This window comes from Calonectris borealis, chromosome 3, assembly GCF_964195595.1.
Source record: "Calonectris borealis chromosome 3, bCalBor7.hap1.2, whole genome shotgun sequence".
NCBI classification, from domain to species: Eukaryota; Metazoa; Chordata; class Aves; order Procellariiformes; family Procellariidae; genus Calonectris; species Calonectris borealis.
In genome coordinates, this window is record NC_134314.1 from 2,163,547 (window position 1) to 2,397,872 (window position 234,326).

The following is a 234,326-nucleotide window of genomic DNA, read 5'->3' on the forward strand; positions in this document are numbered from 1 at the left end:
CACCCCATGCCTGCGTGACCCAGGCAGCAGCTTTGATCCCTCCTGCAGCTACCAACCACCGGGCTGATGCCGCACTCCTCCGGAAAGCGGGAGGTAACAGCTCCCCAGGGTCCAAGAAGCAGCAGATTGCAGCAGTCCCACATCCTCAGCAGGGTTCTTCTGCCAGCAGCTCTCCTGGGCAAAGACGGGCTTCTTCCCAGGGCCGTGGGGAAGCAAAAACCTGCCCTGCAGCCCTTGTGCTTGCAGCGAGAGCAGGCACTTTACCAATCGCTCCAGCGCTACCAAGGCAGGGGCAGAAGATAATTTTAAATCAATGAGGAAAAGGCATATAAATAGAAGCAAGAGAAATATTGAAGCTGGCAGAGCTTCTTTTCACGTCAGAAAGCGCAAGACTACAGCAATGAAATCGCGGCGCGAGCCCTGGTGCTCCTGCCCCGAGGAGGTTATTACTGCTCGAGCTGCACCTGAGCTCCCCGCCACCTGGCACCCTTGTCCGATTGTAGGCAGGCAGAGAGCATTAGCGTCCCGAAAAGTTAGAGCAGGAGAAACGCAACAGGCTAAAATTAATGCAGAAATGAGCATGACTCACCTTATTCTTCTTCTTCTGGTCACCAGAAGCTGGTCACCACTGCCCATGAAAGGAGAGAGCAGCTTCCATTAATGACTTGCTTTCTTCGTGCCTTCTTGCTTTTTTTTTTTTTTTTAGCTCATCGGCTGCAAAGACGCTGGGCACAGGCGGGGGAGCACAACCCTCGCTGGTGCTCCCTCGCTTGAAAGCATCAGCCTCAAAACCCCTTTGCCTGACCGAGGCTGCGATGGGTTACTGAGCGGGGAGGACGCAGCGGTGCCCCGAATCCTCCCTTGGCACCATTTCAACCTGGAACACGGGAATTTGGGGCCTTCCCAGCCCCAGGCTTCATTTCCACAGCCATGGGATCGGCCACAGCCCTCGGTCTGTTGGGTTTTACAGGCAAATTTTCTTGACTTTGTTCATCTTTTGGACAGTTGCATAAGCCCTTGTCTGCTTAATCGACCTCGTTCCCATCATGAAGGGAGAAGGAGGAGCTGCAGCTCATCAATACAAATCACCTTGGGGTGAGGGGTTTTGGGTGGGGTTTTTGTGGGTTTTTTTTGGGTTTTTTTTGTTTGGTTTCCATCCAGGAGGCTTCACTACACTCTTCCACTGACTCCTGTGTAAAAGATGCCGGGCTCGCCCACTGAAGGCAACACTGTCTGCATTTAGCCGACCTCAAACGGCAGGACGATTCGCGGCTGCACAAGACAGACACATTTCATGGGCTGCAGCGAAGCGCAACTGCTCCTGGATTTCAAAGCCGCTCTCCCTTTCGCAATTAATTGCGGGATGCTATTAGCCGATTTCCTACACGACAGCTCTGTAAGAATGATGTACCTGTATGGACATGGATGCTGTTCTCATGGAGAGGAAAAAAAACAAAAACCCAAACCCTAACATAATAACCCAAACTTTCAGAGTATGGCAAAAAACAGGTCATAGCCAACTGGAAAAATTCCTTGGCGTGGCTGAGTGGCTACCAGGACCCTGCGAATGAGCAGCCCGGCCAGGAAAAAGCCAACACACCTCAGCCAAACCAAACCGCGGCTGACAATTTGTTTTATAATAAAGTTTTTAGTGCCCACCAGTGCTTCCTCCTCCCCGCACGCCCAGGGCAAGGCCCTCTGCTCATCTTCAGCCAGAAGTGTGAACTTCTACGTGGGGGAGGGAGCCCCCTCTGGGCTCCCCAATTTGTTATTTGGATACCTGGTCCCACGCTGTCACCCCGTATTAATGAAGTCTAGCTCAAGAGTGGCCACAGAGCTTCAAGCATCGCCATGGGAAGGATCTGCACAGCCCCTTTTCTCCCAGGAGGGTCTCACGTTCCGTTTGTTCCCTTTTTTGCAGCTAAAGCTGTCTGAAATCTTACCAGACTTCATGGCTTTGTTACTGCCCAGTGGACTTCAAACACAAGAAAGCCCGAAACCCTTCGGAACCACCTTAGAGAGAAGCGCGGTTTTGCTTTTCCCTCCCGGCAGCCACGCCGCAGGCAGCAGAGCGCACCGCAGGAAACGATCTTGCCCGAACTTATGTCTGGGCAACCGCAGACCCCCACGAGCCACACTAAAACCCACGGAAAATTCACACGCACCTGCTAACACGTCCCTTCCCCAGCTCTCTGTAGGTGGCCGACACATACCAATGTATTTTTAAACTCGGGCAGATACACAAAGGGTGAGAAGCCGCAGCTCGGGCTGCCATCCTGGGACCTTTCCTCATCCCGGGCTGCCCCAGCGAGGCTCGCTCGTGCCCTGGCAGGGGACCCGGCTGCAGAGTCACCGCCCGAGACCCCCCCTCCCCATCCCAAACCCCAGCGGTGCAGCAGACAGGACACAGGCCGGCAAAACGCGTTGGAGGAACTCCCTGTCCCCGGCGGAAGCAACGGCTCGGAGAGGAGTACAAACCGGCTATTCATTTGGCTGCATTTATATCCAACGGACAAATCAATACATCACACTTCAAAACAAACCCCAGCCTGTGCAGACAAGCCCGGAGAGTTTCGCAGACGCTGAGCCAGTGCAGCATGAAATCACCCCAGAAAGAACGCACAACTGGGAAGCTAAAAATAAGACCCCCCCCAAAAAATTGCTTTCTTTCTTGATAAAGCTGCCAGTAAACTCAAAATGCATTGGCCTTAAAAAAAAAAAAAACAAAACCAAAACGTATCTGGTATTTCCTAGATTTGCCGGAGGGCCATGCTTTCAGACGCACGGAAGTGGTGAGCTTTTCTGGCCAGTACCTGAAAAAAACCTGGGCTGTCAGAGCTGAAAGCGTCAGAGTGATTCACAATTATGTCAGTTGTACCAGAACAACAAATTTTTGCGGAAAATTTTAAGGATTCTGCACAGAAATTGCATCCCCTTTCAATGCATCCCTTTCCATCTCCTCTGCTTTTACGGTGTCAGAAGCTTAAACATGCCCCATTTACCAGTGTCTTGGAGGATGGAAAAAAACACAAAACAGTTCGACAAATCAAGAAGCAACAGCCTCCATCCTCCGTCTTTAAATCAAACCCTCCGTACAGGGCAGGAGGCTCAAACACGCTCAGGATTTAGGCACCAACAAGCTGGTCCGTGGTTTTTCACTCCCCAGCCCTTAAAACACAGGACACCAGCGTTTACCTTCAATAATAAAAACTTTATTGCCAGGTATTTCGGTTCTCTCCAGCAAGGACGCGCCTTTTGCGGGCAGCCGCTGCCTTTGCCGCTCCTGCGTCAGCAGACGTCAGCGCGGTTCTGGCCGCTGACCCCGCCAGTCGCCGTTCGGGAGCAGCAATAGATCACGGTGGCAGGATCACATTTACTGCGCGGCGCGGCACCGCCGCCGCGGGAGATTTCCTCCCGGAGCCGCTTCTCCTCCGAGTTAATCACACGTGTCCGAACACTCGTTATTGGCGAAGTTTCCAGAAGGTTCCTGACAGAGTCATTTATTAGAGTAACACCCGAAATGTCAACTCCTCTACAAGCCGCTACTCTGGCTTTCAACCCTATTTTTGATTGAAATACTATAAAAAAGAAGCAGAGGAGGTCAGCGCTCTGGCCGCTCCCTTCTGGTTTTGTTCAGCCACGCGGGCAGCACCAGGCACGCTGCTTTGGAAAACCCTGAATCGCTGACGTCAAAGGACACCCACCTGCCCCGCGTCGTGCCCACCACAGGGCTGGGGAGAGGTGAGGAAGGTGCTGAGCTCTTCACCCAGGGTCCTAGCTCACTCTCGCATCCCATCTCCCTCCGTTTGCAAAAAGAAGCTTTAATTCTATCATTCCTGATAGAATTCTCGATGCCTGAAAAGGCAACCATCACACCCATCTCCAAGGAGGAGCAGGAGGAGGATCTGAGGAATCGTAGAATCATTAAGGTTGGAAAAGACCTCTAAGATCATCGTGTCCAACCGTCAACCCAACACCCCCATGCCCTCTACACCATGTCCCTAAGGGCCTCATCTACACCTCTTTTAAATACCTCCAGGGATGGTGACTCCACCACTTCCCTGGGCAGCCTGTTCCAAGGCCTGACCACTCTTTCAGAAAAGAAATTTCTCCTGATGTCCAATCTAAACCTCCCTTGGCGCAACTTGAGGCCATTTCCTCTCGTCCTAGGTGGGGCAGTCAGCCCCACCTCCATGCTGGGAGAGATGGGGACCAAACCCTCCCCAAAGCCCTTTCCAGCCGTGGGAGGAGAGGGGAAGAGGGAGTCGGGAACAGCCGGGAGGGATCCCCCGTGGGCAGATCGTGCCTGAGCAACCCGGCTGCCTGCTGTGACAAGATGACGGCGGTGCGGATAAGGGAGGGAGTGGATGTTGTATACCGTGACCGAGGCCTCCGACACTGCTGCCGCACGCCACCCTCATGCCCAAATGAATGGGTTATGGGCTGGAGAAGTGGCAGATCTGGTGCTGGAAATACAGACTAACGAGCCGGAGCAGAGGCCATGAGGACGGTTACGGCACTGGAGTATGTGATGTGCAAGGAGAAGCTTGGAGAGCAGAAGCAGACTTTTCCCAGAGGTGCACAGCGACAGGCCCAGAGGCAACGGGCACAAGCTGAAACACTGTAAACTCCAATCAGAGATTAGGAAAAACTTTTTCAACGTATGGGTGATCAAATATTGGAACAGGGACCTAGATGCTGTGGACTCTCCATCCACATCATAGAATCATTAAGGTTGGAAAAGACCTCTAAGATCATCAAGTCCAACCGTCAACTCAACACCACCGTGCCACTACACCATGTCCCTAAGCGCCTCATCTACACGGCTTTTAAATACCTTCAGAGATGGTGACTCCACCACTTCCCTGGGCAGCCTGTTCCAAGGCTTGACAACCCTTTCGGTGAAGAAATTTCTCCTAATGTCCAATCTAAACCTCCCTTGGCGCAACTTGAGGCCATTTCCTCTCGTCCTATCGCTGTTACTTGGCAGAAGAGACCAACCCCCACCTCGCTACAACCTCCTTTCAGGTAGTTGTAGAGCGCAATGAGGTCTCCCCTCAGCCTCCTCTTCTCCAGACTAAACACCCCCAGTTCCCTCAGCCGCTCCCCATCAGACTTGTGCTCCAGGCCCTTCACCAGCTTCGTTGCCCTCCTCTGGACACGCTCCAGCACCTCCATGTCCTTCTTGTCGTGAGGGGCCCAAAACTGAACACAGGATTCGAGGTGGGGCCTCACCAGTGCCCAGTACAGGGGCACGATCACCTCCCTGCTCCTGCTGGCCACACCAGTTCTGATACAGGCCAGGATGCCGTTGGCCTTCTTGGCCACCTGGGCACACTGCCGGCTCATGTTCAGGTTCATCCATTGAATATCTCCACCCTTGGAGATATTAAAGCATCACCACCCTGATCTAATTCGACCTGCTTTGAGTGGGGTTGGACTAGAGACCTCAGAGGTCCTTTCTAACCCAGTTACTCCATGGTTGGGTGTCCCTGTAGAGATTCAGTTGAAGTTTAATCTCAATTCCTACCGCTAGCAAGGTAAGGGCTTCCAATCCTCATGGCCTCCTACTGTAAAAGGATCAGTTGGCATCACCTGGGGTGGACAGAAGGCAGCGGAGGCCAGCATAGATAAATGCGCACAGAGAAGGAATTCATTCATGTTGCAGAACAACCCGCACAATTTCAATGCTGAAACATTAAAAGCCCGCTGACAGCATCACAGAAACAATGGATGTTTTCAGTTCACCTACGCTTCAGTCCTCTATTGCAAAGCATCAGAGCTGGCCCCGGAGATCTGGCAGGCTTACGCAGGTAACGAGACACGTGAAACGTCCCCAACCTCTCCTGGGACCATGGGCAGACCTCAGGACTCCCCAGAGGAGATGCCCCGTTTGCTGCCGTGGGCTCTGGCATCAGCAAGTCCTTCGCAGTTGGCAGGCTTTGGTTTTTAGCTTACGTCTGTCACCTTGAGCTTTCTTTCCAGTCTTGTCTCCTCTCCTCCCGGCAGCTGGTCGGGGTGAGGATCTCCTGGGGCATCAGTCCAGCCTTTTCACCATGTAAGGCCCTTCCAGCTCGTAGCCGATCTTCCTGTAGTAGTTCCTCGTGCCAACACCTGCAAAAAGAACGACAGAAAGGTTTAATTCAGTGCGACAACAAACCAGTCGGAGAAGCCAGGGCCGGGCAGGAAAGTCACTTCCAGGAGGGAAGGTGACAAAAAGAGCTCAGCCTCTCCGAACAGTCGGCGCTGGGCCTCCCCGGCTGCCGTGCTGGAGCGGGGGCGTTTACTCGTTAGCATCTGGACTGATTACGGTGTTTTTAAGAGGGGAAAGGCAGGAACATAGCTGTTCTATCTGCCCTGAATCATGCACCCGGTCCTTTGTCCTGAGAAAGGCTGTGAGCTGCGAGGGAGAGAGGAAGCGACAAGGGAACAACGGTGAAACGTGAGTCAAGAGTTCAGAGTACCCCAGGTATAACAAAACCCAAAGACAGGCTCTTGAGAGGAGGCGGCCCAGCTGCAGGCATCGTTACCAGGAACTGAAGGGCTCTAAACCCCGACAAACTCTGTCCAACGGCTCCTAGAAATGAGCTCAGCTCCACTTCAGAGAGACAAGTGGCCTCCGCAGCCGCAATCCAATTTCCTCATTGAAAAGGACGGCTCCGAACGCCTCGGTTCTCAAACAGCCTCTTCCCTCTCCTTCCTCTCTTAATGAGACCCCGCAGCGTCCGTGCCCAGGGCGAGCCCAGCCCCGCCGACCGAGGCTGCCGTTCGCGCAGCATCCTGCGGCAGGACAGGTCCTTCCCCCTCACCTTATCTAATTACTCACAGATGCAGACATTAGTCATCAGGGGAGGGAGGAGGAATTCAGCATCATGGCATCATTGTCAGCGCAGCTGGTGGGTAGGGACAGAAGGACAGATAGGACGCGGCTCTCCATCAAGAAAAGCAGCCCCTCTTTCCTCTAATCTCATCCCTCCAGCCAGTTCCTGGAAACTGCGGTGCTTGCAAATGGCTCTCCAGGAATCGGCTGCATCTCCCTTGCAGGGAGTGACCCGGAGCAGCTGGTAACCCCTTCCTGCCCACACATCGCTGCAGCGATTTTACCCATTGCTGCTTTGACAGATTTGTTTAAAATAGCGGTAATGTATTTCCTGAATGCACATTACGATAGTTACCGAACCAGCACCACAGCTCCCGACAAACCCCCAGCCAACACCCTAGAGAAGCATTATATTAATTTAAGGTATGGAAAAGACACCTGAAACCCAGACCTGAGCTGTCCTCGTGCCCCTCATTCCAGCTGAAGCTGGGAAGAGCTTGAAAGACCACAAAGAACCCCGAATTGGGGAACATCTGAGCAAATCTGCTTCTAAGCAGTGGCAAAGCCCCTGTGACATCGCAGCAGAGCACCATCCTCAACTAAAAACATCCTGAAGGGACCCAAATTCACTCATCTTCAGCGTGAACCCAAAGCCACGGAAAAACCCAAGTCCGCTGCACACACGTCCACTCCCCTCTTCCCGATCCCTGCCCGGGAGGGTCGGGATTTCTGACCTGGAGTAAATTATCACCTTTATCAGTATCTTGCCTAAAAAACGTCCTCTGGGTTCATTAGCAGAGATGCTGGGGTATGACATACAGGTTTTGGCAGTAAAACAGCAGAGCCACCCCACCCGTGGCCCAAAACAACTCGGTTAAAAGGATTAACGAAATGGAAAGCTGAAGAACAACCCTCTTGAAGCTAAAGGACAACTGAGTAATTCAGCAGATGGTTTTAAAAACACCTTGATCAGAGTTATTTAACACTTCCTCTTTTTTTTTCTAAAGCCCTTGGGAAATGTGTGGATTTTAAAGAAGGCAGCTGAGGTTGCGTCGGAGCATCGTGTGCTGCCTCCATTAATCTCAGAGCTATTAAGTGGCGCTAGTTAAGCGCCGACAATTCCTCGTTTGAGGGCGATGGGTTCAAGCCATTAACAAGAATGATGATGCAGTTGGCTGGCCCTGTGCCCCAGGGGTCCCACGCTGTGCCGCTTCGCGAAGCATCTCAGTCGTCATCTCAGCCCTGCTCGTAGCAGTAACTTCTTGCACAAAATTACTGTTTTTCAACAGGAAAGTCTCCTGTGAAGAAGAGGCAGGAGATGCCTCAAGCTGAGGGCTGCACGTGAAGATGCAGCCTGGTTTCCCTGCTGCCCAGCTCTAACTTGGGATGTCTCGCTAGCTCCAGCGCTGCAGGAATGTTTTCAAGGCAAGAGGCTTTTGAGGGGAAAAGCTCTCACCAAGACACCTGTATTGGGTTTGCGTGGCAAGGTTTTGGCTACAGGGGTGGCTTCTGTGAGAAGCTGCTAGAAGCTTCCCCCATGTCTGACAGAGCCAATGCCAGCCGGCTCCAAGATGGACCCGCTGCTGGCCAAGGCCGAGCCCAACAGCAATGGTGGTAGCACCTCTGGGATAACATATTTAAGGGGAAAAACTGGGCAATTGCAGCCAGAGAGAGGAGTGAGAACATGTGAGAGGAACAGCCCTGCAGACACCAAGGTCAGTGAAGAAGGAGGGCAGGAGGTGCTCCAGGCGCTGGAGCAGAGATTCTTCTGCAGCCCCTGGGGAAGACCATGGTGAGGCAGGCTGTGCCCCTGCAGCCCATGGAGGTCCACAGTGGAGCAGATATCCCCCTGCAGCCCATGGAGGTCCACAGTGGAGCAGATATCCCCCTGCAGCCCATGGAGGTCCACGGTGGAGCAGATATCCCCCTGCAGCCCATGGAGGTCCACGGTGGAGCAGATATCCCCCTGCAGCCCATGGAGGTCCACGGTGGAGCAGATATCCCCCTGCAGCCCATGGAGGTCCACGGTGGAGCAGATATCCCCCTGCAGCCCATGGAGGTCCACGGTGGAGCAGATATCCCCCTGCAGCCCATGGAGGTCCACGGTGGAGCAGATATCCCCCTGCAGCCCATGGAGGTCCACGGTGGAGCAGATATCCCCCTGCAGCCCATGGAGGTCCACGGTGGAGCAGATATCCCCCTGCAGCCCATGGAGGTCCACGGTGGAGCAGATATCCCCCTGCAGCCCATGGAGGTCCACGGTGGAGCAGATATCCCCCTGCAGCCCATGGAGGTCCACGGTGGAGCAGATATCCCCCTGCAGCCCATGGAGGTCCACGGTGGAGCAGATATCCCCCTGCAGCCCATGGAGGTCCACGGTGGAGCAGATATCCCCCTGCAGCCCATGGAGGTCCACGGTGGAGCAGATATCCCCCTGCAGCCTGTGGAGGACCCCACGCTGGAGCAGGGGGTGCCCGAAGGAGGCTGTGACCCCGTGGGAAGCCCACGCTGGAGCAGGCTCCTGGCAGGACCTGTGACCCGTGGGGGACCCACGCTGGAGCAGTCTGCTCCTGAAGCACTTGGTGCTCAAGCCCCCACCTCTACGCTCTATGTGACTGGAGGGAGTGACTTCAGACTGATTTTCGGTATCCTGGACTGCATGTCCCCACCACACATCTGGTTTGAAGTTGGCCAAAAAGCCGTTCATTCAGACCCCTCTGCCCCCTTTCAGAGGGTGGACTGCATTTGATCTGCCCCTGGAGCAAGGCTTGTGGTTTAGATTCCTCTGACATGAACTGTGCTGAAATGCACGAAAATCTCCCCGTGAGCCAAACGGGTGCACAGCAAGAGAGGACGAGGATGGGATTCACTTCGGCCGCTCTGAACCCAAAGGCTAACAAACCCAGCCTACAATATGCACTAGGAGGCCATTAATACAAAAGCATTTCCTTGCAGTCAAAGTATATCAAGGCAATCACAACCGGCACGGAGGACGGGTGTTTTGAGATCAGCATGGCACAACTGGAAGAGAAACGGGGTGTTGAAGCATGGAATTAAAAGCAGGCTGACAGCCAGAAACCATCCACAGCCTTCCTCATCCATGAGAGAAGGGCAACACAGTAGGCACTGCTGAATGGAATAAAAGATCTGTGGGACACTAATAACTGCCTGTAAGTCATGCAGAAGGAATCCATCTTCACAGACCTCTCCATTGTCAAATGATCACAACTTTGTATGAATGCAAAGCGCAAAAAAACAGAGTTGCAGGATTATGCTGCTGGCTTCTGATCACAAGGAGAGTATCAACATGCAGTCCTAAGAAAATCAGAGCTATAGCTATTAAAACAACATGCCATTTCGTCTGCTCACAAGTCATTCTAGGGGCAAGTGCCGGAGAAGCAACTCATAATGCACTCAATACTTGTCCATCAAGCATATCTGAAAGGAAGGTCTTGATGGCACAAGTTCTCTTCCCAAATCTTTGCTGCTCAAATTTACAGCAAACATACCAGAGAGCTGGTGGACTTGTTCAGACAGCACTCTTCCCACTGCTCCAAGTCTCACCCGTGCTTTCCAGTGAAAAGAAACATCATCCAAGAAATATCACAAAAGAAATATCACGCCGGAATGGAACAGTCAGGCCAAAAGCTGGCCCAAGAAGCTTTTTGATTTTCCAAGCCAGAATTGGCTGCATTTCTCATTCTGGATCTTTAAAACAGGGTTTTAAATTTTAAATATTCTGTATCAAACTGTGCAGGAGAGCTCAGTTTGAACTCAGCAGAGCAAATTTCAACCAACTACTTCCAGATTCACTGCCAGTGATTTGGTTGAAGGGCAGGGACTCCAATCACGCCTGCCTGGACAGAAACCCGTGGCCATGGGCCAGCTGAGGCTTTTTGGAAGCGTCCCCAATCGCAATCTTCAAATGACACATCCTCTGGCAATGGCTGCTGGTTAATTTAATCGCCTTTTGTTCTCTTCTTTTGGAAGCATCTGAATAACGGTGAAGCCTACTGATAAAACCCCAAACCTGGCTTTTCACCGTAACATTTAAACCTCAAAATTAATTAAATAAATTTTAAAAGTCTGCCTGTAGCAGAGGACAGAGAGAAAAGCGACCACAGCGTCAGGGTTAAACACTCTCCTGGCCCAGAAGGACAGGCAATCGGCACGGGACTGCTACCCAGAGGACGGCAGAAATCAGATTTCGTTGCCCATGTGCAGCAACCCCTGCCCATGACCTTTTCTTGCAGAGCCCATAAATACACCCTTCTGACTCAGCCCTGCCACACAGAAATATTGCGACGCAGCATCCGAGCTTCGAGGCTCATCCTCAAAGATTCCTTCACCACGGCTCACTAGTCACAGAACTAAGTGAAAATGAGATTGTTTTCAGGATCATTAGAGAGCTACTAATAGTTCATAAAATTTCCATAGCAGAGACTTACTGAGGCACACGAGAGACTTCTCTCTGCACAGGCCTCCGCATCTTTTGGCAACGACTAAAACCTTTTCCGAAGATGCACAGTCAAGGCGTATCGTGTCTCGCAGCTTCCTTCCCCCTCAAAATATTTCTTAGAAGCAGTTAGCGGGGCCCTGTGTGCAAGGCAGCGACCCTGAGTCAGCTGAACTTTCCGAATTGCCTCAATCCATTAACGTGCCCGCTGCAATTCTGGCGATAGCGAAACCTCTTCCAGGTTTTTTTGGGAGTAACTACCTGGCTCGGCGCTTTGCCTGAGGAAGGGAGAGCCCCAGGCTCACTGCGCGGACACCCGGATCGTCTGTAGGATCTCTGGCAAGTAGGATTGTCCTCCAAGGGTGCTGAGAAAAGGATTTGTGGTTAGTGCAGGCAACAGGACGGGAAAGGGAGATGCTACATTCGCCAAAGCGCTATGAATTTCACCCAGAATCAGCAGTGAGTCTTAAGCCAGCTGCAGGGACTCAGGATGGCTGAGGCTTCTTCTCTTGGTATCAGAAAGGACGTTCCCCCCGCGACCGCCAGTGTTGCTGCTGGCACAGCGATGCTCTACAAGGGGAACGTCTGCCACGGTTGGAACATAACTTCTGTGGTTTTGAAAAGGCATAGGGAAGGCAGCAACAAATGCTTCTGCAGGCACCGACAGCACTTCCACGGACATTGGTAAAACACAGCGACGGCACAGAGCCGGGCAGGAGGCTGGAACAGACCATAAACATCTGCCTTTTCAACACAGCTAGAAAAGCGAAGAAAGAAAACAAGAGCTCTGAGAGAATCTCCTTGGCCTCCGAGCGTGTCTCCCATGATCAGTCCGAGGCTGCCAAAGCACCAGGAGGATTCAAAGGCCGTCGTTCAGAGATCACAAAGCTCCCATTTCAGAGTCTCCCAAGACTGGGGTCGGTGATTAGGAGCCTGACGTCAGCGGTGAGCCAGCAAACACAACCCTCTCTTTACCATGGGTCTCGGTGGAGACTCAGGCTACTGAAAGAGAAGTTTTAGGTTTTTCTTTATACTCCTTGCTTTGACCTCCAAGTCCAAGCAGACACTTTGCTAGCTGTCAAACAAATGCTTGCTGTGAATCCACTGCTACCCAAAACGTACACCCGCGTAGGACTTGAAAGCGAAGCTGACACTTACTGGCACTTGGCAGCCACTCGGGCAAGCGTCCACAGCTTGCTTCGGAGCGAGCCCTTGCTCTTCGTGTTGGCAGGACCTGTTTCTATGAGGAAGGGTCAAAACTCGGGTTTCAAATACATAAGAGTGGTAGGAAAATAAGATGAGAGAATGTTCTCTTGCCTATTGTATAGCGGATGCTGACCGAAAAACCACACACCACATTTCTGAACTGACGCACGAGTTAAGAATGCACAGCAGACCCATCCACGACCTCCGATTAGTTTGCTTTGGCATTTATGCTTTTCACAGTGCTGGATTTTATCTTCAGGGAAAACACGAGGCTGTTTCATGTGAATCACTACCAACCAACCGCAGAGAACTGTAACAATGGGGAAAAGGCAAAGGATCTGAGATAACCAAAACGCCTTATCAGCACTGAGGAAAGAGAAAAAACCAACATTCTTAATACCGACCAGAAAACCTGGGCACGTCAGAGCAATCAGAAAAAAGTTATTAATTTAAGAAACCAAGGAACAATCCTTACATCAATCCCTGCAGCAAAGATTTTTTTTTTTTTTTTTTTTTTTTAAGATTAGATAATTGGCAACTCATTTCCCAAAAGTTCCTAAAGATACTGTGAGATAAAAATCCTATGAAAATTAGAAATAGGGGCTTTTGGAACTGTTACCCAGTATCTTGCAAATACAAGACTTCTCAAGTTCCAAGTTAGCATAGAGAGCAAACGCAAACATGCTAACTTTTCTTTTAAAACAACAGATTCTGTCGAGAATTACTGAGAACTACTAATACTTTGGCAGTCACCAGAAAACATAATCCAGGCAATGCAAATGGGAAGTAGGAATACAAATTTTTTTTTTTAAAAACATAATTGAAAATATTTTTATTTCAATAAATCTGCTTTAAAAACGGAGCACTGGAAACGCTTTTTGATATTTTTTGCACCCATAAGCACATTGCAGCACTGGGGTCTGAAGCATTCTCCCCGCAGAGCGACTCTCCCCATGTGTTTCAACAGTCGCTGGAGGGACTAAATCCAGGGATGGGAGAGTTCAGTATTTCATGGCCTCCTCCTGCTGCAGCAACCACAAAGAGCTAATTAGCATCGCAGTTAGAGTTGTGATTTAGATGTATCTTTATGTACTTACATGACTGTTAATAACACTGCGTGTGAAGCATTTCATAATCCTTTCTCTAGTAAGGGCTAAATGATTAGCAGAATCAAACCCGCTGTGCCTAACCTGTATTTAGTCTGTGTGTTGCTGTTTGTTGGACCTGGAAGAGAACTCCGCACCTGAAAGCCTCTGGTTTTTGCTGTCAAATGCAAGTTGTGCTTCCTTCCCGCCCGGATCGCTTCCCAGAAACTTTAAATTACTATTTTCACAACACCTCTGCCTAGCAGGGAGGTACTCTCATCACCACGTCCCCGAAGAAGAGCCAAGATCCCAGGCAGCTGGGTAATTTGTCTGAAATCACAAAGCAAGCCTGCGATAAAAAAGAGTTTTGAAGCCTGGGTCTCCCTTCATCAGCTCAACAACTCACTTCACTACTGCAAAACACTGATGGCCTTTCAGATATAAGATTGGATTATTTTTGAAGCCATGACCCACAAGCAGAAAGTCCTGAATGTCCTCAGCATCCCCTCCCAGCCTCACATGCAAATCCAATCCCTGCTCCATTTAAATCCACTCTGGATTTGATGCAAACGCAAAGAGATGAAGTCCCTTTCTGATAGGGCTGATCCTTCCTCCAACTCGTGGTCAGCTCTTGGGCTTGATAAATAAAAATGAAGGAAGAAACCACACTGCGTAACCAGCACAGGAGACCTTGACTCTCCCCTTTGCAACTTACTCTTTGTACACTACAGATTCAATTTAATTTGACCCAATTTAAATCCAGAATGGCTTGGCATGGTCTAGGACCTGGCCAATCTGAAAAACTTTTCTTTGTCTCTTGCATCTCCCCCATGAAAGGCAGCATCCCCTCATTCACCTTCCCTCCTTTCAAATGGAGATCTCTAATCGAGCAAACCAGGTCCCCCACGCAGTGCAGGTTCAGCCTGTCCTTCCTCTGTCCCCGGCCGCAGAGGAAGCCTCAGCAATTACTTTAGAGGAACCACCTCAACTTTAAAGGTTACCACAAGCTGCGACGAATCCTTCTGCAACAGAGCAGCGACACTGACTCACCAGCAATTTCAAGGTGAAAGAGGGATGTCTGGGGACACCAGCTTCGGAGGCCGGTTCTCCTCATTTGCCGGGGTAGGTTTGCCAAACACCAAAGCGCCAAATGCAATTTAACGGGGCAAGTTTCTGGAGTGACGCTACAGGGTGGGAGCCAGGCGTGCCCGGGTGCTTTGCAGGGTAGAGAGGCACCAGCCCCGCTCTGGAAGGGTACTTTGGCTGGAAGGATTATAGTACCTTGATAGAATAATTTAGCGAACTGCTTATGAAGTTCTACTGAAACAAAGCAGATATTTCCTCCTACCCTGCCACATTGCAGAATTTGAGTGTTGGTGAAGGTGCAGAGCTAACAAGGAAAACCAGAGCAAAAGCTTTATCATATTAACAAATGGATCGCTCGGGGATTTTCTGATTTGTTCTTAAGGCCAAGACTCAAAACCAAGACTGTCACCAATAACTTTTTTTTTTTTTTTAAATAGAAACAGTTAAATGAATGGTAGAATTAAAGAACTGATTTTACAGCATTCAACTTTTGGGGTGCCTCTTTGCACATGGGAGATGCCCTGGCTAGAACTGATTTTTGAATGGCAAGTCTGCAGCTAAGGCCCATCCTAGAGCTTCCAGATGGTAAAATTACATCTCATTGATCTCTTTATTATAGAAGCAATATTTCATTAACGACTACACAGCCCAAACCCAGCTGCACTGAAAGCATCCACTGTCAGGAGAGAGAAAGCCACCACCGCCTTTAACTGCGACAGATGAAGCCAGAGATGACAGATCTTCTGACTCTAAACCAAGCAAAATTAAATATTTAAGAGCTAATATCGTAACTTCTCCTATATTTTAACAAAGTGCTGCCACCGGGCATTGAGAGAGACAGGGACAGTGAAATATGTCTGCTACTCAACTCCAAATTTGTCAAGTTAAATGTTTGTGAGATTTTAGATCTACAGGCTACGTAATGTCTTCAGGCTTCTTCCAGAGATGGTTGCTGAAATATCCAACCCAGCTAGTAAGGTATTGCTGAGAGATTGGGGATTTAGGATGACTCACCAAGCATGTGAGGCATTCACGATCGATTTTCTTTCCTATGGGCTATGGGGTTTTAAAAACCAATGAAGAAACACTCAGCAATCTTGAGAGTGAGCCTACCAGTCATTAAATCAGCAGCATCCCCATGCATCTAATTCATCAGAGAACCATAGAATCACAGAACCGTTTGGGTTGGAAGGGACCTTTAAAGGCCATCTAGTCCAACCCCCCTGCCATGGGCAGGGACATCTGCAACCAGACCAGGTTGCTCAGAGCCCCTTCCAACCTGACCTTGAATGTTTCCACGAATGGGGCATCTACCACCTCTCCGGGCAACCTGCGCCAGGGTTTCACAGCATAAAAACACAGCACACGGCTTCAGGAATTTGTTTCAGTAGCTGTCCAGTGCAGGAAGGTCGGGGTCAGAAACCAGCCTTTTCTTCTGAACTTCCCCTCTCACTCATCAGAACAAGAAAGAGATCGTTAGTGTTATAAATATGATGCCTCTGTACTGAAGAACAACTTAAAAGGTTCCTGTAGATCTACAGTTTAATAGTGCAGATTGCTACATCAGATGTTAATGACTTCTGGTGAGTAAAAGTAGCGTGAGAAAAGAGCAGAAAGACCCCAAACGCCTAGCAGGAATCCCTGCGATGTGTTCCTGTAAGCAACAGGCACATCAGCAGTTTAGGTGGCTCCACCTGAAGGTTATTACCACATGTATTTTTAATAAAAAGCATCAAAACACTCACAAAAATAATGCTACTGATTAAAAAGAAGTGAGAACGACCAGGCAGGGAAAAATCCTTTACGATGTCTTCTTGGTTTTGCATGTGTTTGCTTTATTGTCCCTCTTGCAAGTTGCTGCTAGGGCTCCTACGAGTTCGTGTGTTCGTCTGGACCCAGCAGCAATGCAAGGGGTGAGGGTCACTCGAACATCAATTACGTTTGCATCTCTGCAGTGCAAGGAGGCCCTGAAAAGGCTCTGGTGTGGCAAACAATGAATCAATACAGTTAATATAAGTTAATACTAGCTAGACTCTCGCTTCCAAATTTTGCAGACAGCACCCCTTACCTGCTCTGCAGAAATACTGTTCAGCTTAGTTCTGAACAAAGCACGCCGAGATGGGCGGTTAATGAGGACTGTGCATGCTACGGGCGATTTTTCTCCAGTTCTTCCCCAGCTACTCGACTCCTCTGATGATCCGGCTAATGAAGCGGGCTGGTGACGCTTGACATCACCTGATCCTCCACGCCTACCATTCAGAAATCCATCCTGCCTTCCGATCGCCACCTTCAGCCTCGGCGCACTCAGGCGTGAAACATCCCTGGCCTGTGTCCATGTTAATTTTCTACTTGACAGAACACAAATAGAAACCTGGTCTGGGGGAAAAACTGATCATCATGCCGCATAGTAATTAGCTTATAGCAGGGACCGGCAGCGGTGCCAGACCTCCACACCGCCGTGATAAGGCTGCTACGTCACCGGGATGGAGCGAGGCTACAGTGAAATCTCGCTGCAGGGAGACATTAAACTACCGCTTCAGAAGATGAAGCGTTGCTGGTGCGGATTTGGCTGCGGTTCCAGACACCTCTCCAGTCTCAGGAGTAAATTACCAATGAGGCTCGTTTAAAGGCTACTGGAGACGGCGTAGGCACAGGTGACAGAATGCCTGCACTTTAAAGGAGAAAGGAAAGGGTGCTTATTAATGGAGCTCGGCGCATTTGGTTTGAACAGGGCAAGCACCTACGATAGGGGAATTCAATCTCATCCCCCGCACCCCTCCCGAACAAGCGTCTTCTGTACAGAGATAAGGAGACAATCCTGTTGGTACAAGCCAAGCTAGTCTGCTTTTCTGATGCCAGCATAAACAGATAACGCTGACAGACGTCACAGCAGATACTGCAGCCGAAAAAGCTCTTCCGTGCAAGAGCAGTGTATTTATAGAGCTAGCTTCTAGTGTTTGAAAAGTAATTTGCAGTCTCACAGCGCATAAATATTTGGTCTGTGCATTCCTGGTCCTTGCCCTCGGAGTAGCCAGCAGCCTCACCCACAGCAGCTCAGCGTTCAGATTCACTGAACCAAGGAGGCAGCTCGCCTGCTGCAACCAGCACGCTCCTCAAGGACAATCAGTAAGACGCCAACCCTGGGTGGACAACGCGGCAGTACGACAGTGCTGTCCCCCTCCTTTTGGCAGCAGATTCAGGCTAGGCAGACAGGGATAGAGAGCTATTCAATAGCTGGATACCTTCAATTCCTCTGCTGTGAATAAAGGGGAGCCTCATCTTAACTTCATACAAGAAGCTCGGGTTATGGAGGTAAAATAAGCAAGCCATGTCCTGTCACTGTTAAATGCCACTGGTACTGAAACCACCAACCTCTGCTGTGTCCATAGGAAGTGAAGCTGGAGGCAGCTACCCGGGCTCTGCACGTGTCAGCGGCGTAAAGTTTACAGGAAAGTGGCTTTCACACACTGAAGACGTGCGAAGGGCACAGAGAGGCAGTGGTGGACAGTAAAGCTAGGGTTTGGAGATGGTAACATTGAAAATCCACGTGCAAAGCCAGCGGCTATCCCTGAGACAGGAGGAGACATATCCTTTTAAAAAAAAAAAACCCCAACAAGAAGAGCAATGTTACACGCGGAGTCAAAGCAAGACATTTTGGTGCCAGGACAGGATGTCAGTTTGGCACAACCCCAACACTTCTCACAAAGAGGAGCAGGAGATTAAGGACTTGGCAAGGAGCTAGCAAAGCGTAACAGCCCAGAGCGTACCGGGAGCCAGGAGGAGCGCAGTGTAAAGCCAGGCTGCCCGGGCGCAGGCAAGCTCTGACGCACGGGTGTCTCGCACTCGCTTATTGCAAAGCCGTGTGTCAGCACGGGCTGGTCGGAGCTGCGCTGGCATCAGCCAGTTCTGCTCCGAGTCTTCAAGGTAGAGGCATGGAGGCCACGAAGCCCGGCCAGAATGACAGCAGCACGGAGTAGATCCCTTCGCTGGCTCAGCTCTGGGCTGTGTCGCTTTCTCCCTCCTTGGAGGAGCACCCGGGATTTGGCCGGTGGTGCGGGGCACTTCCAGGGGCAGTAAGTCCTCCTGAGCGACCTTGAACGTGTGCGTGCTGCTACGTTCACTCACTCGCACCCTTCTGCCTCTGCTGATTACAGCCTCTCTCCAGATTTCCTAGATTGCTATAATTGATGACGCACGCATTAAAAGAACAGAAATATTTGGGATGGGAACTTTCTCAAAACAGCACCTGCATACCCATTCTTAAAGTTCACAAAGATTATTTTTAAAGGAGGTAGGGAAGCATTTCTGCCACATGTTTTTCAGTATCATGTGTAACTATTGTACTTTAAAAGAGAAAGGTATCGGTCTTGTAATTTTATTGCTCAGGTGCTTCAAGTAATTGTAAAGCACTGGCTCGAATCTCTCCGGTCACCATTATTGCCAAAGGTAACCACCAAAACCAGAGGATGACATCAGAACAATTAAGTTGCTGCTCAGAGCAAACACAAAGGACCCACAACGTATGAATTTGTTTAAGAACGTCCAGTCAGGAGCTTTATGCTTCTGTCATTTCGGAGGGGGAGGACACAGGACTTCTAATATTTCAGAATTTGTTGTATGTCACATTTCACATACTCATCACTGGTGCTGTTTAAAGAAACAGTTTGAAGTACTCGCTACAGGATTAGGGTCAGAAGGGGCTAATTATGGGATGTCAAGCAGCGAAGTCAAAACAATGGCAATAGGAAGCCTCAAGGAGACAACAGGAAAGCTTTTAACAGAGGACTGTCCTTTATCCACCTTCACCTAGATGAACGATTCCTCTCCCAAGCGCGAGGTACAACTGCGAGGCAGTGCAACCGACCCGAAAAAGCTCATGGAAAGGGCTGGGGAGAGGAGTTTATCAGTTGTTGCAGGCAGACAGGCTGGCAAGGCAGAATAATCCCTCGAGGGCTATCAGATACAAAGGCACTCCCTCTGACTCTAGAAGTCCTTGGGCAACAAATGGCTGGAGGCCGAGAAGATGTTTGCATGCTTACTCGATATTTACTCCCTTCCCCAGACACCCAGCATCGGCAGCGTCAGAAATGACACAGTGATCCGACCCGCTCCAGCCTACTCCTATTCTTCGGGCAGAGGCAGAGTCTGAAGCAAATAAGCTGCAAGTTGGACTAAGAGACAACAGGTACGAGGGCTGCGTTGTACTTATGTCACGGGAGGAACGCGGGGAACGAGCATGTGTTTGTCCTAAATCATCCTCTGGATGCTATGTGGTTTCTGACAAAAAACCTGTAGTGCTTGAGTCACTGCATGCGACTGCTCGCCACTGACTCCCAAAGGGGACCCTGGCAAGTGCTGACACCTACGGACGGCAAAACGGGAGATACAGCCCCAAAATAGAGCTCAGAAAAATCCCACCCCAACCAGAAACAGATACAGGTCCGTCAATTGAATGGTAAAAGAGGACAGGAAGGGAAAGCTTCGTCAAGGATTAGCAGTAGCATCATCATACCAAAAGGAGAGAAAACCCCGAATACAGAATTCGAGCATCAGCTATTGCCAAAAAAGAAGAAGCGATTATAAAGTCAGCAAGCTTACGAGCCCATCCACTAGCCTCAAACACCAAGGTTTTTTTACATTTTCAGTGCCTAAGGACTTGTGGACATCAGAGGAGTAACATGTTTAAAATTGTTTTACTGTAATTTAGGTTTGGGGGGGCTTTTTTTAAAGGGAAAAAAGATGCAAATTCAAAGCAGGTACAACTAAAAGCAAAAAAAACAACCCAAAACCCACCACAAAACCAACAAAAGGCAAAGAAAACACACATGCAATTATAAATGCTGGAAAATGGAAAAACAGACATTTCAGATCAGACCTCCCCAGAGCTCTGAATAATGGAGTGATGCCTCCAGGGTCTACCATTCAGCTACCCAAGCCTGCATACTAATATACTACTCACATCAGAAGAGTAGAAAGGCACCACTCATGCAGAAAATTACCTTAAATGAGCAACGACTTCATGATAAACAAGCCACTCGCTTTTTTACTTTGCTCTTTGATTTAGGTGGTGGGGGGCACCTCCTCCCTACTGCTAAGGAGCAGACACAGCACGCTTCTGGCTCTGTACAGAAACCTCGGAAGCAGGCCACAAAACCACCTCGTTATTGTGAATATTTAATTCTGGTTGGTTTGGTCAAACATCAAGATATGAGATTGCACCTTTGGGGGGAAGGACGTACCTTGCAATCACTAACATCCAGGGTCCAAAGCATCCAGGATCACTAGCACCCAAGCTTTAAATAGAGCAGAGAATCCACACAGTGGCAATATCAGAGGTATAACTACAGCGTCACGCACAGTATGAAACCAGAGTATCTATGGCTGATACCGTTTCCCAACCCATCGGTACCCTAATTTCCCCATGTGCTGCCAGAACCAAAATGCCCTTCCTAACCTGGCTTGCAAATGCTCATCCTCCCTTACAAACGCACTCCTCGTGCATTTCTCATTGACTCCATAGTCGATTAAATGCAGTTCTCCCACCGGTCCTCTTCAAATGAAGTGATATTTAACCAGACACACGACGAGGCAGCTGCTGTACAGCCTAGCTTGCTTTGTGCATCATTCCCCGGTTCATTGCCTGCGATGACTCCTGGGTCCCTGATGCAGGGGACCTCAGATTTTCCTTTGTTGGAAAGTAACCTTGCATGGTTTTAGGTACTGTCGTTATAAGCAACGGCAATCCTGTTAAATCCTGCCGTATCTTTTTCTTTTTCTGTCCGTAAATTGAACATCCCTAAGAGCTAAAAGACTTACGATGAGAAGACAGGTTCAGCTGAACCTGTTTACTCCAAGAACAGCAGGGAGAACAAAATGCTTTGGAAAGAGTCTGCTGGGAAACTCTGAATTATTTTTTTTTCCTAGGAGTGCAAACTAATGTGCTCTGAAGAACCGCAAAAACTGATGGCATTCATTTGTGCGGTCCTGGTTTGAATGTGCTTTTAAAGGCAAATCTGCTCATTGTCTCATGAATACCTCCACTCGTGATGTCGGGAGAGGTCCTCACCCTGCTCTGGGTAGGGCGATGGCAGCTGATGAGGTGCAGAATGCTACCCAGATCGCAGGGTGAGACTGGTAAACCAGGGAGGAGGGTTAGTCTTTCTGTAACAGCCTGTAGAGACGAACAAAGCACTCCGGAGATAAGCCTGCCTTAAGACAGAAGTAATTCCTGGCTAAAGCAGCAGTTAAAAAGCTGGACTGCAAGCGTGCGTCGAATTTGGGTTATAAACACGACAGAGATGAAATCCACAACTCAACAAACTCTATACGCCAAGCTTTGACTAAGAACAAGCTTTAAGCCCTTAACCCCTGGTGCAGCCTTTAAAAGGAGGATTACCACTTGTGGGCAGCGTAAGAACAGTGCCAGTTAGAGAGATTCCCGTGAAAGAAAATGATATTTATTTTTAAACCACTGAAAACTGCTATTGCTCACAGTTCTGATTCAATGCTGTTTATACTGCTGTGTATTACAAGTCACTAGGATGGAAATCATCTTCATTTCGTCATTAATCTGATTTCTAAATACTTCCTACCCAATCTAAATTTCAGAATTTGTGGGTTTTTTAGTTGTTTGGGTTTTATAAACTTGGGGATAGTTTGGGTTGAGCTTGGGGAAAGGGTTGTTGAAAAAGGAAGAAGCACAAAGCAGTTATCCCCATACATTCAGCTCCTGCTCACTAGATTTTGCGTAGGGTTTGTCTTACCGGTCCTTCCTCTGCCCACTCTAAGGAAAGCTCCTGCAGATGGAGACCACACAAAAGCCTTAACAAATCAAGATAGGTTCCCATTTTCCAAAATGTGCTCAGCTGGGACAGATGCAAGATAGGTGGAAGTCTCTGGTCTGTATTATGCAGACATTAGGCAACATTATAAATCTTTGTAAGACATATTATGGTATATATATAAAAAAGCTTCTTACCAGAACACCCGTGCAGAATGCTGGCTTTTGAAGTGTCCTTGCTTAAGGACAGCAATATTCCTATTCATGCCAGCACCGAAATCCCAGTTAATACAGTATCAAGCCTGTTTTCAAAGCTGTTACATTATCAAACCATCGAAATTTAAGTTCATTAAGAACTGGAGGACTGTACACAGTAGCTATTCCACAGCACCAATCCCCTAGTATGGGTTTATCCTTGGCTTCTTCCAAATCCCCCTAATTAATTTTTTTTCAAAGGCCATCAGTCTGAAGCAGACAAACATCAGAGAGTCAATTCATTAACATTCCCATATTTCCACTTATCTTGGGCCACTTCTTCTCTTATTAATAGCTAGTAAGATCAGCATTTCTAAAAATAACCAACCAGCGCTGGAAGTAAAACTCCAGGGAGCCCTCCCAAACCCCATCAATCCTCCCAGCAATACTTCGGAGTCTCGTCCTGCGGTCTCCCGAGTACACCCTGGCAGTTGGCAATCTCCGAGGCTGCCCATGAATCAACATCCAATATGAACTACGAGACGCTGATTACTCAAGTAATTTATTACTTGTAGGGTGACCAAAAGGCTGTTTACACAAGGAAATTAGGATAGAGTACCGTCAAATGTGCCCTGAAAGTTTACCTCTGATTTATACGCCAGCTCAGTTTCTCTCCCCTTAATGTTCTTCATCGCAGGTGAATTTAATGCTGCTATGATGCATCGATTTACTTTTAGAAAGTTCTGCACCTCCGTTCTCTCCCTAACTGCAAAAGGCGAAGGCAAGAGTAGCAGAGTTTCCTTGAACACACGAGACAACGTGCTCAAGCAGCACCGACAGACTGGCAGATGAGTCACCGACTAGGACGAACGATTTTATCTCTCGTGGAGACTACAGAAAACAGGTGGTACGAGTTTAATTTCTATTCACAGCCTTGCGAGTGTGGATTCCTGGCTGCTGCAGGATGCTTAGGAGAAAGACGTTGGGATCAGTCACCCCAAACTCATTATTATGGTCCTACTGATCTTAATCAGGAGGCAATCATGAATTACTCACTTGTTTCCCATTTACATGTTTGTATCAAGTGATTTTACAGTGCTGCCTGATAGAGAATATAAAAACGCGAACACTTCACACTGAAATATGCCACTGACTCACCGCTGAGGGGGAAGGAGTTTTAGCCCTCCTTGAAGCAAGAAACGGGCATGTACAAGACACAACACCTGACCTAACGAAGGGGACATCTGCATTTGCAAGGCAGTGACACAACGTTTAATTACAAGTATTGACTAGGTTATACGTGGGAAGGAAGCAAGCAGAGGCAGAGGGGAGAAGATTATGCCTGAAGAGCTCCAGGGAGTCTGGACAAAAGGAAGATTGGCTCTGGCAGCTAACATGCTCTGCCATGGAGGAAAGAGGTTTCTAATGAGTGAGGCTCTAATGGACACAGCCTGAGATGTCAGGAAATGTTGAATACTACCTTGATCATGATGGGCAGCAAATCAGCTGGACAGGAGAGAGGAGTTTCTAATGCAACTTCACTAAAAGCAGATTAGTCAGACAGTGGGTTTTTTTTTTTCTTTCTTTTCTGTTTTTCCTAACAACTTGTAACTGTATTGCCTGGTTTGGATGTTGTACATACACACTTCCATCTGAATTTACCTTAATCTGCCTTGAGTTAAATGCATTTCCAAATCAACTTCAAGCCACGCTTCAATCCAAGGCTGGGGTAAATAATCAGCCAGAGACGCCAGGACCGCTCCAGACTTACCTAGCTCCCCAAACTCATTCCCTAAAGGGTGAGCGGCCCCCCACCAGCTGCATAAGCTAGAGATGGCTGGCTGGCCTCGTATCTGGAGAGACAGAAATGTCTTCAAGTAACCAACAGTGCAAAGCAAGGCTCTGGCATACAGCAGGATACCAGGGGGCACCCAGTCGTTTGGGGACCCAGGAAATGGGCTATTTCAATCAGTACGAGATGCCCCTACCCAAAAGGGTAGGGACCAGTCACAGATGATCATGGAATCATTGAATGGTTTGGGTTGGAAGAGACCTTTAAAGATCATCTAGTCCAACCCCGCTGCCACGATGACTGCTGCTAATTTCTAACCAGAGCCGCTAATTTCTAACCAGAGCTGAACTTGAACTGATCTTAAAGATAAGTCCTAACCTTTAGCCAATAATGAAAACCCTTCATGCTGTCCTATCTTAAAAATACATGTATTTCTTTTTGAAGAAATCAAAGGGAGAGTTTGCTACTTTGACATAACTTTCCTAAAAATTGTTAGAGTACAGAAATTCAACCACCCACTCCGTTACTTTGCCAGCAGGAGCCCTGAGAAGGTCTCAGTCCTGATGGACTAGCACTGCCCCACGCAGTTCTCCGGCAGAGTGCATGCATCAACATGGACCAGGGACCATTCCCTGAAGAGGCACTTTGCATGTTCCGGCACTATTGACTAGTACTGATGTAGCCATTAAGTGCAAGACTGGAAAATACTGTTGAAGAAAGGACACTGTTAAACAAAACACTGCAACAAAGCATTAATAAAAACATGCAGTACTAATGAGATAGAGTCCTGTGAGAGGCATCTTCAAAGCAGATCTCCTTTACACGCTTCTCTCTAGAAAGTAGTCAACATTTTGCAATATGTTGGAGATGTAACCTTGCAATGGGTTCCCAAATGAAAAATCTATTTTGAAACCAAAATTAGCAAAACCAAGTTCATCCTCCAATGGAGAAAGAACTGCTGGCTGCATTTTTATTTCAGATAAAACCAACAGGAGAACTGAAATTCAAGTGGTAACATCTCCAAGGAAACAGCTGGAAAACTTGTGGACTTTGCAGATGCTGTAGTATTCTGTATTCAGAGACAAATTGTAATATATTGTACTTTGCACTCTGGGGGAAAAGAAAAAATAAAAATCGCAGACAAGGTCTTAGTAGGATGCCACAAACTGTGCATGCAGCAAAACAGACTTCTTGCACTGGATCTCAATGCAAAGAACATATTCTTCACATCAATTTGCTAAAATACAGCTAAAATTAGCAACATGAATGCTTTCACAAACCATTTTTTAGTAATTGCTGTATGTTTTCTGTTCCTGTCAAAAGAAGCGTTCTTTAGCACAAAGGAATTGCGATTTCCTCTCTCCACGCATCCAAGCCAAAATGCTACTAGCAAAACCAAAAGGAATCATTTTCACTTTCACCTCTCTTCTTACTGAGGAGTGACATGGTATGGACATTTCTTAGCCGTATGAAATTCCCAGTTCAAATTGACACCCACACAGCAGCAATAGGGAAACAGGACTGGCATACGTCTTAAGCGAACAAGAAATAGGGAATCCAGAGAATATAGAATTATCTTTAAGCATCTGGCTACTGCCTGCACGCTGTCCTCACTCACGCTCTGGCCCTCGTCACAAGTACTTGTCGAGACAGCGCACTTTGGCTTTTCAACATCCAGGGACGTTACACAGCTGGAAACACACAGAGAGGCCCTTCACTTCAGCACTCCGCAGCTTGGATTGAAGTTGTGGTTTCCTGCTTTTTGGGGTTTTTTGGTGGGGTGGCAGAAGATTATTATTTTTTTTAAAAGGTCTATATTATAGCTATTCTGTTTAAGTCCCCCAGCATACATGAATCTTATGCCAACATGAGTTTCTCTTCCCATACAATTCACCAGCTTCCCCAGTTATACAACCTATATGCCTGTAAAAGCTTTCTATAGCTACCATAACTGCTAATATAAGATAAATTAAGACACAAAGGTAGTCCCGACCTTGACTTCACACACATGCAATGAACCGATGCCACTCTTCTTAGTCACAATGCCTTGAAAATGAAATAGGAGAAAGGGCTGCAGCTCTTTCTTATATAGCTCCCTTCTTCATGATAATGCTTAATGTATCCTAAAAGCACATCTGTCCACCCTAATGACGGTACTTGCAGAAAGACTCTAAAACGGAGGCTGGCAATTTTCTATCCTCATAAGCTCTGGAAAGCAGCCCTTGACAATAACAACCTGTGACGGGACCAAATCAGCGAGGTCGGAAATAGCAGTGTTTGGAGGAGGAAGACACCCATGGTCACGCAGCCTGTCTCCTTGGGCACTAAGAGCACGACGGTTCCCCGCAGCGTGTCCTCTGGTATGCTGCTTACAATGATAGTATTGTCTGGACAAAGCTACGAAGGAATTTGACTCCGTGATGAACAAGCATCTGCCGATGCTCATTTTCTACCTAACACAATGAATGTTCACAGCAGTGGCGCTGGCTGCAGTGGGTTTATTTTCAGATTAAGAGAGAGAGAGAGAGAGATAAAAGAAAGGGATAAAGCAAAGGTACCTGAAATTACAGCAATTTTCCATGACCCATGCTCCTCCTTGGCTATTCTTTCTGCCTCCTCCATTAGTAACATACCAAATCCCTATAATGGGAGAAATAACAGGAAGAAAAGATAAGTTCTGTAAAAATAGAAAGCATAAACAAGGTCAGAATGTAAGCATTAGTACAGTTCCAAAAGACTCGTATCTTTGGCACAGGAACGATCAAAACCTTACTGCAGGAGAGGGCTTGAGAAGAGTACCGCAGGAGAGGTGTACCAACACTAAGCTTTACAGTGGAGCTTTCTCAGGGTTTTTTCCTGACCGTGAAATTATTCGTAGGCACTTCTAGTGTCTGACTGCTTCTCAATGGCAGGGACAGAACGAAGTTAAATCCACTGATGGTAAGTCAACTTGGTACGCATCCTGTAATTCCTGGCGCTGAACAAGTCTATCCCGCTGAGATAACCAATCCTGAACAACAATCACCCATCTTAACGTCTACCTTACTAGACCTGGGTTTGTGCTAGTGAATTAAACAAAGCCAGAGCACAAACGCCAGATGCAATTGCCTACGCTGTTGAATTGCAGAAGGATCCCAGTGCCATTCTGACGGGGGACATCAGTCGAAACAGATGTGGCCAGACACTACAGATCCAGAGACCCCTGCTGCTGTTCACTTTTTTGATATATATCTTGCCTTAGCCCCTCGCAATCTTTATTTCCACAACCCCTCCAGGAGTCGGGAGCCGTTACCGTGCTCGTTTCAGGATGAAGAATTGAGGCACGCAGCGGCCACAGGGCTTGTTGGGGCTACCCACAAAGGCTGCATCAAACCGCTGCGTGAGCCTTGCAGACCTAGGCTAGGCTCAAGCTCTGTACCGCTCTCCTAGGCTCAGCTCGTGACACAGGAGACGCCAAATCAAAAAGAATTGCAGAAGAACATGTTAATATTCTGGACCAGATCCTTGCCTCTATTTACGTTTGGAAATCTTGCACAGCAGGAGTGCTACTGGAATCACAATAATGCTTCAAAATAAGGGAATAGCCTTTCCACTCTATTTAATAACTTTGTTGTCCTATATATCTGGGAATAATTGATTGGATTAATTCACTCCTAACATTAGGATGCAGGAATTATACTCGGCTCTTTGTTCATCCGTTTTCCTGACAAGACGTACAGAATTGGGCTGTGGTGACACTGAAGCAGATGTGATTTAATTCTAAAAAGCATTTTACACTTATGGGCATTTTTAAATAACACACAGAAATCTCCATTCTAAAATGTCCTTCTCATCAGAAATTGCCCCCGCAACTGTGAAGAACACTTTCTGATTAACCTCTTGAACACTGACTATTCCGAACGAACATGAGTGCGTCATATGCCATGAAATTTCAATTTGCAGCCTGTTTTAATGTTTGTAGCTGGCTACTTTCAATTGATTTTCTCTCTCTCTTTTTTGGTTGGGTGTTTTTTTTCTCCCCCTCCCCCAAAATACTTAGGATGACCACCTTTTCCTTTCTAAATTTTTAAGCGTTAACTATTTTATAGTGGAAACATCCACTTCTCTTCCCTCCCCCACCCGCCCCAGCCACTGCCTAATGGTCACACATCATCAGCATCTAGCAAAACTGCATCTTAATGCATATACTCAGGGAAAGATTAATAAATACAAGGAAGTTAATTTAAAACATCAGCCCTGAGCACTTCTGGCAAAGAGGACAAACTGATTGCTTTTTTAAAAGCTCAGTCTAAAGGTTCAAAACCTACCGGGCAAAAATTTAATTCACATTTTTGCTCATCGCAAGCCACAGCATGTTACATGCAGCAGAAGGATAATGTGCCATTTTCATACGAGTCACTGCAAGGAATTACAAACACAGCTTTCCACTCCATTCTTCACATGTTTTAAGATACGTCTGAAATGGCCTCACAAGTGTGTCTGAAGCAAAAACCTGTCACACCCAACTAAGAGACTTCGCTCGGGAGTCCCACCAAATCACTTAAACTGATACACATCTCAGAACCAAAGTTGGATTGCTTGTTTTGGTAGGAAAAATGTATTCAATAAATGTTCCTTTGAAAGAAAACTGGGTAGTACCAAATAAAATCTCACCTTCCCATATGTAGTTATTTCATATTTCAGAAGTGAAATCAATCTATCAAACAAGATCAATTTTAGAAGGAAATAAAAAGACACAATGGAGGTATCATCTCCTTTGTTTTCGTTTTTAGTCAGTTTGCAGTGAAGTCTGATGTACCATACAGGATATCAAAGGAAAGATGCTTCGGAACCAAAGATGCTTAGTACTCAAAAGCCGAATTAGCACCAGCATACATGAGCTCGTATTGTACGGGCATGAAGCAACGCTGATAGCATTCAGGCATGCTTTTGTTGTCTCGGAGCAGTTGCAATTGCCTCAACATGACCACACTAGCAGAAGCTCAGAAGCAGCATGATTTCAGTGGGTGAAATCCAAGGTGGGGCTCAAATACAATTCTGTTTCTATTGCAGCGGACTATAATTCAAAGCAACTGAATGAATCTCAGATATTAAATAAAATTCTTCTCCAATTCTACTGGGGAGAGGGGAGGAGGGTGCAAGAAAGAGGCACAGATAAAAAATAAAGATGGCTTGGAGTACCTGGTGCTGAAATTTTGAAGGATCCCGACTGCTCACGGGGACCACGCTCCCATACACGTGCAGTTCCCGGACGATGGAAACGCCTCCTTTCAGCTCAGGTCTGAATGACTCCTCTGAGCACTTCCGCAGTCGTAGAAGACCAACGAGAATATCCTGCTCTGGATCTTCATAGGACAGGAAGGTCTCCCAGCCACCATTAGCCACATAATCTCTTCTAACTAATTCAATCTGGTCAAAGAGAAGAAGTGATGACGAATACAAAGAGGAAAAGAAAAAAGGAAAACTACTTTAAAAATATTTAAGCAACACGTTGAACAGACCAAAACCAATTTCAGGGATCCATAAACTATTATGATTCAGAGAAAACATGAAGTGATTTCTTAAAGGCCAATTTAATTCTAGATGGATTTTAGCAGTACTGGGTAAGAACTGCTGTTACTGCAGTCACATTAAAGATAAAACATGCGATTACTTTAATAGAAATGTGTTTGCCAATGGGACAGAACTAGTCTTCTATCCCTATTTGCAAGCTTTCAAGAAGGGCTGGTAACCCACATGGTTACCTGTTCGCAAGTCAGAAACCTAAACCTATGTTTCTTGAGTTACTCAAGTTTCATAATCACTGCAAAATCAATGGGGACAGCAACTCTTGCCACTAACCAAGGGACTTGCTCTAACTGAAATTCAGCTCCAGTTACAAACTTGCTAACGTAGAATGAGTAGTTTTGCATCTGCCTTCACTAAACCTGCATTCAGGTCCATGTCTCTACTCCTCTGCAAAAGAAATGGCTTGAGATGTCTACAGAACACGGGTCTTCTAAGCAGCAGTCAACTTCTTTACTAATTACCAATTAGTTCTTTCCAGCACCACACAGGATCCACCTACATGAGCAAACTGTGCAGTGCAACAGGAGTGAATCCGAAAGAGTTTGTGTTGAGTGATGATCGCATTACATGTGCTTTACAGAATCAGCAGGAAGTGTTTTCTTACTCATTCAGATAGTACTGAAGACACCAAAACCATCCAGACAAGTAGCCTGAGAACTGACCAGTAACAACATATTAATTGCTTCAAATCCAATTTTCAATACCAATCCAGACAAAGGCAGCTCTGAAGATCACAAGAAGCAGAAGGGAAAAGTGAAGCAAGAGTTGGCTGACTGTGGAGAATACAATAAAGACCATGCTTGGGTAGAAGAAATTACTTCTGCAGAGCACCTAGAAGCTATAAAGAGTAATGGGTGGATAAGAGAGCAGTAAGAAGAAAGATCATCTTTTTCAGACAGTCCTGACCTACCATCATCAAGGAGCAGCCCCAAGACCCAAGGTGAGACTCCCTTATGGCAACGTGAGACCTGATCAAATCTCACATAACGGTAGCTGTGTTCATGTACCAGAGTTAGCACTGAGTTAATTTGATGTAACCTGTAGCTGATGATGATAATGTCACACCTTTGGTGACATAGCAAAGGACTTCAGTATTTTTTCTGCAAATCCTCTAATACCCAGAAATCCATGAATTAAAGATTTGTTTACGGAAAAGCCATAAGGGATTCTGTCGCTTGCCTGCTCTACTCCCTGACGAAGCCTGGGTGAACACAGCTCACAATTAAATCCCTTACTGACTGCAGAAGCAAGGCTCATTTCAACGTTGATGTACAGCTCACGGGTTAAGCGCCCAAGCAGATGTCTGCCGATGTGCCAAGTTCTCCAAGAGCACAACTCCGCTCCAGCTTGTGAGTCAGGACGGCTGACACACACCGATCCAGATCTACCGTTAGGTACGTAACACCACTAGTAAAACGGAAATGTACAGGAAAACGAAAGAGCATGAGATTTTTAAAATACCCAGATTCTGCAATTAGTTTCATATGTGGAAAAGCAGCTAGGTTAAAGCTTACTGCTAATTTATAAAAAAAAGCAGAAAATATAATTAAACACCGCCATACTAAGAGTTCAAAATGGCAAGATTGGAGAACTCCTGGTTTCTCCCGAGGACAAAACGAAAGTAGAAAACATGGCTCCATTCCTTGTCCTCCAGCAGGGACTAGGTGGAATCATAGATGCCCTGTTATGCCCACATCCAGTCTGAAAGCCACCTGTAGACAGAAACGAAGTAAGACTACAGGAACCTTCACCAGGAGGCTTTATATTGTGTGCATTTTATAGCTTCACAAATATGTACCAGATAAGCTGATCTGCTCAGAAAAGTCCCTACTGGATGGAGTCTTTTGTTCTCCCCACTTCCCTGGGCACAGAGGGTCCTAGGATCTATAAATCCCCTCAAAGGGTTTTCAGGGACTCCTGAGACGTACAAAGCCTTTTCCTTCTGGGACACTGGCACAAACGTGGCCAAAGCCAGCCTGCATCACCTCCCGGTGGGTCGGTGCAGAGCGATGTGTGGCAGCGTGCTGCAGTTCTCAGTGTCGGTCCCTCGTCCGTAAACCACCCTGCGTGCTGGGTAAGGATAACCCTCGTCAGGGTGGATCACCATTTCAGTATGCAATCCTATTAAATGTCTGGCACAGTCTGTTTTAAACTTATTTCGACAAACAAAGGGAAAACCCAGTTGCAGATTACATTCTTGACCTAAAGCAGCTACTCCCAGCTTAAAAATCTGCCTTATTCCTACTAAGGCGCTATATTGAGATCATTATCTTGACACAAACCCCCCCGGCTTTGCAGGAACAGCAGCTTCTACGTCTTACACTTTCTGCTTTAACACTAATGTAGGTTCATATCTGTAATAGAGCTGTCATTGCCCCTCCCCTGTCAAAAACTGTCAATCCAACGTCTCTTTACAGCAACAATTCACTAGAGCATTTTTAAGGCTATTACGTAGCCTTAACCATTCTGAGAGCAAGCAAATACCTTCTGCTGCTATGGAGAAACGCCCCTAATTGAAAAGGCAGTTTAGAGACAGCTCTGTAAATAACCAGCTACGGGCAAGTAATCTACTTCAAATTGATTTTGTAAAAGAATACTTTTAAAAGCAGACACACCATCACCATTATAAAAATACATACAGCCTACTGATCCTTAACAGAAAGAAGTTGCATAAAGTATAATTAATTACAGCAAGCGATTAATTTATTTTAGATCTGACATGATAGCCTCTCTTATCAAGAGGATGTGTTGTTTACTTATGAAGCCAAGAAAAACATCATACCTTGTCATTAGTCTAAAATGCATGAAAAATTATGCCATCTTCAGAATATTCCTCTTGCTTGCTGTCATGATAAATTTTGCGAAGACTACATAATGACATCCTCCTGCCGCTCAGACAGATGAGTTTAACAAAAGGAATTTTCAACATAACGTTGCTTTGAAAACCCTGTGATAAGCTATTTGCTAACTACTCAAATTTACAATTTAAATTAGATTAGCTGTTGACAACAGACGTCTTTGGAAGATATTTCATGAAATGACCACAGATTAGATAATGGGAGCAGAGCACAAGGGCTGCATGGCCTATGTACAAATGAGTCCGTACAGCCTCAGTTCTTGCAGAAATCTGGTAAGAACAAGATAATTTATTTGGGATCGTTATACATTTCCATACTGGATTTCTGTTATGCAAGATGGGAAGTATTGCACTCCATCTGAATTCACATAACGGCAGGAGAAAAACAGAATATGGCTCCCAGTAATCTCTGATTTGTAAAGTGACAACATCTTTCAGATGCTAAACTCGAAGAATATTCATGCTACTTAACTTCTGGCACCAAACTCCGAGCCTCTTTGAAGCCTAAATAATCAGTGCAGCTTCCAAAGTACAATGGAGAGGACCTCCTTCTGTGCAGACACAGAGAAAGCCTAACCCCAGTTTAGTGGCTCACACGTAGAAAGTGGGTACGTGCCCATTGCACAGAAGAGGAGAGAGGTGTAAGTGGCATTCTGATTCAGCTGGGGGTGGCAGTATCTTCTGCCTGGCACAAAGCATTCTTGTTTGAAAGTAAAGGAGATATATGATGGACAAACTCTACAATCATTTCAAGTCCTTCCTTAATGTCCACAAAGGTAGAGGAAGAGAACGCTTCCAGGCTATGATTTACTAGCCACAGCATACACGTCTACTCAGACGGATCCGACCCTGCGTGATCTTGGAAAGCTCATCTCCTTGGGTGCCACATACGGACCTCCTGACAACCTTCTGGAAGGACTGATCCCTCCTTGGAACTACAGTGAACTGCAGGATTAGTGTCCTAAGGCGGATGCTTGAAGTTCAGCAGTGAACATTTTCCTTGCTATAAAATAAGCATAGCAACCTTTTTGAGGACTATTTTAGGAAGGTAAAAACCAACATATGTGTCATATGCTGACTAGATCTACTCAAATATAAATATATACATACATGTGCAGAACTGTATTTATACATACACTGTTTGCCTATATAAACATGCACATTCACAAAAAAGGCTGTAAATTCATCTTGCTAAACATTCATTCCTGTTCACCATGCACACAATGTGTTTCTGGTATTTTCTAAATCCAAATTCGTAATGAGGAGGGAGAAAAGGGAAGGCTGAGAAGCAGTAAGAAAGAGCTGCTTATTTTGTTATAACGGCGCAAGTACCAAAATAACTGCTGGCTGTAGTCAGTTTATTGAACACGGTGGTCCATACATTTCAACATGTGACTGTGCTCAAACAAGAGACGTCCAAAGCTGCTGTGAAAATAAATGGAAAATTGGATCCAGCTACAAAGGCAAACCGCAGGATTGGACATGCAACAAATGGGTCTCAACGCCTCCACACCAAACACATATAACAAATTGTGTCTGAAACAAGCTCCTAGAAAAAAGACAAATTTTACCTGATATGGTCTAACTTTATGGTGAATTTCTTGAATTCCAACCTCTCTTGTCCTTACATCACGACACTAGGAAAAGAAAGGAAGGAAAAAAAAAATTACATGGGAGAAAAACATTAAGCTCTGAAACATACAGATATCCAGCCACCTACTGGGTTCAAAACTAAGCTGAAATAGCATGGAGTTGCAAGGATGAATTTCAAATGGGTAGACTTCAAAATAAAAATGCTCACCGATCCATCCCTAATATACCTTGGAAAAAGGTCTTAGTGCTAAATGGAAAGACATGCTGGCAAAAATCAATTCACTAAGCAACCATTATGGCTCATGAGGAAACGTACCCTTTGATTCACAAACAGCAGGGTCTGGAGGCAAAGTCAACATACATGAAAGGATAACAGAGAAAAAAAGACTTTGGGATAATCCATTTTTACCCTACACTGGGAAGGTCTAACATTGGCAAAATCTATGCTAAGGCACCAGAGAGTCCTGAAATAGCCAGTTTTTGAATCTCCGCAACCTTGTTCTTGCTTTTAAATGATCACATGAAAACTGTTGCAAAAGTCCTATCAGAAAGTAACGCTGGTCTGGCACCCACAGAGCATCACTGCGGCTTGGGACCAAGGATGGAGAAAACTTAAAGACAGCCAAAGAAATCTTCCCTCCCTTAGAAGTCAGACAGAGGAGGAGACGAGGCTCCAAGCTCAGTGCTTGAGAGATGGGTTATAGCTTGCATCAACCTTTGTGCTTCTCAGCAAAGCCAATGAAAGTTGAGTAATTTGGCACCCATCCACGTAAGCAAACAGTTGTGATAGTACAAGCACTCCTACTGCGGGAGACTATGTGCATTCACTCTTAGCGGGTTTATTGGAAAGTCCAATGCTAAGCTTAACCCAACTTTTGTCAGCAAAGTGCAGCCACGATACTTTTACCCACAGCAGCTGAGCTGCAAATGCTCGTTTCATTCCACTAGTGCTGCTGTACTTGGAGGGAAGGAAGATAACCTCCACCAATGGGCTAAAATTGCTCTAGCAGCAACAACACCTACCTGCCCGTGTATTTCCAAAAACCAGACTTTTAGACAGGGAAAGAACGTGTGAAAATCCAATTCACACAGAAACTCAGAGTACCCAGAACAAGCCCAGCTCTATCTCATGCCCTGTTCTCCTCTGAATGTTTTTAAATTCCATTACCAATATAAAGCAACAATCTCCCAAATAGCAGAAAAAAGTGGGGTTTTGTGTTTGTTTTTTAAGAGTGGGCTATGGTAAAACCGGGATTCACTGTCGTACCAGGATTCTAGAGTAGACAAACTCTTCTCTGCTTTACAATTTCCCAGCTACTCAAACAGCACAGTAAAAAGGCAGAGGAATACCCACTCTTCATTAAGAACCCCAGAACTGAGGAAGGACAATGTATTCTGGGATGCCGCTTTAAAATTCTGTGTCCCAACTGCGTATCTCCACTTGCACTCGGTGGCTGGCAATCACGAAGGCCAGCATCTGGTCCCTCCAACAAGGCTCCTCAAGAATAATTTCTTTCCAACACCCACAGGCGCAAGTTGCAGTGTTGGCACGACTGATCCCCATCCCTCAAACGCTCTCCTCACCACGCCATTCCCCAAAGACAGATGTCGGAACTGCCAGAGCTGCTGAGCTGGCTGATCTTTACTATTGAACCTGCAAATATATAAGATTCCTACGAGTGCCTTCCTTGCCTTGGCCTTTTCCTCTCCTTTTCCAAGCTAAGAGACAAGAGGACAAAAGCATATTTATAGTTTTCTCCTATGACACAACAGTACCTTACATTACCTTATATTGTTCCACCAGCTGCAGTGTTTCTGCCTCAGTAAATTAAAATCTATAATAATCTGCACAGCAGAGATATTTACAGATTTGGTTCTTCTAAAAGCAATGACTGCCAGCCTGACAAGCCCTTTAATGGTTCAGCTCAGCCCTGGATCAGCTATCCCTGCTTCTCCAGCTGGTCTTGATCAGGTTCAGATCAAATGATATGATTTTAGTATCAAACCCAGAGAAGAGTTCACTAGTAGCCCTAAAGAGCTCAACTGAAAAGGCTTAGCTGCACCATGGAGGATGTCTCCCCTGCCTGGTTTTGAAGTGGAAAGTCAGCAGGAGGGATGGAAGCTTCTGTGGCTGGCAAAGCTGTCTGCCAAATCCTGGCTTGCTACTGGAGAGAGACCGGGAGGAATGACTTGGGGAGAAAGTCCAGGGCAACAGCTTAGGAGAGATTAAGTGGTATGGAAAGCCCAGCTGGAAGGAAGACAGTCTGGAGTTTATTTTCTGTTCTTTTGCACTGCAACCGCAAGATCCAAGCGAGATGGCAAAGGCAGTAAGGAGCTAGATGTAGCCTAGAGAAGCACCCGTGTTAAATACCAACAATATAAGTCAGCAGCACAAGCTGATGTGGGCCTACAGGCACACACGCAGTAGCTGAAGAATCTACTATTGCTGGATGCAGTAACGCCTTAAAACCTCTTTAAGAAGAGGTGAGCTAGAAAGGGGGAGCACTAAATCACAATACAGAGGCATGGAACAGTTGTGGTGAGGATCTGCCCCTGCCTGAACACCAGGACACCAAAGCAATGAAAGCCCTTTGGAATAGTCTCAAGGAGCACGAGGTTTGCGTGATGTTTCGCCTAGGAAGTTGGACATCCCAAGAAAGGCAGAACTCGGGCATAACTTTCCCGGAGGATCTGCAAATGGCTGATAGCCGGGTTTCAGGGGGAGGCTCAAACAGTGTCAGAGCAGACCATGAGGGGCACTGTGAACGCCGACTGCCACAGCAACCTTCCGAGAAAAATCAAGACTGGGTACACTTACCTCCTCCTGACTTCAAATATAAACGCAATTCTTCCCCCCACTCCTCCTTCTCTCCACCCCTGCTCATATTTTTATTTGACCTTAGAAATATCAAGAATATCAAAACTCATTTGTTTGTGCTGAAATCTCTCTTGCAAGATTTCTCTGGCCTCAGAGTAAGAGCTTTTCTTCCAATTGTTCAGTCAAGTAAGTGCATGCGTGGGAAAAAGAAAGGAAGGAGAATTTCTAATAGTGTAAATTAAAAAGAAACCTTCCTGCCTTCTCTCTGATTTAAGGGTTTCATTCTGTTAAAAAATGGAATATCACAAACTAGTTACCAAGTACCTTCAGGAAGGAGGTGAAAGTGCTAAACTAAAAATCAACCAAACAAAACCAGCTTTTCAGAAGTATCATCCAGGTGCTTTTTAGTCACTGAAAGTTTTTTAAAGACCTTTGCAGATCGTCTTAGTTCAGCAGCAAACCTGGCTCCTGTCATGTCTTCTGGTCATTACTCTCCTCTCTGCTACTTTGTGTAAAGTCATCAAGCAGCTCTCCCTCAATACCAATGGACAAATATTTTACCTGTGTCCCAAGATCTTTCATCCTCGCCAAGGCAAGCTCTCTCAGGTTCCCGTGCTCCACTCCAGAGCTGACCAGTGGCATTGGGATATCTCTGCATGTAAGAGGAAAAACAAAAACCTCAAACAACTGCATTAGCAGACAATACACCATAAAGCACCATTACGGTCACCTAAGCCAAGATCCCAAATAGCAGACCACAGAACTATCTGAATTACCTTTGTTTCAAGTCTTTGGTTGAAGAAGAAATAACACAGGCAAAACACAACTAAAAGCAGGAGAGAAATGAAGGGAAAAAGCTACAGGTTTTATTTTAGTAAAAAGACTGAAGACAAAAGTAGGCTTTTACAATCCTGAGAAATAGGCTATAATTTTGCTCTTAGTTCTTCACTTGCAAGTCTGGAAAAAAAAGGATCATCCAGCTGAGCCTGTGCCTTGCCTAGGACTCCAGGTAGATGTTCCTCATGGTATCTGTTGCTGGAGACCAGCAACTGGGAACCAGACAACGTCTTTCTGCAGTCTCCGAGTTGAATGCCCATCAGGGAAAATTCATCAGAATTACAACATTTTTATATTGGGACGCTAGCTGCCTAAAAGTGAAAAAGTTCTGTTTAGCAAATGATTTGCAGCAAAGCCCAGCCAGAAAGTCTAGGGCCTTCCTACGGGAATGTAAATCATGAGTCTGCAAATGGCAGAACTCCTTCCTTCAGTTCTCCAAGGGAGGTACTAAAATGAAATTTGAAAGCAAGACCAGGTTTGGCCTCTCCACTGCCTTCCAGGGCAGTTTGTCCCTCTAGAGAGTAGGAAAGCAGGATACCATGCTTTTCCAAATGCTTTTCCCTCCCCCTGCACCCTGGCACCCCTGATAACACACCACCCAAGTGCACCACTGTGTAATCCAAACCCCCTCAGATCTTCTACAGGGAAATAAGGACGATACAGACATGAAAGATACTCAGTACATTGTACAACAGGTTGGTCTCAAAAGGGGGCTCAAACATTCCTTGGTGAGTACTCCTCCTTTCTCTTTATCTGTGCAAGCATTCAACAGAGTAAAGAAGAGAGTATCACAAAAAACATACAGAGAATGGGCTGGTTCAGGGAATTGGTAATGTAATTAGCTTAATCCATCTTGGTTCAGTAGTGACTGAAAGTCATCACCATCCAGCGGCTGTCTGATGACCTCTGTAAAATGTATTAATTGATCTATTCAGTTCCTTAAGGACCTTCATTCACATCATGGCCCCCATTAACAATTACTATTTTTGGCAGTAGCTGTATAAAAGATAAAGGTCTTCAGGGGTCCTAAAGACCTGATCCTTGTGCTGCTTCAGCCGTGTAGAAGTCCGAGACACTGAAAAGGGGGGCAAGAAAAGGAGTTTTCCTTTACTGTTAAGAATGAAAACAGGGGCCTTCAGACTCCAGGATTCTCCTCCCATTTCAGCATCGCACTCCAATTTCAGTACAACTTTCTCCAGCATAATGGGGGCCCTGTGTTTTACTTTCCTCCCCTGTTTTCCCTGCTCTTTTTTCTATAAAGCCAAAGGGTCTATGAAAAATTCCTCGCCTCTTACACTCGCATGCCAAGAAGTTGAGGCAAAATACAATTAGCTAACCAGTTCATTTATTCAGTGGATTTCTTTGAGTAAATAAGACGCTGCAGAGCCAACACAACATACTTCAAAGAGCTTCAATTAGAGGAAATGAGCACTTCATATTGTGACTAAAGGACATACTAGAGGAGAACGGCATTTTCATCAGGGTATGTTAGATATACAGTGATAATCTAACTAAACGCCTTTCTTCTAATTATGGAACAACTCCAAGAAGTCAGGCTGTATGTATCTTCCCTACAGGGACACAGATAAAACATCTTCCAGGTCTTTAGCTAAATCCAGAGTCAGCTATGAAATAGTAAATAAACTACTGCAAATAAAAGATAGATTACTAACTTGAGCCTCTCTCATCTGCCTACTAGGGAGCAAACTAAATTAAAATATGAATGTGAAAAATAAGCTTTTTAAGAAAAAGAAAGCAAGAAATAGGTTTTCCATCCCGACTTCAGATTAGGGCAGAATACTTAAATAAGTACCCTGCATGCATCACGAGTGTACACACTAACTGCCTATTTTGAATAGCCACAAGACAGCATTGTACCAGTGATTTTAGGACTATGTTAAAATGCTCAACACATTCAGGGATACGGGGGGGATTAAATCCTGACCTTATTAAAGTTAATGTGCAATTTGCCAGAAGCTTCAACAAGGCCTATTTAATCTTCTATTTTTCAAACATTTTGATTACTTAGGACAGTTGTGAAGCAGCTGATGGAAGCACACAGTGAAAGTCTAAAGACCTTGAGCCTGCTCTCAGCTCTGACTTATTATATGATCTCGGTTGAGTAAGGCATTTTATTTCTTCATACCTACATCTCCCCATCAGTACAGTGAAAATAACAATCATATAAAACACCGAGATCCACGAAAGGAAAAGTCTCAAGGTGTGTGGCACTACTCCTGTCATTTCACACCTTCTCACACACCAAAGCACTTCGGTGATAATGAGGTTCCCAAACATTCAGGATAAATACAGTATTAAGCATCTCTGACAGTTACAAAACACCCTGGAAGATATATTCTCCTTCAACCAGCCATTAGCAACTGCATTCACTTCTTTTTTTTTTTTTTTTTTTAAACATATTTATCCTGGTTTCCTGAAGCAGAAAGACTTCCACAGTGTTTTGTCAGTGACACCTCTCCTATACTCACCCGACTCCTTAAACTGATTATTTTGAGCGTGTGAGGGACTACAAAAACATTGAGTCCCTTATGTTTCCTCAAAACCTGGTACTAACAGAGGTCCCAAATAGTGGTCCTAATAAGGAAGGGCATAGACAGCTCAGTCTTTTTCTGGTGGTGTTTGCTAGAAAACCTGAATGCACATACCAAACGGCCAGCCAGTATGCAGAGAGCTGAATCTGAAAGGATTGCGGAAATAGAGCCTGAAATGCAAAACGCGAAGGATGGAGGACTTGCGGCAGCAGGCTGGAGGGAGATGGAAAGGGCCTGGGGCAGCAATGGAGAACGGGGAAATAGGTGCTGACCTCAGTGAAGCAGCGTTGGGAACAGGCCACAAATGTTTTTAGAAATCTGGCTTTGTTCATTATTCTGTTACAGAGCGACACAATGGCCCTGAAAGCAATTTAGACCAAAGTAATAGCTTTGGGACTTTGCACTGGAGGTGTAAAAATCTGTAATCACCACAAACAAGTTTCAGATAACATGAGCCAGTCAGTAAGAGAACAGCTATTCCACTGGAAGATAATAACTGACAACCGGATGACAGCTGGATGGAGGCTGCTGCCGTTGACAGAAGAAATCATAGTCAAGCTCAGGCAAATCAGCACACCAAGCAAAGACTCTTCCAGGCCTGTCTTCCTTAGGGAAGACCTGCTAGGCTGCAAGCTCATGTCATCCTCTAAGAATAAACCCATTTTAGATACGATGCTATGGTGATAGCTCATGAACAAACGGGCGATTGCGTCGATACGAGTGGAATCGATGAGGAAGAAGGAGATGCGCAGTGAGAAAAGATAGGATTTTTGCCTTTAATGCTCCTACCAGTGACATGAAAAGCCTGGGGCAATATCAAGTAGATATTTCCTGTAAGCCATGTTTTGCCTTCTTCATCAGTATCACATCCTTCTTCTCAGAGTTCAGCTACAGCTGAACAAAGTAACGAAGATCTGAAGAAAGGATCTCCAGGTGCCTGAAACTGTGTCTCAGTTACTACAGACTGCCGGATCACGATCGCATTCATAACCATATTCATGTTTAGCTTCTCTTCTTTGGTAACTTTGGAAAGCTACTCCAAAATCTCAGCCCTCACCAAAAATTCCCAGCTTCCTGCCTCATTTTATGCAAGGCTACTTCTTATTTTCTTGTTCTCTGCCCAAATCAGTGTTCCTATTTCCTAAAAGATTATTTTCCTTCTCTCATAGATTTGCAGAGGTCATTTATGTCCACATCTATCCTTCAGTCAAAAGACTGATGCTCCTCTCCACATATTTCCACAGTTTATTTTCTCGAAGATGGGGGTTATTCCAGACAAGGTCTTACCAAAGCCCTGTCTGGCTGCTGCATTAATACTTCCATCTCTAAGAAAAGTTACCCTGAAAAAAAATGCTTTTCATGGCGGCATTCACCAGTGGCTTATTCATATTACAGACCAAGACATTAAAAACTTTTCCTCCTCTGCTATTTTCACATGGTGATCTCATGGTTTGCAGCAAAACCCCCTCCAAGTTTGACCTCAAACTTCCCTGAATTGCATCTCATCCCACCTCTATCACTCCAGCTTCACCACCACCAGACCCTGCTTGTGCATCCTCCTCTTTCAATGATGCGTCCCAGCCCTGCAAGGTTTCCTCAATGCCCTATTAGTTTTTGTGTCATTGTAAATAAATACAATTTTGAGCAAGATTAGTTTTTAAATGGATGTTTGAGAAACTCCACTAATAACCCTGAGTCCATATTTTCTTTGCGAAAGCTACCCAGCATTTCTTGCCTTCAGCCACTTTCTTCTCTACCATGTTTCGCTGCTTATCCCTGTTCCATCATATTTCTGATGGGGCACAAAATCAAATGCCTTAGAGAAGTCCAGGCGGGTGAGGTCTAATGCCCAAGGCTTTCTTATTCTGCATGCTCTTGGAGAGCCAGGCATTGGCACTGTTTCCAGCTCATGTAGCTGGAAGCCAACTGAGTATTGCCTGCACATGCAATAATAGGCAAGTATGCTATAGCCTCCCTTCCTAATATCAGACAGATGTAGGAGATAACAGAAGAAAAATAATCTGAGGAAGACCCCACACTGAAAATACAGTGCTAAATGGAAGTATTATCTATCGTCCTGGGAGGTGAGTGCGGAAATAATGGCACTACCATAGTACATTTATGAAAATCCTGCAGCACCTACGGGGAAAGAAAGGAAGTCTCTATAGCCAAAAAAAATGACACACCTCGCAGCTCCTGCAATAAATATAGGAAACTTCACCCACAGTCAAGAGGCAATTATCCATCAATATCATTAAAGTACTATGTGTGCCACATGCTATGCTCTTGTCTGACTGCAACGAAAGCAGGGCCTCCAGAAATCTTGAAGTTTCTGGGTGCATTAGAGAGGCAGTTCAATTTAAATAGTTTCTCATTCTACTTGGCCTTTCCCATTCTGAATAGATAGGAAGCAGTTTTAAAAATCTTTAGTGCATTACTGATTAAGGCTGAAAAATAATAAAAGGCCAAGTCCAATCTTGCTGTAATTAAAGTAAGAATCCCTCCAAGTGCAATAAATCAAGATTCAAGGTCCTCCAGAGAAAATTACCTCTGAACACGGTACACACGTGTCCACGGTGGGACAAGGGCCAGGATTCTGGCCACCAGATCCACAAGAGTGCTGGGGGGATAGCTCTTGTATCTTCCAGTCTTCCAGAGCTCGTACAGACCAGTGCCACGGATCACTAGTGTTGGATAGAGCTTCATGCCGTCTGGGCGAAAAGCAGGATTCTCAAAAAACTCCTGCAAAAGTGGAACAAAAAATGCAAGTCAAGGCAAAACAAACTACATTTCCTGGGGCTTTAGCACCCCAACAAAACTAATTTCAAGACAGATTTTGTAAAAGACAATTGTAAGTACGGTTTAAGAATTACTGGCTTACATTGAGTTCCCAGTATTTATCAGTTTACGACATTTTTAGAAATAAAAGAGCATGTTCTAGATTTAAAGAGAAGGCCACTAAAGAAAAAAAATCCACATGACAATGCTACGAGTCAAATCTGTACATTACTTCTACCTTTCAGCACGAATTCAATAGATATTGCACCATTTATTCTAACAGACTCTGCTCAGAATTAGAACAATAGGAATGAGTGTACTTATCTTCAATCTCAGCAGACCACATTTAGAGATTAATCAATGTGTCTGGGACACATCATTTGAATAGCAATGAAGAAAAACAGATTTATTCTACAATGATGTTTTGAACAATCCGGGAGAACAGGAGGACAAACTGTATCTCCTGCTAACTTCTATGACTAAATCCCAGTATAGAACTGCAAATTGAACAGCGCTAGCTCGCACTACCCAACAACCACATTGTTTTTTTGCAGATTAAATTTCAGTAATGACAATTAAAATAAAATCACTTACAAAAAAATCAAAAACCAGGCAAGGCACCCTGAACCAAGCAACCACTAAATTGACTTAAGCGATGCCATGGCCCTCATTATAATAGCATCTATAGGCCAGATATAATACTGGATTAGACTGTTGCACACTTGAAATCCAGCGCTTGGTCCCTCTCCAGCATGGTATTCTCATAGTAACAAAAAAAATACAAGTTTGTTAAGCTGAGTTAATGGCAGGCTATTGTGGTCCCACCAGTTCCTGCGCTAGCTTTGGTGGTCCCACCAGTTCCTGCGCTAGCACTTCGCTGAAGTGCTTCAACACATTCATGTGGCCCAAACCCACTCAGACGTTTTGCTACGTTTCCTACGGCTGCTGGGTGTTAAACCAGCTCCTGGAGTGCTCCGGCAAGCCCCGACGTTGGAATAAAGTGCCATTAGCAGCCTGCTGGGAGCAGGACCTCCCCACCCGGGCAGCACTAAGCGGCTCTGTTGGCTCCCTGTGCTTCACAAAACCATACTTCAACACAATAAAAAGCAGCAAATGGTTTGCTGCTAGCTTAAGCACACCAAAATGGATCCGCGCAGACTTGAATGCATGCTAGATCCAGCACAAGGACGGGAGGAGGCGAGCAAGGTCAGAGGAACGGCAGGACCACGTCAGCCCAGGCCGCTTCTGGCAGGCTCCCTGCCTAAGCCCGGGGCCAGCTCCAGCAGCCTCTGTCCTGCACGCCCGTGCCACCCTGCCTGCTGTGCAGCCACAGAGAAAAACCAGACCAGAGAGCTAATCCAGCTGAAAAAAGAAACCGGTTAAAAAAAAAAATCTTTTCCAGGCAGACCAGCCTCCTGAGCCATTTATACACATCCTCACAAACAGAGAGGCAGGGACAACTGAGTCAGTTTAAGAGACAAAACAAGATCTGGACCATGGATAAAGTCCACGCTGCTGCTGCAAAATTAACTGTCAAATCCTGCATTCATGCTCTGATGAAGCTTCAGCCATCATCATCCCAGCAGCACTGCTGGCTTAAGGAGCAGTAAGTCCCAGATGGCCCCATAAAGAAAAAAAAAAAAAAAAAACCAACACAAGGGGGAGGTACTGGTTTTAAATTTTGTAGGGTTGTTTTAACTCAGATCAACTCACTGACCTGAGTTACCTGCAGCTTTGCAAAACGGTTGTGCCAAAAGCTGCTGCTGCTGCGAGAACCCCATCCCGGCACAGCCTCGTTGTGCTCCCCTCGTTACAGAATTGCTAAACAATTTGGTTCATGCAGAAAGCGAGACCCACGTTCTCCACCCTCAGCCTCCAGGAGGGATATCTAACTCATTTCTCCCCAAAGAGTATCCGAGACACAAGACCAACCATCCCAGACAGGTAACACACCTTGTACCCCATTAAGCTGCGCTATCTGTAAAGTAAATGGTTTACAGAGAGGTTGGCCAAAGGCAGATAAAGAGAGATGACTCTGAACCCCGGTGTCAAGGTGCTCACACCGGAGTGTGTGTAGATAGAAGGTTGGTCTCCTCCTTTCCTCAGGTCTGTTTATGCACTCTACAAACACTCCTGTTTGTCACAAATCTCACACCGCCACCGCGAGATGAAAAAACATACTTATCTAGCCAGCTCTGTGAAATAATAAAATCATCATCACCAGCTCTGAGGATAGGACGTGACTGGTTTGTGCTGCAGCTCCGCAGGCAGCAGATGTGATGGCTCCCTGCCCTGCCCACGCTTACAGCCACGCCATCCTGCACCCAAGCTCGTGCCAGCTCCGATTCCTGACGGACCCTTGACCAGGATGACACACCTCACTGATGCAGGAGAACCCAACAGCCATTTTGAGGAGAGCGCTTTTCTTTTGTTTCGGTGTTGGGCTGGGTTACGGAGCGGTCTATTGAGCACCACTGATGAACGGCAGAATATCCCAAGTTGGAAGGGACCCATAAGGATCACCGAGTCCAACTCCCAGTAAGGTCAGAAACAGGATCTGCCCCCATGTGACAGCAGGGAACCATTATGTCTGCTTAATGCATCTCCTGGAAACGTGTGTCCTCCCCTCTGCCCCAAGGGTTCAGCTTGACTTTACAGGTCAATACTGTTGCTGGCGGCTGTCAGAGAAGGCAGACATGCTCTGCCCTTGGCTGACCACTCTTACCACTTCTTCTGTGCTGGCCCTAGTGTGCATCTGATGCTCTACATGCAAAGAGGGGGAAAAAAAATAAATCACTGGACTCATTTTCATAGCAGCCAGCTGAAGCAGGTGTGTAATGCAAAGTCATATAGCATACGAGGTTGTGTAGGGTCAGAAAAATAATTCAGTATCCTGTTGTCCTGGAACAACCCAGAAGTACAGACTTCCATCTTTTGTGGGTGGTTAGAGGTGCTCTAACGTAAAACAAAGCAACTGTGAAAGAAGGAATAAGAAAATCCAGTAAGAGGTGACTGTTCTAACGAGGGGAGCTCGATGGCCAAGCGGCACTGAAGAAAAAGAAGACATTAAGGTAAGAAAGCAATGATGCTTCCACAATGAGATATAGGAAGGTAAATAAACCCCTCCAGCAAGGAAAAAAGGCTTCAAGTAAGGTTATGTATTAATATTTGCAATGATACTGAACTGAAAAAGCAAAAGCATTCAGGATGATTCACCAGTCAGACTATTTAAACATTCACTGATTTACATTGCAGATTAAAGGCAAAGGCATCAACACAGCACTAAGGTTAAAGCCATCCAGCAGTCAAAGGCAAGGTCAAAAGTTAAGGTGTCTAATCACATCGTGAATTTTGCTATTTCATACATACTGCATATTTTACGTCAATATATTAAGCTAGCTGATAATGCTACTTTGCATTTCAGTAATGCTGACATAAAAAAGGCAACAGATTTTCCTATTTATTTCTTAACATATTTCTCAAAATATTCCTCAAGTTTAATTATTTAAAAAGTAATTAATTTCAATCAGTACAACAAAGCAGTGTCTCCTTTTTTTCCTGAACCCCTTTTTCCAGCAGTAAACTTTAAATAGTTTCTGTAAATCCCAATATTTAGAGGCTTAACCTTTTCCCATTTACAAACAGTTTTGATTAAGTCTCTCATGAAACAAAAGAACTATAAAATGCCAACACATGGCAAGCTTTAGTAGGAATTGTAGCCTTTTCTTTTTTTAATTAGACACCTTAAAAGGTGTCTTCAACTGATAAAAACGTTCAGAACAGTTTACTGCCAAAACAAATTCAATCCCTAAAACAACATTTGTTCCAGAGACCACCATCCATAGCATCACTGGAATCAACAGGAGGCTTTCCATCAGCTCTAGCAAGCACTCAATCGGGGCTTAAATCCACGTCTGCTAATGTACTGTGAAGTTAGAGATTAAAGACGACCTAGAGAGAAAGGATCCTTACGTATTTTCCAGACTTTTTGAATCACTTGAGGATGCGGTGTGGTGCTTTCGCATGCATGAGTATTCCCAATGGAAGCACATCCAACTTCAAAGCTACTAAACCAATTTTCTTTGAACTTGAAGTTTTCTCCCCCCTAGCTAATGACCATAAGCCAACTAGCATTTAACACGTCTCGTATAATAAAGATGGATGCTAGAGTAAAATTTAAAATTTCTGTGTGTGGAGGGTGGACAGGACATGAGAAGTTATTATAGTGGTTTAATTGTAGTTAAAAAAAAAGGTCAATTCAGATTAGGTGAAACTTAAATGACCTGGAGGTTCATAATCGTGGACCTTTTCATACCCTAAAATAACGTTTCTCATAACCTTGCCCAATTTATGTGGTATTAGAGAAAAGTTAAGTACTTTTCTCTATTGACACTGAGGTGCTGGAGCGTGTCCAAAGAGCAACGAAGCTGGTGAAGGGCCTGGAGCACAAGTCTGATGGGGAGCGGCTGAGGGAGCTGGGGGTGTTTAGTCTGGAGAAGAGGAGGCTGAGGGGAGACCTCATCGCGCTCTACAACTACCTGAAAGGAGGTTGTAGCAAGGTGGGGGTTGGTCTCTTCTCCCAAGTAACAAGTGATAGGACAAGTTGTGCCAGCGGAGGTTTAGCTTGGATATTAGGAGAAATTTCTTCACCGAAAGGGTTGTCAAGCCTTGGAACAGGCTGCCCAGGGAAGTGGTGGAGTCACCATCCCTGGAGGTATTTAAAAGACGTGTAGATGAGGCGCTTAGGGACATGGTTTAGTGGTGGACTTGGCAGTGCTGGGTTAACGGTTGGACTTGATGATCTTAAGGGTCTTTTTTCCACCCTAAATGATTCTATGACTCTACTTTTTCACAGCAAATATAATGAGTAACCAGAGAACTCTGGAATTCACAATTTTTTTTGCTTCACCTGAGCTCCATTAAACATACTTTACTTGTAGGAACAGCTGCTCTGTGAATTACAAACAATGAATCTTAATAAGATCCCATCAACACACATTCAGTCTACAAGGTTATACAAGTTAGCCGCTAACATGTTTTATGAGAACAGTAATTGATTTTACTAGCATATGCCTTTGTTGTAGAAGTTCTCTGTTATTAAAGCTAATGGCATCTATAGGATCCATTCATCCACCACCTCATAAACTCACTGCCACTATGAATAATCAGGGTCCTATGGGTGTAAAATCAGTCATTTAGATGCCAAGAAGCCAATGATTTTTCCATCAAGGCAGACGTACAAAAGTGCATGATGGAATCCTTTTGTCCAATTCCCATCAATTGCTTTGAGTCTTAAAAATTGCATGACATTGTAATTACTGTCCAAGAGAACAGACATCAGCTGAAACCCAAAAGTCACCATAACACTATAGGAATCAAAAAAAGATCAGAATATAAGAGGAGATGGAATCAGGAGATGAAGTCCTGAACTCAAACATTTCACTTTCATGTGCGCTTGCAATAACCTTTTTAAACAGAAAACCCGTTAGTCACCTATGTATCTGTTCAGAGTTGGAACAGAAAGGTCAAATGATTTGGGATCACACTGAGACCACACAGCGGTTTGGTCTCATTGCTTCCGTAACAGCACAACTCAGCCAATATTAAAAGATTATACCTTGCAGTTTTAATCTGATTTTACTGACCACTTTAAGTACAGAACAAATTAGAAACGTGTTTTGAAGACACCCAAAAGTTGCAGTTCTCCCCCTCACTCCAAAAAGAAAAAAATATATTTTATGTGATTCCACTTCATCTTTTTACAAACCAAAGATTCAGCTGCCATCTTTAACCTTCTTGCTCTCAAGATGTTCAACTATTTGAGGAGATATCAGTTATAGGATAAGTGCAGCAGCAATTTTTTAAAGCTATTTACTAAAATGTCAGGATTTGTTAAAAATAAAGTTCACCAAAATCTACTTTTTAATGACTGTCCACTAGCAATCAGGTGCCACCCAACCTGATTCTTGAATTCGTTCCTTTACTGTAGTCCGTGCATTAAACAGATGATTAAATTAATGTCCGACTACATTAAGATGAACATTATCTTAACTCTCCATATTACAGCATTCCTTATCTCCATCAGCTGTATTATTTATAACTACGAATACCGGTAGCACTTCAAAGCTACTGCTTTGAATGACACTTCCAACTCTGCAGGGAACAAACAATCACTTAGTAGTTTAATTATATGCATTAATAGAAGCTTGTGGCTCCAAAATGTGGCTCCGTTTTAACTCAAAATTTACATTTCTCCCTCCTTCTTGTAAATGCTAGTCTAATTAAAATGTAACAATGGGATCTGCATTCATTAATACTGTCAATGGCCTACTGACCGAGAAGTATAGACTAAATTGTGCCTTTTTACTTGCCTTTTGGAGCAGCCTGGGAACACGCACATCGTCAAGCACCAGTTGTCACCTGGGAAGCAGGGAAACACGGTGCCAACAGCAAGCTGAGAGGTGGTCATTTCAAAGTCACTTAACATCAATATCTTTCAACTATGTGACCTTAGACTTCCTATTAAGTTACCAGAACATAGTAAGATATTATTCGTTAGCTGCTCTGAATACCATCTGTTTGCAGACTCTGACTCGTGATAAATGAGATGGTTTTAGATCAGGTTTACCACTCAGTGAGAGAATGGTGAAAAATAATACTTACTGTGATGTATGTTATGAGTGCATATATGTTACATAGTGCGATCATATATACACTGTGTGCCAAACCAGCAGAGCACATGTGAACACGAATGCAATGCAGACCATTCAGTGATGACAAGGCAGACCAGCCCTCTACGAAAGGGAAGCAAACTCTCCAGCATTTCACCTGCGGCAAGCTGGAGCTTGTTGTTCTGCTGACTGCGTGCGCATCCACTCTTCAAGGTATTTTTACCTGACGCTTATTTTAAATACACAGAATTAAAACACAATTGAAACATTTTTCTAATATAACCTGGGGAATTCCCAAAGTTGCCTTGGGTTTATATAAAGATGGTATGTTGATATTACTTGTGCCAAATATAAAACTGTTTCTGAGGTCCGTCAGGTGTCACCTATCCTCAAAGAGCAACACTTTCTGTCCATTCAAATATTCTTTGGAGGAGGGACTTTACAGTGCAATTAGTAAATCCTGTTGCTGAATCAGTGATGTCTGATGCAAACACAGTACAACATTTTTAATTAGGCTCTTCTGAAATGCATATGTTACTTTATATATGGTGTCATGAATCATGAAATTGATTGAAAGGTGAATATAAACAGAGATAAATCGAGTCACTTCTGCTTAATGTCTGCACTCATGACAAAATCTCCTATAGATGTGACCACAGGGCAAAAAGTTTCTAAAGCAGATGATCCAAATTTCCAGCTCTCCTGAGAGCACCTGTAAAGCATTCTGCAATCAAGGGAGGAAAGACCATTTTCCAGTTCATTGTTATAACTCTCCTGACTATTGACAGCTACGTAATAAAATCCTTTCAGTTCCTGAAAGAAACTGAAATTTCACCACATAAATATGATTATAGAAACTACTAAGCCAAGAAAACAGTGCCATAAACCCCAACATTTCTGCCATAAGAGGGTCAGTTCTGTGACAATGACCAGCATCTATTTTTAGCCCACCTGTCTGCAAATTTCTTCAACGCTAGCATATATTAGTGTATAGAAAAACAGCACATCAGAGACTATATAGCATGGTAATGCACGGTAGGTGAAACAGAAAAGTTTGTTTCATACTAATTTTGCATATTCATTTTGCTAGTCTTTAAATTCCTAAAGGAAGAGGCTCAAAATACTGAAGAAGTTTATCAGTAGCACATCACTGAAGATCTTAATATGTCTTACTGAACTATCACAATAGTGCACATTAACAAAAACATATGGTTTTGGTTGTTACTTAAAAGAATAATCTATATGCTTACTTTAGGATGTTCTATAATGCCTCATATGTAGACTTTGCATGTTAAATAAGAAAAGTGGACCTGCCTGCTAACGTCCAGAGTGAAGAATGTAAAGGACCTTGTAATTCACCCTTCAAGGTGCAGGAGGTGCCTCCTCCCTTCCCCGACAGCCTCAAAAACCCCAAATCCACATGCCAAAGGGGACTTTTCCAGAAGCGTCTAACACAATTGAGTCCTCACAATCTTCAGCTTCAGTAAGAACACATTACCACATTAAACCCAGGAACAAACTCCTCTTGGGGTGCAAAGCAACCGTTACAGGTAGAGACAAACTGACAGGAGCATTTTGTCCACAGATGTGAGTTATTTACCAAGACTATGCACCTCAGCGTCATAAATACCCTAATTCTCTACGTGGTATAGGAAGGTGCTGCTGCCAGACGAGGAGGGAACATGCCTGCCTCCCATCCCTCCCACGGTCTCTTCTTACCTCTGGACTGTCAGGATCGACAGGTTGCCTCCTGTCTAACGCTCTCGCCAAGTTTGCACAGAACTTACCGCAAGGAGATCCTAGTCTGCGACAGTCCCCGGCACCGCTATAATACAACTCAATAATAAGAAGAGACATTTAACATTTGGAAGAGGCCTTGGGCATCAGCAGCATGACCTTGGAGCATGGTTTTGACTCCTGATCACAGTATCTATCCAAACACCAAGACAAATCTCTCCAGATTGTGCTCACTGCACCGAGCAGCCCCATCTGCTTAGTCTTGCAGGTGCTCCAAGTGAGTCTCCATTTATTACGCAGTTTTGGAGAAACCCATGAGAATACCTCCATCAATTTGCTGTGAAGTTTCACCTTCACTTTTACCAAGCACAGAACTCTGGTCTTCATGTTTCTGGAAGGGTCAGCTTTCCCCTAGGGCTAAGTACAGGAAAGATAGCATTTTTCATTGTCTTAAGTACACAAGTTTTCCAACATAGATCCCTGTAAAGCATGTCTTCTACCCTAAAAAACATTGAGACTAGCAACTCTGTAACGTTTTTGATAATCTAATCCTCCTTCATCAGACCTCTCCTTTCCGTAAGGAGCATCAATACAACCATGTGCTCTCTGCCGCCACACTCAGCCCTGCAAAAGCTTCTCTCATTTATGTTCACAGCAAAACCATTATGCTTTTCCAGTAAGCTTTTTTTTATTAAAACAAAACAAAACAAAAACCCCACACAAAACCAATAACTAAGTCCTCAAAAATTTAATTTGGACATCATGGTTTATCCACTCTGATGACAAGCATTCAGTTGCTGATGATGATTTACACTAAAATTCATATTTTACTGAATGATGCTCTGTTTGCCTGGCAAATTTGCACTCTCTATCCAAGACACATCCCTTTATTCCTGCGCTCCTTTCCATTCGGCTGTGCGTTCCCAGCCATATGCTCATTATTGACTTCAGCAGCAAGGGGCCTTAGTGAAAGAGCCCCAGAAAACAACTTCTGAATGCTGGCTTGAAAAACCACCTCTTGAACAGACAGAGCGATTGTATGAGCCTATGCAACCCACAGTCGTCTGGGGACTGTTAAGTGCAGAAATGATCTTTTAGTTCAGGTAGAAAAAGGGTCTCAGCTGTACCTTTATATTTAGCAGAAACTCTTTCTGAATGGGAGGTTATTTTAAAGGTAGTGTTAGTTATTATCATAACTTCTACGGCTGGCATGCCGGAGGAAAATGTGCGTGTGGGCAAAATACTAATTCAGAAAGACAAAGGAAGCAATCCAAGACCCATAATAAATGCAGTTTTTCCACACAGCCTTGCAATTTATCATGTCCATACCAATGGTATAGCAATATGTACTGTTTCTATGCAGTACAATGCAACGTAGCAAAGATCATGCTGCTACTGAAATCCCCATCCTTTGGATTTTCTGGTTTAAATTTTGACACCCTATCCACATTACGCATGGATCCCCAAATGATGCAGAAGATAAGAGACCAGTTTTACCTGTACTATTCAATTGATTCAGCTATTCTGTTTCTGCGCATTTCACACCGAGGGCTGCTTTAACTTCTACTTCTTTCCTATGTTGCACATATGCAGAGAGAAGTCTGACCTGCTTTATAGGAAACATACCCACAGCCGCAGCAAACACACCCAGCCAGCAAATAAAAGTTATTTCCACGCGGACGCTGGAGAGAGAGAAAAGCTTTGTGCACACAATTCGACCATCTGCAGAAGTGGGCACACACTGGGGCTTTATCTAGATATTTTATCCACAGAGATATGAGCGCAATTATCTGTGAAAATAGTTTCTAAAAATAGCCTGTTCCTTACTACCATGATTCTCATTAACATAAAAATTACCACAGCTTTGGCCAGAGTTCATGAAACTATAATTGTTTCCCAAGTGAAGAGCTTTTTAGCTCTAACATCTACTAAGACTCCAAGAGAAGCTCCAGTAACTGAAGGACTGATCATTAAATACTGCCTAATCTGTTTCTGTAAATGTGCCCATGAAAAAAAAAGACAAATTTTCAGAGGTAATGCTGGCTACCTGCCAATAATAGTGTTTCAATGAGATGTTTAGTAGGAATTGAAAGGAAAATCATTTACCCCACTAAACATTTCAGAGCTACATTTAAAAACACAGATAATTGTCTTCCCAAAAGAGTAAAAATCAATGTAGATCAGCAGTTTAACTGTCTTTTATTACAGTTATTAAAAGCTCCTGATAGAGATGCAATATATTAGTTTCATTATGAATTTAATCTCCTTGATAAAAATGAGAGCCCTCAGGAAAACTATCTCCTTATTTACAGCTAAAGGTGATACAATAGTATTTAAAGTTTTACAACAACATCAAATACATAGCAAAGAGAAAGGACACTCACACAACCCACTGCATTACTTGGCCATTATTTTTCTCTCTTGTGTTCAACAAGCCCAAGGAGACCGTGGCCCTCTGCATAACTTACACTTGGATCATAGATGCATCAGGCATTTCACTACAATTTGTCTATTTCTGGGAAATGCTTATTTTGCAATTCCTTCAGAAAAAAAACAGCCTGACACATGACTGTAAGAAAAGGAATTTTCACCAGACTAACATCATTCAATGATTGCATTTTATTTAAAGAAGACAAGAATGGCTCTGCTGAATTGAATCAAAAGTCTCTTGTCGTGATACTCGTCTCCAGCACTGACCAGTAAATGATCCTGCCTATGCTCTTATCCTCATCATTTTATTTATACGAGACTTTAGATGGACAGAGTGAAGCCACAGGACCTCCTCATGGATCTCCTCAAGGAAAAAGAGCTTCTCAGCAACTGAAGGCCTATCTGATGTTTCTGGGCAGCATCCACCAGCTCCCACGTGCCTTCAGAGCTGGAGGGTTCTGCCAGCAACTTGCTATGACACTTCCCCTGACACTTCCCACACTTGAAAATTCTAATCTTCTGGCTCTCCTCCCTGTTTCCTTTCCTTTTTTCTGCTCCCCAGATTTATTTCATCTCTGAAGGGTCTTTAAAGTTGTTTGAGATGGGCTTACAGCCATCCCTCCCGGAGGACCAAGAGGAACAGCAGCAGTAAATCACGCTTAGGCAAAGACCATAAAAACAAAACAAAATAAAGGCAAACATAGCAATACCTTCTCCATTAATAAATGTTACTAGCTTTGTAATATTTATACTAGAGCAGATACAGTTTGTTGATTATACTATTGCCACTCAGTGGTTCTGCAGAAACAGAATGAGGAATTAGTAACAGCATCCTGGGAATTCTTTAGCCTCCTAAAGTTTTTGCTTAAATCCTAAGTTCTGCTTGGTAGCCCTGTTGGCAAGTGTGATTCATGAATCCTCCCAACCATTTACCCCTAGAGTCACCTCATCTCTCTCGTGCTACAACAGCAAAGCTGAGTGTTTATCACGTTCCACAGAATGAGGTGTCTGCTCTGGTAACAATTCCATTATTCCCGCTGAGTCCTTGATTTATTCTAGCTATTATTCTAATTATTTTCTCCGACCACCTGCTACGTGCGGCACTGCGAATCAGTCTTAACTGTTACGCTTGCATTTGCCAACAATAAGTAGCAGTGTGTGTGTCCGTATACGTACACTACCCGACCCTCCTGGCACAGCGACATGGGTGGTGGGAGGAAGCAGAGCATAGTCCCTCCCTGCAGCGTTTTCCCATATGTGGAATGGGGTGAAAAGACCTGAAGTTGAAAGGAAATCCTCTGAGGCTATAAAAAGAATCAACGGTAAGGGAAGAAGAGACGCATGACGAGGAAAGGAGTGGAGAAGCACAACATAACTGCGACACAGGACTAGTACATCCACTCTGTTTAAAAAAAGTAACTGTAATAATCTTCATGATGAAGGCAAAAAGCCAGTCACCTGACACTTACTGTAAAAAAGAATATATACATATAATGAAAGATCTACCTAATATACTCACTCCTATCAATAAATTAAGGTTTTGAATAATTACTAATAAACTCTCCAGGAAAACAGTTGCTATACACACACACAACTCTGAAAACCCAGATACGCTTGCAAAAGAGTAACTGATGGGCATCCTAGCTGCTGGCTGGAAGTAGCAGGAAACACTTCAAAATCAATAGGTCATAAGGGACAGAAGCAATGTTACTCTTGAAACCATAATTACCTGTTCAATTTGAAGAAGCACCCAGTATTTTTAGTACGCAGTCAGCACAATCAGCAAGTTATTATCTTCCCAGGAGAAGCCCCTGTATTTAATATATCAACTGGTAACGACGGCAAGGTGCTTAGACCTCCTTCTAAAGTCATTTTGGTTCCTTTTTGTCCTACCTTTCCCTGGTCTGAAAAGCACATGGCTAAAGAGGAGGTTAGTATCACAACAAATAAAGTTATTTTCTCCAGGCTTATTTAGAACTACCACAAACGCAAAAATCTGTAAGGATCCTTGATAAGGCGTAGGTGTCTTTGTCCCAAAAAGTCAGAGGTATCTTCCTATAGGAAGATTATATGTTTTTGTGAACTAGGAGAATATTGCATAAAAGAGCACTATTGCTGCTCATGAACGGCTTAGTACTGTTGCAAGGACACAACAGATGCTTTTCACTTGGTTCCTCTCTTCACTCTCACATTATTTTTATGTAGTAGAAGTGTCTCAATATTTACCAGCATGGACTAACATTTATACAGCACAACATATAAGGAAGTTGTTTTAATAACTCCAACCCATGATATAAAATTTTAAGGTAGGAAATAGAGAATGTACTATCTAGCTGAATCCCCGGGAAAGACAGAATTTCTGTCTGCTGAATACTTCTATTATGTTCACCAGTACAGGACTGTGGAAAAAAAGAAAAAACGGGGTTGTTTTTACCCTCTATTCTCTCCTATTTAAGACAAAGGATCTTTTAAAAATAAATCATAAAGCATTTAAGATAGGATGAGAAAGGCAGAGGAGAAGGTAAAAGGAAGAGTATAGCTGTCTCTTGTTTACCGTTCCATCTTGAAACATGTCACAGTGATCCACAGCCTCTCCACTCTCATTCCCTGCAGCTCCGTTTTCTGAAACGCACCGTGATCACTTACCCGGGCATCAACTCTGCAGCTGCCTCTTTCGCACAGGTCTTTTTTCATGCGCTATCTGATCGCGGGGGGGACCCTGCGCACCTCTCTAACACGGGCATTTTTGATTCCTTCTTCTCTCCTTTCCCATACTTCCTTCTCTTTAAAACAACACAGGTATAATTCTTCTCCGTGTTGATGTGATCTATCACCTCTTCCCCACCACCCGCCTCTCCAACTCCCATTTCTCTTCCTCACTCTGCGGCATTCACATTACTTCTGAGGGCTTCATCCTCCACACTGATTACTCATCCTCCAGCTCCTCATCTGTATGCTCACTGGCATCAAATCTTAATTTGATCTGTGAGTCCCGCTTCACATTTCTGAACTCATTAACAGGGCTGTCACTTGAGCTGGTCTTCACCCCATCACCCTCTCTGTCCTCTTGAATTCCCCCTCTTAAACTATTACCTGGTTTTCTTTCTCCCTTGCTTATCATTTCTCTTTCCTGGCCCTTCATCCAGCCTTTTTGCCAATTCCAGCCCTTCAGCAAAAAGTTCTGATCTTATCTTAACCCTTCCTTTTCTAAATTGAAAAATTTCTTAATTCTCTCTGGGCCTCGTTCTCATCTACTCTCACTTTTCTCATCCTTCCCCATCACAATGTGCAAATTCTTTCCTGCCGTGTCCCAGAGCTGGCCCACCATCAACATTGGTTTTCCCAGCTCCTAAAGCCAAGAGACTTCTCTGGCAGACGTAGTCTAACAAGTTGACCTTCTCTGCTCTCTTTTCTCCTTCTCTTGCTTTTCTATGCTCAACTATTTTCCCAGCTTTCTTTTAACCTCCCCCTCTCACAATTCCAGCCTTTTCGTCATGTTCTTGTCTCCTCTTTCTGAAAACTTTGACTTCTGCCTCTTCTATTTCTGCAAAAATTGTCATTAATAAATGGACAAAATACAGCATGGCATTACCCTTCCCCGAACAAGCAAGGGAGCCTGCTGGCCTGCAGAAACGGGAGGCAGTTCAGCATCACTTGAAGTCATACCTTCTAAACAGACTCCCTAAATCTCCTGCAATGAGACAGGAGCAGCTTCAGATCTGACAGTGGAAAAGCCTTAGCCATTTATCATGAATAAGCACCAGAGAATAATAATCACTAAATACTTTCTATGGAAGCTTGTAATTCTGCCTTAAATAATTCCTCCCTCTTCAGTTTTACATCTTGCAAATACCTTAGATTACTGTCTCCTCTTCGCTGGGTCTTACCCAAGGTTAGGTCTTTAAATCTTTTAGTCAGTATTGCTATTCTTCCACTACAAATTCTCTCCAGCCTAATATTACTTCAGTAATGACAGGCCCATAAAGAACCCAGAACTACAGCTGCAACTTCATGAGATACTGAGGGAAGGGACTCAGGTTCTGCCATACCCTGCACCACAAGTAATTCTATGAAAACACAGCTAATGTGATGTCCACCCGCTATCTCCTTCAGCGTTATAAGAAGATAATCCAGGAGCAACAGTCTGGGGCAGGAATTTTGAGTTAACCTTCAGCTCTGTCACTGACTTCACCTCTAGTTTTGTGCACATCACTTTGTCCCAGCCTCTCACTTTGTCACACGAACATAGTATTTGCTGTGTACTATGACATTATGTTTATGAAGAGCTCAAGGAATTCAGCACAAAACCCCTTGCAAAAAGTACCTACCACAGTTTTCAGAATTTCCTTCATCTACTGGACAGCTGTGGTTTTGATTGCTTCTTTCTAGACGTGCCTGTTTGCAGCGTACCAAGATAAACCACTGCTTTCTGCCTGTACTTCTAAACAATATATTCCCTCGCATTGATAGCTTTTTAGTGCCAGAAAGCACCTAGTCTGACCTTGCACAGAAATATACCTGGGATTCCTGTATCATGGCTGCAATTTCTGCACTCTTTTAAAAAGACGACCAATTTTGACTTAAGAAAAAATTAAATAATGACAAAAAATCTACCACGCTACCAGATAAAGTGGTTAATTCCCGACACTGTTTACCATTTGCTCTTTTTCTCATTTCAATTTCTCTAGAAATAATTTTATATTTTCTTCCACATCATTGATGAAGATATTGAATAGCACTGAGCCAAGAACAGAGATGCTATATAATACACCTATACATTGCAATTAATTACCTTCAAGATAGTATGCTTTTAACTTTGAATCATGCACTATTCTAAATCCAAGGAAAGAAAACCACCTTGGAAAAAAGTAAGAGCCCTAGTTAATATTGGAAGAGCTATATTCCACAGAGACCCGAGTGACTCAGTCTTTCATGAGGCAAGGATATAATTTTCTGGATGAAGTAGTTCAACAAATCTTTCTCACCCTCCACCTTCAAAAATGAATTTTAAATTATTTGTCCTTAAGAAACAATTCTGGTCTGGATCGTAACCAATAGCTGAGCTAAGAAAGAGAAGCAGCATTAGATGACAAAGCTGGAACACACTAGAAACTCCTGGTTATTTTAAGCTATACTCACAACAAACTGGTCCATGTCCCTTTCAAGCCCCATGTTTGGTAGATCAGGCATCATGTGCGCCACCACTTTAAACCCGGCATCCTTGGCTAAGTGAAAGGACTCGCACACAGCCTTCACGGTGTGACCTCTGGGAGGAGAGAAAAGGCATTCAGGATTACACAGCAAAAGACATATTTTGATATGTTTAATTGAGATTATTCTCTAGGAATCGAGAAGAGTTGAGTTTTATTATCAGTTTATCACACTCAAGTCTTGGAACACGGCTGCTAATAAAGTAAACTACCCTAGGGGCTAAAAGTAGTCCAGTTTGCTACCTTTATAGCAGGTGAACCCTACCAAGGCTACAGCCATTCAAATCACAGCCTGAGAAACTTTCGAAAGCTGCTGAAATTCAATTTGTAAAGCAATGACACAAGTTGATGCCACAGCACAAGCTAGGACACACTGCACTTAAGACGGTCTATGATCAAAATGAAGCATAACCAGAAACAAAAGTAACAGAAGATGAAAAGGAGAAGAAGGATGGGGGCTACATAAAACCAGCTAGCTAGAAAATCATCCTGCAACATGCTTGCCGAGCTCTCAAGTACTCCCTTGAGAGAAACACAAACTCTTCTCAACTTCTGAGAGGTGCCAAACGCCCCAAACATTGGCTGGATTGGGACTTTTGAAGGATTTCATGTTCTTCTCCACCAACATCAAACCAAACTAACTCAGGCTTGCTCTGCAGGAGCTCGGAGAGAGTGGGAGCACAAATGACTGCAGGAACAAAGGTTGAATCTCGCATAACTCATTAGCTTCAAGCAAACTCCTCTCTCCTTCCATCTCCATGGCTCGGGAGCTGCCTTCTGCCTCCACAACAGCAATCCCTATCACCACAAACAGCTACTAGGAGGTCCCCATCACGTGTGAACAGTCTTCCCACAAAGCCCTTGCTTCTGCTCTTCTCCATCTGGGAGGGCTCTTCCACTACTGGCTGACATTTCTACCCTCTCAGCATCTGCTACCTTCTTCCCTCTCCAATCCCCGTTTTCTTCCCGTCACACTTCCACACCAGTTCACCCTGTCTTTTGGAATTCCTTGCCAACAGATTAGCTCAGCAGGTGACTCTTCTTCTCCTCGACGGTCCTTTGAATGAAAAATTAACACCAGCTGGGCATCTCTACAAATGCATGCCTTCTGCCGAAACCTAACGTAACCAAACCAAACAGCTACTTCCATTGTTTTAAGGACCTCTTCTTTCCTCTCTACTGGAAGATTCTGCCTCTGTTAAACCCCTACATATAGTTTTATGACTATAGTTTTATTTATGTTTTTCTTCAGAAGTATTACGGTGTTTTTCTGAGACTGTTCAAGGACAGTATTACTCAAGTCCTTGAGTAGCCTGAGGGGAGTAAATGGAGACTTGCTTCATAAATAAAAATTATTTTCTTATTAGAAGTGGAATTTGAGCTGCATCAATAACTTGATTATTTGATGCCTAGATCTGTTCTTGAATATTTTTCTGCCTCACAGCCACCAAAAGCACTCAAAAACCTCACTAATGACTTATGGAACATAATAGAAAGTAATTTCCAAACAGTTAGCCTAATTGGTTGTAATCTGACATTTTGCTACAAGCAAAATATTAAAAGTTTAAAGCCAAAACACATCGCCCACAGAGTAGCAGAAGAACAGAAGCAAAATGAGGTCATTTCAAAAGAAAAAGAAACTTGAATCACCCTTCTCTCAAAGTATATTCCAATTCATTGTTCTAAGAAGTCGGGGGGAGATATTTGAGTGAACAGCCTGCATCCTCCCTGCTCTGAGACAGCCTGCAGCAAAGCCTTTTAGGAATTCTGCAAGCATTTGGCACTTTGAAAAGTGCCAAAACCCTTTAAAAATATAATTCTATACAGGATTACTTCTGAGTGAAATCAAGTCAATGATATACTACTTCATTCTTCTTCTGATTCATCAGCGGGAAAGCAAGGGTTCATTAGCAAACGTACCAGTCAAAAGTGACACACGGCTTTGAATGATTTATGGTACCAGTTCTGATGTGACAGACAAAACTGGAGGAAAAAGCCAAGTGGGGTTTTACAGTTCCACCTCAGGATGGGACACCTTTAAAAGATTTGAGGTGAAAAAAAGATTTTAAAAGCTGAAGAGAAATTAATTGTTAAATTTACAATCTGTGTCAGAATTACCCGTTAATGAATACATCTAGTCTAAGAGTGAGATTTAGCTACATTCCTTAGTATGGACCTTTTCCTTTGGAAAGCTCTGACATCTAGAGGAGGAAAGTATCACCTATAAATATTAGCTCTTAACTCTTGGATTACTCAGTAAATGGCTTTTGCTGTCTACTGAGACCTGAAGCCTGACCATTTCATAGCAGTGACAGCCTGCACTTCCATGCACCAGCAATACTACAGCTAAACCTGCAGGAGGAAACTCATTTTGGATTCTTTAAGCCTCTAAAAGAAAATGTCCAACATTTTCAGTTTTGCACTACTGCCTTTAAGGTAGATATTAGCAAAAATGTGCTTTGCTTATTGAACCATAATCTCTGTCATTACGTATGATTATGGTTATTAAACATCTTTGGTAGGTGACTGGCATATGCAATAAGAACGAAGGCAAGTTGTACGAGTGTTAGAAGTGAAAAAAACAAGAAAAAAAATCACTTCTTTCAAAATCTGAACAGAATTCTGAGACTTGCAATAAAAAAAAGAGATTGGCTTACTTGTCTGTAAGGGACGCGATGAACAACGTGTTGCGCACTCTCCTACGTAGGACAACTGTTCTTTTAGCCATAAGTCCAGTATGACAAGGAATAAATCACAGGGCTCCTGCGAATATATTTTGCAATCCCTAGAGATACTGTATGCCTAGAATGACTGTGGTTAATCTTTCAACAGGTGTTGTTTCTGCTATGCCTCACCCTCTGTACTTGCCAATGTCATCTCTCCTCTCCAATACTCAGCAGAAAAAGGTATCTGGTGTAGAGAACGTGCTGTTTGCTGGTGAAGTACCTCCAAGAGATTATACTGCATTGTATCTGCTCAAGCCTATAGATTGTGAATTATGTAGGACAAGAACTATGAGCTCTCTCTGGGCACACGTTCTACTTCACAAAACTGCATTTATTTATGAAGCAATAAAAGAGAGATGTACAGTACAGGAAAAGAATATGATTTTAAAATAAAACATCACAAATTACTCCATTTTCTCAAGCCATGGTCTACACAATATCACAAAGAAATCCATGAAGCCACTGCAGTTTATTAGCTTTTCTTAACAGACATATGGCCACACAAACAAGGAAATGCACTAAATGTTTCAACATTCAATCTTAAACGGGTGTTCAAGCAAACGGGTCAAGTCACGCTACTCAAAAGTATTCCAGAAAGCATACAGCGAGCAGCCACGCTCAGCTTTGCATTGAAGCTTTCTTCTCACCTGTTGGTGTCCCTGGCCACGTCCTCGTACACGCTCTGCACTCCGATCTCCAGCCTCGTACAGCCGTAGGATAACATGTCACTTAAATGCCGCTTCAGGCAGTAATCTGGTCTGGTCTCTATCGTTATCCCAATGCATTTTGTCAGGCTTCGTTCTGAATACCTGCAAAAAACCCCATCCTCTATTAAAATTGTGATGTTGTCGCAAGTGACTTCAGAAGAGTTTCCAACATCTTCCAGCTGAGAGTTTCTACGTCGCTATCAGGATTAAAATCCAGGTTAAAACCCTCAAATATCCCAGCAGAAATGGAACCCTCAACCATGCAATGCATGGATGAAACGACACACAAATATGCACACTAATACAAGTCTGGGGTTTGCTTTGTATAAAAGAGCACTGGACTGCGGCAGCCTTGCAGGGCTTTTTTAAACAGTACTTCTTAGGAAGATGCTCCCAGACCAGACCGAGCCTTCAACACTCATCATCTGGAAACTAAGCCTGGGCAAAAGGGAAAGTCAGAGTAGGCACTGAGAACCGCGTTCAGCTTTGGGGACAAACCAAAGGCAGCCTGAGCACTCGCTCCCGCTCAGACACTGACCATAATACAGGACCTCACGTGAGGGAGAGTTTGGTACAGTCGGTACATTTTCATTTGATTCCCATGGTGTACAGGGAAATGGCAGGGAATGGGACAAGATTCAGCTGCGTTCTCACAAGAAAACGTACAAGACTCTCTACGAAAAATTCCACAGATCACCTCACTTTGTGAGCACGCTCTCAACTTCATTGAAGTCTAATACTGAAACAAAATTAATTGTTAACCTTTTTCCCCCTCCTCTCCCATTTATCACTGGATGTCTAACAGAGACTAATTATTCCAGCTAGTAGAAAAATCCTCTACTGATGACAAATGGTAAGTTACTGACCTACGAGAGAGTAAAACAAAAGAAAAAAGGAATACAAAGCAGTCTTGAACGAAAGTTCACAAAAAGAAACCATCAATCAACATAATCTCCAACACCACCAGCAAGGATTATATTCCTTTCCATGTAGGAATCATTTCACGTGACCATCTTTCCTGCAGAATATGGTGGTTGTATAAGAGAGGACTGCAGCACAGGAGAAAACATTTACAGCAGGAAGGAGGAAACAACTTCTTTAGAAACCATTTGAAACTGCCGAGAATCTGGATAATTCCCAAACCAGGATGTGGGCAGGATTAACAACCACTGTTTGAGAGGAATATCGGTCTCTTTAATGGTCCCAAATGATGAAGATCTCAGTATTAATATTAAATGTTGCTGAAAAGAGGACACCTTGAGTAAGAGAGAGATGTTATGCTGGTACCTGAAAGAATACTGCACACCAAAATGACAAGGATGACTAACTTCACCTCTTTATTAGGTGTTCTATAAAGATTCATCATCCGATTTCCAGCTCCGGATAGCTGGAAACTTCTGAATCAAAATAAAGCTCCAGAGCCTACCTTAGAGCATGATGGAGGTCCAATTTGACAAAAAAAAAAAACAACACTCCAAAAACCAAAAACCCAACACCACCACCACCCCCCCCCAAAAAAAAACCACACAGCAAAAAACCCAAATGGGCTCAGACTCACAAAAAAATATTGTCTCCCTTCAAACTGTTCAAGCCTAAGATATATAAAGACCAAGATATTTGCGGGATAGACTGTAATGGCTGTCAAAATAAGCATCTTAAAAAAAAAAAAAACCCCCACATAAAACATTTCAGAGTTTGTGGCTCACTAATCTGACAGACTAACAGAACAATTGTTTATCACATCAGGGAAAACATTGCCAAAGTGTGATTCATTAACATCAGACTGAAAAACACTCACTTTTAAAGACGTGATTTGCACGAATTAAAGAAATTTTTGCTGAGGGGGAAAAAAAAAAAATATCACCAGATAACTCGCCCATCACGCCAGAGAGTACGTGCTCACATTAAGCACCTGCAATCATGGCTGGAAATACTGAGGGGAGAAAAAAAAAATTATATCCGCCTCCCAAGCAAATTTATGGCCAAGATTTAAAATGCTGAATATAACAAACACCATCAGACCCTGAACTATAACATCTACTAGGGCACCAATGGCATTTCAGGATGGTGTAACGGCTGGTAAAATTGCCTAGCCCAGCTCTACCCTGAAAAGAAAAGCATGTCTTAATGATAACCAGAAAAGCAAAACAAAGATGAACCCAAACCAGATAAAGTAACAAAGATGGCATTTCCAAGAAAAGCCACAAGCCTCATCAAATCGCCACCTTCTGTAAGACACAGACATTTTCAACCCGAGCCACAAGTCCCCCAGCTCCCCGCAGCAGTCCCGAGGACTTGCAGTGAGTAAACAGAGCGCAGTCTCATACTCTATTTTATTAACATAAAATAAAAGCTTCAATCGCGTGGCCCACATTTAATAAAGACTACAGATTCCTTTCAACTAATTGAAAAAAATGAGAAAGAAGTGCGTGACAGCCAACCTTCCACGGAAGGTGATTCTGGCAACACATCTCCATCATTTCCTGAGTAAAGAAAGAGAAATTTGACTTTTCTTCTGTCTTTTCTCAACTTTCAAACTTTAAACACTCATTTGGATATTCAACATTTTTCCTATTTGCAAAATGAGCGACTCTATTTCATTTGAAACCTAAGGACATACTAAAACTAAGGACAGGCACAAATTGTAAGATTGTAAGTTAAGAAGCCAAACACAGAGTATCAAAAGTGGACATGATTTAAAAGCTTTACTAGATTTACATAACCTGTCATTTTATGGAAGGAGTTATCAAATAGTACCCATAAAAGCTGTACCGATCATCATTATGCAGCACAAAGCTGCATTATACAAGTTAAATTTTTAATTTTTTAAAAATAAACCCGTCAGTGTTTAACATTTAGTTTCATCATTTCCATATGCACGATCAGCACCTCCTTCGCTGACCGAGTCAATGGTGAGCTATAAGAGAGAGCTCGGAGACCTGAAAAGGACAGAAAATACTATATAAAAGGTTATCTACTAAATACTGGATTTACATCAAGACAGACACTGATCATTTTTTTTTAATCTAATTGGCAAGATCTCTTATTTTAAAGCACAGTCAGGATCCAAGACAGATACTTACCAGCCAACAGAGAAAAAGAAAAGAGAAACTGATGTATGCTTAAGGGTAACACTTTTTTTTAGTGGCAAAAGGTTTTGGATTTTTTTTTTTGTTTTTATTTTTTGAGAAGTGTATCTTTGAAATCTGATCCTGATTTGCAGGTCTCAAGTCAGATTTTTTATTATTAATCAGTGATTTATGTAACAATTTATAGTACATTGGCTATTTCAAGACTGACTTTGCTCATCTCCTACTTTCAGTGCCCAGGTTTCATCGTAACTGCCCACTGGAAACATGGTGGTTTCCCACATTTCTAGCAGGTTGGGGAGGCACATTTTTACCCTGGCAAATCCGTGCTGAATCCTCTCGGCCACCTTCCCGACCGTGGAAGCAGCTTCCACAAAGACATGCTCCATAATGTTCTTGGGGACCCAGGCGAGGCTTACCAGCCTGTAGTTCTGCTTCTCACCCTCTTGAAGATGGAGCTGCCTCACCCACCCCCTTCCACAGACTTGCATGTGTCCAATTTGCCGGCGGTGTCCATGCCATCCTCTACCATGGGCACTACCTCTCATCCCAAAATGCCACCTAGCAAGAGCAGATCTTCCAAGTAAAGACAGAGGCAAAGAAACACTGCATACCTCAGCCTTTTCCTGTGTCTCTCATCACAGAGTTGCCTGCCTCATCCAGCAGCAGATCCACGTTTTCTTTTGCCTTCATTTGCTGACAAACATACCTATGGAAGTCCTTCTTGTTGCCCTTGGAGTTTCAACTCCAGCTAAACTTTCCTAATGTGCCCTCTGCCTGCCTGTACCCTCCTGGGTATCCCATACCTCCTTTTGCCTTCTGCACACAGTCCTTTTTACATGTTTGAGCTCCATCAGGACTTCCCCATTAAGCAGTTAAGCAAAGCTGGTGACCTGTCGTGCCTGCTTGGTTTCCTGCACATCAGGATGCACTGTCTTTGCAATTTGAGGAGGTTGTCCTGGAAGATCAGCTAAGCTCACCTGGGCTTATTCACCCTTCAGGGCTTCCTCCCATGGGATCCTGCCTTTCGGTTCCCTGGAAATGTTCAAGTCTGTTGTCCTGAATTCTGATGTCTTTATTCTGCTACTCGCATCCCTCAGGATCTTAAGCTCTAACATCTCAGAGTCATTGCAGCCAAGACCACATCCCTCCCTCAACCAGCTCTTTGCGAGTAGCAGATGCAGGAAAGCACCTCTCCTAGGCACTGGATGAGCCAACTATTTCAAAATATCATCATAATGCACTCCAGAAGTCTCGTAAATCAGTTGTGTTCCATCATGTTGCCATTCTAGCAGGTATCAGGGTGTCAGACTACATTCAAGGAGTTTTGCATATTGTTCATTAAGTGCATATATTCTAATACTTACATCATTTTCATAACTTTTCTTAGCACTATCTCCACTTTTTAAGCATTCTTCTTGTTGCCTTTGATACCAAAAACAGCCACAGAACTTTGCAGACACACCGGTACTATATCCAGATGGAATATGATTTGCCTATTCCTATCCAATTTTCCACTATTTATATAGTCAAGGGTAATTTGGCTGCTGAATCATACAGAAAGCTCATGATAATGCAACTTAACTCCTAAATATTTTCTAGATATTTCACTGCTTCTCAGAATAGAATCCTGTACCATTCCTAGAAAAACAGCTTTACATTTTCCCATAATGAAGTACACAGCTTGCTCATATACAGTTTACTATGGAATACAGATTTATCCCTTATTTGCCCATCTCCAATATTGATAGCTGCTGCCAACCCCTAGAAATTACTATTTTAGCACAAGTATTAAACACAAGGCCCAAAGGCAAAACCACAGAATCCTATTAGAAACCATTCAGGTCAATGACAATAATTTTCTGCTATGCCTGTTCTGAAAATCAATGTAATGGGTGACATGTTGTTCTAGTCTCTTTTTTAATGTCAAAATATCTCACTGTACCAAGTCAATTCTCTTGCAGAAGTTTATGCATATTACACTTCATTTCTCCAAAAACCCCTGCAAGCTCACTGACAGGATACAGCGACTTATCCTGATAATGAACATGATGAATTTGCCTCCACTTAATCTTTAAAAACAACAGACATCTAGCCACATATCCTGCAGGAATGGCGTGCCAGCCAAGGCAGATATGAAGAGGGAACAGACTCTATCCAACTAGGCAGACAGCCTGAAAAGCAGATATCTAGAGCTCTGAAGAGAGAGACTTCAGGATACTCAGACACAAGAGGTTAAGATGACCTCGATGACGACCAAGACAAGCAAAACTATTACTAAATGAAGACCAAGAGAAGCAAAATAGAGAAAGCCCTGAGAAATTAGATGAACCCAAGTTGGAAACTCCACCCATGATGGTCTCGTATATACAAGTTCACCTGATTGCCAGGTTCATTCTGGCATTAATATTCATGATGTGCATTTCTTCTGGAACCCGAGAGTGGAGATGGATTTTATCTTCTCAAGCAGCAACAAACATCTTACAGTCTCTCTCCTCCTTCCCTGGAATAGTCTTATTTGTTATTTGTAATACAGCAGGGCTGAGGAACCCCACATAATCAAAAGAATAATCACAAATCAAGACAAGCATATAGCACAAGATGACAGTGGGGCAATTTTAATAACGGACTGACCACAGAGGTGAATTATGCAAATAAAATAGATGCTAAGCCATACAAATGAAGGAAATGAGATACAAAGAAACCTTAAGATTTGCACAGACATAGCTATTGTAAAGTCAGTTTTTTTTGGTGTGATTACAGAACTGTCTGAAATAGGAAGAAGTACAGGAAAGATTATTAATTTTTATCGTTAGAGAATATTTGACTGAATTTGCAGAGAAAACTGGTACCTTAAGCAGACCTTCAAATCAGAATCTGCCTCTAAAATAAGTTTGTTTTTTTCAGATCAAAAAGGCACCCAGCTCTCCACCAGACACAGCAGTTTGACAAAGGGTCTCAGGTACCTTCTCACTTAGAGAAAAAACATACAGCACAGTTCTGGCATAAAACAACTCATTTAACAAAGCCTCTACTCGCTCTCAATTAAACTTTGGTCTACAGACAAAAGTCTCACCAGTTAAGAGACCTGAACATCAAAGACTCGATTATTTACAATCCATACTACAGCAGCTTCCAAACTCCCTGGCTGGGATCAGTGGCAGGATGCCAGACAACCCGCCTCATCCCAACAAGCTCAGAAAAGATAAACTACAAGAATAAAGCAGGTGGGTTAACACAGTGCGTATACAGCACGTTAATCACATGCCTTTAAACCATTTATCTGTTTTAGACATTTCAGAGTAGAAGAGTACATAAAGAGGAGGCAAACGGAGAGGCAAAAGAGCAGAAAAAGGCACAAGAAGTAGCAGAAACAGTTCAAAGGCAGCATCAAGAGAACCAATCACCAAGAGCAAGAAGTGTTTAGGTGTACCCATCTATATGGAAAGAAGGGAAGGATCTAGAACAGCTCATCCAGCCCAATAGTCCCCAAAAACTTGCCTGCAGGACATACCAGCATTACTTCAAAAGCCAAAGAAAACCTTCTTGAAGGTGAAGATGGAATAAATTATGAAGATGCTCGTATTACTTGATCACCATTGTTGCTAATGGATTATCCAACAGCAGCAATTTCTGCAAAACGTGGTGCTCCATACTCACACACATCGCAATGAGTGCTCACAGCTTAGCTGGGAAGGGGAAGGCACGGCTGCTCATCTACCCTGAGCCTATCCCCAAGGAAAAAAACCCAACAGTTGCAAACCTGCCTTAGAAGAGGTGCTTAGAGTCTTGTGGAAAGAGGGAAGTGTTGGAGGGCTGGGTGGGAAGATCAGGAATTTTAATCAGCGACCAAAGGAGTCCTCAGCAGAAAGTTCCTGGCCTTAACTTTGTGAACAAGAAAGATTGTGAACATCCAGCATCTCAAACAAATTTAACATCTTGGAAGAAAAACTTCTTGTGCCCTTGACTACATGGAGCATGGTCCTAGGAGTAACACAATTACAGGTGTTCAAGACAGACAACGATGTCTATACGGGTGGAATTAAGACAAAAAGTGACACCATGGGTTTCTGAAGGGGAAACTGCTGATATAATATACAAGTATCTTATGTACCACATCCTCGCCTATTACTTAAATGACCTTCCCTTTCTTGATCTCTAATAGCTCTGCTTTATCACAATGCCAATCTCTGAAACACAGCTAGCAATAATTAATTCAATATCTACAATTTCCTGCTAGTAAACAAAACAGGTGGCATCTTACTCATCTTTTGATATGTTTCAAAAATTGTATGTTTGATGATTGCCCAGAGCAGATATTTGTGAAAGCTCAAATGCCAGTTATTTGGCTTCATACTGCTCCCTTTTTATTACAACATTTCAGTGTTTTCTTTATCACCACTACCAGGAGTACGGCAGGCTGCTTTGGTTTCTTAGCAGCACCAGTTTCCCAAAGTTCAGTTTTCAAATACTGAAAAACCTACAGTTACTTAAAATACAGTCATTTATTGACTAAAATATAATTTTCCAATTTTGATAAAGTAACAGTATTTATACCTGCTAAAAGATAAGTGAGAACAAATCCTTTTTTTTCGTGAAATGCCACTAGCAGATAAGTCATACGTAATTATGCTCCCTCCTGCTGTGTCACTTGGTGTTAGAAATCCAGGATAGGATCTGTGTTCAAAATAGTATCTATCCTAAAGCAAAAAACCTAGAACTTACCAGTTTTCTCTCTTTCTTAATTTGTTTACCAAGTTGTAACCACAATGAATAGATCCGACATCCGAAAATCCTCCAAAGAAAAGGCACAGCGTGAGCAGAAGCAGCGCAGTTACGTTAACACACTTCAGGCCTAATCAAAGTAGGGCTATTTGCATGGACTAATTAAACGCCTGGCTGTAACGACAAGGAGGTAATGATGTTGGCTATAGAGGGAAGAGGGTGGGGGTTGTTTGGTTTATTTTTATATCGTTCACAGCTTTCATAGAGCAACGTCATGTAGAGGACCTCTGGGCACAGAGGCTGGAGCTTTGCTGGAGAGACCCTGCCGTTCACAACAGCCAGGACAGAGGCGTGCACGAGAGCTGCTCTGCTCTTACCGTGCTGGGCTAATAAATGAACAATTCTTTCGAAAGCCGTGATCACTGCCTATTCTCGGAGGACATCTGAGCAGGCCCCGAAAGGTTTGTCTTAGCTCAGGAGGCACAAAAAGGACACTGAACAGAAAACCCCGACAGGACCTTCTGATACTGCAGGCTTATTTTCTAAGCTCCCATCCATCAAGTTCAAGGCAAGAGCGATATAGATAATGTTTTTTTCTGCAACAAATTATTAGCAAGCCGTAACTGAAAACACCAGGATGAATAACCATATGCTGGAGTGAAATATTTCGAAAAAGAAAAATCGCATACGTGTGGGTCTAACAGGAGCCGAGTTGCAACCTCTTTTTTTACCTATGTCTGTCAAAATTAAGGGTTTAAAGGAAAAAAGCTGAAACAAGGCTAATATGGGCAAGAGTGTGTTTATCTCCTTCTCCCTTATGCTAGCTCAAACCTGTCCCAGTGAGCAGAGCCAAAATACATCCTTGGAGACCTAAATCTTCACATTTCTCCCAGAACAGAAGCAGCGACACAAGCTACCGGCTTCCTCGCACCCAGGCTTAGGGAGACCCGAGACTCCGAACCACCTTCAGACAGCAACTGGGGTGCACTGACAAACTGACCTGGTCTGGAGGTGGAAGAAGGGACCTGCACGCTCCAGAAACACATGAACAGTGCCTGGGGCAAGTCCAAAGGTCCATTTAGCCCAATATCCCATCCACTCAGGGCTGTTGCAGATGCTTAGACTAGAGCAGTAGAAGCAGGGCAAGCTGCAGCGGTACTTTCCTTGAACGCTCTCACAGTTGCAAATTATTTCCTCTTCTGGTACTCCCTGATCCAGAGGTGATGTCTTTAGTAGTAGCAGGTATCTTCAGGACTTAGCAGCTCTCAATGGATATTATTCCCGTGAATGTGTTTGGTCGCTCCTCAGCCTAAATATGTACTGCACAAAGAAGTGCCTCCTTTGTATTTAATTCCCATTTCATCTGATAGCCCTAGTTCTTGTGCTGTAGGAGATAATCAACGTTTACCCTTTTTTTGTCTTCTCCATGCCGCTCAGGATTTCATAAATCTCTATTATATCACTCTCAAATATTTTTCCCCAGTTCCACAGTATTATTTTCCTTCTCCCCTCCTATATTTTTAAAAAGAAGAACGAAACATAGGCTCAAGCTGTGAAGGCACTGCTGAATTACGTGATAGCATAACAATATTTCCCAGTTTGCTCTCTATTCCCTTTGTTATAATTCCTCACACTGAGTTGGTCTTTTAACTAATACCAAGCATCAAGCCTGTGTTTCTCATGGTTATCTACTATAACTTTAAAATTTTGTTCCTGAGTGGCATTAGCCAACTTGGAGCTCACTGTTCTGTAGTAAAATAAGGAAAAATCTTTCTCATACACATTGCTCTATACCTACACTAATTTTCACCTGCCCCTTCACCACCCACCCAGAATGGTCAAGACCACCTATTCCAGCACAGATTCCTCTGGGACACCACTAATAATCTTCCTCTGTTGTGTAAATAGATCATTTATTCCCTTTCCCAATATCTTTCAGTTATTTATGCATGTGAGGCCTTCACTCTTATTCCCACAATCTTTAAATAGGTTTTGGTGAGGGACCTCATTTTTGGAAATCCAAGTAAAGTTACACTTATTTGTCAAACGCTTCAAAGACAACAACTACAACCCAGAAGTTTCATTGAAATGTTAGCCCATTTCAAGTATTCAGAGGAAAAGAGTTCATCTGCCATAACATGAAAACGTGTACTATGGAAACAAGAACCTCTCTATACTCATTCTACATAAAGAGGGAGGCGGTTTGGTTTTTAGCAGCTAAAGAAAACAAAAACTGTTATCCTAATAAGGACAATTGAGGTCCAACACATCAGCAAAACACAACTTTTTCCAAGATGTCTGAAAGAAGAAAATACATAAAAGTGCTTGTAAAACGTCCACTTCCTAAGCCCATGCTCAATCTATTACATGAGCCGTGTACACACTTTCCTTCACCACGAGCCAGACATTTTAAATTTCAGACTGGTATATGAATGCCAGTAAAAAAACCAACCATCCATCTCATATGTGGAAGATGCAGCTAGTCCAACACACCGTGCTGATCATTCCAGCTTGGGTTTTCAGCAGCCGTGACAAGCAGATCAATGAGCCACATGTGGATGAAATGATAGGTGGTTGCCTGTGCGCTCAACCAGCCGTTCTAAAACTCCCGTCCTTGCTCCCAGGACGCTTGTACAGACTTTTCATCTCCTTTGATTACCACTAATGGCATTTGAAAATGACAGCTAAAGAAAAGAAGCCATGAATGTCAATCTGAAAGTCTTGATAAAACTGCAAAAAGGAAGGGGTTCAGATGACCAGAAGCTTGAAGGCGCTACGAAGCTCTGGGCTCGCTACAAAAGCAGGCAAGATTTCCAGTGCCCAACAGCAGCTCCTCTCCTATTTAAGAAAACAGTTGACAAGTAATTACATGCCCTCCCAGGCTACCAAAAGCACCAAAATCATGTCTGAAGTGGGGAAAAAAGCCCATGCATGAGGGTTATCAACCCCAAACAGTATTATTTTCAAAACCATTTGTCAGTTTACAATGCAGAAGAAAAGCTTGGGAAAAAATATGCTCAGCACAATGAGAGAAAATTGGAGGCACTTTAAGCTATGAAGTTTTAGAAAGAATCAAATGCATTTCTCAGTAACAATTTGGGAATTTCTGTCCAGTAATCCAGGATAAACACTAAATACAGAGTCCCACCCTTTGCTTCAAGCATCAGCTTTGTGCAGTGTGGTGGCCTTAACCCACACAGTATTTCAAGGGCAGAAAAGCAGAAGGCTGTAGGCTGCGTTTGGTTAATATTTCATTTTGGTCAATTTTACCTTCCTGGTATCTTTTCACCAAGCAATATAAAATCTAAAAATAAGTAGCTCTTAGTCCCATTTCAGCTGTCCCTTATGTGGATTCCAGTACAATTTTATTTGACCTTTAGTTAAATTCCACCTTTACCAGGCAATTGATATCAGCTATTCCCACAGGACAGGTTTTACTCTACGTCCCTTTCTCTTTTTATCCAAGTGTACAGAAGCAGATAACACATCCCATGAACAACAAACCATGTCACCACAGTGACACCGAAGTGCAAGCAGCTCATCAGCCTGCTACAGACAGTGAAACAAAAACTGCTATAAAACTTGCACGAGGCGATGCCCAACAGTTGCCCTTGATTTCTCACTTCTTTGCTGTGCAATTTAGTTCAGGGAAACTTGAGAGAGCAAAAATTTAAATGTCTGTTGCCAAATCAATATGATCAATGATTAGGTCATAATTATATAGACAGTTTACCATGGAATAGTCAATATATAGTTATAGACCCAGGTTAAAAAGGGATTTGGGAGAAAAAAATCCTCATATCTAAAATTATGAAAGAAATGACACGACAGTCTCTTTTATTAAATCTAAACTGAAGTTCAAGGTTTTCGTGCTACAGCTGATGAGAGAGACAGCACTAGGTGAGATTTATATGTATTAAAAAAAAAAACTAATTCCAATTTCAGTTCTGATATTGACTCACTGTGACCTAAGGAAAGTTGCATATTCTTAGTAACAACCACTTCCTAGCTGTTATTGAGGAAAATAACCACTTCTGTCGCTGCGGTGCTGCTTATAGTTCCAACAACTAAATGCCCGAAAAGCTATTGTTGCATAAAGACAGTGTCCAGTAAAGACCTTGCTTCGTAGTTTCTGCATCTACCTATTAAGCAGAATTCATCTCACCTCCATCTGACACTCCGATATAAACATTTAGCTTGAGGAAGGAAAACAGCTTGATTGCTGCTTTGAGGAAACGAAGAAATTGTATCAATAAAATTATAAACAGAGCCAATAAAAAGCAGTCATCAGCCAAAACTGCCAGTGAAAAGCTACAGTTTAGCTAATCTTGTTCTCTTGCCAAAGCAACTGCCTCACCTATAAAGCTGCAATATGATCTCTCTCAAAAAAAGTGCTACAAAAACATACATGCGCTTGTTTTCTCCCTGCTTGTAAAACCAGACGTTCAGGAAGAGGCTTGCTGCAGTAGACTACGAGAACTGACCGTGCCATCTCCCCGGCTCCATTTACCGTCCATCGTAGCTCCAACCAAGGTGCCAACAGCTACCCAAATTTAATGGTGATTGAGCTCATTGCTTTGGAAAAGTATCTCAGCTTTTAGCTGCTACAGTAGCTTAAAACTGCATCCTCTCTAGGCACAGACATCCCCCGCCACTCCAGGGAAGATGTGTTGGTCCCAAAAAGCAAGTTCCTGCTCAGGAGTGAAGTCAAACATTTCCTATCATGGCTACAACCTCCTGTGAATGGGACAACCTGGCTTACGACGAGACAAATACGCCAGAGAGGAGACAGAACAGAAAAAGAGAGTACAACCAAAGGTGAGTGACCTCTTGTGTCTTCCTAGGAGGTGGGGAAAAGCAAAGACCTGGAAAGGAGAATGAGACCAAGAACCAACGCTGGAAGAAATAGGAGTATCTTGCAAAAAGCAATGCTGCATCAAAAACCAGCACAGCTCAAGGAGTTAGAAGTCAGAGATGAAGAAGAAAACACCTCCTGCCCGAGCCTGCAACGAAGCCAAGACTGGTGGTGCGGGATCCAGCTCATGGATGCAAACACCTACACTGAGCTGGGGCTCTCATCTCCCAGAGCCCAGAGAGCGACGCAGACCCATCTCCGCTGACTACGTCTCCTCCGGCTGAAAGGGGAGATCAGGCACCCGGTTCACAGGGGAACACCTGAACTGAGCTGTCCTAACCCACAAGCCGAACCCACATCTCACCTCAGAGCTGTCAGAGAAAAGGTGAATCTTACTTATATTGAAGGAACACAGGCCCTTCCCACTCATTTTTGAATTTTTAGAGCAGCACACAATCGATCTCTGGAGGCAAACCAGACAAAGGTCTTGCAGAAAGAGAAAAAAGTAGGTAATCGTATAATCCAAGGCCCAGACAGGGGGTGACCAAATTAAGGCTGCACAAACACCCCCAGCTTTGCCAGTTCCCAGCTTTGGAGTACTTGACTTCGCAAACTGATGGGCCATGAGGAGGCACGGGGTCCCAGAGCGCATTAGCTGCAATGCATTGCAGAAAGACGTATTTCAAAAGCAAGCAACCTCTGCTCTGCCTAGTACAGCGTTGGCAAAACAGTCACAGGAAAACCACTTCTTGACATCCTTCCATAAAAATATGAAAATGAAACCTGCCTTTTTTTTTGCATGCCTATTGCACCCACCATGTTACTAGAAAATGACTTTTCTTTCAAATTAATTTAGCACTGTTGAAAGGCAGTGGATCTCAGTTTACAATATCAATGAGGCAAGCACAGCACAGCTGAGGGAACCATAAACTGCATCTCACTATTTCACCAGCCCATTTTAATTTGGGTTGGAAAGCAATCTGTGCTGAAAGAAGGAAAAAAGGTAGCGCGGGTCCCATGTTAGCTCTCCAGGGCGTGGGAGCATCAGTCTAGGATCACTTGCATCCTTACGGAGCTCAAAGCAATCGCTAATGTTTGATCTTCTGCACACTTGGAAAACCAGAATGCAACAGCACCAAGGCAATACTTCTGTAATACACAGGATGGTGTAATACTTTCTGTGTCAGGTTGGAAATTAACCCAGAAAGCTTATTTAGTACGTGCCACACCGTCTCTTCTTGACATTATCTTTGGATCACCAGCACCAATTGAACTAGAACCAAATAATTATCAGGCCAGGTTCATATTCATACAGGTGACCAAGCCACGAATAAAACTCCATCTCCAGTTACCAATCCCAGCTGACCACTCAGACCCCATCCTAGTGTTAACATTTTAGTGCGGGTCACCGGAGAACTTGTTATGCTTGCCAAATTACACACGCACAGCAGTGAAGCAGCAAAAATGAGAAAAGTATTCCCTTTGGCAGGTGTTCAGCAGTAATTTGCTGAAATTGTACAAAAAAGGCACTGAAATTCATTATTTAGCTTTGACAATGTCATGACCGCTAGGGCCATCACCCCTTCCACCAGCGTAGGATAAAATACGGATCAACAGCATTTACAAATACTGCTAAATTTGGTGTAGCTCAAATTTCTGTTGTGAATAAACACTACCACCTCATAAACCTTTGACGAAGATATATTTGGTTCCAGCATCCACCTTAGAAAACCTAAAGTCACATAATACCAGATGTGCTGTTGCACATGCACAGAAATATGTGGGTATGGCTTCCTCATATCTACCTTCCCTAGTTGTCTACGTTCAGTCACAAACCTGAATATTTTACATGCAGGAGAAAATGCTGCGGAAGTACTGAACAGGACAGATAACCGGATAAGCAATCACTTTCCATAGCTGCAGGAAGGAAAAAGATGAACAGCTACCTGTAACAAGATTAGGATCTGATGAAATGACTTTCACTTATATATCTTCCAAATAACACACACTTCAGCAGCTAAAAGTTGGGTCTTGCAGTTGAAAATAAGCAACACAAAAGTAACAGGATACCAAAGGCCAGCCACCTTTGGGGTAAATTTCCTCAAATTCTGCAAGCTGGAAAGACATTATCGGTACTGAAGGCATTTAGGGGTAAACACTCAGCAACAAACAAGTTTTAATGGCAAACATGGCTCCTGCACCATGGAAGAGTCGCATCCAAAGCTGGAAAACGAAGAAAATCTACCTGCTTCTCCAAAACATTAGGAACTAGTCTCCAAGTCTCTGGGAATAAAAGGAAATTTAGGCAGAATCTCTGCTGTAAAGGATCTGGCATTAAAACAATAGCCAGTTATCTCCCGCCTGGCACAGAAAAACCACTGCCCAGTCAGATGTCCCGAGGGATTTGACAGACAAGCTCTGACGGATACAGCCACAGCAATTTGCAATGTTGCTGCCTCCTGCTATTCACTTCCTTCTCTGCCAGAAACTGCTGCCTGCACGGGAGGGGATGCAGAACCCACACACCTCGGCTGCCCAAATTACTGCTAGAATAGGAGCTTAAGCCAACAATTACAGCGGTTTGGGCTGGAGCTGCTAGAGCTGCAAGAGCCTACCTGTCACAGTACCTACTCGTTACGGCGAGTCAAGAGGTGAGATCTGACTATCAAATTCTGGCAATTTGTAGCGGGGCAATTTAACAGGCTGGGCTCCCCGCAGCCAAAGAAGTAGCGTATCTTTTTAAATCGCTATCCGGTCCAGATTACATTAATTTGCCACAGGGTGAACTCTGGCAACTGAAGGGTGGATGACTATGTTTAGCTGCCAGTTTTGGAAGCGGTAACCTCAAGCAGAGGGTCAAGGTAGATAAAAGGAGAACAGTAACCTCTTAAATCACCCCAGCATGAATCACTGGAGCTAGTGAGTCAAAGCCCTCGGTTATTTTTGCTAGAGTCACAATTAGTACTCAGAAAGCACAATTAAGATACATTAGTGTAACAAGCAACCATATGTCAATTGAGCCATCTGAATTGTAGGAGAGCATCTTCTTTGCCTATACTGACTGCAAGGTAAAGCATTGTATTGGGTTTGCGTGGCAAGGTTTTGGTCGTGGGGGGGGCTACAGGGGTGGCTTTTGTGAGAAGCTGCTAGAAGCTTCCCCCATGTCTGACAGAGCCAATGCCAGCCGGCTCCAAGACGGACCTGCCGCTGGCCAAGGCCAAGCCCAACAGCAACGGTGGTAGCACCTCTGGGATAACATATTTGAGAAGGGGTTAAAAAAAAAACTGGGCAATTGCAGCCAGAGAGAGGAGTGAGAACATGTGAGAGGAACAGCCCTGCAGACACCAAGGTCAGTGAAGAAGGAGGGCAGGAGGTGCTCCAGGCGCTGGAGCAGAGATTCTTCTGCAGCCCCTGGGGAAGACCATGGTGAGGCAGACTGTGCCCCTGCAGCCCATGGAGGTCCACAGTGGAGCAGATATCCCCCTGCAGCCCATGGAGGTCCACAGTGGAGCAGATATCCACCTGCAGCCCATGGAGGTCCACGGTGGAGCAGATATCCACCTGCAGCCCATGGAGGTCCACGGTGGAGCAGATATCCCCCTGCAGCCCATGGAGGTCCACGGTGGAGCAGATATCCCCCTGCAGCCCATGGAGGTCCACGGTGGAGCAGATATCCCCCTGCAGCCTGTGGAGGACCCCACACTGGAGCAGGTGGATGTCCGAAGGAGGCTGTGACCCTGTGGGAAGCCCACGCTGGAGCAGGCTCCTGGCAGGACCTGTGGCCCTGTGGAGAGAGCAGCCCACGCTGGAGCAGGTTTGCTGGCAGGACTTGTGACCCGTGGGGGACCCACGCTGGAGCAGTCTGCTCCTGAAGGACTGCACCCCGTGGAAGGGACCCACGTTAGAGAAGCTCGTGGAGGACTGTCTCCTGTGGGAGGGACCCCACGCTGGAGCAGGGGAGGAGTGTGAGGAGTCCTCCCCCTGAGGAGGAAGGAGCGGCAGAGACAACGTGTGATGAACTGACCACAACCCCCATTCCCCGTCCCCCTGCGCTGCTGGGGGGGAAGAAGGGAGGGGTGGGGGGAAGGTGCTTTAAGATTTCGTTTTTATTTCTCATTACCCTACTCTGATTTGACTGCTAATAAATTAAACTAATTTCCCCAAGTCGAGTCTGTTTTGCCTGTGACGGTACTTGCTGAGTGATCTCCCTGTCCTTACCTCGACCCACGAGCCTTTCGTTATATTCTCTCCCCCCTGTCCCGCTGAGGAGGGCAGCGATAGAGCGGCTTTGGTGGGCACGCGGCGTCCAGCCAGGGTCAACCCACCGCGAGCACGTTTGCTTAAATCTCTTCCCTTGAGATTCACAGTACACTAGAATTTCTCACAAGTGGGGCCAGCGAAATATGTACACAAAGCCAGCTGCAACAGCACAGGCATAAAATATGCCCACTTGTTACCCCAAGTAACTTCATTGCGTGTCTGTGCCCTAAAAGTCAAGCAGCGGGGCTAAATCTTGGTAAAATTACAGCAGCGGCAGCAGCAAGACTAGTCTTACCAGCAGAAACCTTCGCCTCCTAACAAAACTCCTAATGTCTTATTTGGGAAATTTAAAACAGACTTAGTTCGAAAATAAAGAGCGACCTGAAAGTAGGTTTATTGAAAAGCAAAATTAGGAGTTGCTTAGCTGTCAACCTTCACAATTACTGCATTCCTTGTGGAGAAACTGCAGCTTCTGTTAGAAGAATTACTATACATGAGACCTAATGCGGGTATTTGAGAAAAGAATATTACGATCTTTCCAGAAAACACATCATCTGATAACCACACAAAACACATTTTTCATGGGTTGCTCTGATCTGGCACGTTCAAGAAGAGTGATTTCCAGCTGGGTTTTAAAATGCGTCAGGAGCTCCACATATCAGACCAACTGCTGCTAAAACTGCCAGTGCTCGGGGTTTTTTCCTTCCTCGGACAGGCTAAGAGGTCTTAAACTGGACACACAATAATCCAGCCCTAAGCAGTGGTTATTTAAAACCCGTGTCTTCTCTTTCAGCAAAGGCTCTAAAGTAGCTGGATCTATCTGCTTACCGCTTGCCAAAAGATCAATATGGCTTTTGGGATACCTAAAGGAAATTTCCTCTTGCATAATGAAGACATTTGTGGCAGCAGGAAGCGTTGCTGCCTGCTCACCAGCTCAGCAGAAGACACAGCTAATGGTGGAAATACAAAAGGACACTTGGCAAAAGCAATTGATGACAAGCCTAAGAAAAAGGCAGTCTCACGGTGTCGTCTGGTATTAGGAGCTGCAATTTCTCCACGAGGAAACACAGCCAACAGTACTCACTTCTGCAAGTTCTGGGCTTCAACGCATGATGCAAGTGGAAAATGAGCCTTTTAAGAGACTACTGACAGATGAGGGGACGTAAAGCCGAGCAGTCTTGGATTATGGACCTATTATGGAAATAGTTATTATGTCTGCTGTGCATGTGGATATTGTCACATAAATATCAGGTGCACAAGATACTTGAATTGCAGAACATGAGGTTCCAGCAATTTTATCCCCTTCTTACTTTGCCATTATCAACGTGATTTACGACCAGATTGAACATCAGACAACGCACGATATTGTTAAAGTAAAATTTAAAAAATAATTTCTCTGCATTTTTAAATACACTAAGAGAAGCCAGGCTTGATGTTGCAGTCCAAGGAGCTGCACGGGCGCATAGCCTAGGGGGACCTTTCCGACATCTGCCTTTCTCAACACAGGCAAGTTCTCCTTTGGCCTCATTCACTAATTAAAATTCAGATCCTGGCTCAGAGAAGAGGTGCTCAGCCCTTGGAGCTAAGTGGTGAGTCATGGTGGCAGTTAAATATGCCCAGCACCTCTAATGACTCATGGGTCAGGTGAGAGGAGTAAAATGATGGGGAGCAGCAATTCTCATTTGCATGTGTATTTTACACCTTCTTGGTTCACTGTCCTCACAAAAGAGCAAAGGCAGCTGCAATCAGTGATCAAGTCAACGCTTTGGCTTCTCATCCCAGAGAAAGATGTATTTCTCTAGTGCACAAAAAGAAAAATCTATCTTATAGTGATTCGTTAGCAGTAATTACAAATCTCCTCCTAAAGAAGGGAAGCTTATTACCAAGTCCACAACCTTGCTTGATAGGCATACAGAAGTGCATTGAACTCTCCTAAGTGGTGTTCTCAGCAGATAAAAATTAAAACTTCTCAGTCTCGTTACACACTCCGTGCAAAACAAAGATCCCCTCTGGCTCTGCAATTCTTTACTCATTCCTTGGCCAACTTATTTCTCAAGCATACCGAAGCACCTCAAGCAAAGACTTCTGTCTGAATAGTCTAGCAAGTGTTTATTACCTCAATAGGGAGGTCCTACAGAAATACTACACACCAGCAACACTTTCTCAGGGAAGTAATTTCCTTCCTCCACTGGAAACAGTCACTATAAATGCCTAGCAGTTTATCTTTTTAAAAATCACGCTTTTGGTTGGCGAGTTCATGTATGTAAATATGGTCACTTCCACACTCATGTTCCGTTCATGCATCCATAAAAACCTGTGCAAAAATCTTACCTCACTCCAGGTCCACTCATGCAAAAAGGATCTCCTACTGCTTTATAAATACACGTATAAAGGGAGATGTATTTATAAATCCCAAGTGAGATGCCCAGTTTACCTGGATACAATTTAAAGCAGCAATCTAGCTTAGATGCTCTGAGCCGTCCCATGAAGATCCTGCTCTCTCCACCGACTATAAAGCCACAGTTTCAGACTTATTTATTTGGCAGCAGCTGGCTAGAGCAGTGCCCTACTTCCCCGAGACAGGTCACTCCCAGTCCCACATCATTTCTCTCATATGGGTTTGCAGTTGTGTGATTTACGTGGGGATAGGTTCACTACAAGACTCTCAATCCACAAGAAAGCCAGAAGCCAACTCAGAACATCAGCCGGAGTCCAAGGGCCAACACAGTCTGAGGACTTACTTCTTTAGTCCGACTCGAATGCCGGTTCCTGGTGAGGAACACTATGTAGCTCCATGGCAGGCTACGGTTGTACTGTACTGGTTGAAACTGCACAGAGTCACATCCTTTTTATCAGATTAACTGGGACCAGAAGCTGCAGTGAACTGATCAAGACAAAGTATTACATGAAGAAAATTCAAAATTACGTCAAGAGGAGGATGCCAGATTGATGAGCCCTTCAGTGCCGCACAATTCAGACCGTATAGGTTAGCATATCACTATCACTGGAAAGACAGCATTGGACATAGAAGCAGAGCTCAAGTTTAGGACAAAGTAAAGAAATGACTGGACTAAATGGGGAAAAAATGTGTTCGCAGTCAGGTGGACTGAAGCCTATACAGATAGATGCTGCACTGGTTTAATCAAAGGTCATGCTCAGAAAGACTTTTTAAGAAGTATTCTGGCTAAAGGTCTTTTTTCCCCATTAGGGAATCACTGTACAAAATCTAAAATTAACTAATGATTTGGGCAAGGAGGAAAAATTTCAAGGGTACCATAACTGCATTCAAAGTAAGGGGTGAGAGAGACCAGATCTCAGGTTACCGCCTAACGCATTGCCCACAATATAAACCAAGTAAAATATTGTCAGTATTCCCCATGTAGCATGGTCTCTGTTGATAGAAGTAGCGAGGGAGAAGGGCTGAATCCTCATGTACAAAGAGAAATAAATTCAACCTTGACCGTTTCTTCCAAGCGTCATTGACCATCTCAAAACAGTACTGCAGTGACACAGTACAACAACTGAATGCAAGAAGCTCAAAAAGTAAAAGGTCTGATTCATCTTGAACCCAATTTTCTCGCCTCTAGAATATTTAGGAAGTGCAACTTGAATAACTCCCACATACCTCCATTTACTAAGCATTTAACATGAATTTTATGTTAAAAATATAAACCTTTATTTATCTGCTGGGAAAAAACCACAAATTGTTAGTGCAGGTTTTCTCACATTGCCCAATCTGCGTGCTTGCAAGGCAGTACGCTGACTTCAGAGTCACTTCATTTTTGCATGCACTTAAAATTACTCGGTCACACGGTCTGTGTCGTAAATAGTTTCCTCAATAATCTGCAGAGCAAAGGACAGGCTACTCCAAAAGCAATTTGGGGTCCAGTAAAATTAGCTAGACACCTGCAGCAGAAAAAAATACGGAATAACCACATCCTGAACGACCTGACGTACGTATAAGCACAGCACTGATTTGAATAGACAACCTGCAAACTCCACCCTTCTTCCATAATGAGCTGTGTCCTTCTGTGCTCGTGACCAGGGCACTAGAGCAAAAGAAAAGCGATTCTTTTCCCAACTTGTTTGTGCTTTTATCTTGATAAAATCCACTTGGAAAGAGCAGCGTAGCACTTTTTGTCTGGTCTTTGAATGAAAAGAAAAAAAAACCCCAAAGAAAACCAGCAGAAGTGTTTGCTGCCCTCCAGAGGAAAACCAAATGAAATTACAGCTTTAAAATACGAAGACAGACATGAAGCTAAATGAGGGCTAGTCCTACTCAGTTTTAAAACCACTTTCTTTAGTAGATGATAGTGGTGTCAAGGAAAATCCACTGCACTGAACGACAACAAGGTAGCAAACTAAAACTGTCATTAGGGATGCTGACCTACTTTTAACAGCTCCAAAACATCAAATCTTTCTCATTTTTCTTCTCAGTTTTATATTGCAAAATGCACCGGAAAGTTATGTATTTAATACAAATACAAAGCATACGCAAATAAATCAGCCTCTGATTTTCAGTTCATCAACTGTAAAAGGAGAAGAGGAGCACCTCCCTGTCACGCCAAAATACTGCAAGGGTAACTGCGTTTGAGACTGTGAGGGGCTCGGAGCTCCTGAGCACTGACGCTCTCGGGGGTGAGTCATCCCTTACAGGAGCTGACATCTGGCCTCCCTCCAAGCCAGGATCAGGCCCCCTTCCCAGCTAAAGGAAATAAATCCCACGGCAATATGATTCGTCACCAACTCCAAATCAAGGTGATGAGGCATAAAAGGTAGAAGTCCAGATGGAATGCCAAGAAATTAGAAGCAGCTTAGCATTTCCTACATGAGAAAATAGATAAACCACGGCCCTATCTTCTGCTGGTGCTATGCAGCACACAGAGCAATGCTGCAAGTTGAGCTATAAATATTCTGTGCCTAAACACGTATTTGGATAAACACTGCCTTTCAAAGAAAAATGAAGCCTGAAGTTTTGTCTTCAGTCTTTTCTGTTCTTACATCAGCTAAAGAACACTTTCAAATAATTACATTAAAGAGAACCAAGATGCTTACCTGACGGCCTCTGCTACATTATTGGAAGTGTGACCCGATAAGGCATCATGAAGGTTTCTGATGAAGTAATCTCTGTACTCTTCAGGCAGGGCCATGAACGTTCCACCCATCACAATGAACTCTACTTTATCCACACTGTGGCCCAACTGCTTCAGCTGTAAAATTAAAAGTACCAGGGAAAAGTTACCAATCAGAGACTTATCTAAAAGACTTCTCTGAAAACCCTGACATTCCTACACTGCATTTCCTTCTTTAGTTGTTGTATCTTTCATGAATGACAAACCATTAATACTTTAGTACAGATTTCTTATAATTCCACCCCCAAAAAAACCTCAAAAATTATTTTTCTACTGCAAGAACACAGTACAGCTATATTGAGCCCAGCATAACAGGTTTTCTTGACAAAGCAGAATTATTTGAGCCAACCATCTTGCTAATGGGAGTTACACTGGTTTCAGTCTGAAGCTGCCTTATGTACAGCCAGTAGGAAAAGCTTCCTCGCATCTGCTTCGTCCCTTTTAACTTTCCTTAAAAACTTGTGGGAGAAAACGACTACACTGAATCCATGGAGAATTTTCCAATGGATTCGGAAATAAACAGGAAACCAGTCAAAGCAGAACAGGATTGAGAAACTCATCAGATCTTCTAATTCTCCAGCGGAGATACAAAAAAAATCATTTTGGTAGGAAAGCCACTACTTCAGTACTAAATCCTCCATGTAAGTAATTACCAAGAACCAGCAACTGCCACAAAATTTCAGTACAATTTTGTTGTAATAGGATCTCCTATCAGTAATCAGGTATTGTTCAGAACAGATGACATCTTATAAGCGGTTCAAGACTTGTCATTTATCTAATGGAAATGACTGTTAGACAATTAAAAGGTCTAAAAGTCATTCTTCTATGGGGATCAAGTCAGGCTAACATAGAGTTATAGAATCATGAAATGTTGAGGCTGGAAGGGAGCTCTGGAGATCACCCAGTCCAATCTCTCTTCCCAAAGCAGCATCAGCTGCAGCAGTTTGTTCAGCACTGTGTCCAGACAGGCTTTGAGTATCTCACAGCATGGAGACTGCACAACCTCTCTGGGCAATCTGGTCCACTGCTTGGTCACCTTCACAATTAAAAACTGTTTCCTGATGTTCGTATGGAATTTCTCATGTTTCAATTTGTGCCCGTTGTGCCCTGTCCTGTTCTGTCACTGGGCACCACTGAGAAGAGCCTGGTTCCATCTTCTTAGTGTCTCCCACCAGGTATTTATACACATTGGTAAGATTCCCCCAAGCCTCCTCTTCCCCAGCATAAACAGTCTTGGCTCTCTCAGCATCTTCTCAGGTGCTCCAGTCCCTTCATCATCTCAGTGGCCCTTTGCTAGGCTTGCTCCAGTATGTTCATGTCTGTCTTCTTCTGGGGAGCACAGAACTGGACACAGCTCTCCAGATGGGGCCTCACCACTGCTCAGGCCAGAAGGATCCCCTCCCTTGACCTGCTGGCTACACTCATCCTAATGCAGCCAAGGAGGCTGCTGGCCTTCTTTGCCTCAATTCCACAATGCTGCTCATGGTCAACCTGGTGTCCACCAGGACCCCCAGGTCTTTTTTCTGTAAAGCTGCTTTCCAGCTGGTCAACCCCCAGCATGTACTGGTGTCTTGGGTTGTTCCTCCCCAGAGGCAGGGCTTGGCATTTCCCTTTGTTGAACTTCAAAAGGTTCCTGCCAGCCCATTTCTCCAGCCTTGTCCAGGTCTCCCTGAATGGCAGCACAATCCTCTGGTCTATCATCCACTCCTCCCAATTCTGTATCATCTACAAACTTGCTGACAGTGTGCTCTGTCCCAACATCCAGGTCACTAACAGAGAGGTTAAACGCTACTGGCCCCCAGTATTGGCAACTGGGTTCTATCACTAGAGACTGGCCTCCAGCTGGACTTAGTGCTGCTGATCACAACCCTTTCAGCCCACCAGGCAATTAAAAGCATTATCATTATTTTCATCACAATCACAATGCATTCCCCTTTCACTGTAAAAATTTACCTGTTCCACTCTGTGTCTTGTCTGGAGATAGGGGTCATATCTAGCCCGAATGGCCCTCATGGATGTTGGCTAAAAAACACAAGGAGATCCACTTCGTAAACTTTTTTTTTTTTAAAAAAAACCACACACAGTGAAAAAGAACAAAAGACAACTTTTAGCACTGAAATGCTAAAGTTTTCAAATCCTAATGGACCCTATCGTCTTCAAACTCACAACCAGAGAATCTATCCAATTGTAAATTTGAATTTGGCTCCTTAACACATTTTTTATCCTTACATGGTAATATGACATAAAGAGAATGACACAATTTTTCAATTTTTTAGTGCATTACGGCAGGATAGATAAAGAATGCCTGTAGTGAGTCTCAAAATATATTGTAGAAAAATCACAAACAAAATGTTTTTCAAAATACAAGTTTTTCTGTCCTGTTCACTTCAGTTTTTCTTCACGACTTGCACAACAGTTTATCCAAGGAGTGTCCTCTAGGACTCAGTCTAAACTTCAAATATTCTTTCATTTAAACATATTCTTTCAATCGAAATCCCCAATAACTTACTTTTTATATTACTAACTGATGTAAGCCTATTAATAATACTCTAAGATAAGGTTTTCAAATATCTTGTGTATCCTGGATTTGTTTGGTATTTCATAACTCTTTATTAAAAGCTCTAAAGAATGAGGACTCTTTAAATCATGCATACCTCCCACATGCTGTTAGTATTAAACAAATGAACGTAACATATCCAGAACAACATGAATTATAAAGTAATATAAATATACACGGGATTTTTCTACTTAGCACTAATGGGACAAGTTTCAAGCCACTGAAAAACAGGTAACAGACAAAATCCATACTAAACGGATGCTGCTTCACTGTTTACCAAATGAATCCAGTTTGTATTTTACCTCATTTTACTGCTTTATATTGTAAAATAGCTATGAGTTGTTTTGTTAAAACCAGTCACAATAATTTAGTCACAAAAAGATCTTTTGCTATTAAACTTTCGGCATACAACAGAGGAGTGCTATTCTGCTTATATATATTTAGCGAGATACCACTGCAAATACAGACATATAAGGGCACAGATGTAATTTCAGAGGCACTAACAGCTAAATTATGGGCTTTTTTCCAGAGCTTGACCTTTGTTAATCCACAGGGTCCTGTAGGTTGGACAGGACTGAAAGCAGGTCCAGTTAGGGCAGGATGCTCAGGGCTGTGCCCAGTCAGTGTTTGACTATCTTTAAGAATAGAGTTCCCAAAACCTCTCTAGATTCCTACTCAAGCGTGTGACAACTGTCATGTTAAAACATTCTTTTCTTATATTAAGGCACAATTTTCCACATTCCAACTCATGTTTGTTGCTTCTCATCCTTCCACTGGGCAGCTCTGAGGAGTCTGGCTCTGCCTTCTCTGTATCCTTCCCTTAAACCCATATTGAGCCTCAAGTGAAACTGTCTGTTTCTGCCGGACTGTTGAGTTAGGAAAATTTTGATTGATAACTGCCGTAGGAATCACAGCTAGCATTCATTTCAACAAACTGCATGCAGCAGTGTCCCATGGGAGACAGCAATGTCACCTTCAACTGCTCTTACTCACTCATCGCTTTCCACAGCTGGAGATGCAGATTAACAGCAATTCCCACACCAGCAAGTCATGGGGTACAGCCACGATGCTGCACTCGCCCTGCTCAGAGTCACAGGCTGCTCGCTCCTGCTGCTCTACAGCGTATTACACGTGTAACAGTATAAACAGCAGCAAGGTGAGGAGAAAGAAACAACTGCTACAATAATTGAGAAGAATTTCCAGTCTTGTAGTTGAGCTGCTCTAGATCTTGAAGTTTATGAATTCTGCTTGTGGTTTTTATACTCGTAACGTGGGTGAATTTGTAGAAATAAAGAGCAGCCTAACCCAAGTTTATAAAGAGTGTAGGCAATGCATTATGGCAGACCGAAGTAATACCTCATATCCAGTGTAAGACTGTGTTGAATATTCAAAATCAGAATCAGGTCCACCTGGGCAGTATCTGCAAATATTAAAAGACAGAAAACAGGCATCAAAACTCATACACTGCAACGACTTAATCTGTCCGAGGTATGGGTACACAGAGGGTGCAGGCTGCGCAGACACTGCTCTAACTACCCCATCTCTCATCAGAAACGCAGGGGGACACAAATTCAGGACAGCCTGAGCACAGCAACATGCCAACCGCTCTCCTGGCATTCGGGAGCTCTCATATAGGGAAAACCAAATCCACAAAAGGAAGGTGTTATTAGCTCAAGCACTACGGTACCTTAATGCTGCAATACGGCTTCTAGACTAAAGCCGGCTCACGACTGCTTAGCTGAGAGCTGGATGAATGAATGAACTCCTGTGTTTCTGCATCACCTGATGTAAATATAGGTACAGACCCAAGCGCACACGCTGACGACAGCAGTTCTGTGATATCCAGTAATACTGAGAGGAACTGAGCCTATGTATGTTTACAAATGCTACGTATACAGTGCGAAACAGTTGTTTCATTTGATTTTAATGAGAACGGGATGTCAAAAAACAGTTCAGACCTGTCAAATGACTACATCCGCATAAAACAACTTGGTAAAATTTACTAGAAGCAAAATGTACTGTGAACACATTTCTGGAACATGGCATTATTTTAGGGAGCTGCCATACAGTTTTGGAGTAATAGTTACACATTGATTATCAGATTTGAAAAAGTCATTTTACAATCATAAACAATTTAAATATTTTCCACCATTCTATAAGGGAGGTTTAGATTGAACATTAGGAAAAATTTCTTTACTGAAAGAGTGGTCAGGCCTTGGAACAGGCTGCCCAGGGAAGTGGTGGAGTCACCATCCCTGGGGGTATTTAAAAGACATGTAGATGAGGCCCTTAGGGACATGGTGTAGTGGGCATGGTGTGTTGGGTTGACGGTTGGACACGATGATCTTAGAGGTCTTTTCCAACCTGTATGATTCTATGATTCTATAAAAAACATTGTCTCATTTGATGTAAAATATTTTTGTTTCGGAAAGATGTAAAATAGAAACATCATCCTGTTACACAACCTGCATTTCTCTTGAGAAATTTATAGAATTTAAGTATCTTGATGGTGAGAAATCTCATTTACATTTGTTTTCTGAGCTTAGGGGCATGCTATTTAATGAATAAAGCATTCTAAGACTACTTCAAAAGAATACAGTCCATCTACTCCAGATAACTGTATGGCAGTTTGGTATTAAACTACAGTTTCTGCATCTAGAGGCTTGTTTGAAACTCTTATTCTGTGACACAGCAAGACAGACTTGCAGCTATCACAGCATGACTGCTAGCCAGGAGAGGAACAGTACATGGCAGAGAGTAATTAAAAGGAACATAAAGTTATTCTGAAGGGTCCTTAGCTTTCTTTTGAGGGCTGTGGGATTAATGACCAATCTACAGTCATTCTGTGCTCAAAGACGACCTGAGACAGGAGGGTTTGCACGCCTTCAACGTCAGCTGCAGGCGCTGAGCACCTCCAACAGACAAGGTAATAGAGCAGTCAGCGTACCGTTACTTACGGTGAGCAGATCTCAAATGCACAGACTAAGATAATGCCATCTCCATCAAACCAGACACATTTGGTTCACAGTATAACTGATTAGTTTCCTCACCACCTGCCCTGAAAATTCAACCCTAGTTATCTGTCACCATTATAAAATTAATTACCAAATTAATTTGCTGGCAAAAGTTGTGCAATCCAGTTGAAGACATTTCACATATGTAACTACCTGGAACAGCTCAAACAGAATAGCTGCTCATGCAAAACCAAGAATGGAGCCAGCTCACTCTGTGTTAGGCTGCTGGTAGTGAAATACACTGATGTTTTGGGAGTGACAAGGTGGAAAAGAGAAGCAATGTTTTGAAATAGATTAACTGATAGGGCTAGAAAAAAAACAGACGAGATTTCAGGTGCACAGACTCTTAAAGCAAACAGAGGTAACATACTTCAAGGTAAACCCAGCTTGGGTTTCTCAATTCAAATAAAACTCAGAAGCTATTCCCTTAACGCCACAAGCTCTCGGCAGGTGGAGGCCTTCCCCTCCATCTGTGCTCTCGTTTCATTCCAGAGCCAGGCAGAGCCAGACTGTCACACCGAGCAAGTCTTTGCAGACAACACCTGCACCTCCTCAGGAGGGTCTCAGTTCAGCAGTTTTCAAACTTTTCAGCTGAGCCTCGTTTCTTTTCTGTAATAGTCTTCTCCAATCTGCTTACGTACCCAGCCATATGCATAACACACTTGCGCACCCTGCCACAGTAATACAACTTACATTTGATCATTAATATCTTCCCCTGGTTACTATATTCACCGAAGTATATATCTGCTAAGGTAAGTGGGGTTTGGCCCATGAAAGAAAAAGGTTTCCTCTTTGAAGAAAAACTGAAAAGAAATGGACTTTTTAGAGTAACGTGCAGGTATCAGCAATCTGCAACTTTGCACTTGTGCGGAAAGGAAGCCTGTCCCCAATACAATGCTACTGCAGTACTAGATTTATACAGAAATACTGGAAAACAGTCCTCTTAGGTCATCTAAGCTGCCATACTTACACACATATGTTGCCTGTAAAGTTAATGTGTGGACACCTGTGTGGTTTACACATCACAGCCACGACAGCAATCTGTAAGAAGCAGAGTTACAGAGGAGAGAAATTATAGTAATTGCTTCTGAAGTTACTAAAATAAAGTGCATCTGCAAGAGACTATTTAAAGATGTTTTCTGCTTAGTCTGCCACCTAGAATATCTGTGTGTTAACTCTTGAAGGAAGAGGTAACACTGGATAAACAGATAAGGAGATAAACCCTGGCAGAGGTTGCCCAGAGAGGTGGTGGATGCCCCATCCCTGGGAACATTCAAGGTCAGGTTGGACCGGGCTCTGAGCAACCTGATCTGGTTGCAGATGTCCCTGCTCATGGCAGGGGGGTTGGACTAGATGGCCTTTAAAGGTCCTTTCCAACCCAAACTATTCTGTGATTCTATGATAACAAATATATGAAGAAATAGGAATCCTATTATCTAATATTTTGACAATTTAGAATAAACTGGCAGTATATTATAAACAACCAGGTGTCTGATACCAAATCTGATTAACCACCTTGCTGAAAAGATGCAGACTGACACGCAGGTATTCACTAGGACCATCTATCATGCATCTAAAACAGTGCAAGGGTGGGAGTGTGCCACCAAACATATCAAACACCACCTGGAGGATGAAAACGCGGGAGAGACGAAGAGAAACAAAAAGATACAAACCAAAGATAATAAAAATAGCTTCCTCCTTCCACCTAACTGAGCGAAGCCTTTTTTTCCCAGGCTGATCTCAGACAGCTTTTCACACACTAAATGCAAGCATAATGTAAGATGCTATCTTCTTTTTTTAAAAAGGACCAGAGGGAAGAAGAAACAGACACACTAAGATTTTCTAGTGTCCACTAATTTGGGGCACCCAACTTGGAATATCTCATTTCCAGTTTTCAGAAATCCTGGTTGGAGCAAGAGTTTAATGAAATATTCTACAGCCAGAAAGAAGAAATTAAAGAAATTAAGGGGTTTTTGGGGGGTGGGGTGTTATTTGTGGTTTTGTTTGGGTTTTTTGTAAGTTATAAAAATTGACCACTTCCTGGGATTTTGGCTTCTGGTTTGGTTGGGTTTTTTTTGTTAACTTGAGTTAACTTTTTTTGTTAACTTAGGCACGCTGTACATACGGTACAGAAGCTTAAAAACACACAGCTGAATGTTAGCTGTACCTCTATTCCTGCTTTCAGCCTGAACTATCTTTCAAAGAAACAGGTTAAATACTAACATTTTACCTTTGTTCACTGAGAGGGCCTGCAGATTAAGCTGCATGTTTCTACAGCAACTAAAAAGCAAGACATGCTGCTTTGAAACAAAATCTCCCAACCTCCTCTTTCATATCTCCAAAATGCTTTGAAAGCAATAGCCCTGCGGGCACATCACAGAAAAGGCAGCCTGGAAGCTGGCAATGCAGCCAGCGCGTCTTCATTAAAGCTTCTGGACATTCAATATCCTGGTCTTTGAAAACAATTAAATACAATTTATTGATGAGAGCCGGGGAGGATGGTGGTGGATGGAGAGAATGATGTACGTGCTTACCCCGCTAGCAGTTCTTATAGGCTTGGCCTTCAGCTTTGGTACCAGCACCTTGCGGTACTGTGGTGGAACAGCAGCGATGATGTCAACCAAACGCGGCTGCGCTGAAAGTCCATACTTTGCTGACGTCTTGGTTTTCAGCCTGAAGGCAGAAATACCTCAAATTAACAACTCCATTCTGGCTTGCACACCCATATTCCACGGCAGTGCTATTGTGTTACTGTTCAGTTACATGGAGATCTAGGTACGTTCTCCCAATTTGCCTTTCCAGGTAACTTGTTTAAAAAGCATACAGTAATTCCTTGCAACAGCTGCACTGTGTATTAAGATACCAAAAATAAACTCCAAATAAAGTTGATATGCAACAATTGCCAATGTTTTGAGTTTCTGTGTATTCTACTTCTAAGTACGATTTTATCAAAACATTGTGAAAGCTGCCCACAGACTCTGGCTTACTTGCTTTAACTCTTTTCAAAAAACTTCCATCTGATTAACCCCTACATACGCAGACTCTAGCTGAGCTAACTTCTAAGACATTCACGTCAATTATTTCCAGCATCAGCAAAAAGTCGGCAATTATACGATGTAAATGAAATAGAAGCAGTGGGAGAAATTCAGGTTTTATTGTTCCACATAGGTAAAGAAGGAAGAACTTTCTATAAACAACGTCATTTATAACACATTGCTAAGAAAATCTAATTTAAACTTGACCCCAAAATTAATCTCTCCTTTCCCTGATGGAGCTGACTTTGGGACTACTGAAGGATGAACACAGGTGGAAACACAAAAAGGCAATGACAAGTTTCTTAGAGTTTTTCACCAATACAACCCATTTTGTTCTCTGAGCATTGCCAATGAAGTAGCAAGGCACGATTTCAAATGACCACAGAATTTACAAATCTTGGTGGTATTTTTTAATCAGGTAACAGTAAGAGAAATGACGGTAGCCTGCGAAAATAAAACATTTTAAAATAAAGCCTGAACGTAACAGACCGTACAGGACACGTTCACCACTGGTGGATCAGCTCTTCAGTGTCATCCCAGAATGACTTACTTGTTCAGATTCACATCTTTTCCCTGCTCGTGAGCCTCAATTAATTGCTTTATGATGTCAGCTATTGTCATCATCATCAGCTCTGCATGGCTGAGGTCTCCTGAAACGAGAACAAAACAACAAACCACGCGTATAGCCAGTGCTTTCTAACTGCTTGTGACAACCAAGGCGCATTCTGTAGTTCATTTTTAATATTTCCTACAATTGTTGCCTACAGAGGGAATTTGCCACTGCATATCACTCTTGATTTGCAGCATTCCTCCAACAAATGACAGTCACCACCTCATATCACTGATTTTCTTTTACTTCTAGGACAAACTCCACCTTCTTATGTCAGAGCAATCTGCACAACAGCTAGAAATAAAGAGTCATTGGAAGTTAAAGACAATTAGTAGACCACTCTGATGCTACCAATACACGCGGCAAGGGACAGAACGTGTTCATGAGAAGGACGGTGGGGCAGCGGCCAGCTCTGTGAACCCCCCTCCATCACAGCGAGGGTACGCTGCATCAGGCAGTGCTATCAGTGCCTCAGAGCTTCCCCACTGCGCCTCACAGACCCATCCCGTGCTGCAACGAGGGTTTGCACTGTATAGACTGTGCACATTGCTTACATTTCTTCCACACCAGCTTTGGGAGAAGAGGGGCATTGCTATAAGAGATCCATCCACGTTTCCTAACAACAACATGCATTTATTTCACCTTGTACAGCTCTATCTACACCAGCAAGTGTTGGGACAGTAAAATATACACACCAAACTTGTCAGAAAAACCACTAGCAGGGACACAGCTGGGCGCACAACTGCTCCAACAAGTTTTTGTTCGTGCCAGCTGTTCTGAAATCCAGCAGGATTTACACCCACCCGGGAGAAGCACCACAGCAATGCTCCCATATGGTCTCTCTCTGCAGGTAGTTTTGTGGGACAGACCTGCTAGTCCCGTGCTGCCCTGCATCATCTTTGCTGCCCCATATCCTTTCCCCTGGTTTTTTTTCCCCTTTGCCACGAAGGAAAAGCCCAGCAACACCCAGACTGCCCTGCCCCCAGCACCCCACTCTGTGTCTGACAGTCAGGGCACCCGTCGGGAGCAAGGCAAACTCCTGAGCACCCACATGGATGTAAAGGACTCTGCCTCCCAGTGACAGCACCCAACTCAACAGCGGGGAGAGAAAACGGGTGGCTCACAGAGGGGTGCCAAATCCCTCCAACCCTCACGGAAGGCCCTTCACCCACCCCCAAAAGAACATGGAGGGGGAAGAGCAAGGTCTTGCCTCGTTTTCCCACTCCACACACACGCACAGCGTTAGAGGAGGTCGTAAAGCCCTGCCACCCCACAGCTCCCAGCCCCACAGGGCCGGGGGAAGCATGAGGAGCCCCATCCCACAGACCCCCGCCACGCCCAAACAGAGGGTAAAGCGTTGCTCCTCAGTCCCCCCCTTACACACACACACAAGGCCGGGGAAGGCGGCAAAGGCCTGCCCCAGTGCCCCCTACACAGGGCCGGGGGAGGAGGGCATAGCCCTGCCCCACAGGCCCTCCTCCTCCTCCCCCCTCATTCCCAGGGCCGGGAGAGGCAGCAAAGCCCTGCCCCACTGCCCTCAGCTCCTGGTAGAGGGGCAGGAGCCACCCTGCCGCCAGCCCCCGGGCACCGCGATCCCCCCACACCCCAGTACCTTTCCTCTTCTGCTTCATGCTGCCGGCACCGCCTCAGCCTCTCCCCTCACGGGCCAGGCCAGCGCCTCCTGCCGTGAAGCGACACCGCCCTTCCACACGCGCCGTCGTGAAAACGTCGCGCCTCCAGCCGCGCTGCCGGAAAGCGACAGGAGGAGGGCGCGGGGAGGGGGCATGCGCACAGAGCGGCGGGGGGGGAGGAGCGTTACCTCAGGGGCGGCCTGTCCCGCGGGGACCCCCACGCGTGTGTGCTGGGGTCCCTCCTTATCGTGTCTGGCCTTAAGTGTCCCTCGGTGAAATGCCCAGCGTTTACCGATATTTATCGGTATTGCGGCGCCGCCAGCGGGGAGGCCCGAGCTCCAACACCCCCCCCGCCGGCCCTCGGGCCCTGCGCCCCTTCGGCGCTAGATGGTAGCAAAGTATCGACGTGAGGAGGGGAAAACGAGCTGGGTTTTTCCTGACAAAAGGCTAAAAGTCCTTCCCCGAGAGGTGCCTGGAGAGCTGCGGGCTCCCGGGGAGCACAAGGCGGGGAGCTGGGGGCCGGGGGTGGTGGAAGGGAGCAGGGGAGGGGAGCAGGGGTGTTTGAGGGGCTCCCCGTGGGGAGAGGCTGAGGGAAAGGGCTTTGGGGGGCCCTGACAGCAGCCCCCTGTACCTCCAAGGAGGTGATTGTCTTCACAGTGGTGTGTGGTGGGAGGTAGCAGGTGTAAGTTTCAAGGAGAGAGGTTCAAACTGGGTGCAAGGAGAAACTTTTTCATCACCACGCCAGCCAGGTGTGGGAGTGGGTTGCCCATAGCGGTTGTGTCATCTCCTTCTTTGGAGGATTTGAAGATCCAAGTGGGGTAAAGCCCTCAGCAATCTGGGCTGATCCCAGAGCTGACCCTGCTTAGAGCAGGAATCATAGAATCATAGAATCATACAGGTTGGAAAAGACCTCTAAGATCATCGAGTCCAACCGTCAACCCAACACACCATGCCCACTACACCATGTTCCTAAGGGCCTCATCTACACGTCTTTTAAATACCTCCAGGGATGGTGACTCCACCACTTCCCTGGGCAGCCTGTTCCAAGGCCTGACCACTCTTTCAGTAAAGAAATTTTTCCTAATGTTCAATCTAAACCTCCCTTGGCGCAACTTGAGGCCATTTCCTCTTGTCCTATCGCTTGTCACTTGGGAGAAGAGACCAACACCCACCTCGCTACAACCTCCTTTCAGGTAGTTGTAGGGCGCGATGAGGTCTCCCCTCAGCCTCCTCTTCTCCAGGCTAAACAACCAGGAGGTTGGACCAGAGACCTCCTGGGGTCCCTTACAGCCCAAATTCTCCTACGGTCCTATGACATGAGCTCGAGATCCTTCCATGAATCTCCAAAAACTTCTAGAGCCCACATGAGCTTCAACATCTACAGCTTCTCCAGGCAGGGAGTTCCACGACTGAATTACATCTCGCGTGGGCAGCTACCTGCTTTTGTCTGTTTGTTGCTGTTAGCCAGAGCCTCGCTGGTGCCGCCAGCTCCTGCTTCTTCTTGCTGGTGGCATCCTGGTCAAGCGCTGGATTCTGGTGGATCTCTTTGTGAGTAACGTGAACTGAGCAGAGGGGAGAGGATGAGAAAACAGGACTGCAGAGGTGGAGAGAACAGGCAGCAAGGAAAAAGAGGCCACCAAAAAGGAAAAAAAAACACCAAATGACAGAAAAAAATGAAGGGAGATGCTGACAATGGCCAAGTGATATGCTCTTGTGATTTGTGGGCTGGTAAAAACTTTTCTTTGAAAACCTCCTGATCTGGGGGCGGGCCTGAAGATTTTTGGCATCACGCCAACGACCGGTGTGCGCCTGGGGACTGAAGGGTCAGCGGGGTTTGCAGGGAAGGAAGAAGGCACGTGGAAGGAGCCGCAGGTCGGCTGTTCCCACTGCACGGGTTGATGTATAAAGCAACCGGAGCCTGCTCTGGTGTCCAAGGTCAGCAGGGGCAGCCTGGCAGGCAGCTTGTATTAGGGTGTATGTGTGTGGGCACGTGTTGTGGGACCATCCTGCCCCCCCACCTTGCTGGGTGGATTTGGCAGCATCTTGTCTACACAAAGCAAGATCCCAGGATGGAACAGGTTGAAAATACGGTTTAGACCATCTGCTCCCTTTGCTACCTCTCTCCTGCCTCCAGGGCTTTTTGGAGAGCTGAATTCAGTTTCCTTCCTACAGGATGTGCTGGGAGTGCCGTGCAGTGTCTGGACCTGTCTATACCCGTGATTTTACCTCCCTGGGGGTCTCCCAAGCATCCTCTGCCAACCAGCAATTTATCTGTGGTTTGGAGAGTGGTTGTGCGCAGGATACGGGCTGTGCAAACAGCTACAGAGCATCCATCCAGACACGCATCTCCTGCCGTCACCATTCTCAAACCTACTGCGGCAGCTGTTGTGCAGCAAGGGACATTTCAGATGTGACCACGCAGTCGGGGGTTGTCTGTGTGTCTAGCCGTGTCCTGCTTTGGGCTGGCTGGCGTATAAAAGCAATTCCTTCCCCTGAATTACTTGGTGGTGCACCCTCTACGCAGCATCCATCTGGAGGATGTCTTTGTATGTTGTTGGGGTTGGCACAGAGCACAGGACAGGCAGGATGCCCGTGCTAGACGCACAGTAAGGCGCTCAGTCTAAGAGCATGCCGGAGGGACAAGGCGACTGATTTCAAACCAATTCCCATACCCCCCTCCCTCCCCTTAATCCATGCCCCCCAAACACAACCCTACACACCGTGCCACTGCCTCCTCATCTCCTCATCCCTTCGTTACGTGAGCTGAGCTGTGTTCTCCATTCGTTATCAGCTTCATCCACCTATTACAACAACTTTTTATCTTGCGCTTAGCTACTACCATTGGCTGCTTTCCCTTTCCCGCAAGGTCTCCACGCTCTTCAGTAACCATCCTTTAACCTATTATAACCCTAACGCCGCTGCTGAGACTTCGCTCTCTGAATGCTCTTACTTCCCTGGCAACAGCCCACGTTCACTCATCTTCCATCTCGCCACACAAGTTGGACGTTTCCAAAAATCCTCAGTTTTAATCCAACTGTGCTCCCACCTGCAGCTCCCATCAACTTCAGTTGCACATATTTCTTTTTTCCAAGTTTTTGTTTCTTTTGCTCAGAAGAGCAATAATGAGGAAAACTTCATTTCGGCTACAAAGCCAAACTACAGTACCAAACTCTGCCATTGCTCCCGGCAAGGAACACCGGGGAAATGCAGGTGGAGTTTTGGGCAGAAATGGATGGTAAAGCTTGGGTAAGAGGGCGGCTGGCATGTTTGGGTTTGTTCCCCACATCTGAGCAGGGCTGTAGCCTAGGGCTCACATTCTGATCTTGCTTGTACTGGTGGAATTCAGATGCAGCAATGCTGATTCATTGGCCTCTGGGGTTTAAAAGGTACTTTCAGTTCTTTAATCAAAGGCTGTGGCTAACGAGAGTTGTGCAGGATCTGGAAATGCCAAGCAGTGCAGGGAAATGCGCATCTACAAGGAAGGGCGAAGGCATAACAGCCTTCCTCTGTACTCGTTTAGCAATTTCTTATCAGCAAATCTGGAAGCACGCTATAAAGGTGGGTAAATAACCATCTGCCTCTGCAGATCAGCAGCCCGGGGCTCGGGCGGTGATGCAGCTTGCCTGAGGCCAGCCAGCAGCGCAGTGGCAGAGGCAGGTGACGGAGACTCTGTCTCTCTGTGTCTTTTCTCTCCATTTCAGATTCTGACCCATTTTGCGACCTCAGGAATGATTGTGAAGTATGTTGTAAGTATATACATTTTTATTCTAATAACATAATCGGTAGGAGTTACATCAAGGCGATATGTAGGTCTGCTGTTACTTCAAGGATAGACTACTTGGCTTGGTACATTCCTGGACATTACTGTTAGTTATTTTACAGCATCATAAATACAAAAGCTTTATAAACCAGAGAAGGCCTAAGTCTTAAAATGTATAGTGAGCACTTAAGATGCATGATCTGCTGCAGCGAAGGCACAGTGTCTGCAGTAATGCCCGAGCACTCAGCTCCAAGACCGGTCAGACCCTGGGAACTTTACGTTTCCAGCGAGTATGCTCATTGCTGAGAAAAGAAGAACCGTTGCTGCAGAGTTACATCACTTCCTTGCGTAGCCATTTGCCGTTTGTAACGCGGACCTAGCACTGAACCGCTGCCACAGGAAGCTACACACTGCCTAACGGAGACAAAAAAAAAGCTGGAACAACAGTTTGGACTTAAGAAGCCAAGGAAACACCCAGGAAGCAATCAGTTTCCTGGGGGAAAAGGCTGTGAGGAGAGATTTGCAATACCAGGGAATGATGGCGATTAATGTTTTGGATGGGATTTACCCCACCTCACTTTAAATGCTCAAAAGTTAGCTTTCTTAATCAAAATCAGTTAGTCTGGTCTCTTGCATGATCAACAGATCCTAAGATATATGAGATAATTGCCATCTGCAAGTTCCTATTTCGGCTGATTGCTTGAGAGGTGACCAGCTTGGACTCAGCTAGCTCTTAGGCCATCGTGTTGGTTGAGATGAACTCCCCCTTCCCCCTTAAGCATCCAGGGCAACTAGAAAAATGAAAGAAGGAGGTCTGGGAGAGGGAGATGCTCTGAGTTACCTATTCATTGATTTGGAGCTGGAACTCACATAGCACTCCACCAAGGACCCCAACGGGCAGAGTCTCCTGCTGGATGCTCTCCCTTCAGGTAAGATCCGTGGTGCGTCGTGCCTGGGCTTGACAATGGCCAACGTCTCTCGTGCCAAAACACTTGAAACCCTCAAGTGACACAGTGCAGAATAATCTGCTGACAGAACAGAAGTCTTCTCCTAATCCTCGTCGATCAGTAGTTGGCATTTTCTCTGAGACACGATTTCTAGTCTATAAATGTTGAGAATTCATGGGTGTACCGTGACTCTTCCTAACATGTGGAAAAGTTCAGTTTTATCCCAGCTCTCTCGCTCTGGGATATGATATGGCAATGAGTTACAGCTGCTGTGCATTCAGTCCCCTTACCCTTAAAAATTGCTATTTGTTACATTTACTGGATATTTCCTTAATTGTGGAAAAGACAAATAAGAGCACATGATTTACATTCTCTTAAATAATTAGACTAGTGCCAGCTCCCCACACAGAGCCATGGGCAATGCTGTAATCCAGAGAGTGGAATTTCCTTCTCACTAACACGATTGAAAAGATGGAGTTGCTTTGTTTAACATGAGAAAGGAATTCTGTCTTCAGTACAGCCCTAACTAGGTTTTTCTTGAAGCGTTTTCCCTGAGCCTCCTTTCTCCCACATATTAAAGGCTTTTCCCTTGAACGCTGTGGTGCTTTCTTCACAGTCTAGCTGATTTGGCAGGGGCTGTAGGTTACAGCTGAGGGATCACATTAACATTGGTGGTAAACCACTCTGTAGGGAGGGTACAGGGTCCATCACTCGGGTGGCTGGTAGTCCTCCCTTCCACAAACCCCTCAGTGCCCACAGAGACAGACAACTTCGGTAATTCACTGGCAAAGCACCACAGAGCAGCTCAGGCCATGGGATATGCCCCAAGATGTCCAAATGACACACAAGCAAGCTCACATGAGGTCTAGCAGCTCTAGCAAGGATCTGCGCAAGTGTCTCCCTGGTCAAAAGCCGAGGTGAACTCTGCAGAGACAACATACCCAGAAGAAAAAAAGAATATAGCACCAGCTTGAGAGCAGCAGCGACAGGAAACCAGGCTGAGAAGCACAACAGGAAAACAAAATTAGACTGTACTCCAGTTTGGAAATGGGAGTTCCCACCTGGAGATCCCAAAGGCTGGCAGGAGTCATTGCACCAAGCACGGTACTTCCCAAAAAAAGTATAAAGCCATTACCCCAACACCTTTCTACCTAAACTGGCTGCAAGGCAGTTAAGATTTCTTTTGGACAGCCTGAGAACAGACGCAGGACCTCCATGCCCATTTCTTTGCATTGTGTGGTGAGGTCAATGAAGAAAGTCATTTCTAGCAACAGTTGAAAAAAAATTAAGCTGGGTCCTTATGAAGGACTCAAAAGCAGCCGTTCTTCACCAAGCGCAGCCTGTGACTCAGGTAACATTGATGCTGTTTCCCCAGTGCCAGGCAGGTAATTTTCTGTTCTGCTGGGATGAAAGATACTCTGGATCCTCCCTTACTCTGTGTCAGATCCTTGGTTAGATGGAGGAATGTGCCAGGGCTGAGCCTCAAACAGTGGAGATGCTAGATGAAAGAGAAATAATGTAAGAATCAGACAGATTAATTTAGTCAGAGAATTCAGATTCTAAACATATTTAGGTACTCAGCAAATCCTCGGGATTTTGGTGGCATTTAATACCTCAAATACCTTTACAAATCTGGATTGAATGGAAAGACAGTTTCCATCTCATTATAGAGAGAATAATCATCAATCAAAACATCTTTACTTTTCCTGCCCACCTTTCTGACAATCTGCAAACATGCCCTAGTAAAGCCCAGCTGGAGCACTATCTGAAGTTGGCAAGTTTACCTTGGGAAAAGCCTGGCAGAGATCACAAAGGTCCAGGAGAGGTCACTGAAGGAATTAAGATAGGATTTGTCTCTCCCTGATACAAAAAAAATCCAGTTCTGCCTTGCAAATTGCCCCTAATCCAAATGCAATCCCTCAGGGATAATCTACCTTGGTAGTTTTTATACTACGGTAATGGTGTTTGTAGCTTGCTTCCCCCCTCTCCCTAGCACTTTCCTCATGCACAGTTTTAAAATTTCTTATCATGTAGAAGACAGTGACTGCAGCAGAGCTCAGACAGGACGCTGCACGTCCCTGCATGCGCCATTATCTTCCACCCATATGGGTTCATTAATAATCACTGGGTGGCCACTTCCCTGCAGGAGCTCCCCTTACTCCATCCCCCACATCCTCTTTGACAACACTAAACCACACTTCACAGCAGTTGCAGATTGGTTCACAGAAGTTAAGAGACTTAAGAAACACCTTCTTCCCATTCCCAGTGCCTCCGGGACGGCAGCAGTCGGAGCTGAGTGCCGCATTCCTGGGAGGCCACAACACTGCTGCCAGACCAGCGGAATTCCCTTGATTGACTGGAACAACCAATAACTCAGCCAAGGCCCAGAGCCTACGCTTAACTCTTTGCTTTGACTTGGCCCCAGCCCAGTGTACAACCTTCCTAAGGCTCTGCCCAGGCAATGTGACTTCGGGATGAGGGTCCTATTTTATAGAAACCTTGTATTGCTTTAGAAATATGCGGTGCTGTAACCCTCTAGCCTAATCTTGATGCTTTCCTCTCTTGGCTTTTATGGCTGGGATGCATTTATATACGGCTTCCTACATGAAGCAGTCTTCATGTGTTTTCCTTGGGCCTCATCTTACTCATTGCAGTGCTTACCCCTATGTATCATCCTTCATCTGTGTTTGGATTCTTTCTTTCATCTCCCACAGAAGGATTTGTGATTACTCATTCGCACTGTGGGTCCTCCTCATGGGGGTTAGCCTACGTGCCTGCTAAAAACGCTAGATGCTAGGGAGATCCAAAGGGATGCTGGAGGTCTCCACGTGCTCCATTATCTCCCTTCTAGATGGGATCATCAATAATTACTGGATAGTCGCTGCTCTGTAGGGGCTTCTCTCACTCTACCCCTGTGTTCTCTTTGAAAATCCTACCACAGAAGCCTCTTCTCCTTTGTTCATTCCAGGTTCTTTATCCACTACCCTCCTTATGCTATTAAAATCATCAGGGGCTGCAAATTGCAATCCTTACGTGGACAGCCCTCTTGTGAACTAATAGGACTTTCACCAAGGTCTGCGCAAACGTTGTGTGCTTCTGAAAGATATGCAGTAATTTCCCAGACTCAGAGGACCTTCAGGAGGTGCTGGATATATCAAGAGGTGAGGTCTTCGTGAATAGCTGCCCAAGCCAACCCTAGACTGAAACGGCATAAAATTGTTTTTGATCGTGTCAGTCTGCCTCCTTATTTTTGGAAGGCATTCACGGATCAGCTGCTTTCTCAGCTGTTGTCTCCCTGGAGTTGATTGCTTTCTCCTGTAATTTGCTGAATGCTCTGATTCCAACCCAACCATACCAGCTCCCCCTGGCATCTATCCAGGACCTGGCAGAATCCATGGACTTCAGGCTGAGCCCACTGTCACTTCTGATCTAAGATCTCTTGCTCTGTCATCAAGTATTAGTGAGTTAAACCCATGTGAAGCCCATGCCAGTGTTCGATACCGAGATGACAGTTGTGACAGACAGGTGGATCTAGCAAGTGCTAGATGTGACGTCTTTGGCCATATGTTCTCTTTTGATGCAGCAAATCACTGTCATCTGGATTCCCACCATCCAGAATGACTGCCTTCTCCTTCGCCTACAGAAATATACTGCCAGCACCATCTCCTTCCCTCTGCGCACTAAATTTGGATATTGGCAATCTCTACAATAGCCTCCACGTGGGACAGGGCAGCATACTAACATGGAGATCTGGTGTTCGTCCTTGTGAAGTCTTTCTTTCTTCTTTCATGTGGCTTTGGTGCTGAAGCTCGAACAGGTGCCGGTCTTATCCCGGCATTCCACTGGGAGCTCTGGGCTAGGGTCTTTGCTGCTGCTTTGGAGGGCAGGTTCCCAGTTGACTGGTGAGTGGCCCAGATGGGACGCACTGGTGTTTTTGGAACAGACTCAAGATCTGCAGAAAGTGATAGCTAGGAAGAGAAGGCAGTAAGTATCGTATCATCCCAACAGCTTCAGAGGGACTGGAAACATTGGAGTCCATTGAGAACTTCTATAAATTCTATACATTCTATACACATTCTATGAATTATATTCCTAAATGATATCCCTAAATGATACAAGCATAATCTGCATTACTTGCAGTGACCTGTGCTCTGATATAAGTTTACCTTAAGGACAAAAGGACCCAATTAGAAATTGATACTAGTAAAGCCAAACCCACGTTAATTGATTCTCCACATCAATTCATATGTTAATGCACAAATTCTCCCCTGTCCATATGGCTGCGACTGATCCCAGTCTTGCTTGCTGTTTGAGGTCTCGCAGTGTAAAGGGTGAAGTTTATTTTAACATACTGTTCAATGAGCATTCTACTAAACAGGATAAAAACTAAGAAAAAATAATCTTAGCAACACAGTGATTGTTTATTCCTTGAGAAAGATCTCAAATATTCAAAACGCACAGGTTCTGCAGACCAACAACTTTGGCTTTTTTTGACTGATACAAATTATTTGGTAAGAATAGTGAACAAACATTAATAAAACCAAACATTTACATAGCAACTCTTTAACAAGCAATGTGGGCAGATAGTCTTATGTGAAACTAGTGTCCATAGTAAAATGGTTGTGCAGAAAAGTCAATGCTGTTCTGTAATTCCTGCCCGCCTGTTTCCCCTTTCCATTATTTGAATTGGCAGCACTGGCAGATATATGGTGCTTCATGCCTAATAGTCTAGTTATAAATAAGCAATCCAACAACTGCTGAATATCAACCTAAAGAAAGGCCAGGGATTGTACAACTGCTGAACGTGGTCCAGGTTCTTAGCAGTACTTGACATGTGACAGAGATGGTGTGATAAAAGCAGCTGCAGGTTTTTTGTCCTAGCGAGAAAAGCGCAATACCGTAGAAGCAGTAGTAGTTGCAGCACAGATCTGACTATTCCTTGCTTTTCATCTCCTGTGGTGTTGGTGGTTCAATTTTAGAGCTCATAGGCATAGACTATTAAAGCCCGGCTATACTTTTAAAATTAGGGTGACATATATAAGCTGAGTTTGAATATGCAAACATTATAGTGAGTTATTTTCACTCTTAGGAATAGTCCCATGAAGTTCAACAGGGTTTCTTGCATGAATAAATAAAATTCAAAATAAGGTTCGCAGAATATAAATATACACTGGACCGGACCGTGTCTCAGTGCTGAGAGCCCTGGACCTTCATGTGGGCTCTACCCACACAGTACATAAATGCAATTCATACTCAAAACATCAATTCCCTGTCAATATGTCATAGGAAAATTTATTCCTGACTTCAAATGCTGCAATCTTATTACCTTAGGATATAGGCAGTGAGGCAAGAATGACGGATCCTGTCAAAAAGATGTTATTTAGTAAGTACTAAAAATAAGTCAGTAATTCAGGAACAGCTGTGAGGGTGGAGCAGTCTCTCAAACAGAAACAAGCAGACAGCCTGAAAGGCAAAACCAGCCCCTAATTGCTGACATTGCAGTCATTTGCAAAGCTGTCAAAAGCATCAATCAAATTTTACCTTCCTAATAAAGTATCTGGGAATTTTGACATTTGGGCATGAGGCTGCCTATTTTGCTGAGAAGCTGCGGAAGACTGCTTGCTGGAAGTCATCAAGGACTTGTGTAAAGGACACTGATGTGGCAGCAGTGACGCCTGCGAAGGGAACCCGTAGGGCCAGAGCTCAGAAATCGCAGCAGGGCAACACAGCTCCATGTCAGAGTGAACAGGAGGGATGACACAGTGGCCCAAAACAGAGATCTGGTTTCCACGCCCAGCCTGGTAAAAGCTTGGAGAAGTCATCGAACCCGTTGCATTCTTTACTTTTCTTTATATAACACTGGGACAGTAGCTGCTGAAGGCAATGTAAGCATGAAGGTGGTATAGACAAGCCATAAAGCCTTGACCCAGCAAAGTGCTTAAAGAGGTGGTTAACCCTGAACCTATACATACCCTTAAAGTAAGGCATTTCCCCGGATAAAGATAGAGCAGGTATTGCCTCCCCACTGTTGAGACATGGGGGTTGCATGTGCATTCATATGAAAGAATGTGGCCTTCATTCAGAGATGTAATTAACTTAATTTATTGTAATTTACTACTTATTGTAATTTAGCTAGTTTACTTTAATTTATTCTAAATTAAGTGTGAGCCTGGTCACATTTTATACTACTGTTTCCATGATTACTAATAAACTCCAAAACCTCGCAAGTTTACTAAGAGGAGAACTGATTCACCACATGCAAACATGGAGCCAGTGGATGTAATTCCAGGACTCAGGTCATCACCTTAATTATGTGTTTATTCTATTTTGGTGTGCTGTTGTTCAGCCTCCTGAGCTTGGAGCTCCATATAATAGCCCTTTTCACATCTTCATTGTTGGCTGTAATATACTTTATTCTCACCTACTTTCTGCTCTTGGATCATTGATCTATTTAAGAGCTTCATTTTAATTTGACTTGATGTTTGCTTGGGGCACTTATTCTTTCATCATAGTCTATTCTTCTTCTAAGGATTTACTAAAGATTTGAGCATTAAGCCTCTTTATTTGGACTTGATTAAATAAGACTCTTTTCACAGGTCTTCATTTCAAAAAGGTTTCCCAATGCTACCTTAATAATAAATGGAAATTAATTTTGGATTATTCCTAGTGAGTTATATATATATTCTTTTTCTACACATCAACCTACCGTAACGGTAGGCTGATAGTGGTGTAGTCATTAATGGCCAGCGTAACAGCAGGCTTATACATCAGAGAATAAGGAACACAGCTCTTTTACAGAAATTTGGACAACTCTCAACTCAAGAGAAATACAAGCCTGTTTTCAACATAAAGGTCTAGGAAAGAGTGACACAGCAACACAGGCTACCCCAGATTTTTAACACAAATAGAATCCAGTGCTACCGAGATTGCATAGCACAAAGGCATGGAGCTCTGTTCTGGGCTGATGTCACCAAGGCGTAACCCCATGGGTTTCAGGACACTTACCCCTGGGTTAGGCTGTCCTAACTGCCTAGGAGGGACCAAGGGAGGATGGTGGACCTGTCAGGCCTTGGCAGCAGGCAGTGGCTTTAAGACTTGTTTTAGTGGGTGAGAGTTCAGTACCACTAACTCTGTGTGCTCCCCCAGACATCTGTTTATGAGCATTTTGTGTCTGGTGCTTTCTGGTGGCAATTTGCTACAGGAATAATACAGTATGGATATTTGCTATTTGCTACAGGAATAATAACGTCCCTTGTAAACTGTGAGCAGCCAACAGAAGGTGACACATATGTACACACTGTTCAACCCTGTACTGCTGCAGTTTATAGCAAAAACTCCCCCTGATGTTGTGCAGGAGGGTTTGGACTTCATGGTGGGAGTCAGACTAGGTGCTTGTGCCTTCCTGATTGTGGGTTGCAGGTTAAGTAACTTCGAAGAACACATTATTTTCCTAAAATCTGGGGAAAGAAAATCAAATTCACCTCTTTTTACCCTGAACTAAGATTCTTTCACTTCTAGACTGACAATAAAACAACTTTAAATTTGAAACGGGAAGCGATGGTGGAATGAAACCGTGTAAGGGTGCTCTGATCTAAGGGCTACAGAGGAAGCCATTGGAGAATGGAAATTGTAAAACACAGGCTGAATAACTTTAATTATATTTTTTGTTCTTTAACACTGACTGAATCTATTTCCTTGCAAACAGGCTGTATTTGGGTCAGGAGAATGCCTCCCAATCTCGGGACACAATGCCTCTCTTTTATGTAAACCTTCTTTAGCTCAACTCACATGCATTCCCTGGCTTTCATCGCTTAGGAAACACGCTTGCAGGTCTGCAAAAACCCCCGATACGCTTGTGAGCACGTCCTTCTTCTGGCAGCTATTTGTTGCCATATCTGCAAAAGCTTAGAGCCATGATGCTTTCTGGAAGCCTGACTTCCCTAGGCTCCTTTCATGTGAGGATGCCCTATTTTACCAGCGATGAGCACAATGAATCCTCAGTATTAAGACCTTGGGGCTGATTGCTCAGGCTCAGTGCAATGAACAGAGAATAAACTAACACCAAACTGCAATGATTAAAAGTTGCGAGCGCAGAAGAGAAGCTTTGGGAAGAGATGCAAGTGTCACAAGAAAAGTGCTTTGTAAAGCATGGAAAAGGACTGTCGGGATACTGTGCAGTAAGCAACGTGAGGGAGGAGCAGATAACAAGGTCACTGCCTACATACAGACAGTTTTTGTCCTTTTCCCACCGAAGGGAGATGGACTATGTCTAGGCTGCAATGAGAGATTGCCCCCGGAGCAGCCAGACACGGTGTGCTTTGTGTCCTCCTTCTGCCCAGGTATCTCCCTCAGGGATAGGCAGCAAACGTGCCTGGCAGCCTACTTAGAGCGGGAGCAAAGCTTCAGTTACCTGAGCTAAGCAAAAGCTCCGAGCTAAAAGGTTCCTGGGTGTACCTGACACTGGGCCCCAGCTGATATAATTACAAGCCGGTGATACTTGCCAGTGATTTTGCCCTCTGGAGCTTATTAGATCCACGACCCGCTCTCTTTTTTTTCTCAGCTGCCTGCCGGCTAAGGTCTGGGGTCTCCCCTCCTCCTTTCTTTCTCCTGCAGAGTAGAAGAGAATAGTATTAGCAAGTGGTATGGAGTTGGTTCCCTGGGGTTGAGAAAAAGAAAATCCCTTATGATATGCCACCCGAAAAGACATGGTTTAAGACAATACATTTTATCTTGCACCTGGGGCAGACCAAGAGCGCACAATCAGATACCATGGCTCAGAGGAGGGTGGTAACTTGCTATTTTTTAAGTTATGATAACTTTATAGCACTCAAACACGTACCTTTAGCTCGAGACTTACTGATTTAAGCTAAACCCACATAACATGTTACATCAGCTTAGGGGAATTCACAGAACGGCAAGTTTAGCTAAATCAGTTTGAGAGTTTTCAGTGAAGTCCATGTAACTTGTAACATAAATAAGGCTAGAGGACTGCCCCTCCAAGAAGTTATTTATTCATTGTTTTTATAGCCAAATTCTTCTTCATGTATATGTATATGTATATGTATATGTATATGTATATGTATATGTATATAAATTTATAAATTTCTATGCAGCTATTATTAAAGTCAATACAGTTAACTGACAGAACAGGAATATTCCAGAGTGTGAAAATAAAGTGAAGTACACTGGAATATGGCCAGTTGTCACATTTTTCCAATATCAGGAGTAAAATCCATACTATGAGGAAGATTTTGTAAGAACTCAGGCAGGTTCATAAACATTTGCTCTGAAGGTGTTCATTCCCCTTCAACATTCAAATTCTGCAATACAGAATTAGTGAATTTAAAGCAGCAACTTTGTGTGCTCTCTGAGTACATCTCCCAGCTCCATCACCTCCTGGAAGGCATGCTAAAAAGCACGGTATGAATACAAAATCGTGAATATAACGGGTGGAAACAGACTCTAAAAGCAACATTTATCCTATAAAGAAACAGAGCCACGCCACATAACACACACATCCTCAAAAGCAGCCAACACCAGCACGTATCTGCTACTCACTTGTCCCAGACCAGCTGCAGATCAAGAACCATGAAGACAGATCAGACATTATTTCATTGAGGAAATTGAGGAAAATGGCAATCTGTTTATAAACACTTCACTAACAGTCAAGAGAGAAAATTCAATCCAAAGTATTATTATGGGGAATGAACTGGTCATCTTGGTGGACTTGGCAGTGTTAGGTTTATGGTTGGACTCGATGATCTTAGAGGTCTTTTCCAACCTAAATGGTTCTATGATTCCATGATCTTCAGACAGAATGCAGATCTGGCCTTGCGGTCATAAATTAAGATATTAACCTCTACTGCTGTATTCTAGTGTCCATGCTCATGGTGTCAGAGCATCCCCCTGCAGCGGGTCACCACCACGATCTCACTTCAAGGTTAGGAAAATGTAAGCGGTGAGGATGAGTTTCTCAAGGCTGCAAAGGAAAAGGGCATCAGAGCCGAGATGAGGACGGCAAGTATCTCACTCCCAGTGCTGAACTAGGTGTTTCTCACCCCACTTTCCTCTCTTAAGGAATGTTTTTAATTTCCACAGGCCTAACAGGCAGAGAGTACTGGGCTGGCTATTCAGAAACATGAAAAGCAAGAGACAAGCGTTAGGATTCGGAAGGACAGCGAAACACCATGCCCTTCTCACGCAAGCGAGCCCCTTTTTTGTCAGAAACTGGGCCCAGGCTGCTGACAGAACAATTACTGAAAGTAATTATTTTCTCATTGGGTAAACACTCCAGTACAATATGCAACTGTTTTTAGAGCCGGCCTATGTCCATAAATTATCTAACTGAATTAGAGCTGGCTTCCAGAAGCCCGAGCTGGTTGCGGGGGGGGGGGAAGGAGCTTGCATTTTGGCTGAGCTGTTGTCATGAGAAGTAGCAGGGCTCTTTCTTGAGGCACAAGGACACAATCTTGGCGGGGGTCCAGTGCTAGGCTAGAATCAGAATTCATTATTCATGATAAAGTGGGAGGCAAATCTTTTGATTTATTGGCAGCAAGCAGCACAAACACCAGATGCCTTCCAGCAGAACTGTACATGCATGGACTGAAAGAAACGCCCCTCTTGGTCCGTTTTAGGCAGATCAGAGTCCCAGAGAAAATTTGCTAACTTGGTTCCACACTTTAAATAAAAATGTTTCACTTCACCTTTGCAATATGGCTTTGTGCCCAAAGAGACAAATCCATCCTTGCTGGTCTCTGTTTTGTTTGTATATAAACAAAAAGCTACCTGGACCATTCAGGCAGAAAACAAACCAGACCTACCAGAAATCATCCTTATGATAAATTGCACACATACATGCAGCAACACCAAAAGTCACAGCTATAATTCCACCGAGGGATTTTGATAACCCCTTCCAGGCAATTTGTAATTCAACCCCTGTCTGTATCTCTTCTCTTCTATATTGCCTCACCACTCCCTCGACTATGCATCTGATCATTGCTATTCTTAATTTCACTGCTCAGTGACTATGAGGCTTTTCCCATGCCATCCCATCTAAACCAAACAACCTCTCAGTGAACACACTCAGGGATCTCTGTCCCATCTCCTTCGTGCTGCAGAGATGTTTGTCACTGAGGCTCTTGGGTGCCGTTCAGTTTTTAGAGTACAAGCTCATGCCTTTCTGAGCAAGCAGCAAAAAAAATCCATCAGAAAAAAGCCCAGTCAAGTCTCAATTATCATCCAGATTGCAAATTAACACCATTCTGCCATTTTTTGGGCACTACCCAGCTGTGGCACAGTGTTACGGTTCTTCTCCCCAGTGACATGAAGCACCAGCACTGTCCAGGCCAAACCCTCACCCAATTGCTCTATAGAAATCTATTTATTTGTTTTTCAAAGGTAAATACCCAGTTATGGTCTTATAGCCCAAAGTATATGTTTTGTGTTACCTCTTTTAAGGCTCCCTTCGTCTCTGCTCCCCTGCATAATTGAGAATTGACTGTAGCTTGTTACACTTCCCATGTTTCACTTTTTTTGGCTAAGCAAGGATAAGTTCTCTGCTATGAATTCACAGCAGTGTAGTTTTGGTACTGCTGTGGAAGTGAGCGTGTAGCTAATGACTCCTTTCAAAAGGCCAACAAAGAAACAGATGACAACTCTGCCATTTAAATGACAATATTTCAGCTGCAGCTGGACACCCTGTTACGATGAACAGGAGAGTTCTCACCTCTCTTTGGACCAGAAAGCATGTGTAGAGTGAGGTCCAGCTCAAGAGGAGATTTTAACCAGGTCCAAAAGCTAGGAAAAACTTTCTTTTTTTGTTACCTCTTAAATTCTGCAAAATTTAACCTGACATTAGGCAGATTAGCTTTGATTCAAAGAAGTAGCCAGTGACTAGTCTCACACATTGCTTTGATGATGGCGTCAGGTATTCCTTTGATGTAATCTTGTTTATTCACAAAGAATTTTCTACAGGTCCAGTTTTCCTCAGCACAGCAGAACTCAAATGGAAAAAATGGTTTGTGGGCTCACAGCTTTCCAGACAACCTGCTGGCCTACAAGTGCCCTCTCTAGTCCTCTCTCAGCCATCGCTTTGGCTTCCTGCTGCTTTTCTGCTGGTTCTGCCGCATCTTTTCACACATGCTCATGACCTCAAGAAAATACTCGTTCCCCTCTATATGCATTCAGACTGCAGCAAAACTCATTTCTTCTCCCAGACTACCTTTGCAAAACCCTGTATTTTGGGAAATCACTCCTATTGTTTTAGGAATCTCATTTTACATAGATTTCATTACTTGTGACATTCATTTTACAGGAAGAGTGGTTGTTATGCCCTTGAGCTCCAAGAATTCATATAATCTGAAGAATAACTATACCTAACACAGCCTGGGGGGTCAGAGATTTTTATCTTGGTTCTCTGTTCTACTTTACAACCCTTTACACTGGTCAGGCAGGGTCTGCCTGAGCCTGTAGGCTGCAGTGAGGTAGATCATCTTGCATAGCATTCACATGAGACTCCCTACCTCAACCGACTAGACATTCACTCACAGTTGGCTGAGCATGGCCTTCATCAGTCATCCAAAACAAAGCTTGGCATCACAGAGGGGCACTCTGACCACTTTGCCTTTGTGCTACCTGATAGGCACCTGCCCAAGCCACCCATTAGCTGCCACTGCCACCTCCACCGAAAGCCTACACTTGAGGAACACTCAAGCATGAAAGGTGGTCCTACTGTTCCTACTGCAGACAGGGAGCCAGGTGAGGTGCTGAAGACCCAGTCCCCAGGGAGCTGCCCAGAAGCAAAGGCTGGAGGACGCAATATTTAGACGGGACATTAGGAAGCATTTCTTTACCGAGAGGGTGGTCAAACACTGGAACAGGCTTCATAGAGAGGTGGTTGATGCCCCAAGCCTGTCAGTGTTTAAGAAGCATTCGGACAATGCCCTTAATAACGTGCTTTGACTTGGTCAGCCCTGAACTGGTCAGGCAGTTGGACTAGATGATTGTCGTAGGTCCCTTCCAGCTGAAATATTCTATTCTATTCTATTCTAGACCCTTAGCAGGAGGACTTCTGGGAAGGGGCTGCAGAGGGGACTCTCAGCAATACATCCACAGAAAAGAAGCACCAGAATATCAGTTTGTGAGTGGGAAGCTGGTCAGCACCTGAAATGGGACACCTGGGTTGCTGAATAATCATTACAGACGAGAGTACACACTAGCAATTCCTTTCAGCTTAAGTGATATTCAAGAGACATCCTTGATAAACAAGCAAATCTCATATAATTCATTCCTCTCCTTGCAATAATCCTCTATAATTACGGATAAATGCCAGATTTGCGAGAACACTAGGCATTAAAATATTCTCCATTGCACAAATGGATAGAGGCTCAAATCTCACTTAGGAGAAGAAAACAGTCAGTGTGCTTACTGTATCGTTAGCAACTCAATCATTTGCATCTGGTTGTCAGCTGCATCTACAGCTCAGTGCTGGAACAAGCGACTTTTAAACTCTTCAAACAAGGCTTGTCCCTCTTTTGACACTGGGTCACGGCCAGCACAAGGGAACCCTAAATCTCACAGAAACCTTTGGGAGCCGCTACATAGAAATATTTAGCACAGCTGAAAAATAATACAACTGAAACATAACACAGCTGAAAAATTTGCAACAAGAGGCATTTTGTCAAAATATTTAGCTAAAAGCCTCAAAGAGGTGCTACCCAAAATGGTGCTAGAGTTTGGAAACATCCCACAGAAAGAGGGTGAGGTGGAAACTGGAAAGCTCTTTGAAGTACTGCAGTATCCTAGGACTAGGGGACGCGGATTAAAAAATGATTCATAAAAGGCTCAGACACTGGGAACTTTGTGGAACACCCCGAAGGAGTGGTGGGTCCGGCAAAGTTAATCACATTAAGAAAGAGCCTACGCGAGTGCACGACTGCTTAGCCAAATAATCATTAGGTTGGGGTAATTCTTGGGTTGATTGTTCCTGTGCACAGGGCTAATCTCAGCTCTATCAGTTATTTACTTAAAGTACAATCTGGATACTTTCATTGTGGCTCAATTCCCAATGTTTTTGTTGGCACAGCGAAGAGGAATCTTCTCCTCTCTGCACATTCGGTTGGGTGAGAGTCTGTGCAGTCCTTTTCACAGGGACTCGCACAGGAACTAGGCAACGGTCAAGCTAATCCATTACCTGTTCACCAGGCTCAGATTAATGATGGTATTACCAGTTTCACCAGTTACTGCACATCAGCTGATCTGAGGTAACTGCTGTGAGCCCATGAAAAATTAGAGGTGATATTAAGAGAGACTTAAACGAGGAATGGGCCAAACACTGCACACAGGTGACTACCGCAGTGTCCTTGCTATTGCTCCTATGGATGCTTGTTAATGCACGGAAATTTGACCACAGATCTAAGATTCTGAAAATATCTGATGCCAGATGTGTCAAAGGAAAACATGGAGCAGTCCTAACACAAGTCGATGTGCAAAAACTGTACTTTGGGGTGGAAATGCCTTTCTTTTGCCAGTTGCTGACCAGATAATCCTGGGAGCCCGAGAACTGATGGATCTAGGCAGTCTATCCCAGGCAGTGTAGATACAAATACCATTCATTACTTAAATGTTCTATAGTACACACATACTCTTACACCTGCACCCCTATTCAATCATCTAAATCTCTTCTCAGCCAGAAGAGCCTTGAAGTGATAGAATTATATTTCATCACAATTAATTCATTCTTTCTCTTCTGTGCAAAAACCGCAGAGTCCCTCTCAACCTCGCAGCTTTATTTAAAAACTCTTAAACAAATTCTTGTCCTGATTCTTCCCATTAGAGCTGTGTAACGTCCCCAGGAGTTACAGCCTATTTTATAGGCCGTCACTAACAAGCTGTGCCCATGCTCTGCACTGAAAGGGCACAAAGTAGTGCAGCTGCAACTACAACAGGACCAAGATCAGTCCAAGAAAAGCCAAAAGAGCAGCAAAGTGGGTTTGCAACCAGGTTGCTGAACCATAAGGCTTCCAGGCAGCTTGGAGCACAGGCAGAGTGAGCTTGCAAAGGACACAGACATACAAAAACAGCAGAAGGGAAGAGATCAAGCTCTTACGCCTGCCTAGCCTGCTCGATGGGATCGTAGTTGTCGAGGTAGTTGAATCGGATGGTGTCTGTAGGATGCCTGTCTGATGAACGCCACGGTGGGAGTTCTTTTTTCTCCTTGTTTGTCCTCCTTCCTAGCACAGGAAGTTTTTCTTCTGGGACGTTGCTTCTTACCGGTTGCACATCAATAACTACAAACTCATCCTTTGAAGGAGTCTGATAAGAGAGAAGAAAAGAAGAAAATAAATTTTAGCCTATAATGAAAGTGAGATTTATTTTGCCTAACTTTAGACTTCTAAGAATTGGGTATTAACTCAAAATCAGTCTCTCCATTATGGTCAGTGGACAGAAATAGGCACCCTGACAGTGCGTGTCATCACCCATGTCCCAGAATCTGTATTAAGTTGAGCTGTGCTTTTGAGATACTTTGCCTTCTCTCCATTGACTACAGAGAAAGCCTATGGGGGAGTTTGGTTAAAATTAGAGGGCTGAGTTTTGAATTCAGGGCAGAAGAATCCCACCCTCACAGCCCCGCAAACCAGGCATGGCATCTATGAATCTCAGGAGAAAGCAATGGCTACTGAGTAATGCTCCACCTCCCCAGAATGGCCTCGCCACCTTTGAAGAAGAGAGAAAGAGACAATACCAAGGGCTATAACAGGCATAATGGGTGCTTTTTTCCTTTCCACCAGGTAAACTGCCTCTGAAATGTCAGCAGGGGTGATGCTGGGTACCCCACCTCTGCTTATCAGATTGAGGTAAGCTATCATATGCTCTATAAACTGGGGAAAAAAAAAGGGGAACAGGCTTGAGTGCTGGAGAGGGAAATTTAGAGGATTACTCCAGAACACCCTGAAAGGATAGCAGAGTGATTGCTCTAGTGACCTTGGTGATTGCTTCTCCTAACCAGTGAGATTTTCACTTCCCCCCTACCAGGGATGGATGATGGGAAGGTAGAGCGTACAGCAACACACGAGTTTAGATTCTAATTTAAAATGACGTATCTTCCATTTTACAAGTGGAAGATTACAGAAAGATAAGAGGCAAAGGGGTTAGGCACCCGACCAGCCCAGTTGTCCCACTGGCCCCGAACATCTCTAGAGGTTGTAGGAATGTACCTTTGGTCTCAATACATGCAGCTCTTTCACCATCTCAATGTAATGTTTCTTCCAGATTCCTTGCTCAAAGGGGGTGGGAAAGAAGTTGATGTACCAGCCAAAACGTAGGCATTTCAGCATCCAGAGCTGATCCAGTTCAGACAGATACTTCCAGTACCAGCTCACCTGTGAATGCCCAGTAAGTTGAAAACCTTGGGGTTTCAAGCATCCATTTCTAGCATGCAGCTAGAGACTTCTGTGCTGTGGATGTAATTTCCCTATGTCCTTAAACTAGTAAAATTCTTCAGAACTGTTTATGCTCCATTTAAACCTGTCATTAAACCATTTAAACCATTAAAGGTCTTCATGGCATGCTCAGTGTCTAAGTGTTAGCTGATCTCCAGCACGTGGTGAAATACTCCAAAAATCTCGGGCCAAGATAAAATATTTCAGCTTGTTTGGGGCAACTTCCTGCACTTCTACTCAATAAGCATACAGTAGTTATTACTTTCCACTGAGAAAAACAGCATCAATAAACTCCCCAAGTCTGATAGACCCATTCTGAACATTTTCTTCCTACTCATGTTCTGCTGTTATGCTCCATCACACAGTCACCTTGCGTGCAATGCTTCTTCCAGCTTAAGGACAAACATCATCTATTGGCACCGCCATGCTTATAATAGCAGCTATCCATGATATGACACAAGTAGCACTGTAAAGACCTTTCTTTCTAAGCAAGTAATTTCCTAACCTGTCTTCTCCCTGCCTGTGAATGAATAGTGTGAGTTGCATCCACATAAAACATGAAATGCTGGAGAAAGATACTAGAGCAAGCTTTAAACAAGCTGAGATTTTGATATATTCGTAGTATTACATGTAGCACTGTTAGTCCAGTAATAATGTCACCAATATCTCAACTTACTCATTCAGAGCTACTTTGGGCATCACCTCACAGCACTTTATCTCATGCAAACGTAGTTTTGGAGTCTTAGCCACTGTGCTCAAAAGACTGAAGCCCTAGCCATTGTGCTCAAAAGCACATCTGTAACTTCTCTGCTTCTCCACATCCAACACTTTGCCCTCAAGCATTTTAAAGGATCTGGTTTTCTTAAAGCACCATGTGCAGTTCTTTGCAACTAGCACAAGCCAATAGTTTTCAAAGCAATTAATGATTCTGCACACAGTGCACGGTACTTTAAAAGAACATGATTTTCAGAAAGTACCAGGCCTCCTCCTTGGGAAGAATCAGTCTTGTTAAGTGCCACATTTTAAATGCCTTAGAGCTGAGCTGATCTAAAATCACTCTTCACTTTTGTAAATCTTGGCCAATCTGGCTTAATTTAGTATCTGTGGAAGCATTGCATTCGGTCTCATACAAGCGTCACTAAGCGTTTGGCACCAAGCTGCCAAGTCAGAAGACATCCTTGCATTATGAAGAACAGCACTGGTATGAAACAGCTTTTGCTGAAAAATAATGCTGTTACCTTTTTTTTAACTAGCTTGACCTGACTTTCTGAACCTTAGGTACCTTAGGCTTTTTTACCTGTGCACATCGACAGAGGCTCCGTGGGTCCAGGAAGGAAAAGATGTATAAGGACAGGACTCTAGGAAGCCTTGTGGTAAAATCTAGAGCCTCGGTGGGGACTCGATCCTGTAGCTGCTTGGCACAGAATTTCTGCTGTGACAGGGAGCAGCGTTCCAACAGGTCCACCAGGATCCTCCGCCTTTGACCATCTGTCCACTTGTCAAACTGAAAAAAGGAGTTTCAGGTTCTGAGAAACCGGAGATTCAGCTTCTTAAAATAAAGCACACATTTAAGGCAAGGAAAAGTGCATAAGCAGCAGCTTCTGGTGACTCATTCAAGAATGAAGCACGTAGGAACTGGGAACAAATGGAGAGGCTACATTAAAAGAAACTCTGAAGCCACGTAACATATGATTTATAATCCTCAAAGGATCCAGGATGGCCTAGTCTAGGACACACTCATGCTCACAAGACTCTTTGCTCCTGGGACCAGCTCCGAGAGTTGGCTTCACTCTCGGAAAGGAGGAGACTCAGATGTGTGTTTAGAGGATCAGGTCCCAAATTGTTGGGAGTTGACTGCTGATTCCTCGTCTATCCTGACACTTCTATGGCCCCCACTACTGCAATATTTGAGTGCCTCGCAATTTGTATTTATTCTCACTGCATAGGACAGAAATCCCCACTAGAGAGAAGTGGAGAAACGAGAAACTAAATCAGCTGCCCATGTCTCCCAAGGAAAATCTGCGGCACAGATCCGGCAGCACAGTAACAAAGATTTTTCACAGCATTTCTATGCTTATGACAGGTATCTAAAGAGGAGGATTAAAAGGGCTGCGGGAAGAAATGAGGACTTAGGTAACCACACAAGCATGTATCGCTTTGCTACGATGGCAACAACAACGCTGCATTGAGCGGAGTGGGGCAGAGCTGTGTAAACAGGGTGGGAGCAATGGTGGCGGTAGCCGGTGTTGATAGCAGAGGATGGAAAGGGCCCCGTCAGCAGGAATCTCCTGGGAGGAGACTGACCTCATCGCCACAATCTGTGCAATCTGTCTCAAAACCTGCAAGAGCAGTCCTGGCTGCGAGGGCAGCGCAGAGTGCCAGGAGGGAGGAAATGTCAGAGGACCACGGCGGCTGCAGGCAGGATCAGCAGGAATCCCCGGTGGGAACTGCGGGCAGCAGGACGGCACAGGTAAAGATGGCTTTCCGGAGGTGAAATATGGATTTCGGAGAAGTCCCGCTTCATCCTTTTTCCTAGCACAGCAAGAGCAGCCTCGACCCAAACTCACCTGCTTTTCAAAGGGAAAACTGAACTGTTTGGGGAATTCCCCTCTTTGGGGAATGCTGCTTTTCCCTGTTTGTTTCTTTCTCACGCGTTGGCCATCCCCAAAACACGCACCCTGCTTTCACAGGACTGTTTCCTGAAGCCAGCTTTCCACAGCTGACAACTTGCTCTCCACAGGTCAAATCACAGCACATTCATTTTTGCATTTAACTCAGGGGTGTTTGAAGTCCTTATTTAAATGTGACCTCCAAAAATTAAAAATAATAAGAATTTCTCCCCATATTTTTTTTTATTATTGTGGGTAAATGGTTTAATGTCCAATGTCCCTTCCTTTCCCTTTCAGAACAAAACAGACTAGAAATCCAGATTTTTTTTTTCTCTGCTTCTCCCCCCCAAATCTATGGTCAAGTGGAGGACTGGCAGAATAATAGTTTAAAATATACTGTGCAGATGAAAGGTAATTGGCAAGCAATTTCCTTCCAGATAATTTTGAAGAACTCTTTGTTTCTTTCTTTATTTTTACTAGGCTGTATTTAATTCCTGTACTGGAGAATGAACTCTAAGCAGTAAATAGCTCTTCTCCTTCTTGCAAACACCTCTGCAAGACCTTCAAGAAGGTCAGCAAGAAGAGAGGGTGGAATTGGCATTCCTGAGGTCCCAGAGACAAAAAGCCAAATAGAAAGCTCCCAAATGTCCATGCCTTTTCAGACACAGTGAATTAAGGAATACACCCTTTCCCATCCCTGTTTTGCATATAACTTTCACCTCTAATGACGTTTAGCAGAGTACTAAGGAAAAACTGAAGCAGGACCTTTGGATTTGGAGCTTAGAAACAAGAATAAAATCAGACAACGGTGTACCAGAGGGGGACAGAGGACGTTCTGCCTGTCCCCTTCTCACCCTCAGCTCGATATGAAAGGCTTTCTCTGTCACATGGTGAAGGGGGAAAGCTTCTGCTGCACAGACTCCCCATTCGTGATCACAGCTACATCCTCTTCTCATTAAAACAATCCACAATCACCCATTTGCAAAGATAAATTTCTCCCGTATAAGTTCCAGAGACAAGGGGGTAACTGGCTTACTCTCTTCTACACCATGAGATTAAGTGAACTAATCAAAGCAAATCTAACTTCTCTTCAGAGGAGACAGAATATTTGCTCCTGTTTAACTCTTCCCATTCTGCCACGGATTTTGCAATAAAGCAATTCCTTCCAGCATCCTCAGCCTGTGCTTACTCTGCAAGGGAAACTCCATTTAAATCAGCGCCACACAGTCAAGAGCATGGGAACACACAGCCTCTTCTCCACTGCATTCAGCAGCAGCCAAGTAGCTAAGTAGGCATAATTTGTCTCTTTTCCAGTATTAACAAGCATGTCCCCATCCTACATTTGGCTGCCTTTCTCCACAGTTCCTCCCCTTGCATCTGATTACAGCAACCCAACCAGTTGGACTGGATTCCCCTTTTCAAGGTGCTGCACCTTCTCTATCCGCAGCTAGGAACGTTTTTTCCCTTTTCTGTGCCTTTCCCAGAGCCCTGGCAAACAATGTCTCCCCAGGGACTGTATGACATAAGGCTGCACTAGCAATGCAGAGTGCTCAGTCCCTGCTTCTGCGATCAGTTTACAATTAATCCATGAGTGCACACACACAAATAACGCAGCCTGACACCAAGGGGAGAGCCCAGGACCTCAGTGCCAAAGCACAGAGGCTCTGCCGCTTAACCTAAAGAGGCCCCTCTCTGCTGTAAGAGACAGGTTGTTTTACTGACTTGAACTAGCCACCGAAATGGGACATAATCCTCATCTCCAAACCAGGGTATCGACATGAGTTCACAGGGTTACAATCACACACAGGCATCCCTGTGCTCTGCAAACGTAGGACCGAATTCGCTAGTCAACGAGGCTCTTTTGCAGAATGGCTTGCAAGGAGATGGAGATGATTCATCTAGGGAGAAGCAATTTTCCCCTCCCTCCCCAGCCATCTTCTCCTGGTCCTGATGAAGGGATTTGTTGGAGACCCAGGACCTGGGTGAGAAGAGAAGGGATGAAGCAGACAGGCACCTGGTATCCATAAGATATACTAGCCCACCCCACAAAATTCCTAAACATCTCTGCTGCCAAGCTGCTCCTTGTCAGCAATTAGCAACTAGCCCCTAGGATCTGTTCCTTTTTGCTTTCACCACTGTAGTTAAACAATTAAACTTGAAATAAGAGGAAGACTGCTGAGGAAGGCAAGCTGGCAGCCTGGTGACAAGAAGCACCCCTGAGCAGGAGCCATTGCTCCTGCACCTTGGCACCTAGCATGGGGTCAGTTCCTGGGTAAAGACGTGTCTATAGGTGGAGGTCTGCGGTGAGTTGGGATGGGGTTCAGCTGCCCAAACACCAGTGTCCTGTGTTGTAGGGTATCCCGCAAAGCCTAGAGCTGCCACTCCAAGGGTGACAGTTATCTGCGAGCCCTGCATCATATCTGCCGTGATATGAGAGGTAGATAAAGAGACCAAGAGGTAGATATGTCCACACTATCATCCTCTTACCCTTCAAAACAAGGTGGCTGGATCCAAACCATGTATTTGGCATGGTTCCTGGCCCAGGCTAACGTCCAAATTGTGTCTGAACAATGTCTAGAAGAGTGCTACCGGCCCAGGCCAAAATCATGCCAGGGAGCGTGCTGACAATTTCATAGTGTGGATGAGCAAGTCCCAGTACCTGGGAACACTCAGATGTGCTGTATAAACTACTAGCAGAAGATGTAGCCCACAGGGCGAGCTGAATCACTGTCTGGGCTCCCCTGACTTGTCTACATCTCATTTGGCTATAGCGGAAGCTGAGACACTTGGATCACCTGGAGACACTGAAGCTTAGGTGTCTTAATCTACAAGTTCAAGCCCAGCTTCATTGTCAACTTATTAACCTGGGTGTCAGCATGATAGCACTGAGCATTAAGGTAGAGCAAAATGCTTTTATGTTTTTTAAATTAATGGGAGGAATTTTTGGCTTGCAGAACACAGTAGAAAGAGAGGCCGAGAGGCAGCACATCAAGGCATCTGCCCTGGGTGCAATACAGAATAAAAGTAACTAGAATAAAACAGAAAAATTAACTGAGAGATGTTAACCCTTTCACAGTTTAACCATCAAAAAGGTTTCAGCTGAAAGACAGCAGCACAATTCCTCTTTTATATGTATCTGGATAGTATTTGGGTAAAGGAGTTGGTGAAGGAAATTCATTGCAAATGCCTCCAGCAGGCTCAAAGCCTGCAAATACTCATGCATGGGAACAGCCACGTAAGACAAGCAGTCTGCTGCCACTACACACCACCACTGCTTCCACTCTGTGCAGCAATACTACTTGTGGAGCTGAGCGCAATCTGAGACAGCCAAAAAATTTTAGAGGGTCCCATTGCGCGTCTTGGATGCTGCAGGTGACAGCACAGCCACTCCCATGCCCTTTGGGGCTGCCCAGCAGCGCAGAAACAGAGAAATGAAATCCCTTCAGGACAGCTAGTTCATTGTTTCTCAACCTGTGTTTTATGGACCACAACAGCCTGGGAGACATCAAAGATGGAAACAAATAACTAAATGAAAATGCACATACATAGTCCCTGAATGCATGTGAATAAAATCAGGAAGAATAAAATAAACAATGAGCATCCAAAGTTTAATCTAATCTTTATTTGGCTGTAAAGGAAAACCACTGTGGCAATGCCACAGGAGGCAACCTGTTCTGCTTTCCCAGAAGGTTGGATGGTCCTTCAGTGTAAAAAGGTTCAGAAACACTGAGCTAGTTCATCTCCTGCCGCAAGGCTGGATCCACTCTACCTAAACCATTCCTGAAAAGTGTTTGTATAACCTGTTCTCAAAAGACTCCAGCGGTGGAGATTCCACCCCTAAACCCCAGGCAAGCTATTCCTGCGGTGAATTATCTGTAGTATTGGATTTTACTGCTGTCTAAATTGTGCCTCCATCATTGCAATTCAAGCCCATGTTTTCTTGTCCTATCCAATGTGAACACAGAGATCAGATCATTCCCTTCCTCTTTTAAGACATCTTTTGTGACATTGGAAGGATGTTATTATGTCTTTTCTCCATCTTCCCTACTTCCTGTAGGGATTGTTTTCATGTTTCTGGACCTGAGACTGTTCTCACAAGTCAGTGTTCTCAGAAGGATCTCCAGTTGGTCCTCAGCTTTCTCAAAATGCAGGGACCAGAACTGGGGATGGCACTGCCTTTCAGATCACCCTTTGGGATATTCCCCTTTATTACAATTATAAGACACTGTCAGCTTATATTCAGTTTGTGATCCACCATAATTCCCAGCAATTTTTTATGCGAACTGCTGCATACTTGGGTTTTCTCAGATCTGCAGTTTTTGTAAATGTCATTCCTACATGCAGCACTTCTCACTTGTCCTTATCAAACTGCAGATCATTTCATTCTGATTTCTAATCTCCAAAGTTCATGAAATCTCTCCAAGCCTGGTATCATCTGCAGATTATGTATTTTCCATTCCATCATCCAGATATTGCTGAAAACGCTTAACAGTTCTGGACTTAGGACAGACTTCAGCCTTCCAGTTTCATAATAAAGCATTTACAACTACACTGAATACGGGTTCCCAGCCATACAAACCCACCCTTCGGCAGTTTCATCTAGTCCATACTTCCTGAGAGTACTTTGAGAAGGTCATGTGAATCAATGTAAAAACTCCTGCCCAGAGCACTGTGATTTCTTGTTTCTCTCAAACTCAGAGTGCTCTAGGCTTTGCATACCAGATATTATAATGCCACAGGCTTTGAAGGGAGTTAAGAGCAGCTTTTGTGCTTTCTGCACCCTTTTCATTGGTATGATGGATGACAAGTGCAAGGAAAATTAGCTCTGAAGGAGCGTGATGAGAGCTATTGATCTAGTGTCATATGAAGGGTCAGAAATTTAACCTTTCAGGAGATGATTCAGCACTCCTATGTGTGTTTGGAGGAAGGTTGTTGCCAGATTCGGGCTCTTTTAGTGGGGGTTCTAATGAAAACATTTTTGCCCTTTTGCTGGTATATTCCATGGGCATTTTAAAACATCCAACAATTTTCAAGAGACAGGTTTTAGGTCTGTCAGTTACTGACTATCATGCTAAAAAGTGGTTTTTGAACAATAATCATTCAATTATTTTGTTTTCTTGGTGTCCCTGAAATTCCTTATTATCAAAATGCGTGTGTGTCAACAAGTTATGGAAAGCATATTTCCTATAAAGATTAATAATCCTTATGAGTTTAAAATCAGAATACTTGTAAAGACCAGTTCATATGCAAAAAATATCCATGAGTGGCCTATTAGGCATACAGAATAAGCATCATAGTTCAAATAAAGTTACTGTGCAAATACTCTTTATCACAAAGTGCTGATAAGGAGCATCATTTCTATATTTCTGTTTAGCTTGTGTATTATACGTGACCACATAACTGGTTCTGTGGTTCCATTTATAAAGATGTGCACAGGGCTCGACCATACAGTTACTACCGAGCCATATTAATACATTCAGCTGAATTCACTCATTTATTGCAATAAAGTCCCTGAGTCTGTATTCCTGTTTGCATAGGAGACTGAGTAGATTACGGCTGCTTTCTCATAATAGATTTTGCTGTATAAAAGAGAAAGCACAATGCAATATTTAAGGGGCGAGCTTAGGACTAGGGCAAATCTTGTGCCATTGCATGCTCTGGGTAGGTCAATTAGGGTTGTATTCCTTTCAAGCAGCCAGCTATGACTCCCTTCATAGGCTATGGAAAGAAATAGGCATCTCTAGAGGGCTGATCTTTCATCCTACATTAAATGAGATGAAATACCCTCTGGAAGTACCGCTTTCTCTCTGTTGACTCTACAAGGAGCCTGTGATGACCAGACCAGCCAGGCTTAAATATTATGTTTCAGACATACACACCCAGCCAGAGAAACCGCACCCCGAATGCCTAACTTGCAGTCATTTGTGGTTGGGGCAGACAAATCCTATCTCATGTCTTTCTGTGCCTCATTTTTTTCATCTGCAAAACAGAGTGACAGCAGTTTCCTGTCTCACGTTGGAGCTGTGAAGGTAATGACAGTAAGAAATTGTGAGGTGCTCAATGATTACTGTATTAGGAGCCATATGTGTGCATTTGGGAGATAACATGTCATTTATTAGAGGTTTCAAAGACCTGCTAGCGGGCAATGGCAAATCTAAACATTCAGTATCTTCTTTGAAGACTTCACAGATGGAATATGATTTTCCAAGTTCAGAACTTACAGAATGTGGGCACTGAGGGAATTTACACCTTTACCTTCCTCAAAGGTAGAGCAGTTACAGCTCACTTTCACATCCGGAAAATGAACCCCTTTTTCAAAATAGGATAGGTTTTACATTCTCATTATAGTAATCTCTTGATCAGTTCAGAAATCTAGCTGTATTTAAATATATATTTAAAGAGAAAAGTTTACCCATTTTCCAAGCAAGGCTCTTCTTTCTTCAAATACCTATAAAACATACACACACAAATAAAATTTTATATTTAAAGGGGATTCAATATGTCCTAAGAAAAATACAGATTGAAAAACAATCTACAAAATACAAACAGAATCACTGAATGGAAGAGCTTGGAAGAAACCTGTGGAGATCCTTTAGTCCAAACTCCCTGCTAGGGTCAACTAAAGCAGGTTGCTCAGGGCCATGTTCATGGGTTTTGAATATCTTCTTGGACGGAGACTCCACAACCTCTGTGGCAACTTGTTAACAATGTGTGACCACCCTCACAGTAAGAACATTTTTTCTTATGTTTAAATGGAATTTCCTGTATTTCAATTTGTGGCTATCACCTCTTGTCTTTTCACTGGATGCCACCAAGAACAGTCTGGCTCTGTCTTCTTTATGTCCTTCCATCAGATATCTATACACATTGATAAGGTCCTCCATGAGCGTCTCTTCTCTAAGCTGAACAACCTCAGATCTCTCAACTCTTCCCTATACATCAGATTCTCCAATTCCTTAATCATTTTTGTGGCCCTAAACTGGCTTTGTTCCAGTAAGTCCATGTCTGTCTTGTACTGGGGAGCCCAGAAACGGACACACCATTCCACATCTGTCCTCACCAGTGCTGAGTAGAGGGGAAGGATCACCTCCCTTGACCTGCCACCTATACTCTTCCTAATGTAGCCCAGGATGATGGTGGCCTTCTTTCCTGGCTCGTTGTCAACTTGGAATTCACCAGGACCCCCAGGTCATTCTCTCCCAAGCTGCTTTCCAGACAGTCAGTCCACTTCTCTAGCTTGTCAAGGTGCCTCTTAATCACTGGAACAACCTGCTCAGGGATATGGTAGATTCCCCATCGCTGGAGGTTTTCAAGGCACAACTGGACAGGTGGCTAGATAATCTCATCCAGGCTCCCTTTCCCACGAAAGGTTGGACCAGATGATCTTTTCAGGTCCCTTCCAACCTGGGCTGTTCTATGATTCTATGATTTATGAGAGCACAAACATATGGTCTATCAACTACTCCTCCCAATTCTGTATTGTCTGCAAACTGATGGTGCACTCTGCCCCATCATCCAAGTTGTTAACGAAGATTTTAAATGATCCTGGCCCCAGTCAACCCCTGGCGTACTCCACTAGTGACTGGCCTCCAGCTGAACTTCGTGCTGCTGATCACAGCCCTCTGAGGCCAGTAAGTCAGTCAGTTTTCAATCCACCTCACTCTCCATTTGTACTTCATCAGCTTGTCTATGAGGATGTTATGGTAGACAATATTGAAAGCCTTACTAAAGTCTGAAAATCAATCAGTTTTCTTGGACCACTCCTCTCCAGGACCACATCCCATGTGATTCTTTCACATAAGTCCCTTAAGAGGTCAAAGTCTGCTCTCCTGATGTCCGGGGTTGTGATCCTGCTATTTGTCTTGTTCTTTCCTCTCAGTACCCTGAACTCCATCATTTCCTGGTCACTGCCACCAACATTGTCCCTGACCTTCACATTCCCAACCAGTCCTTTCTTTGTAAGTATGAGGTCCAGCAGAGCATCTTCCCTTGTTGGTTCCTTGATGACCTGTGTCAGGAAGTTATCATCAATGCACTCCTGAAACCTCCTGGATTGCACGTGCCCTGCTGTGTTGCCCTTCCAGCAGATATCAAGGCAGTTACAGTTCCCCATGAGCACCAAGGCCTGTGAACGTGAGGCTTGTTCCAGTTGTCTAAGGAAGGCCTCATCTACTTCTTCTTCATCTTCTTCAACTCTACAGGCTGGTTGCTGTGGAAGGTTCCTCTCACTGAAGAAGACTCCCTAAAGTTCAAGGGCTATGTGTGCACGACTGTGAAGGACAGCTCTGCAGACTGGCTGCAATGTGCTACCTCTCATCTCCAGCTCCCTTCTTTGCAGCTGCTGCACACACGATGTGCCAACATAGTGCTCTGCTCTCTTGGGCGTATAGCGATGCGTCGTGTCTCATGTGCTTTGGTGAGACCAGAAGCTGGGCTTCCCACCTCTTTACTTTAGAAATTCCAGATCTCCTGAGTTGGAGACGTTGGGTGCCTGAAATCTCCTAGAATGGATACAACATGGGTAGCTATCACATAGCCCTGGTGATGGCTTCAATCTTAACGCAGCAAGACCGTTAGGAGTAAGATAGTAAGACCAGTCTTTGTTCCCTGGCCACTTTACAGTGACAACTAACAAGAAGGATGATCAGTATCAAAATACAGCGGAGGATTTATGATGTTGACCTTTATCCATAGGGAGCTAGACCTGAAAGCACTAGCACGTGGCTTCCCACTACCACAAAAACTGCCTTCTGTACTCAGGATTGTGACCTGGGAAGTGAGGAAATGCTGTAGATTATTTTTCCAGAAGACAGATCAAAGTGGAAAAAGCCCAGCTTATAACTGCACATAAAAACAGCTATTAACCACAACTAGGAAAACATGCTTGATCATTATAAACTCCAAACATGTTATTGCTATGACAGCCTGCAAAGAAGGTTCCTGCAGAGAAAGACATTATCAGTGCTGATGTCTGGTACAGCAGCTGACAGCATTAGCTCTGTCTCTCACAGCAGGAGTGTCTCTTGCGAGGGGTGGAAAATGACATTTCTTTTATTGGTATGTTGACAGTTATTATTTGCTTTATTTGCATGTGGGACACTTGGCAAAGTGAAAAAAAAAAACCTAACAAGGTGAACTTGGAAAAGGATTTGCTACAAGCAAGTGATGAATAGTCAAAGATCTAAGTTTTGGGTTGGATAATTCAAGTGAAGCAGGGAGCTATTTATATAACTGAAAGCAATGTTAATGGTCTTTGATCAAAGAAAGACACATACTTGCTTTCAGCATTCTTGGAGATACATCTGAGCCAACTCTGTCAGAAAGTTCTGCCTACTCCAGGCACTTGGAAGCATTAATTAGCAACAGAATGGCCCAAAATTGGTATAATCATCCACTGCCTTAATCAAGCCCATGTTTACTGTCCTCTCCTCCAAGGCCTTGGAGTTATACCTATAGTGTGCCTAAGCTGGCTGGCTTTGGACGCAGCCTGAGGCCTAGGTTGCTCCTGAGATCTGCCATCTCACAACCATGTCTTCAGGTGATTTTAAATAAGGTCAAGTTCAAGGCTGTCTGGCAAATCCCTCCACCTTTTGCTGCAAATGCCACTGGGGGCTCTTCTACCCCACACCTGAATTACTGCCCAGAAGAAGGCAAATCATCTCCCGACTTCCAGTCCTTCCTTAAAGGCAGCACAGCCCTGGACTCAGCAGGACTGACGCTGAAGTCTGTCCGGTTCTGCTGCGGGCGAGCAGGCTGCCCCGTCTCCTACCTTTACTTCATCCTTAACTGTAGTACAACCTTGGCATATCTAAGACTCCACCTCTGGTTTTCTGACCATGAATGCTGCATAATTCGAGGTTTCCTAATCCTGGCTTCTTGACTTTGATCTCTCCCTGATGGTGATCCTGGCTTTAAAACAATCAATCATGACTGCCCATGTCCCAGTAGTAATGCCCTGGATAGTCTTTTCTGTTCTAAGAGCTGCTGTAAGGGCAGAAAACCATAGATGGAGGCAGCAGGACTTGGGATGTACAACAGACAGGAGAGAGCTGGGTCCTACCAACAATGCAGACAAGTGTACTCTTGAGCATGTTTGAAAATCCAGGGAGATCTACAGGAACTACTAATGGAGTACCCCCAGGATTACCCAAAATTAGACAGGACGCAAATTTATGCTACTAACTGTTCTTGGGTCTGCTCCTAACAATGGTTTAGATGGAGCTTAAATGCTACTGCCTTGGATCAGCTCTGAATTCCCACCACTCCTGCCCCTCATTGCCTATTCTACTAACAAGTACGTTTCTTACGCATCTCTTCTCTCTACGCCTTCATCTTCTCACTGTTTTCACGTACCTTCCATCTATAAATTCTTTTCTGTCTTCATGCTTTCTCGTAACTCAAGAGTGCAGAAATGAACAGAGATATGATTGTATGAAAATGGCGCCTTCTCACTCACTCGCTGCCTATATATCAATTGGATTATCTCCTGATTTCAGTTGTCAGCAATATTTTTGTTGCAACTATTTTTTTTTCTGCTAACACTGCAGAGCAGTATAGTGATATACAAAAAGGAGTTCCAGGCAGGTCAACGCTTTAAAACCTGCATCAGAAACAAGCAAACACTTTTTATCATGAACTTCATCACTGAGCCCAGGTCTGGGAGATTACGGTAGGTTCTTTCTTACCTGGAACATCATTAAGCGTTGGAGTACACAAGAATCCAATATGAGCTCCTAGAAGTTTTGCTGCAGCCCAATGCAACATCAGACTGCCTAAGGAGCAGAGGAGTAAGAAGGTAGGAAAGGGTGGTTTTACCCGCATACTTATTTCTAGTTAGATCATACTTTATTGCACAGTGACGTGCATCTGTAAAAATATATTTTAAAGAGTGTAGGAAACAGACATTAAAATGATTCAAAGGCTGGAGAATATGCCAGATTGAAAGGACTTCAAAGAGCTCAATCTGTTTAGTTTATCAAAAAAAGTTCAAGTGTTGGCTTGAAGCAGGGTAAAAGTCCTTCCACAAGGGAAAAACAATGGTTACAGAAAAGTTTAATAAGCTAGCAGGGGAAGATTTAAATGATGGAAGCTAATGCTAGAGGTATTCAGACAGGAGACAAGGTTTCATCTTTTCATGGTATAGGGGATTAATCATGAGAAAATTATTAGGGAATTGATGAAATTTTCATTTCTTGATAACCCCAAAGGAAGTCTGGATACCTTCGTGGAAGATATATTTCAGCCAAATTCTAGTTACTGAAATCAAGACTGGGAGAACCGTGCAAAACAAGAGGGCCCAAGAAACCCAGGAAGCCAGACTACATAATGTAATGACCCACTCTGGATTAAATTCTATGCATCATCAACAGAAATTTAAACTGAATTCTGAGGGAGGAATATGCTCCTGGTGATACATGAGTCAAAAACCCCTCGGTTATGTTAGCAGATCCCAGATATAGTATACAGAGTGGGAGGTTAGGAAATGCATCTTGTTATTTATAAATTGAGTGCATCACTTCAGTTTCCAAAATATCAAGCTAGCCTCATCACTGCCAGATTTAGCAGAGAAGCAGAGCATGGGTACTAAGGTCTCTCCTATGAGCTGAGATGGAGCACATCAGCCACTCGGAAACCTACACTGACACTCAGTTTGCTCTGGAGTTAAACTAAAGTCTTCTGGAGCAGAAAAAAGAATAATTTGGCAACTTTCACTAACAATTGAATACACTTTTTTTTTTGTTTAAAAACAACTGATTTGGTAAGATAAAAATACTCGAACTAAATAGTTCTATGCTTTAAACAATGTACATTGGAACTTTCAGTTTTTACATAACGTATTAGTTTTTATATATATGGATACATAATAAAGACTGTATGCATGTTTGATATATACATACTTCTAATAGTAAACAAAATCTTTAAGTTCTTATTCCATTACTCATGACCTACACAGGCAAAAACATAAGTTAAATTTCTCTAGGTCTTGAGAATTTGTGAAGTGAACCTGAGAATTTGTCTTGGGATTTGAGAATATTCAAAACCTGACTGGACAAGATCCTGAGCAAATGCTCTAGTGGACTTTGCCTTGAGGGGTTGGACTAGATGTTGTCCAGAAGTCCCTTCCAACCTCAACAATTCTGTGATTCTATGAATTTGACCCATTTGCACAGAACTTGCCTTGTCATTCATGAGTTGATGGTTCAGTGGAGTCCATGTGCTCATCTTGGTCTGTAGCTTGGGGCCATCTACGTTTCTAGGAGGTGCAAATGCCATAGATACAGGATATGGTGGGTCCTCTCACGTCTTGTCGGCACCAATGGCTACAACAATTGAACAGAACAAAGACCAACATTCTCTCTGTGCTACTCCATTACAGTACATTAGTGAAAAGCAAATAATTTTAAGAAGGAATCCAATGATTTCATAGCATAGCAATGATACAAGTAAAATTATCTGAAAGTCAGTTAGAGTAAGGCCTTTTATTTTATGTACCCACAGTAACTGTGACAGTAAAGGCCAGATTTCCTCATGGAACCTCTGTGCACAAATGTCATATAAATAATTAATAATTAAGCAGATCCTTCCCATCACAAATGTTATTGAATATGCCTTTGATTTTTGCTGCATGAATGATCACAACAGGGTATTTGCAGTGAGCTAGAAAGTACACAACATTTCTCTTTCCAGTTGTTGGCACTCAAAATTGGACATAACTTGTGCATCTACTCAAGTGACACTAGCTAGGTTTTTACTAATTTTGAGGGGCATATAATGCCAAGTCTCAAAGGGCCAATTTGTTTCTGTAACACTTAGCTGAAAGAATGAAATCCAGAATGGTTCAGAATTAACTGAAATCTCTCAGGGTCCTGTGTTCAGGCAGATTGGTTTTGACGGTTTGGGCTGACTGTGCTGCTCTTCTAAGTAAAAATTTCTATGTGAAGTAAATTGGACATTTAACAAAATTTTGCCTTCCCTTTTGTGACACCACGTAACTCGACTTTGTTCAGACAAAGTCATTTCTTCATAAATTCTTGCCCAAACTTAGGAAAAGCTTTTTTCCTTCATCTTCTATCCTGCAGCTGGATTCAGCAGGATAATGTCATTGCTCACCTCAGGCATTCAATTTCCAGACTGGAAGCCTAAGTTGCAGCAGCCTGAAAACCAAGTAATTTCTTTACCACATTAAAAAAAATCTCAGTTCCCTGCATATAGTTATTAGGCAATTTTTCTGTAAACACTTCACATCGTTTTAAAGCTTCATGGTGGCAAGATGAATAATAGGACTTTTGGAACAAAAGAAAAGCCAAATTCACTAAGTAACTGCAATATTGTGTTGCCAGCCTACCCTGAACCCAAGCACCTCAAAACCCACCCAGCAAAAGGACCTTTCTAGCTAATACAGCTCTGAGGCTCGCAAGACACATCTTCGTGAAAGCCCAGTCCCCCATTCCTTACCCAGACAAAATTCCTGTCTATATCAATGGAAGATTAATCTTCAAAACCCACTGCAGGATCTGTCTGGGCATATCACCTTTTTGATTAGTTTTTCCTCCCTTTCTTTTCTAAGTTACTAGGAATCAAAGAAATAGAAAGAAAAAAATGAAAAATCTGTTATATCTTTCTCTCTGCATCTAGTGATGTAATATGGTTCGTGGTTAGGAAATGAGTTCATTACAAGAGTCTGAGCTCTCTCTCTCTTTTTTTTTGCTAGAGATCCTTAAATAACTTATTGTCTGCACACTGCAATTTTAACTTCCCACAGAGAAGCCACTGAGAGCTGAAAGACTTACTAAGGTTTCAAAGCCCCACATTCTGTAGCTGGCCAATGTTAGAGGCTTCTTGTGCAACTGAGTAGGTGCATTTGGGATACGCATTATGATGGGATCACTTACTGGGTGGTTTTTGTTTTGTTTTGTTTTGTTTTGTTTTTCTGCAAGGCCCCTGCCCTTTTCCATGCACAGAAATACAACATTACAAGCTAGAGAAATAGCTCCACTGCCAAAAAAACAGGTTCAGGCAACCATGTCCTGTTTTTCAGGGACAACCTTCTACATTAGTCACAAAAACATCAGTTGTCACTGCAGCACACTCCCAACCCTGGATTCATGTTCCAGTTTCCCTACGCAGACATGCTTTCTTGGTGCTGGAGCAGCTGGGTTCACAAAGCACCTATGCGAACTGGCGCGTTAGCAGCTCGCAGCCCAAAGAGACAGTTGTGCCTCTGGACCCACTTGTGCGCCTTCTGTGCCAAAAATGTCACTCAGAACACACCTGGCAGAAGTCACATTCCCAGCTGCCCATGCCATAAAACTGCCTGAATTGTACTTGATGTTCAAGTACGATGTGTAAACAGGGCTGCAAAGGCAGGTACCATCAGGCAAAAAGGTGAGCGTAGCCAAACATTTTAATTTTGTACACGATGTCCGGGACTGCCATCCCTCCCTTGCTACCCCTTTCCTAGCACAGCCACACAACCACCATCCGCTCTGCTCCTCATCTCCCCAGCTGCACTCAAAATCACGATGAGGGAGGGAGGCAAGCCCAAGTTTAACCTCAGCGGCATGCTTTACAGCATGAATTCTTTGGTGAAGTCAGGACTGTGCAGTGTCACTTTAGAGCATGTGTTTTACAGGGGTTCCTCAAAGGCACACTGTACATGCTTGGACTCAGTGCCCTTACTTATTAGGTGGCCTTGAATTTCATGGGACGCATCAGAGGAGCCAGCAGCGTTAGAAAATCTAGAAGCACCTTACCTGTAACATGAAGCGAGCCTAAAAATTGGACTGCAAATTCTTTATAGGCCTTCTAAGAAGAGACTTGGTTTACCAACTACAGTTTAGCTACCTGTTCCCCAAAGGAAAACCTGCGCTTCTTGTCTTCACCCTGAACTCCCTATCCCTGGCAGGATTAACAGCTAATCTGGCTTCTTCAAGAGCCTAGAGTAACTCTGATCAGAGTTAATCTATGACATGATACTGAGGTGGCCTGCAGCAGCTTGCTCAGTACGCATTAAAAAGCAGCTGGTGTACTGTGCAGACCAGCGATTGTCAAGCTGTTTAGCCAGGGCCCCACTTTTCTTCTGCAATAGTCGTTATCTTTGGACTGGCTGCCCAAAATAACATTCCAGAGATTGCTCCAGCTTGTTCTTCATGTATCCTGGGATGAAATTCATCAAGCTCAGCTGATCTGAAAACATTCAACCAGCAAGAGACATGAGATGAGGTCAACAAGGAATCAAGCTTTAAATATATATAAGGAAAATGTTGGTTCACTACCCAAAAAGGAAAAGCTATCGGCACATGATACTAAAAAAATTATCTATTATCCTTCTTCTAGGAAAAATAAAAAGGCAATGTGGGAGCAGGTGGCAGGCATAGTAAATACCAGTGTAAAAGAGATTTGGGGGAAAAGACTGGGGAAAGACCAAGTTTTATGAGTATATATAGTGTTTTCAAGCTGGTTGTGTTTGATTAACTTCACACCAAGTTGCTCAGAGATCTCCAGCTGTTTCAAAGCAGTTATCTTACAGTTTGCAGAGAGCAGGTGAGCCTGGCAGAGCTCAAATGTTAAAAAAAAGCAAAACTGCCTGGGTTACTACAGCCAGAGAGTACCTAGGAATGGTTCACAGTTCGAATGAAAGGATATATTGAGTGGGGATCCAAGAGATTTGTGCTTTTTGAGATGTATGAAGAAGACATACATTCATTTCACAGGGCAGGAAAGATGAATGGCGTTGTCTAACAGCGAGACAATTTCAAGACTGATCAAAATCCTGCTGAAGCCAACAGAAAAACTTTCACTGATTCCAGTACAAGTTGGGTCAAGCCCTTGGTTTAAAAAAATGTGATTGCGTTTAAGAAAGATTAACAATACATAATGATCATATCATACTAACTAAGGGCATTGGAATAATTTCCTTTAGCTGGGTTAATCTCTCCTTAACCCTCTGGAATGGCATTCCAGAGGTTTGTGCAAACCATACTCAAAACAAGTCCTTCAGAAGCAGACCCGCTTTATTAATGTTTTTGACCACATCTCTATAGCAGTAAGCCTTTGTGGTTCAACAGAGCCTGGTACACTCAGAGGTTTAAGGATGCGTTTTGCAGAGAAAGAGACTCATCGTGTTAATCCACGTGATGACAATAGCACGGTCGAGGAGTTCAGTTGCGAATAAACAGAATTTAACTGAATCAATCTCAAGCTCAGACAGGAAAGTAATTTTTATTGTAAATTATTATATCGACAATAAACAGTGTGATGATTGATGCTATGAATGTCTCAAGTTGTGCCAAGGGAGGTTTAGATTGGACATTAGGAGAAATTTCTTTTCTGAAAGAGTGGTCAGGCCTTGGAACAGGCTGCCCAGGGAAGTGGTAGAGTCACCATCCCTGGAGGTATTTAAAAGCCGTGTAGATGAGGCGCTTAGGGACATGGTGTAGTGGCATGGTGGTGTTGGGTTGACGGTTGGACACGATGATCTTAGAGGTCTTTTCCAACCTTAATGATTCTATGATTCTATGATTCTATGCTTTAAACAGCAGTAACAGAAAAACAATCTAGAATGTAGGACAAACTATAGGGCATTCAAAATGGAAAAATTCAAGAGGATAGCTCTGGGTGGAAAAGATAATGTGAAGCAGATCCTCATATGTACGGGGACACCTAGAAAAATGGCAAAAGGAGAAGGGCAGGCGGCTAAGTGCACAATTGCAATGATTTACAACAAGGAGGCCAATACTACGCTCCTCCTTTCCCTCTAGCTAGCCCCTAATCCACAAACTGCAAAGCACTGATATCATCCAGCCTTCCACATTTGTCACCTGCACTTTGCATAGTGACGCCCTGTCCTCAGTTAACACCTCCACTCCGACTGCATGATATTGCCAGTGTTCCCCACTACCGCATCAGTCTTCTCACGGTTGTCCCCAGTCCCGTGGAAGGCTCTATGACCCTGACACAGATGTTTGCCCAGCTGGCTTTGAGGATCTCTGTGGTACCAATGCTACAGCATCAATAAACCCCAGAGCATGGCATCGCCACGGTACTGATAAACGCAAACACCTGCAGCACCTCGTGCCACTGATATTTCTGCCTCTCCCCAGCACCATCACCTCCGTGCACCCTGCCGTGCATGAGACCAACACCCTTATCCCTGCCAGGGTGTGCCAGAAATATCCCTGTGCACCCAAGGTTTGAGTACCCCTTACGATCCCCCTCACCCCAGGCAGCTAATAACTAACTCTGCATTCCTCCCTGCTCCATGATGCCCACCAAGGCATCAGTACCTCCACATACCATCCCAGAGGTGATACTCTCCAATGACCAATGGACCCAAAATCCCTCGTGCTCCTCCATACCATTGCCCCCTACCAATGCCCTTGCTATGCTGCTTTAACTTCCATACCATTCTCTTCATAACCATGCCTCAAAGCTGCGTCAGAGGAGGTTCAGACTAGATATTAGGAAACATTTCTTGAAGGGTGGGCAAACATTGAAACAGGCTTCCTAGAGAGGTGGTTGATGGCCCAAGCCTGTCAGTGTTTAAGAGGCATTTGGACAAATCTCTTAATAATATGCCTTGACTTTTGGTCAGCCCAGAAGTGGTCAGGCAGTTGGACTTAGATGATCGTTGTAAGTCCCTTCCAACTGGAACTATCCTATCCTACCCTACCCTACCCTACCCTAAACCTATCCTATCCTATCCTATTCCCTTTACGCCACAGTGTCACTCAGCTCCAAAGGACCGGTACCCTCTTTGGTCTCCAATAAACCCAGCAATCTCTCCTCCCTGGTGGTGTCACTACCTGACTGCTCTCCCCTGTGTCCCTGTTACAGATGTTCTCCAGGATCTGCTCTGAGCCCAGAAGCACTGATTCCCACTCGTGCTCCACATCAGTCTCCTTGTGTCCTGCAGGGCCCACATCCTCCCCGGAGCTGTCACAGCACTGCTGTGTCCAATGACATTACATAGTCCAATGACATTACACCCAGGGGAACGGATCAGTATTGATCCCTAATACCTATTCTCTCCTAAATAAGACAACAGCAAGGTCCCTTTTATCCCTGGAGAACAAAGCATTTCCCTTTCTACCCCAAACCTTACTGGATTTATATTCTGTTATGCAGTTGGATGATCCACGATGTTCTTACCTCAAAGTCCACCAGAACTTTCCCAGTCCTGCAGCACACAGTGTTACACTGCCCAGTGTCCCCATGTCCTGTGATGCCCCAATAGCTTCCCCCATCCCACTTTAAAAGGCAGTAGCAAACCCCAGCTCCTCAGTACTTGTGTCCATAAATACCAGTGCTTTTTCCACCCATTTACCAAGTTTATACTGTTTGCATGGTGTCTTTATGCACTGTACCTTTGAGCGTTAATATTTCTAAGCACTCCTTCCATTCACACACTGAAATCTCTCCTGGGACCCAAAGGCAACAATCTCCTTGGGCCCCAGGCCTGACAGTGCTGACAGATGGGCAGTCCCCAGGCGCTTTGTGCCTCAGTGTCCCTCACTGTAGCGTTTATAACTTCTCCACTGGGTGCATCGGAGACCCCCTTCCTCACAGCATGGGCCATGCTTGGTGCACACTGGGGTCCTCCATCTTCCCGTCAGACTCCCTCCCTGCATCCTATTGAATCTGTACCCCCTCCACATACCCTACAGAGTTTGTGCTCTCTCTTTCCGCTGTCCCTCTGTGTCCCACTGCATTTGTATCCCCCTCCCCATGCCACACTGCGTTTGTCCCCACAATGTCCCACAGCATTTGTCGCCTCGTGCCCCACTGCAGTTCTACCCCCTCCCCACGCACCCCCTGCCCACCCCCCTGTGCCCCACGCTCTCCCAGAGGATCCGCCCACCCCGTGTCCCCTCAGACCTCGGTCACTCCCGAGCTCGGGGCCCCCGCGGCCCCCAGCGCCGGGCCGGGCCGCCCCTCACCTGCCTCCTCCCCGCCCGCGGGCGGCGCGGCCTACTCCTCCCGCAAGGCCGCTTCCCGTCGCTATGGCAACCGCTTCCCGCGCCCGCCCCGGGAGGGCGTCAGCCAATCAGATCCTACCAGCGGGGGGCGGGAAGGCAGAACGGCCGGAGGTTCCGATCTACCTAGCAACCTGTCCGGCCCCTTCTGATTGGCTCGTTCGCTTCGGCAGGGAGAGGGGCGGGGCGCGGTAGGGCGTGACGGCGCGAGGGGGCGGGGCGGAGGCGCGGGGCGGGGTGAGCGCTGCGGCGGGGTCGGGCGCGAGGAGGCGCGGCCGCTGCCTCCGCCGCCGCCGCCGCCGCCGCCACCTGAGGGAAGAAGCGGGGCCGCAGCGGCGGGACCCCGCGCTGAGGTAACGGCGGGGACATGGGCCCCGGGCGGCGCGAAGCGGGGCGGGATGTAAAGATGGCAGGGGTTTTCCCTCAGGGATGTCGTTCTTTCACCCCTAGAGCGGCCGCCTCGCTCGCCAGGGGCAGAGACACCCGCTCCCGGAGACGGCGCTGTGGGGGGCGGCCATGAAGCGTCCTCTGGGCGGGGGAGTGAGCGGAGCGGAGGGTTAAGTCCCCCAGTCCGATGCGGTGGGCGCCCAAAGGGCAGGGGATGCTAGTCCTGTCCTCCGCTGAACAGCATGGAGGTGCTGGATCCACCCCCTCTCCCTCAGCAGCGCCTCGGGACTGGGAGATGCTGGTCCCGTGCATTCCCCTGTCCCTACCAGTGCGCTGGGGAGCCAGCAGAAGGGGATGCTCGTCCCATGCATTTCCCCTCCTTTTCCCGTAGCAGCTCATCGGGGACCCAAGGGGAGGGGGGTGCGAGTCCCAGGTATTCTCCCACCCTTCTCCTCGCAGTGCCCTGGGAGCCCGGGGGAGAGGGGTGTTAGTCCCATGTGCACCCTCCCCCTTTTTCCCCTTGCTGTGTGGATCCAAAAGGAAAGGGGACACGCTGGCCCTCTTTCTCCTAGGAGTGCACTGGGGACCCGAGGAGGAGGGGATGCCATTCCCCCCTCCACATACACACACCTTTTCTTCTGCAGTGCGTTGGGGACCCAAGAGGTTGCTAGTCCCACACTTCCCTCCTTTCTCTTCGCAGTGCGGTAGCAGTGACCCAGGAGGAAAGGGATGCTAGTCCCATGCACACCTCCCTCGCCCTTTTCCCTTTGCAGTGCAGGAGGGACCCAAGGGGATGCTAGCTCTATCCACGCACTCTCCTTTTCCTTTTGCAGTGCAGTGGGGACCCAGGGGGAAGGGGTGCTAGCCTTACGTACATATGTATCCTTCCTTTGCCTTTGCAATGCAGCAGGAATCCAGAGGATGCTAGTCCCGTGTGTGCACTTGTTCCTTTTGCCTTCATAACAACACAGTGAGGTTTCAAGGGAAAAGGGGAAGCTAGGTCAGTCTGCACCCTACCTCCTCTTTCAATCTAAGGCATGATAGCTAGCTCCCCCTCCAGTTCCTTTAGCCTGCCATGCAATATGAACTCAAATGGAGAGAGATGCGAGACTTGTCCCTCCATATACATGGAGAATCTCACCAGAAAGGGTTTCTGCCTTTCTGTCGTCCCTGCTGGGAGTGGAGCAGGGACTGTCATGGTGTCACTGTGTGGAGGGAGAGGGCAAAAGGAGATACTGTGCGTCTTTCTTCATTCTGCCCTGTAGTACAGCGAGGAGGAGCATGGAAGAGTGGGAGAGTGTAGCATGTGCCCTCTTTCCTCCGTGGTCTCCTAATTGAAATAGAGAATGTGGGGATTATAGCGTGTTCTCCCTTAACACGTAACAGAAGTGGAACAGGGGAGTACAGCACTGGAGTTTCTTTCCCACTGACTAATTAAAATGGAGTTGGGAGAATAATGTATTCTCCTTTTGTGCCTTCATGTGGGTGGGAATGGGCTGGGGAAACGCTGCCAGTGCTTGTATGCAATGAGTGAGTTCCTTTCCTTTCTCCATGATCAGAATTGGGTGGGGAATGACTAAGGTGACATTCTCCTCTTGTCTTCTTGCTTGTACAGGAGGAGTTTAGTTTGTTGTTTTATTACCCCATTTCTCTGGGACAGATAACTGTGAATTAATCCACCTACATACTTTCTTTCTAAAGACTGATGACTTTTTTCTCATTGCCTCCCTCTCATTGCTCCCTTAGTAACTTTAAAATTTGTTTGGGAAAAAAAAAAAAATCACTTGTGGGAGTCAACCCTTTCATTTCATGATTTTCACTCTTTATAATAGTCGTCTATGTATGTCTTAATCTATCCTTTACAGCAGGAATTGGATGGACTTCTTATGATTATAAATAATGTATAAATCTGTAACCACACTAACAAACTAGCTGTTTCCTACCCCTTTTGCCCGCAGTTTTTTTTGCAGTGCCTTGGGGTAGATGGGTAGGTATCCCCTCCTCCTCTTTTATCCCCAGTGTCATCGAAAGTGTTTTGTTTTGTTTTTATATACATAAAAATAACCACAAAATTTCATATGTAGAGGCTTAACAAAGAGTATACAGAACTGGATCTGTGGTAAGAAACTATCTTGACACTAAAGATTGCTTATTACAGCATTCATCTGTCTGCACCAATTAATAGGTCATCTATATGCTCGTTTGCAAAACTTCCGTCTCCTTTCGCAATGATATGGTTGTCTTTTTTCTTAATTTCACCTAGATTTTTTTTTTTCCCCATGAAAGGGCACTGAATGACTAGGCTATATAATTTGGCATTCTTTTCTGGGTCTCGTAAATATATTCTTCATTTCCTTTATGATACTATACAGTAATAAGATCTTGAGCATAGAATGGAAAAGTCCTAAAAGGACATGATGAATTTTTTTTCTGCTTTTTGCACAGTTAAAACTTTCCGTGGTTTATTGAGTCTAGGTTTTTGCATGTTTTTTTCAGTTTGAGGTTGTGGGGAAGTCAGAAGATGGGTGGATTTGTTTGGAGTCTCTACTTTGAATGTCATTAATATGATGATTTGTGTGAAGTGTTCTTGGAGTTTTTCCCAAGACTCTACATCCTGACCTGGATTTGCCCAATGTTTGTGCTTCCAACTTTAACATAATACCTGGTGTGAGTACAGTTCATCTTGTGTTGCTTCTGAACCTCTCATGAAGCATTAACTACTGATCACTGCTGGAATGGCACCTGAATTACAGGGAGCGTGCTAAAAAGTCAATTGCTAATCCACATTATGAGTTGATTTCACTGAAGTTGTTGAATACAGTCTTTTGGAGTTGGTGGGCAAAGTGTTTGGGGAAAAAAAACATGCTTGAAGCCAGTGTTTTGGAGAGGACAACAAACTGAAAAGGCTTCCTTTCCTGAGTTTGGGGAACTATTATTAAAATGTCAGAATCAAAGGGCTAGATTCAAAGGGGATTAGGCATCTTGTACAAAACTAAGTAGGAATTGATTTTGTCTGTCTGTTGCTTGTAATCTTCTGGTCAGGATGTGAGAAGATGAAGAAACCTTTAGGGTTAAATAATGCTGGCCTGGAAGATGGGATAGTTCAGGTCTTTGGTTTTTTTGAGAGGTGCCAAATACTTAAAAAATAAGTCTGAGAAATGGCTTCCTTAGATGAGAAGGACATAGCTTTTCAAGACCATATGAACTTGAAATTGGCCTAAAATCAGATGTGGTTAGATGTAGCGTGTCTTAAATATTGTTGCTAATTTTGATCTTTTAAATTCAGTGTGTTGACTGCTCTTCACAGCAGAGCAGTCGTCTTACTTACTTCAGAACATAAACAAGACGCTGTGATTTGAGCTGTGTTGGTTGGTTCTACCACCTAACTTAAGGTGTAGATAGTTCTCTTTTCTACTTTTTGTTGGTCATGTTTTATTTTTCCTAGGTTTGGAACAGTTTTACTATTTCTATTCTTTATGTACTTCAGTGCTGCTTCAAACATAGATTCCCCGTCAATAGCTGTGAGCATGTAAGCAGCCTGTGAAAGCGAGTTGTCAATGAACTTAATTTAACATGGTTATGTTTAGCATCTTGGTCTTTTTCCTATTTGCATGTTTGTTTTTACCAGCCTGTCTTGCACAGCTACAGCCAAAAACATTGCCTCACATGATCCTACAGAGAAGCACAGAATTGTTTAGGTTGGAAGGAACCTCTCAAGATTATCTAATCCAACCCACAAAACATATGAGGGTTTAAAGAGGTATATGGTATTTAATTTTTCTGACCATAAGATGGGCCTATGTAAACAAAAGTGTGCATGCATAACTTTTTTGATCGGCTGATACCAGCAGAAGTCTGGTAATTAACTCTTTCATATCTCTCACTAAGTTTGCATTAGGGAGAAAGGAAAAACTTTTCCCCTCTCTGACGTGTAGAATTTATTTCCCTTCCTGAATATCTAAGGAAAAACATTACTCTCTCAAGATTGGAAGTCTGTTCAAATTTGTGATTGCCTACTCTTGGGAATATTGATGGAGTACTTGGGGTTTTCTGGTTCAAACAGAATTTCTAAATTTCTGTTACCTTTTTTAACCATAATTTTTTTAAAAGCAGTTGGTTAGAGACTGAATTTTGCGAATTTAATTGCGGTAAGACAAAATTGTTACAAGAAAAGGGCCTCTTTGTAGTCTTACGGCTCTGTCAACCTTTTCCATGCTTTAGCCTCCAATTTCAGAGTTTGTTTCCCCAGTTGATGAGCACGATATGCTGAGTCCCAGTTCTGCTTGTTCCACTCCAGCCCCTTAGTGCTGAGAAAATGCAGATCCAGCCCTGGGGAATGACTGCTGTTTAAATTGGCTCTATAGGTAGAGTGGAACTGGCAGAACAACCATATGTAGCTACCTTTGCAATTTCCATCTTTGAGAGTGTGTGGAGAAAGGGGTGGTCAAAGAATACTGTCTTCTGGCTTATCCTTAGCTGTTATGATGGTTTCCATAAGATATGAGCAAGATACGAGATGTGTACGAGTAAAATGGGTTGGAGACAACAAAAAAGCTGTTTACAACTGGACTAAAATTTCAACACAAGTAGCCAAACCATGAATGTAGCTTGTTGGGCAGAACAGTAGTCTTCAGTACTGCAAGTTGGGACTTGTTTATTGGTGGTGGTGACTGTTTTGTTTTTGTTTTATAATTATTCAGCAGAAGTTACGAGGCCGTGCAACTAAAGAGATGCTATCGATGTGAATGTACCAGTGGAGATGCTGAGTCATAAACAGCTTGGTTTCAGTGTGGTCAACAATTGTAATGCTCACACGGTTACATTTAAAGTGGGGGGTTTTCTAAAAATATTTTCGTCACAGCAAATACATTCCCCATTTTCACCATCCTTTTTGGGTAGAGTTTTTCAGCATACCAACTTTCTTTCCATCAGAAATAGTCTGAAACCAGGATTAAAACTTGTCAAGGGACCCTCTAGTCTTGCACATCAGACCTTGAAGCAATTTGTCTGCCAGGCTATTTAGAGCTGAAATACTTTAATCAATTACAAGGCTTTTTACTGTATTGTGTTTGTTGTGTTTTTTATTCTAGATTATCTAACAAAAGAAGAACATAACTCGACTGCTGTTCTGTCATGATGGGGTCAATTGTGTGGGAATGTGGTTAAACATTTTAATACCTTAACCGAATACATGCTATATAATACTGCGAAAAGAAAAGGCGAGATTTCTCACGTCTGTCTCAAATACATCTTCTTCTGGACTGAGCTAAGAATGTTGTATACAAAGAGTATTCCAGTTTTGAAGAACCTTAAGCAAGGAAAATATCGCCGTTGAAGTGAAATCTGAGGGTACATGAGGAGTTGAAAAAGCTTTCTGACTGGGCTCAGTAACTGGCCCCATTCCCAGTGCGGAAGGATGGCTATTAGCTGGATGTTCTGTTACCTTTGGCTTTTGGATGTTTTGGTGGGGCACACAAGAGGGCACAGTTTATTTTCTTGTGAGCCCATCATTTTGCGGATGTGCCAGGATCTGCCTTACAATACCACCTTTATGCCTAATCTTCTGAATCATTATGACCAGCAAACAGCAGCATTAGCAATGGAGGTAAGACTATTTTTTTCAGCAATATATATGGTTTTGGCCTTTAGTTGACAAATAATTGGTAACAGAATCCAGGAAAATATTTACGTTAGAAATAAAAATGAAAAAATCAAGATAATTAATAATTTCAATATAAAAACAAATACCACTTGCATAAGATGTATTGTAATATATACTAAAATATTCTATGACTACAAAATTTGCCTATTTTAGTATAACTGAGTGTGAAATACTCTGGATGTGTTTGTATGTTAGTCTGTTACTTTAAATATTTAGACAGATCAAGACTGCGTATTTTGAATGGTCTGTCACTTAACTAAATGCCAGAAAAATAGCATACTGAACAATGAATAGAAGATTTTTAGTTCTGAAGACTATGTTCTTTGGTGGCTTTGTAATGTATGGCCTTTTCGTACTCACCTAAAATTTGGTGTGAAGAAAATGAGAATAATAAGACATACTATGAGAATAATGGAAATTGCTCATTTATTAGTACTGCTTTTCTCAGCTGCAAGAAAGTCTGTTGTCTTGCAGACAATTTAGTTAACTAAACAATTTAGTTTCTGTTCTATATCCAGGCAGACAAGCTTTTACACTTGCACTTTCTTTGTTATAATGGTACCTTATTACTGTTACCATTATCCCCCAAATCCTTCTTTGGACTTATACATAATAATTTTCTCCTTTTAAAAAAAAACTCAATGCATTTCCACTGACATTTGTCTAAGCTTTCTTTGGAGAACTTTCCTGATGGGGCTTCAACCACACATTTAGACTTTTTTTATCTATAGTCTAGTTTATACAAGACTTTTACGTCCTCTTCAGTCTGTTCTCTATCCTGCCACCCTGCCTAAGGAGTTTCCTTACTTGGTATTCTGTGATATGACTAAAATTGATGGAAATTCAGAGTATTAGGCAAGCCTCACTGTCAGCCTATTCAAATTTTCATGAGAGATTTGTGCAGATTAGATTTATTTGTATTTTTGAAGTGCTTGGGAATCCTCACTGATAGATATGCTGTGCTGTATACTGAGAACAGAAAGAGTAATCATATGTTTTCATCTTTGAATGCTCTTCCTGACAATACAGAAACTTAATTTAATTGTTCTTGTTAAATAATATAAAACCAAAGCTTTATATAGTCTTTCTATGGAACAGTTGTGAACCAGACTTGACAGGCATTTCACTGTAGGAAGAAAATAGAGATTTTTACCCTTAAATTTGCTTTGTTTGAAAGAACTATGGACTTGCATTTCAATGGCTTATTTGGATGTGGCTAGGGATTCCAATTATACTAAATACATAGCAACAGGAATGAATTTTATTTTAGAATTGGTTCTGGTAAGTTCTGAGGACCTTTGAAGATCTAACTGTAAGGAGGAAAAACGAAGCCAAAGCAACTAAGCGAGTTTAATAGGATAACAGTGTGAACAACTAGGTGTTTACAAGCTGTTTATTTTGTCTTTGAAAGGTGGAACTTAGGATATTAAAGGAATTGATGAAACCAACTGGATTGAAGACTTCAGGGACTTGGCTTGCGGAGGTGTGGAGATAGCGGGTTTTGGTTTTGTTGGATGGTTGGAGAGGTAGCTGGTCACCTCCTGGATTGGAAGTAGATTATCCATGGAAGGCTTTCAGGATCTGTGCAATTCAGTATTTTCTTAAATCATCTAGAATAGAAGACTAGCAGTAAGATGAGAAAGCCTATTAATACAGTTGTGAGTAACTTAAAACTAAGGTCAAATCAGAATGAAGAATTGTAAAAATCTTGAGATTACTTTTGAGATACATTGAGCCATAACATTGTTGAGGAAATTCAAAGTGATAAATACGTATGTCTTGGGGGCAATAATATTCTTCACATCAGTGGTGGTGGTCATCTTATTTCATTGGACTTATGATGGTTTGTTCCATTGAAATGTCAGCTAAAAGCTCAACAGAGCAGTAAGAAAGCCAAAAGGCAAATCAGACGTGAAATAATTAGGAAAGGAATAAAGACCGGACGTTACAGTGGTGTTATATAATCCTGTGGCTCACAAATAGCCAGAGTGTTGTGTGAAGTTTTGATCTATCTCAAAAAATGTGTTTGAACTGAAAGAGGTCCAGAGAAGAACAGGAAGAATGACCACAGGTTTATGGAACGTATCCCATAGGAGGAATGTTAGACTATGGCAGGGTGCTTTAGCCTACTTTTAAAATAGAAACCCCCCACCACCACCACCACCACCAACCATCATAAGTGGCATGCAGAGGGTTATAGGGGTTGACTGTACACTGTCTCTTCCAGCCAGGAACTAGGCTCCATCAAATGAAGTTGCTAGAAGCCAAGTCAGAACAAAGAGGAAGAGGTGGTTCTTCAAATAGCTGGCAGTAGAGCTGTGAACTCTTAGACAACACTGTGGATGCAAAAAGTTTGAGGAGACTGGACCAGAACTTGGAAGATAATGCCAATGAGGGTGACTAGGTAGAAAAAAACCACTTCAGGCTCTTCCCCTTGGCAGAAAATTGACACAGGCTGGGAGAGCATTTAGGGAGTGTAAGAAAAGTCCTGCTAATGATCCGTTTTGCCAAGCGTTCTGTTTCTGCTAATGACAAGAGGAGGTACTATATAGGGAAGGGATGCAAGCCTCTTGTCTGTGGGCTGTTTCTCTGGTGCTTCCCCAGTATCCACAGTCCCTGAATTGTGGATGTTAGAGGGTACCTCCCTGCCTGTTCCCTTCAGTATCATTTAATGGATCTATTATCAATGAATTTCTCTAAATTATTTTATGAATACAGTACTGTCAACCAGTTCACTAGCCACCATGTAAAGAAGTACTTATTCTCTAGCCTGTTTTAAACCAGCTTCCTGCTTGTTGCATTTAATACCCTTTTGTTCCAGTATTGTGCAATATTGTGCTGCAGCTAAATCGTGTGCTACACTTGTGATTTTGGAAACCTCTGTTTTATCCCCCAGGCTTTTCCTTTCCAAATTGAAGTATTCCAGCTGTTTGGGCTTGCTTCTTGCAATTCAGCTGCTTCATTCCTGTAATAATTTTAGTTACCCTTCTCTGTCCCTTTTTCCAGCTCTGTCCTTGCTGAGGCATGAAGATGAGAATGGCACAGCACTCCAGACGTGGGCACACTAGGGATTTATTTATAAATAAAATTGCGCTTTTTGCTGCTAATAGCTTCCTAGTAATGGCCAACATTATGTTCATTTTTCTGGCTTTTGTTACATGTTAAACCAATGATTTCAGAGAACTGTCAAAAATACCACTTTCACTAACAGTCTGTTTATGGCCACTGCTGGAAGCAGAGCAGTAATTATATAGACCCTCAGTCTGAGCCAGAATAACTAGTGTAATTGTTCTTATCTTCACAAAATAGCTTTCTGCTACAGAGAGAGAAATAGTTGAGAAGCGAATGTTACCTCTCTGCACTCTGTGGTATAAAGCTCAACTTAACAGCATAAATTAGCTTGCACAAAACACTCTCTGTTGCTGCAATTCATACACTAGCTTGATGCCAAAGCCATTCTTAAACTTAGCATGGGTGCATTGGTGTTGCGGGTATATATAGTACTCCCTTCTGCCAATATAATTAGCATATAGGCCAGTGGTTTCAGTCTGCGGATGGACTATGGGCTCCTTCTGAATGCTTCATGAAAAATGGTGAAGGCTGTACAAGGAAGCAAGGCTATTATCAAGCTTGAATTCACTATGCAGGGGCCTGCGCCTCCATTGCAGAGTTTTTTAGGGGGTTGAACAGGAAGAAAAGAATGAAAAGCCACAGGTTTTCGTAAGTATATTTCCACTCCTTGTATTAGCCTAGATTGCCCCTTAAAGCTGTACTTAGCAAGAAGGAAGTTTTTGTTATTTGGCTTTTTAGACATTATTTAATGTTGCAGTCAAATGGATGGAGCGCTCAAGTTTTTAATTGAATGAAGTCTATTAAAACTTGCATTGTGACTTTATCTAGTAAACATCTCTCATCTCCAAGCCCTCTCTAATTGCTTCGAGCATAAAATAATGTAGCAGCAGAATCCGTGTGATTCATCTTGTGTATTGGAAAGGAAGGCCTTGTAATTCTCGCAGTTTTTCAGTACTGCTTTTTCACAACAGTTCCTAATAAAACCCATAAGAAAAATTCAACTTGCTTGTACTGAAAGTGAATGTGAAGCAAAAAAGAGAACTACTACATCTGTTGTCCTACCATCAATAAATTCAATTCTCTTCCCATACCACTGATTGCTTCACTGAAGGAACTGCTTAAAAACTTCTTTATTGTTACTTCTTGAAAATGCAAAAAATCAGTTAAATTGCCTTTTTGAGACTTCATTCTAATATGATTCCTTCATAATTATAATAAAGGCTAGTAAGTCACATCATCAGTGATGTCTTGTTACGTTGCAGCACTATTGATATTTATAATCTTGATTAAACAAAGGAAAATAGAATATTGCATTGGGAGTCCCTCTTAGTGTATACTGGTCCATGCTGTAATCGGTTCCTGTGCCTTTATTTACTCCTAGGAAAGATAATGCCTTAAGCTTTCTGCTCTGCAACATCAGCAAGGCCTGCTTTAATCTGGGAAGATTGAAGGGAGGGCTTTCTGCATTCCAGGGCCTGGACTATTATTTTGTCCCCAAATATCTGAAGGGGCTTACTCCTTTTGATAGAGGACAGACAGCAGTTGCACTAGTCCCACCTCTGTTAACATCCGCTTGGCTATAGCGGAGTCTGTAATGCAAGTCATTTTACATCTGCTTCTTTCTAAAAGGAGTAATGCCAGTTAATATAGACTAACACACGAGTCGTGATAGAGTATGGAGATATGAGATAATGGGTGTGAAAGGCACGTATTTTTTGGAGCCCCCTCCTGAGGCCCTGGGGCCAGGCTGAGCTGTCCAGGCAGGAGCGGGGCTGGGAGCTGTCCTGCCCTGCAGTACTGCACAGCAACAGCCGCTGCGCACATCGGGGGCCTCGCGTTTCCTGACTCTGTGGGGTCATTCCTTCTATCTGCTTTGTGCTGTCATGTAAAACATGTTGTAAGGTATTTTTAAAATTTTCTATAATCTGCTAACCGGTTGTTTTACTACAATAACCATCTAGCATAGTCTGTCTCAGCTATGCTGTTAAAACGTCCCTGTAAATGTGTTCATGATGATAGTGTGACATTGAGATGATGTTGCACTGCGCTGCTGCCACAATTCTGCTGTGTTACATAGATCGTGTGCTGAATGAGGCAGTGACAATGGAGAAGTTAAATTACCCCTATCCCCCTGAGGGATCTGACCTTGTTTACCCATCTCTTGGATTATTATTGCTACAAAGAATTACCTTCTGTCCCTTTTTCACTTAATATTCCTTTGCCCTTGAAGGATTTGCTTATGCATAAGACTAGCAAGCGGTGTTTTTTATCTGCCTTAATGCAATTTTTGTAGACAAATATTTTTATCAGAGAACATGTAAATTGGTAGCCTGTTGGAGCCTGGGAGCATGCTATTAAAGCTTTTGTCACTGATGAAGAGAAGTGGTTTAATATGATGATTGCCCACCTTGTTGCAGTTAAATATGCTGCCAGCACTTCCTTCTCCTTACCCTGATTTTTATGGGACCTCACAAATGATACTAGGGGTCAAAGAGGCTTTAAAGGACAGGAATGAGACATAGTTGAGGGCTAAATGGGTCCCTCTGGGTGAACGCAGAAGCGTTGTCTTTTGGGATTATACCAGAGGTCAAATGCTCCAGAAATGAGATGATACAGTCACCATATGGGCAGAGGAGATAACGTGCTATTCCTTTGCACTCTCTCACAACTTCCATTCCCATTTTGCATATCAAAAAAGAGCAGCAGTGGGGACTTACGGATGCACCGTAGCTAGGTTGGCTAGTGCGTAGGTGGGAGATGCAAAGGGGGAAATAGAGAAATAACGTTATCCCGCAGTTGATTTGTTTTTTGCAATGTGAGGGAGGTAGCTGGAAGGGGAGAGGAGTAATATTGACTCATATGCTTCTACTCCATCAGCATGGCAGAGTTCACCAGCTGGGACTCATTGCATTAAGAGAAATAAACTATCCAGTCATGGAGTTTTGAATATTTAGAAGCAGAGCCAGTGAATAGTTAATGGACTTTGTCACAGAATATGCAACTACAGATGTGAAGACACCTGATTTTTCATACTCTATTTTAAATTTAGTGGTTTCTTGCTTGTACTGATTGTTGCAGAGGATAATGCCATTGACCTGCCGCAGAGCAGGGTGCATGCTGCAAGATTTGCATACCCTTGGTAACTATATTTCTGTGTATATAGCACAGTTTCTTTTTTGTGGCAATATATCTTTTTCTTTTTCTCCTCCCAGCGGTGATCTTTGGAGTCTAGTTCATTTTTTTGTCTTTTTTAAGTGGAGAAGAACCAGAGTGTGCTTAAAAATGACATCAGCAGAAGACATAGCTATATTTATTCCCATCCTGGTCTTAGTGTGTGGGATAGGAGTTAGATATTTTTCCAGTATAGGCAGGTCAAGTATTAAGTGGCTCATTTTAATGGTGTTTCTCAAATAGCTTTTCTGTCAGGCATATATTACTACTGATTTCAGATAATCAGAGTTTGGACTCAACATGGAATATTGCCTCTTAATTCTTGATCTGCATAAGGGCCAGGGAGAAGTGTCCAAAATTCTCTGGTCTTGGTTTATGTGATTGTGATTCCTACCTTCCCTGGAGCTGGGAGGTAGTACTGCCCCATTCCTCCTCCTATTTCTGAGTGATTTTTTTTTTATACGAGTGGGAAGCATCTTTCTTTCTTTCCCACTGATCAGCAAGGATGAGGAGATGTAGGGTGGAAGATCCTTAACTTCTTCCCCCCCCTTAATTCCATCTTTTTTCCTTTCCGCCCCCCATCTTCTTTGGCCTTGACTGTGCACTATACCCTCCCAAATCTCGGCACTTTTCCTTGGCTTTCTGTGTTCTTCAGTTCTGCATCCAAAACTCGTAGAAGTATAAGAATATAAAGCTAATGGAAAAGTAGGTTTAATCAGTTGGTGTTTTGCAAGCACCTTAATCTTAGACACTAATTTGCAGTAAGGATTAATTTTCTTCTTAGTGTGTAAGATTATGATGGCTACAGAGCAATGGAACTGTACATGATCATAAGAATGCAAGCTGTGCACCAGCTGATTAAAGCCTATTCTTTCATTAACTTTATATTCTCGTATTCCGACTCTGAATTTTTACTTTAGAAATAGCCATATAAAGACATAGATCGTTTTATTGTTAAACCAGAATGTCTCAAAGCTAGAATTGCAAAGATGATTTGCAGAGTACAGGCAGAGCAAAGTAGTTCCTAATAATGTACTGCTTAGAAATTCTTTCTTTAGGAATACCTGAGGCTTGTCTGTTTGAAACACATCAGCTTGTGGTTTCAATCTTGACCTGTAAAGGCCATGAGTGTTGTGCAAAGGTGAAATCCTGAGCGGTAGGAACAATTTGGGAAGAACTAGAGCTGTTACACCCCCAAGTAGATCCATATAAAAATTAGTATGATCTGAGAATTTTGTAAAATGAGGCTTCTGAGGAAGCTGTTTCTTGAACATAGTCTTAGATGGTCTCATATTAGGACCACCAATCTGATCCTTTTCACATTAAGGTCCAGTGAACTTCAAGATAATCTGAATGAACATTGAATATTCAATGAATGCTGAAGCATTTAGACTCTTGGGACAGGAAGAGCAGCCACATGAGATCATCATTTGTGTTCAGATAAAGCATAGAGCTATGCGTATGTACCTACTTTGAAATTGGTAGAGGCTTACATAAGGAAGAAAGGGAAAGAACCTTGTCTTTGGCTAGAAATCTTTTGAAGCAGTTAACCCAAACAGAGTAATGTCCAGGAATAGATGCACAAAAGTTGGACTTTTAGGCTGCTGTTGCATGCAGTGTTTTGTGTTTTGGACAACCAGACTGTCAAATACAGACTTACTGAGGAGGGTATTTGCCAGTGTGGAGGTACCCAGATCCAGAGCAGCAAACCGAATGGATTTGTGGACCTAGATCATACCTGAGCATATGGTCTACCCTAGTACAACAATCAAAGGGAATATAAACTATAACTGGCATTTTAAGGTGGAATGGATGCTTGTTCAATGTGAGCAATCATGATGGTGAGCCTCTGATTTTTTTCCTCCAGGGGCCATATCATTGCATGTCAAGAAACCAGATATTACAGTGCTATGCTGTACAGAGCAGCATGAAAGAACAGAGTACTAAAGAGATGCTTCTTTCTAAAACGAATACAAAGAACACAAGGGTTAAAACTTCTGCATGTAGATCATCAGTGCTCAAATAGCACAGCTAGATAGCAGGTGTTAGAAACCCTTACTTTCTTTTGCCTGGCTAACAGACGTTCTCCAGAGAATAGTGTCAGAAATACTGTTTTTAGTCTTTTATGTTTGTTAATGAGAACAAGATGCCACGTGAATATTTTCGAAATGCAGACTAGCAGTGAGAGAGAAAATGAAGAGAAGTAGGGCTTGGGGTTTTTTTTGTTAAATCGATAAACTACTGCTTGCACATTGAAGGTGAATTCTGTCACCGTGTTCATATTTTCTTGAATAAAAGATTAATTCTTAATGATGATTCAAGTGGAAATATAGAAACGAAGTTTAGCCTTAATAGTTTAGTGCAAGCATATGAAAAAAACATTAGTTTTATGTAGTGATTCAGTTTAAAGTGAATGATCTACATCTTAATCAACATCTATTCACAGTGGGCTTGTTTTCAGGGTCATGAAGGCAGATGGCTCTGCATTGTGGTTAATTCTGTAGCATCTGGTGGAGGCTTAAAAAGGAATTATTAGGAAAGGTAGAACACACATGAATTTAGTTGGAATAGTTAAACGACAATGTACGGTATAGTCAGTTGTAGCTTTGTATCTGCAAGTGTAAACTCAGAAGCAAAAGAATGTTGTGCCAGAGCATTAAGGGAATGTTGGTCTTACCGTTTACCATTCCCCTTACCTACCACAAGCGTAGAGACATTCGTTCCTATCTTTGTATGTTTTTTCTCTACCTTAATCAAAATCAGCCAGTTGATTCTCTTAGATGCAGCTGCTGTGGGACAAAAACATATTTATATTGTATGCTGTGGTAGTACAAGCTAGTATTTGTTACAGTGACTAGACTTAGCCTTATATCTAGTAGTATGTGTAACTTGGAGGATATAGTTCTGCTATATTAGTACTGAAATAGCTACCTTGTATTCTGCGCGTACACACATTAGATTCTGTCCCTCCTCAGGCAGAGATCTAGTGCGTCCGCTATAGAATCAAGTCACTACTACTGTTTAGTCCAAGTTACTTCTTCCCCCTTTACACTCTTCTGATACTAAGATTATTTAGATATCTCAGTTATAACTTGTAAGCTGACAAGGTTGGAAGCTCTTTAGATTTCTGTCCTTTTGACTTGCTATTCTTTCAGAACATGTTTTTTGTGCAAAAAGTTGTCAGTGAGGTAAATAACGGTGAACTACTTAAAAGTTGTGTAGCTTGGCTGGGATGTACTTTTTATTTTGCTGGTCCTTGGAAGGGGTGGTTTTTTTCCTTGCTTTTTCTAGTTGTGATGATGGTTCCAATTATAGGACAGCTGGATTCAAAAAGAAAGCCACAACAGACTGACAAGACAAGAGAATAAGTATGAAATAACAACTTAAGTACCAAGGGGCATTTGTCATAAATTTTACCATTTGTCTTGCTGGTATGGCTGCAGTTTTCTTCTTTGTTTTGGAAGACATGGTGATTTTAGAGAAATTTAGGGTGGCTTTTATGGATTTGAATCATTTTTTTATCAATGGAATGTTCCTGTGTGGGTGTGAAGTTATTGTGTTCTGTGGTATAAGAAGAAGAATTCACCAAAGCATGTTTTTAACGTTCAAAGGACAAATCTTCTTAAATTTCACATGTGCCTCATTTGTGCACCTCCATGTTATTCCCCATTTTGTATCCTGGTCATTAAGAGATGCAAACACATGAGGGTTTTGCAGCTTTCTGAAGGAAACTGAGCCAGTGTTTGTCCTACATCTAGCACCAAACTGGTGCTGAAGGTAAGTAGCCTGTGGGCTGGAAAATATCCCTAATGGTTGAGGAACTCAGTGCTCTTGAACTGAGTTCATTACTCAATCTTGCAACACTTTGGACCTGCAAAACAATAACATTTTAATAAAATATGCTTTTAAAGAATATATTTGATGTGAGAGAAAGGCTAGTAGAAATGAAATTGGGGAGGAGATGAATAAATGTAAGAACCTAAGAACAGCAATATGAAATCAGACCAGAGATCTCTCTAGCCTGGTACTCTGTCACCCAATGGTGGCCCACAGTGGGTGCTGTACGGAGCAGGTCAGGTATATAACACACATCCACCCAGGCTGTTCTTCCATGTTCAGCAATTTGTGGAAATGGTGGAAACGATGTCTTGCATCATTTGATGTAACCTTTGATGTATTGCTCTACAAATTTATCAGTTTTCTTCCTGAACTCATACATTCTTTTAGCATCCACACAAATCAGTGGCAAAGAGTTACGTAAGTTAAAGGTGTTGTGTGAAGAATTTGCTGTTGTTGGTTTTTTTTCTCTTTAAACGAACCACCTGTTGCTTTTACATTCCCTGCTTTTTGTCCTGAAGATATAGTGAACAATTGGACCATATTTTTCCTTTATGTATCATTTGTGATTTTATAGAGCTGTTTCATGCCTCATCTTCCTGCTGTCTCTTTTACAAGGTACAAGAAGTATGACATATCTATATTTTTATGTAGTATATGAATGCGATGCCCTGTTAATATATCGTATGTAAATCTGCTCCGTCAGATTGCTCTTGCAGTAACAATGACTAGACTATCTTCCATATTTTGCAGAACTGTTAGTGTAAACTGTCTCTGCATGTTTGAAGCCATAGCTCAACAGCAATCTTCCTGAAGCTGTGTTGTTTCCAGGTATCTGTGAGGCATTTAGAAAACATCTTCAGAGCCCATCAAAGTCAAAGGGGAGTATTCAGCATCTTTTCAGGAGAACATTAAGTACTTGTGTCGAATTTGAAAATCAGATCTGCCCAGTTTCTCTGTGCTCTCTTATAAATTAATTTGATGCTATTATGTGGACTTCAAACTAGCATGAAGCTGGATACTCGGTCCTTAAAGTATTATTAGAATTATTTTCGTTTGTAAGACTTTTTTTCACGGTAGGTTCTAGCGTTATGTTTTTAATGACGCCTTTCCCGTTTTGTTTCCCATCTCCTGAATTTGGCCATGGTGCTTCTCCTCCCCACCCCTGTCCCACAGAGTTAGTTCCTATGGCTACCCCCGCTTTGTGGGGTGACAAAGGTTGGCATCTTGATTCTCCCGAGCCAAATTCTGCCCTTTGACACTCTCCCCTTTTCACACCCCTTGCTAAGCTTGGCCTTTTGCTCTGCTTGGAGGCTTGTCAGCGAGGGGGTTCCCATGGAAACGAGGAAGGAAATTTGAAAAGAGAAGAGGCGAGAACAGAAGCACAAAGGGCTGGTTAATTTGAATTTGAACAAGGAAGGAAAGCTCCTTGTAGTTCATCTTTGTGTGTTGTAGAAACCTGAAATTTATCTTTTAAAAGTTGCTTTCAATTTGTAAACTTGTTTATATTCCCTGTTTCTTGATTTATAGAACAAAAGTTGTCATGTTTGTGGCACTGAGCAAGGAGAAACATCCTTCTTTTTAAATTCAGTGAGAGAATTCTGGTCAGCCATTCGTTTAGCTTTTTCCCCCTCACAGGTCCAAAAGCATCATTCATGTTTTTAATATTTTTCTCTGAAAACTTACATGTATTACATTTTTTCCCTTTGTAATGATTCAATAATACTGTCAATTATCTAACATCTGTGCATCCTTTTTTGTGGAGGAGTGATGAATATATGCCGTTCCGAATCAGCAGACCCATTAGTTGAATCGCTGCTCATGAGTATTCCTTCTGGTTTCTTATTGTACATTTTTTGCATTGTCACCTGATCTGGGCAGGTGCAATATGGAAATGTAACTGCAGAGAAGAATATCATAACAAAGTTTGGTCTTGGATTTCAGGTTTGATGCTTACTGCCAATAATAAAGAAAACATTTCAAGAAAACAAAAATGTGTATCACATGATTGTAAGTGCCTTTGAGACACTTTATCTGCGTATTTTACAAATGTGTTAAGTAATTAAAGTTTCATATGAATTTCTTAAAGAACAATGAAGTTACTTTGTCTTCAGATAGCTTTTTGAATGGCAAATAGTCTGTCTGGTTCTTACAGAAAAGTAGTCTTTACCTTATGTAGAAGAAATATCATTTAAATGGTTTGATTTGAAAATTTGTCCTCCAGCTGCACTTTTACAAAATCCTGTGGCTAAAATACCGAAAAATCTCAGACCCTGAAGAGTACACAGACATTTTCCTTAGTCTTACTTTGCAACTACAGGAAAATTATTCCTGTTATTCAGAATAACCTTAATTAAGTGGCATCACAAAAAGGCGACATAATTCTTCAGATCCGTCAGTTACTTTTTTTCTGACACAACGGGAGGCAGTTGCTTTTGTCTGGAAATAGTAAGTTTCCAGGCTTTTAAAATTTAGGCTTTGGTTCCCCTCCCACTTTGTACTAGTTGCTATTAGTAGCCAGGGTCACGGAGGGGATTCAAGAAAGGGGCATTGAATTGAAGCCAGGGCTGTAAAAGATCTGCAGCTTGCGATTCTCCTACAGTGGTAGCTGATTCCTCTGACATAACCTGTCATACCCATCAGAGAGGAGCCAGTGTGACGGATTAAAGGACACGTTTTTGATCTCTGGGTGTCCTCATCCGTGAGGTGGGAGGCAACAGGAGGTAAGTATGAGTGAAATCAGCAAAGGGCTATTGAGCAGAACTCATCATGAAACATTAACAAATGCACATATGTACACTCCTATCCACTATCCTGTCCCCATCCTGCTGCTTTTGAGGTTTAAGAGACAAAGGGACCTGGAAAGCCAGCTCTGCTGTGGTTCTTCAGAGCAGAAACGCCCTCTGACTGGTCTTCTGTGGTCTGCCAGGTGAGCCCTGCTGTGGCTAACCCAATGGGGCTTATCACAGCAGACTGCCGGCTCTTTTTGCCTTCCCGACCTTCTAGGCCCACACCTGGTCTTTGCTCAATTGCATTTTCCAGCCTTTTAGACACAGATACATATAAAAGGGATTTTGCAGCGTTGTGCAATTATTCAAAGAGGCAATCGATGGGAAAACACACTTACCCCCTCGTCTCTTGCATCACCCTCAAATGCTTACATCTCCAAGCAATTTAATGCAATCTTTCCTGTTTATCTGACTTGCTCTTTTATAGTTTGATCCCACTGATGCCATTCTCTGTCGATTCCCTCATTGCAAACATCCCTGCAGTGTATTCCATGTAGAACCTGGCATACAGAGTACATTTATAGTGCTTGTGAGTGTCACTGTTTGAGATACCTTTTGAAGAGGTACTTCTTCCGTAGCACCCATAAATATTTGCTTCTCTTTATTCTATTTATTTGACCGGAAAAGAATTTGCGTCCTCACAGCGTAGTTGCATAATCTTTTTGTCTTCCCTTATTTCTTTCCATCTGCGTCCCCTCTCTCCTCCCACTGTCTTGTTAATCCCATTACTGTGTTAGGTCTTGTCCTACTTGGCTAGAGTGTTTCGAAGACATGCAGAATACACTGTGAGAGCAGTTTTTCCCAAAACTATGTTAGTGATACAGAAGAGAGCTAGGCACAAACTTCTGTCCTCAACAGGGAGAAACTTCTGGACCTTTGGGGGGCAAAATATTATTTAATCTATTTTGAGAGAAGCAAGCATGCTTTTAGGGTGCCGCAGAAACAAATAAGCGGAGGCACTGTGGGAATTCCTGTCAAATATTTATCTGGTAAATTATTAACTGTAGGGAAGAAAAATCAACTTCAAGAGCTTGGTTTTATTCTTAATTTGATAGTTTTGGTGAGGCTTTCAGAATTGGTCATTCAGACACTTGTGAGATGGATAACAGCTTTCTGTCCAGTGGAAAAGTGTTGTACAACTGCAATAATTTGTTTAATCTCTTTCCCTATCCTCCCCTGTAGAGTTCATCTGTGACCTCATTAACTTGGCACTAAATGGAAGGGATAGTATCCCCTGATGAATCTTAAATCTTAATTTACAGCTGCTGTGTTCGGACATGTTTTTTTAAAAATGGTTAATTATTAAAATTGAAGTCACCAACTAATTATCTTTAAGTTTCTATTTTGAGCAGAAATTAATTTTCATTTAATATGTTGGAGTAAATTGAGATTTTTCTCAGTCTTAACTTTCCTGTTCTCTGTTACTGTCTGATGAAGTAGAGAGGCCTGATTAGTGACGCTCTTGTAATTCTGTAATTAGGTAAAAAAATATATATATTCAGATGGGCAATCTCTTTTAAAAGTTAAAAAAGCCATCCTAGTAGATGGAGTCAATGTTTGGTCGGAATCTATAGACTCACTGTAGAATTATAATAATGAAAGAAAAATCTCTTTCCAAAGACTGAAAACTTCCCAAAAAGCCACCTCATTTTCCCATTGTTTGTGTCCAGCTGTATGTGCTGTACAGATAGATCATGGGAAGAATTTAATGCATAATACCAAAATATAGAAAGTTGATCCTGAGATTCAACTAGCCAGGTCACCTTTTATTTTTGTAATGGCTTTATTGTACTTGCTCGTAGTAACAGCAACAGTACAGGATGATTCTGCATGAAGCCCCTGGTAACACTGAGAGATACACTATTGGTTTTTTACTCAAACTTCCAGGTAAATATATAAGTTTTCCTAAATAAAATCTGGATTATATCATCATCTGCCCACGTCTACCCAATTAATTCATGTGAAGAGTACGAAGTACTGCAGCTTTACTTTTCTTGTGTTAGAAATTGGCTAAAATAATCGCAAAGCCAGATATAATCCCCTGAGAATCCTTACAATCAAAATAGTCTGAAAACTGTAATTGGTATATGACGGAAAAGAGAAACAGTAACAGCTGAAGTAGAGTAACTCTATAAAATGAAGTGGAAGGTGCTGTTGAATTGAGATTTGGAGACAGTGCAGCTTGATTTGGATTGGATCCTACTCTAGTAAATGCATACAGGGGACAGCAGGGCTGCAGAGTTTGTAGAGTGTAGACCACACATCCAGGAAAACCATCCTGCATTATTGAATGCACGTGGAACAACCTGCTAATTTTTAGAATTAACTATATCAAAAAACAGCTTAGTATACTAGACTGATAGTGTAGCCTTCCTGGAAATTAAGCATGAGGGAAAGAAAATTAATAGTGGTCAAGCCAACAGACAATATGTTTTAAATATTGCCGTGTCAAAGATCCTTAATTTTGAAGCCCGACGATGCAAATCTCCCCTCCTATCCAACTGTTGACACGTGTGTGTGTATGTCTGCGTGTGTGTATGTGTTTTTGCTTGTATGTAGATGTAGCAGATGGTTTGTAATGTTAGATTAAGACACAGCTGTTAAAATATTAGCATTCATTTTGCAGATAGGTTTTGTTTGCTATTCAGAATAATTTTTACAGTATTAATCCAACAGATTATGTTCTTACTTCAGTTTGCATCATATTGTTTATGTACATGGTTGTATTGGATCGGTGTCATGCTCTGTTTCTTTCCAAGACATATATACCAACCCCCTGACTTTTCCATTGTTAGAGAGGCATTATTGTATTACCTGAGTATTCCTTTTGATTTTCAATTTGGACAATAAATATTGGGCAGAGTCAGGAAAAGTTTCAATGTGTAGCCAAACACATCTGTAAATTCATTTGGCACAACTGGTTTTGTTTTTTTATATAATAGTACATGACAAAGTAACAGTCCTGGTGAATATTGCAAGATCGTTCCCTGAAGTATTTAGGTTAGATTCTTTCATAGGAGCAAAATTAAGTCATTTAACCTATGCCCAAGGAGACATTGATCCTAATGTAACCAGGAAAGACATGAGAGTTTTTGAGTGATAACTCATGCTTTGAGAACACTGTCTGATGTTCAAAGCTCAAACAGTAAATTTATTTATTTTGATGACTGAATCTGCCATTGAATTCTCATATAAGAAACCAGGTGTTTTGGCTAGTAAGAGAATTTTGTGAGAGAATTTTGACAGCAGACTGGTTGCCAAGGGAGTAGCAAATAGAGCTTCCTGAATTCATTTAGGATGTTTTTTCTCTTGCAGCCTTCTGTCTGCAAAAGGTTATTATGCTCCTGGGTTTTAACAGCATCAACGCCTGTTCTCTGCCATAGCACGAAGTCTTTGTCTTCTGTGTTATGGAGCTAATGCTATAAAACTCAAAGGTTTGCCTTAAACATATCCTTGTAATGTTTTCTGGGTCTGGTTGGGTCCAGGGCAGTTGAACTCTATTTTAGATGGCTGTGAACACACCAGATGTCCTGAGCAGCACAGCTTAGGGTTCGTTGTTAACTAGCTGTAAGGTCAGCTTAGCTGTGCCCTGTTCTTCGTCCTCGATTAACATGTCCCTTTTGCACCGCTTACACTGGCATCAGAGTTTGCCCAAATCTATTGTAAGGTCCTTAAGGAACTAAACCAGTAAAAAACTAAGCTTAGAAAAAAGTTAATTGATCAATCTAGGTGTATTATAGAGGAAAGAGATTTAGATGCTAACACTTAAAGGTCTCGACATTCAGGATCTTATCCTGACTTTTTAGACTACTAATGGTCCAAATACAGCATGTGTAGCTTTGGGGTTAGTTTCGCGGTCAGTTTAAATAAATCTTAAACCCAAGTCAGTGCGAAAGAGGCTGGTGGCAGGGGAGAGGGCAGGTGTCGATAAACTTACACCCATTATGAAACTGCACCCTGAAGTGCATTAGATGACGACTGTAATTTGTCCTCATTTCACAGCCATATAGGAGGATGATGATGACCAGTGTACAGTTCACATTTATTTTTAAGGGAGTCAGCATACTGTAGATTCCCTTGGTTAGTCTGTCAAGAAGCACTTTGGCTTGAATATCAGAATTCGGAAGACAGAAGCCTTCTTCCATCCTCATCCCAGTGGAAAACATGGAGCTTCATGTAGTCTGCATTGGCTTGTAATATTAAGCTTTCTTAGATATTCTGCTACGTCAGCTGTGTAAAAAACCACAGTTAGTGAAGTCACACATGAAATAGTAGAGGTCATCAAGTCTTTGAGAAATAAAAGTCAATTCTCTTCAATGGGAGTATTCAGTGTTGCTTTCATTGTATTTAGAAATCCAACCTGTCTAATTTTATTCTGCAGGGTATTAATGTTGTTTATTATGTGGCAGACACTGTCATTCTGTATGTTGATGGCAGTAAAAATGAAAAGGTGAAGCGAATCTGATTGGTGATTTTGAATCTTGGCTATGTCCTTATCTGTATTTTCCCTCATATTTCCAATTTTTAGAAATTCCCTTTTTATGAGCTCTGAAGAATTTGATCTGTCTAACTACTCTCAAGTTAGTGTCAAGTCTTCTAACAAATCTTTATACCAAATGCTTTTCCTCCTTCACTCAGCAAGATAAATTTTTGAGCACCGTGCCAACAGTGAGTTGTTTATACTCTTCACTCCTGTTATTCTTTAAGAAGGCAAACCTCCCTTGAGTTGGCAGAAATAGTCCATGAGTCCCTGACATGCAGATCAGTCTGCGGTGGCAGAGTTGAGGGAAAGAAAAAGTTGTTATCGCTAACGCTCCACTTCTCGTAATGGGTATCTTTCTCCTTCCCACAGTGACAACAGCACTGGAGCATTTTTTCGGCAGCCATCAAAGCAGTGATCACACTCAGTTTGTACTTGGAAGGTTGTCTTTGCAACTGCAGGAGATAGAACTGTGTCATTTAAATGAAAAATGTTATTTTGTCAAGACTTGCAGCTCCTGCCCAATAGTCTCTTGCTTGTCCAGGCAAGTGTGCTTTATAGTGTCTTAAATTAATAATATCTAAAATGCGGTCCAGAGGACTATATGTTTATTTCTCTGTGATACTTTGGAAGTCTCCCAAGCCCATCGCAGCAGGCATATGGAGAGGAAGGAGGAAGTCCAAGCAGTCTCAGCCGTCTTATAAAAACTAACACTTCTTGCAAATGGAAATTGTTACCAGGACCACCCATCTGCATTTATCGGTTCCTAAAACATAAAGATCACATTTAGGAAAAGTGCAAATTGACAGATGGATGCCATCTTTTCAGTGTCTTCCAAAGGAAGTTCAGAATTTAAAATGAAGCAGGAGACCTCTTTAAAGAACAAGAGCAGATGGCTCTGCTTTTTAGTCATATAGACAGAGATTAATGTCATTTCCTGTCTTTTAACTGCTTTCATCTTTATCCTACTTTTTTTCTGCAATTGAGAAGTTAACCTCAGCTGTCTGTTTACAGACCAGAAAGCTTAGGATGGTTTACGTGATTGCTGCCCTTTCACAAGTAAGGCAGGTAAAATAATTGGTCTTGGGTTTTAAAGTGAATAACAGCGTGATTGGCAGGTTCAACCTATAGCATGAGAAAAATATCATTTAAAACCATACTAATTACTTGACATTTTTATTGTTGGAATGACTTAATAGTTACTTAAATGCAGACATATGTTTTTAGTACTAAGGTAAAACAATCTGAAATTTTTTACTTCCCAGTCCCTGAAGTAGTACAGTATCGACCTAATCCTCATTGCAACCATAATTTTTCCAGCTAACATCAAATTATGAGACATGGGATATCGGAAGGCAGTGGGTTATATGGTTCGTAAGGGTTCGTACAGATAATGTGAGAATGGCTTTTTTCCATGCTGAAGAGGAAAGCTTAACAGGCAGCCAGAATTGTGAGCCCATTTGGCTTTGCACACGTGCATCACTGTGCAAAGCTAAAAATAATTACAAAAAAAAAAAGGTATACCTAAGTTTCTCCAGACAAGGAAGTTAATGGTGAGGTAAGCTTTGAATGTACATTATGCTAAGTGTTCTACGCTAAATTTGTCTTGGCACTGTGCATTAAAAGCAGGCTTGGGCAAATTAGCTTATTGCCTTTTGAAAACAGAATAAAGTGTCTGTGCAATAAAGCTGCACTTCCATAGTCACATTAAGTTGAGCAAGTATGGATTGGTTCCAAAAGAAATGGATTTACTCTTACACACCTGACTGTGTGTTTCTGCCCCTTTCTGCAGCCATTGCTCACGTGACCTTGTGGCACTATCTAGCTCAAGGCCAAACTGAGTGGAAAAAAGTAGTTTTCTGTTAGATCCAGCTATGGTTTTTTGAAGAAGTTAGTGCCTCAGATCACTGCTCTTTGCAAATCACCAGCTCTGCTCTCCCTGTGTGAGCACTCCCTAATCTTTAGGAAACACCAGCTAGGGTAAGGCAGGACTCTCAAGTACAGCCTCATTTGAAGTTAGTATCAGCAGGTTAAGTACTACAGCAGTTGTTCAGCTCAGGTTTTTAACTTGCAGCAAATATTTTCAAGTTAAGTTTGTGTACCAGCATGACTGTGGGCTATAGGTTCCAGCAAACCTAGCAGGATTCAGAGGAGCATGCAGGTCAGAGCCACTGAAGAACAAATTTCCACTGTCTCAAGACAACCAATTCTACTTGTAACAGTCTCTAGAGAGCATTCACACGAAGTGTCAGAGCTGTGAGAGCAATTCAGTCAGAGAAGACATGTAGTTATCAAAAGCAGGAGGCAGTAATGTGTTCGGTCTAACTAGCAGTTGTCTGAAGAGTTAAATCTAGCTGCAGCTTCTGTGATTCTCCTCGGGAGGCAGCCTGGAAAGCATTATTGCCCATGGACTTTGAGATACAATTCAAGATTTTTTCCTAATGGGTAGCAAGCTAAATTCAAACATAGGGCAACACGGGAGAGAAAGAGCAGACCATGTGGCTGCCCTGAGACAGGATATGCCCTGAGGCAGTTGCTTCCACCAGAGAATTGCAACAATAATGGATAGTCATAGCATCACTCTCTTCTCGTGAGCCTGAGGGAAGAAAACTTCCCTCCTTTCATCTATGAGTTTATGAGAAGGCTTCCTGTTCAGTTTTCTGTTAAAAGAGAGGAATATATAAACAAACAGAATAGTGACAGATTGCCAAAATAATTTTGTTTAAATGTTGCGATAATGTCACTTCCCAAATAACAGCCAGCTAAATGGCTACCTCTGTGTAAAATAAAAGGTAGAATTTGGTTTATTATCTCTCAGTAATATGAGAAGTCTGAAACTGTAATGCAGTTCCAGTTATATAGTTACAGTTATTGCTCTTGCTTTGTAACCAAAAGTGAGAATTTGTTTAAAAAGTTATTTGGGGGAAAAAATCTACACGTATCATTCCGGCTCTCCTTTGTCTTTCATCCCCTCCTGAAAATAAAAATAAAAGAAAACCAAAGGCAAGAAGGAAATTCCTACTTTCTTTTAGAGCATGGCCATTAAAACATTTTCAGCAGATGGGAATTGTAGGGAGGGAAGGAGCTGGGGCCACACTGCTGGGAATCGGGAAATTTCTTAAAGCAACTTTGCTACCAGCAAAGAAAATGCTGGGAAAGAGAGAAAGAAGAGATGGGTAAGGTTGTACTGCAAGTTGGACTGCTCTGAGGAAAGCAGTGATACATGATTGTGGCATGTTCTTTGATACATAACACCTGCATGGCAAAGCAAAGGAGGGATGAGAGTGTTCTGACACAGCCTGGAAAAAGTCGAGTTCGTAACGCTGCTGTTATCACTGGGCTTGAAGGAATTTGCATGGTCATAAAGATTGTTCTCAGAGGTGGAAGGACCAGTGGGTGTACAACTGTAGATATATTATACAGTTATGTGATCTGGCATATTTTAAATACTTAAGTACCTTCAGGAGCAAAGAAGTGTTTATCTCTTCTTAAACATTTATCTCTTCCCTTTCTTGGATTTCCCAGGACTTGGCCTGAATTATTGAAATCAGTTTGGCTATCACGTCTTCTCTTGTCCTTGTCCTTTTCCTTTTTCCTCTGTATGTTGAGTTGTTCAACAGGCATTCTTCAGAAGCACGCCCCATTTAAACAGAGAGCCTTTTGTTAGGCACTGAAGTGGAATAGGGCTAAATGTCATAACTTGCACTGCGTCCTTGGGCAAGAGCGTAAAAAAAGTCCTTAATCTCCCTGGCTTTATTTTTAATACTGAACAACATAATCAGTAGGTGGAAGTGACTTTTCATCTTAGGAGCTGCAGTGGGGTAAGATAATTTTAGAGATAGGGTTCTTACAGGCTGAGTTGCTTACTGGTTGAAATGCTGCTGTTACTGGTTGAAAGCATTTTTTTTGCATTACGAGGAGTGGTTGTAGCATTTTTTCTTTTTCTGTTGTCTAGCTTACCTCTTCATGATTTTAAAATAAACTGATTTGATGTAATTTGTAAGAGAGTGTTTGTCTGCCTGCAATTGCTATTTTGAGAGACAGAATGGTGTGAGAGAGGCCTGGAGTTGCTGAGAAACAGAACCGCCAGCGCCAGGGAACAGACCTATTAAATTACGCCTGCTTAAGTGTATTTCTTCAGTGTTGTTGGGCTTGAGTGTATCTGTAGTGTGTTTTGAGGAGTATGCCAAGGCCATGCTCAAAACCAGACTTGTTTTCTGCGGCTCTAAAGCACCCTAAGTGCAGCTAACGTGCCCTCCGGGGGACTTTGTCAGGGAAGATTCAGTTACACTAGTGTTACTTCAGATGTTTCAGTGTCTTCAACCCAGCCTCCAGCTGCCTTGCCAGAAGGGAGTGGGTCTCTGCACAGACCCTGCGTCGTATCTGTCAGGCCCAAGAGAGGACAGATCTGGTGCCTGACCATCCAGGCCCATGTGGATGTCTTGGAAGATAGATGGCATCCTAGATAGCAGGAGAAGCCAGTGTTTAGGCAGCTGTCTCGCGTCCTGCGTGTTTGAGCACCCTGTAACTTAGCCCTCGGGCTGCTGAAAGGGACAGCCGGGGAACGCGCTGCTCTTACCGAGAGTGCTCTTTCAGACCCTGGAGCCATTGCCAAAGAGCACCATCTGCATTCCCATTTTTGGACGTTTCCTGTCTCAGTTCCAATATTCCCTCGGACACCGTTGCCCAGTGTCCTTTGAAGTTGGCTGAAAGCCATTACAACAGCCACCTGCCCGTAGTAGGATCAACAGGATACAAGGAAATACTGGTACCTTTCTGTTCCCTTGAACTTGCTTTACTACTTTTTCTTTGCTTTGCAATAGCCATGATCTGGAGCTCTGTTTGCACAGTTTTCTTAGTGCATACCTTGAGATAGTCTGGGATCTTCCTAAATGGTACAGCTTTCTGCAGATCAACCAAAACCAAACAGATTTTTTTATTGAAGGTGAAGTAGCAGGAAAAGAGAAATTTCTGAAACATCTTTTCTTAATGGAAGGCGTATCAGAAGAGAGTAGTAGAGCATTTGTCAGGAGAAGTTGAAATTTAGGTATAGGTACATGCAAAACAGCAGTGGCAGGAGGCAAGACTTTGGGGGGGGCAGGCATTAAGCCAGTAGCTCTTTTTCATAAAGATATAACTTTATTTTCTTATTTTCAAGATTCTTTGAAAAGAAGGAAAGTTAAACACTTCCCAAAATAAAAGTGGAGTTTTCCTTTTATTTTCCCTTTCCATCAAATAAAGGAAGACTATTATCTTAAGCTTTTCCAGTCATGTCAGGTGTCATAACTACCTAGAATCAATTTCTTGGATCCTTGTTGTCAAACAATAGCTTTAGCTGTGTTATAGGCAATATCTATTTAAAAATAAAACCATATATGCATCTGAAGTAAATGTCCAGCCAAATAGAAAGTGTTCCTTGAGTAACAATGAGCTTGTAAATGTAAATACTTTCCAACTGTTGCTTCCTTTTTCCTTGTCAATAGCTCTGAAGACTTATACTGCTCTTCATACAAGCTATTGCCAAATTGCATGGCTCTCTTGTCATGTGACAACATTTTCAGAAACGTGTAGCACTGAAGAGAATTTAATCAACTTGGTAAATAATAATTATGTTAAAAAAAAAATCAATAAAATCACAGCATGCTTGTGTCTTGTATTCCAAAAATTAACCTTTTGCAGAGTGAAGGAGGTGTATAGGAAAAATTGGAAGAGTAAGGAGGCGATAAGGAAGAACTGAAATGTGAACCTTTTCCTCATCGTTTCTAGTAATTGTCATTTATATTGCCACAGAAGATGACCTATTTTTTGTTGTTGGGTCTGTTCTGTTCTATAGTTTGGAAAAAGAAAATGTTGAATTGGTTTAAAATACTTCTCAGGAAATTGCTGTTTGAAAATGTAATCTTTCTACAGCCTACTTTTCAGCTTCAGTTATAATAAGATTTAGGTTTTATGTGTATGTATCAGGTTCATTTGTGCTTCTGCTATTGCACCACAAATTCTGAAGATTAGACTTCTTGCTCTATAATCCTGCTAGGCTGTGGAGAAGAGGAAACTCTGATATCAAGATAATGGACTTTTTATAAAAATCTATCTAGAACAGAGCTCATGTTAGCATTGCCATTGATCTAGCAACTGTCACCTTTCCCTGTCAAGCTATGATTTGAAATATAAGTCAAGGAAAAGAAGTGGCTTACTAAAACGTCACTGCTGTTTATCCAGTCTGAAGGTAGCAGAGTAATTCAACATTCACATGGTGTTTGGTTTTATTCTAGAGTTGTAAGTCCTAATGTATTTCAATATTCTGTAGTTCCAGTCCTAAGAGAATATAATTGATCTTATATTAATATCTGAAGATATGGGGGGGCTTTGTGTAGTGGTACGTGCCACACTAACTCAGAATAAGATATCGATTGACTCCTGGAGAGTTTTAAAGACAAGCCATAGCAAGCAAGAGCAAAATTAACCCATGCTGGATAGTAAGAAGGTAACATGGATTATTTTTATTACATAAATCCCTGTCCTACTTTTTTTCCTTCTTTTTCATCTTCAGAAATACTTGAGAACAGCTGTATATTGGCTAATTGTGATAGATTTTCTCTTGGTGCTTCCAAGGAGTGTTGCTATCACCATTACTTAAACCTGTTATAAGGCAATGCAGTAGCACAAAACACCAGTTATTTTTTCTGACTAATTTTTTTTTAGGCTTTGATTTCACAGTGCTTTCTGATGGTTAGTCAAGAAATGACATACTTAATGTGACTTCACTGTTATTACAGCTCTGTTCTGGAAGGTAGAAAGTTCTATGTCCATATGAGAATTTATATAACAATGATAGCATGCACGTTGGGACTGTTTTCTGTCCACGGATATACTCTGATGATAGAACTGAGATTTTAACAGATGGGTTCTCTTCAGTTGGACAAGACGCTGTGGGAAGAACACAATGGCAAATGTCTTGTGTTTGCATTTTGTAGAAAGATATGAAGAACACTGCCCTGCTGAAGAAATTCAAGAAATAGAGAGATTATTTACAAATATTATGTTGTGATCTGAAAATAATATTTGAAAGATCACAGTATGCTATATTTCTATGCTGTCAAGGAATCTTGCGTTATCTAACATTCTTTAGATTGTAATCTCATTGACCGAATGCGAGTTTTTCATATTATCCTAGTAAATAAGCAGCTAGCAATTCATGATATGTCTGTCAGTTACACACGCACTAAAAGGAATCAAGTTTATATTACTGTTATTGGAGAGTGTGAAGCTAAGCCTGAATCCTCAAAGGTGCTTAGCTGTCTAATTCCCGTTGATTTTAATGCAAATCGAGTATATAAATGTCCCTTGTGAATCTTTATCATTGTCCCCAGGCTTCTTGATTGCCTGTCTTCCTAAAATACGTAAGTGCTCTATTATGATGATCACTTCTTTCAACAGACAAAGTTCAGAAAAAGAAGGTCGTGGTTATGGTTGTGAAAGCCGTAACATCCTATGTGACAAATTATAGTTTACTGCTGAAGTGTTCTACAAAACTGCTGTTTGTAGCTATTGAATTCTCCTTTTTCTTTTCTAGCCGTTTCATCCAATGGTGAATTTGGAATGCTCCAGAGATTTTCGACCGTTTCTGTGTGCCCTCTATGCTCCTGTGTGCATGGAGTACGGCCGTGTCACTCTCCCTTGTCGCAGACTCTGTCAAAGAGCGTACAGCGAGTGCTCCAAACTCATGGAGATGTTTGGGGTCTCTTGGCCTGAGGATATGGAGTGCACCAGGTGAGCAAATCTGGTTTTTTCAGAATCCCAGGATAAAATTTTAGTACGATCTAGGATGTTTTATGATCTGAAACATGTTTTAAATGTGTTCCATTACAAGTGCCCTTACTTTCCCTTCCATTTGTGTAACAGCCTGTTTCCTGGGGTGGAAACTGAGTTCATATTTCTATCATCTGCCCGAGAGATAAGTTGAAAATTTCTGTGGGCAATTACTGTAAACTGCACATGCATATTCTTAAATGAATGAATATACCCATCTATTTTTCTTCTTCTTTGTCATTTATGCTGACCTGGTTTTGTCTGCTATACCAAAGTTTAATAGGTGATACTGCTATAAATTTCTTTGAGAGTTAGGCAAAATTATATACGCTAGAGACTAATAGTCTCTTTTTCTGAAGGGAGAACTGGCTGGCTTTGATGACTGTATAAAATCTCAAAGCTCTGCTTTCAGAGCATCTAGCTCTGTTGAGCTTGTGTGCAAACAGATGTTTTCAGCTTTACATTACACAAATAACTTCATAGAAAAATATTTGGTGATGTTTCAGTCTATTTGAAACAGAATATACATGGAATTGAAAACAGTATCTTTGTGCTTTATTTTTTTTACAAGTGACTGCAACAGCTAATAAAATACAGGAGCACAAATAGGAAGAAATAGTCTCTCTATCCAGTTGGATTGGAGAGAATGAAAAACAATTAAAGCTTCTTTTAGCAAAAGAATAAGTCAGAGGATGCTTCTGGGTCCTGATAAACTGGATCAAAGATTGCTCTAACTCCATACTCCAAACAGATGCCTGGGCCCTTTAGGTCCTCCCATCTCCTTGATAAGGCTCAGAGAGGGAAATTTCAAAACCAGAGCTAAAACTACTAAAACTTTGCTGATGCTGTGTTAGTGCCATTGTGCCAGAACATGAACTGGCAGAGGAACAGGCTTAGCTTATGCTGCGCTTGCTGAGGCGATAACATCTAGCAGAGGGAAGAATCGGACAGCTATGCATGGAATCCCTCCAGGCTCTTCTTCAAAACTTCAGACTGCATCTCCAGCAGCCCTTAGCCTCCAGTCAGAGCTTTACTTAATTGCAGAAATATCTTCATTATAATTTCAATTTATTAATGCTAGTAGCAGTGCTAGGTTGGATTTTTGGTCTAACTAGCTCACCGTCCTGTCTGATAGCAGCTGGTACAGTTGCTTAGGGAAAGGTTTTAAAATGTTCTATAAAATCATGCTTTCTTGGGCATATAGTCTCAGTTTACAGTAAGCCTAAACTTATAGACTTCCTGAGATGGATTTTGTATCCTCACCTTTATGCTTAAAGCCCCAATGGGCCCACTGTCCATTTATTTCTTTGGTTTATTTTTAAACGTATTTTATAGTTTCAACATCCACTGCATTCTGCGACAATGAGTTCTAGAGTTTGTTTAAACATAGTGTAGTATTTCATGGATTACCCATTATTTGGATTGTCTTTGTTTTCGTTCCAGTTAGTGTGTCTAAAGTCAGACATATAAATAAGGTTACTAGTCTTTGCAAAGTATGTGTATATTTCTCGTAAATAATTCTTTTCTTACTTTTTAGATTCCCAGATTGTGATGAGCCATATCCTCGTCTTGTTGACCTCAATTTAGCTGGGGAGCCCACAGAAGAGTCCCCAATGGCAGTACAGAGGGATTATGGTTTTTGGTGTCCTCGGGAGTTGAAAATTGACCCTGATCTGGGTTACTCTTTCCTGAGCGTACGGGACTGTTCCCCTCCTTGCCCAAATATGTACTTTCGGCGTGAAGAGCTCTCCTTTGCTCGCTACTTCATCGGAGTGATCTCCATCGTCTGCCTTTCTGCTACCTTGTTTACTTTTTTAACTTTTCTGATCGATGTCACAAGATTTCGCTATCCAGAAAGACCGATAATATTTTATGCTGTCTGTTACATGATGGTGTCATTAATTTTCTTCATTGGCTTTCTGCTTGAAGATCGAGTAGCATGTAACGCATCTAGCCCTGCCCAGTACAAGGCTTCCACAGTGACACAGGGCTCTCACAACAAAGCTTGCACCATGCTTTTCATGGTGCTCTATTTCTTTACCATGGCTGGCAGTGTTTGGTGGGTCATTCTTACCATCACGTGGTTCTTGGCAGCTGTGCCAAAATGGGGCAGTGAAGCAATCGAGAAGAAAGCATTGCTCTTCCACGCCAGTGCCTGGGGCATTCCAGGAACTCTAACCATCATCCTCTTAGCAATGAATAAAATTGAAGGTGACAATATTAGCGGCGTATGTTTTGTTGGCCTCTATGATGTGGATGCATTGAGATACTTTGTACTTGCACCTCTCTGCCTGTATGTTGTTGTTGGAGTTTCCCTTCTGCTAGCTGGCATTATCTCTCTCAATCGGGTTCGCATTGAAATCCCATTAGAAAAAGAGAACCAGGACAAACTAGTGAAGTTCATGATCCGGATTGGCGTGTTCAGTGTTCTGTACCTCGTGCCACTGTTGGTTGTAATTGGCTGCTATTTCTATGAGCAGGCTTACCGAGGTGTGTGGGAGACGACGTGGATTCAAGAACGCTGCAGAGAATATCACATCCCGTGTCCCTATCAGGTGAGGAAACCAATATGACATATTTAGGAGTGCAGAAAATGGATAATGCGGGGATATGTTGAGACTTACTTGTCATCCCTAACTGAAAGTGCTGCTATTCCTACAAAGGAAGGTTCTTGCCGTACTCAAATTATTTGGGTAATGCATTAGGCCTTCTGAAAGACGAGGCATTATTGGAGAATTGGAGGCTTGCATCAGCTGCTTGGTGGTTTTTTGTGGAGGTTCTGGGCTGTATGGGACCTATACAGGATATAAAGATGCTATTTTAAACCAACTTCAAGAACAGGACTTAATGGGTTTACTTTTGGTCATTAGAGACATGTTAGAAATTTTGCTCTGAAGGAATTTTGGCATTTAAACTGAGTTGTCATCAACCTGATTACTGCTTTTTCTAGTTTTTGTTGTCCATCTGTAACAGTTTTGTTGCTTTGATTAGCCTAGAGGTTTTGTGCTCATTTTAGAGCAGTCTATGCATGTGTCAGAAACATCTATATAAAACCTTACTTGAAGTGCCTTCTGAAGAAAACCAGAGCTTGCAGCTCATCAGTTTTGTTTTTTCAAGAAAATTACACTTACCTGCTCAATTTGTTTAATTGAGTTATCACAGGAACAGAAGCCTCTAAGAGCAGTAGATATCAAACTGTCCACTGTTTACTTCAGTATTACGCTGATGAGGTTGCAAAGAAAGTATTGTAAGTATTAATTACTTGGAGCCTATTTTCCTTTTTGAGCCAAAGTGGCAAATTGTTTTTGGAATGATATTGCATAGATATTTTCTGCAACTTATTTGAAAGCGACTTCATTTCAAGAAGGTTGTACAGCAAGCATCTATTATATAGCTGCACACACAGGGGTATAAAAAAAAGTTAGTATTTTGGCTCTAAAGCAGTTAAAACACCAGCTGGATCATCAAAGCTCACATTTTAATGCAATAAAATATCACTTAAAGGTTTGGCTTAGTCTATATAGCTTGATAATAATCCTTTTATTACCTTTTAACCCTTTTTATTGTTTTCTCTGTTAGATTTTATTAGGGTGTTACCCTTCCCTCCCATCCAATGTGTGAGCATTTTTATGGCAGGAAGTGTCTGTCAGTGGGTGTGTTCAGTTTCATTTGCTTGATTGAGTCTTCATTGCTGCAGGTTTTAATATGTTAAACTGACTGATGCTTAAAAAGAGAGAAAAAAAGGGACATGCAGTTTTCTCTCAGTTAATTTCAAATAGTCACCATATGCCAATCTAAAATTTGTATAAGAATCTATAAAATTAAAAGGATATTGCTTTCTCAGAATGTTGAACAAAAACTAATTTAAACCTTGAAACTTCTTATGTCTAAGGGCTAAAATCTTGGCTAGCGAAATAACGAAAACATGTAGTAAAATGCTACTCAAATCTCTAGAAAACCGTTAACATAATGGCTCAGCGGGAGTCAAAAGAACAATAATGGTTTCATTCACATCAAATTGTGTTGAAGGACCCGTAGACCCTAGGGAGCATTAGAAGGGTTTTTCTTCTAACCCATCCAATTTTTTTTCTTAAACTAAACATGCTTCCCTAATTAAACTATCCAGACTTATAATTGAAACAAATTTCCAAAGCTGTGGGGAAAAAGAATTTTATCCTTAGATCATGCTAGTAAAATTTATTATTAAATTAGGGGGAAATTTAAAGCTTTGTGGAGAGTATCACTCACTTGCAAAACAAGACCATATATTTTCTAAGCCTTGATGTTATTTAACTTAACTTCAAATATTTGAATATCAGTGTCTGAGATTAGACTATCCTAAATTCAGAACTTTAGTTGCACAGTGGATGTTGGTTTTATCTGCAAAACTTGCACTGGGTTGTGGCAGTTGGAATTTGCTGCTTGCATAGCCACACTTTTTGCAACACCAGCAAATCTGAAGTTAAAAATTCATTAGTCCATTCAACCGTTACATCATCTTTGCCATCAGAGGATGATGCCACAGTAACTCATTCTAGAAAATTGCTAATGGGGGAGTTCGAGTATGCAGCTGCTCCAGGCATGCCTCCCTGCCTGCCTCCTGTGTGACTGCTTCATGCAGGAGATACCGCAGGGTTAATAATTTGCTGCAGATTCTCCTGGCTGCTGCTAAACCAAAGAGGGCCTTGGCAGCTGGTGCTTAAATGAAAAATAGACATCATGTTTCGTTGACTACCTAAAGGGTTAAATAGTCCCAAAATGGAGGAAGCAACGAGATACCTTTATGCTTTGATCTTGATTTCTGGCTACCTGGATGCTTCCTGGGTTGACCTGGCTATGTATTATTATGATTATTTGTCAGATCTGGGAGGCATCTGTTGCTTTCCTTGTGAAATAAAAACTTTTTTGCCACAGAGACAGGAAATCAATATCCCAGTATTCCCACTCTTTCAGGAGTAAGTGCAGGGCAAAAAGGAGCTCATCCTTACCTTGCCCTCAGTGCCCTCCTCGGCACTCCAAGTTTCCAGGAGAGACTAGGAAGGAGGGGAAGGGTTTGTAAAAGCTGGCAGCAGCTCTCTCCCCGTAAGCACATCCTGGTCCTCAGTTTTCTGTAGCATCGTGGGCTGCTGCAGTTCAGGCAGTAGCTTTAATCTGTTGCCTGGGCAGCAACAGCAGGTAAAACAGGCAGCAGTCGCCCCTCTCATACCATGGCTGTAAGAGCTCAGATGGGCTCTGAGATGAGCTGTCAAAAGTTGAGTGGAGTGAATATTGTTTCCTTGAGTTTTCTTTAGTAAGGAAAAAACAACTGCTACATTGAGAGGTGAGGTTTATTTACAGTATATACAATGTATCTAATATGATTAAGAAATTTAGTTGCACTTTCCCCACTATAGGAGAAATGCATTGGTTTTGTGGATGTCAACTTAAACAGGCAAGTCAGGGAGTTGCATTTTGTATCAACCTGGACAAATCTCTTAATTTAGTTAAAAATATCAAGGTTGCTATATTAGAGCATCCTTCTTTCATTATGAATAATGGTAAATTGACTAAGGTGTTACCACAAATAATTATTGTTTCTGATGCTAGGACTATTCACAGTAATCGCAGTGATGTAATCTTTCCAATCAGTATTACTTCTCTGTGAAATATCTGCTCACAGCTGCCTAAAAATGTCTTAACCTATCCACCGCCATTTTCACCGAGGTCGGGGACATTTTTCTTTTTCTGGAGGGGGGAACGGTGCCTTGTAGTCTACTTTCAGCACAGTAATATTCAAATGAGGAGCTGAATTTTATGTTGGTATCCCACTTTTCATCCACTGCCTTAAAAAATTAATTCGTGCTTGGCCTCAAAAAATTGATTAATGTTTTTGTGCAAGAGGAGTTCATGCAGTGGTAAATGAAATTGATTTTCACTAGCTACAGAACCTGGTACCCCCATCATAAATGTAGCATTTTAACTGGGCTGTGTGCATTACATGTTCTTCAAGTCAGACTTTTATCTCATATATAATCTTTTTTGTGAGAGTATAGCGCAATTTTACATCAAGGTAAAACGCAGAAATGAAGGGAAAAAAGCAGGGAAGCGTGACACAATCCAATCATAAAATAATCACATCTAGTCATCTCTTTTGCTGCAGTTGAAAATACATGCTTTGCTGCTCCTCCTTCTGCTTCTGTTTGTAACAGTGGTGGTTCTACCAATATCATATCGTTGTTCAGAGGGCAAAGCCTTGGAACAGAGAGTTGGATTTTTGTAACGTTGGGCTCAAGGAGGGACATTTGGGAAGATAAGATTCTGCGTGCTCCTATTGCTGTTCAGTATGGCTATCATCATCATCTCTGTAATAATTTTACCATTCTTAACAAGTTCTTGGTACTGGCTTGGCTTTTTAGTCTGCAGTCCTGACCCAATGGTTAGCTTTCAAAGTTTGTCTCTTTCCTCTCTTACTTTGCAATTTCTACCTTGTATGTTGATGGAGCATGTCATGCTGTGGGGCCTAATTCAGATGAAGTGATAGACAGGGATAAAATTTTGGCCAGTCACTTTACAGAAGCACAGAATCACTCAAGCTGAAGGGACCTCTGGAAATCATCTAGCGCAATCCTCCTGCTCAAGCAGGGTCAGCCCAGGACCCTGTCCAGTCGGGTTTTGAATTCCTGTTACCATAAAAGCTCTAAGTTCCTTTCTATCAAACATCTAACTTCAGATATATCTGATGTAAGGTAAAAAGTAGGGTAAAAGGGAAAAAAAAAAGTTTGAAGTACATTTAGCTGCTGTTACATGTTCTTGTCCTCCAGGCACCACGGTGCTTTGTTCTTTACAAGGGGAGTGTCAGAGTTTTGTTCCTCTTGGAAATCACAAAGGCAATCAAATTGGGACATAGCGATGTGCTCGAATCTATGAAAATATGTCTCAAAACTGGGATGAATTTGACTACTAAGTGAAATAGATACTTAGCAAAGTCTGTCTCCAAAGCTGGTTGTAATGTGCCTTTCTCTTAGGAAAGGTAGGAGTTCAAATGGTCAATACAGCTTTTCTAGCCCAGAGAAAAGGAAAGGGCTGCATCAAGCCAGAAATATTCGAAGATGGAAGAAAGTGGTAATTGTCGTCTTCCCAAGATAAGGAAATGTATCTGCTTTCTTGGGATGGCAGTGTATGGTGTTAAAAGCTTTTACCTCTTTTTTTAGTCCCATAACTGAGGTGTGTAAGGTAGTTTAGGCCTGGAAAGGTTTATTGGGCTGAACCACAAAATCAGATTTCCTGCAAAGTAAAGAATGTTCTGAGTTAAGATGCATTTCTCTTAAATCCAAACGTAAATGGACTCTCCACAGTTTTCAGAATGCTTCAGGGCTAGGCTAGGCACTGAAGCTGATGGGAGAGACATCTAATTTAGATATTAAAGAGAATAAAAAGAAAAATAAACTATTTCAAAGACATTTGCTACCCTAGTGGGAGTCCTTGAGAAATGAAACTAAGCAGTATGAATTATCTTTGCTTGTGATCTAATAATCCTAATTTCTCTACTCCTATGGCTTCACTGGATTAAAAGACCTTAGGGCTAACTTGCTAAGAGTGAAGGTGGTGTTCCCCACTTATCTTTTTGATATTATTTAGAGGAATGGAAGCAGATGTGGATAGCACGTTTGATTTCCTGTTGATGGGGAAGACGATAGCAGGGTGAGTTTAGAACAAATTGCAAACTCAGATTTTGTATTGGAAACTCTTTTTCTCTTTTATTTTTCATTAGGAACTTGGTTTTGTGCTGGATGCTGAATATCCATCCAGTTTTGCTCAGTCGTTGTTGTAATGTACTCCAGGTAGATTCCTAAGCCCAGAACCAAAAGTAAAAATAGTGATGAGTACATTTAGACACGGAAGGCATTGAAATGTGTAGATGCAGCTATGGAGTCTGTTTACAACCGACTTAACCAGCGAATGGCACTGGGCCTGTGCAGTGTCCCTTCCCTGTATCATCTATTTCTTTAGCTTTGGGGCTTGACCTCATATAAACCAGTGGAATTTCAGAGATAATAACGGGCATATATTAGAATAAAAACAATATGAAAATCAAGAACAGCTACCAAGAGTGGCATTCATTTATCTAATTTGGATGTCTCCATCTGAGCCCGGCATCCTAGCCTCCTTTTCTAGCTGAAGCAGAGAAATGGGCATTTATATAGTGATTCATTGGACATTCAGATGAATCATGCCCTGACTTAATTTATTGTCTCTTTGAAGGGGTCACATTTGCTCTTATTGGATATATTTATGTTAGGATTTTTGGTGCAAAATTCTGGGGAAGGTTTTTGGGGGGAAGGGAGAGAAGAGGTTGGGGGGTTTTTTGCAATGTCTCCCCTTCAAAATCAGGATATGCCTCAACACCCTTTAAGCACACTTTCTATATCCTGACCAGTCTTGATTTGAATAAGTCATTCCAGAAAGAAAACTTGGTAACATGTTTTTTGCTCATTTTCGAAGAAAGGACATAAATAAGCACCTAAGATAGATAGAAAGAATCAGTTTATTTACAATTCATTACAGTTCATACAGTTCATTACAATTCATTACAGTTCATACAGTTCATACAATTACAATCATTAATTCATTAAGATCTTAAAACAGACCTTGCTTGACTAGCAAAAATATATACAATGTCCACTGAAGTAAATAACGCCCAGTTCAATAATTGACGAGCAACTTTTTCCTGCCGGGAACTGGAGTTCTGCTAGCAGTTCATAATTGCCTTGATACCACTTCCCACATGCTCCTAATGGAAATCCTACAAATTTGATAGTAGTGGCATTGGTCAGTTCCTGAACTTGATCTCTAAGATGCTGTTATTTCTTTACTTTTTCTGCCGCTGCGTCTGCCAAGGATGTTGGTTTGCTCTCATATCTAACTGTAATATCTACTACAAGGCCTTGATCTTCTTTAATGAATACCAAGTCTGGTTTAAATAATTCATTTTGTTCATCCTTCAGCAGCGGTTCTTGGAATACTACCCATTCTTTCTTCTTTGCCTCGTCCATCAATAATTCACAAAGTTGGTTATGTCTTTTAATCCTAGCGTCCCGTACTGTGGGGCAGTATTCGATAATGTGCGGACAGGTCTCACTTTCTGCCTGACCGTGCTGACACGATTTGATTTGAGTCTCGTGCTAAAAATTCTCTTGTGGGGTAGACATCAGCTCTCAGCTGTAATGCCGTGAGGAGCTTTCTGTGGGGAATGCCCCTGTAACATTCAATCCAGTTGTTACTGATTTTATCCTTCTCAAAGTTGGAAATGCCATGGCCCTGGGATAGCAGCTTGGTCCAATTAATAAATTCCTATTTCCGCCAGTTACAGGGTCTCGGAAAGACGATTTTAGGAGTAGGTACTTCCCATTCTGAGGCTGGTTCCTCACCACCTAATTCTTCTGATATCACCATAACCGCCCTTGGGTCCCAAATAGATGGAATTTTGTCCTTATCTCCTCCTGCTGCAATCCACAGGCTTTCAAATGTACCTGGAAGGACATAGGCTTGCATTTGGGAATCCCATGGACAGATAATTTTGCTTTGCTAAGCATCCTATAAGCATGCTTCAACTACTGATTCAGAAGGCTTTTTCTGCAAGAACAATGAGCACGACAACTATTTTTGCAAGTATCATTTTAACCGAGTTCTTGAAGCAGTTACTATGCCTGTCTCTTTAAATCTTCTATTTTCCTTCTGATCTTCGCTTTAAAAAATTAAAACTACCTTGGTATTTTTAAAGACTTAACTATTAAGAGCAATGCTGTAAAATGGTGTAATACCAAATGTCATTTCTATCAGCAACAAAAATAGACAGTCAATCCAGCCAATTTTTTTTCCTCTCTGCTCTACCTATTTCCCTCTGAGACGAGGCCCCAGTCTTGCTGTGTAATAATGTCAAATGGGTTTTTACTGAAGATGGGATTTCTCACCCACTCACTTCTGTTCATTGCTGGTGTCGGATAGAGAAGAGAGGATTAATTGTCGTTGCCTAAGATACCAAAAGCGTAAATGGAAAGAATGTTTTGCTAATAGTACCTCTTGTCTGTCAATGGCGGTTATATGTATCTAGTATAGGCACAAAGAAAAACAAAGTAAAAGCTTGCTAATATATTTCTGGTAATTTTTAAATTATATCACATTACAGATTATTTTAATGCATTATTTGACAACTAACATTGGAGAAATGGATTTTAATATTAGGATTAATCTCTGTCACCTGCTGATAATTTTGGCTCAAGAATTTGTCAGTTTTCTTGTTTCCCATTTTCACAAATGTACTTTTTGATCTAATCACAGCTAATTTTTTTTACTCTTAAGTTCTCAAGATCATTTTAGATGTCTCAAAATTAACACTGTTGCGATAAAAATCTCTTCATTTCAGACTGGTTTGGATCACTAACAACTATAAATTGCTTTGTTTGTTAGGCATCCTTTTCAAAGGTTGCCCACGTAACAGGGGTAGGGGTAACATTTTCAAGTGTGTTTCACTCCCACTTGGCATGGCTTTCTCCTTCCTTTACTTTATGCCTGGTGCCCTGAACAAACATCGCAGGAACGTTACTGAAGGCAGAGACTAAGCGTAGCCGTCTTGCAGAACCGTTTCAACACAGGGAAGCTTTCTTATGAATAGGTGCCAACTGAAAAGCGACTACGGTGGTAAAGTAATGATAGGCTGAGAGCCAAGAGTATGGGAGTGTTTAGTCATCTGCTGTGCTGTTACTTCACTCTGCTGAATATTATATCTCGTAGTGCCTACTTTTTAATAAAATTGGGCAGAAGCAAAAGAGACACTGAGACAAGTTGCTGTAAGTTCCAGCTCAAGTTTTGCAGCTACGTCTCTTCATTTCTCCCCCTTCCCCCCAAAAAAAGAGAAGAAAAACAAAGAAAAAAAGCCTTGCTTTATAAATTGTATTCAGTTTTTATAGTATTTTTCCCCCGCAAATTCTTGATAGACATTTGAATTTACTGTAGAGATTTTAAATTTTGTGATGGCAAAGTTGATTCGCATGCACTTAAGAAATGCTCTTGTAGCAGGCTGTCTTTTCCCATGGCTGCATTATGGGTGAAGTGTAACCCCTGTTGACACAGGGGTTTATTTTCATGCACAAGTGCTTTAGAACAATTGCACACGCGGACCAAAGAGAAGAAAAGATGGGGCTTGCAAACATCTTGCAGAAAACAGTGGCAAGAAGTAATTGTTGATACGTAGAGTCTGCATTTTTGGGGTGCTGATTAAGTTGGGATGGAGTTTTTTATTGGCTGCAATATATGGCGTTTTCCAGTTTTTGCCATTTTCTCCACTAATCAGAGGTGTTGCCACTATCTTTTTAAATACAAAATGTCTCAGCTGTTTTACCATCTGTGTTACAGTGGGTCTTCAGAAACTTGCGGGGGAGTGCACTAAGCTGGATACAGAAAAGAGGCTTTGTTAAGAAATGTCTTAGCACCGCTTGTGTGTGGCACAGGCATAAAGAGAATATATTTAGAGATGCCTATAAATCTAGATTTCTCCTCCCCCATCTTTTTCATTAGTTATTGTTTAGAATTCCTCTTAGAAGAGGTAATGGATTTGCTTAAATCTGCCCTAAGGAATTGCTTCATGTTGAATGTAATTATTCTGTCCTGAAGAAAAAGAGGTTACGATAAAAACGTATTTTCCATATTGCTGTTTACTTAGAAGAGACTGAGCAAATCTGAATTTGTTAGGCTTCTTTCAAAAACAAAAGTAATGTCAGCTCAGAACAACAACATTAATCACAGTATTAGGCTGTTTCCTAGCCGTGATTCAGTTGATTTCTCCTGTTTTAGATGCTTAGGAAAAAGAATACATTCAAGGAAAGAATATACTCAGGTTAATTTCTCAGAATTCTCCTTTTCAGCATTAGTAATATCAGTCCTGTCTCCTCCTTGCACATCCAGGACTTTGATAAATCCTGCACAGGATGCAATGTATTCTCTTATCTCACCTTGGCATGTATGCAATTTCCCATCAATTAACATATTGAGTGAAAGCAATCATTTCATTCACATGGCTTATTTCTGTCTGTTTTATAATTGGATTGACTGAGCTAGAGACAAAGGGAAATGTTGATTTCTCAACCGTTATCTTGACTCCTCAAGGTCATCTTTTCCTTTTTTTTCTTTCTTTTTATTCAGTGTTTTGCTGAGGGTGACTTGCCAAAGGAGGTCAGATCTCGCTATTTTTGAGTTCTCAGTTTCATTTTTAATAAGCATGCTTTATATCTAGAACAACCTTTAATTCTAATTATTAAGGAAACTTTCTTTTTCCACTGACTCTTTTAGTTGCTATTAAAATAGCAACAAAAAATAAGTTAGGAGGTCTGATTTCTCTGGTTTTGAAGCACCAGTCACTCCTAACTGTCAGAATTGAATGTTGCAGTACATGTGTTAGGAAATCAGTCACCTAAAAAAAGATTTAACTTTTAATTTTAATAAATTAAAGGAAATTGCCTATAATTTGCACTTGAAAATTCTGAATAGCGATGCATTCATTAATGATTATGACTCTTTCACTGGGTTTCTGAGTTGCTTTGAGATGTTGGACAGTCATGTCAAAATAGCTGTAGACCAGCTTGCAAAGAGAAAATCTTTAATGGGGTGTTAACTGTAGATGTCTGCCAAAATCTCAGCGAATGCTGAACCTCGATGTTTGTAAGTCCGAATATTCTGCATCCAAGTGAATTTCAGTAAGATGGCTTTTGTTGTGCTCTCTGAGCATTCCTTGACTATTGAATGACTTGTCCTGTCAGCACAGAAACACAAGGTACAATAGATTTTGGAGATACCGCACTTCTGTGCATTTATTCTTAGCGATTCCAGAGCATCATGATCATTTTCAACAAATTTTTAAAACTTCAGTCCTGGAAGGGTACTTACATTTGAATGTCATTGGTCTCAGGACTAAGCAGCTCTGACAGTTATACTGCTGACAATAGATTTTCTTCTGAAAGCTTCGACTTTTCAGGAAATTGTGATTGCAGTCACTGTATGCCTGTATGTATAATGCCACGGGACATAACGTGGGCAATCAGCTCCCGTGGTGACTGTTTTGAGAGGTTTGCTTAGAGATGTAACATAAAGCAGTTCAGAATACAGTCTGTAAATACACAAATATAGAAAGATGTTTACTCTCTCCATTAAAACGATTTGTTTCTAGACCTGAAATCAGTATTATTAAGTGAAGACCATATTAAAAATAATAATAATTAAAATTAAATTAATAAATTTAAAAATAATAGATGCATTCTAATGATGGAATATAATGAGATACATGAACTAAGTTCACCTCTAAGACTGGTCCAGATCTCTTGGGCGTGTTCTGTATGTGCCTTGATCTTGGTAAACATCCTCTTAGCTTAGACATGGCTGGGCTATATAGCATGAAAGTGTAACAAATACTTGCACATTTTAAGTTTGATTTTTCTTTTACATTATTCATACGAACAAACAGTGCTCCTCAGCGTCATCCTTCTTTTAGTTATTTTTTCTTAACAGAGAATTATTCTGTTTCCTAGAAAAGTAAATGCAGACAAAGAGTACAGTATCTCTTGCCAACATGTGTGAAGATTTGCTTTCCACGTGAGCTGAGCCCACTCGAGAATCAGGTGCAGCTTCAAAATTCAATTGAGGAACATAAAAATACTTTTTTTTTTTTATAAATAAGAATCTTTTTATACAAAAAAGACTATATTTGAGTTAACTAAAAGGCTGGGTTATTCACATGTTTTCCATTAACGGTTTATATTCTTAGTAATATGGATATATATTTACTTGTGTTTTGTTTATGCATTTTTTCTTATTAATAGAGTTTCTGAAGTCATTATACATAATCTTTAATGCTGAATTATGTTAAAATATCTGTTATGCTCAAAAAACTGAGACCAGTGCCTACGTCTCATTTTCACCATGAAAGAGTCAAGGTATGAACACAAAACTGATAAGCAATATCAAAACTGATGAGCTGTGACATCTTCCAGGATGTAGAACATTCACAGATCAGAGTTATGCTTTGACCAGACTATGTTACTCCTCGTGTTTGAAGTTTGGGACATGTCTTTCTAAAAATGCATTATTATATAGGTTTAACAGCTCAATTTTAATATGTGAAAAAACTTTCAACTCTAGTCCTGAAGCAGTTATTTTGAGAGAGAACTAAGAGGAGTTTTCAGTAGAAATACGGCATTGATAACAAGGGACCTGTGAAGATGGTCTAGTCCAGCCGCTGCTCAATGTGGGGTCACCTAGAGCAGATGGCTCACAGCTGGGTCCAGATGAATTTTGAACATCTCATGGACGGAGACTCCACAACCTCTCTTGGCAAATATTCCACTGTTCAATCACCCTTACAGTATTACAATATTCAGTATTACATTGTAAAATTTTCTCAGTTGATGTAATAACCCTGACACCAAATTATTTTTCAAAGATTCAGTTGAACTGAATTTTTAAAATCAGATAATGTAAATGATCATAAACTTTATCCTGTTCACACTGTAACTTGAAAAAGAAGGCCTTTAGACTAATTAACATAGTATATCTGTCTGTGGAGAATAAGAAATATTTTATAAATACCATGTTTGCTAAAATAGCTACTTGTTTCTTCTCCTCTGAACTTCTGTGCTTTTCCTTTAAGCTATGGTTTGGCTATTATTTATATACTCAAAAAATTACACTAATCTGTTTCTTATGACTTCATCTCCAGCAATTTCACAGTGTGGCAATTACTCATTCTGAACCATTATTAGAAAAAATATAATCTCATGTGCAACTAGCTTTTTCTGTATGGCATTATGTGACTGACTGCATAGCGTTGGATCAAAAAAGACTGTAAGAAGAAAACGAAAATAAATGAAAAATAATGAAAGGGTGCCAGGAATAAGGTTCTGTTAGAGCTTGTCTTTGGAGGAAGAGGGTGTGAGAGTGTACGTAGCCTTGCCAAAGAAGAGTAAGAAGGGACGCAGTTGCAGTTTTAGAAATCCATAACGGACATTTAAAAAGAGCTGTTAAAGTGAAATGGCAGTGCTGGCAGAATGATAACCTGGTCATGAGTAAGTGTCTGTTGGAAATTAGAGAATTACATGATGAATTGAGAGGAGGAGCTCATGATTTCAGGATGAAGCTGGATAACTGAATAGGCTTGTGTGCCATTGCTGGCTGCAGCAGTGGAAGACTTGACCAAGGACGTTTCTTTTGTTCTGTGTTCTTAATGCCAAGTGTCTTCATTCAGGTAGTGGGAGTTTATTACTGGGGATATATTCCAAGCCTGGGTCATAGTAAGCTTGCTAAATTTTGTCTTGCAAGAATTTAATAAATTCAAGAAAGAATATCTACTGCCAAAATAGGTATTAAGGCTGCAAAGATTTTAGTCCAAGTATATTTTTAGCAGCAGGGTTGACAGAAATCAGATTTTCTGATTCATTCGCAGTTTTTTTTTTCCTGACTTATTGTTTAATTTCCAATGAAGTGCTAATATCTGAAGAAAAAAATGCTATTTTTTCTGAATGGCAACAGGGAGCTTCCAACCTCTCTGGCCATGGGACAAATCTGCCAAATGCAACCTACTGCAGCAACCCCTCAGTATCCCTAATTTGACAGATTTGCCAGTAATTTGGGTAGGCATCTCTTTAATCTTGTCTTAATCTCTGTGAAAGATAGGTATATCAAGCAGCGTGTTGAGGGTGCCAGTAAAGAAGCGTTTGCTGATAAAACTTTGTTTCAGCTGTAAGTTTATTGACCCATTTTAGCCCATGCTAACCACAAAGACAGGGTACTGCGGTAACACCATCTGGTTCCACAATGGGGGTAAGGACAACTGCATGACACTTCTTTTGGTGAGCATCGGGATTGAAGTAAGAGAAATCGTAGTAGATTGGGTTTGTGTCATCCTTTGTGTTAGACACCTTTGGGTGAGTCATGCCTCGACTTGAAGTGGTGCTTTGTCATTTTAATCCGTGCATTAGTCACAGGTCTGTAAGGGAAAAAAGTGTTTATAGGTCCTTGGACCTGTTATGTCAGACAGCTACAGCTCATCCAAAAGGGGGTATTCGGGAGAGGGGCTGAAATGGTCCAAAGTGAGGAATATGTTCAAGAATTGTGACGTGGTTCTTTTATTCCCGTGACAAGAGAAAGGATAAGCTGTGCTGGGGAAAACAACTGTGTGGCGGGTGGGGACTTGTTTGCTTTTTTCTCTCTGCAGAGGACACCCCACTTCAGCTTGTACATGTCCACGGGAAAAGGAAAGAAAGGTCCAAGTCTCTTGTGGGTAGTACGCTCAAGTAGACTTGCTTTTCCCATGCTTAATGCCCGGCATCAGTGCTAGGAGACTTGTGATACCAGTTCCTCATAATGGTAAAACAGAAGGCAGGTGCTTGGGCAATCTCTCTAATTACAAACCATGGCTAGCATTTAAAAAATTAGTTGCCGTGATTGAATGTTGTCTTCCGTTTCAAAATAAAGCCACAAACTACCAGACATCCTGACAGCTTCATTGAGATTCAGCTTCCCCTTGATAAACAGGGCGTTCTCGCAGAAGTAGTCTCCTGAAGCTGTAGAATCAACCTGTCCCAAGATTGTTGCGAGATACCTGTAAGATGATCGCTGAAGCTGTAGTCTTCTGCATTCCCATCCCATGAACGCAAGAGCAGTTAGCATCAAACTTCTTGATGATTGCTGGTTACTGACACTGTGACTAACTGCAGGGCCCGAAGGGCAAAAGCGTTGGAGGTGAGTTATTAGACGCGTCATGAGTCAGGACCTTTTTAGTTGTCCTCTGGGATCCCTTTTCAAGAAGGAGATAGATGAGGAAAACCCTGCAGCATTACCTTGTGAGAGGCCACTCTCTGCTGCTTTATTCTTTATTCAAGCTATTTTTCCAGTAGATGATTAGACTCTGGTGTGTTCCCCTGGCACAACGCAGACAAGGGATGACTTCTGGTGAAAACCAATGCAGTTCTATGAACTGAATGATTTCTTTCCCATATATTTCTTTCCCATAACATGCCAGAGAAACTCAAGAGAAATTCTTCTAAAATATAATTAATTGCATTTTAAATGTTCTGTAGAGGCAGTTTTTGTAAGGATATATTTTTTAGGCACTTACACACGTTAAATTCTTGAAAAAAAATGTATTGCAGATGAGTTCGGCATGGTGAGATGGATCTGCAGTGCCTGGGCTAACACTTAACTTCTGTGGTGAATAAGTTTCCTCCAGAATAGCCTGTATCCCATTAAGATGGTGATTTTTATAAGCTTTTATTACAGTGTCTTATTTATTTATTTGTTTTTAGCTTGGGTTAGGTTTTGAAGTTACTGGCCCAAGTCTTGCGTAGGCTGATCACTTTGCTTTAATTTCCACTCTGGATATATAGCGACTCAGTAGTTATTAAGTAAGTCTGGAGAATAGTTAGCAATGCTTTTTCATAATTGTTCTAACAATTTAATTTTTTTAATATGAGCCAATGGGCAAAGTTAATGCATGGTGTTTTCATGCTCCTGCAGCTGAGGAGTGTGCAGCTAAGAGCAAGAAACAAAAAGCGTCCGTGTTCTCGTGTGATAGCACAGAGCTGCGCCTTCCAAAATCCCGCAGTCTGAATGATCGTATTTATTCTGCTTGGAATAGTCTGGATATCTCGTGAGCCATGTGGCTTTTGGTATTTAGAGTCAGAAGAGTTTCCTTTTGTTTCTTTTGGATGCAGGGAAGTCCCCTGATCCTGTTGAGACTGTTTCACGCAGACTTGAGCTATTCTGAAGCTCATGAAGTATGTATTGGCTTTGTCATTAGCTCTTAAATGAGGGCTAAATCAGGTTAGCCATTACCTTTTTTTCAGGTGCTTTTAGTTTCTCAATTCTTCAGCTTGTGCAGCCTAGTAGCCAGAATGGTGGATAATGTGGATTTGCTTGTTGGATAAGAGTAAAACAGGCAAGTTGCAAGAATTTAATAACCTGGAAAAATAATTTTATTTTACAGTGACAAATGCTACTACATTTTACTGGGAAACGAGCAGTGTGAGTATAATATTCTAAGACTCAAAGCAATGACCGTGATGGAAATGGTTATGAAAGTGAGACTGTTGGATCAGATTCCCTTTGGTCTTTCCCCCACTTCTCTGATTTTCAACAAAAGGATGGGTTAATTTGAATTTCATTGTTTTTTATCCTTAGGGAAATATCAAATGATCAGCGTTATTGTGGAACTGTACCCCAAAGGAGGGGGACAGGTGTTGTGTTTGTGCTTTCACTTCACATATGAAGCAAGCTCATTATTTTGCGATTTCATACATTTTAGTGGGAAGAGGCCACTGGTCTCTGTCACTAAAAAGCAACCTTGATTGATCGTTCAGGGGCAGAAGGGGAAAATATTCAGAAAATAGTTACATAAGCATCTTAAATTAACGGTGTGCCTACAAAGAAGCATTGTTTTTCCCTGGAGGAATGCTGAAATTGATGTTTTTAACCTCCTTTCTGAACACCTGCCACTGTGTATTTCGTTAGGGAAACAATGCATTCAAACTACTGTCTTTTTGTATTTACTAAGGAAAGTACATTTCTGTTTGACGATCTGTACCAACCCAGCTGCTACGCCAACCCAGCAGATGGGTGGAAAAAATGGGTTATGGAAATCTCGCTATCGCGTATGCAATCTTTGTATCTGACAGAACTTGTTTGTTGGTCTTCTCTAGGTGAAACATCGGTGCCCGTGCTGCTTGCGAGACGTGTCTGAACAGAATAGAGCGGAGTGTAGAGCACACAACCCAAACCCTTGTGTCTACATCTCATTGCCTATTTTTTCTTGTTAGCTGAATGCCTCTGAAGGCCTAGAGCTGCACAGCAAGGCAAATTCAGTTCAGGGACTTAGATCTGTGCAATCTAGAATTCACACAGGTGTCCGCATGAAGCCTGTCAAGGCTTTCCAATCGCATCTTCATATGTGGCTGCCTTTGCAGCAGGTCCAACTCCATGTGCAATGAACAGGCTGTCACTCAAGAACGATGCTAACTGTTCTGTGCCGGCTTTGCTAAACGGCCAAGTTCTCATGTTGCCAGGGTGCACGAGCCCCTCTTGCATCTCTGGGAAAGCGATCGGGTATGAAGGAAAATGGAGAATCACCACCAGTATTATCTTTCCTGTAGGAGAGGTTCTCATCTTGAAGGACATTGCCACTGGCTGCCTTCTGGTCTCTGTTTCCTTGACACTGTCTGCCCTCATGGCAAGGCAGCTCCTGATGTTCAGAGCAGACCAGCGTGCTTGTAAGACAGGCTTTTATCTAGAAACAAAGGTATTATCACAGTTTTTTTAAGGCCCAGAGGAGATCTGCAGTGTCTCTAGATTTGAGTCAGTGGCTTGCCAATATATGAGAGGTATTTTGAAAGCCTTTGATACATGCTAATGAGGGGAGCGCTGAGGTTAACGACCCGAAGAAGGGTCTGGCAATGGTGCCAAGTGGGCAACAGAAGAAATGAATGAAATGACTTAGTAGATGTTCGCAGTTATTGTTTCAGCTGATAACGTGAGTATAGCAGGCCTAAACTGCAGTATTAGTTTTAAGAGCTTTTTTCGCTCATTGGCTGCATCTGCAGTGGAACTCAATCTCTGATATTAAAGGGATCACTTTTTTAATGGGATTCATGCTTCTCTATCTGTGCCAAAAAAGTAACAGTATTTGAGAGCTGTTATTTTATAGTTGTAACAGTGTTCGCCCTCTATTTTTAGATGCACGTTGGGACTTTTTATTAGCATTTCACAACTTGGATTACTTGCAGAACAAAACTGAGAGTTGAAGTTAATGCTCATACAGAACTAATTTCAAGGGAAATTACTGTAATGTATAATCTGCAGTTAACATTGTAGTCCTAAAATAGACAACTAAGGTGAGCTGGAACTGGTGCTGCAGTTGCAGAGGGTATTTTGTGATCAAGTACCGCTTTAGATCCCTACTTTGAAAGCTGAATATCTAAAACTCCTTCAGTGTTTAAACCATTGGGGGAGGGCATGAAGATGTCCCACATCTCTAGATGAAGGGTGGAGGGATGTAGCGTGTTACTATATGAAAATTATTGCAGTACATCAATAATGTGTTGTAACCCAAAAATGTAACAAAGAATTCCTTCAACATACTGTGCTAAAATACTCTTAAATCTTTAATTGTACTTTCAGAAACTACATACCATGCACTTAAAATCAAAGCCCAAACAATAATAGACTGTATTTCTTGGGCTCTTCTTTTCTTGTGCCATTGGGAATGTGCTTTTTATGATATTTAACAGTCTATCTCCTGAGTAAATTACAACATAATAATTATTAGCAGTGCTTTACTTGCACTATAATTCTATAAAAGAAGAGGAAATTCTCCATAGAGAGTTCACATTAGTGATTTTTACTCCTTGTTATTACAGTATTTGTTATGTGTAGTTCTATGGAGCTCAGCGTTAAGTCAGCAGCTGTGAAGCGTTTTGTAGAAAAATAAGAGATGAAAATACATTTTAAATTCTTAGTAGCTGCATTTCAGTTTCTTTTCCTCCTTTCAGTTATGTCAACAGTTTAGCTTTCAGGGATGTTTCTTAAACAAACTTCGATATTTGTAGCAAACACTATCAATGGTGCAAGTTTGCCCATTTTGTTGCTGTTCTCCTAAAAGAACTGCCACATTTTCATTCAAAACTTCTTACTGGAGAGAGATTTTCTCCGAGAATATGATAAAATAAAAACTTGTCTTTGTGTTCTTGCCATCTATCAATTTCCAAATTGTATATTCCACCACACTTCAATTTTAGTACTTTTAAAATTGCAACCATTTTTCACTCAAAGCTGAAATATTTCTGTTAGAAAGAACAATAAATACATACTGTTTCTTTAGATGTTTCCCAATATCCTCACTTTTAAGGAGGTACATAGCCCAATTAGTGCTTAAAGCAGTTTGCATTTGCTTAAGCTCAAACATATTTGGTTATATTCTGAATTTTTAAAAACACAGATGGAAAGTGCATCAAGTGACCTTATTACATAAGCATGGATGGCATCAGAGACCTGAGTGTCTCATTTGTCGATTAATCAGTCTGCTCATCTTTCTTCATTTCTGTTATACCCAAAATTTGGGTGACTTCTCTCTTGCCTCAAATTTGCAAAAGGCTTTCTGCAAAGAATCAAACAAAGCTGAGGTAACAGACTGGAGAAGGGGAGAAAATTATAATCTCTGCAGACATGGGAAGATGGTCTTCTAGAGCATCTAGGACCGTGTTATATATTCCCTGCATCATCTTCTTTCTCCAAGAAGATAAATAGAAACTGGGGATCTTGTCCAGTTTTCACTGTCGTCTTCAAAGGTGGTTACACACATAGATGTCATATGGTTTTAAAGAAGTCTTTATGGCAGCAGCTTTTTGTCTAAGTACTCCCCCAGAAAATTATTGAGGTTTCATGCATTGGAGCTGGATGCTTCTGGAAGAGTTTGGGTCCTGCATAACGAATTCATCGAGAAAAGGAAGAGCAAGTGATTTTGTAGTGCTGGAATTGCTGCCATTGTTGCTTCAGCCGATCCATACTTGCCTCAGTAGTCCTAGTTACCTGGATTTTCTCAGCAGGAAGCATAAATAGTAATAGGCAAGCTGAGCTTTGGAAGCTGAAGGTATATAAAAAATGGGTTTAAAATAGCAGATGTGCTACTGAAACAGTTTCAACATTATACTTGCTATCAGTGGGGATTTACTATAAATAAGGACCCTTATTTCTAGAACTATCAATGTTGTGGTTGTGTAGCAAAGCAGATCACATTAGCAGATGCTTTTGGAAAATGTTTTGCATTTGAGTAAAGTGGTGTGTGAAGTTTGGATATTCCAGGTCAAATTATAATTTCATGTATTGTGAATATATCTAACCACGTTCGAGTCTGCAATACTTCGCTGTTCTAAGTTGTATTTTTTATTCTTCCTACATAGCCGTGCAGCATAGCAAAAGTTAAAATCTCCTGGATTTAAGTTCTGAGGGTGAACACGAGTGAGCTTTTGCATAGTTTTACTGCTTTTAAAAACTGTGCAACGTGTTCTCTGTCCTAATGAAAGAAAATGGCAGCATTTCGGGCTTGGAGTTTCATGAGAAAATGGGCTCGGAGGCTTTGGGTTTAAACACCTGGTATTTTCAGTTTTATGAGCCTGGAATAGTAATTTCAAGTTTATTCTTCCTGTGTTAATTATAATAAATGTCTTATAATCCGCGGATATATGTTGTTCGAAACAGGTGCAGTCACTTTCGTATTAATGATCAGTGAGTCTAATATTACTACTTGAATTGCTTGCTTTGCGCAGAGAGGCTTATTTTCAATAAATGTGTGTAATGATGTTTAATAACTTGCTTTGCCAAAGAGTAGAATGTTCTTCCTTTCACCTGAAAGTATTTGTTGTATATATTTATTCTAATTTTTGCTTGGAATTATTTATAGCACCCAGCATGAATATGTTGAGCCAGAAGTTTTGATATCAAGTGATTTACTATAATATCTTCATGGAAGTAATATAATTTACTTAGTGCAATAGGGATTTGTAATATATTCAGTATGCACAATAGTACACATCACAGAAGGGACCTGATTTCTGTTGGCTCTAACATAAAGCAGTATGACTCAGTCAATAAAATAAAGGTGTCCTGTAGTACAGTGAACAACTGAGAGCTTTAGCGGTAGAACTGTTGTTTTTTTCTTAATGCAAGAATCAAAATTAAATTCCCTTCAGGCCGGTAGTTATGCCAGGGGAGACTTGGCCCAGTGGACAAGCATTATATGTAAATAGAAAAATTTACCTGAATATTACCTTCATTAAGAAACAATGAATTTCATCATTTATTCCACTTAATGCCACATTTGCGCATTATGAAATGAGGTAATAAGGTTAATTTTTGAGAGCTTAATTTTGTTGGATAATTTTTTATTGGGTAATTGTTAATGTGTTTTTTTTCCTTGAGTGGAATCTCATAGGTTGACTACAAAACCACCCAGAAAGCCTTCAGACTCATTTTTCATGGTTAAATGGACGCAAGCGTAAGAAGGTCCATAGTGTCGTCAAAGACCTTCAACATCAGAGTTTTTCCTGGGGCATAGATTGATGGAAAGCATGTTAAGCAGCGCTGAGGAAGGAATTGATGTGGGGAGAGCCTTGATCCCACTTCATACGAAGACGAACTCTAAGAAACATCTTATAATAATGCTCATTATGTTTCTACATGTAATTGAAAGATGGGCATGTATTTACTGAAGACAAAAATCAATGGTCCTGAATTCTGGTCATGTTCTAGTCTGCCACGATTGTGCTGTGTGATTTTGGGCAAGACACTTAAATTCTCCTCATTTTGCATATACAACGGTGATGATATTCAAAAATGTGTAATAATACAAAGTACTAAAACGATGGTTGCTGTATTTTCACTGGTCCATATAGAAGCGGTGCTGCCCACCAGCATTATATGGTTGGAAAGTCATGGGGCGTGAGCCTACTTCTGGCAAATCATCTTGACACAGTGACTACCTTGAATTCAGATTTTCAGTTTGGGAAAAAAATGATTCTTGATGTTGTTTTAGGAGATTGTATACATGTTTTTACATTAACATAGGCTCGTAGGATCAGAGGGAAGCTCTGACTGTCACTGTCAACAACATTATCTTTCATAAACTGATAACCTTAAAAGATAATGCTCAACCTTAAAAGATGCTCATCCCCACCATTCCTGTTTGAAAGCTATTCCAAAATCTTGCTCCTGTAAGGACGGCATTTCTTCGTGGCTGATGCAGCCGTATTTTTTCCCTATTGCTTAGCTTAAATACTGCTAGGTGGGGGTTTTTGCCATTTCAGTGTTTAGATATTTCCTATTCTGTAGCAATTATTTTTCTCTCACCTTTGAGTCTTTATAGGCCAGACAAACTTCTTGCAAGATAGGTGGCTGTTCCCTGTCATCCCACTAGCCCTTCTCTATACCCCTCTGCTTTCCAGCAAGATGAACTCAAACTGAATTCCCAGAACCCTACCAAGTATTTCAGTCTCACTCTTACTTTACAGAGCAATGTTCCCCTAACTTGAAACAGCTTGTTTGATATTTTCTTCTGTTTTAAACAGGCCGATAGATATCCAGATTGCTTTCTTAAGTATAACGGTTTTTATCAGCTGCATCACCATCAGTCTCAAAGCTGTCACTGCAGGTGCTCCTTGTTGGAAAGAGACCTAAGTTCGTGAGCATCTCCCTACGATTAAATAACCCCAAACCTTCCTGCCATATACTAATGTTTGTGCCATCTTTGGACCTTTGTTATCCTATTACGTGTCTACTTCATTTCTGTTGGGATCAGGAGAATTTAACAGAAGATAATCGAATTTCCACTTGTTTAAACATCTTTCCTGGCCTTAGCATTACATATCCTAAAGCCATTCTAGTGGGAACCTTGTACTGTCACGTGTCATGATAGGAGACAGTCACTGACATCTTCCCCTTGCCTGTCAAGTTCCTTTTCTGCCTCACATCTGCTGCTTTTAGCTGTGCTCCTCTCGGGCAGAAGACCCTTCTGCTCCAGATCTGCTCTGGTTAAAGGCCTGTCAGTCCTTACCAAGGAGTCCCCAGCTACAGGAGCTCCTTCCCTCCCTTCTGGTCTGCCTTCTGCTCTTGCCTTTACGTCTTCCGTCCTTTCACATCATCTGCTTATCATTCGCATTCTCTCTTGGTCCCTGGCTGCCTTCATTTTCTTTCTCTGCTTACAGGACTACCCGCTCTTCTCCTTTATTGTGCCATCTCTGTTCATAGTCCTCATCCCCTGTTATAATAAAATTTTTCAAGGTGTTTTACAGACCCATTCCTTCAGACTCAGCCTGACTGCGGGCAGTTTTATTGCCTTCCTTGTTTGCTGACTGTTGAGTCTTTTGACTGATGCCTCATTTAGGTTTTCTGACCTACTCTCCCTCAGCTGTGATGAAAAGCAGGCAACCTCTGCCTATACCCCAAGTCATTTAATGGCCAGTGGATGTTTGAGATCTAGAGTACCTTCCATGGTCACAGTGTAAGTGACAGTGTCACACAAATGCTTGCAGAGGACTTAATTACACCAGAATAAGTTCATTCCTTTCGTCTACAGCCTCTTGTAAGAAGACGTTGGTATCTTTCAGGCTTGCACTTGAAGTTCTCTGTCCTTGAGTTGGGTTATTGATTCAAGAGAGTCCCTGGTTGCCTATTTGTTTTAAAACTACCTTACAGACCTTCCTGGAAATAATATCTTTGCATCTTCTCTGCACCTTTTCCAAACAAACCCTTTGCATATCAAAATGTTTGCAAAAGTAGGCATGGTGAGCTTTTTCAAAATCAGTTGATCCCATTGAATAACCGGAGAGATAGGAGTTTTGCTAGGTCAGTAAGAATCAAGCAGTTGTACCTTGCCAATGCCTTGAGTTCTTGAGGGAGGGAAACTACAGGTATAACCTTCCACTGAAGACTAAGGAATAAAGGATCAGCATTGAACATCCCGTGAAGCATTTCGTTGGGCCTTTTCCCAACAGCAAATGTAGCACCTGGTTTTATAGAGGTTAATTCCATCAAAGAAACAAGTCTTTATAGTTTGTAGACTAGAAATATTTCACAATTATTCAGGGCACAGACAAAAGACCAGAAACACAGATAAAGGCCAGGACCTCACAGCAGTTGAATCTTTTGTTTTACTCAACAGCGGGCTGTACAACACACTCGGTCATGCTCTCTAGAGCCCCGAAACAAAGGAACCCTGTTGATGTTTTCTTTGGCTCAAGGCAGAGACAGTTAGTTACATTAAATGAGTTAATAAATGGAGAGGTGAACTATGCTGGTTTGTATAATCTTCTTTTCCCTTTTTTTCTCTCTCTAGGTCACTCAGATGAGTCGTCCAGATTTGATTCTCTTTCTCATGAAATATCTCATGGCTTTGGTCGTTGGGATACCCTCTGTCTTCTGGGTTGGAAGCAAAAAGACCTGTTTTGAGTGGGCTAGCTTCTTCCATGGACGCAGGAAAAAAGAGTGAGCATTGATATCTCATAAATAAACTGGTTGAGTACTGGCAAATCATCTCCCCTTCCCTTGTAATCCTGGAAGAGTATTTGGTTAGTTTTTCATGGAGGCAAAGACAGGAACAGATAGGGGCAGCTTTCTTAGAAACTATCCAAAATGGAGCAAGGAAGGATAAGACAAGTAACAGCTCAAAAAACCCCTGAAGAATTGTCGCTTATTTTTCCATAATTATTCTTTGGCCCCAGAATCAAATTTACATTGCTCTGTCTGTTTCCAAAACATTTTTTAACAAGAATTAGGTTTCAGTTGAATATTACAACTTCTCTGCCGTTTACTGAGAGGTGGAATTGAAAGGTTTTATTTATGAATGTGCTTATCTAGTCAACTGAATCAGACCTTTAAATTGAAATTAAACGTAAGGTCTTTTCACCATGATTGCAAGTAAAGGCAATTGTCTCTGCTTTTAATCTTCCCTTATGCATTAGTGCCAAAACACAGTTTGATAAAATGACCGTAAGAACGTCTTATAGCTTCTGTGAGATTGAAATTAATTTAGACTAAGGTATGGCATAAATTTAGAGACAATTTATATGATTATGTAATAGCTATGAATAGCTATTTTCATAGTCGTAAATATTGTCTGGTAAGTAGATGTTTCAAAATAGATGCACAAATATAGCAAGCCTTTAGGTGACTACTCCATGTCTTTAATTTGCACATCCTTAACAGAACTGGCCTTCTGCTGAGATTAAAGTAAAATCACCTTCTGTAGAGTTGAAGTAAATTTTTCTTTATTCAAAAGATAACCTACCAAGATACGCACGGGGTTAACAACAACTTCATATGATTTTAATACATGTACATGCATTTAGGTAGGATTTACATAGAGGTGACATACTAGTTTGGTGGGTAGAGGACAGGAATGGAGTTAATGAAGGCAGAGGAAGCTGTTTTACAGGACTGTCTTATCTTGGACGTGCTATCTCAGGGAGAGCTGGGTGGCTCCTGGAGGTGCCATCCCCTCTCCTGGTGCAACCAGGCAGCAGAGCAGCTCCCACGCACAGCAGCGTCTGGCTGGAGCCAGATTCCTTTGCCGGCCCCATTCATTCATTGAGCAGTAAGGGGCAGAGCCGATACAAACCTCCCTCCTTAGGTAGCCTGTGATCCTCTGTGAGCACAGAAAATAAGAGGAGGAGCTAGCCAGGCGGAGGAAACGGAACATGAAAGAATAATACAGAGAACGGGAGGGGAGGAAAAGACCTCCCCACAAAAAAGAGATTAAAAAAAAAAGAAAAAAGGAATGCGAGGATGTGATAGCACCTCCTTTCATCATGCTATGGTAGAGCGGCCAAGTGTGTGCCCCTCTGCCAGCCCTTCCCAGCAGAGAAGCTGTGGGACTGTAACCACTGATCTACGGGCTACAGGCCAGTTGCTTATGCATATTAGATATGTTGTATTTCATCTGGTGTTCTCCTCCTGCTGCTAGTTTTAATCCAGATTTTAAATGCTCATTTGAGTGGGGAAGCAGCTTCCCATGTTCCCTGAGAGGCAGTTCCCTGGGTAATCTGGGGGATTTTCTTGTAGCAATGTTCGTAAACTAAGGCCATATGCAAATACACTGCCATTATTCCACATGTCTAGGCTAGAGGATCAGATACAGGGAGCAAGAAGGATTCAAGAATATGAACATTGCTAAAATATCCAAATGTAGAGGTGCTTCAAAATTAGGCAAATAGAGGTGTTATAACATAAATAAATGGTCTTATTTGCCAAGCTGTAATATTTGTCTGTTCCGTTTGTAAAATAGTTATAGTGCTGTCACGGCGATCGCTTTTATATTGCAGTCACCAATGTTAACTGTTCAAATTGCATGTCTTGTTCAGAGTTGTAAACGAGAGTCGTCAAGTGCTGCAAGAGCCAGACTTTGCTCAGTCTCTTCTGAGAGACCCCAATACCCCCATCATCCGAAAGTCAAGAGGCACTTCTACCCAGGGCACCTCGACTCACGCCTCCTCTACCCAGCTGGCAATGATGGACGACCAAAGGAGCAAGGCAGGCAGTGTCCACAGCAAAGTGAGCAGCTACCACGGCAGCCTGCACCGATCGCGTGACGGCCGGTAGGTTTCCTCTCTTTAAAATCTTGTAGAAAATTGGACGAGCCTCTGCTAGCTGGACGTTTGGCCATCATGTTGGTAAAACTGGAAGTTCTGCTAATATTTACTTTCTCTGATTGCATCTCCTCTCCCTGCTAGTGTCTGGATTGGAAAGAGAAAAAACATCATGGTATTTTCAGAGTCTTTGCTAGTCTTCATGAATTACACGGCGTGAATGTGTTCAGTGCTGGTTTTCCTGCAAAGGCAGTGATCTGTGTTACATCACCTAAGTGCACGGGAAAACAGATCTCTCCTAAAGTCAGCTTAGTGTTTTTGTGGCTGCTTTTGTCTGTATGTAAATTGGTTTTGTTTCTTAAACAGTCCTAGCCCTGCTGAAGTAAACAAAAGTTACCCATCTAACTTGAGGTGTAGTTAAGGTTTATAACATACTTTATCATCAAGTATTTTACTCACCTAATTATCAATACTATACATAGTGCTTAGTAAGAACCGAGCTGCATGAGGAGTTGAAACAATTTGCCTGGGGCTGTATAAGCTAAATGACTGAGCTAAACAGGGAATGACTTTTTTCACAAAAGCAGAGGGTTTGTGTGCGTGTGTGTGCACATGCACCGAGATTTATTTACATTCTTTCATGACTGCGGCGGTAACAATAGTAATAATTGTTCTCTATTTTTATAAATTAGGTACACTCCCTGCAGCTACAGAGGCGTAGAAGAAAGACTACCTCACGGCAGCATGTCACGACTGACTGATCATTCCAGGCATAGCAGTTCTCATCGGCTTAATGAACAGTCACGTCACAGCAGCATCAGGGATCTCAGCAGCAACCCAATGACACACATCACGCACGGGACCAGCATGAACCGCGTTATCGAAGAGGATGGCACCAGCGCTTGAGCCGCTTTTATGGGAAAGGAGTAGTTGATGTGGTTGCACGGCTCGTGGTCCCTTCCTCAGTGATGTGATAATGCTCAGTATTATCATGCCTCTCATCGGGTGCTGATTTTGTGCATCAGGAAGCCAAAACTGGCTTCTTCGTGTTGAAGCCAGCGTTCTCGTACTTGCATCAGAGCTAGAGTGTTCAGCAATCTTGAATTATTGAGTAAAAAGCTGGTTGCCTCATTTGAACCTATCTGTAGGTAATTATTTATTCGATAACTTACTCATCAGACACCATTGCTGAATTTCTTATTCTTTGCTGAAAAAAATCTCCCCCTCCCTCCGATGGCTCTGCATGTCGGTAGGTGTTACCCTTGAAAACTCGCTGGCAGGGTCACGCTGAGATTTTTTTCTTCTAAGGCATAAGGGAACTCTTGAATATTGAAGGAATTCCTCTGCGCACCTCTCTGATTAGATAACAAACTGATACTTGTTTTCATCAAGCACAGGGGGAGGGAACGCATGTTAAATGCTGTATAAAGGACATCTGTGCGAATCGGCAGGCATTTTTAATGATTACACTGGAAACGCAACACAGGAGTGAGCGTTTTGGAGAAGGAAAGGTAACTTCGCTGATGATCACCAGCTCTTACCAGAGCTGTTCAGGCTCAGTTGTTGGGATGGGGTGGGAGGGTGGGGGGAAAAGAGAGGCAGGGAAGAGTGATTTTTGTATAACTTGTATTGTCCTTGCTTTTTTACAAAATACTATTTAAATTTTCTACTTGTTTACAATTTATGTAGGAAGAAATCAATTTTAAAACCAGTTATCTAGATAATATTCAGCCACTTATTTTTTAGATTAATGTACAAAAGCTGAGATTGCCTGTTCCTGATCTATTTAAAAAATAATAATAATAGAAAACCTGAATTTGTCGCCCAAACTGGAATGCGCAGCCTTTTCCTCACAAACAGAACAAATCATGTTTACAGACCCCATAGCCTGGGTGAGGAAGGCTGAGGCCAAAACAGACAGGAGGAGTTTAATCAGGGATGGCCCACCTTCCTTGCGATATCGTGGCTATTTTTTGGGGTGAACAAGTGGGGAGCAAGAATTTAGACACGGGTGGGAGAAATCGAGGCAGGAGCTGCCCGCAGGTGGGGAAGGAGCGGGATGCAGCAGCCAGAAACCCGCTGCATTGCTGTCTTGAGGAGGAGGAGGAGGCAGGTTCCCACTATAAAGTGTTGGCTCCTTCCTGGCCGAGGAGCTTGCGTTACTGATCGACCTCTACTGTAGGTTCTTTTCTTTTTATTCCCTACTACAGATTCACGGTAGAGAATTCTCGGTTTGGGCTTTTTTGTGTGTAAATAATCTGTTGGGGTACAGCAAGTCTTCGCTGACACTGCAGGCGAAAGTCAAGGCATGTTTTGGATGGTGCAGTAGATCTTCTGAAGCATCTGCTGTGAGATTCATTCAGCATGAGGAAACGCTGATTGCATTTAAACCTACCTCAGTAATTACTACAGATCATTGCTGGGAAATGAATACTTATTTTTTCATTGTCCTTACATAATTCCCTTTTTGACCTGTTTGAGGCATGTTGAAAAGCCTTTGTACACGCTTAGACGGCACAACCTCAAGGGCAGGAATAGGGCAACAACCCGTGGTGCGTACTTCAGAGGCTTTCGCCAACAGCAGGAACGGAGCTGCGCTACAATTACTCATTTTAATTGTAGCTGATGACACAACAGCAAAGCACGTAACCGTGCGCTCTTTGAAATCAAAGGTTGCCCTGGGAGTCACCGTGTCTTTTAGAAATATATTTACTGTAAATTGTCTTTCTTGCTTCCACCAGGCTTTTGCGCCAAAGGAGAAGCACAAACCAAACCCAACATGGAATAACAAAGCTTAGCAACAACTCCGCGCTCTCTTTATTGTAAATCCAGGGAGGAAGGTTGCGGCACCGACCGCCCCGGGGCAGAGCAGACTCTCTGCTGTGCCGTTTGCTCAGCAAACAGCCCCGGGGGACGTCCGCAGGGATAACTGTCCAGATACACTAGATCACCTCTTTCAAAGCAGATGGGTATGAAAAATCTTTTCAGTGACTTAAACTGGCAACACTACAATTCCCCGTAAGCCACAAAGGTGGAACCGTTTTTTATTTTCAAATTCAGCTTCTACTAAATAACTTGCTGCTTCAAAGGGATGATAGTTTTAGGAATCTGGATCTGCAAAAGGAGCCGGGTAGCTGAGTTTTCCAAAACACTAAATAAGTTCGAGTGTTTATGTTGATCTTCTTGGCTCAATTTCCAGTACTTTTTTTTTTTTTTTAAATTGTAGCAATGCTTTGACTTGTTTAGAGTCAGGGAGGGGAATGATGATGGAGGTTTGAGAGATATCTTGCTTGAAATTTTGTTAATTTGTGAGGTTTAGTCCCCGTATTGTTTCCAGATGGGAATATCTAAGCTGTTCCTTGCTCATGTATCCTGTACGCGAGGGACAGACTCCTATCACCCCAGAGACTTGATTAAAATGTAAAACTCGAGTTCTGGCTGGGTTTTATGCCCCCCCTCCCCCTGTAACCCCAAACCCTCCCTTTTATCTTCAACACCTGAACGAGCATTCTCTATTTCTGCAGAGCATTCCTTCCCGGGATTTCAAAGCCGTTTACCAATGACTGTTTCAGGTTTCACGTGTAAGATTCCCCAGCCGGGGCACTCGCAGGGCTTCAGCTCCCAAATCATCGCGCTTGGGGGCTCTGAAGCGTGTCCGAGTTTGAATGCAGCCCAGCCGCCGTCTCTGGCAGGGATACCTAGCCGTGTTTTTGGGGTGCTTTCCTATCTGGCACCCCCTGCTAACCGTCGAGAGCTCCAGCCCCGGCGCCTGGTTTCTGGGACTGGTGCCAATCTTTAAATTCCCCCCGGAGCTTAAACCCCCACCCAGGACGGCAGTTCTGCAGTTGCTGAAACACTCCGCTTGCTTTGGGCTTGGCTGACCTAACGTACCTGTAGCTGAACGCACGTTCCTCGGGATTTAAGAGCAGCGCTTTGTCCCTCTCCAGCAGATGCACGCCACTAAAAGCCTGACCCGTTCTCCTTTGAAGCAGGCAGAGAAGTTGTACATAGCCCAGTTCCTCCAGCTGGTCCCAGCGGAAGGTTAACATATCTCCATCCCACACATGTGACGACTGAAGCCCCAAAATACTGCTTTGCAAGATCGCGGTATCAAAGCTTCCCATAAAATCCACGCCGGCTTATTCCCAGTATTCCTGGGGAACTGAACCTCCGTTTTATTTGCGAACACATCCCTTGGCAGCTGTACGTCCTCGAGAAGTGACGGTGGCGGTGGTTCGCCCCTGCTCTTCCCTGCGGGCTGGCACGGCGTGCTTTGCTCCGAGACCTTCGCTGTCCCCTCCAGGCGAGGCAGGAGATGGCCGGGGGCAGGCGAGCGCTCGGCTGCTGCTGCTGGATACGGACATTGGCCCGATTGCGGCCAGCAACAGATTCCCCCGAGTCTGTGATGTTCCTTCTTTCTTAATCCCTTCGTAGCTCTCGTCGTTCATTGAAATATCGTGAATCAGAGATGTGGTCGCGGTGCATGGAAAAGGCCGTCTCAGGACCACGCGCAGCCGCCTTCCTGTTGGATCGGTAGCGCTCGTCTTTTTAAAGCGTAAAAAATCCAACAGCAGCAAAAAGCCACAGTTAGTTGTAAATTTATTTGCCTGCTCTCAAGTGCTCTCTGTTTTCCTAGTGCTTAGACTTAAATTTTGCTACGGCATCTTTAGATACAAGCTGAAATCCATCCGCAGCCAAATGGTTCCAGCAAGGAGGGGAGGGAAAACCCCTTGGGAAGGGCCTGGGAGACCATGGGAAGAGCCAGGCGAGTCGGGGCCAGCCCTTAGGGCGATGCCCACCCTTCCAGGGGAGCCGACCCCGCAGCCCAGCTCCGGGGGGGCTGAGGACCCCCCAAAAAAGATGGTGGCGGGGAGCGGGCAGCCCCAGCTGCACCATGAAACCGGGGTGCAGAGCGGAGCAGCCCGAGGTTCACCTTGAACAGCAGAATGTCAAACTGAACGTGAAATTTAACTCCTATCCCAATGTACTTCGTTTATAACCGGATTGGGATTCATTTTCCCCCGAGGCGGGATGTTTTACGCGGTTTTTGCCTGTCGGGTCCGTGCGCCGGGGAACTCGGTGCATGTAACGGCGCTGCCACCTCCTCCAGCACTTTCCCTTGACGCGCTCATGTACGTGTTGTAATGATGTCATCCATTTCTGAATGAGAGAGGGAGACGCTTTCGTGTTCGTGGGACCTGTACGTAGAGGCTGCACGTGGCTGTTCGCATGGGGTAGTACCTGACCGTAGCTGACTTGACTTGCACTCAGCTCCTGGTAGACTTGTTTACAGTAGTCCAGTGTCGGTTTTGTAACGTTTCATTTTTAGCACTTTAACTGTGAGTGTACAAACGGATTATATTGTAGTAGGTGTACATTTTCATTTTAAACCTTTAAAAGTTTTTAATAAAACAATGGAAAAATCCTAGTCTCTTCGTCAACAGGCTTTCAAACCTTCTCCCATGTGCATCGCTACACACCCCCCTTTAAAAACCCAGTTCGGAGGCAGCTAAGATTTAAATACTAAGTTTTACTCTGGCGCTCTGAATTCGAAGAAAGACTTTCTAGATTTAATCTTTCCCTAACATCTGTATTTGTGGATGCTGGGCATCCTTCCAGCAAACACAGAGCTCTCCGCAGACTTGGGGCTCTGGTTTGTCCCACCCTTCTGGGAGCAACAGACCACTCAAACCACCGGCATTTCGCGAGCAAAGAGACGAGCTGACGAACGGCGGCCGGGTTTGGGAGTGGGAATACTGGGGGCGTCTGGGGGTTTGTGCCGGCTTTTTTATTGCTGAATCAAACCGGAGAACAGGATGACTTTTTTTTTTTTAAGTAGCTGTCTAGCTACTAGTCGGATACGTGGTTATTTCAGTTTGGGAAGCCGTACGCTCCAAGTCTCGCATGGCTGGTGATAAAATAACTAGTTTTAATAATCACAGATGGTGCCGTTTTAACACACGGTGCTGTTTTGGTTCTCGCTAAGATAAATAACTCTGTTCAGGGATGAAACTTTAGGAGCTGCTGGTTCAGACACCAGTCCTGCGGGGCCACGCGGAGATGTGAAATCGTGCACCCAGCTCTCCACAGCATCCTCGGCAGAGCGGCTCCGTCCCGAAACATCCGCCTCCCCAGGGATGCTGCAACAGCAGCACCCGAAGAGCCCCTCGGCGCGGCGGCAGCCAGCTACGGCAAACGTTTTCTAGGAAAAAAAACCAGGTAGGGCTGTGGCTCCCGAGCGCTGGGGACTCACGGAGCTGGCTGGGGACGCTCAAAAGGCAGCTGCCCGTCCTGCCGTAAGGACCTGCACCACGGCAGGGATGGCAGAACGGACAATATCCCTTCTCCGACTGCCCCGAATTTACACTGTGGCTGTTCTGGTTGGTGAGCGCGCCGGCTCCGACGCCGAGCAGCTGAAGAAATGATCTGCCTTGGCCTCTTGGGGCAGCCGGGGGGTTTCACTACAGCTAAAGCCATCAGGGGTGAGGAATCGGAGCTCACCGCATTTATCTTCCCGCTTTTGCGCTGCGGTAGCGGGTCCCAAAGGGGTTAATGGTTGGGGAGGAGAGCGGCGTCATCTGGAGCGCGCTTAGCCCTCGGGAAAAGCAAAGTTTAAAGATGGTTTTAATGATCTCTAGGAGAGGAAGAGCATGAAATAAGAAAGAGCAGCTGGGAGAGGGAACACGGCCAGCACTGGAGGCAGAGGGTAGCCCAGACCCCCGGTCCTCCCCGGGCTGAGATGAAGGGCAGCGAATTTTAGTTGCTGTGGCGTTCCTGATGCACCGTAACACCCTGTTTGCTGTTTTGGGTCCAGCTTTGCCCCCCAGCCCTGCCGACTCCTGCCCTCATTGCGACTTCTCCACCAGTCTGAAGGCAGAAAAGCATCCGGCCATGCACAAATCCTAAAGGAATTAAAATCTCCAGGAAATCCTTGATAACAAAAGACTGAAACAAAATGGGTGGAAATGGAAGGATCTTTTAAAAAAAGTCATTTTCTTTAGGCATTATCACCAGCTCAGTGCTGCTCCCGCGCAGCAGGACAAAGCCGCCGACCCTTTGGCGTGACGTGTGCTGGGATCCACGTTTCAAACGTGCTTTGCTACCGGTCCGACTGGTTTTTATGATAATATTCGGAGTGCGTTTGATTGATATTCAGTCTCCGGTTTCGGTGCCTGTGCGCGTTCGCTGCCTGTTCCCAACACCCACATCCCGCTCCCGCGGTCCCTCCGGCTCCCCCTCTATCCCACAGGGACATCTCTGAGGGCTTCAGCTCAGCACGGGGAAAGCCGCTTTCTCCTCGCCCGTCTCTTTGCTTTTGTGTTTTATTAAATCCCCCCCTTCCACCGAGACCCTTTGCTTCCCACCCCCATTTATCGCATCGCCTCCGCAACTCCCCCTGCAGCGCTTTGATGCATTTCGAAGCAACTGCCTCTGCATGGCGGCTGGCTTTGAAAAGTTTCCTGGGTGGCCGGGACGTCTCCCAGGGGAGGGCTGCACGGGTGCTCGGCAAGTTGGAGGTATCACAACACCTGAAATGGTGGGAAAGCTGAAGAAGGATGGATCTGCAGCGCCAAATGGTTGCCGGTCTCATCCCAAGCTGCTGTAATATAATATTTATAACATTTTTATACAATTTATAACAATGATAACATTTATAATATTTTATATATAATATAATATGTAAACATATAAAAATATGAACAATATATTTCAAAATATATAAAATGTAATAAACATGGCCGAAAAATAATCACGTCACACAGACCAATATCTCCATATATCCAACATATACAATAACCGCAGAAAGCCAGCACCCGCCAGGGACTCGCATCCTCGGAGCTAATCCGCCGCATCTCCCCCGAGCAAGGCAAAGAGGTTACGTTTAGGTGCTTTAATTCCGCATTTCTAGCTCCTAGTATTAGGCTGACGTCTTCTTTTTTCCCCCTGCGATCACCTTTCTCCCTGATTTCTGCTTTTTAGGGTTTGGGGTTGGGTTACTATACTGTCCTTTGGGGGTTATGTTGGTTTAATCAGAAAAAGGGTGACGGTTTCACCCTCCTCAGCTGCCAGCTCCCAGGGCAGGGGCTGCAGGCGCAGGGGAGAAGAGCTGATGTATTTTTTTCTTCCCCATCGATCTGCACAAGCAACACGAGGACGAGGAGGGCGCGGGGGTCCTGTCCAGCGCCCATCGGTCCGCTCGCAGCCTTGCAGTCCTGCCGAAAACAAGGGGATTCGGATACATTTTTGGCTCTCAGGGCTTCAGATATTGACTTTATTTCTTACTGTTTTGTCTTGGGATCTACAAAACATCCTTTGTTTTCTTTCTTTTAAATCCATCTTGTTTGGCGTAGATGTACCCTCCGCTGCTTCTCGTGTTTGTTGGCCCAGCGCTGGTGCGGAGGGTTCCTGCCTTTGCGAGAACGTGCTGAAAAAATCCCTTAAGGCCCTGAATTGCAACATAATCCAGCTACAAATCCCACCTGGAATCTGTCAGAAGCGACGAGCCCCGACATACCTCCGCCGAGCTCCCGCGACGCCTTCAAAGCCCTCTGATCTCCCCCGTGGAAACGCTGCCGTCAGATAAGGCTCGGCCCCTGCCAAAAGACGCGGAACATCTGCTTGGCTGCGGAAAGTGAGATCAGACAAAAGCTAACCTTGCTCCTAATTTTTAATTTTTTGGGGGGAACTGGCTCCTCGTGCAGGTTGTCCCTTGCTCAGGGGCTTTGGGACTTTCACGGTGGTCCCCGAACCCCGAGGACAAGGTGCTGCCAAGCCCTTGGGGACGGTGACACCGACGCATGGAGGGAGTGGGGCTTGCGACGTGCCAGCTCGCGGGAGAGCAGTAAGATCTGGGACTAACGAAGTATTTGGACCCCATCGGAAAGAAGGTGCCATCTTTATGTTTCAGATCTTTTTTTCCACTTGAAAAGTCTCTCCCTAAATGCAATTCTGAAGCACCTGAGTGTCCAGAAAAGCTCCTGGAGCTCCCTGGGGGGACCTGACCTTGGCGGCAGCCCAGCGGAACGCGAGCCCCCAGCGCTGCTTGGGCACGGCTCGGCAGATGAAGGGTTAATGCTGGTCTTTGGGTGCCTTTAACCGTGAGCAAAATCCCCGAATCCTGCCAAACCTCGTTAGTCCATGAGCAGGGTGAAGGGCAACGACGCTAATTGGAGTGACGGCCTCACCGCGGCGGCCTCCGGAGCTGTGATAAATGAGGAGGAGGTGCTGAGCTCTGCTGCCTTTAACAGGTGCTGGGTCACCCCCAGCCCCCCCAAAAACCCCGACCCCCCCATCCCTCGGTGTGGGTGACCCTCTCGACCCGTCCGCGGGGGCATTTCTCTCTCCAGCTGCCGGAGAGGGATTTTGATCCGTCTTTGTGCAGCAGCGGCAGCGGGAAGCGCAGTGGCAACCTGCGTTCCCAGAGCCGTGATGGGGTACGGGGCCCCCCCATCCCGTTCCCCGGCATCCCGGAGATGCTCAGCAGGGATGGGAGGTGCCGCAGGCTGCGGGATTAGGGACATTGGGATAAACCCAGGGAGCAGCTGCTGCTGGAAAAGCCGTGACCGGCAGGACTGAAACTTTTGTATTTTTGCTTAAAGCCCAGGAGAGGAGCCCTGCGGCCCCGGCAGCACCGGTGGCTGTCACCGGGCCGTCTCCGTTCCCCCCCTCGAGCAGCAGTAAATCAAACTGCCAGCGCTGCCCCCGCCCCAGACCCTCTGGGGCTTTGCATTAATCAAATTAGTTGGATCAGGGACAGTACGGGAGCAGGCAAGGAGCCGCACCATCCCACGAGCTTGTGTGACCGACACTGGGGCTGAGGCTGGGCTCGACCCGGCTCCCGGCACCAGGCGAGCCCCTGTCCTCGTCCTCCTCCGCTCCCACCGCAAGCAGAGCTCGTTGTAAAACATTTGCCCCGCTCTGTGCCCTGTTTCCCCAAGGACAAACCATCCTTAAAGGCCTTTTCTCCCTCCTGGGACAGCGGGGAATTGGGAGCCTCGTAAAAGAGCTCTTGGAGCAATCTGGGTGCAGGGAGGATGCTTTGCCATGCGGGGATGGAGGGATGCTCACAGGGATGGAGGGATGCTTGTGGGGATGGAGGGATGCTCACAGGGAGGGAGGGATGCTTGTGGGGATGGAGGGATGCTCACAGGGAGGGAGGGATGCTCACAGGGAGGGAGGGATGCTCCCAAGGACAGAGGGATGCTCCCGGGGACGGCTGCTCATGGCAAGGAGAGTGGGACCCTGAGACAGCTGGAGATCTTTTCTGCCTGGAGTGAAGGAAATGAGCCCGGGCTCATGAGCTGTTGAGTGGTGTAAATAGCTTTGTAGGACCAAACCGGGCAGGTTATGGGAGGATGTTATGGGGGAGGCTGCGATGTTAATCCTGGGCAAGATCCTGAGCGTGGGCGATGTCCCACACCGGCCCTCGAGTGGCTCCTGCTCGGGGCAGTTTGGCAGGACCCACCGTGGCTTTTCCACCCAAACCTCGGGGCAGAAACCCCTCCGTTGCCCTGGAAAAGAAAAAGCCCCCGTGCGCTCACAGCCCAGAGAGCCAACCGTGTCCCGGGCTGCACCACCAGCAGCGTGGCCGGCAGGGCGAGGGAGGGGATTCTGCCCCTCTGCTCTGCTCTGGTGAGACCCCCCTGCAGGGCTGCGTCCAGCTCGGGGGTCCTCAGCACAGGACAGACAGGGACCTGTGGGAGCGGGTCCAGAGGAGGCCCATCAGGGGGTGGAACAGCTCTGCTGTGAGGACAGGCTGAGAGAGTGGGGGTTGTTCAGCCTGGGGAAGAGAAGGCTCCGGGGAGACCTTATGGTGGTCTTTCAGTGCTTAAAGGGGGCTTATCAGAAAGGTGGGGAGGGACTTTTCATCAGGGTTTTAAACTGAAAGAGGGGAGATTCAGACCAGATAGAAGGAAGAAATTGTTTACGCTGAGGGTGGTGAAACCCTGGCAGAGGTTGCCCAGAGAGGTGGTAGATGCCCCATCCCTGGGAACATCCAAGGTCAGGTTGGACGGGGCTCTGAGCGACCTGGTCTGGTTGCAGATGTCCCTGCCCACGGCAGGGGGGTTGGACTGGATGGACTTTGAAGGTCCCTTCCACCCAAACCATTCTGTGATTCTATGATTCTATGAAATGCGAGGTCTCATCCTGGCGAGGCTGAGCACCAAGCTGGGCAGTGTCTGCCCCAGCTTTGCCGCTGGGTTTGGGGAATCCACAGGAAAACCCTTGGGGCCAGGAATCATCCCCCAAAAAGCAGCATTCCCAGAGGCCAGCTGGGATTTTTAATGCAATAGTGCCACCCCGTGCGCCGAGCGAGCCCCGGGCTCCCGGCTGCGGTGACAAGCGGCACCGGTGGCCTAAGTGGCCTTGGCTGGGACATAGACGGGTGACAGGCAGGACGGGGTCCACCAGCACAGTGGGGTGGTGGCACTGGGGATTAAAACATCCAGGAGTGGGAGACACGGCCATGGGCACGGCAGCAGCAGGGAAGGGGTGACGGCTGTGTCCCCACTCGATCCCATTGCAGTTGGGACCCCGCAGGTGCCAAAAATGTCTGTGGTTTGTAGAGACACCACAAAATATGCAGAAATCACATCAAACCCAGTGCTTTCTCAAGCCGCAGAAGGGAGATTTATGCTGTTTTATGCTCTTCTCTATCTTTGCTGGTGGCCCTGTCGGGGAGCAGCTCCCAGACCACGGGGTCCCCTCTGCTCCGTGTCTTGCCCTGGGGGCCTGGGGGGGGGGGGAACACGGAAATATCCCATCTCTGACCCTGCGAGGGGACCCCAGCCCTTTCCTGAGCCCCGGGAAGGGCCAGCGTCATCCGGGAGAAAACCTCACACGGGCTGTTTGGGATGATTTAGTCATCACGCTATATTTGCATGGCATATGGGAGGGTTGGGGGGGAAACAATTATTTTGTGCACTTATAGAGCGATGTTTAAGGCAGCGGCAATGCATCCTGGAACCCCACTGTCGGACGAGCTTCAGCAGCGAGGATGGATAGGTGATGGGTGTCTCCCCGACACCCCAGGGACCAGCGGCACCCCGATGGGTGTCTCTCCGACACCCCAGGGACCAGCGGCACCCCAATGGGTGTCTCTCCGACACCCCAGGGACCAGCAGCACCCCAATAGGTGTCTCCCCAACACCCCAGGCACCCAAGGGTCCCTCCAGGTGCAGCTCAGCTCGTGTGAGATGAGCACCCAGGAGGAGGGAGTGGAGCGATGCTCCTGGTTTCAGCTCCCCCAAATTTGTTGCCACAGTGGATCTCAACCCACCATCACGACCCAACTCCCTCCCTGCCCACGGATCCCAGAGACTGTTTCAGGGCGTCAAATGGGGACAAGAAGCTTTTGGGACAGGACCCCTCTGCCCTTGAGGGTTTTTAAGGCTATTTTGGCACGTCCCGAAGGTGCACATGCATAAGGGTCCACATGCAGACGTGAGCATGACCACGCACCCCGAACGGTCCCATTGAGGGTCAGGACAGCCCCTCTGGGCACCCCCCCATCCTATAGGGTCCATATGGGATCGCCGTGCCCCTAACGCTGGTGGAGGGATTTGTCAGACGTACAGCGGCAAGGAAGGAGAAAGTTCTCTGGGCTGTGCAAATAAATACAGAGCAACGTTTGCACGCTGCGGAATAACGGCGGGGGAGACGGTTTTGCGGCCGATCGCTGGTACGACGCACACCCCCAGCGAGGCTTGAGACAGCCGCCTCCCTCCGCTCGGATCAGAAAGGCTAATCCTCCGGGAATAATAGACGTAAGCCTCTTAGCCGGCTGCGCTGTCAATGCCTGTCGCTGATGAGCTGATTAAAATCGAATGGAAAAGACTAAACTCACCCTCTCCGGGTACCCCGGGAGCCGCCCCGGCGGCAGGTGATGGAGGGGAGATGCTCCTTGCTGGGCTCGGTGGCTTCGCTCTGCCCTGTCCGTCTGTCCATCGTGGGTCTGTCCAGACCTGGGTGCTCCGTAGCCAGGAGGGAGTTTTCGAGCCTTCATAATCTCCGCAAATCCCCTCCCTGCGCCGCACCGGGAGGTCCCGGCAGCAACCGGCCCCTTTGAAGATGACGGATTATCCGTGTCCAAGCTGCCACCTGGAGCTGGAGGAAACGGTGCCAGAAAAATTGGTTACGGGCAAAACTTCACCAAGGGGACCCCCTGTCCTGGTCCTCGGTCAGCCCCAGGGGACATCCCCAACGTTTTACTTTATTTAAGCAGCTCTATGAAACAGCCATCGCCGCTCCAGACACGAGACTTGGCAAACACACCATGTCGTAGCAGAAAAACATGGGATTGCCTTGGATTTGAGAAATTTCTGAAGCACCCCGCCGCAGAATTTGGCCAATTTGGGAAGGGGACCCCGATCTCCTCAGAGTCAAATCCCTGCTCCTGGGAAGCAACGGGAGCGTGTGGAAAGCCATCATGAGAACAGAACTGATGGGATGGGGAATTTGGTTAAAAAAGAGGCTTTTTGAGTCAGAGTGAGCTACCGGTCGGATTTGAAATGTCTTGACATCTGCAGCAGCCGCAGGGTGGGATCGGAAAGCCCGGTCCTACCTGTGAGGCTGCCCACCGTCACTCGGCTGCTCTTGCCCTGGTAAAGAAGAGGGACAAAGCTGGAGCTCAAGCTGCGCGCATGCCTGCTTTCTTGTGCCTCCAGTTTTCCACTGATTCCTTCAGTAATTCTCCTCTGTCATCGGTGGTGGCTCTTTTCCAGGTCTTGTCCATGATCTGCAGTTGCTTCTGCTTCAGGAAAAATCAGGAATTATATCAGAGGAGCCCGCTGCAAACTGGAAATGTGGATCAAAGCATGTGGGGTCTCCTGCTGATCCCCTTTCAGTGCGGTATTTGGGATTTAATCCCATTTTTGGGGTGATCCCACTCTGGTTGGGTGTAGAGTCCCACTCTGCTGCGGTCGTTGCCCCTTTGGGATCCCTTTTCTTCAGGGTTTTACTGAATTATTGGTTGGCCTTTGAGTAGGATCCCACCACTGGGCTCAGCAGAGCAAGGCTCCACCAGCGGTGACCCAGGGAGGTGACATCTCTGCAGGCCACAAAGTCTCGTTAATATTTAGTCTATCCTACAGAACTGCATTAATTACCCCCCCCCCAAGCTACATTAATTACCCGTCCAAGCAACCTGGGCAGAGAGGAGATGCCTTCGGGGAAAAGCGGGGCAGAAAGACTCAGGGCTGGGACTGGCCGAGACCCCAGTTCCACCCTGGCCCCACATCCCTCTTGCAACACCCGTGGAGTATATATAGTATATCTATACATTTCTATAATATATTATTCTGTATATGTGTGCCTAACACATCAGCTCTTGCAACAAGGGGAATGCTCTGAATCTCGCCCCTCCAGCCACGAGCTGCGCCCCAAAAGCCGATGTGCCCCAACATCTGCCCCTTCCTCTCTAAACCGGTGCATCCCACCTCACTTCACTTTCTCAAAGGTGTTTTAAAGCACCTTTTTGGGGTGCTTTTGGGGTGCTGCCTGGGAACGGGCAGAGATTTGGGGTGCTGCATCGGCATGGCAGAGAGAAAGAGCAGCTTCTTGTGAGCCCCTGCTGCTCCCCGGCACCCCGCTTTTGGTTGCCTATGAGAAGCCCCCCCATATTCCTTGTAGGGGGGTTAGAGCCCATGATGGGGCTGACCCAGATGGGGGTTATTGGGGGGGTGCATATAGATTAATGTACACACACACAGAGACACATATATATGTATGCCCTTAGAACCCCAAACCACCCTCCCCAGGTCCCGGGGACCCCCCACCCGAGGGGACCCCACGGAGGACCTGCCACCAGAGGGCACCGCGCCCCCATTTTTGGGTGCCGCTTCCCACAATGCAGCGAGCCGGGCCGGGGGCTCCGCGCCGCTCCGCACGCCGGGCTGCGGCCGCAGGGCGAGCGCGGAGCTCCGCGCAGCCCCGCGCAGCCCCGCGCAGCCCCCGCCGCCAGGTAAGCGCTGCCCCCCGGCCCCGCAGGGCGAGCTCGCCTACTTTGGGTGGTTTATTTTATTTTATTTTATTTATTTTATTTTATCGTTTTATCTTTTAATTATTTTAATTTTTCTAATTATTTTAATATTTTAATTTAATTTATTTTATTTTATCTTATTTTATTTTATTTTATCTTATTTTATTTATTTATTTATTTATTTATTTATTTAATATTATATTAATTTATTTTATTTATTTATTTTATTTTACTTTCTAATCCCTTCCCCCGGCCCAGGAGGGGAGCGTGGGCTCAGCCGGGGAGCAGCACCATCCGCTCCCGGGCTGGGTCCCGGCTGGAGGGCACCCATCACCCCCAACCCCTTCCCCTCCCCATCCCGGGCTGGGGGGGGGGTGTCCCCGGGGCTGGGGGGATTTTCGGTGCTGTGGAGGGGCAACATCAGCAGTGGGGTGAGCCCTGCTGGAGGGGCTGGAGGGGGGGGATTGGGTTCTCACCCAGACCCCCAAAGTTAGGGGAAACTCGTGCCCGTGGCACTGGCTCGTCTCCGGCTCCTCCGGGATGGTGCAACATAAATTAGGTTTAATGTGAAAGCAGCTGTTTAAATAGCGGGCGAGGGCTCCTCCGCCCCTGCTGAAAGTTGCTTTTGAGTTTGGCAATTTGGGCCCTGGGGGACGCAAGGAAAATTGGCTGCTTTAAAACAGGACTTTTGAGCCGCGAGGAGAAATCCCAGCCAGGAGGGAGAGTCCGGGATGGCCGGAGAGGAGGTGAGTGGCCCCCGAAAGCGGAGGAATGGCTTTGGCTTCCCCTTAGAGAGGGATCTCAGGAGCCCCGGCGTGCCCGTCGCTGCTGGTTTAGTGGTACCTCTCCATCCTTTGGCTGGGGCTGCGTTAACTCCTCGCCCGGGATGTGAGCCAGGAGAGCGCGGGGAGAGCAGCAGGGCTTGGGAGAGTCTCGCTTCCTTGCCCAGTTCTCCCTTCGTGTGATGGCTCTGGAGGTGCTCGGGACTCACCAGCTCTCTCGAATTGTGTTTTGGGCCCGTTGGTCATTTAAAATTCTCAGTTTTGCACAAAAGCCCCCAGCCAGAGCAGCATTAAAGAAATTTTTCTGTGCCAGGGAGGGAAGTTGGACACAGGCTAAAGCAAATAAACTTGTATTTCATCATGCTGGGGTTGGGTTTCTTTGTTTTCCACCCTGCTCTGGGCAGTCTGGGCTCCCTACGGCCACAACGTTTCCACGTCTAACCTTCACCTTCAAACGCATCTCAGTGACCGAGCAAAAAAAACTTCTGCTCCTTTCTGCAAACCTCGCTCCCTACGGAGGCTGCTCTGTCCTCTGCCTCCCGCGTGCTCCTCCTTTGCGTGTTTCTCCTCTCGGTTGCTGCGGGGAGGGGTTTTGCGGGGTGTCTCCTCCAGCCCCATCCCCACGAAGCAGCTCAGGACCAGGCTGAGAGATGCTGCAGACGTGGAAAGTGGGAGCACGGCTGACCTGACAGCGGCTGTGCGTCAGTCGGGGCTGTGCGCTCTGCCAAGGGATGCGCGCCGGCTTCGTGGCTTGTGCTGCTCAGCTCAGGAGGTAAAGGATGCTGTAAATGAGGGAAGCTGGTGTTATTTTTGTCCCTGGAAAGGGTGGTAGAAAAAAAAAAGCCCTGAGATATTTCTCTACCCATCCCCACTGCTGCAGACCTGGCCGGGTCCGGGAGCTGGAGCCCAGATGCATCCCAGTGAGCGTGGGAATGTGCCTCTCCAACGCAGGAACCGAGGGGCGAGGGGGCTTCGGGGCTGGAGCACCGGTACATATCATTTATATGGGGCTGTAAATGATCCCAGTTGCTTGCACGGAAACCTTCAGCAAGAGCTTTCTCCTTGCTGGAAGAGTCTGTGCGGTCCCAGCGACGCAGGACGGGCACCGTTTATGTGCGGGAGCGGCAGGGTCAAGGCGCGGGATGTGCAAGGAGATGCGGTCCCGCGCCATCCAGGTGGATGGCAAGGACCAGGGATGCTGGGGAAAGCGGGGTATTAGTGGAAAAAAAAAAAAGAAAGATCAGAATTAAATGCTGTGTCGTGCCCTGATGTGCTCTTCCAGAATAAATGGGGCGGGACGTGAGCCCACAGACCCCATAGCGATGGGCCGGGGGGAGCCTGTGGCTTCTTCACTGCAACGATGCCAGCGCAAAATCTACGTCTGAGACTTAAAATCAGTATCATTTGTTAAATGTATTCCATCATCTTACAAGAAAGCAGATGAAACGTAGGTGCCAACATCTAAAGTGCATGCAAAATGCTGTTATGTCGGGAGAGAGGGAAGATTTTTACACACTGCGCACGTTCCCATCCATTAGTCATAATATTTCCAGCACGCAGACTTTTTTTTTTAACGTGCGTGCACTCGCGTTTCCGTATAAACGAATGCATGGGAACCAAAATCGGAGGTGACACAAGGGAATGGAGAAACCCAGGTGGTTTTTTCCCCAGCAGGACCCCTTGCTCTCCAAGGGGCACCTCCAGCTGATCAGGCCTGATTTCCCAGCATTTGTGGCCGGGGTAGGTGATGCTTTCTTTTCTCCAACATGTTTTTGACTTCTTTATGCCAGCCCTCAAGCTTTGGGGGGAGGGAGGATGGAAATGTAATCATCCCTGTAGAAAAGTTTGAGGTATTATAGCAGATAAAGCCAAATGTAGACAGTTGCTTTGATTTGGCTCCTTTTTGCTGAGTTTAAGGGGAGGCAGGAGGAGATTTAGGCTGGAGATGGAGCATGGAGGTGGCACATGCACCCGTCGGGTCACAGTGACATCCAGCTCTGGGGTTTTTTAGGAGAAATACATCTCTGGGAACAGGCTCTTTCCAACTTTACTCCTGCTCAGAAACTAGAATCAATCGTATCCAGCCAAAATCTGAAGGTGAGGGAACCTCTGCTCCTGTGTCACAACATCAATTTTTGTGGCAGCTGTGATTGGATCACTGGGGATCCCAAAAAAGGATTTTGTGGTTGTTGGGTGAGTTGGAATCGAAGGTTCATGGTTGCTTCCTTCATCTCTTCTATTTCTCTGGTCTCCCTTGGGAAGGAGAAGAGGGTTTCCAGTCCCGTGTCAGTATTTGTCTTTATTACATATATAGTCGTTCTCTGGTGGGCCCTGGGAGCAGCTGGCTGGAAATGATCAAACAGAAGGTTTTATGATGTGTGCTGCCTCGTAGCAGGACCAGGACAGGGTCCTGGTGGCCTTTTGGATGGGAGAGGAGAGGTGGGCACTGGTGGCTGTCGCACAGGGTGGACATAGCTGCTGACTGCTCCCTACCCAGGCATGGCTCTTTCTGGATGTGCCATTTCTTTGATTACTTTCCCAAACATCCACTGGCTTTTCCCAGAGATGAGGGACTGGGATGTCCAGTTATGACTGGGGCAGGAGGAGATGGTGGCATCTTGCCCGGCTGCTCTCTGGGCTGCGTGCCACCTCCCTGCCCTTTCTGTATTCCCCTGGAAAAAAACAGAGGGGTTGCCATGGAACATGGCCTGGGGATGCTTTTTCCTCCAAAATGGGTCTGAACCTGTCCAGTTCTGCTGCACAATCTTCAGCTGCTTGCCTGGGCCATTCTTTAAAAATAAAGGCACTTAAAAAGCTGTTTTTTCCCCCTCAAAATAGCGTTGGTATCTGGGACTCTCACTGGCTTGTGTTCCTGATGGTTACAGGATGGCTCTCTTCTTACTAGTTAATAAGGCAATGTTTATAATAGGAAATTAATAGGAAATGCTTAACTTAATTAATTAAATTAATAGGAAATGCTAAGGAGCGTTTGCCCTTCCCCAGGGCTGCTGAGAGGTGATCTCCGCGCGAGCCTTGGCCGGAGGTCAGAGCCTCCGGACGTGGGAGCGGAGGGGCTCACCGGGGAGCTGGGAGCCCCGATTTGGGCATCCCGGTTTCACACGGGGATCGTTCGCTCGCCAGTCAAACTGCTGGCGCGGCGAGGTGCGCATCCAGCTCTCGGCGGGAGCTGGCAGCAAAACGATGCTCGCTTTCGGTCTGATCTGGCTGGGAGGTGGAAGCGTGTCCTGGTGCCAAATGAGGAGAAACTCCTTATTTCTGCAAATACAGCAGAAGGAGGAATCGCTTCCAGCGATGTAAAGGGGCCGAAAGGAGGCAAAAGGGGTGATGAAAAAGCACAAGATGAGTGCAGGTTGCTCAGGGCCCCCATCAACCCTGACCCATCTCCAGCGTGGCCTTAGGAACAAACTGATCCACCTTCAGAGCGTGCTACAGACAGCGTCGGACTTGTCCTCCTGCCTCTTGGTGGGAATTCCTTCAGAGGCTCCCCTGGATCAACTTTAAGCCATCTGCCAGCACGGACCCCGGTAAAATGGCTGCAGAGAGCAAAGAAACCACCTGGGAATCGCTTTGCTTCTTGGACTGGCTTTGCTAGCTTGAAACCAAATCTGTCCCCGCGAGCTCCCGGGGCAGGGGAGGTCACGCACTGGTTGCAGGGCAGACGTAAACACTGTTATTTAGCAACGTGTGAGGATAAAATAATGAAATAGTTAGAAAGTATTAGGAAGCATCCTGAAGTGAAGGCAGCGGGCGCTACATGCTGCTGCGCTCGCTACCCGGCTGCGTGCTACGGGTTTGCGTAAACTCCTTGCAGGGATCGTGTTTTGCTACAGTCCCGTCAAACCTTTTGAAGATGCTGTATAAAAATGATAAAAAAAAAAAAAAAGAGATGTTCCTGGATGCCTTGAGTGCCGCTGGCCTCGTGCTCTGCGGTCCTGTCCCGGACTTTCACTAAGTCCTGGCTCTGGCAACGGTTTGCGAATCTGAGTGCGTGGCTTCGTGGCACACAAACACTGTTCCCGAGCCTGGGGATTTGCTAGAGAATTACTAACGCTGGTAAAAGGGTGAGGAAATGTCAACGCGTTTGTATTTGAAAAGCGGCTCCGCAGAGGAATCCCGTGGGGACACACGTGCCGGCCTCGATCGGAGGGTTTGGCCACGTATGTCAGCGGGATCGGGGCCAATACTTTGCATTTCCATCACTTTCAGCATATTTTCTTTTACTTGGCTGGCATTGTAGAGATTTCTTATAGTTGAAAATGAGAAAACTCTGGGGGGAAAAAAAAAAAAGCCCAAGCAATTCTTTCTCCCCCAGCTTTCATTTCACAGTTCACCTTTCTTTCTGGCTGCAATTTCTGCTGGGGCTTCTGGCTTCCTAGAGAAAAGGTAAAAAAAAAGAAAAAAAAAGAAAGCAGGTGTTTAATAATAGATCAAAAATGAGATTAAGCAGTAAGTCAGCCCTCCCCTACATTCTCCCTTCCCAAAAGCAACCAAAGAAATTGCAAATCGCCTTGAAAAAGGGAAGTGAAAACAGTGAAGATCAAACCTGATGTTAAGTATAGATGAGGTGTTTATATTTTATTTAATGACTGCATACTGCCACCCTCCTAGAAAAGCCGCCCTCCCCTGAGTTTCTGTGTGTGATTAATAAAACAGTAGAGACAAACTGGAACGGGGAAAATTCAGCAAGTATTGAGCTCCGAAGGTGAATGCAATGGACATCATTAGCAGGCGCGGGCAGGGTTTGCTGCTTGGGACACCTGAAGGTCTGTGCACACCCGGTGACATCGGTGACGGCTGTAGCCGGAGGCAGCTCCCGAAAACCAGGAGGTTTAACGAGATGCTGTTTGCTGTCCATCTCCAACGACTCTTCGAATCAATTTTGACCACGTTTGGCAGAGCGGTGGGGTCTCAGAGGGAAGGGAACCCAACGGGCTTTGTGCAAGATGCGCGGGTGCCAGCAAAAATGCCATGATGGAGGGAAGAGGTGAGCTCATGTGTTGTTAGTCACCGGCCAAGCTGCACCGGGAAGAGCCTTTCGGCATGCCTCGGCCTGGGAGAGCGCTCCGTCAAGGCTTGCGCTTGATGAGGCACGACTTCCCTGGAAAGGAGGCTTAGCCCTGGCACCGGGCGTTGAGGCCGTCAACCCCAGGCCTGTCCTTGTTTGCTGTAAATCCTCTGGCTCCTTTTGGTTTCGGTGGGGCCGTTGCCGCAGGCCAGGCGGGAGGGTGGGAGTTGGGACGGCCGCGGCTTCCTCGCCAGATGCTTTGAAAATGCGGTTCGTACGGAGCTGCTCTCCCTCTGGCTCATCCCAAAGGTCTCCAGAGCCAGCGTAGACATGGCGTATGTCAACTGCGTGGGCTCCAGCGAGCCAGGGTGGGAGGGTGTGCAAGGGGGAAGCTCTTTCTCTTTCACCGTGTCTCCGCTGGAGACAGGACAGCGGAGGAGAGGACCTGTAGTCTGACCCAACCTGTGATCCTGTTTGCACCCTCGATGAATAAAATACCAAGAGGGACATGAGGCACAGCCCGTCCTCTCCAGTATCGTCTTTGTCCAACACGAGGTAACCCAACCTGGGTCATGCCATGGGGATGAAGACCCACACATGCAGCTGCAGGTTTTTTTTTCTTGCTAAATCACCCACTTTTAAGTGCAGAAAGTGTCACAGCCCCTCTCGCTCTGCGACCGCAGCGGGGAAGAGGCTGAGGAGCTATATCCATCGCAGCTGTGGGTGGTGAAGGCATGGCAGGAAGAGAAGGCGAGCAGCAATCCCGTGCGTGGGTCTGGCATGGGGGGCTGTGAACGTTCGCCGAGGGCTGCCAGAGCACGAGACGAGGCAAAAACTGTCCGCCCGCTGGAAAGCACCGCTCCCACGTGTGATTAGCATCCTCTAAGGTGTTAATTTATCTTCTTTGTCACCTCCTTGGTCTCAACTCTCTACTTTTAGAGTTGGAGGAAAATCTGTTTCACTACCTGCTGGGCTGCTGCTCTTGTTTATTCCCCAAAAGGAAAAAAATTAAACTTAAAAAAAATAAAAATCCAGACTTTGGAAACAACCACTTGGAGGTAGAATAAGCTTCAGCATGAAAATGTTTGTCTTCCACCTTTTTCTGAGGCTGGCTGGGAGTGAAGCGCAGGGAGAAGACAGAGCAAGGTTTACTTTCTTTTAATTTCAAATATATTCTAAAAGCAGAGCAGTTGGGATTTCTTTTTTTTTAAGTTGCTTTGCCAAGTTAGGGTGCAGAAAACCAGCTGAAAACCTTGCCTTGGTGGATGTGGGATGGAAGCAGGAATGCATTTATTTTATTTATTTACCTATTTTTACCAGTGAGGCCCTGAGGCAAAACAGCAACGCCGTGGCCGTGTTGCCTGCTGAGTGCAGACAAGAGGAGCACTCTCTCCCCCCAAATCCTTTTTCCCGGCACCGACAAGATCAGCACCGAAGATACGTGATTGAGTCAGCAATGCAGATGCCGTCAAATGTCTGCTTTATTCCATTGTATGAATCAGAGCAGAGAAGTGTCACAGCCTCATATCCTGCATCTCCTGATAACAGCGCAGTTACCTCCGAGGAAACAAAACACGGTGAAATCCCATTATCCCGCCTGTTGCGAGCACCTATAACTCACTGGCACCAGCAGTGCTTATTTTATTGCAACTCTTGCAATAGCACAGGTAGATTATTATTTTTTTAAATCCTACATCCTGGAGCCTAAAGATGGGCTTTTTTTATATTTGCAGAAAAAGTGATCCAGCATGTCTATATGCACATACACATATATATGAATATATAAATACGACTGTTTTCTGGAGCACAAGCCGTTTGTGTTAACTCCTGCTAGACCAGTAAGAGCAGCGTGTGCCACTAGTCTGGGTACTGGTTGCTCGCTCTACAGGTTTTTCCAACGTATCGTGTCCTTGGGGAGGAAGGGGGATTAGCATCATTTGACTTTCCAACCATGCGTTTACCTCCAAAATCAGCTTAATTTCCAAACGTAAAATTTTTCCCTTTCGCTTTGCTGTGAAAATTATATGCAGAAGGGAAACCCTTTATCCCCAGAAGTTTTCTGCTTCTGCCTTGCAAGACTTTTCCATCCCCAGCTACTGGTTTTGAAGGCACAGACCACAGCCAGCTCAGTGAGAGCGTTTCCTTCTATTGTTCGATGGGGACAGCTTCTGGCTCCCTCCACAAGAGTTTACGCGCAGCCGCTGGCTTTTGCATCAGCTGCCTCCTTCCTTCTGATCCCAGGGGACCATCTGTGTCCTGTTCCTGCTTCTGGACCCGGTCTGGGATGCTTCGGTGGGAGGGAAGGAGACTTGCAATGGTGCGGTTTATATCCCCGAAAAACAGATACAACTGAAATTTTGCAAAGATCTGGCTGTATGGTCCCCAAGGGACAGTGTGGAGTTGTTTAAAAGACAGCTACTGTGGTAGTGGTGGAGGCAGAGAAGGACAATTTTCACCCAGATTCCTCTTTTGAGGGGCTTGTTTATTCCTTGGGGTTTTTCTGCACCAGAGACTACAGAAGTTGAGGGGATAAAAAACATTCCTGTGGTTCCCCATCTGTAGATTTGAGGGAAAACTAGTTCAAATCCACCACCCTAAGCTACATCATAAATCTCACTGCAGAAATATGGAGCCTAGACGTTAATAATTAGGAGCTTGCACAATAAAGCGCTGGAATATTTCACGCATGACACAACATCTTTCAATCCAGCTGATGCTGTGCAGAGATCTGTGTGAAAGTTCTGTGCAGCCAATTTGGAGAAGTTTTTGCTCCTGTTTGTGCCTTTTGAAGAAGAAAATGGGAAGGAAAAATCAGGTTGCATCCCAAAAGTGTTCGCTGAGGCTCAAGCGTGGGGGTTTTAAGGTGCCCCCCATTATAAAGTGTTTGTATGTGCTGAGAGAAAACAACGCGAATTAATAGTTATCCTTTCCCTGCTTCCCACGTCTTCAAATCACTCCCATTCAGCCGAACTGCCTCCTATCAAACTTCTAGCACAAAAATGAAAAAATCTTCTGGGCTGCGACCAAACATGAGAAATGTTAGTCCCCAGGGGTCCGTGTCCCTCAGGTTTGAGGGCTGGATGATAAAAGCTTTGGGCCATGAGGTGACAACTGTAACTTCATAGTTGCTTGTTCATGCTCCAGCAAAGGTGTGTTTTGGGTGTAGGTATTTCCCAGCAACAAAGCTGAGATCTTACCAGCTCTTACGTGAATATTCTTTGCCTTTTTTTTGATGCAGTTAAAAGTAATTGGAGGGCTGGTGGTATTTTGAACAACCGTATCCACCTAGGAAATTATGACCTTGGATTTATTCAATCAAATAATATCAAGATTAAGAGTGAAAATAGCTGAGCTTGTCAGTCACAAGGAATTGTGTTGCAGCCTGGGCTCAAAACCATCACCTGAAATCAGGAGACTCTGGCAGGGTATTCTTCATTCATCAGCAAGAGGCATCACAGTGAGATCATTTAACTGTAATTCATCAATTTATCAGGCTACTCAATTAAGTGGGGGCTGGAGAGAGGATGAAGGGAATGATTCTGCCTGTTGTAATGAATATTTGACCACCTGAGGACTTTTTTTGCTCGTTGCTCTGTTGTGTTTCATGTTGCCTTGAAGGCCCATGAGGAGGAGAGCCCGGACCGGCGATGCTCTGCTGTTAGAGGCCCTGGTTTTTCGTGTTGTATCTGCATGCTTTGTGTATGGGAAAATTTGTACCATGCATTGAGCCATGCCGATTGCAGGAGAGGAGGGTGGGGACCCTGTCCGGGAGCTGTGTACAAGCAACCGTCGCATGCCCAAATACAAGTTCTTACCCTCTGACTATTAATGAGGAAGTATGCGTAATATTAATCATAATTTTAAAGTGCAAAATAGGTTGCTACCTGAGTATAGGCTGTGTTTGCTGTTGAATTTACGTAAATCTCTCAACTCCTTGCGTCTTGGCACTAGCTTGAAGTAGGAGTGCTGGTTTCTGTGCTCTTTCCTTGCTGTCCGGATCAGCCTTGTGACTATGAAAACTGCACGTCGCTCTCATGACTGCAGGGCCTCCTACATCTTGACGCCAAAGTGAGCCTTCAAGTGGTACATCTCTCATCACTCTTCCAAGCCTTGTTAAAAGGAAAACATAATCACAATGGTGGTGAAAAGAGAGGGCTTAAATAATTAAAGGGATTAATGAGTTAGAGCTTTTCCTCTACATGGTTTGTCACTGACCTGAGCCTGACTTAACCACAGCCTGAAGAGATCCTGGAGAACCTTGGGTGGACACCTGCAAAAAAAATGACTTAAGGAAAACTTTGTGCAACCTGGAGTAAAGGGATAGGCTTTTTCAGGTCCATCTCAGCTCTGTTCTTCCCGTGTTTCTGTGGTCCGACCCCAGACTCATTGGTGAAGCAGTTTGGGATCTTGGTGCAACCTCTGATTCTGCGATGAGTGGTCCTGTCTGGCATCAGCTGCCCTGAGACCTTGGCAGTGTCATTCTAGTGCTGGCTGATGCAGCCCTTCATCGGTCTTGAAGAAAGAAGCTGGGCTAGAGGTTTCTTCATGAATGTGTTTTAGACATTTGCCTATTCCTGGGTACATCTAAATACTGATTTTTCTGGGTGGCTACGCCTAAATCTTTAGGTTGCTTCACTGCGATAGCTCATTGCTTGGGATCTCTGCTCGGATCCATGACGACGCTCCCTTGTTTTGCCCTTACGATCAACATCCGTGTTGTTTTCTTACAAAACGAGACTCAATCTCATCCAGGTTTCTTATCACCCCATATGTATGTATGTTTGCGCCATCCCAATAACTTCTGAACCTGTCGGCCTGTTGCAGTCAAGCCTGACAAAGAGATACAGGTCTGCAAGGGTAATTAAGGTTGCGTAAGTTCATGAAAAACAGGCAGTCAGGCACAAGGGATAGCCCAGGTACTTACTGAGCCTCCGGGAGAGGTGCAGCTCCAGCTTGCGTGAGTGGATACCAGACAGTCTCCATGAGGGAGAGATCTTCCAACTGTTCCGGTCGTGAGTTCCATCAACTGGAGCCAGAGCGTGGCCCCTCTGTTGCCCTAGTAGACCCCAGGCCCATGGATGGTAGTCTCTGCAGTAAAATGTCTTCTCAGTTTAAATGCGGTGGTGGTTTGGGCAAAACTAGCCCTAGTAGAAACTGGCTGGTGCCGGGGAAGCCTTCGGCTCAGCGGGAGGTGTAGCTGCTTGCCTGCTTTCTGTAGAAACGCAGCGAAAGACTTAGCAGGTCCAAGAACTCCAGATCGTGAACATTTCCTCCTAGCTGGGTTTCTCACAAGTCCTATTGTTTTCTTTCAACAAAAGCAAGAGAAAAGGAGAACTAATTTGATTTTAATAATAAAATACCTCCAAGGAGATAAAGCAGAAGGAACTGTTAGCAAGAGGAATAGGTGGAGATTAAAAACACATTCTTTCTCTTGCTGTCCCTTGCACACGCACACACATTATACATATATGTAGTCGGACCTCTTCTCCTTGTGTAACATGGAAAACTAAATTGAAAAGGAGACTATACAAATGAGGCTGAAAGGAAAAAAAAGAGGATGAGTCAGCTCTACTCCTGCCTCTCTGAACCAAGGGGAAGTCTGCCTGGCGCTCATGACAGATTTTTTTTCAAAAAAGATAATGCATCAGATTGATGACAGCCTATAAGATATACTGCGAGCGGTATGAAAATTGCCGGTAGGTACTTGAATGTCACTGACTGCACAGAATGAATTGTAGGTTGAGGCACAACAATTTCCCTAAAGCTGTGTATATTAACATACAAATACCAAGGAAGTCCAATCTTTGAATTTTTATCTGCTTCAGCCTGAGAGTCAAATGGGCGCATTACAGAAGTGTCATCCATTTGAGTCAATTGTTGCTGCTGCATTTGTGGAAAGGATGCATCTGGGTTTATTGATAACGTTATTGAGGTGCTTAGAAACACAAGTGTGTTGGGTTTGTTCTCCCGTTAGTAACTTATTCTTGTTTCTGGCATTTTGTTAAAATATTTTTTCAGTTCTAGTCTCCTCTGGAGATCTCTGCTGAGCAGAGCATTAGTAACGGAGATGCTTTGTACACCCATATCATCTTTCCTCCATGAGTTTGTTATAAACCTGACCTTTTTTCATAGCTGCTTTGTAAATTTTAAGGTAATTTTATTTGCTGGAGGAAAAACTGAGATGGAGAAGAGAATCTAGGAATCATGATTTACCGACCTTCTAGTGAGTAGGCTCAGCTGCTTTTTTTTTCTTGGTTAAACCACAGTAGCTGAAATGCAAGTCAGTGGCCAAAACTTCCTGTTGATCTCTGTCGTATCATCACTTCACCCATTTTACTTCCTTTGCTGCTCGGTCGATCCCTGCCCGTGCAGCGAAGATACAAAATCAGTCTTACACCCACTTGGGAAGTAACTTTATGTATGAGGTTTCAGATTTTGGGGCAAATATTTTAGGTGGTAGGTCTCCCGCTGTCAAAGAAACGCAAGGGAAATTCTGCCTAGGGAAGGGGCTATGTGACTGGGAGCCCCAGATTTCTGCCTTGTGCTTGGCTGGTTTTAAAAATTGCCTTTTAGGAGCTGTGGCCAACGACTTCACCATTTTGCCTTTGTTCCCATCTTTAAACAGTTCCTGCACTTATGGAGGTGGTTGTGAGGATTAGTCATTGGTTTTAAAGCTCTTTGAAGATGGCAAGTGGTGTATAACAGCTCAATGTTTATTAATGGCATGGCTTAATATGATGAGAATTTTTTACAGCTGAGTTTAAATACGCCAGGACGGAGCCTCAGCAAGTTGAAATCGGCATTGCTTCATTGATCTCATCCCAGCTGTGCCAGCTGACGACACCTGATTATCTGGCCCATCATACCTGATCTGTGGGCTGCAGCAGGGAGCCCTCCCTCTTGTTACTCCTCTAACAAGTTCTCCTTCCACTGGCCTCCTGCCACAGCATACGCCAAGTTTAAATCTGGTTCTGTGTTTTTGGCTTCGTTCCTTCTAAATGTTTTTTTGGCTTTAACTGATCCCAGTGGCATCTTTTTATGATGCACTTTATTCAGCTGCTTCTACTGCTTCAAGTACCGTAACACTCCTAAAGTTCAATCTCTTTTTTAATTGGAAGAAAAAAAAAAAGGCAAAGGGTACTATTGTTCTGTCTCTGGTGGGAGAAAGGGAGGATTTTTCTTAATCTTAAATTGGATTGAATTTAAAACTCGACACAGTGGTTTTAGTGGAACATTGCTGTAATTGGAAGGGCAAATTATTGTTTATTCTTGCTGTCTTAGGAGCCAGTACTAGTATTGATTAAATACAAGTATTACCATCTGTTGGATGATCTCAAAGCACTTCAGGACTGGTGAATGAAGAAGACTTGGAGAATGTAATTACGTCCTCTACTGATAAGTAGATACTGATAAGCAACTTTCCAGGGCTCAAGTTGAGGTAACGACTGCTGGGGACAACAACTCCTGATCCATAGCAGCATACTTATTGCGCTAGATCAAATCTCTCCTCACACCAGCTGGAGTGATTTCCATGTTTATTCTCCGGTTTGCCCCTCTCATTGACCTCTGCTTTTCTGCACTTACACTGTAAAAAGCTTCATTGCCTGGTAGCTGATGAGATTTCAAACTGATGTGGTGTTGTCAGCCTGTGTGTTTCTGCAGAGTTCCTGCGAGTACATGTGGATTTATAGAGAGGGAGAGAAGTCCTCTCTTCCACTAGGTCCAAGCAGGTTGCATCCAGCTCTGCTGAGAACCACAGCCTTACTGACTCGGTTGTTGTCAAAGTCAGTCTGCTACTAAGGAGATCTGTGAGTAATAACCAAATTAAAGAAGCAAACGTTTGCACACCCATGACCCAGCACTGAATGCATGGGTTTGCATTTAGGAAAAAAACAGAAAAGAAATCACTTTCCTTGGCAGATTTAGTTTTTTATTAGCTCCTCGAACTGTCTTGCTCTGCAATCTTGCCATCACCAGGGCCAACATAAGACACTGCAAGTGCAACTGCCCATTGAAGTTCACAGGACTGCAATGAGTACAGTCTACATCAGCTCAGTCTGCCCCAAAACTACACCTGTGAATATACTTTTACAAACATTTTAGGTAGGACTACAATTAGCAGAAGCAGTCCTGCTCCCCCCTGCCCACCTTTGCTCGCTGATGTTGCTTTTCCTTCGTCCTGCTAACAAAAGCGTTGCTAACAACACGGGCACGGCTGCATGGGCAACTGAACTGCAGAAGTGATCTGGGTTAAAAGAAAATGTTTAATGAAGAAGTTTTACATTCATTTTACTTGAGCATCAGCTCTTCCTTTGCATGAGAAGAGAAATTAATTTTGTTTCAAGTTCTGAAAACCTGAAGACATGCTGAATAGATAGAAATTGGTTCTATTTATAGGCTGCAGAATTCCTTTGTTCAATAAAACAGTTTGTTTTAATTTAAGCTATGTATTCAGGACATTTAGCTTAATTTTATTTAACTACAAGTTTTACATGCCGTTTTCCTGCATTGTAATTGTTTTTTAAATTTGTGACATAAATCCTAAGTACAATTAAAAAGTCAGACTAGTCATTAAGAAACTTCATTTACCATTTTTAACATAAAATGTGTTGACTTGCATAGTTTATTAATTTTTACAAATGCCCAACTGTAAAAATAGGACAGCTTTCCAGTTTAGCCAAAGGCCTGATTTACAAAGAAATACGCCTTTGTTGTTATCCATCAGCAAAAGTCAACCTTTCATTAAGAAAAAAAAAGACAAAAAATGCAAAGCAAGACAGTTTAAATCAATCGGAATTGAAGTCTTTTGCTCTCTGTTTTGCATCAATAAATCCTGTAGTCACAGGAGGTAACAAAGGTAGGATGGTTGAAAAAGGATTGGCGGGCAAGTTAGCAATAGTGTTCCTCAAGGACTGCTCCCAAGACCAGTGTTAATCAATGTATTGACTAATGATATAGCAGAAATTAATGGGATTTGGAGATGTCATCAAAAGAGGAAAAACAGGACATCCCATCAGAAGAATGAATGACTTTAGGACTATTTGCCTGTAAACAAATGCAAGCTCTTGCAGTGCAAGCTCTGATAGAAAGCTGGGGTTTCTATATTGGAATTGGAATGTATTAATCAATCATAGGATAATTCTGATGTCCCAGTGACAAAGATACATACCAGGATCACATTTGTCAACCAAGACTAGCTACAAGGAAATGCAAATGCCACTGCAACAGGTTTTAGGGAGGCATCGTTTAAAATGTACTACGCGTTCCTTGTCCATGTAGGAGAAAGATTGATTTCAACTGTAAAAGGTGCAGGGGAGGGTGTCTGCTAGAAATGATCTGGAGAACGGAGAAGCTGGTTCACAAAATTACTAAAGGAGCCTGGATGGTAAGCCAGTGACAAAAAAAGGCAGAGAAAAATTATATTCCTTCTCTATAAATACACTGGCATAAATACCAGAGAGGGAGAAGAGTTATTTAAGTAAAATGACAATTCTGGCACAAGAACAAATGGCTCTGAATAAGTTTAGGCTGGAAATGAGCACAATGGCTTCAAACCAAGTGAGGTTCTTGAATGGCCTTCTAATGGGAATTGTGTAACAGGGGCTAAAAACCTGATTACTGTGAAGATGGAGTCTGATAAGTGTATTAATGGGATTACGCAATGTGGTTGACTTCAGTATTAAGGGATCAGACTCAGGATTTCCGGTCCTGTGCTTTTGTAAATACACTGAAGAATCCTGCAGGTATGACAAAAAACATAGAAAGTTTTCATTTTAAGAAATATTTTCATAATGATTCAGCTTTGAGTTGGTTTCTCTGTTTCTATTGCACTAATAACTGAATTGAGTGAACTGCAGAAAGAAGGAAGTATCCTTTCTGCACTGGGAAAAAGCAGCAGCTGGCAACTGTTTCCGTATTTTAGCAGTCGATTTTGGCAGCAGGCCTGTACTACTTAGATTTTTTTTTTTTTAAATTTAAAGCATTTTGGTACATTATAGTAAAGTTAAGCCTTGAAATAGATTGTGCTCAAAACGATGATAATCATTTATTATTATTTAACTTTGTAATGATGCTTTTTAAAAAACCTGCAGCACTTAATGCACACTAGTGTTTATTATCGATCTCACTGTTCTCTTTATCGATCCCCATTTTCCCCCTTTACTAATAGTCCCCAGCTTTCTTGTCGCTTTGCTAAAATCCCAATAAATAAGACCGACTGCCTTTTTGTCAAAAGAAATGGGTTATTTTATCAAAGATGGGTGCCAAGTTATTTTAGCACAATGTAACTTTGATCTCACGGTGCACTTTACACGCTATTTCCGTGCCTTTTATGTTTTGATTCAGACTCTGTTCTCAAGTCTTGTCTGCAATTGAGGGCCGTGGCTTCCCCGAGCACTGCCGCCTCTAGCCCTCCTTCCATAAGCAGAGAGATTCTGCGTAGAGGTCTCCGCAATTTGGGAGAGACGCTGGTTGAAGTAGGCTGGTATTGATGGGGTGCCGCATTGTTACATGAGAACATCAGACACGCACATCGGCACTTTCAAACATGGGCTGTGGGACGAGGAGGTTCATGCCAGCACTTCTAAGCTTTCATAACGAAGATTTCTGAATTTTAGCTGAGGGATTGTGTAGACCTGTTAGAAGTCCTTGCTCGCAGACTTGACATTTCAGCAGGCTGGAACAGAGCGCACCGAGCAGTGCAGTTGACTTTCCCCTGGCTGGGGGAATTGCGGGCAGACTTTCTCGTAGCCCACCCTGCCTTCACTCCTATGTTCTACGCTCTCCTCGTTACTCAACGGCAAGGCAGCGTCTGTATTCAGTCTGGGGGCTTGAGCGTGACTATCTCCAATCTCCAGTGTGTTCTCATTGCTTCCCTACGTGTGCTTTTTATTCGCCGCCTCTATTCAGGACGCAAATGGCAGATGGTTTTTCTTCTTTGGTTTCAAGGTCTTCTCATTGGAGCCTTTCAGCCATTCAACCCCGTCAGCTTCACAAACTAGTTCCCTTAATTACCTCAGCTTTTCTTTTTGAAATTGAAAACCTAGCAGACCTGCTTTTATTTTGCTTAAACTGAACCAATTTGCGGAAAATAGGCTCGGATTGAGTGATCACAAGCAGCTGTTATTACAACATCCTCACTATTTGCCAAAAGTCTACAGCAGAATCACCTCTCGTTTGCTCAGCGTCTATTTTGTAAAGAAGTCTGTCAGCTATTACATCCTGGACTTACAGGGCCCTGCTGTTAGTATTTGTTCTTCCTTCTATATCTGGAATTTAAGACCCTTATCAGCCAATTCCTAGGAGTATTTCTTTCTCTCTCTAGTAATTTTTAAAAGCTCTCTGCACACATCTAAATCTGATGGTGTGGTCTCCAGCGGACTTCTAACACAATCCCAGCAGACAGCCTTTTACAGTCTTTTCCCAAAGTGACTTTAATCCAGAACGATCGCTTTATGCATGCTATCGCTTTGGATTTCTAGCAAACACAGATGATTCACTCAGTTCACAGAAAGAACCGCAGAGTCGTGTCCCAAAAGATTATTTAAATAGAGTTTTGGAAGTGGATTTAGGGTTACCGTGGGTAGTGTGCATGCTCAGGTCTGACTTTGGTTTGAGGCTTTGAGGGTGGGTTTTTTTCTTAACCCCCTGTGTACGTGTTTACCGACCTTCTTTACTATATGATGACTATCATTTCTAACAGATTGTTTTTCTGACAGTCACGTAGGAAGAATTATCCCCAGTTTACATTGTGGTAACTGAACCCGGGGACAAATGAAACAGCTGGCTTAAGCACATAGGTCTCTGTGAGCGGAGTCTTCTGTCTTTTCAAGCACTCTCGGCAATCTGGCAGGTTGTCAAGTCCCCTCAAATTGCGTGGACTCAAGGGTGAGCTGAAGTGCTGGAAACTCGCAGCCTTGAGTCTGGAAGTCTGGTGCGATAAAGCACACGCTTAAAATGATGCTTTTGTACTTTACTGAACTGCTTGTTTTGCAGTCACTTTTAATTTAAGTTTAGGCAGTGCTGAATGCTTAATTAAAAAAAGTGCTTTTGGTAGACAAGAGTGTAATGCCCAAGCTACACTGCAGTTACAATATGTAGATGTTTGGGGATTATGTTATATACAAATGAAACAATCGTTTCTTTTTAACTCCTGTTTAAATATAGTTCAAATTATGGAATATTTAGTAGAACAGAATAAGCTGTTGCTTGCCAGCTTTTTCATACCAGTGGTTACCAGATGCTTCTGTATTTATAACCTCGCCATCTGTTCCAGGGTGGAGTTTGGGGGTAGTCTAGGTATTTGGACGTGTCTTCTTTCTTGGGTATCTCTGGAAAACTTCAAAGCATCTGTTTTGAGATGAAGGGGAAGCATGGTTAGCTGTAATACTCAAGGAATTCAAGGGAATTTTACAGAAATGCAGCTGATTCCTTAGTGTAGCAGGGCGCGGAAGGGAAAGGAGCCTTCAGCAAAGAGGCAGCGCTGGTATTTTGAGCCGTTACTCAGTTGTCGCCAAGATCCACTCAGAGTTTTGCTTGGCTGCACCAGACTGAGTTGCTGCTTCCGGCTTTGGAGCGCATCTTTCTTAATAGTCACTGAAATTTCCAGTATTGTGATATGGAAGTCTCTTAATGGGAGGTTTTTTATTATTTCTGTAGATAAATTTTATTTATATATGTTTTAGATAATTTTTTTGATGCTGGGTGCCTCGTTTTTTTTTTTTTTAGAATGACTGAGCTAAGTCTAGCTAAAAAGAGAAACAAAAATAGCACGTTCAGACACATTCACTCTCCCTACTGTACATCCTGCAAGGGCCCAGGTGAGGATGGGAGAGCAGCGACACTCTAGGATTGAGAAAGTAGGTCGGTTGGTTATTCAGCTCCTTTGCCATGAAGCCACCCATGTAGTGGCTTGTGTGCAGTATCTCTCCGTTCTCAGGGTACCACGGTCGTGAAGGCTGCTGGTGGTAACAGCTTGCTGTTAATGTACCTGGTTAGGATTGATTCACACCCACAAAATGACTCTGCATGACTATAAGCATTTCATTTTTAAGGTGACCATAAATGCAAAACCAAAAAATGCAAAGGAAGTGAAGGCTAGGTTCCCAGAATTGCTGTAGAATTGCTGTGAGCAGTTATAGAAGGGGAAGAAAATCCACGCTACTTTCACCCGCTCACAGTGTCTAGCTCCACCAAAGCCAGGATGGACTTGTCATACCGAAATTGGTTTGCTGGTAGTTCTGGGGACAGGGAAAACCACATTTTGGTCAACAAACTACTTGTGAAAAATATTCACCCGTGCTAGTAACAGCCTTTGGTTGCTAATGATCTGGGACATATTGGGGGAGGAGGGAAAGCTACATATCTCTCTACCCATCCTTTGAGCCATCTGGTCTCTCACGGTTTATTTGTAGCCACTGTCCTAATCTCTCTTAACTTACTTTGTTGTTGCTGAAATATGAAAATTACCCTTTTGGGCATTGTGGTTCTCGTGAAGAAAATAACATAGTGTGATTATGTATGGTGTTATAAACAAAGCATAATACAGTCCTTTAATTAATTTATCTAGAATGTTTATTCTTAATATCAAATGTGCGGCAGTGCAACTCAACATACTCCGAGTGTGATCCATAATATTCCACCTTAAACAAAACCTTCTACCCCATTTCTTGCCTGATGATTTTTCTTTCAAATAGCTCAGTAAAATAAGGAACACTAACTGTGCCTTCATTAACAAGGGAACAGGCATTTCTCTTCCTCACCCCGTTTTACTACAAGGCAGTGTCCTCCAGCATCCCAGCATCTTGCCAAAAGCTTTCACTGCTTTTATAAACTTGCTTTCTTCTGCCATCAGGATCTGGTTCCCCTGTGCAGGATGCTGATAGTTCATTGTATTTGCTCTTCGGATCCCAGCTGGGGCTGCACTGGGTCCAAACCAGAATTAGCATTTGGGAGGTAAAAGTCTTTATGTCCCTGTGTACATTCTTATGCTAACCTTTCCTTTCCCAACATAGATATTGCCACTGAGTGTTTCACTTCATGCTCTAGCCCTTGCTATGCTTTATGGTCAGCAGTGGGGTGTATTGTTAAAATACTTCTTGTGCTCATGGGGTCTTCAAAGTGCTTTATTTAAATGTACCGAGATGTCTTCACCTACCACTGAAATGCAGCTACTTATGTTGCAAAGCTTGGCAGCTGCTCTAACAGCAGGAACAGGACCAGGCCACTGCTTTTATGGCATAAAGTAAGGAGGAAAAAAAAAAAAATCCATATCCATTAAAAACTGCAGGGAGAATGTAAATTGTCACAATGTAATTACCTAAACTGGAATTTGGCCAGCATTCCAGATTAACATTTCCTCTCTTGTGAAGCATGCTGTGGGATACCTGATGGCCGAAAGCAGTCAGAGTCTCAGCAGGATTAAAAATTGAGCTTTGCTGTGTAGTCGTTCCATAGTGGCTGAGAGATGTATACTATCTATTTCGCACCGACACCACCCTGGGGCTAAAAAGTGAATCCTATGAAATCTGATAGGAGTGTCTGAAGTTAAGAGTGCGGTCTAAAAACATTCCACAAAACTTGTAAAATCCACAGATGGTCCGGCCTTGCTACTGTCTCCTGTGGAAGGGAGGAGAAAGAGGTTAAAAAAGATTTACCAGAAGGACTGTAGCAGACAAAAGATGAAAGTTAAGGGTCCTCCTCTTAGATTGTTGTTCCCTAGAGGAGCGATGGATGTTCTTCTGAGGTTTATTTCAGGCCATGGAAATGTGCATTAGCTGGCTCTGAAACTCCATAATGAAATGACTCGATGTAATTTCTAGCAGATTGGAGACATCACTATGTTGGATGCGACAAATGCTTACAAGTGGGATGAGGAAGAGGGAACGTGGTGCAGGTAAGGAAAAGAGGTAAAGAGCGGACCATTTCAAGTAGAGAAAAGGAGGACACAAAGGTGCGATGCCATTCACTGTATTCAGTTGCAGCTGCCAATTGTAGAGCTACTTAAAGGGTAATATAAGGGAGATTCCCAGCATGAAATCACACAGAGGTGTCTAAATAGTTGTTCTGTAAGCAGTGGGACTCATGAAGCCAGTTTTTCTTAGATTCTGTCTTTTCCCTGTAGTCTCTGACTGCCACCATTTCTTCTGCCACCTAGGGTGTGTGCCATCACAGGCCCTCACCCCATTTCCCTTTCCCACCACTCTCAAACCTCCCTCCTTCTTGTTCTTACTGAAACTCCCAGCTCCCTCCTTATCGCTACTTCTCTGGTAGCCCCAGGCACTCCCCGAATCCCAAACCTCCTATCGCTGTTTCGGCTGCTGGCTGGAAATACACCACTTGGATAGCTGGCTGGGAGCCACGCACAAGCTGGCTGTTTGGTCGGTGAGCAGGTCGAACAGAAGGGGCAAGTTCCGAACTGCGACTGCTTTTTAGGTGTCTTTGCATTACACCTTCACGCTTTCATGTAGCAGGATCTAGTATTTTTAGACCTCTGCCCCTCTGTCAGATTCAACTAAAAGTCGCCAAGGAGTTTCAAAGTCTTTAGCAGGACTGGCACTGTGCAGTCAGTCAGCACTGTGCATTAAGGCTTCTTCCTTTGGGAAACCAGGCTGAGAAGCTGCTAGGAATAAAAGGCTTCTCCTC

The 234,326-nt window shown here is 43.8% G+C and overlaps 3 protein-coding genes across 5 annotated transcripts; 1 reads left to right on the forward strand and 2 right to left on the reverse strand.

The window, feature by feature from the left end:
- Positions 1–3,196: 3,196 nt before the first annotated feature.
- On the reverse strand, positions 3,197–95,906 carry ELP3 (elongator acetyltransferase complex subunit 3). Of its 3 annotated transcripts, XM_075144799.1 has the most exons (15): positions 95,794–95,906; positions 94,122–94,221; positions 93,071–93,209; positions 91,507–91,577; positions 88,879–88,942; positions 86,919–86,987; positions 84,889–85,043; positions 62,845–63,006; positions 59,401–59,527; positions 43,194–43,387; positions 37,818–37,908; positions 34,417–34,482; positions 29,602–29,829; positions 26,979–27,060; positions 3,197–6,114 (listed from the first exon to the last, which is right to left on the reverse strand). In XM_075144799.1, the coding sequence occupies exons 1-15, from the start codon at positions 95,810–95,812 to the stop codon at positions 6,038–6,040; spliced, it is 1,644 nt and encodes a 547-aa protein (XP_075000900.1). In that variant the 5' UTR covers positions 95,813–95,906; the 3' UTR covers positions 3,197–6,037. The 3 variants fall into 3 exon arrangements, with proteins under 3 accessions (XP_075000900.1, XP_075000901.1, XP_075000902.1); XM_075144800.1 differs by lacking the exon at positions 26,979–27,060; XM_075144801.1 differs by lacking the exons at positions 26,979–27,060; positions 29,602–29,829.
- Positions 95,907–99,560: 3,654 nt separating this feature from the next.
- Positions 99,561–138,590, reverse strand: FBXO16 (F-box protein 16). Its single transcript, XM_075147985.1, has 9 exons — positions 138,506–138,590; positions 131,745–131,887; positions 125,980–126,015; positions 118,256–118,462; positions 116,734–116,898; positions 115,626–115,831; positions 109,021–109,126; positions 104,262–104,487; positions 99,561–102,017 (listed from the first exon to the last, which is right to left on the reverse strand). Exons 2-9 carry the CDS (start codon positions 131,838–131,840, stop codon positions 101,950–101,952), a joined length of 1,110 nt encoding a protein of 369 aa, XP_075004086.1. The 5' UTR covers positions 131,841–131,887; positions 138,506–138,590; the 3' UTR covers positions 99,561–101,949.
- A 180-nt stretch (positions 138,591–138,770) lies between these two features.
- Positions 138,771–199,035, forward strand: FZD3 (frizzled class receptor 3). The gene is made up of 7 exons (XM_075144802.1): positions 138,771–138,894; positions 144,019–144,533; positions 169,513–169,709; positions 171,286–172,303; positions 195,649–195,797; positions 197,672–197,905; positions 198,589–199,035. Exons 2-7 carry the CDS (start codon positions 144,345–144,347, stop codon positions 198,800–198,802), a joined length of 2,001 nt encoding a protein of 666 aa, XP_075000903.1. The 5' UTR covers positions 138,771–138,894; positions 144,019–144,344; the 3' UTR covers positions 198,803–199,035.
- Positions 199,036–234,326: the final 35,291 nt, after the last annotated feature.

Bases quoted from the DNA above. Each gene is read 5' to 3' on its own strand.
- FBXO16 (XM_075147985.1), bottom strand. From the start codon at position 131,840: ATGGCATTTGCACCTCCTAGAAACGTAGATGGCCCCAAGCTACAGACC. The intron at 118,463-125,979 runs GTAAACTTTTCT...TCCTTTTTTCAG, and splicing joins GAGCCTTGCTTGGAAAATGG to TTTGACAAGTGGACAGATGG. The intron at 102,018-104,261 runs GTTAGTATGCTG...TCTTTCATCTAG, and splicing joins GACGAACACCAGATCTCCAT to CATCTCCACTGTTTGAGGCT.
- FZD3 (XM_075144802.1), top strand. From the start codon at position 144,345: ATGGCTATTAGCTGGATGTTCTGTTACCTTTGGCTTTTGGATGTTTTG. The intron at 144,534-169,512 runs GTAAGACTATTT...TTTCTTTTCTAG, and splicing joins CAGCAGCATTAGCAATGGAG to CCGTTTCATCCAATGGTGAA. The intron at 172,304-195,648 runs GTGAGGAAACCA...TTCTCTCTCTAG, and splicing joins ACATCCCGTGTCCCTATCAG to GTCACTCAGATGAGTCGTCC.
- ELP3 (XM_075144799.1), bottom strand. The intron at 85,044-86,918 runs GTAAATTTTTAC...TTAATTTTACAG, and splicing joins CAAGACACAGAGTGGAACAG to CTGAAGCAGTTGGGCCACAG. The intron at 27,061-29,601 runs GTACTCCAAGCC...CTCCCATTATAG, and splicing joins CTTCAAAATTTCAGCACCAG to GGATTTGGTATGTTACTAAT.